The sequence below is a fragment of the Eschrichtius robustus genome, chromosome 6 (assembly GCF_028021215.1).
Source record: "Eschrichtius robustus isolate mEscRob2 chromosome 6, mEscRob2.pri, whole genome shotgun sequence".
Taxonomy (NCBI): domain Eukaryota; kingdom Metazoa; phylum Chordata; class Mammalia; order Artiodactyla; family Eschrichtiidae; genus Eschrichtius; species Eschrichtius robustus.
Genome location: NC_090829.1, coordinates 45989454 through 46277811, shown reverse-complemented (window position 1 = coordinate 46277811; position 288358 = coordinate 45989454). Strand labels below are relative to the sequence as shown.

General features: G+C 35.0%; 1 long non-coding RNA gene and 1 other non-coding gene across 3 annotated transcripts; one reads left to right on the top strand and one right to left on the bottom strand.

Moving 5' to 3' along the window:
- Positions 1-79262: 79262 nt before the first annotated feature.
- On the bottom strand, positions 79263-267362 carry LOC137766811 (uncharacterized). Of its 2 annotated transcripts, none has more exons than XR_011074372.1 (4): positions 267246-267362; positions 217705-217869; positions 81094-81242; positions 79263-79432 (listed from the first exon to the last, which is right to left on the bottom strand). It is a non-coding gene; the product is annotated as an uncharacterized lncRNA (long non-coding RNA). The 2 variants fall into 2 exon arrangements; XR_011074373.1 differs by lacking the exon at positions 79263-79432 and adding an exon at positions 80784-80872.
- Positions 267363-279373: 12011 nt separating this feature from the next.
- On the top strand, positions 279374-279478 carry LOC137766924 (U6 spliceosomal RNA). Its single transcript, XR_011074450.1, has one exon. It is a non-coding gene; the product is annotated as a U6 spliceosomal RNA (small nuclear RNA).
- Positions 279479-288358: the final 8880 nt, after the last annotated feature.

Below are 288358 nucleotides of genomic sequence, written 5' to 3'. Positions count from 1 at the left end.
CCTGGGGGTTGGGGACCCCTGGACTAGAAGAATGTAAGAGAAAAAGTCAAAAATAACTATAAGCTATTGACTTTACCAACTGAATGAATGAATACAAGTGACCTCTTATTAAAAATGCTGTAATGGGGCTTCCCTGGTGGTGCAGCGGTTGAGAATCTGCCTGCTAATGCAGGGGACGTGGGTTCGAGCCCTGGTCTGGGAAGATCCCACATGCCGCGGAGCAACTAGGCCCGTGAGCCACAACTACTGAGCCTGCGAATCTGGAGCCTGTGCTCCGCAACAAGAGAGGCTGCGATAGTGAGAGGCCTGTGCACCGCGATGAAGAGTGGCCCCCACTTGCCGCAACTAGAAGAAGCCCTTGCACAGAAATGAAGACCCAACACACCCAAAAATAAAATATAAAAAATAAATAAATAATGCAAGCAACCATTAAAAAAAAACAAAACACAGCTGTCTTCATGTGTGGATTTAAAAAAAAAAATGCTGTAATGAATTCTTTGCTCATAGAAATTTTTCCGTATTTAGGGAGCTGTAGACTTGACTGGGTCTATCATCTTACCTCTCATGAACTGAGAACAGAAGTGGGCTAGTTCTTAATTTTTTTGCCCAACCATTCAAGCATCTCTCTCCAGTCTTGGTGTCATTCCTACATTAGCAATGAGACAGGTTAGCATGCCTCCTTTCTCCATATATATTACATCACATAAAAAGTTATTGGTCAAATTTCTAGGAAATCCTTCCCTCAGTTCTAAGTAGCGAGATCAGCCATGTGCTTCCCTTCCTTATACTTCTATAAGGAATGATAGTCTCCTCTACAAAAGATTTCTTGACAGAAGGTAACTTCCTTTCTCTCCACAATTATCAAACAAATTGGTCATTCTCACACCTGAGGGGAAGCTGCTACTCTCATTTTGAGAAAGCAGCCTTGAGGATTTTAATATTTTTGTTTTCCACATGATACTTTCTATATTGTAAACATTGCACTCTTCAGGAATCTGTAAAAGCATTAAAATAGTGGTTATAGTGTATACTGGGTTTATTCCTTTGTTTTCAGAACAAGAAAATACCTTTAAATAGATATCTATTCAAGTTTTTACAACATTAATTTTCATTTACTGGCTAAATTAATCACTCTAGTCTATAGAGTAAGCAAATTATTACTTACTTGTCCATTGTGGGACACTCGGATTCACTGCTGCAGGCATAGCTGTGGTTTTGGCCTCCAGTTCCATTTTCCTTTTTTACATTTAGAGTTGGGCAAAGATTTTCTGATGTATTCAAAACCACCCCTCCAACACACACGCACACACACACACACAGCCCAAAACCAAAAACCGAAAACAAACCCTATTACTGGTTTCATTGAAGAATTTCAACTTGGTGAGATTTATATTTTCCAGTAACTTCTATCAAGGGTGCTCTTTGGAAACACCCTTTCCCATGAGTTTTGTGATTTCCCTTTAACAATGTATCCATTAAGTTGCATACATTTTCAGTCATACTAAGAAGTCTGGGCTTACCTCTAATACTAGTAGAAAAGTATTTATGATTGTTAAGCTAAAGAACGACATGACGTATTTAATGTATTAGAAAAATTACTCTCAGCCAATGCAGAGAAAAGAGAGACTTGGAAATATAGAAAAATGTTAGTTAAGAGACATTTTCAGTTGTCAGAAGGAAAATATATTTTTATTTGAATTGCAAATGTGACAGAGGAAATGAAGACAAGTGGAAGTTTTAAAAATATAATTTGGTTCCATGTCTTGGATATTGTAAACAGTGCTGCAATGAACGTTGGGGTGCATGTATCCTTCGGCACCATGTTTTTCTCCAGATATATGCCCAGGAGTGGGATTGCAGGATCATATGGTAGCTCTATTTTTAGATTTTTAAGGAACCTCCATACTGTTCTCCATAGTGGCTGTATCAATTTAATTCCCACCAACAGTGCAAGAGGGTTCCCTTTTCTCCACACCCTCTCCAGCATTTATTGTTTGTAGATTTTTTTTTTTTTTTTTTTTTATGGCTGTGTTGGGTCTTCATTTATGTGCAAGGGCTTTCTCTAGTTGCAGCAAGTGGGGGCCACTCTTCATCGCGGTGCGCGGGCCTCTCATTATCGCGGCCTCTCTTGTTGCGGAGCACAGGCTCCAGACGCGCAGGCTCAGTAATTGTGGCTCACGGGCCTAGTTGCTCTGCAGCATGCGGGATCCTCCCAGACCAGGGCTCGAACCTGTGTCCCCTGCACTGGCAGGCAGATTCTCAACCACTGCGCCACCGGGGAAGCCCTGTTTGTAGATTTTTTGATGATGGTCATTCTGACTGGTGTGAGGTGACATCTCATTGTAGTTTTGATTTGCATTTCTCTAATAATTAGCAATGTTGAACATCTTTTCATGTGCCTCTTGGCCATCTGTATGTTTTCTTTGGAGAAATAGACTTCTTCTTTGGAGAAGTCTACTTAGGTCTTCTGCCCATTTTTTGACTGCATTGTTTGTTTTGATGATATTAAGCCACATGAGCTGTTTCCATCAACAGAAGAATGGATAAAGAAGATGTGGTACATATATACAATGGAATATTACTCAGCCATTAAAAAGAATGAAATAATGCCATTTGCAGCAACATGGATGAACCTAGAGATTGTCATACTGAATGAAGTCAGACAGAGAAAGAGAAATATCATATGATATCGCTTATATGCAGAGTCTAAAAAAAAAAAAATGATACCAAAGAACTTACTTACAAAATAGAAACAGACTCACAGACTTAGAGAACAAACTTATGGTTTCCAGGGGTAAGGGTCGGGGGGAGGGATAGTTAGGGAGTTTGGGATTGACATGTACACACTGCTATATTTAACATGGATAACCAACAAAGACCTATTGTATAGCACAGAGAGCTCTGCTCAATATTATGTAACAACCTAAATGGGGAAAGAATTTGAAAAAAAGCAATAGATACATGTATATGTATAACTGAAACACTTCGCTGTACACCTGAAACTAAGACAACATTGTTAATCAACTATACTCCAATATAAAATAAAAAGTTAAAAATATATATATATATATATATATATATATATATAATTTGGAAGTAGAATCAACTGAATTTCAGGAATTGAAGATCTACTGGTTGTGCAAAGTGAGGGAAAGAGGTATGCAAAGATGATTCTGGGTTTTAGGCATTGAGAGTGTGGTAGATGATCATGCTATTCTCTGAGACAGGATGTACATAAGGAGAAGCAAGAGACAAACTGTTGTCAGTTTTAATCACGTTGGTCTTAACTGTGATGTTTTGTGTTTAGTTCGACACATGAGTCTGACAGTCATTAAAGTGGTGTTTGGCTATCCAGATGAGGGAATCATCAGAATTAATGTGAACTGAATCATGAAAGGATGGGTTAAAAACTCTGAATATAATATGAGAGGAGAAAGGAAGAGTATTCCACTAGAAATGCAATAAAAAAAATAAAAAGAAGGGAAACCCAGATGTATGGTTACGAGGAAGTATTTCAAAAAGAAACAATACAATGTAAAATACCCCAAGGATATGATAAAACTGAAGGTGTCCACTATATTTCTTAATAATAAAGATATTTGTGATATCACAATGCTAGTTTCAGGGGAAAAGAGTGAGAACTGAAGCCAGATAACAGTGATTTGTGGCATGAATGAAAGTAAAGAAGTAGGGACATAACAGAAATAACATGTTGGAGTTTGGAGAGGGCTGAAATAAACACTGGAGAGGAAAATGAGACCAAAGAAAATGTGTAAGTGTCAGAGATATGAGCATATTTAAATGCTTATAAGAAGAATATAGAGGAGAAAGAAGTTAAAGGTACAGAAGATAGATAGGTAATAAATAGTACGGTCCCTTAGGACCAGAAGGTAAAATATCTCAGTTACGTGGTGAAAGGATTACCTTCAGAGTAGGGAAATCTACTTCTACTCCATTTTAGAGGAGACATAAAGAACAAAATGGATGATATTACAGGTAATGTTCAGGTTTAAGAGTTGAATTTTAGAAGAGAGCCCATCTGACAGTTCTGGTTGTAAATGAGTAAATGATGAAGTCATCTCCAGAGTCCAGCTAAGGGTCCTAGTGGAATTGGAGATTTAAGAGAAGTAAAGAAGAAATAAAACTGCCTTTCTGAAGAAAAGGAGAGGAAGCTGACAAGACAAACATAGAGGAATTTCTAGGCTGCACTGCAGACTCAATCAAGGTTAGATAGCATGGATTTACAAAGGAACAAATCTATGCAGTTGATTAGTGTTTTTCTTTTCTTTTTTTACTGATACTTTGAAGTGAAAACCTGGTTATTGGCTTATTAGTGAGCTGGATTGATTTGATGTTGGATATTCTCCAGGTGGTGTTTTAAAACGACAACAGGGATAAGGATTTTGGCCAGTGTTATGGAGATGGATATAAAAAAATTAGAGATGTGTTTTATTTGATAAGATAATAAAAATGCCACATCATTGCACAAGATAGTGCTAGTTTTATAGATGTAAACTAATAGCCAAATTTACTGTAAAATATGATCTAACTTTATTCTCTTAATCTTCCTAAGTCATTTAAAACATCACAGTGTGGGCTTCCCTGGTGGCGCAGTGGTTGAGAATCTGCCTGCCAATGCAGGACACACGGGTTCGAGCCCTGGTCTGGGAAGATCCCACATGCCGCGGAGCAACTAGGCCCGTGAGCCACAGCTACTGAGCCTGCGCGTCTGGAGCCTGTGCTCCGCAACAAGAGAGGTGCGACAGTGAGAGGCCCGCGCACCGCAATGAAGAGTGGCCCCCGCTCGCCGCAACTAGAGAAAGCCCTCGCACAGAAACGAAGACCCAACACAGCCAAATAAATAAATAAATAAATAAATAATAAAGTTCCGAAGCATTAAAAAAAAAAAAAAATCACAATGTACTTACATTTTGCCTTAAATCGTGTAAAAGACAAATTAATGATTTGAATTAATGATTCCTTAAAGATAAGTTTTTGTAAGAGTGTAGTTATTTTTCTTTAGCATAATACTAAGGGTTATATCGTTATATTTTCTATGCTGCAATTGAAATAAAAGAAATTTTGAAATATATAAACATGCACTTACATTTTTTTGCCTCCAATTTCTAGCACATCAAATGTAGTCAAATCTGTATCTGTGTTCAAGGATAAAATAATAACTATTTAAATGTCTCCTACTTCCCTGAAATTACTGCATTTTGTTTAGGTTGGGTTTGTTCAGCAAAGTTAAAAAGCCCATGTTACACATATTTGAAAGCTGATGATTCCTGATTTACACGTCAATTTAACACAAAGAAAACAAATTGCTATGTCAAATTGAATATTTCAGTATACGTATATATCATATTTTCATTACCCATTGATCAATTGATAGACATTTATATTGTTTCCATATCTGGGCTATTATGAATAATGCTGCAATGAACATGAGATTACAGACATCTCTTCAAGATCATAATTTCAGTTCTTTTGGATATATACCTAGAAGTGAGATTATCGGATCATATGGTAGTTTTATTTTTAAATTTTTTAGGAACATCCATACTGTTTCCATGGCAGCTGTACAATTTTACATTCCCACCAACAATATACAAGAGTTCTAATTTCTCCACATCCTCACCAACATTTGTTCTTTTGGTTTTTTTTGATAATCACCATTCTAACAGGTATGAGGAGATAGCTCATTGTGGTTTCGATTTGCATTTCCTTGATGACCAGTTATGTGAGAACCTTTTCATATATCTGTTGGCTATTTGTATGTCTTGGCCAATGGAACAGAAAAGAGAGCTCAGAAATTAACCCACACATATACAGTCAACTGATCTTTGACAGAGTTCCAAGAATATACAATGGAGAAACAATAGTCTCTTTAATAAATGGTGTTAGGAAAAATGGATATTCACATGCAAAAGAATGAAATTGGACCCTTATCCCACAGCATCACAAAAGTTAACTCAAAATGCATTAAAGACTTAAATGTAAGAACTGAAATGGTAAAACTACAGGAAGAAAATAAAGGAGAAAACCTTCTTGACATTGGTCTTGGCAATGATTTCTTGGATGTGACACCAAAGACAGGCAACACAAGAAAAAATAAGCAAGTAGGACTACATCACACTAAAAACCTTCTGCACAGCAAAGAGAGCAATCAACAGAATGAAAAGATAACCTGTGCAATAGGAGAAAATATTTACAAATTATTCACATGATAAGGAATTATCATTCAGAATATATAAAGGACTTCTACAACTCAATAACAAAAACACAAATAACCTGATTAAAAAATAGGCAAAGGACTGCCGAGGCATTTTTCCAAAGAAGATATACAAATGGCACATTGTATTATTGATTCCAGGAATACACTCTATACTGTAAACATACCATCTTTCCATCCTTTCTTTTTCAGAGTAAAAAAGAAGCTTCATTGGTAGGAATCTGAAATACCCCATAGACTCTGCTTTTGTCTCACTAAATTTCTGTCTCTCTGAAACTGATCAGTATAGTTTTCTGCCTAGTGCTTTCACTCCAATGAGTCTGTGGGCCTATTTGGAAGACCTATTTGGAAAGGCCATTATGAAAAATGAACCAGATGATCTTTTTGGAAATCTCAGAAGGAAATTAATCCCTGATTTTATGATAGCATAGTTTTATTCCTCACTCTGGTGCCTCCACTATCAATATCTCAGACCTTGGATCTATTCCCAGCAATCTCTTGGCTAAAGATACTACATATATATAACATATCAATGAGGCTGAACACATAAATTTCTCAATCAACCCATCTATGTGGTTACTGGCCTAATACCTATTACTAGAAGAGACTACTGAAAGCCAGTGGCCCATGATACCACATAACTCCAAAAAGGACTCAAAATTTCCTATATTAACACCTGCCATATACCTTCTGCTTATAAAAAGGGCAAGTGGATGTGATTATCATGTTCTACAAAATTTATGGGCCATTAGCAAGTTCATACTTCACTTCCCTGTAGTCGCCAACCATTATACTATCCTGTTCTTAATTCCTGAGACAGCTAACTTTGTACTGGTAGATCTATGTTCAGCATTTTTTTTTTAAGTATCTTTTTTTGCATTTACTTAAGGAAATAAACAATACATGTGATTGTTACCTTCCACTGATAGAGAAGCGTCCTCTTACTTTTTGCAAATGCTCAACTAGGACTCCACTCTTATATATATGGTTGATCTCCTGCTGTGTTCTCCAGACTGAAAGTCTTCCAGAATTGATTCCCTCTATTTACTGACAAAACTTTTAAAGAAAAACTCCATTTTTTTCAGATGTAAGTAAATTTTCTAGGCCATGACAATATACAAAATGGTAATTGTTTCCCCCCAAATAGGAAGCTATTTATCTTTTTCCCTGATCAATTATTAGAAGAAAACTTGGAGGAGCTCTGGGTCTCACAGGATATTGTATATTAGATTTCTAAATTTCTAGAACTGAATACCTCCTTATAAACTTGAGGGAAGCTGACAAACATGAGCCTGTGGCTTAGACAGAATCACTATAGATTGTCTCCAGTAATGAAGCATTTCCTTCAAAACCCCTTACCTTTAACTACCCAATAAACATAAAACTTCACTTCTACGTGTATGTGAAAATTTGGGACAAGCATTGATGATCCTAACTAAACAGGACAATAGATATCAGAAATCATTATTATAAGTTTTCACTTAAACTTATAGGAAAAGCTCACCCTTCTCTATGCATAATGGCAGCAGTTGTATAGCTAACTGATCCCGCAGAGAACTCTACTTAGGTCTTGGAACAACTCCAGTACCAAGCACTCAAGTTTGGAAAGACAAACAGAACGACAACAACAACAAACACACACATATATACATGCCAGAATGGATTAAATTGTTTATTCCACCCAGATGGTCTCTGTACACACTAAGATATTTACCTCTATGGACTCTCTTGAAACACTGAGATAAAGTCTCTCAAAATTTTTAACCCATCATGTAAAAGAAACTAAAATCCATCTTAAATAGGGCTTAGTTAGAAAGTTTCAACAAGATCTCAGAGGATGTTTCTAGTGTACACACTATCTGTGAAGGCTACAATCCTGAGAAAACTATACAGGTGAGTCATGAACATAAACCAACATCTTTAGGCTCTTTTGAACATCTACAAATGGACATAATTAAGCCTCATATGGCTATAAATATATTCTTACTATTTTTCTGCATGTTTCCTGGTTAGCTAGAGCCTTTTCATGCCATAGAGCAGCTGCTCTGTTAGTAGCAAAGCAACTTTCATGCTTTGCATTTCTCATTTTGGAAAACTCTCCTGCTTGTCTGATATTAGGGGTCTTATTTCATCAGAAGAATAATTAAGATACTTGGTAAGGCTCTGCCTGTTGCTTAGAAGCTTCATTTTCACATTTCTCAGAGAAAGTAGAATAAATAAATTGTACTCTAAAATTAAAACTTGCAAAACTATTGGAAGAACTTCAGTGCTGTGACCAAAGGTTTGCCCTCAGGTCTCATGGCCATTGACTCCATCCAAAAAGAACTCATAGACTATACACACAGAACCTTCTTACTGAATGCCTGTGCATCTTGTGATCTCACCCCAGCATTAACTCTTCTCTTTTATAGTAGGCTGATATGGACAAATTTTGTAAAGCTTTAATACAAGCTTAGTATTAACAGATCCAAGGTTTGCCTTTTATCAAGAATAAACTGCCGGAAGCTCTGCATGATCTTCAATCCATTAATCCACTTTATTTACTAGAAATGATACCAATTTAAGACTACACATGTACCTCACTGGAAGGAACCTTATCAGGTATTGTTAATTATAAACACTTAAGTAAACTTTCAGGGAACTGACCCTTGGATTCGTGTTTCCCAGTTGAAAAGACATCATACATCTACCTCCTGAATGTCTATGCATAGCAAAAAATTTCTCGGGAAACTTGGATTTAAAGCAGACTACTAGGCTTAGCCTGCACCCAGATCCTTCAGATTGAGACACTTGAATGCAGGGAGCCAAAACTACTACAACTTTTTAAATTTCTCTTCCAAATTTTAATGGATTTGTTTGTTTGGTTTTTTTCTCTCCCTCTGTTGGTTTAGGATTCTTGATTGCTAATATGAGTTTCCAAGAGTTTCCTCACCAGTCTTGTTATTCTGAGCACCAGAGATTAAACCTTGACATTAGACTACACTTGGCACCAATGAACTCACTTTCCAGCTAAAGAATTTAATTAATTTGATTGCTGGATTTGTATCATTTTCCCTGGGAAAATAAATCTTTGTACCAGACAATTATGTCACTTTTCTTTCACTATATACTGATAAACACGCTTTTAGGATGATTTATATAAAGCAAAATTAAAAGAGGAATACCCTAGACTGTCATTCCCCACAAATATATACATGTTTAATTGTATCTAATAATTTAAGGTACCTGGGAAGCAGCCTTTGCAAAGAGATCAAAAAAAACTTCCTTCTCCTAACTTCTAGTACCAAATTGGAACATTAACTCTCTTCTAAGTCTTATAAAACTGCATTCCTATTTACCCTACTGTTAGTCTTATTGCTATCTCTCTACCATGTTATGACCATTACAAGTTTTCTTTTTTCAATTAATTTTTATTGGAGTACAGTTGATTTACAATGTTGGTTAATTTCTGCTGTACAACAAAGTGAATCAGTTATACATATACATATTTCCACTGTTTTTTAATTCTTTTCCTATATAGGTCATTACAGAGTGTTGAGTAGAGTTCCCTGTGCTATACAGCAGGTTCTTATTAGTTATCTATTTTATATATAGTAGTGTGTATATGTCAATCCCAATCTCCCAGTTTATCCTTCTCCCCTTTCCCTCTTGGTAACCATAAGTTTGTTTTCTACATCTGTGACTCTATTTCTGTTTTGTAAATAAGTTCATTTTTACCATTTTTTTAGATTCCACATATAAGCAATATCATATATTTGTCTTCTCTGACTTATTTCACTCAGTATGACAGTCTCTAGTTCCCTCCATGTCTCTGCAAATGGCATTATAATCTTAACACATGCCTACAGACTCAGTCCCACCAAAGTCTATGTGCTTCATAAGGAACTTCATGTTCCTGTGACAGTGTTATGGTTTTCATGCTTACCACCTTCTCAAATCTATGCAATGCATTTTAAAAAATAAAATTTGGGAACTTTCATTCCTGGAAATCATTCAGGAATACAAATAAAACTATTTGGTTAATAATTTTTGATACCTAAATATGGACCCTGGATCATATTGTTTGAATATTCCTGGATCTTGGGAACACAGATTGCTAGAAAATTCTACTACTTGAACAGGTACTGGTATCTATTTCCATTTCCACCAGTTTTCTGGTTTCTAATAATCTGACCAAATTCCTTTTATCTATGAAAAATCTTTATTCTTTCTTTCGGCACTAAGATCTTAATAACTATGGTCTCAAGTAATATGGGACAGGACTATAAATTTCCAGAATATTCACTGGAATTAGAAGAAAAAAGTCTACATATTCTTAGCCTGAAGACATAAGAAACTATATTTACCAGTGAATCCTGAGTTGTTGTTTTCTCTCTTAGTTCAAAAACAATTTATTATGCCATGATTGAAACAACCATTTTAGTAACCTAGGAAACTTAAATAAGAATTGCAAGAATTGGTATAAATTCACCAAGCTGTAGTGCATTGTAGAAAAGCTTTTTTTTTTTTCTTCCAAATTTAGCAAAAGTTTATTTTACAGTAAATTTCTTCTTCTTTTTTTTTTTTTTCTTTCCATGGGAAAGGCTTTAAATATACTCAGCACACAGGGCAATGCATGTGCTGACTTAGGGAAAGTAGTATGCACTACCTACCAAGAGATGTACTGTATAATTTTCACATAAACAAGAAAGGAAAGGTAATTGTTTTCTGCAGAATTTTTTCCCTGTTCTCTCCAGAGTCTTAAAGTCTTCTGCATAGCAACTCATTGGCTAGATAATTTAAATTCAACTACAAAGACAAAAATCATAAGGAGCCCTAATGGCAACCATCACCAATGAATCTGGGCCCACGATCAATGAGTGGCATCAATCTAGAATTCTGAACAAATCTACATGTGGTCAAATTATGAGATTCAATTTCCCTCTTGAACAAGAGAGGACTGTGAGGGACCTTGAAGGCCTAAAATGTTTCCACTTTGAGCCTTGTGTAACATTAGGACCTACTTTTATTTGCCCTTATCCTTATTGGTAGCCATCTCATGACTTTAACATCCACATTGCTGAAGACACTTTGCTCAAACAATTGCTGTTAAACTACAATAGTAAATTTTCCATCTTCCAAGAGGTGAATTTGACCAACTGTTTTTCAAGTTAGGTAAACTTTAGCTATTCTCTCTTGCTTGAGCTCTACAAAACTTCACCCATCTTTCCAATTCAGAACTTTCTTTTGGAATGACACTCAGATGACAGCATGTTAAAAGAAGTTTACAGTGTTTTGGTTTATTTTCTTCTACAGAAATAATTGATATCTTTATGATATTGATCTTTCCAATCCATGATCATGGTATATCCCTCTATTTAACTTTATTCTGTAATTTATCTTGAAAAAGTTTCATAGTTTTTATTTAGGGTTCCTCCACATCTTCTGTTAGAATTTTTCCTAAGTATTTAATTGTTTACGCTATTGTAAATGTTATTTTATTTTTGATTTATTTTCAATTTATTTCTCATTGTGGTATAGAAATATAATTTTTTTTAAACCTTGATTTTGAATTGAGACACTTTGCTCTCTATCTCAATGTGATTTTTCAACATGATCTCCTTAGCATGCTACATTCAGGGTACTCAGAGTTTTCACATGTCAACGCAGAGTTCTCAAGGCACTTCTCCCAGCAGAGAGATCCAGGTGGAAAATCTAGTCTTTCTGTCCTACATCAATATACATATGGTGTCACTTCTGCCATAACTTTTTGGTCATTATACTAGTTTCCTAGGTCTGCCATAACGAAGTACCACAAACTGGGGGCTTAAAACAAGAGAATTTTGTTGCCTCAGAGTTCTAGAGGCTAGAAGTCCAAAATCAGTATGTCAGCAGGGCCATTTTCCTTCTGAAAACAAAATCCTTCCTTGTTTCTTCCTAGTTTCTGGTGGTTTCCTCACAAATTTTAGTGTTCGTCTTGTAGATGCATCTCTTCAACCCTGTATCTTTACATGGTGTTTTCCTCATGTGTGTCTGTCTTCATATGACCATCTTTTTATAAGGACACCAGTCATATTAGATTAGGGACCCACTCTACTCCAGCATGACCTCATCTTAACCAATTACATCTGCAATGGCTCTATTTTTAAATAAAGTCACCTTCTGGGGTATTAGGGGTTAAGATTTTAACATATCTTTTTTTGTTGAGCGCAGGGGAAGGGAACACAGTTCAACTCAGAACAGTTGTGTTAGTTACAAAGTTCCACTCTAGTTCAAGGAGAAGAGACATAGAAGAGAAATGGAGAAATGGAGAAATGGCAAACATATTGAAAGAAGAGAATTTAAATTATTGACTTAGTTATTTAGGAAGATACACTCTGCCACAATATTTATCTCCAGGCATTTGACCCTTGAATTCCTCAGTTTTGAATAATTTTAATTATGTCTTTAAGTAATATCATTTTAGGAAGTCACATGCATGCTTCTATTTTTTAAACTTTAATAGATACTTATCTTTTTCATATACTCTTTAACATAAAATGATGTAATATAAACTTCTAGAAATCTAATATTTACTACCAAAAATTTCTATAGATATTACTCCATTAGGTTTCTGGTATTTAGGTTTCTGTTTTGTTTTGTTTTTTTAAATTCAGACACCTATATGATTTTTGTCTCTATAATTAAGCTGCATTCGTTTATGTCAGAAGTGTAGAAGATATTTTTAGTATTAAAAAAATTAAAATCCAACTTTTATAACATTATTTTTATCAGTTTTGTCTGACATTTTGATCTTTGGATAAGATTTTTTTTCTTTTCTTCTGATATCAGGGAGTTTTAAAATTGTTTTTCTTTTTTTCACTTCAATTTGATTGTGGTGATTTGATTTTGATTTCACTTTGATTAGCAAATAATAATGTTTTAATTATTATTTTTCTTTCACTATGTGTCATGTACATTCATGTGTATTGGAGATTGCCTCCTTTAAGAACTATATATTATTACTTGAATCTGGACTTCTGTATTTTGTCATTGCTAGCAATTATATTTCTTCTTGTCTGACTGAATCTCTCAAGGTTTCTTTCCTTTGATTTCTTTGCTTTGCTTTAGTGTCACTTTTACTCCTTGTTGCTTCCAATGGTTTTTAAAACGTTTTCATATTTTTCATACTTTCAACAATTTCTTTTGCATCTTAGCCTCAGTGTTCTGTGAATATAAGGGTCTTTATGAAAGCACAAGTAAATTAAACTTTGGAAAGAGCAATACATTTTTGATATTTTATATGTGATCACATATGATAGGGTATCCTCAGGACTACCTAGAAATGGAGCCAGAAATCTTATCAATGTTACTTATTTTTCTTTCAAATGGGAATAAAAAAATTAATATTATAACATGCATTTTCAATTAAGGTAGATCAAATCCATGATGTGTAAAATCTTAATTTAAATAGAAGATATCTTAATTGTTTGCACTGAGAATGAATAACTTATTCCAATTCTCATTTGATTATATGACTTCTTACTCTATTTAGAGAAATCTTTAGACTAGCCCTAATTAGCCCTTGCCACGGTCAGGGGTCTAATATAATTGCATTATGAGTGGACATTATGCATTTTACCACACATGTAAGAAACTAGGAAAGTTTAGGGGAAAAAAATGATTAGAACACCACCTTCTCTGTGCAAGAGCTATAGCCCAGAAATTTCCTTTGGATATCCACCAATGTCCTAAAAGCAAACTTCTGTCATTTGTCTTCAATGGCTGCAAACATGTTAACTTTTGTCTGAGGATGTCTTGGTATCTTTGAGTTGTTTGAGCTTTTAATTCATAGGGACTTAAAAGTGTAACTTTGAATTTAATTCATAGGACCTCAGGATATCTTTGAGTCATTTGAGAATTTAATGTATAGGGATTTAAAAGAAATGTAAAACTCTGACCATTTATTTCAATTCCTGAAATATGTATATCTCTATGCAATAAAAAAAAAGAAGTAAAAAAACTGTCAGCCCAGAAAGGGAAAACATTCTTAATTTGAGTAGATGATAAAATACCTTGAAAATCTGAAAATCATTAAGTTAAAATATTTAGGCAACCTCAAGCTAAAGAATATTGCCTAAATCTTGTCTTGATTATTACCAGATGTAAACTGATTTATTTAATTGTAATTTTTAAAAGTATAAATTATAGAAACACAGCGTGATCATTTTGGAAGTGACCTAAAAAGCAAGTGCATCCCAGTTATTTTGTATCTGGCAAACAAAAGGAAACAAACAAAAAACTGAGGCCAAGTAAAGCTCTTGGTATTCTTGGCTAAGTTCACAGAGTCAAAACTGTAGCAGTCCAGTGCTACATCCTGGGTTATTGACAGCAAGTTAAGCTCTTTTAAATACATCTATTTTATCACATACAATTATATGAATGGGTTATTTCAGAGTTTCTTTGAAATATGATTTTTTAAATTGAAGGAGTGTGAAGATTCCAATGCCTCAAGACAATCTTGCAGTGTGAATCATTATTTGTGTCATAGCAAGTCATACACAATCTCTTAGTTTGCTCCTTATAAACATACTCAGAATTATTTTCCTAAAGTGTTATTATAAGAAGCCAATCTCTGGAAAATCAAAAGAAACAAAGGCATCACATGTGTTGGTGTTGAAAATACCTTAAAACCCCCCTATAACTAAAAAACAATAGCATCGAATGTCCTAAAATTTAACTAACAAGGCAAAACCTGCAACTATTATTTTTTCAAGTTCAAAAAACAGAGAAAGGTACAAAAAATAATAAAATTTATCTATCATCCAGGATTGATAATTAGTTGTGAGTCATCGTGGTTCACTTTTATTTAAGATTAAAAAAAGAAAGAAAAGGGAATATACTGATTGTTACTTTTTTTTTTCTCTCTTCCCAGAACATCTAAATTCATGTTTTCAAAAAAAAATTCATGTTTTCAAAAAAAATTGATTAATTCAGTAAAGTTAAATATTTTTAAACATTTGTAATAATGGCCATTGAATGGCTCTATATATAAATGGAAAGAAGTACAAAAAGAGATGGAGGGGAACATAGAAGGCTAAAATCTGAATTTCCAGACTTTGTTTTCATTCAGTTTAAAACAACCCCATGTGATTATATCATTGACCAGCAAACCAAATGCTTCCCATCAGACTGGTGCTCAATTATGTCAAAAGTATACTGAGTACTCATTCTAAAATAGGTGACTGATATAAGAGATGGTGATTACTATAAGAGATACAGGGACAACATGAGGACATTGATACAGAAGAAAACAAAAGATTTTAAGTATTCATTTTGTTATACAGAGGGAAGAAGAAAACTCAGACTTTAGCTACATAGGATTATTTTCTTTACACTGACGAAAATCTTAGCTAAATGTTGTAGATACAGAAATTTAGCTGACAAGTGTTCTGAAGGGTTCTTTCTGTTCCGTAACCATAATAACTAGCTGATGTTTAAAAGTTAATGTCCAATCCACTCAGACTGCTATGAGACTGTCAGATGTAGGTGTTAAGCCCATTTGGGGGGGGCAGGGTTGGTGATGGAAGTACTGTGATTAAATAATTTACAAAATAATTGCTTTAGAAGTTTTGGATTAAAATACTTTAAAGGGAAGAATTATATATACAAATGGGAGATTCTTTAACTTCACATATTGAGATATTAATTTCATAGTGCTGTATGTGACAAATTAGCACACTCCTAAACCTTTGTTACCTTTCCTCAAGAAAGTGATTGTACACTAGCTGGAGACTGTGAGTCTCATGGAGACTAGAGATGAAAACGACTTGGTTCAGAAAAATTCCTCTTTGACTTGGTGAGACAGAGTGCTGAAACAAGATTGGCATGAAATATGTGGATTGGGATTATACTGATAATATTTTCACAGATGTAGGAAATACAATTTTATATTTTTGGTTAAATAACATCATGGAGATAAAAGATGAGGCATAATATTGAGCCGGATATGGGTCAGTTTTAATTCAACACTGTTTTAATAAAATAGGAGTTTCTTTTATAGTCATTCTTGTTAAAATTATAACTCCAAAAAACACCTCTAGGAAAATCTCAGAAGATGTAAGAAAATCTTTTTGCATATGAAGAGTATGATATTTTGTTCACTGTATATTGTTCATTTTATTCTTTTTATGACCCCTAAAAATTATAAATAATTAGCCATTTTTGATAACATTCTGAAGATACGGAATTTCATAATAAACAATTCCATATATGATTTTGTACCACCACCATATACTACTATTGTAAGGTTACCACCTTTGGATATATATTCTGTAGGTAACAATCAAACTTTCAAGTTGGGTTTGTGCTTTATAAATGCAATAGTATATGAATTAATGACACTCTCCAGACAATTTCATTTATCAGACAGGAAAACTAGCATTAATTGAACATCTACTGTGTGTCTGTTCTGTGCTTACTGTTTTATAAACATTACCTAACTAAATTTTCCTTACAATTCTGGGAAGTATTACATAATAATATTCTCACTTTTTAGGCTGAGTAATTGAGCTTCAGGAAGATTAATTATCTAGCCCAAACAGGTAGAAAGTGATGGCTTAATTTTCATACAGAAATTCCTAAAACTCCTAAAAAGATTCCTAAAATTTTCATTCTTTTTTCAAAAGAGGAAACCAATCTCAGAATGTGTGGTCTTCAGAATAAATTTGTATCACCTCTCTCCTAGCAAAGACAATGAATCAATAGAATTTTATCCCTATGTAAAACAAACTTGGAAGAAATCATTTATTTGAGCTGAGAAACAACCTTTTTTCTTAATTTGCTTCATCAGAAAAATGCTATTATGAGTTCTTGGTTTTAAAAAATAGTTTCCATATGACTTGCCCTTCAGTTTATTACTCTTTGTCAATTTCCAATGTCTGTCATAGGCCTTTCCCCAAATAGTTGAATTTGGAAAGGCAAATGACGAGGTAAGCTAAAAGAAAAAGTAGAAAAAATTGCTTTAGAACTTTATATATATTCTCTTTACAGTGACTGACAGATTGAAGACTTTTCTGAAACAAAGAGTAAAGTTTCCGAAAAGCCTGAATGCTGAGGAAAAAAAATAAAGATATAAAGCTCAGTGTTTTAGCTTCCTCTGCTGTTATTTTTCTGATCTGACACAAGCTAGTGCCCCTTTCTACTCCTTCAGTATTTGCTGAAAAGAATGCTGTCCCATGGGGTAAATATTCTGGTTATTAGAAAGAACACTGTGATTACAGTGATCTATATACAATGTGGAAATATTTTTGATTATGTTTTGTAGCACGTGTTGGCCATGCTCACCACACAGTCATGACCATGTTGAAGAGGTGAGTGGGGAGGATGGGGGGACAATCAATTAAATGCTTCAGGGATACCAAGCAGAAATTAATTGTTTAAAAATCAGTAGTATTCTGTAACATGTTAATCAATAGCAGTAATGTCAAATTTGATTTCCAAAAATCTGATATAGTATTAATTATTATTCCTTCATTATCTAGTGAATTAATTTGAAATGAAGCCAGCACGGTGGTCTTTGCCCTCAAGTAGAATACATCTAGTGAAGGGAAATGTATTAATTAAATACAATAGAATATTGTAGGTAACATAATATAATGGCAGGACAAGGTCCATTTTATACTAGGAGACAAGGATATAAGGATAGACTCTGTGAAGTAGAAAACTCCACATATTTTGTATCTATTTTACAAAATATATATTCCCTCTTTCATAATCAGTTGTCTGCAATACTGTCCACTCACTACATTCAGCGTTATAGTACACTCTCCTTGAATATATGTATCTTCTATATTGCATGCACCTTTCTATAGACAATAGAGTCGAGATTCTTTAATATAGGGTTTGATCTCCTAGTTGAATATTAGTTTATTGGATATTGTTGAAAGAGGGAACAACCACAGATAAAATATTTTAACAAAGCAAAACATATTTTGTTAAGATTAGCTGGCTTATTAATTATTTAATTACCAAAGTTTAACAATCTTTATTGTATATTTCCTAAGTGATTCACCTTGAAGATTTCACAAGGGAGTAGATTTGCTCAAAGCTAATGTTCATTTATAATTTTTTTGCTTAGCGATTGTTCTTGTTAGTGACTATGCTTTTGTTATTGAGAGGTATTGCTAAGTTAAGCCAGAGCTGTGGTGCCATTAAAAGTTTCCAAAATTCACTATGATAGCCAGTGCTCACAATAGTTTTTTTTTTTTTCCCTATAATAAGCAATTAAAAAATTCTGATTGAATATCTATCTGACTAATGCCTAACTTACATAGAGTATTATACTTGAAGGCAGAGATTATATTGTCTTTTTATCTTCTAGCATCTCACTTGTAGATACTCAAGAAAAATTTGTTAAAGTATATTTCGTTTTTTAATATTTCATATTTTTTCACAGTTAGCTTTCCCTGTGTCTTGAATCAATATATTAAATAAGTATAAAAAAATGCATAGGATGTGTAATTTATGATAAACAACTGAATGACAATTTTTATTGATTTAATCTTAACCAATACACATTCTATGCCATATATAATTCTTTCAGCTCTGCAACCACCTACACTTATTCACATTTTTTAACTCAAGTTCAGTGCCCTCAGAAAGGTTCCTGCTCAATTTAGTTATTTTATCCTATTTTTACTTGCACTATTTATTTTATTATCCCATTATCCTTTGGCCTCTATGCCCTTATTTTACATTTATGAGTTCCTTTCTTCCAGAATAAGTTTTAAAAATCCCAGTACCATGAATAGTTCGGTGTACCATTTGGTTCTAAACGATTGCTGTGTTATTTAACAACTTTTCCATTACCCTTTAGGGATATCCTCATTGTTTCACAATCTAAATGGTACTTTAGTTTCCATCACTTTTTTTTTTCTTTTTATCCAAGCACCTATCCTGAACAGAAGTTCTCCAAATTGCTGCTGCTTTGTTTTCCATCCTTCAGATTGAATTGAATTTTATATTAAATGAGATAAAAGATAAAGAAAAAATAAAAATTAATACTTACAGAAAACCATGCAAGTATAATTATAGAGTAGGAGAAAATATTTTTCTTTAAATAATGACCAATTGCTTTGTTTGTATTATTAAAATATTTTTAACCAATTAATAGGTATTTGTGTGTCAAGTCCTCTGTTACACATTGTTGGGGAAATATAATTAAAAACAAAATTTCCTCCCGACCCAGAAAAATATTCCACAAAGTTTGAAGAGAAAGGAAATAGTTTTATAACTTAACAAGCATTGAAGCAATGCTATTCACATCTCAGGAAATCTGCTAAGATATTGTTAAAATGGGAAGAATTCTCACCCTTTTATATTGCCAGGTAGATACAAGGCATTGCATATATTTTCTCAAGATAAATAATCACTAGTTCTCAAGTAAGGGGAATTGACAACACTACTTGTCACATATAGTTCATCCTAAATTCATCTGGAAATAAGATGACCCTTTGTGTTAGGTAACTGATTTTATCAAAAAAGAAAAAAAGAAAGAAAGAAAGAAGGAAAGAAAGATATCTTTATGGCAGGTAGGAATTTTGGAGCAAAAAGCTCACTGTAGTCAGTCTCCTATACTCCCACAGCACTAAGTGATAAGGAATGATTACTTTTCAGAGAGATGGCTTCCAGGTCCTTGAGAAAGACATGTCTGGTTTGTAATGCTGACAAGAGGCTTATTTAGGTTTCAAAAAGGTTTCATACATCTCCAAGGGACAGAGAAAGAATTTACAATTATAATTTTTTTGTTTTATTTTTAATGCAATGCTCTGAAAGAAAATGGGCAGGGAAAGGAGTCTCTTTTCCTTTCTGTACCAGGGTTTCTTTTTTTCTGCTTCATATTTACCCTTACGACACCCTGGGGCTATGTATGCTTCTTGCCAGGGAATAAATGATTAAATTATGAAGATGCCTTTAACAAGATTTTCACACACACGCACACTGCACACACACACACACACACACACACACCAGCAGCTGTATTTGGTGCTACCAGGCTGTGATCTCTATTTCTGACATTTTTGACCTCTTTAGATGTGTTCATTCTAAGGAAAGCCATTTATATACTTTACTTAGTGATATTTTATTGATATAAATGCATTTTAAAATGTAATGTTCTTAATTTTTGTAATTTCCATTCAACAAATAATAATTGGAGTGCTTATTTGTACAAAAATTGTTCTAGATAGTATGATCATGATACACTTCTTGCTGCTGTTATTTAAAGTATCATACATTCTTCTAAAGTTTAAAACAGATTTTTTTTAAAAGTTCATATATATGCAAAAAGCCTATTTTAAAGTTAGGAACATTAACAAATGATCTTTTGAAGAGTTTTTGAATAACGGTAACATCATCTTATTAATGCATTTATCGTACAAGAGTTAATTTGTCCTCTCTGAGAATAGTTTAATATTTGTCCTTTTCCTTTAGTGAAATTATACTTTTCAGTGACAACTAACAGTTAATGCCATTGCTACTTCCAGATAAATTTGGAACATCTGATGTAAGGTCACTCTCTACAAAGGACATTCTGATTCTGACAATGCTTGTATTGTAAGCCCTTAATTTCCTCTCTCAAATCTTGCAGGATATAGGCAATCCACATGACATGGGCATATATATTAAGACATTCTTTTACTGTAGCTTGGGATATTTTTATTGATAAATGGATTGATTTCTATAATTATTTAGATTCTCCATTTGATAATTATATTCAAGTATCCTAACGGTAAATTTAATTCTGCTCTACAGTTTCCCTCTTTTTCTCATCTAGCCTCTTTTCCTCTCTTCTCTCCCTATCTCACTCTTTCATTGTACTTGTTAAACATTTAAAGCTAGTCTTTAGGGACTTCCCTGGTGGTCCAGTGGTTAAAACTTTGCCTTCCAGTAAAGGGCGTGTGGGTTCGATACCTTGTTCGGGAAGCTAAGATCCCACATGCCTCGGGGCCAAAAAACTAAAACATGAAACAAGGCAATATTGTAACATATTCAATAAAGGCTTTAAAAATGGTCCACATCGAAACAAAAATCTTGTAAAAAATGAATAAAGATAACCTTTAGGGCTTCCCTGGTGGCGCAGTGGTTGAGAATCTGCCTGCCAATGCAGGGGACACGGGTTTGAGCCCTGGTCTGGGAAGATCCCACATGCCGCGGAGCAACTGGGCCCATGAGCCACAATTACTGAGCCTGCACGTCTAGAGCCTGTGCTCCGCAGCAAGAGAGGCCGCGATAGTGAGAGGCCCGCGCATTGCGATGAAGAGTGGCACCCGCTTGCCACAATTAGAGAAAGCCCTCGCACAGAAACAAAGACCCAACACAGCCAAAAATAAATTAATTAATTATTTTTTTTTAAAAAGGCAAAATATTAAAAAAAAAAAAACTAATAGAATAAAGGAGCTTCCTTTAAAAAAAAAAAAAAGATAACCTTTAATGCACTTATGGAAAACAACTGTTTTCCATGAGCTGTTTTTTTGGTAGTCTTAAGAGTGTTTCAAATCCTCTCTGTTTTGTACTCTATTGCCATAGTTTATGCGTTCATCATTCCTTAATTCTGAGATTTAATTGGATTTCATTTTCTTCATGTAATCATCAAATATTTGTTGTTTATTACTTAACAGTAATTGTATTTGCTTATTTAATTATTGGGAAAATTATTACCTAAAGTTATTTATCTTACTAAAAGGACTCCTGTTGGGTGGAATTGCCATTACTGTGACAATATTGGAATCGGTTGCAATAATCATTCTTTTCATTAGGAATTAGAGAATAGCATCCAAAACCTTTAAAAATGCATTAGAAACCCTAATATTTTAAGACAGTAAATCCTAGAAATCTCAAGTAATTTATAAAAGGATTCAGTTAATTATGTAAACATTAGGCCAAAAGATAATTTAAAAATAGTGAGTGTCAAATCAGTTTAGACTTTTCCAACTACTGATAATTTTACAAATCCTTGGCTAGAGTAAGTTGTTTTATTCTTCTGAAAGAAAGTAGTAGCATACTACAAAACAAAGCAAATTATAAATATATCTAAAATCAACCTTTCTGAAGCAATATTTCCAAGGAGATTATAGATTTCTTTTAAAGTTAAGTGCATCAATCAATTACCAGAGGGCATTAGCCGTTATTAACATGGGCTCCTATGCAGTGTTCTTCTCTCCTACATTCAGAGGCAAGTTGGGAAGAAAAGGGTAAACACTGAATAATAAGATTAAAAATTCATGATGAAAAACTCTCATATTATCCAAGATCCTTAACCTGATACCTCTTAGTAAAAAGTCATACATTTTATCAGCCATCAAATTGTCTCCTTCTCTGGGATTTATTATCACAGCAGTTCTTTTTTAAACGTGTTTCCTTTGTCACCAGATATTGAAGATCCTACTTTAGTTCACTTGAGACTTATAAGACTAAGCTCAAATTCCACTGTGGTTAAGATAATCGATCCTAGGAGATAAAAATAAATAATTCTATATGACAAAACCATGTTATTTCCCTATGTGATGTTATCAATACTAGCAAAATTATCAAAATTTCTACATATGCAGCATTAGAGGCAATGCTTTTCAAATTTTAACTTGCATTGGAATCATCTGCAGGGCTTATTAGAACACAGAATCCTGGGCCCCCACGTGGAATCCCAGAAATTCGAAGTCAGTTGGTTTGGGAGAGGCAAGACAAGAATCTGCATTTTGGATAACTTTTTAGGTGATGATATACTGCTGGTCTAGAAGTCGTTCTTTGAAAATCACTATATTAGAAAACTAGGTGACTTATTTTGAAGTGTCATTTGCATAATAACCTCACTGTTATTAATTAGATGATAAAGTTTTTATAGACTATTTCATTCATATTTTACATGAGAAATAGATAGTCTCTTTTAGATAGTCTCTTCCATTTTTTAAATATTTTTTCTCTTTGAGTTTTGGTTTGGAAATATGCTATCAACAACTTCAAAGTTTCTACTTTGCTTGGCTCTGTCCAGTGTGCTAATGTGCATTCTTCATTTCTGTAATAAGGTGTTTTTTTTTCTTTTAATTTCTAGAATTTCTTTATGATTCTTTTATAGAGTTCTTATCTCTGCTTATTTTACTCATCTATTCTTACATATTTTCTACTTTTTTTCATTAGAGACCTTAGCATATTAATCAGTTATTTTAAATTCCAGATCTAATAATTCCAAAGTTTATTCCATATATGTATCATATATGAGTCTGAGGGTTGCTCTAACTCTTCAAACCGTGGGTTTCTTTGGTTTGTTTTTTTGTTTTTGTTTTTGCTTTTAGTATGCCCTGTAAAGTTTTATTTAAAGCTTAGCATGACGTTCCAGGTAAAAGAACTGAGGTAAATAGGCCTTTAATGTGAGGTTTTATGTTTATCTGGCTAGAAGTTTGGCTGTGTTTACTATTTGCTGTAGCTGTGTCAGAGACTAAAATATATTCTGGTATATTTGTTTTTGTTTCCCCACTGTCTTTGGGTTTCCCTAGTGACTTCTTAAATAAGGTCTAAGATTTGCAGTTCTTTCTGTTGTAATCAACTGTTATTGTACAGATGCCCTATTGATGTGGAGATAAGTGTTAAGAAGGCAACCATTCTCTAAATCTATGATTAGATCGCAACCTTTTAGTGTGCCTGTACCCCTTAGCTATGACTTTCATAAATGCTTCTCAGCCTTCTCATCTCCCTTAGATAAGACAGGAAGACTAGAGGGAGCTGTCCTTCTCAAGTCAGATAATACTTTGGTAAAGTAGTTCCACTTGAGGCCTAGTCTTTGTTACAAGAACATAATGAAGGAAAGGATATTCTGGGCATATTTCAAATGGTTTCTTTCCCTCCCCTGTTGGATGCTTAAGGGGAGTTTCCTGCATTCTTCAGAATGAAAATCTGGTGGGGGTTCCAGAGGTAAAGCATATAAAAGAATGGGACCTCTGGAGTTTTTAATTCTAGACATAGCTTACACTGAGCCTCCTGCAATTCCTCAATTACAGTTAAGTGTCCCAATGGTATTGGCTCAGGAGTAAGGATGGACATGCTTACTACCAGGTGTCTGGGTAGGCAGGACTGCCCCCATCACATGGCTGAGCAGGCTTACAGTTGGGTCATAGGGTTATGTCAGGATACACAGTTGGACCGAGGTTGGTAAGCTTTCCAGAGGCAAAATCTTAAAAGCAGAGAGAAGATACATTACCTTCAAACAAGGAGTGACACTTATTCTTCAATAAAAATGCTAAAAAAAAACCTGAACAAAAATATATAATATCTTTAAAGAACTGAAGGAAACTGACTCCCAATACAGAATTCTATACCCAGCAAAGATATCCTTTAAAAATTAAGGTGAAGACTTTTTTTTTTTTTTAATTAATTAATTAATTTACTTTTGGCTGCATTGGGTTTTCATTGCTGTGTTCAGGCTTTCTCTAATTGCAGTGAGTGGGAGCTACTCTTGGTTGCAGTGTGCAGGCTTCTCATTGCGGTGGCTTCTCTTATTGGTGAGCACGGGCTCTAGGCACATGGGTTTCAGTAGTTGTGGCATGCAGGCTCAGTAGTTGTGGTTCACAGGCTCTAGAGCACAGGCTCAGTAGTTGTGGCGCACGGGCTCAGTTGCTCTGCGGCATGTGGGATCTTCCCGGACCAGGGCTCAAACCTGTGTCCCCTGCATTGGCAGATGGATTCTTAACCACTGCACCACCAGGGAAGTCCAAGGTGAAGACTTCTAATATTCACTTTGACCTGTAAAGAACTGGGAAGTCAACATTCGTACCCTCACAATGTGAAAAAAGCCAAAGGAATGAAAAAAAAAAAAAAAAAAACACAGCAAATATTCTTAGATCCCTCAGAAAATTGAGGTCACAGAACAAACTGTTGTCCCCCAAACTGGTGAAAGAAGCATACAGAAAAAGACATCTTGTTGGGAACAGAAGCCCACCACTGGCCAATACTATCATTAATCAACATCACTAATCATCAGGGAAATACAAATCAAAACCACAATGAGATATCACCACATCTGTAGCATGGGTATTATAAAAAAGATAAGAGTTAAGAAGTGTATGAAATGGTGTAGAGCAAAGGAAACCCTTTTGCACTGTTGGTGGGGATGTAAATTGGTACAGCCATTATGGAAAACAGTATGGAAGTTTCTCAAAAATTTAAAAGTAGAACTACCATATGATCCAGCAATCCTACTTCTGGATATATATGCAAAGGAAATGAAATTTGTACCTCAAAGAGATATGTGCACTCCCATGTTTATTGTAGCATTATTCACAATAGCCAAGATACACAAACAACCTGTGCTCATTGATACATTAATGGGCAAAGAATATTTGGAATGTATACAATGTACTATTATTCAGCTGTAAAAGAAAGTAATTTTGTCACTTGTGACAACAGAAAGGAACCTGAAGAACACTATGCTAAATGCAATAAGCCATACACAGAAAGGCAAACACTATATTATCTCATTCATATGTGGAATCTAAAAAAGTTGAACACATGGGAACTAAGAGTAGAATGATGATGGTTACCTGGGTCTGGGGGCGGGGGTAGGAGAAATGAGAAAATATTGAGCAAAGGTTACAAACTTTTAGTTATAAGATGAATAAATTCTGGTTATATAATGAACAGCACAATGACTGTAATTAATAATACTGTATTGTACACTTCAAATTTACTTAGAGAGTGGATCTTAGGTTTTCCCACTACATGCACAAAAAATGGTAGCTATGTAAGGTGATGAATGTGATAATTAGCTTGATTGTGGTAACATTTCACAATGTATACATATATCAAATCATCATATTGTACCCCTGAGATATAAACTTTTATTCATCAGTTATACTTCAATAAAGCTGAGAAGGAAAGGTTTGTCTCTAATTTGATTTTCAGCAATCTTATGAATGTTTCTAGATTTATTATTTTTTTACATTTATATTGCTAAGGGTTTTATAGATTCTTAAACCTGTGGATTTTTTAAATTTCTAATAATTCATGCTTATTAGCTTTTATTTCTGTCCCATTCTCTTGCTTTTTTCTTTCTGATTTTCCAATTAAACTTCTGTAAGACATTTTTACTTTATCCCATCTATCACTAATGTTTTTAGTTCTTTTAGTTTACTTATCTGTACTTCAGTTTGCATATTTTCTATTAACTTGTCTGCCAGTTCTTTAATTTTGTTTTCTGGTATTTGTAATTTGTTTTTAAACTAAAGTAAAAACACAGTTTCTAATTTTACATATTTAATTTCTCAAATCTCGAATTTTTTTTACTGATTTCAATTGTTTATGGTTTTCTAATAAAATTCTACACTTCCCATCTTTTTATTATATGTTTATCTATTTTCCTAGACATGATAAATATAATTATTTTAAAGCTTTTTAAGAGTACATAATTTATATTTGCATAACCTATGGGTGTTTCTACTGTAATTTTTCTTTTGTTTTTTGGTCTTGTACTATCTTTTGATGTTCCTACTATTTTCTGATTGACCGATTAATATGTTGTTTAAAAAAGCAGATGCTCTAGTTAATGATATCTTCTTCCAAAGGGAGATTGAAGAATACAATGCACTTTCAAAGACTGAGTTTGGGATTTAATTTTAAGAGAGAAATGGACATCATAGAAATTGGGATTTTTATTCCAGAACTAAAAATTTTAACAGCTGACATGAAAATTTTCTTTCATAGCCTTAGCAATAAATTAAGAAAAAAATCAGTTAACTTGAAAACAAGCACTGGAAGTTATCCAAACTGAAGCAAAAAAGAAAAATACATAAGGTATAATCAACAAAGTCTCAGAAACATGTGGTATAATTTTTACCTGTATAACATTTGTACATTAGTTTCCTAGAGGAGAAGGGAGATAAGGGAATAAAAATATTTAAATATACAATATCTATTAGAGATTATCATACTAAGTGAAGTAAGCCTGACAGAGAAAGACAAATACTATATGATATTACTTATATGTGAAATCTAAAAAAAAAAAAAAAAATACAAATGAACTTATATACAAAACAGAAATAGACCTACAGACATAGAAATCAAACTTATGGTTACCAAAAGGGAAAGACAGGGAGAGGGATAAATTAGGAGTTTGGGATTAACATATACACAGTACTATATATAAAATAGATAACCAAAAGGACCTACTGTACAGCACAGGAAACTATACTCAATATTTTGTAATAACCTGTAAGGGAAAAATAAAAGATATATATAACTGAATAACTAAATTACTTTGCTGTACACATGAAACTAACACAACAGGGCTTCCTTGGTGGCACAGTGGTTAACAATCTGCCTGCTAATGCAAAGGATATGGATTTGAGCCCTGATCCGGGAAGATCCCACATGCCATGGAGCAACTAAGCCCGCATTCCACAACTACTGAACTTGTGCTCTAGAACCCGTTAGCCACAACTGCTGAGCCCATGTGTCACAACTACTGAAGCCCACGTGCCTAGAGCCCATGCTACACAACAAGAGAAGCCACCACAATGAGAAGCCTGTGCACTGCAGTGAAGAATAACCCCCACTAGCCGCAGCTAGAGAGAGTCCACATGCAGCAACGAAGACCCAACACAGCCAAAAATAAATAAATAAAAATGAATTAATTAATTAAAAAAGAAAGTAACACAACATTGTAAATCAGCTATACTTCAATTAAAAAAAAGGAATTAAAAAATTCCCAAAATAAACAAAAAGATATAATGTCCAAATACTTTCTAAGTTTGATGAAAAATTCAATTTATAGGTCTAAAAACATCATGCCTCAGTACATCATTGTCAATTTCTTCAATCAAAGATAAATCAAACATTTTAAAAACAATCAGGAACAAAATACACATTACATACAAGGGGATAATGATAAAAACACCTCATATCTTTCATAGGTAATGATAAAGCATAAAAAGTGGAACTACATCTCTAAACTGACAAAATGAAAGCAAATCTCTTGATGTGGAATTCTATATCCAATGAAAATATACTTCAAAATATTATTTTTAGATCAATAAAAACTGGGTGAATTAGTCATTAGCAGACTTCAAATACAAGAAACGTTAAAGAATATGATTGTATTGTGGGTGGTTTATAAATATGTAGAAATAAATTGTTTGACTATAACACAAAGTGTAGGAGAAACAAATAGTTATACTGTATTTTTTTATTAATATGTAATATAGTGACATATTAATGTAAAGTAGACTGATAGTTTAAGAATGAATATTTTAATCCCTCTAAAATGTAAAAAAGAAAAAGCATAGCTATAAACCAATAAAAGAGTTAGTCAGTTAAAAAAAAACTATTCAAAAGAAAGCAGGAAGGAGAAAAAAAGGAAACAAGAACAAATGGGACAAACAGAAATCACTGGAAGATGGTACATTCAAAGCCAACTACACTACTTATTACATTAAATGTAAATGAACTAAAACATTCTACATTGCCAAGTAATTGGGTAAGGGTAGTGAACACATGAAGCAAATTCAGTCTGGGAGTTCTGTTTCTACTAAAGCTACTGGAATAAAATCTAAAAACTGCTCATCCAAAGTGCAAATACAAGGAATACTTTCACTTATTTTGTAAAATGTCCATTGTTTCTTTCAATGATTTTATGATGTTCCCAGAATATTGCATAGTAAACAAATGACAATATTCAATATAATGCACAAAAAAGTATCTGAAAAACATACACATAGAAGACTACTATTCCTCAGTAAAATAATGATTCTGTAACTGGCTTATAAGCATATAAATAAACTTTAAATAACAAACTGTTGAGTTCTAACATTTGTACAAAGTTCTAAGAAAAGTACAAATGAAAAATATGAATCTTTCAGCGCCATGTTTTTAATTCATATTTTGAATTTTCTACTTAAATGCAATTTAAAAAATGAATGCAATATGTTTTGTTCACTGGAAAACAGTTTGCCAGAATGTTAAGCCTTTAAATAGTTCTGAATCCAGAAGATGCCAGAAAAGAAAAATAAGTCAAGTAAAAGAAATATCTTTTTTTATGAAAATAAGTCCTAAAATATCTTAGCAATTGAGAAAACATCTTATGGATAATTCTTCTAATTTATGTAATTTAGCATTTGTTCACACCAAGTACAGCATGCTTATATTTATTAATATGTAGTTTATTTATACTCCTGATTGATAGTAAAGAGGGCAGAGGAACAAGTTAAACTACACTGTGTAGACAGTGTAGTTGTAAACAGTGGAACCATATCTTTAAAGTACTAAAAGGAAAACAAATCTCTTGATGTAGAATTCTATATCCAATGAAAATATACTTCCCAATATAAATCCCAACTGTGGGAAACTACAATAGAAAAAACCTAGTTTCTTCTATTTTAATCTTAAGGAATAAATTGATACATAGAAAAATATTTTTAAAAAATTTTAAATGTGAGAATATGTCAACTCATTGAAACTAAAAATTATGAGGCAAATGGAATTTTGAATAGTGATGAAATATTTTATACTATAAACTTAATATTTTATTAAAATATTCAATATTTAGGTACAATTTTTAGTGAAAGAAAACCTATCTTTTAAAAATATATACTAAACCAGTTTTGGATTAAATTATATAATATCTGGGATTAATTCTGAGCAATATGGAAGGATAGGAAATGGACTGATTATGAATGGTGTATGTATGGGGCAGAATCAGCCAGATATTCATGGTTTGGCGATGGTAATATGTTTACGAGGTTTCATTATACTATTTCCATGACTTTTGCATATGTTCAAAATTTTCTCCATAAAAGAAAGGAAAAGAAAAAAGCCAATGTGGTTTAAGAGATGTCCTTGTGACATTCATATGAGAAGAATGGATATTGTATTTAATAGTCTGTGCGTTACTGACTGAAAAGCTGTTGCAGAGAAAATTTTGAACACTAGATGATGTCTATAAAAGGGTAACATTTTAAAGCAAAAGAAAGAAAATGTATGATAATTTATGGGTGTCAGAAGAGACTAGAATGAAAATTAATATCAAAAGAGAATTGTATGAGAGAAATGTTCAGTTTTATCACAGTATCACATATGATTAGAAATGTAGCAGATGCAATGAGAAATACACATTTTTCACAGCAATAAGAAAATCATTTAGAAAGGAATAGTCTTTTTGGATGAGGGAAGTGCAAAAGTCTTGTTCAATCTTCAAGTCTAATATCAAGCATTGTTTCTTTTTAGAAACCATTCCTCTTGTTCCAGAATAATATAAATAATTAAACCTCCCATCCCCAGCCTTTCATAATCACATAGCTCAGTACATATATTCACCAAACACTTACACTATTAAACTGTACTCATGGTTTTAGTTGTTTAGTTTCTAATCTAGAAATTTCTTTTTAAAAGGAATAATGTTTTATCTGCTTTGTGTCTGCAATACTCAATTTGGTATCAAGCACAAACGGAACCAATAATTGTCAAAGAGATCAACCCTGGTACCTGTAGAAGTGTCAGTAAACGTGTTTGGAAACAAATTAGCAACACTTTATTTATCTCATGCTGAAGTTAGTTTGGGGAATTTTTTTTTTTTTTTTTTTTTTTTTTTACTGTCAACTTTCCTATAGTACCTTATTGATTCAGTTCTCAGACAAAAATACATTCCTGAACATACATGCTATTGCAGATTTCAAGAGAAAGTTATGCCAAAGATATCTGTAATGATACTTGCATGTAAATTTTTTTCTAAAAGAAAATAGAAATAGAAACTTGGATAAAAGTTTGTCCCATATCATATTAATCACAAAAGTATCATTTTCCTCTGAGAATGAAGAGTTTATAAGTTCAAAGAAATCAAATAGCCTTCATTCAAATATAAATTCATATATAGAGAGAAGTGTGGATATAAACTAAGGAATTCTAATTCATTTGTTAATGAAAAAGAAATGTACAGAATATTTTAAATGGAACAGACAATATGAAATATGTTGATAGCAACTTTGAAGATAATTTCTGAAAACAGCAAAATAAATTTGGTGATGGCTTCTTTCATCTTTGTTTCACTAAATTATTGTTGCAGAAAGACTGACAACTTTTATATTATAAAAGAATTCCCTTAAATCAATTTTACTTCAATTGTATTTAAATTAACCAAATTACTAAAGTCAAGTTTTTGGGAAAAAAAGAAAAAAACTACATTCACATAATTAAAAATTTGAAAAGCATAAAAAATAAGGTATGTAAAGAAATTCTCCCTTGTACTCCTAAGTCCCACGCATCAGGTTTTCCTCCGTAATGGCAATACAGTTTAATAGTATTTTGCATATGATTCTAGATGTATATTCTTCCTTCAGGGTCTGTTTCTGGAAGGAAATGTTCTAAGATAGAAGTTTTCATAGCAGATACTGGAATTTTTTTCAAAAAATTTTAATGCTATTATAAATTATAAATCTTATTTTTTTTTTAAATATTGTATTCTAATTTTTTTGGCTAATGTATTAGTCTGGCTGCCATAACAAAATATCACAGACTGGGTGACTTAAATAACAAAGACCCAGATGTTGGCAGTTTTGGTTTCCTCTGAGGCCTCCCTCCTTAATTTGCAAATGGCTGCCTTCTCTCTGTGTCCTTACATGGTCTTTCCTCTGTGTGTGTGCATCCCTGGTGTCTCTTCCCCTTCTTATATGGACACCAGTCTTATTGGATTAGGTCCCCATCCTTATGACCATATTTAACCTTAGTTACCTCTTTAAAGGGCCATTCTCCAACTATAGCCACATTAAGGTTTAGGGCTTCAGCATATGAATTTAAGGGAAACATAATTCAGTCCATATAAGCTGATATATAAATTCTCTCTCTCTCTTTTTTTTTTTTTTTTTTTGGTATGTTGACTGTATTAAAGAAACTTAACAAATTAATTTATTTCTAATAGTTTTCTGTGCTTTTATTCCCCACATAAGGATTTGTCACCACAAATAGTGACATTCCTTATTTCCAATTCCTTTAGCTGTTATCTATTTTCTTTGCCTTACTCCGCAGGTGAGGATTCTTAGCAAAATGACAAATAGAAGGATGATAGGAGGTAGCCTTGCCTTACTATGTCAAAGAAAGCTTTCAACGTTTCACAGTTAAGACTGCTATAAATACATTTTATCAGAATAATAAAGTTACCATACATTCCTTATTTTTTTTCTAAGCTTTTTTTTGTATTGAATGAATATTGTATTTTGTTAAAGAATTTTCCTGAATGAATGAAGAATAGATGATTTTCTTCCTATATTCGTTAATGTCATGAGTAACATCAGTTGGTGTTTAAATATTAAATATTAAAACATATCTCTGTATATATGGATATTTTATATTTATCTGAATTTTATTTGCTAGAGTTTTCCTTAGGAGTTTAGTATAATATACATAGGTAGGAATTTATTTTTATTTGTTCTACTTGGAATTTGTCAGGCATCTATTTTTGGTTTGGTATAAATATTTCAATTCTCAGCTAAATAACTTCAAATATCCCTTTGGCACATTCTCTTTCTCTTCTTTTATAATTCTCACTATATTCTTCTTATATTTTATTCTCTCTCTTCTTCTATATTTTATACCATTGTTTCTTTGTAATCTATTCTAGATATTTTCTCTTACTTTTCAGCTTACTATTTTTTTCTCTTAGCTGTGTCTAATCTTTTAAACTTATCCATTGAATTCTTAATTTCCTTTATTATAATTTTCAACTCTAGAATTTCAATTATGTTTTTTTATAATTCCCAGTTCTCTGCTAGAATTATTAATCTTGATTTTTAATGTCTGCCACTGATAACTCCATTGTTAGTAAGTCTACTATTTTCTGTTGTTTCTGCTGATCTTTGTTCATGTTTTAGCTCCTTGTTTATCTAATTTTTTTATTGTGTACTCAATGTCGTACTTGCAAACATGTTTGAATGAATAATATGAGAATTATGATGAAGTAAAATTTCTCTAGAGATATATTTTCTGCCAAGTGCCTGGGTCACTATCAATTTAGGATTATTATAATAAAATTTCTGGGATTGAGGTGATTTAAAATTGGAACGTAATCCTAATTGACTTCACTTTATCTTTACTGATAAATTAGTGCGCTTGGAGGTTTATGCACAAAGTAAGGATTGTTCACCTGGCATCCCTTTTGATATGTCCTAGACTCCTTGTCCTGTTCTTGAAGCCACAAAAAGCTGTTAAAGTGTGCTCTTCAACATCTTAGCTACTATATCTGGAATCAACAAGTGTCTTTGGAGAAAAGGGGCTCTCAATAGAGTGCATACATCCCTGGAACACCAACCTTCCCCAGAAGAATGGCCCAGTTGTTCTTTACTTTCATGTTATTGTTGCAATATTTTCAGGTAGATCTTTATTTGTTTGATAATTTGTGTCCAAATGTTGTATTTATGTTCAGTAAGGAAAGTCCTCAGAAGGTAAGATCACTGTTACTGGGTGAGAATAATTCTTCTTTAATTATTAAAATCCAAGCAGAAATATTTAGGTATAGTATGTTTTGCTTGTCCAGTGGTGACACTATCTTATAATAAATATTGTTAAATCTTTTGTTTGTTTAATTCTTATCACCACCCCATCTATTTTTCTAGACTCCTTTTTTTTCAGGATGTTCATACCTCAGTGGTGTAGGAACGTGTTTCAGGCTAAATGGAGATTTTCCTATGATGCAGGATTTTGCATTTGAGTTTTCTGAGCTTTCATTCTTTGTCAAAGATAATAGGCAACAGTATATAGTTCTTTCTCCCACTCCTCCAGGGAGGGATTTTCTTTCATATTCTCACAGACTGAATTGTTTCCTATGATTATTGTTGTAAATGTAATATCTCATTTAGTCCTAACTCCTCTGCTTCTAGCCAATTCCTTCTTGGTGCCATTGTTGCAGTGAAAATATTTCATTTTTTCACTTCACCTTAAATATTTTGCTTTATCTTCAAAGTAATTTTTGCTGGACCTCCTGAGATGCAGGGATGGCATTATCTGTTAGAGATATCTTTAATTTACTTCCACTTGTATGCCTTCCTTGATGAATATCCACTGCTGTATACATTCTTTCCATCCATTTTGGGTTTTGAGTGTTAGCTCCTCCTGCTTTCTCTTGATATAGAGTTTATGCATTTGCTTCTTATAAATGTTGTGGCTGTTGGATGATTTCATGAAAAATAATGGAAGAAACAATTTCTAAAATACAGAAGTTTTTTCACTATAGACAATATATACTTTTAAGAAGTGATATCATCTTGAATAAATAATTTATAGAAAAAATTTAATAAGCTAATAAATAAGGCAATCAACATATAATACAATCAACAAATAATATACCTGAAACAATCAAAAAATTTAAATTTGTAATTACCTACTTGGATAAATCATTACTGTTATATAGTTTCTTGAACTGTAAAATGCTCTAGAGAGACTTGACAATTTCTAAGGTCACTTTCTGTTCCATATATTTAGGACTCCATTACATGCTTCATCTAAGTCTAGCTTGCTAGTTTAGTTAGAGTAGGACCAATTTTTCTAATAAACTCTTCCTTTGGATGAGTGAATTTTGATTGTATTTTGTAAGGGATATATTTATGTTTAAAAAGTTAAACTTTCATCACATTTCTTAAAACCTCTTAACAACTAGAAAATTATTTATAACTTCCAAAAATTATGACATATAATTGTGCCTCAATGTTTCAAACTGTTTTAATATGAAAATTAACTGTGTTTTTTTCCCTTGCTGTGTTAAAAGGATGGAACACAAATTTCTTCTCACTTCTACAGAATTTTAAATATGAAGATTTCCCTTTCCTCAATAAAAGAAGAACTGATTTTAGGATTGTTGATGTTTCCAAATCTGGATTTAATAAACCATACATATCTCTTACCAAATTAGAAGAAGAACAAATATTTTTAGAAGAGGTAATGTAACAGAGAAAAACAAACCTAACCCCATATTGGATCTATTCCTTTAGCTCTAACTTTTGTGCTCTGTTGCTCAGTTATGCTGGCTCTGCACCTTTGTAAAGGAATGCTGCCTATAGCCTGAAATATACATAATAGCTCTTTCTTGAGGATTTGCTTGACCTTTAAAAGTATTACACTTTTCATTCATATAGAGATAAAAAATTGCAGAACAGAGAATAAAATTTGTCTTGTTGGAGGGTTACAGGAACATCGTGACCAGACCTACATGGACAACTGAAAGAACAAAGGATTATCACATCACTCCAGGTGTGTCCAGCACCAAGAAGTTTGCAACAACCAGCCACACCTCCTCCCCTTTTTAGTATAAAAGGAGTTTCAATTCTAACTCTGGTAAAGATGGTTCTTTGGGACACCAGTCTGCCATTTTCTCAGTCTGCTGGCTTTCCAAATAAAGTTGCTATTCCTTGCCCTAGCACCTTGTCTCTCGATTTATTGGCCTGTTGTGAAGGGAGCAGTATGAGCTTGGACTTGGTAACAGTAGGAGATATGGTTCTTCTGGGAAGCAAAAAAGAAAGAATAATTTCACCTAGGAGAGAAGTAATTCATAGGAGTGGGGAAAGAGCTATCAAGCCAGCTAGTTGATCCTGGTGAAGTCTGATAGTACTCATAGCCTGGAAAGAGCTGAGTGAGTGGATCAAGTAGAGCCACTAGGAAGAGACTTATGGGCAAGCTCTGGAGTCCTGCTGGAAAGGAAACATGGCCCAAATGATTCTCAGTCTCATTGTCTCAGCACAAAATATTATTATCATCTCTAACTGGTCATTATCAAGACCCATTTAATAAAAAATCCACTTATTATAGCATATTTCCAAATGACTTTAATAATATATTCACACAGATTGAGTACATTTTAAATGTACAAATTAAATCAGGACACTGTTACTTTCAAGATTATTGCCTAGGGATCATGCATAATAGTCATTTATTCAGCACATTATTACTTTTTCAAAGAACAGTTAAGCTCATGATCTTATTTACTCTCCATAATAAAAACTGACAGTGAAGTACAACTGAAAAATTCTGGCCTAAGACGCAGGAATCTAAGACCCAATTTGGCTTTGGTTCCAAAGTTACTTAACTTCACTGTGAAAAGTCACTTAATTTCAGTATGCATCAAGAGCTGGAACATAGTTCTGTCTTTTTTTTTATGTCCAATGTTAAATCCCACTTATTTGATGAGAAAACACCATTTTCCTTAAGAGTTTATATTGTTCAGATGAGACAAATCACTACAGTAGCTAAAGAGATGTGGTCATTGCCTGGATGTCAGTGATTTATTCATGAATGGACATACAAACCAATTATGACCAGTAACAAGTAATACCTGGGACTTTTGTTAGAGCTATAGAAATGAGATTTTCTTTCCCCTGGGATTAATAAGCTGGTAGAATGTAAGCCTGGTAGTCTGAAAGCCCTCATATAGACAGCCTACCAGTAAACAAGGCCAACGTGAAGAAAATCGAATAAATACTGGTAAAGACAAGGACCTCTTGATTCAACATGAGTTCCTGTATTTAACCTTTTTTGCCCAATAAATTCTTCTTTTTAAGCCAGTTTGACTTGCAATTTTCTTTTTTGCAAGAGGACAGGTCATGACTCATATACTATCTTCAACTATAAAATCATAGAAGTACCTAGATGATGATTTCCAAAGTTAAATCACTGCAGTGCAAACCCTGAGGAAGTAATTAAAAACAGAATCTAATCTTTCTAAGTGCCGGATTTTTTTTTTCTTTTTTTCACTGCTAATTCATCAGCACCAAGAACAGTACTCAATACATATTTGTTGAATAAATAAATGGATTTTCATCTTAGAATGGGGAAGTTATTTTCTAATTCTGCCCCCCTTATCAGTGTACTAGAAGAAAAAAATTCAATATCATTTATTTGAGGTTGAGTGTGGTACTCAATTAAGCCTTATTTTTACTTGGTTATCAAATAATTTGGGGACCATGGGGTTCATTCTTATTGTCTTGAAATTGAAAAACACTCTCTATTTATAGAGGTAACTCTATTTTTCTTACTGGTGTGGCTGACCACAAATAGAGTTATGTCTATGAAGATATAAAACATCTAATTTCATCATAATTAGATCTTTATTTTAACATATTTTTCATAGGTTTATATTATGCATGAATAATTCTACAGTTATCAGATATTTATTGGGCACTTACTATGCGCTAGGAATTATGCTATTGCAACATGTTATAGTAGAAAGAGCAAAATAATTCCTCAGTCTCCTTCTCCATTAGATATGAACAATATAATATTTACCTAATAGGGATTGTGAAGATAAAAAGATAGAAATATAATTATATTCAATACATGTGAAAATGCACTGTAAACTGCAAAAATTAATATGTACATCTAAGGTGTTTCTTAAGGGAAACTCCATCTAAGACTTAAAATTGGGTTGTATTTCATGAACATGTGTGGTTGCACTGTTCCAGGCAGAACCATTTCTGTAGAATTAGGTATGGATGTAGAATATGGTCGAATGTAGAATTCTGTAGAATGGTCCCCCTAGAACACAACTCTAGGAAGCATCATTCACAGGAATGATACAAAGTTGTCCTGGGTCACATCAGTAAAATGGTGCATTTATCTCAATGTTCCCTTATCTTACCATCACTGAAACTTTAGCCCCTGTTAAAGTATCCTACAACATAAGTATATTCCAAAAGGCTACTTTATATATATCTATGGATAGGTCATGTAACCACATGGATTCTGCTTTTTCATCTCCAGATTCAGCTTCCCACAGGGATGTCTGCTGCCAAGACCACTTTGTTTGAAAACTGGAGGAAGGTTCTCTGTCCCCCATGGCTGAACTGTCTCTCTCAGGCATAGGCATCACTTTATTGCTGCCACCAGCACTGTCACTTTTGCTGGGCATTACTGCTGCCTCTTCCTCTACCAGGAACTTCCATCCCTGTTGTGATGGATACCTGAGAGCCAATGTGGCTCTTGCAGAAGAAGAAGAAAAAAAGCTATTAGTTCGAGCCTTTCATTAAAATATGGAAACATGGGAAAAGCTCATGACAGCTTTATAAAGAGCCAGAAGCATAAAAACTTTATAAGAAATATGGAGGATGGCAAGGCAAAGTCGTTTTTTCAGAGAATTTTCACTGTTCAAATTCTTGAAAGCTATGAAGAAATTGAGGTTGTGTTAATCATGGGACAAGATGCAGGGATAACAGGACTGAATCTATGATCAACTGGGTTTAGAAATAGGTATGAGGAGGAACAGTTGGGAGCTAAGTTCTTGCTAGTGTAGGTAGAAATTTTTTATTTCTTCAGCATCTTTAACACTGAACCCAGTGGTTTCTCCGTGGACATATGTTCAATGAAGAAGTGAAGAAAGCTTTTCTCACTTTTGCTCTGTTTTATCACAGGGTTATTATAGTGTCTCATAGTTTACATCTCTTAAACTCTCCAGAGGAATTAGACACAATATGGGCATCTAGGTCAGAAACTAATTTTTTGCCAAGTATAACACTGTACTTAGAATCAGCCTTCCTATTTTGAGCTGAAATGTATCTTTCCAAAATTTGTATGTTGAAGTTCTAACCCCCCAGTACCTCAGATGTGACTGTATTTGGAGATGGGGCCTTTAAAGAGGTAATTTTAGTTAAAATGAAGTCACTAAGGTGAACCCTATTCCAACATGATGGAAGTCCTTATAAGAAAAGAAAATTTGGAGACAGACATGTACCTAGGGAAGACCACATGAAGACACAAGGAGATGGTCATCTACAAGCCAAGGAGGGAGGCCTTAGAAGGCATCGACTTTGCAGGTACCTTGATCTCAAATTTCCAGCCTCCAGAACTGAAAGAAAATAAATTTCTGCTGTGTAAGCCATTCAGACCGTGTCACTTTGTTATGGCAACCTTAGCAAACTAATACATCTCCCTTCTGTGAGCTAAAATTTTGTTAATAGAGGAGGTCTGTTTTCATGTCCCCTTCATTCCTTAAAATAAATTCTCCCTCAAAAGCCTCTGCAGTCCTCTGCCACATGAATCCACCTACATATCCAGCAAGTCTGAATCCCAGTGTTGGAAGCAGCTTAAGCTTGAGAAGAGCCACACACTCTCTCTTTTCAACTCAAACAAACACTCTTATACTTTTAATGAACGGCCACACCACTATTGTTGGGCCCATCATTATAATAGATTCTCTTTTTTAGATGCTCAAAGAATTACTTTGCTATAAATCAGTCTATCATTTATGTTCACAGACATGAACTAATATAGAGTAAAGGGCAAACTCCACTTAAAGAGAGAGTAATGCATTTGTTCAACCACCTCCACTTTGTGATAACAGCTTTAGGAGAATCTCCCCATTGCTCATCTGTGTGCAAGTTTTGGTCAATACCTGAAGTAATGGTCTTGTCATTACGCTCACTTAAACATAAAAGCTTTGTGGTGTCAGAGAGAACTCTCACTGAAAAATGAATTGACTACATAGCACACTTGAATGTGCTTGTACTTCTAGATGAATTTGTAAGCTCATCCTGACTGATGACACATCGGGCAACATCTTGCAGAGTTGGAGAAGAAAATTAAATGCCCACAGATTGCACACTGATAAAGGGTGAATGCTCTTTTCTTTGCTCAGTGTGATTTAAAATCTTGTTATATGTTAGAATAATTCATTTTTCTCTCATTACAAATTAATAGGTAGACTATAAACACTGAAGTTAAACAGGAATGAATTTAAACAGTGACTCTTCTATTTAATACTGTAAGACATCCCCCCACCATACGGATTAGAATCCCCTAATCTGTAAACTAGGAATAATAATGACGTCTATTCCACAGTAGTTGTGAAAATTATTAATGCACAGTGCCTGGAAATTCAGAAATGTTCAATACATGTTAGTCAGCAAAGGCAAAAATTTTGGCATTACAATAAAGTTAAACTGAATATAAAATGTGCTTATATTGCATATTTTCATTGAGCAGGTATAAGAGTTTCCTAGGGCTGCGATAACAATGTAACACCACACTGGATGTCTTAAGACAACAGAAATTTATTTTCTCCTAGTTCTGGATGCTAGAAGTCTGAATCAAGGCGTTGGTAAGGTTGGTACCTTCTGGAAGCTCTGATGGAGAAAGTTTCTCATGTTTCTCTCCTAGCTTCTGGTGGTTACCAGCAATCCTTGGTGTTTCTTGGTTTCTAAACACACCACTCCCATCTCTGTCTCTATCTTCACAGGGCCTTCTTCTCTGTTTATCTTCACATGGCCTTCTTATTACTCCAGTCATTGGGTTTAGGACCCACTCTAATCCTATATGACCTCATTTTATGTTAACTATTGATAATTACATCTGCAAAGACCCTATTTTCAAATAAGGTCACATTCTGAGGTTCCGGGTGGAACCTCACATATATGCGTTGATATAAAATACTTGTTTTTCTCTTTCTGACTTACTTTGCTCTGTATGACAGTCTCTAGGTCCAACCATGTTTCTGAAAATGGCAAAATTTCATTCCTTTTTATGGCTGAGCACCAGAATCACCTTTAACATCCAAATTTCTACAGTCTTCTCTTTAAGGCAATATAGCCTTTTTCTATGAAGTTCCCCTACCCTTTACTTAATTCTAAAGCCACTTCCAAAGTTTTAAGTATTTGTTACAGCAGCACCTCACTTCCTAGTACCAAAATCTGTATGTTTCCTAGGGCTGTTGTAACAATATATGACAATTCGGGTGGCTTAAAGCAACAAATTTATTCTCTCACAGTTCTGGATACTAGAAGTCTGAATTCAAGGGTTGGCAGAGTTGATTTCTTCTGGAGACTATGGGACAGAAAACTGTTTCATGGCTCTCTCCTTGAATCTGGTGGTTGCTTGCATTCCTTGGTGTTCCTTGTCTTATAGATGCATTACTCTAATATCTACCTCCATCCTCACATGAATTTCTTCCCAGTATGTCTTCACATGATCTTCTTATTTCCAAATAAAGTCCAATTCTGAGTTTCCATATGGGCATGAATTAGCTATTCAACCCAGCACAGGGGAAATGTAATTAGGAAATGGAGCCACAGTTAATGTAAATGAATGGAGACCACTTAATAAAACATTGCTTAGGACAGAATTTACCAATAAGAAGCATCATTCTCCTCCTTCTACTTCCTGGAAAAGCATATTTTTCAATACGATATGCTTGGATAGAAACATTTAATCTTGTTAGTTTAAAAGGTTTTTAGGTTTTTGCAGAAAACTGGCACTTAAAATGCAGTCACAAATATATAGAACAAATACAAAACAACAGAAAATTAAAAGCATTTTCCCACCTTTAATTCCAAGAGTAGTAAAGACAGTAAAGGCTAAGGGAATTCAAAAACACCCCACATTAACTATAAGCTGAAATCCTCACTCTAGCCAATTCTTTATGTTATGCTTCAACCTTAATATAAGGTTTACGTGAAAGGGAATTAATTTCACATTGCTTATTGTTTGATTTGCCAAACTGGTAATAATCCTCCTAGGGTACTGGTTGTTTTAATCCTTGACATTATGCAGATTTGAAGTTTGAAGGGAGGGTGAAGGCTGTGGAGAAATGTGCTGCTTCCTGTGGTGCCGGGCTGCTTTGAAAAGAAACCTCCAGCTGCTTGGCCAGGTCCTCCAGTGAGCGGCATGGCTGGGAAGAAGGACTCCGGTGGCTCCCGCCAGCCACATGCCCTGCAGCTCAGTAGGGCGAAATGACTTTGAACAAGGACTCAGAAGAATAGTATGACCGAAGCAAGGAGCATCGTGACGGAGAGAACAGTGAAGATGAAAGTAAAATGAAGCTGAATAAGCAGACAGGAATGGGGGAACTGATGAAATATTCAAATGCCACCTGTTTCCTATCATTCCCACTGCTAGCCATTCCTTGCTCAGAGAAGGAGAGTTACGTAGAAACACTTGTTTAGTACTCAATCCTGTGCATTTGGTCTAGATGCAATAATATCCTTAAGTTTACCTGGTGCTTCTTTTGCTTGGAGGGGCCATTTTAATTAGTTGTATTAAACTTCATTAACATATGAGGACTTGGCCCAAGCATGAGCTCTTAGGTAATTCTGATATACATCTTTTATTGTAATTAAAAACTACTAGAATAGAATTATAAGTTGTTACTTTATATACCCTTCCATGATCCTCTATCCCCTGGCTACAGTAACTAGAGTAGCACAAGCAAGACTACTACATCCTAACTTGCTTTTGCAAAACCTCCAGTTTCCTGCCAAGTCTTCCCTAGTTTCAGGGGTGACACAGGGAGTAGGGTTGCAGAGGGGTTTCACATATGCTCATAAGCAGTCTTGACAGCATCAAGGTGAATTCACTTCTTATTACGTTCCTGCTGGGACTTGTCTATTGTTGAATCCACCAATAAGATTTTTGCCGCCTGCATGCTTCCAGCAGTCCATCAGCCTACATTTGGACACCATTGCTATTGCCATGGAATACTGCCACCCTGCTGCAAATGTGCTGGACAGAAGGAAACTCCCTTCTCTCCAAACTCAATTCTCCTGTGCCCACTGTCCGCCAAACAGAAGTGAAAAAAAGACCTCTTATTCCCTTTTGAGTTTATTTATTACATTGATTCTAAAGCAGTACTACCCAATATTCCAATGTCCTACAGAGTTTTTAATCAGACAAGCTCCCTTTTTCAATTTCATTGGGGTGAAGGGAGAATTAGTAGCTAATAAAAGCACATTTCTAGACAAAATTCAAAAAAGTTTGCAGTGCAAAGTACTTCTTCCCCTAAACCATTTAGTTAACTTTGGTGGCAATGGTTTTTACATGATATTTTGAATGGTATATCTATATGTTTTCCCAGTAAAATCACAACATAAAAATCATACTCCTATTCAATATATTTTTTTTTAATTTAACATAACTTGGACATTAGTACATACCTAATTGTTTATGATAGCTGCCTTCAAAAGGTCATTTTCTATTGTACGATAATAATGGATTTTAAAATGTTTTAATTCTTTGCTATTTCCAGAAATAGCTAAAATTAATATCCTCATACAATATATTTTTCCCCTTGTGGGAATCTATCTGGAGGATAAATTCCTGGAAATAGAACTCCTTGGTCAAAGCCCATGTGCATTTAAAATTATAATAAATATTGCCATGTTGTACACCATAGGAAGCTATACCCGAATAAACTCTGCAAAAATGTTTCCCCACATCTATACTACTTTTTGACCTTTGACAATCTGAAAGGTGAAAAATAGAATTTCTTTATAGTTTTAATATGCATTTGTGGTAATATAATTTATACTGAGCTTATTCTCAGGTATTTTAAAGCCATTTTTATATAATTTGATGTGAACTTCTTTCATGTATGTAACTCTTTTCCAATTTTGTTCTTATTAATTTATTAGGGCTTTAAAATATTTAGGTAAATAGCATTTTGTCTATGATGAGTATCAAAACTTTTTTCCTATTTTATAATTTTTCTTCTGATTTTGTATATTGTTTTCCATATTAAGTTTTTAAATGGATTTGGGTCATCAACTGTCCACAATGGACTAACAGAAAAATTTCTTCATCAACAAAGTTGAATTTAAAAAACTTACTATATAGTAAGAGAAAGCATTACCTTGAAAGAACCTTAGTAATGTCTCAAGAGGAGGATGTTAGGAAATGGTATTCAGAGATTTTATGAGTCACACACAAATGGTTTAAGGTGCATCTTTCAAGGTAAAGAATTGGTTGGAACTGGGCAAAGTTCATGATGTAATGGTATAGGATTGGTGGAAATAGTGAAGCAAGGCTATTGAAACAATTCTTGGTAAGCAACTTATTGTACTGATAAGTAAGCTGTTCCTCCAGGTCAGCAAACCGTTTGCCCAGATGAATTGATTTGTAAGAATTTCCTAAAGCAAACAGTAAAGTTATTTATTGATTTTTAGCTTTATCTTCCTGGGCAAGAAATTTATGGAGCAAACAGTTAAATTATGTTGACACAGGTGGTCTCAGTTCTTACAATTTTTGTTAATATTTTTAGAGGCCTTTCCCATATTAAAATTATTTTTTAAATATTTAAAAAATCATTTTTTTTCTAATAATTTTATAGTTTCCTCTTTCTCTTCTCCTTCTGCTCCTCTTCAGTCATCTTCCTAATTTAATTATTTGTTCCAACTGGAATTGATAATAAGAAATGAGGTTGCAGTATAAACTTTTTTTAATGTGCTAAATCAATTGCCCTAAACCATTGCTAATTAATGTACATTTTCTCCAATAATATAAAATGTCACTTTTATCATGTACTAAATTCTCACATATATTTGCATTATATCTGGACTCTCTTATTTACTGTTCGTCGTTCTATTTATGAATCAGTACTACACTATTTTAATTATTAAGATTTGTAATATTTCATAATATGCTTGAATATTTTCAGGTATTCAAATCCACCTTATTACTCTTACCTTTCAAAAATTACCTAGTTAGTCTTAAACATTCATTTAACCACATGAATTTTAGAATCAGCTGTCTAACACTAGTGAAAAATATCATATTAGTAGACTGCAGGCATCACAACTTGCACACTGATTTAGGATTAGTTGAAATTCTTCTAGTACTAAGTCTCTTTATCGAACAAGAAGGCATTCCTTTCTAATAATTCAAGTTTCACTTTGGGTCCCTTAGTAACATTTTCATAAAAAGCCACTATATTTCTTATTTAGGTTATTCACAGGTATCTTATGTTTGTGCAGCTATTGTAAATGAAATGTTTTCTTCCATTATCCTTTCTAACAAGCATGCAGATAGATGATAGATAGATAGATAAGCATGCATATAATATATATACATGTATGCTGTTATTTTGATATATTGATTTTGCACCAACCACCTTATTGAAATCTCTTATTGCTTTTGGCAGTTTTAGTGGTTTCTTTTGAATTTCATAGATTTTCTATTATATCACTGTAAATAATTTTAACTTTGCCTACTTCTTTCCAATTTTTACACCTTATTTCTTTCTTATGTAAATTCCATTAACTAGTACACTCACAAAAACTATTAAATATTAGTGATGGTAGCAATTTCCTTATTTGTTCTCAACTTTAATACAAATTCCTTTATTTTTCCCATAAAATACATATATATGTGCATAGTATATATACTATACGTGCACATATAGATATGTTTACATGTTATGTATATAAGTAAACATATATATATACACACACAAAATATACACATATAGAGAGGAATTGTCTTTATCTATATAACTTATTAAGAAAGTATATACCTTAGCAATCTTATCCAATATGGATATTGCCTTTGATCAAAATAATTTTTGTACCAATAAATAGAAGTTTTTCTCTATAACTACAGTAAATTATGTTTATTGATTTCTTTCAACTGCTGATATAATCTCTGCTTGTTTTATGTTATCCTTTTAATTAGTTGGAATTACACTAAAAAATACATAATTGCATAGTTTTCAAAAAGATGAAGGTGATGGGATTGACTAAAAGATCCCATCAAAGAAGCAACTTATCTGCTCATGTCTAGCACCTTCTGTTGGAGGAGAGGTTGCTAGAAATACTGCTTGTTTAAGGTAAGGATACTGTCAGGTCCTTCAGAACACCTCCCTCCTAAGTTCTCAAGTAGGGCTTCATACCTTCCTGATTTCTTCAAACTCTTCTGGACACTGTGATTTGAATATCCCTGCTTATCATGTGCAAGTAACTGATAATATCCCATACACATTTCTGAATATTTACTGAAAACTTTGGATAATGGAGCCTCAATTTCCTAGGAAAATTATCCTCTATAAAGACATGAGGTAAATCGCTAAAGATATACGTCAACTAGATATATTTTATATTATATAATTTGGGACTTATATAGTTTTATTTATTTTTGATCTACTTGAAATGCCATTGGCAAAAGAGATAAATTAATTAAAATATCATACACCTGAAATATCATTGAAATTTTCCTTCTAGGTTTTATTTCATGAATTTTGTTGTTTTATTTATTTGTAAATAAATAAAATTTATAAATACAACTTGTAAATAAATAAAAATTGTAAATAAATAAAATTATTGTATGTGACTGTAAAATTTTCATGAATTAAACCTTTTATTATTATCATGCATTTGCCTTAAATCAACATTACCTGATGTTAACACCATATGTCTTGCTTTTTGTGTTGTTGTTGCTCTATTTACTGCTAACTTTGTCCATCTTTTTCCACTTTCTCTATCACATATATTTAAACATATTTCAAAACATAGTATCTAGTTTTATTTTACCTTGTCATCCAGATCTATTTTTCTTAGTTCTTTACATTAATTCACTTTTTAAAAATTACTTTAATATATATGTTCATTGGTTGTCAGGTTCAAAAAGCATCTTTTGACCTTCAGCTATAAAAAAAGAGGAAATCATTATAGCTATAAAATGTTGCGCTTCTCTTACATTTATACTCTTGACTTTTGATAATAGTGATGATTTTTTCTGTCTTGACATGGTTTGTGATTTATAGTCTGTTTGTAACTACAATTTCCACTCTTGGATTAACTTTAGTCCTGCAATTAAATAAACACAAGGATCATTGCCAATCTTTTGCCCTAGTGTCTATGTTTATATTGGTCAATTGATCCTCTATAAATTTCTTTTTCAGAGCTCATGAGGAATATATGCCCTTTGTTCTTGTGTACTTGTGTATCAGAAATGAAATATTGACTGAATATAAAATACTCAGGTTCCTCTTTGCTTGAGAAATTAAAATTTGCTGGCGATATGTGAAGCCTCCTCTTCTCCACCCACAATAGGCATTTTATCCTTTTTCCTCAAAGCCTGAAGGATTAGTCTTTAACTGTGAACACTCTGTTTTACCTTAGACAGAGTAAGATCATTCAATCTATACATTAAAGTTTTTCATATTAATCTATACATTAAAATATTTTACAGTCCTAGAAAATTTTTGAATTATATCTTGAAGTTTTTGTCTCCTTCTGGTTCTTTTATTCAAGGATACCAATTATATCTCTTTTGGATCTGCCTTGGGTATCTTCTTTATCAGTCAGCTCTCCCTAATTTCTTTAATTCTATTTGTTGTCTTTTTACTTTAATTCCACTTTAGTCTGTTTTGCCAATCTGACTTTCCACTCGCCTTCGAGTAGAGTCTATTTCCCTTTCATGTTTTCTGTGTGGCCTCATTTTCTGAAGCCTTTATTTTCTTTTCTTCTTGTCTCTTGAGCTCTGGAGGTTCTTGTATGTATTTATGTGTCCAATGTCTTCCTCGTTCTCTTATATCTCTGCTTTTAGCTCTTACTTTAAATTGGTATTTTCCATATAGTTTGGCCAAAATCTTGTATCTTGTCCAAGGTCGTATTTTTCTGCTATGTCTTCCTTATTTTCCATTTCATTTTTTCTGTTCCTTATTTTTAACTTGCAGAATATTTGTGGATGCTGAGTTGAATAGTTTAAAGTATTAATTATCTTTCTGTGAGGTAAATTCTGACTTTACTACCATCTCTCAGCAGGAGGTTTCTGTGGTTTAAGAGTGAAAACAGTTTACAAGCTACCTGGATACTTCCCTGGTTCATGGAGAAATTTCCTATAACACAAAGTTTCAAGTTTGTGTGTGTGTATGTGCATGCCTATATGATTTACACAAACACAATTGCACACATAGAAAGAGAGACAGAGATGGATTATTTAGCCTTTACTTTTCCCAGCTGAAAGAAATCAGCAGTTGCAGGCCTGTTTACAATTCAAAGGCTTTCCTTTATCTGGATTCCCTGGCAGATTACTTTCATACATTCAGAATGCTTGTGTGTTTTCTTCTTCAGCTTCATCTCCTTACTTCTCTGTGATGATAAATAAGGTCTAGAGAAACCCCTATGACCCAACCCACTATTCTGATATGCAATTGTTAGTGGTATTTTATCCCTCAGGGTGATCAGCTATATTGGAGAGTTATCTATGTCTGCATTATCCAATGGTGCAGCTGTAGATTTCTTTTCTCAGCATTTTCTTGCATCATATTATGACTGTCACTGGATTTAGCAGGCATTCTTCATGTATTTTGTAGAGTTACAGATAGTTTCCAGTTTTACCAAAGATGAAGCTATGTTTCTCATCTCTTATAATTCTCATTGTTTTGCAATGATTTCAGAGAAGAGGCAAAAGCATTAGAGATGTCATTATTATGCCACTGTAAACCATAAGTCAGTTCTTAAAATTTTATTTGTTGTAAGCTTCTATGCCCATTGTCAACTGTGACTTAGTCATTAGTCCATTGAGGGTTAATGTGGGGAGATATCTGAGTCAGAGTAACACTGATGTCACATCCTGACAAAAATCTGAGGCATTACTGTTGAGTGAATCAAATATCTTCAGTATATTTGGGGTATGTCTTTATCAGGAGACTCCTGATAACCTGGTTCCATTATGACATTGGTCTTGCCATGACAGGGGTCATAGCTTCAGTTCAAAATGAGGATACTACCATTCTAATATAATAGACATATGAAAGGGCAAATGTTAGAACAATAAAAACCATTGAGGAGAATGAAGCATATTGAAGCAAGCAAGCTAAGGTTGAGAGAAAGGTGTTTCACAGAGGAAGTATTCCTAAAGGAAGTAATGCATGAGTTGGGTCTTGAAGGATGGGTAAGTACATACTAAGCAGACATGAACTGAAATTAGAGGGAACAATGAGTGAAAAGCAAGGAGAATTGAGGAAGCATGATGTATGTGTTCTATTACTGAAAGACAAATTACCCAGAAACTTAGCAGCTCAAAAATCACCCATATATTATCTCATAATTGTGTAGGTCAGAATCTGGGTTTATCTCATCTGAGTGTCTCACAAAGCTGCAATGAAAATGTCATCCTGACTAGGGTTCTTCTCTGGAGTTTGGGGTCTGCTTCCAAGCTCATTCAGGTTGTTGGCTGAATTCAATTCCTTGTGGTCCATCCACAGTCAAAGGGAGTTATTATACAAAGTGTACATACGAGAAGGTAGTAATTTTGTGATCCATCTCAGAATTCTGCCTACTACACGTGATTTGTTGGAAAAGATTTGAAATCTTAAGTATGACTGTAGTACAGACCCGAATCAGACAAGCTGAATAAGCAGGTAAAGGCCTGATGTCTATCAGGTAATGGAGTTTGACATTACCTTGGTAGGTAATAAGGCACTGTAGACAGATTTTAAGCAGGTAAGATCTTTTCTGCCCTAGCAGCAGTGTGGAAGATGAATTGGTAAACTGTAGAAAGGGATATTTTAATAGAGACTATTAAAGTATTCCTGAAAAGAGCTAATAAACTAACACTGTAATAATGAACAAGCGTAGAGAAGTTTATCTTTAGATATTGAAGAGATAAATGTAGTAGATTGAATATATTAGTCATATATTTTTACACATTCATTCAGTATCTACTATGTGCCAAACAACATTCTAGGCATTGGGTCAAAAATGAATATAAAAAGACAACATTCTTTTTCTTAAAATGCAGGGAAAGACCAAAAACAGGAAATGCCTAAACAAGCAAGACAATTTCAGAGTTTATTGCCTGCATTAAGACAACTGGTTAGGGTAATGAACTAGAAAAGATATCAGTTAAGCTACTTTGGTCTACAATTAACATGAGACCCAACTTTAAATAGCTTAAGTAAGAGTGAGATTTATTATCTCACATTAATTTAAAAAAAAAAAAAAAAACCTGACTAGAGTTAGTGTTGTATGAGTGTTACCTGACTCAACAATGTCATTTAAATTCTGGTTTTCTCTTTCTTCTCAGCCATCCTGATGTCGGCTTTTATACTCAGGCTTTCACCTTCCGGGGCATAAGACAGCTGCTTCACGTTCTTACACAACAATTCCCAGCTGGTTGTTGAGAAGTTATTCTTTGATCTCCCTTGTAAGACAGAGAATATTTTTAAGAATCCTATAAGTAATCTTTCTTTCACATTTCATTTACCAAATTGCAACCCATGCCCATGTCTGTACTAAATCACTCAAAGCATACTCAAATACCATAACGAATTCAGAAAAATGGTTTTTAACCTCAGACCAAAGATATCAAAATCTCTGTGTGTGGGACCCTGCCATTGTTTGAAAACTATTAGGTTAGACTTATAAAGATTTAAACTCATCATACCTGAAGGGTATTAGGCTTAGTGAAATAAGTCAGACAGAGAAAGACAAATACTGTATGTTATCATTCACGTGTGGAATCCAAAAAATGAAACGAATGAATATAACAAATAGAAATAGACTCACAGAACTAGTGATTACCAGTGGGGAGAGGGAAGGAGGGAGGGGCAAGATAGAGGTAGGGAATTAAGAGTTACAAACTGTTATGTATAAAATAAATAAGCTACAAGGATATATTGTACAGCACATACAGCACAGAGAATATAGCCAATATTTTATAACAACTTTAAATGGCATATAACCTATAAAAACTTTGAATTAAGTTGTACTCCTGAAATTAATATAAAATTGTAAATAAAAGAAAAAAAGATTTAAACCCATCAGATTTAGACTAATGGGGCTGAAGCCCACATCCTCTGAAATATGTGGTTATGCAAGGAGGTAAACAAACTCGGTTTGTTAGAAATGAATAAGGATAAAGAGCTGTCTGTTACAGAGAATGACAGTGCAGGAGAATAATTTATATGGGAAGTTAACGACTGTTATTTCTCAAGAGGTGTTATTTGAGCTGAAGCCTAATGCTAAGAAGGCAGTCAGCCAGATCTGGACGAAGCAGGGGGAATCGAAAGGCCCTGAGTTAAATATGATCTTGGCATGTGAGAAAACAGAAAGCAAACCAATGTTGGAGAAGTTGGTGAGATCAGTTCCTGTGGTCTCTGAGGGTCCTAGTAAGGAGTCTGAACTAAGCGCGGTAACATTTACTTCAGAGTACGAAGCATGGTAGTAGCAAGAATGAATTTACTATTTTTTTTCTATTCACTCAGTGTGAGGAAATGAATCACATAGAAAACTTAAGAGAGAAGAAAGGAGTCCATCAGCAGTTTATTCAGTTGTCCCAGTGATCTCTTTGGAGAGGAGGGAAAATATAGATTTAAAAATAAGACTAGTAGGTTTTGCTGGTGAATCGAATATGGGAAGTGAGGAAAAGGAAGAAAAAAAGAGAACAAATGTTCTTTTGTGTTTAAGGAGCTGAACAACTGGGCAAACATGGGGTGCATGATTAACTAAAAGAGTAACAAGTTGAACAGGAAGTTAAAAATATATTTTTTTAAAGGAGAAAACTAATATTGGAGGACGATCTCAAGGTATCAGTTGAAAGAAACATACTCAATTATTGCATATAAATCAAACTAAACAACATGAGAAAAAAACATGCAAGTCTCTAGGTTACTGCAAATCTGAACTTATAATTTTTTAAAAACCAATCCAAAGCAAACACTGATAAATGTCAAAGGTAACAACAACAACTTGTAATGGGAGTTTCAACACTAAAAATTATCTAAAAAGTACAGAACTTTTAGGGAGGTTGTCAATACCATACTCTATAAAACTGTAGGCAGGAATTTCATCAAAGTTATCAAATAGAGGAGGTCATTTGTGTTGGAAATATTTATGAAGTACACTACCTGGACAGGAAATTAGAAAAGTTCTCAGTTCCATCTAACCCATCATCTTCCTTCACAAACACACTATTACGTATTCGTGCATTATGACTAACTACATTAAGATTATCAGGAAAGAGCAAATCAGATTGTATTTTATATTCTTGACAAGTTAACTGAAAACTGCAGAATATATCAACTACTACCTTTAGAAATATGTTGGCTGAAAGAAGGAAAATTTGCTAAAAGCTGATTTTCCTACCAGTAGATAACTAGGAAAAATTAAGAGTAACCACACAGTGGAAAATGTACTTTTCAGATACTGATACAGTGGCAATATCTGCTAGTTATTCAGATGTAAAAGAATATTTATAAAATAATTTTTGCAAGCCCAACTTTACTAAAATTGAAAAAAATTAAAATGCCATAAATGTCATGCTCATAGAGATGTACAGTAGCTGTTTATAAAATTGAAACAACTAATATATTTCAGGACATTGTCCTATGACATTATAATAGTCTGTTTCAAGGGGTAAAAAAAAATTATGACTTCATTTATTCATTCACTAGATACTTTTTGAATGCCTACATGTACCAGATTCTATTCTAGGTACTGAACAAACACATAAAATTCTTGTTCTCAAGAATTTTAGAGGAACAACATATAAATAAACCCACAAAGAAAAAAAGAGAGAGAAAAGAAAGAAAAATACCCTATCATTTCTACTTAGGAATTAAATTAAGGTGACATGGTAGAGAGGAAATGACTGGCTACTTTAATTTAGGTACTAAGGGAGGATCTCTGGGCTGTGGGCTGTGTAAGTCCTTAATGAACAGCAAAAGCCAGGCATGGAGGGATCTGGGGAAGAGTATTCCAGGCAGAGTGAACAGCCTGTGCAAAGGACTCCAGACAGGAAAATACATCATGTGTTTGAGGATCTAAAAAGAAGGCCATTGAGGTTGCAGTGTCATGGATGATGCAAATTGTATTGGTTTCCTAGGGCTGCCATAACAAATCACCACAAACTGGTGGCTTAAAGATAAAGAGACTTATTCTCTCACCATTCTGAAGGCTGGAAGTCTGAAATCCTGATGTCAGCTGTGTCATGCTCTATCTGAAGGCTGTTTCTAACTTCTGATGGTTGCAGACCACCCTTGGCTGTAGCTGTATTCTTCCAATTTCTGCCTCCCTCTTCACTTGACCATCTATTGTCTGTGTGCGTCTGTGTCCCTGTGTCCAAATCTGCCTTTGCTTATAAGAACACTAGTCATTGGATTTAAGGGCCACCCTGGTCTACTATGCCCATATCTTAACTTGATTATATCTATGAAGGCTCTATTTTCAAATAAGGTCACATTCACAAGTACCAGGGGGTAGAACTTCAACTTACCATTTTGGGGAACACAGTTCAACCAGCAACAGAAACCAATAAAAATCTGTTAGGAACTAAATATGAAAATATGGCATTGGATAGGTGAGTGTAAACATATTAACAGTTTTCTTTTGTGATATGTAAAAAATATTTTTTTTCTGTAATTAAAAAAGTGGCCACAAAATAAGACTGTAACTGCCATCTTATGGGTGCTTACTCCTATTAAAGGAGATTATGCTCCCTCCTGCTGTTTTGCTAACTTAAGTCTCTGATCTATCATATTTTAAAACATACATATTCACTGTTTGTGCATATCATTAAAGGCAAGTCAAAGCTAAGGAGAGAATCAGTTATATGAAGCTCTTGCCAATGAAGAGAGAATATTCTTGTTCCTCAAAAGGAGGTATATTTTTTTCCCGGGAACTTTGCTATGTAAGCAGCTTCTCACTTGTAGATTCATGCTGAAGGCACTTGGAGTGGACATTACACTCACTGTTGAGGATTATATTCCACAGCAAGTCTCATAAAGCATGTCAAAAACCTGAGTGAAGAAAGCTATTATTCAGGCAGTTACGATCATGCGATCCAATCCTACTTAAATCAATGTTGTTGTTTTTTTTAACATCTTTATTGGAGTATAATTGCTTTACAATGGTGTGTTAGTTTCTGCTTTATAACAAAGTGAATCAGCTATACATATAAATATATCCCCATATCTCTTCCCTCTTGCGTCTCCTTCCCTCCCACCCTCCCTATCCCACCCCTTTAGTTGGTCACAAAGCACCGAGCTGATCTCCCTGTGCTATGCGGCTACTTCCCACTAGCTATCGGTTTTACATTTGGTAGTGTATGTATGTACATTTGAATGGATAAAGAAGATGTGGCACATATATACAATGGAATATTACTCAGCCATAAAAATAAATGAAATTGAGTTATTTATAGTGAGGTGGATGGACCTAGAGTCTGTCATACAGAGTTAAGTAAGTCAGAAAGAGAAAAACAAATACTGTATGCTAACACATATATACGGAATCTAAAAGAAAAAAAGGTCATGAAGAACCTAGGGGCAGGATGGGAATAAAGACACAGACCTACTAGAGAATGGACTTTAGGACATGGGGAGGGGGAAGGGTAAGCTGGGACAAAGTGGGAGAGTGGTATGTAAATCAATGCTTTTAATCTTTTTCTGCCTCCACACAATTCATGTTTGCAAGATAGTCCTGTAAGTAAGATCTCTCATGAGAACTTATGATTCTCATCTGGAAGGATGATAAAGATGTTGGTATGGGGCACGATATGGGTGGGGAGAGAAAGGACTTAACAGAACTTCCAGGGAGGTTTAGATAGAGAAAATCCTTTTTCCATCCACCCTTTGATATTTCACCTATTCACAGTTAACAATCAGTGACTTAAAATAACCAGTGTATCCATCTATTTCACTTAAGAGTATGTACATAAAACCCACAGTAAAAGTGACTGACAATATTTCGTGCTTACAAAGTGTCAGGCACTGTTCTAAGTGTTTAAGTACTTAACTCATTTCTTCCTCAATCCAACCCTTGATGAGAAAACTGAGACACAGGTGTTAAGTGGCTTATCCTAGGTTATATGACTAGAAAGAGACAGATTTGGGATTCAAAATCAGGTACAAATACCAGAGGTTGTGATGTTAACCACTATAATATTCTGCTTGTGATTACATGGAAATCCACAGTGATTAGAAATATAAATACATTACCATGGCTAAAGCATATCATTATTCAATTGCTCATTCATGGATACTTTCATATTTAATCCACATCTTTTTAACAAGATCAGAAGAATCCAATACTATATTCTTGTGAGTATTCAACAAGCCCTTGAATCTTTAATAGCTCTGATTCAGATGCTGTGGGCTAGGTCCACACTTCTGGGTTTACTCATCACTTCTAAGAAGTCTTGCCTCAAACTGGTTTCTCATTCTTCAAGTGGCAGCACTTACTTGCTGTTCATTCTAACAACTTTACTGATTGTACTTTGCTGAACAGTATCTCCTGATTAGGAAGCCTGCTAGATCTGGAAAATGTCAACCATAACAATAAAAACAACACTAGGAGTCACCTACCTCCTTCTGTTTCTAGACTTGCATCAATATACATTTGGGATGCAGAGTGATTAAGTTCATAGGCCCTGTTCTCTGGCATTGCAGAGGCTCCCGAGTGACAGTTTCCTCGTTTATAAAACAACATAGGAGTATGGTGAGAAATAAGTTATAAAATATAAATATATAAACACTTGGCACAGTACCTGGCATATGTAATTAATCAATAAATGGCATATGTCAGTTTTATTAACCTAAATGTCTGTCAGAAACAGGTGTTTTGGCTAAGTAATTTTATTGAGTACCCACTCTTAAGGTACTCCTTAATAGGAAATAAAAGATGTTTATATTGAGATTTAATATAACCATCATTTACTGAAAATAATAATTATTATATACTTATTATTTCATTTATTATTCTTGTACTTTTCTAGCTCATTTATAGGTGACAGATCTTTTATATAACAAATCCCAACGTGTATGTATACACACACGCACACACACACACACCATATTCAGGTAGACGTGTTTTGACACACTTTGCCTTTCCTTATGCGTAATTATTTACGGAATTCCTTCCCAAGTCTTAGAAATTGATCATTTTTCCCCTGCCTAATGAAATTTAACTGTACTTCATCATTTTCTTTCGGAACAAAACTCTCCTCTCTGCTTTCAAACTTGCTACTTACCAAATCTGGTGAAAATGTCCCTGTGTGATGGCAAAGTATTCCAGCACATATTTCTAGATCCAGATAATACATAACAGTTCCAAAAATATATAGCGTGTTCTTGGTAGCCTCCTGAAGACAATGATTTCACATCTGTTGTACTTTCCAAAAGAGTGATTTCAATGGTGGAAATTTAAAGCCAGCAAAAGGAAGAAATGATAATGAGGATGGAAGAAAAAGGCAATTTGAGGAGGTTGTCAGGGATCCTCCAATTTTATCTTTATAATTTCTTTCATTTTAGCAATAATCATATCTTTACATTAATTCAATAAAGGCGCTTCATACTCCAGGCATTGTCAATATAAAAATTTTTGGATTTTCAGCAGAAATTGACAGAGGTGTCTTTAATCACACACAAAACCACATGACCAGAATTTTTTACATACACATTCAAATATTCATTCTTTGAAAAAATATCATGTGTCACAATGTTCAAGGCATCATAAGTTACTATGTGCTTCATAATGTAATATATGCTTTGTGGGCAAGGAACTGACAGCCCAATTGAGAAAAAAAAGTAAAAAATGAGGGTATTGATTTGTGTAGGCAAATATTAAATTATTTGATTCACATTTCAAAGACTCTGGAGAGCTATCAATATCTAAGTTTGACATATCCAAGTCCAAATCCCATTCTGTGCTACATAAAAGACCATTTTACCTGTATCCTACATTTCTGTTCTTCCATTCACGTTTCCTCCAAGTGTCTTGCCTTTTGACCTTCTATTCTTCTAACACCAGCTTGACCATCAAAACAATTCTAAATTCTCCCTCTTCCATTCTGATATTCTCTTTTCTGATCTTTATGATATTTTCAAGTGAATCTCAAAAATCCACAGGCATGCTTTCATGACTATGCAGTTATTTTATTAGTCTTGCTTCTTCAAACAGATGCAAACTCCTTGAAGGCAGGAAGCATGTCTCTGGTTTTTGAAATATAATTGAGAACATCTTAACAAGTGGGTGAATACAATCAAATTTTGATAAACACATTAATTGAAAAGATCAAAGAGCAGCATTTCTTTTACCGTCCACTTTTTTCCTTATGACTGTTAAGCTTTAATAAACTTTAAACTTCACATGCTTCAAAATTTTATTTTCCCTGTTAGTAGTACCCAAAATTCACTCAAAATATTAAAAGTAGATTTTTGGGTTCCTATGAATTATTTCTAGAGTAGAATTATATTATTATTGGTATTGGACTAAATGATATAAAATATATATAGCCTGAAGAATATGAGTATAAATAAAAATGACTCACATCCACAGGAATAAACATGATTCAGTATATAACCAAGTAGTACCGTAGTATGTAATAATACTGATGGTCACGAAATAACATTCATGATATGTCACAACTCAATGAAAATGACTGCAATCAGAATAACGTGAAATTTAGTTGGCTCTGATCAGAGGATGACTATGACTAAATTTCAACAGATTTCACTGGATGGCCTTAGACAAAGGTTGCCACCACCCACATTTTCACATGTAACTATAACATTTCATGTTGTGTAATATTTTCATTCTATAGCTTTTATTCTGCAAATGATATTTTAATAGAGGACTATTCCATTAGTAAACAGACTGATCTGGCTGACACATCTTTCCTTTTAAAATATACATTGGCTGAATTCTAACAAAACTATTTTGAATGCAAAAGGGATGCTTTTCAAACCAGATGGTTTATCTAATAGGAATGTATTCTGATTAGAGAAACAGCAGTAGACTCATGATCACAGCAGGTGCCAAACTGGTCCTGTAGTTTACATGAATTTGCAACTGAACAAGTCATGAACAAAAGGGAATCTATTTTATAATGTACCACAGTCTATCCTAAGAGGAAAGGAGAACGTAAAAGAAGCTACCATATCCGATGCAATTCATATATCATTTCTTGATATGAATGTGGCCACTACTGCATTTGTGATAACAAAATTTAATTGTATACTAAACTTCCTGAGTATATTGTGGAGACTATTAATAAAATTTCAAAATCATAAAATTTTCAGAGTATTATATGATGGCATCATAACCCAAAGTCTATTTTTAATCTAAATAATTGTCTTTTTATTTTAAAAAGTATCATTTTTCTTTCTCATTGCCCTTATTCCTTGCACTTGTATTTTCCCTTTGTTTTAAAAAACAATTTTTCCACATACTGGTAATCACAGAAGCAGCATATTATTGGCGTGATAGGCCCAGCTATGCCTAGGTACGTGTAAGAGAGAACCTCCTAGGCCCTGCAGAGATGGCATGGGAATGTAGGTTCCTGAATAATGGAATTATTGCCTGTTAAGATGGTGTAAGTTGCTTCTGGGTGCTAACATGACTACTGCAGACACAGAAGGCAGTGAGCACACCAATCCCCACTCTGACTGAGCAGCATTTCATTCCCAGGGGTTTGCTGAGACCACCAAACCCTGAATCATCTCAGTAAGGTGTGAGGGGCAAAGTGTTCCATCATATTCACCCACCTACTTTCTGACTTCATTTACATTAGTGATTCTGTTTATTTGCTGCTTTGGAAGAAAATCAAAGTAAAAGTAACCTAGAACTGAGTCCAAGTCATCATTCTCAGTCATCCTCACCCCAGGCAAATTCCATGGTCTCTTCTAGAACAGCTGGTTAAACAATAGAAACTGTTGGTACCTGGAACTTGTTCACATCAGAGATACGTTACCCAGAAGAATCATAATTTCCTAATTGTTTTAGTAATTCCATAATATCATCAATATAATTATCTAAATTAATCCTCTCTGAAGGTGTTAAGTAAGCATCAAAATAAGTCTAAGTATGTTAAAATTTGAAACCCCATTTTTTGATGAAATTATAATGGTTTGGCAAGTTTTTTTTTGTCCATGGATCTGACATTATAAGAATAGTTACTACAGAAAATTCCTGTACTTTATATCATTTCCTCTAATCAAACACCTTCAGAATTTTAAATGCATTAGTTTTACTTGTTTTGGCAGTTATTCATACACAGATTTGAAACCTTATGCTGAATAACTATTTGATATAGAAACTTTTGTTTTTTTCAGGTTGGCTATAAGCATTAACAGTGCAGGAAACATATCTTCCATATTCTGTTCAATTTCTTCATAATTCTGTATTATGCAGAATTGACTATTAATATGCTTATTTTATTAAATTCTTTGGTTGCTTATAGGAGGATGAATTCTGTTGAAATAGAGGGACCTGTTTTTCACTCTGCTGAAGTTCTAGAAATCTGTAATAAAAACTGCTCCAGCACTAAGTAACATTAGCATCTTTTATCCTTGCCGTACTGAATGAAGCAAGCGACCAATAACCTGCACTTTCTTTAAAGTGCTTTCACCTTTGCTGTGGGTCAGTGTTTCTTAGACAGAATAAAGGTGTGCAAATGTATTGTGGTAATCTACCAGTTCTCAGTGAGAATAGTTTAATTTTCCTCTTCTTTTTAGTAATATATGTATAATATTCTATTATATATGATACTATATATATATATATATATATATATATATATATATATATATATATATAAAGCCACATATCAGGTCACCTGGGTGATCATCTTATAAAAGGACTGCCATGGGATTCCAGTGCCTGCACTGAATATCAGTTTGGAAATGAGTTGGTATCAGGAAGGAATACTTTAATGGTCCTGAGAAAACGAGAAAAAGAACAGAGGTAGTTTTAGAATACACCAATTGTATGATCTTTCTCCATTTATGATATGCTTACTTAAGAAGTCAAGCCCAAATGATGCCAACTTTTTCTGCTCCAACAGAAGTTTCATAGTAATGTGAATAGAGAAAAACAAAGGGAGAACTGAGTCATCACATGGTGTATAGTAGGGCCCATGTGCCAAACTCAGAAGACCCTATGTCACATCAGGCAATGCCATTTGCATGCTTCAAACACTGAGTTAGTTTGTGCAAAATAACACCATCATTAAATCCATTTAATGTTAATTCTATTTTTTACTACTTTAAATATGTCTTGGAATAAACTAAAGCTATAAATAAAAAGAGTGTATATGTAGTTCCACCTTTATTCAGATATATAATAAAAGTAACTTAAGTCATTAATCACGGTCTAGGAAAATACTTTTCAGCCTTCAAAGGGATTGTTTGCATTTCTCAAGCATAAGAAATGCTGCTATAGTCTATGTGTACTCTCTATGGTTTCTGAGTATGACTTTATTACAGTGATGGGGCAGGACACGAGGGTCAATTAGTTCAGTTCAGGAGTGAGCAAATGTTTTCTGCAAAAGGTCAGATGGTAAATATTTTAGGCTTTACAGTCCATATAGTCTCTGTTGCAACTACTCAACTCTATTGTTACAGCAAAAAAAAGTAGCCATAGATAATATGTAAATGAGTGAGCCAAGGTGTCCCAACAAAACTTTATTTACAAACACAGGCAGTGGGCCAGATTGAATTCATGACTGTAGTTTGTTCACCCCCGAATTAGTTTAGTGGCCTCAGGATATGGTATTAATAAAATATTTCGACAGTAAATTATCTATTATCCCAGCTTCTAAAAAGGGGAACCTAGTACCACTAACATAATTCTCCAAAAGAAAACCATATAAAACTTTCCATTTGTTTCTTACTTTAACATAGAAATGGTTTGTTATTTAGAGAGGTTGAATAAAATCCACCTAAAGTAAAAAAGATAAGCTTTGTACAGCTCAAAAAAAAAATTGACAGTGGCATAAATTAGCTATTCATGCCTGTTAAATAACTATAATAATCATTAAATAGCTATTTATGTCTATTAAATATTTTAAAAGAAATGATCACCATTACTAAAGCCAGCATTTCACTTGCCTCCTGTAAACATAATTTTTAATAAAGTTTCAGGGTTATATTTTTATGAATGTGCCTACTTCTTGTAAGAAACAATGTGGCAAGGTAACATATTTTAGTAATAGGAGCAAACCAACTTTCCAATGTCATCATAGATGTATCTAATGAATTCTAAGTACCCTGTGTTCTTGACCATGCATTTCACATCTTCTGAACAATGATTACTTGTAGAAAGAATAAATGTTAACACATCAGGTAGTTTCCTTTCTTGCCAACTGAAAGCTAGTAATTGAAAGTAATATACAACCACAGAAAGTGAATAATTAAAAAAAAATAGATTTTCATATTAAATAAATTAGTCCAGATATGTTATGAAAAACTGATAATTCAATTCTTTCAGCAAAATAGCAATGTTTCTACTCATGATACATCTATGTAATTATAAGAAAATCCTAATGCTTTGAAGAAATCCAACGAAGGAATGTATTGTTAGAATTTAAGCAATTTTATAGCAAAGTTAATTTGTTGTATTTAATAATGTACATGATCATATTCTGTTTATAAAATAGACAAAAATAGTACATAATTTCCATCAATGTCTAGTAGTTATTCCTTCCAGTCAGTTAAATTTTGATGTTTAGCTTATCTTTTTATTTTTCAATTCTTTGCAGGAGATTGTAATTTTCCAATATGTCATACCCATTTTTCTTTATTTCCTCGACTGTTACCTTATTCTGTTTATTCTTTCATTCATTCTTTCTCCTCCTGTTAAGTCATTTATTTACTCATTCTTTTTTGATTCATTTCATTGTCCAACTTTTGTTAATCATTTTACATTGAATAAGCATTAAAGGTATTTTGTGGTTATTATATAGCTGGTATGCTGCACCTGATGGCTTATATAGAAAGCAGTCATGTATAGATTGTTAAACAGTATGACAACAGCCGGAGCATATAACTTTATTGAAGCAGGATGTGGAGAGCATCAGGCTTCCAGTAATAGTGGCCTACAACTTAAAATAAGTAACCTTAAAACAAGTGACTGCTCTTTGAAAATATTCAGTAATACAGAAGTGTCTAAAGTGAAAGCAGATTTTTCATACTATCCCTCTAAGCTCTTATACACTAGTTATAATCTGAGCACCATGATTTATACAATTTAGAATTTGCACATGCAAGTATTTATGTGTATGTATATGTATACATATATGTCACATAGGAAAAATACACAAGAATATATTTATTTTTACAAAATGAAACCTGACTATATATACTGCTCTACAATTAGCTTTTTTCTCCATCCCACAAACAAAATGGCATGGGCATCCTTACCCATCAGTACATCTCATTCTTATAGCAGCCAGTTACTCCAAATTATAAATATACCTCTCTTTATTAAACCATGCCCATATTAATAAAATATAAGATGATTTAATATTCTTTCTTTCCTAAAAATGATGCAATAATGAACAGTTAAGTGGAAGAATGTCTACAGGATTAAATTCTGGAAGTGGAATTTTTGAATCGAAGTATTTGTACATTTCAAATGTTGGTAAAAGAAGGTACTTTACCCTCCAGCTTACTTTTCCACCAATTGTGTATGTTTCCCCACACTGTCACATTCACTAATCATTTAAAAAAAAAAAAAAAAGTAAATCTAATAAAGAAATTTTGAACTGTATTGTTTTCAAATACATTTCCTATCACCAATTTTTTTTTTATGTTATTTTTGCTCTTATTTCTTCTCCTGTGAATTACTTTAACTTTCTTTGTTCATTGCTCTTGTATGTTTAAATATTTTCTCACTGATTTGATAATTTATTAGCATACAATTGCCATTAACCCATAGTTTGCTATGTTGATTGCCAATAGCACCTAATCATGGCTGTAGTTATCCATAAATAACTTTAAAAATAATCATTATAGTCATATTTGTCATTATTTTATGTTGTTTCTAGGTTATAGATCTTGAATAGAATAGTCTATTAATATTCTATTAATATTTTTTCTTAATATTTTATATATAACCATTGTGACCTATTTATTGAGTTTGAAGTACATTTCTTTTTATTGTTTTTTACTAGCCCAAACCACTACTGCCATTAATAATTAGATGAATGGAATCCCCCTCTTCATCTTTTTGCATGTGAAAGACCTAAAACCCTAGTAGTTTACTCAGTCCAAAACTGCTGGAAGAATATCTACTGCTTCCTAACCTTGGTTCCACAGATAGAGTTATGATAATTCATACTCATATGGACATCTATTAAAGCATAACATAATTGTGACGGTTTATTTTATGTGTCAACTTGGTTAGGCCATGGTACCTAAATATTTACTCAAAAATTATTCTAAATGTTTCTGTGAAGGTATCTTTCAGATTAGATTAATATTTAAATAAGTAGATTTTAGTAAAGTAGATTACCCTCCAGAATGTGGGCAGGCTTCATCCAATCCATATCAGTAGATCATGAATCAATACAAAAAAACTGACCTCCCCAGAGGAGGGGATTATACCAGCAGACCACCTGTGGACTCAGACTGAAACTCTTCCCTGAGTCTCCAGCCTGCTAGCCTACCCAACAGATTTTAGGCTTGTCAAGTCTTCACTGTCACATAAGCCAATTCCTTCAAACAAATCAATCTCTCTCTGTCTCTCTCTCATACAGCTGACCCTTGAACCCTTGAACAATGAGAGGGTTAGTGGTGCAGTCAGAAATCCTAGTATAACTTATAGTCGGCCCTCTGTATCTATGGTTCCACAACCCTAGATTCAACCAATTGCAGATCATGTAGTGCTGTAGTATTTACCAATGAAAAAAAAATCCATATATAAGTGGGCCTGCATAGTTCAAACTCATGTTGTTCAAAGGTCAACTGTGTATAAATCTATATCTGTGTCTGTATCTGTATCTGTATCTCTATGTATGTATTCTGTTGGTTCTCTGGAGAACCCTGACCAATACCACAGTGTCAACTTGAATGGAAACAGAGGGCCCTCATGTTTCATCCACACACATCATTGAACCAGCCCTGACCAATAAACAACCCTGAGGTTCTTGAGATAATGTCACTTTCACTCCTGAGTTTACTTCTATGGCCTCTGGTAACCTTCCCTGCTAGCACACCTTGATCAAGGCCATATGAGTCCATCCTTTTAGAACTATAAATCTTCAAATTGGTCTCTGAGATTGGTCCTGGTCTCTGAGGGAACTAAAGTAGCTTTTTCCTTCCCATAGTATCTCTAGAATATGCAAACTATATTTCTCCACTGTATATACATGCACTACTCTTCCTATGTATTGTTCTAATTAATATAACTGTATACAGCATGTTTGCTAACTGCCAGACATCCCACCACTTTGAATAATTTCTTTCCAACATTTCAACATATTCATGGTTTTCATTACACATTCACTCTCCCAGGTAAACTTTGGAAATAGCTAAACAATTTCCATGCTATGTTGTTTATGATTGTGATTAGCATTTATTGGATGTATAGATTCATTTGGCATATACCTGGTATCCTTACATTTTAGCATGTTTTATTTTAGTTTTTCAATAATGGTTTATATTTTTTCACAGAAACCTTAAGTATTTCATGTTTAGAATATTCCTACATGTTTTATGGCTGTTTTTTTCATTGATTGCACCTTTTTTCTCCTAACATTATTTTACTGATTATCACTCACACACACACACACGCACACACAAAACCCAACAACTACGTATATGTGTTAGTTCCAACTAGTTCTAATAACAGTTTATTTGAATTTCTTATATTTCCTTGTAGAAATCATGTAATCTATGCTTTACTAATGGTAGGATTTTATAACCTTTCATTTAAATCTAGTTACTGATTACATAGCCTTTCCAATATACTTAAGTTCTGATATTTTAAATTATTTTTAAGGAAATTTTTTCATTTCATTTAAATTTTCAAATATGTAGAATAAAATTCCTGATAGACTCATTTTAAAATTAACTCTGGGGCTTCCCTCGTGGTGCAGTGGTTAAGAATCCGCCTGCCAATGCAGGGGACACATATTCGAGCCCTGGTCCAGGAAGATCCCACATGCCGCGGAGCAACTAAGCCCGTGAGCCACAACTACTGAAGCCCCCATGCCTAGAGCCTGTGCTCCGCAACAAGAGAACCCACCGCAGTGAGAAGCCCGTGCACCACAATGAAGAGTAGCCCCCCGCTCGCCACAACTAGAGAAAGCCCGCGCGCAGCAACGAAGACCAAACACAGCCAAAAATAAATGAAGAAATAAATTTAATTTTAAAAGCCTTTAAATAAATAAATAAATAAAATCAACTCTGATCTTTGATTACTTCCCTATTAAGTACTAATTAACTTTTTTTTCTGTTTGCAGTCAGAATTACCAGATGTGGGCTTTTTTTTTTTTTTTTTGTATTTACCAAATAACTTTTCTTCTGTTTTTAATTTCAATTCTTTTATTTGAACATTGCTATAACTAAACTCCAGACTTATTTGGATTTCATCAGTTCTTCCTTTAGCATCCTTTTACTGTTCCAGGATTCAAACCAAGAATGCATATATGTAGTTGTCCCATTTCTACAGTATCTTCTGATCTGTGATAGTTTCTCACTCTTTTCTGATTTTCGTGACCTTGAAACTCTTGAGGTATACTGGGCAGGTGTCCTATTGAATGTCCCCAAATATGGATATGCCTGTCATTTTCCTTATGATTAGACTGGTGTTCTGGGTTTGGGAAAAGAATACCACAGAGGTAAGTACTCTTTTCATCACATCATATCAAGGGGCAATGATGTCCACATAGCATCACTGGTGATGTTAACCTTCATCCTTTGTTTAAGGTAATGTTTGCCAGGTTCCTCCACTGTAAATTTACCATTTTCCCTGTCCTTATTCAATTCTTTGAAAGATATCATCTAGCCCATCCTCGGTGGGAAGATGCAAGGAAGGGACAAGAATTAAGTTCCACCTCCTGGGCAGGGGTGTAAGTATCTCCATATATTATTTGGAATTCTGTGGAAAAATATTTTCACTTCTCCCTCATTTAAATAATTTTTACACTTATTGATTTATTTCTTTTTCTTCCTCTGACTGTTAACTTCTTAAAATTCCTCCAGAAATATCATCAATCAAGCAAAGCTAAGTTTATTAGACCTTATGCTGTAAAGAAAAATACCACCTTGATAGAGTACTAGTGTAATGACTCAGAAAGGGAAAGTCAGAGGGAGAAAAAGATGTTTATTAGGTTTTAGTGCTTGAGCTGGATGATTTTAATGTGAGTCTTGCCAGGAGGGAAACTGGTTGGGATTTGGCAGGATTTAAGAAATAATAGTTTTGGATTGATGGACCCCATGAAGTGAGTGTCTTGAAATGAGTATTGCTGAATAAGCTATTAGTCTTGATTAAAAAGCTATTTCAGTTGGTTCACAGTCTTATCTTTGAAGAGCAAGAATTTCCTAGAGCAAGTAACTGCCTTATTTTTGCTTATTCTCTGTATTGTTCCATAGAGAGACAAGAAAGTCTATTTAGATCCAGTTCTTTTTTTTGTTTGTTTAAATATTTTTTATTTTTTTAATTTTTGGTTGCGTTGGGTCTTCATTGCTGTGCGCGGACTTTCTCTAGTTGAGGAGAGCGGGGGCTGATCTTCATTGCGGTGCACGGGTTTCTCATTTTGGTGGCTTCTCTTGTTGCGGATCATGGGCTCTAGGTACGCGGGCTTCAGGAATTGTGGCACTCGGGCTCAGTAGTTGTGGCTCGCAGGCCCTAGAGCACAGGCTCAGTAGTTGTGGTGCATGAGTTAGTCGCTCCGCAACATGTTGGTTCTTCCTGGACCAGGGCTCGAACCCGTGTCTCCTGCATTGGCAGGAGGATTCTTAACCACTGCGCCACCAGGGAAGTCCCAGATCCAGTTCTTTTGACATAATGATCACAAATTATGTTGGTTTTAGTTCCCTATTTTTTTATTTGACTCATTTTGTTGTTTTCCTAGATTCTTGAGGTGAATGCAAATTCCACTTATTATCAGACTTTAAAAAAAAAAAAAATTTAATGCTGTAAAATTACTTTTGAGCATGATTTTAATATGCAATTTGATATGTAGTGAGATTCATTTCTAAATAATCTATAATTTCAGTTTTGATTTCCTCTTTAACACAAATAACTGAAAAAAAATTTATTTTCTAAACATTAATTCATTTTGGCTATTTTTGCTTTTAATTTCCAATTTTAGTCTATTGTCTTCCATTGTTATAGCACATATAAACTTTTCTTGCATTTTATTTTTTTCTAGCTAACATATTCTATGAGTATTTTGAAAAAACATATATTATTTACTGAAAACTTTAATTTATTATTTTGTGCAATTTTATTTCTAATAGTTTTGCTTCATATGATTTGTAGCTACATTTTTCAGTGCATACATGCTTATGATGGCTACATCTTCCTGGTGGATTGTACTTCTTGCCTTTTGGGTCCAGCTATTGTTTCTCCAGCTCCATACTTCACCTTTGCTGCCTAGCTCACCACTGCTTGTACTCAGGGTCCCAGAAAGACCCTCAGGAAAACAGCTCCTTTGTCTTTTGGTATTCAGCCCCTAATTTTCCATCAGCATATCCTCAGAATTCTCCACAGGACAAGCTGTTGTTTTCTAGAACAGTCAAGTCTCATCCTACAAAAATATCAGATATCAGTCTGTAGAGATGTACCAGAGTGACCATATTTTCCATTGTTAAACAGAATATATTTACTGCTTATAATGAAGAGTCTGGAATAACTTTTCTGATATGGAGTCTGCTTTTTATTTACATGGTTATATGATTCATTCAAGTGATTTTTCCAGAGTAAAAGAGTCTTTCTTAAAGATATGTCTATTTTCCTCTGTTTCGTTTGAAACATCACAAGAGTTATTGCAGGTTCTACTCTCTCCTTCAAGATTTCAAAGAATCTAGAGGCCACATCAGAGTTCAATCTCAAAGCAAACAGTCAGATACTCCCAGAAGTCTCTGCAAGAAAGAAGCTTTCCCCAAGTTTACCTAAACCCAGGGAACAATTTAAGTGAGGTCAGTTATTAGAGGCAGGTGGCACCTGATTGAGTCCTTATGGCTCTGCCATTTCCCGTGAGATCTTGAGCAATTCAGTAAATTTCTTTACAACTAAATGTATTTCAATACAAAAGGAGAATAATACTAGAATTTACCTTATACCACTGTTGCCAGGATTAAATGAGATAAAATCTGAAGTGTGTTTTGCAAGAGCTTGTCACAGAGTGAGGACTCAATGCAAGATAGCTATTATTAGTAATGGAAGCTCAATCCTAAAATGATAAATCTATGCCGGGCTTGCATATATTGTTCAGAGATCATTACCTTTTCCCTAGGCAGAGATTACTGTTACACCTAGAAGCAAGGGTCAAGGACCCATCAGTATCTGGGAAAGCACATGGAGTAACAGAAGACAGGATACAGGAAGCAGGTGCTGAGTGATCCACTTAATTCTGATGGATGGCATGTGTCTGGCCTAGGGCTATTTTTAACAAGCCCATCAAAACTGTGGCAGATCTTACTCTGTAGACTCTTAAGAGCACTGCCAGCACCTGCCAGGCTCCAAGACCAATGGGAGCTTTGTGTAAAGGTATTTGTTATCCTTTCTGGCCAAGCATTGTTCTTTAATTATGACTCAAATCCCTTGTCACCTTATTTAATAATAGGCTTCATTCTCACTATCCATCTATCCATTATAATGCAAACAGTATAAAATGTATCTCCAGTGCTAAATACTCGTTTTCTTTTTTATACTCCTTAAGTCTCACCAGCAAGAGGAGTCAGCAGATAAGTGCCCACATGTGTGTACTGCAAAAGTACCTTATCCCCTGCATTATCTTTTTGAGAATAAAAAGAATATGGCTGCTGCTTCACTTCTGCCTTCCACACCTCATGCTAAATGTCTTTATTATCCATCTAGAACTATTCAGGGAAGGGGATGTGGGGAAACATTAAATTCCAGGTTAGCTCAGTTGACCCAATACAAAACACAATAACCTCTAATTGGATGTCTTTAGGCACCTCAACTCAACATCTTTAAACATAATCTCTTGATTCCTATTATTTTCTGCCCTCAACTATCTTGTCTTCTAAAGCAGTGGTCCCCAACCTTTTTGGCACTAGGGACTGGTTTTGTGGAAGAATTTTTCCATGGATGGGGTGGGGGGTGGTGGTTCAGGAGGTAATGCGAGCGATGGTTCAGGTGGTAATGCAAGTGACGGGGAGTGGCAGGGGGAGAGGCAGATGAAGCTTTGCTCGCTCCCTAGCTGCTCACCTCCTGCTGTGTGGCCCAATTCCTAACAGGCCCGTGGGTTGGGGATTCCTGTTCTAAATTTCCTTATGGAAGAAAACGGCACCACCACCTAACTAGTTGCTCAGGATTAAAATGTTGTAATTGCATTTCATCCTTCTATTTCTCTTAAACTGTTTATCTAATCCCTCAGTAAATGGTCGTCAGAGCAAATGTAATCAGAGCTACTTTGGGCATATTTTTTTTTTTTTTTTTTTTGGTCACACCACACGGCTTATGGGATTTTAGTTCCCAACAAGGGATCAAACCCAGGCCTTCCACAGTGACAGCGCAGAGTCCTAACCACCGGACCACCAGGGAATTCCCAGAAAATGCACAAGTCTTAACTGAAGAAATCAATTTTTTTTTTCTTTCTTTTTTTGGCCACACAGCACGGCTTATGGGATTTTAGTTCCCTGACCAGGAATCGAACCCGTGCCCACTGCAGTGGAAGTGGAATCCTAACCACTGGATGGCCAGGAAATTCCTCATATGTTCTTATTTTCACTTTTGTCACCACCTCCACCAGCAACCTAACTGATGTTATCATATCTAACATGGGCAACTTCTAGAGCCGCCTAACTTGCCTCATTGTTTTTTTTTTTTTTAACCTCTAAAAATGTGAAATACTGCCTTGCATACCCTAAGTCTATTCTCTACATAGAAGCAAGAATGACACTTCTAATTGGCAAATCAGATAATGTTGGTCCTCTGCTCAAAACCTTTCACGGATTTCCCGTCACATTTAGAATAAATTTCTCAGTTCTTATTATTGCTTAGAAGTCACTATTTGACTTTGTCTCTAGCTTTCACTGTGTCTTCATTTCCTACCATTCTACTAGTTGCCTCCTTTACCCTAGCCACAGTGGTCCCCTTGCTATTCCTTAAGTACTCAGAGCACACTCTCATCTCAGGGAACTTGCACTTGCTATTCACACCCCCGCCGGAAATATTATGCCTCCACATACTTGCATGGCAGGCTCACTTGTTCACTTCATTCAGATTTCTGTTCATATATCCTCTTACAGAGTAGCTTTCCTACTTATATCTCCACTCCTGAGAGAAGTGTTTGTTTGTTTGTTTTTTTGCCACACCACACAGCATGTGGGATCTTAGTTCCCCGACCAGGGATAGAACCTGTGCCCCCTGCAGTGGAAGCACCGAGTCTTAAACACTGGATCGCCAGGGAGGTCCCAAGTTGTTTTTTTTCCTGAAATAAGTGTCCATGTCTGTTTATCCTTTATCCTGCTTTATTTTCCTTCATAGTACTTACAAGCACTCCCCAATGTTTTGTTCTATTTTTATTTTATTATTATCTGTTCCTCTCCACTAGAATGTAAACTCGATGAGAGTGGGGCCGGGTCTGTACTATTCACTTTTGAGTTCCCAACATTTGTAACACAGCTTGCCTTATTGTAGAAACTCATCACACGAATCTTCTATTTATTAGTAGGTATAGGTTTGTTTTCTGCTTATATTAATTAGAGCATGTTCTGCTAAGGGCCTTAATAGAAACTCTGCTATATAAAACTGATCCAGGGTCACTAGATATATTTTTGGGGTTTGTGCACTTCCGAATGCCAGGAATACCCCTTGGATTTGCATTACATACAAACTCTGCAGCTATTTACACTGGCCCTGGAAACAAGAAAGAAGAAAGGATTGTACAGAGACCTAACCTTGAGGCTAACAGAGAGGACCAGGGGAAACCGATAAATTTTGAGCAAGTAGAGTAATAGCATCCTTAAGTCCACTGTTGTTGATATTACCACACAGGTGATAACACTAGGAACTATGATCTTTATTGAAGTCACTCTTTTCCCAGACAGGTAAAGTATAATAAATGCATAAGATTAGGCCACTAAAATGTGTGTAATTAATATTTAATAAATAGAATGTGTCAGCTGAACAATATCATGGTATTGGTTTGGCCAAAATGTTCCTTCGGTTTTTAAGTAAAAAGAAGACACAATTTCATTTTCACCAAGAACTTTATTGAACAACATATTCATTGTTTTTTTCCACTACCTTCTGCCATTTTTAAGGCAACTTCATAATTCCATCTTCCCAAATTTTTTTATCTTTTTGACCAAAGAACTGTTCCATGTGCCTTTTACGTCTTCCAGGTAATTGAAATATTTTCCATTAAGAGAATTTTGTAAAGACTGAAATAAATGGAAATCCGAAGGTGTAATGTCTGGTGAATATGGTGGATAAATCAGAACTTCCCAGCCAAGCTGTAACAGTTTTGCCTGGTCATCAAAGAAACATGTGGTCTTATGTTATCCTGGTGGAAGATTATGCACTTTCTGTTGACTAATTCTGGAGGCTTTTCTTCGAGTGCTGCTTTCAGTTGGTCTAATTGGGAGCAGCATTTGTTGGAATTAAGCATTTTGGTTTATGGAAGGAGCTCGTAATAGAGGACTCCCTTCCAATCCCGCCATATACACAACATCACCTTCTTTGGATGAAGAATGGCCTTTGGTGTGGTTGGTGGTGGTTCATTTCACTTGTCCCATGATCTCTTCCATTCCACATTACTATACAGCATCCACTTTTCACCACCCATCACAATTTGTTTTAAAAACAGGACATTTTCATTACATTTAAATAGAGAATTTTATGTGGAAATACAGTCAAGAAGGTTTTTTTGCTTATGTGGAACCCAAACATCAAAGTGATGAACATAACCAAGCTGTTGCAAATGATTTTCAATGCTTGATTTGGATATTTTGAGTATGTCGGCTATCTCCCGCGTGGTATAATGTTGATTGTTCTCAACTAATGTCTCTATTTGATCGTTATCAACTTCAACTGGTCTACCCAACTGTAGAACATCATCCAGTGAGAAATCTCCAGCCCAAAACTTCGCAAACCACTTTTGACACATTTGATCAGTCACAGCACTTCTTCACACACTGCACAAATCTTTTGTCTTTGCATTTCAGTTGCATTTTTATCTTTCTTGAAATAATAAAGCATAATATGCTGAAGATGTTGCTTTTTTCTTCCATCTTCAATATTAAAATGACTATACAAAAATTCACCAGTTTTGATAAGTTTTTTTTTAAATGCACACTGATATGACAACTGTCACAATACAATCTAACAAAATTGTTTCAAATGAAGTTAAAGAAAACTAAATGCTACTAGAGTCATCTTACGGAAAAAACGAATGAACATTTTGGCCAACCTAATAGGTAGATAAGGTTAAATAATATATGAAACAGAATTTATGAAATGTATTTGGCTGGATAAAAAATGGCAATAACTGATATTAAACATGTTCATAGTCTTTCTTCTCTCAATATCTTAGGAATTTTGTGAATTTGGGAAACTTCAGGAAGAGATAACTGTTCTGTATGTGTTTTTTCACCTGTCCCCATGCAATGAGGTGATAGAGATTTCAAATTGAAATGCACTTTGAAGTTATCAGGACAGAGGAGTCATCAATTTTAAGGTCTTTCCCTCTTTTTTATTTCTACTGTTCCTCAGGTCATCTTATGCCCTGGACCATTTAATTCCCTCTTTCTTAAGTCTCTATCACACACCTGCCTCCTCCCATTAAACCCACTACAAGGTCCACAAATCAGCACCTCTGGGGAGTCGTTTATGTTCTATGCTTCAGTTTCATCATCAATAAAATGAAAATATACCAATCTTTTATGTATTTTACAAATATAATATGGCATAAAGCAAATAATATATGTGGAGATTGACAGAAGATGTTATGAGACTATCTGAAGGCAAGGAAAGCGGAGGAAGTCACATCACTAAAGGAGCTGTCATTAATAGAGGAACGAGGCCAAGCAGGAGTTGAAAGGAAAAGATAAGGAGCCAACAGAGGGAAGCAAGTGACGAGGAAGATGACTAAACATAATAGCTTAAGGGAACAATAATGAAATTAATGGGACATCTTGTGAAACTGCAAGATGAGCACAAGAAAATAAAATCTTTTTGCCCCTCAGGGAGAGTTAGGCACTGTGATAATCTAAATATATGTTATTATTTATGTGCATTGGAAACTGGTTAGTAAAATCATGGTCTGGCTTACTTACAGAGAGTTAGGAATTAGAATTAAGTAATGATTGCTGTTGCTCTGCTTGTGCTTAAGTGGAATTGCATTATGATTAGGCTAATAGAATAAGACATAAGTACAAAATCTATTGAAGGCTCAGCCTTTCACTTTTATCAAAGGATAAAAAAATGAGCAAGAAGAAATAGGCAATTAGAGTCTACCAATTATTAATCTCAGGAGATTCTTGTGCAAGAGCCAACAGTGTGGTTGTTTACAATAGGAATATGGATGATTAGAATAGACAATTGTCTGTTGGCCTAAGGCTATGACTTGCTCTATAAGCTTCTCAAACAAAAAGGACTTAGTATACTTCTCTCAGCAGGATATGGCTGAAGAAATTCCAAGGAAAATTGAGGAAAGTCGCAAATGTCAGGTTATGATATAAACAGATCCTCTGATTCTTTCAGAATTAGATGTTAATGAGACTTCAGACTACTGCTCCTCCCCAGGGAGAAAATCATTAATGCAATTTCTCTAACTTATTTTCGGACTCTGAAGAGGTGGCTAATTCTTGATTAGAAGGACTATTCTAACTACATTTCTGCACTCAGTTATCCAGGCTTTGAAGTGCAAAGAAATAAATTCCAAGTAAGTAAATTAAAATCATTTTTTAACTTCTAATCTATGTGTAACACTGATTAGATGAAGAAACTGTATCACTGTTATGCCAAGGATTCACATCCCAAATTCATCTCTTCTTTTATTGACTGTCACCTATACATTTTTTTCCTCTTTCTGGAATGGAAATTTACGACCTTCTCTCTCAAAGCCATAAAGCTTTGTCACAGTCCTGCCCAGATTTTAGGGAAGGGGATAGCTCTTCATTGGAGGAGTTTCAAAGTCATATTGTAAAAAGAAAACGTGAGCTAGGAGGTCTTTTTACAGCCATATTTGAAGAATACAATCTGCCAGTTTGTCTTCAGGCTACAATTTATATCCCTCCCACATGCAAAATATATCCATTCCCTTCCTCAAGACTGAAAATTCTCACTCCATAATTACATCAGCTCAAAGTTACGAATCTTACTGTCTAAATCAGATCTAGGTTTAAGTGATACTTTTTGTGTGCAGTTCCTCAAATACGCTCTTTGAGCACTCTTTTTAATGATGTGATAACAAGTGACACATTTGACCTACAGAGCCAATTTTTCTAGGTCTCCAAATACTCAAAATAAAATTTTGGGACAGGCATTGCATAAGTGCTATGGACATTCCCATTAAAAGTGACGGGGAAGGGGAAGGAACACAGTAGTCACTGGTCCATACCAATTCTGAAATTTAGCTAGGCACATGTTGCCCGTTCTTTGATTAGAGTTCAGTCCTACTCCCCATATCTCCATAGGTCTTAGCTCAACTCAGTCCTTCCCTCTGAGTCTACCTTTCTTTTCCTTAAGACTTCTTAAGCCAATTCTTCACTTGTAAACGTTTGAGGGTTCAGAACCCTTTCTCATATTGTTTTGTTTCTCTTCCTTCCATTGCAAGCTGATATAATTCTTTTAACAATTTTTGTGGGCTTTCAGTATACCAATTTATAATTTACTCCATCAGACAAAAGATATAAACCCAAATCTTTTCCAGGTAAGTCATTCTCTTCTTCAACTTCACCATGACACTACAATGGGATAACATCCTTAAGATTCTTATAAGTCTTATTGTATAATAAAGAGTTCTGCTAATTACAATATTATGATCCTTAAAAGGGCTTTGTCTGTTTGAAAAGTTATATGAGGAATCATTTCAGATTTCTTTGAAGGTCTTAATAATAGGTTTTACAGTAAAATTGATCTTTTCCCTTAAGTCAGTCCTTAATCTGGGTATCATTTTTTACCTAGAGAGATTTGGGAAGAAAAAGGGATTTATTTTGAAACTAAGATAGTTCTAGATCCTTTATATGTAAGAGTTCATTTTTAGCTCATTTCATCTCTTCTCACATTATACCCTAGGCAGTGAAAGAATCCAAGTGACACTTTAATATTCTGCATGACAATTCCCTTAGCTTGATCACTGAGTTCATTGGAACATTTCCTGTATTCCACATTACTTCAGGTTATAGTGTAGCCAAAATATCCACCACTACAAAACATATTCTAATCACATTTTCTTTATTTTTCTTTGAGCTGTCAGAGACAGACTCTTCAAGATTCTTTAGGGTTTTGCTAACATTTTTCTAAGGACCTCCCATCTTCCTCATATGGCTTGCCCCAAAGCCAATGCTACATGTTTTGGGGTTTTTACCATAGCATTCCACTTGCAGGTATCAAAGTCGATGTGAGTTTTTTATTACTGTATAAAAAAATACTATCCCAAAACTTAGTGACTTAAAACAGGAACAAAATTTTCCTTTGCTCATAATTCTTCAATCAAAGCAGGGCTTTGTGGATAGTCCATCTTTGTTCCAGATGTCAAAATGGTTCATTCACATGGCTGGCAAATTAATACTGGCAATTGGCTGGGAACTTAGCTGGGGCTACGGGGTCTCAGTTCCTCTCTGTATGTGCCTCTCCACAGGCTGAATCAGCTTATTCAGGCATGGGGACTAGGTTCAAAAGCAAGTGTCCCAAGAGAACCAGGCATGGTTTTATCTGATCTTACAGCCATAGTATCACTTCCACTGGAATCATAGGCCTATACAGATTTAAAGGAAGAATACATAGATTCCCACCTTTAAGTGGTAGAAATATCAAGTCACATTAGAAGAACAGAATGTAGGAGCCATCTTTGGAAAATAAAATTTGCTCACATGAGAAGACATTGAATGGTTTTGACCCAGATTAGTAATGTGATCTGTGTTTTGTTGAAAATGATTGCTTTGGCTACCATGTGGAAGACAGACTAATGTGTGGTAAGACTAGAAGAAAGAAGACTGATAAAGAGGTTATTTCCATAGTTTAGGAAATATATGATGGCATCTTGAACTAGGGAGAAGAAGTGGAGATAAAGAAAAGTTTGGAGATACGTTGTAGAGGTATAATCACTGGAAATAGATTAGATGCAGTCACTGAGAGAAAGAGAGGAATCTAAATTTTTGCTTGAGAAATTGTGCGAATTATTATTCTATTTACTGAGATGAGGAAAACTAAGGAACGAACAAGTTTTATGTTGTTTTATAGGGAGAAGAGATCAAGAGCTCAGATGTGTATGTATTGAGTTCTTATTAAATATCCAAGTGGCAAAGTTAAGTAGGCCATTTTATATATATGCCTAGAATTCAGAGGATACGGAGGAGATATCAGAGATAGAAATGTAATGTTATGGGGGAGAGGAGGTCATCCATGTATAAATGCCATGGGCTATGATGAAATAAAGCAATTCAGATAATGTATAGAGAAAGGAACGTGCATCCCAGGATCCTGGAACACTTTAATATTAGGACACAGAAATAGGAGCCAATGAAAGAGAATTAGAAGGAGCAACTAGTGAGGGTGGGGGAAAACCAAAATGCCTATTACTGTAGAAGCCCAAACAAGTGTTTCAGTTACTATGGCTATATAATAAAAGCACTTCAAAACTTAGGTTTTTTTTTTTTTTTTTTTTTTTTTTGCTATGAATCAGCAGCTTGAGCAGAGCTCTACTCTGCTCCATTTTACTAAATATCAGCTAGGGCAGTTTGGGGCAACAAGCTAAAATCATGTGAAAACTTGTTTCCTTTTGTGTCTGGTGCCTGTACTATAAAGAATCAAAGAATCATAGCTGGGAGCTGGAACAGCTGGACTTCCTACAGCATCTTTTTCTATCATTATGCAGTATTCTACATAATTGCTCCAGAATGGTGTCTTCAGTGTAACCGGACTTCTTACATATCAACTCAGGGCTCCCAAAGTATGTGTCACAAGAGAGAGCCAGGTGGAAACCACATCACCTTTTATTACGTACTCTCACAAGAAATAATAGAAAATTAAATCCACCACATTTTATTGGTCAACACTCTTTTGAAGGTCCACTAAAGTTTAGGGGGAGGAAACATATACGCTATTTCTCAGTGGAAGGGAGGAAACAGACTCCATTTCTCGGTGCCACTTTGTTGAAAGATAATATGAGAAGTATTAGTGCAGCCATCTTTGGAAAATATAATCTGCCACACTAAGTAAAGTATATCAGGTAAAGTCAGCAACATCGGATTATTTAAGATATCTAGTCAATCGAGCCTATAAGAGTGAACACTGGATGTGGCTACTGTTAGAAGCCACTGATAACCTTGGCATGAGCAATGACTGAGGAGGTAAAAAGATGGAAATCACATTAGGGAGGGGAAAAAAGGAGAAATAGAGAGAATGAGAATAATGACTATAAATGGTCTTTTTGAGAAAGTTTGCTGTTGAAGGGAGCTACAAAATACAGTAGAGGCTGGAGAGATACATAAGTTCAAGGGAAGTATTTTTAAAAGACAGGAAATGTTAGTAGGCTTATAGAAATGATTTAGGAGAAAGAGAGAGATATCAATGATGCAAAGAAAAAAATGCGGGAGGTAGGTGAACACATCGTCTTTGAGAAAGAAAGAGTGACAGAGATTCAGAACACAGTGAAAGGAATTGGACTTTTATGAGAGAATGAACTTTATTCATAGCCATAGGGAAGTTAGAGGGTATACGTAGATATGAATATTTACTAGATCAGTAAAAACATATTATGGTTTTGTGAATATAGTAGAAGACAATCCAGCCCAAGAAATTAGCAACAGCATTTTTGATTCATGTATTTTTAAGTTTAAAATTAAGGTAATAGCCATCGTAGGCAAGATCATACAATTATTCCTTCATTTTAGTCATGTCTCTCCCTCTAATGATCTGAAACGAAACTCCACTTTTCTCCAATTTCACTCATCTTCACCCTATTAGCTCTTTAGTTCTTGCATTTCTCCAAATTTTAGCTGAAAGGATACTAATTGGGAGTCAGCCAAATTAGATTTTGGTCTTTGGTCTGCTACTGATTTAGTGTTGACAACTCAACTTTGTTTGCCTTCAGTTTTTTCTTCTTTTGGAATGTGATTTTTAGACTACATGATAATGGTAATAAAAATAATATCTTGCATTTATATAACAAAGGAAAATTTTAACATTTTTGGATACATCTCTTTTTGCTCTAAATTATTATGCTCTCAGAGAAGGTGTAAGTTTAAGATAAAACTAAATTTATATTTTTCAATACTTTACCTTTTAACCTCATATGAAATATACTTTTGCATGACTTTGTAATTAATCTTGTGGTTTATGTGTGAATGTGTGAATGTTTAACTTTCACCATTAGGTTATGTCTCATAAAACTAGAAAAATTTGCCTCCTCTCTCTTTTTTTTTTCCCTTTAAAGTCCTTAAAGTCCATAACAGACACATATTATATACTTAGTGATAATGAAGGCAATGTGTCAATATACAGAGTTTTATTTTTGATAATGATGTCACTTTGTTTATGTCCAGTATTCTTCTAAGTATTTGAAATACATTGTCATTAACGCTAACAACAATATAAGATAGGTACTATTTCTGCAGCAATTGAAACTAAGTACAGAGAGGTTAACTAAGGTCAAACTGCTAGTAATTCTAAATGCCAAGTCCATGATCTTAACCACCGATCTAAACTGCCTCTCTGATGATGGCAAAGTTAATGATGATGATGATCAAAGAAAATGATGTTGAGAATTGTGTAGCTGAGAGTTAAGTAAATAAATGAGGTTTAATTCTAAGAATAAAATGTTTACAGAAAGGTGAAGAGAGTTATGCAGAGGAAATGAGCTTGCAAGTGGGTTAGTACCTCCCGAACGCAGAGAAAGAGTGGCAGGGAACAAGACTAAGTAACCAGTTGTCTGAAATGAAGGTGTGATGTATAATCTCTTTTATGGTATTAATGGCTTATGACCAGTCAAAATTTGATCATTAAACAAAATCAACCTCTTTGATTATAGATCCACAAGAAAACCACATTTAATCCTATTTCTAGGAAGACTCAAAGTTAAATTGAATTAATAATTAAAAATATACGTGCATCATAATATAAATACTCTCTAATACAGAAATATTAGAATATAATATAAATATATATAAAGAGATTTATTATAAAAAATTGACTTACATAATTATGGAAGCTGAGGAGTCTCAAGAGCTGCAGTCAGCAAGCTGGAGACCCAGCAGAACTGATGTGTATTTTCAGGCTGAGTCCAAAAACCTGAGAACCAGGAGCATTGATGGTATATGTTCCAGTTCAAAAGCTGGCAGTCTTGAGACCCAAGAAGAGCCAATGTTCAGTCTGAAGTCAAAGGCTGCAAAAGCACAATGCCCCAGCTCAAACAGTCAAGTAAGAGGAGTTCCCTCTTACTCAGCCTTTTTGTTCTGTACAGATATTCAGCTGATGGGATGAGGCTCACCCACATTAGGGAGAGCAATCTGTTGTATTCAGTCTACTGAGTCAAATGTGAATCCCATCCAGAAACACCCTCATGGCAAACTCAGAACAATGTTGGCCCAAATATCTGGGAATAATTATATAAGGATTTTACTTAAAATATTTTCACCAACTATCTTAAAAATATAAGACAAATATATATGTATTTACTAATTTACTTAGGTAATTTTTATGTACACTTAAATGCATAGATCTGAAGTACAAAATTCAATGAGTTTTGATAAATGTACACCTGTGAAACCGTCATCCCACCAAAGAAAAAAAAATTTCTATCATTCCAGAAAGTTCACTTGGACCTTCTAATCAATCTCCGCACTGTTGGGTAATGACTTTTCTAATTTCTGTCATTACATCTTCTATCAAAGATGTCTTTTGCTTGTTCTTGGACTTCATGTAATGGAAAGATACAATATGTATCTTTTTGTGAATGACTTGCTTTATTTAACATAATGTTCTCGAGATTCATCCAGGTTGTGGTGTAAATTCGTAGTCCATTCTTTTTTTTTAATATTAAATAGTATTCCTCTGTAAGTATATGTGGCTTTTTATTTACACACTTACTAGTGAATGGACATTTGGGTTTTTGCCAGTTTAGTGCCATTATGGAAAAGCTGCTTTGACCCTTTTTGTACAAGGCCCCTTGTGGCCATATGTTTGTATATCTCTTAGGTAAATAACTAGAATTGCTAGTTCATAAGCTAGATATATGTATATATAGATATATTAATTATACATTAAAAGGAAATACAAAACAGCACAGTCATTAATCCATTTTAAACATCCACCAGCAAAATATGAGAGCCATTCAACATCTTTACCAAATTTGATGCTGTCAGTATTTTTAATATTAGCCATTCCACTAGGGGTGAAATAGTATATCATTATAGTTAAACAATTATTTCCTCAATAAACCAAATAAATGTGTTGATACATTGTGTCAAAAACCAGAATTTGCAATACTTAGTGGCAAATTTCCCAATTATAAATGTGAGTCTTTGGGGTAAAGAATATAGATCTTGCATATTTAAATTGCAAATATGAAACTAAACAATGATGAATTCACCAATAACTAAGACCACCTTTCTGGGGGCTTCCAAAATAAGCAATAACTTCTTTTTCCTTTTTCTTCATTTTTTGTAGAGTTTGCCATAAGTCTCAGTTTTTGCTTACCTCCATGATTAGAGAAATAAAAGTCATAGAGTTTGGTTGTCCTCATAACAAGATTTTGCTTAGAATTTATTTGGTACACATTTTCTGACTCAAAATCACTTTGATGATTTTTTGTTGAAGGTATTTTCTAATTAAAAAACAAAAAACAAAAAAATGAAATAATTTATAAGTAAGGATGACACATTAGAGTCTGAATTTTGTCAGACAGGAGTAGGAGAATTATGTATAGGCTTTATATGAATTTTAGGTTAATTTTTAGCCTCTCAAGTGTTAGCTAGTTTACACAAAAATTGTATGCAGGTCAGAATCAAACAAGTTCAGTTTTTAGTTACCTAGTTTAAAAATCACCTGTAGCTATGGCATCCGAGGTACTCTTTGCCCCATCAGCAGCTGCAGGTATGGGCTGGTGGGAGGGAGTTGAGGGACGATGGCTGTGCAGGTGGCCTGGGCTGAGTGGGCCTCTGCTGGATCTTCCACAGGAGTTGCTGGGCTGCCACCTGCTAAGGAAGAGGCTGTGTCACGGGCGCCTGCTGTTGGAAGTTCTCCCCAGGCAGAGGAGATTACCAAGGTCCCACATAGACTGGCACTGACAGCAGCCATGTTGGAGGGGTTCTGGGGAGAATGATGACTCTGGAAGTGCCTGGATGAAAACCATCAGGGAGTTCAGGGTTTTGGAGCCTAAACCACTCATTCTCCTTGTTAGACCCTGCAATAAACCTTTCTCTGCTCCCCCTCCCCACTCCACCCCCACCCCAAACAAATCAAATGAATGACAGCATCCTTACCTGCAGTAATGTAAAGTTAGGAAGGACTTTGAGACTGATTGACTACAGACATGCTGTGTTTGACTAACACAGTGTTCAACATTTTAAAAAAATCCAAATTTGGATATTGAACATAAACATCCTGATCTGGCTCCCTTGAAAGACAGGAAGATCTGACTGGAATGGCAGACACATTCAGGCCAGGAATCAACTGAGGGTGGGTAGTGACTTCCACCTGCAGATAAACAATGTTCCTTGTCTCTACTTGCCTCCAGCATACCCATTTCCTCATATTCTGGTTCACTAATTTATGATATATATCTAGGCCAATAAGTATTTGAGTGTGAGACGCTCATCGAGAGCGTAGCTTAGATTTTACAAATTTAAAAATTGAGTCTTAAAGATTATTATTACTTATTATTATTATTATTACTAATACTTATATTTGCTATATGTCAGGCACTATTCTAAGAGATCAAATATCTATTCCCTAATCTAGTCCTCGAATTAACCCTATAGGGTGGTATCATTTTTATCCTCACTTTCAAGTTAAGGAAACTGAGTTACGGATAGGTTAAGAGACTAGTCCAAGGTCCAACATTGAGTTTCTAATGAACTGGTGCTGGGAACAGATATTATGTTTCTCAGTCTAGTAGTTTGTGGTTGACATCCTAGATGCAGTTCTCTCCTCACTGATTTAGCCCTCAGCAAAGAATTGCTACACTATATCAAGCCATGTAAACTGAGGTGGGAAGAGGACTAAATATAAGGGATAGGTTAGTCAATAATGCAACTAAAAAAAAAGTCCTAGGAAAAGGCAGGTATACTGTATTTTACTTGTCTGGAAAGTTTTCCCACCTCCCTTTTCTGATATCAGCCCTACACTTTCTTGTTGACCCCAGGGATGTGTACATGATTCAGGCTTTTTAGACCCAGTTAATGCCCCATATATGAGCACATGACCCAGGAGCTACAGTTCTTTGCTGGGATTGATTTTCAGGTGCTGGTGAAGAGCAGCTTTCCTTCTGCTTCTTCCTAGGATCCTAAATAGGCAAACTTGAATTTGCTGCTGGTAGTGGTCACTTTCTCTCAAAGTAGAGAAGACCTATTTGCAGGATGTAAGCAAAGGACTACAGAGAAAAGTGAAGACAAAGAAGGTGGTCGGATAGAGGAAAGTTATGGAAACCACCATTTCCCCTTTAATTTTGCTTAAGCTAGTTTATTTTGGAATTTTGCCATTTGTCATTGCCATAGTCCTGATTAATACAGTAGGAAATTAGACAACCTGAGACTCCTGGGAAAGCAGCTGACAGTCCTAAAGTCAAACTTTTATAAAGCTAAAAAATGTAATTATCAGCCAAACAGAGAGACCTAGAAAGATCTAGTTGAGAAGATTTATGACTAGGGCCCAGATCCAGGAATTCAAAGTGGGGATCACATAAACCCCAAATTCTGGGAACATTGACAAGAGGAGGATGCAGCCCCCATGGCATTAACCAGTATTGGCTTGTGGGTTGAAATCACAAGTACTACTTCCCTAAGACATTAGTTACCAGGAGGTAAAAAGGAAAGCCCACAGATTTTAAAAAATCTGAGTGATAGGAGGCTGCTTTCACATCCACCTAACAACACCACAGGAAATCCATCTTAAGAGAACACGGGAAGATCTTGCACTGCGTTAAGCTACTACAATCCACTTATCTGTGAAGAAGAGGTAGCACTTCCAGTATACACCTGTACAAACTTCTGGGAAATAGTTGAAACAGGGTAACAGCCTGCTATATATTAACATATACGAATGATTGCATATCATTTAAAAACTAAAAACCAAAGAACCATCTTTGACCTCCAGCTTGATTAAAAAAAAATATTCTCAAGAGTATTATGGAAGCCAGTTGAAAATAACATCAAATGCCCTGAACTTGTCTCATTACGGCATACCCATTGATTGTAGATATGGCATAAAAGGATTCTTGCCATTTGCCTCCAAGCTGGTGGTGTGATTCCAAAACTCATCTTTTTTCATCTATTTTAAACCTAGCCACACATAGGTCTCCTAAAAGCCTTATTTTGCCTCTTAACTCCCTTTTCTTGCTTTGACATGATTTTGTGGTCAGTGTTTACTGTAATTACCTTTCATATGTATAGTAAATGTCAGCACTCTACCATATTCTTTCTATTGGGTCATCATCAGTCCTGATTCACTACCAACTCAAGATGGGGAGAAGTTTGAGTAAATATGAATATAGACTTACAAAATAATCCAAGCACAGTACAAAAAGTGTAACTGACACTGAAGATTAGCAAATAAGACAATTTTCCCTCTTTCAGATAATAGCTAGGGAATATGAGAAAGAAAAATTAAAAGCACACAAAAGAAACTATGCAGTGAAGACAGCCACAGAGATGATTCATGCTGTCTTTCTATTTCAAAACAAACAAAGTGACTAGAAATTCCAGCTGAGCATCGTTCATTTCAATTTAGGATTTTTAAGAATTAATAGACCATCAATGTACTTCTTGCTAAGGGCTAAAATGCTTCTATTGGCGTTTTGAGTTGTGTTCACTCTCAGTCCCTCTTGGAGGTTATTGAGGAAAAACAATGCCTCTACAAGCTTTTAATAGAACAAAGAGTGTATCTGTCAGCTCTACCCATGATTTAAGACATTGGTGCCTCTGATCATCAATTTACTTCAGCTTTTCTCCTGACTCACAAGAATGTTAAGTACTCAAAGGATTAAAGTCTAGTCTCTTGAGGTTCTATACACAAATAGGCTGATTTGGTCTAGTAATCAAATGAGATTTGTTTTACAAGTAGCTACCAGCACAATTACAGAAACTAAACACAAATAGAAAGAGGAGAATATTGCCAAGCCAAAAAGAGTGTCAGTGTTTTAGAACAGGGAGATAAAAGACATAGGCATAGGGCATCCTCTATGAATGGGGCAAATATCTGACCAATTCTAGAAGAAAGACCATGGCTAAAATCTTCCTCTTAAACACTAAACATTCTATAAAATGCAGTGATACAACCCTATTTGAATTCCCATCTTTTTTTACTCCCTACAAACAAACATAGCTATAGCTTAATTCTTCAGTATAGAGAATCCCCAGAAGAGTTTACAAGTAAAATAAATAAAAATACATCTCAAAACATGGGAAGAATATTGGAGAAATATAAATAATTCTTCTTTGTATTCTAATATTTTTTCCAATATCTTGCATTTTTGTAATTTATGCTTACATCCAGGAACTGTAAGAAGGGGGAAAGAGATGAAGTTCTATTAATTACCTCACACATAGATCTCAGCCAGAAGCTAGAAAATTTAGTGCTAATTTATTCCACATATTAGCCAAGCACAATGCGCACTGGAGAATTTGTAAGATAATATACCATTTTATAATAATGTGGTTTATAAATACAAAAATAATATATTTATTAATATGTTATAATGATGACCATATAGCAATAAGTGATATACTAACAAATGATGAATCTAATAGCATCAAAGTGATGTTTAACTTGTACATATTTCAAACAAAATAAAAATTTCAAAAGATCCTTCTGTATACATTATGATTACAATGAATCAAAAACTAAGCAGAAACTAAGCATATGTAGAGGTATTAATTCTTTCCCTGACATTCTTCTAGGAATTTCTAAGTGATTTTTTTTTATACTGAGAAAATGTACAAAATCTGTTTTAGAGCTTCTTAAAAGGGAAAACTTTAAAGAATCGTGCTACAATTGTTTCAATCTCAACCAACAAGTATGAAAATATCTATGGAAATTTAGATGGAAACCTAGCATCCTTGATTTCCATCAGTTGTTCTTACACACTAACAGGCTTTATTTAATATTCTTTTTTTAATAAATTGATTTATTTATTTTTGGCTGCATTGGGTCTTCATTGCTGTGTGAGGGCTTTCTCTAGTTGCGGTGAGCGGGGACTACTCTTCGTTGAGGTGCGCGGGCTTCTTGTTGTAGTGGCTTCTCTTGTTGCAGAGCATGGGCTCTAGCCGCGCGGGCTTCAGTAGTGGCACGCGGCCTCAGTAGCTGTGGCTTGCAGGCTCTAGAGCGTAGGCTCAGTAGTTGTGGCGCATGGGCTTAGTTGCTCCGTGGCATGTGGGATCTTCCCTGACCAGGGCTCGAACCCATGTCCCGCTGCATTGACAGGTGGATTCTTAGCCAAACCCATGTCCCCCTGCATTGACAGGTGGATTCTTAGCCACTGTGCCACCAGGGAAGCCCTAATATTCTTTTAAGAAATATTTTCTTAAAACCCACTTATCGTTTTTTTTTGGGGGGGGGGTGTTTTAAACAAACTAGAATATCCTGAATGCCAAGGTTTGTTGGCTTTAAATTTAAATATATGTCAGTTTTTTAAAGGTAACGTGTTTATATTTTTTCCAATAAATTTCATGGTGACAGAAAATTCTCCAAACTTTTATATTCAAAACTCTGTACAACACAACTTTTTTCCAAAAGCACTTACTTTTGCACTTATTAAAACTTCACCTTTACATTGAAAGTACAGATTGTGTTTATTTTTTGGAAAATATTTTCTAGTTATTATACAACAAAAACCACTTTCCATGATAGAAAGATTAGCAGATTTTAAATAATTTAATGTGTAAATTAGAAGCTCATCTTTAAACTCAAAAAATCATTTGACACTTTTCTCCAGCACACATTTAAACATCTAAATTACCAGCAAACATATATGTGTTCAGATGATTATTATGATCTTGATCCATCTCATTCTTAAGTAATGGAATTTTTTTACTATTTAAGATTATAAAAATCTGTAAATCTATTTAGTGGACAAAATCTACTGAAAGCAAATCAATCCCTTTTTATTGTGGAAGTCTCCCTCTTCTCTCAGGCTACCTTATTTACTACCTTAGGCTATCATGATTGATCATCTGATAATTGGCCCAAGAAAAAGCACCAGTGCCAATCCTAGTAGTATTAAATATTAGTAAGAATAAATATGTTCCTTAATATTAGAAAAGATAAATGGAAATATTAAGATATTTTTTCTAATCTAGGGGATTTTCTTATTTGGAGACCATTAAAGTAGAAAAACAAAGTTCTGGGCTAATGGAAAGAAGAGATATTAGAGGAGAAAGATTAAAGAAGTAAGGGCTGAGTAGAAAGAGAGAGAAAGGAAAAACCCTGAATATGGGTTGCATTCTCTTAGTACCAGGCTTAATACAACATTCAACTCCAGAATGAAAATGCGATGCATAAATATTGGAAATGAGGTTTACAATCAAAGAAGAAGGCAGAGATAATCACAATTGAGAAAAAAGGAAAAAATAAAACAAAACCCCCAAAGCATGGTATATCTCTAATTCTACCACTTTGATTAGATTTCATAGGGTTGGATATATGCATATGTAAAATCCATCATCCAATTTAATTTTATCCAGCTACAAGTTCTTTCACTTAACATAATGCTTTTGAGATTCATCCATATTGTTTTTGTATTAGTGTCCTATTGTTGTTGTAACAAACTACCACAAATTTACTGGCTTAAAACAACACAAATTTATTCTTTTACAGTTCTAGGGGTCATAAGTCCAAAACAGTCTTAAGGGGCTAAAAAGATATCAGCATGGGTGATTCCTTCTAGAGTTTCCAGAGGAGTATCCATTCCTTCATGCTTCTGGTATGCAGAGGCTGTCAGCATTCCTTGTCTCCTGGTTATAACACTCCAATCTCTGCTTTTGGGATCACAACTTTTAAAAAAAAATTTTATTGGAGTATAGTTGATTTACAATGTTGTGTTTCTGCTGTACAGCAAAGTGAATCAGTTATATGTATACATATATCCACTCTTTTTTAGATCCTTTTCCCATACAGGCCATTACAGAGTATTGAGTAGAGTTCCCTGTACTATACAGTAGGTCCTTATTAGTTACCTTTTTTATATATAGTAGTTTGTATATGTCAATCCCAATCTCCCAATTTATCCCTCCTTCCACCACCCCCTGGTGACCATAAGTTTGTTCTCTACATTCATGACTCTACTTCTGTTTTGTAAATAAGTTCACTTTTACCCTTCTTTTTAGATTCCACATATAAGCAATATCATATGATATTTGTCTTCCTGTGTCAGACTTACTTCACTCAGTATGACAATCTCTAAGTCCACCCATGTTGTTGCAAGTGGCATTATTTTGTTCTTTTTTACAGCTGACTAATATACCATTGTATATATATGCCACATCTTCTTTATCCATTCCTCTGTTGATGGACATTTAGGTTGCTTCCATGTCCTGGCTATTGTAAATAGTGCTGCAGTGAATATTTGGGTGCATGTATCTTTTAAAATTATGGTTTTCTCTGGCTATATGCCCAGGAGTGTGATTGCTACCTCAACATAATAAAGGCCATATATGACAAACCCAAGCAAACATCATTCTCAATGGTGAAAAACTGAAAGCATTTCCTCTAAGATCAGGAATAAGACAAGGATGTCCACTCTCACCACTATTATTCAACATAGTTTTGGAAGTCCTAGCCACAACTTCTTTTATACTTTCTTTCTCTCTCTGATCTTTTGCCTCCCACTTATAAGAACATCTGTGACTACATCAAGCCCGTCCAGATAGTCCAGGGTAATCTCCCCATCTCAAGATTCTTAATTTAGTCACATCTTCAGAGTCTCTTTTGTCAAATAAGGGAATATTCAGAGGTATTAAAGATTAGAACTTCGCCATCTTTGGGAAAGAGGGAGGGCATTATTCAGCCTACCACACTGCATATACCAGTGGTTAGTTCCTGTTTATTGCTGAGAAGTTTTCCATTGTGTGGATTTATCTCAATTTGTTCATCAATTCACCTGTGGATGGATGTTTATATCAGTTCCAGTTTTTGGTTATTATGAAAAAAGCTACTGTAAGCATTATTGTATAAGTCATTGTGTGGACATACTCTTTTCTCATTAATCTTGGGTAAGTACCTAGGAATGAGGTTCCTGGGTTGTAAGGTAAGTATATATGTTATTTTATATGCAAGAACCATATTATTTTCCATATTGTCTCTGTTATTTTCCATTCTCCTCAGCAATGTAGAGAGTCCCACTTGCTCAGCAATTCAAATTCTCAGGGAATTTTTTTTCTGTCTTTTGTTTGTGTTTCGCATTCCAAGAGGTATGTGGCTGCATCTCATTGGGTTCTTAAGTTTATTTCTCTAATGGAGCTACTTGCACTCCAAGATGCAGGGTGATATGCAAAGGAAGTTTATCTGGAGAAAGCAAAATAAAAAAAAGATAAAAAGTAGAGATGAAAAGAGAATACTCTCAGAGTTTCCTCCAGCCATCTCCACAGAAACACATGCTTCAGATCCTGAGGTCCACAGACCACTTCCCTTGATTTTGTGACATTCTTAGTAAAGTTTTAGTTATTTAGATAAAGTCAATTCCTATAGTAAACACTATTTTATTTGTTTGTATAAACTAGTGTGAGTTGCTAATTATGTTTTACCAAGATTCCAAATAAATGCCCAAAATTAGCAGTTGGAAGGGTCAAATTATCTCAGTATATAAAAGATTATTTTGTTGGGAGATTTTTGATTACAGATTCAATCTCTTTACCAGTTACAGGTCTGTTCAGATTTTCTATTCATGATTCAGTCTTGGTAGGTTGTGTATTTCTAGGAATTTAACCAATATACTATAGCATCAAAAATAATAAAATACTTAGGAATAAATTCAACTGAGGAGGTGAAAGAGCTGTACACTGAAGACTACTAAAAATGATGGAATAAATAAAAGACACAACTAAATGGAATGATATTTTGTGATCGTGGATTGGAAGACTTATTATTGTTAAAATGTCCATACTACCCAAAGTGATCTAAAGATTCAGTGCAATCCTTAATAAAATTCCAATGGCATTTTTCACAGAAAAAAAAAATCCTAAAATTTATTTTAAACCTCAAAAGATCCTGAATAGGCAAATAAGTCTTGAAAGGAAGAATAAGGCTGGAGGCATCATACTTTCTGATTTCAAACAATATTAGAAAGCTATAGTCATTAAAACAGTATGGAAATGGTATAAAAACAAACACATAGATCAGTGCAACAGAATAGAGATCCCAGAAGTAAACCCATACATATATGGTCAATTAATGGCTGACAGAGGAGCCAAGAATATACAATGGGGAAAGAATAGTCTCTTCAGTAAATGGTGCTGGGAAAACTGGATATCTACATGCAAAACAATGAAATTGGATGCTTATCTTACACTATACACAAAAATCGACTCAAAATGGATTAAAGACTTAAATGTAAGACCTGAAACCATACAACTCCTAGAAAACCTGTAGGGAAAAAGTTCCTTGACATTGATTTTGGCAATGATATATTTTGGATTTGACACCAAAAACAAAGGCAACAAAAACATAAATAAACCAGTGGGGCTGCATAAAACTAAAAAGCTCTGCACAGCAAAGAAAACCATCGGCAAAATGAAAAGGCAACCTCTGGAATAGGAGAAAATATCTGCAAAAAAAATTTGCAATAAGGGGTTAATATCCAAAATATACAAGGAACTCATACAATTCCATAGCAAAAAACCAAATAACCCAATTAAAAAATAGACAAAAGAACTGAATAGATATTCTTTTCAAAGAAGAAGGCATGAAAATAGCCAACAGGTGCATGAAAAGTTGTTCAATATTACTAATTATCAGGGAAATGCAATTCAAAACCACAGTAAGATATCACCTCACACCTGTGAGAATGGCTGTCATCAAATAGACAAGAAATAACAAAAGCTAGCAAGTATGTAAAGCAAAGGGAACACGTACATTGTTGGTGGGAATGCAAACTGGTACAGCCACAATGGGAAACAGTGTGGAGGATCCTCAAGAAGTTAAAAATGGAATTAACATATGACCTGACAATCCCACTTCTGGGTATATATTCAAAGGAAACTAAATCATTATCATGATGAGATATCTATACTTCCATGTTCATTGCAACATTATTCACAATAGCCATGGTATGAAAACAACCTAAGTGTCCATCAACAGGTGAATGGATAAATAAAAAGAATATATATATATATATATATAATATTACAATGAATATATATATATTCATTGTAATATTATTCAGTCTTAAAAAAAGAAACAATTCCTGTCATTTGCTGCAACATGGATGAACCTGGAGAACATTAGGCTAAGTAAAATAAGCCAAACAAACACTGCATTGTATCACTTATATGGGCAATGTAAAACAACAAAAACAACAACAACAAAAAAAGTAAAACTCATAGAAACAGAGAGTAGAATGATGGTTCTAGGGCCAGAGAGTAGGGGAAATAGCAAGGGGCTGGTAAAAGTTTACAAACATTCAGTAATAAGACGAATAGGGTCTGAGGAGCTAATGTATAACATGGTGACTCTAACTGATAATAACAGAATTGTATAATTTAAATTTGCTAAAGAGTAGAAATTAAATATTCTCATCAAAAAGGAAAAAAGCTAAATATGTGAGGTGATGATGTGTTAATTAACTTGATGGTGGGAATCTTTTCACAGTGTATTTATATATCCAATCATCATGTTGTTCACTTTAAATATATGACAATTTGGTCAAATATACCTTAATAAAGCTGAAAGAAATATTAATAAGATACTCTGTTCCCTAAATTTCACCCATAAAGTATAATCTTATTTTACTTTTTGATTTTAATAATGTGGACAAAAAGTCTTGTCACTAAGAAAGTAACAGGCTGTATATTGCAAGACTTTGTTAATGATAATACCTATAAAGCTAAATTATTTCATAATCATACTACATATTTCATATTGATTTCATAATCAATACTACATATTTCCTCAGTGGAAGCTGTGAGGAAATCTGTAGCATATATTGATGCTTTCAAGCAAATATATTAAGATGAAATACCTTGAAGTAATGTTTTGTTGAATATGATTTTAAACTGAATTATGTTGGTTTTAATTTAACTTTATATTTTTCTGTGCCTTTTGTTTGCAATAAACATAATAAATTTTACAATAAAAATAGGCATACACAAATCTACACCTATGCAGACACACACATACACACACACACATATGCATGTACTAGTTGGGCTGTTATTGCTCTGAAAAATCATTAACTATTATTACATCAACAAATCTTTAGGGCTATTCACTCTACAATATGCTACTGAGAGTTGCTCCTATTGTAAACAGAGCAGTTGAAAATCAGCACCTGCAATTTTGAGTATCTGCCTTTGTGACTTTGATTTTGGAGGCTCAGACTTAAACCCCTTATTTCTTTTCTCTGTTCATGATTTCTTTTTCTTTTAAACTGAGGTATGACTTTTAACAAGATGCACAAACCATAAGTGAACATTTAAGTAAATTTCTGTATATTTATTCATATGCCCTTATTAACCACAAGCTACATTTTAGAATATTTCTACCTTCCCGGCAGGCTCCCTCACACTGTCTCCCAGTCAATAACACCACTTCATTCCTAAGATAATGGTCATGACATTTTAAAACACATTGTCTCTCTCTATAGGTATAAACATTTTTTTTTTCAACATCTTTATTGGAGTATAATTGCTTTACAATGGTGCGTTAGCTTCTGCTGTAAAACAAAGTTAATCAGCCAAACGTATACTTTTCTTACAAGTGCCTCGTGTTTGGCTGCTCAGGTAAATGACTGCCTTTTGAGGTGTTTCTAGACTTCACCCTTCAAATGAATTTTGTAGAGTTTGTATAGCACATAATTTAATTCATACCGTTCCAAACATATTCACTAAATTTGATGAGAATTTAAATTCATTTTTCAATGCTGTTGGATGACTGCTCTCTCTTTTAAGGGTGTACATCCAAAAAAACAAAACTGGAGTATGCTAACAGCCAGCTTTGAAAATAGTCCATCCCAAACATACTGTCCAAACATGGTAAAAATATATCTAGCTGATTTCTAATGAGGTTATAAGACATAAAGAAACATGAAATTACAGATATACGTTAATTTATATAATATCTATAGTATCTGTAAAATAGAGGTCAATCCGAAAAGGATAACGATTTCTCATAGAGAAGTTGAAGACGGTAATGAGATAATAAAAGCATTTAAAATACAAATGAAAAAGCTGAGGTGTAACAATAATTATTTCATAAATATGAAACATTATCAGCACAAGATGGAGAAAGTTTGTTTTTTTACCTCTAATGAAGCCAGAACCAAAATCATCATCATCATCATCATCATTTGAAACTGAAACATGGGCATTTTAGGTTAGAAATAATTAACATTTTCCCAGTAAGAATTGTTAAACATATAGAACTTCTCTCTTTAGAGGTTTATATAAGTAGAAAAGATACTAATCTCTCAGAGATGATTTAGTTGTAGTACTTTCTGGAAACTGGATAATAACCTGTAACAACTCCTTTTATCCCTAGGATATTTCAGTTCATTTTTATTGACATGTGTATATATATATTGATATATATATTAAAAAGAATATGAATATTCTAAAATATATATTAAAAAGAAAGTTTATCTTTAGCAATCAATTTTTTTAGCAAGTTGACATTAAAAAACAACTTATATATGTAATATTGAACATCCTTTACCTTGTTAATATGCAGTTCATAGCACATTTATATGGAGTTACAATATGACTCACAATTGAAAAGATAAAAAATTCAGACTTTGCACAAGAGAGATGCCTTTATTTGACATAAAATTAAAATCAAGTTATCCTTCAAAAAGCCATATATTGTGTTAAATTTAAGTGAAGTTGAACATGATAACATTTGGGAAAGTATGTAACACAGTACTATTGTTTTGCCCTGCAAAGAAACTTTATGCAGAATGCTTTGGTAGTTACTGATGCTAATAGATGAGAATCACTGATTATGTAAGTTGTGTCCCACAACTTTTGCAAGATGGGGCAACATATTCACAGAGTATTTTAAGAGCTTCCCTTTTTCAATCAGAATTATAGTCATACAATCAAAATGTAAGAAACAATTAATCTTCAGATACTATTTAGCAGTAAAAATGACTATTAAGCTGAACTACATTTTAAATTTAGATTTCAGAAGTCTTGTTTCTGTGTGGGTGTTTCTCTGAATTATCTGTTAAGAGTGGAACTAATACAAATATATCCAACAACTGAAATTCTTAATATAATAGAATATATAATAATATAAAAATGAAGGAAAAACAAAATATTGTGATACACATCCTTACTTGATTGCTAAAACATAGACTAGGGAAGCATTTAATGGATTCTTAGTATGTTATAGATACTCAATAGTAATTAAAATATAATAACAAGTAAAAATGATCCAGGTATTTCCAGTTATAAACCCTCTCCTAGGAAAATATTTCACATATTTGATATGAGAGCATTGCAAAAAAAGATACATCCTTAGAAAGTTGTATGGAAAAAGAGAAAGAAGTGAAGCAGAGTGAAATGTCTAGCTTGAGGTCACACTGGTAGCTAATTACTGACCTGATAGTAGATAAAATGTAATGTTGATAGTAATTTGTGATTGTTTGACTAATCATGAGTTACATATTTTGTAGGTGCAGGATAAAATAATTATTATGATTCAAAATAATAATAATTACAATAATGATTTCAACTGTAACAGAAAATCACTTTATGGAAACAGATTATGAAGAAAGAAAATGAGTGAATGAAAAAGTTTGTAAGACAGATACAAGCAGAAAATTTCTGCCAAAAAATGTCAACAAAACCTATTATACACATGTATTCTAATGCAGAGAGACACTGTGTAGTTGCCGTCACCAGAGAGGAGGACAACAGCAAGACGTCCTGAATTCAAGGGATAAAATCTAATGTATGAGACTCTGCATCAAGAATTGATGTGGCAGATTGGAATATGCCATCCAGGTAAGCACAGTTTTCAGACTGCATGCAAAAGAGAAATGATCACCTAACATAGGTATCCCTACACCCAGTAAAATGATCTATAAGCATGATAATTTCCTGAAAACATTCTATCAAAACATGACTAAAGTTACCTCTAATAGATTAATCTTCCAGTAAACTCAGCAACCCAGGGTAACTCTAAACTGAGTGTGTGTTTGTGGGGATGAAATTAAAGATGAATGTTATATAATGGACCTCTGAAAACTGAAACTCACTCTATTGTTGATTGCCCCTGGGATTTTTGAAAAATAACAGTTGCTTAATTTAAAATAAATATGAACACAGGAATAATTATATAATGAATTGTTATTTGTGACATTTCAACAGGAAAGAAAAGGAGCACTGCAGAATCCTCATAGAGGTCTTCACTGCTCTGTGAGGCAAAATTGTAGGTAGGCAGCAAATTCTGATAACCATAGAGTTTTGATGTATTATCTGTGAATGACTTGCTTTTACTGAGTTGTATTCTTTAGTGCTTTTGTACTAAATATATCCAATAATTAGTGGTTCAGTCCAAAGCCATAAAATCCTAGAACAAAATGTTTTCCATTAAACATTCTGGATTCAGTGAATGCAGAGTTATAGGAAATTATTGCAAGTAGATCTTCAGAAAAGATTTACTCACCTTCAAAATTAGTGTCATTCAAACAGGAGGCAACCTTTCACATACTCAAGGAAGGTGATACAAAAGAATCCTATGTCTTTAAATGCAATGCTGCTTTCTTAAAATTATTTTTTTTTAACACTAGGAATCTCTGAGGGTATGTTCTGACCCTCGATGAGTCCCACAATGTAGAATAGTGCGTACAAGGAATACACTACATCTCTTGGTGCACAGTATCATCAAATTTCACTTGTGACACAGCCAATGATAGATGATTCCAAAGAAAATGCAAAAGCTCCAAAACTCATACAGTTTAGTAATGCTAAACCACAGGGAAACTTCTTTTCAACTAAAGTTTATGCAGCAATCCCTGGAAGCACAATACTTACTTTATCCTAACTGTAGATACAATTTTACTTTATATAGATCTGTCATCTCTTAAAATATTTTATCTTAATAATATTACAGTATCTCTTAAGGGCTCAAAGTGCTGCATTAATCTTTCTAAGCAACATTATATTCCCAAATGGTGAATTTAACACAGATGTACACAAAATTCAACCACAGCAACAACAAAAATTATAACCAGAAACATGCCAAAAATGCTTTAAGAACAAATATTATTATAAGCAAAGTATCAACTGTGAAAAATAATATGTATATTACATTAAATTTCACTTTTAATCCTATAACCACTCAATGCACTTACTGCATTTCATGATAGATTATAATATTGTTAACTTCTAGATACACCCTAATACTGAAAATATATAAAATTGTAATCACCATCATCAAACAAAACTCTAAATATTTTAAAGTACATGATGGGAATATATTAAAATTGATTATTTCTTCTTATGTAACATTTTTAAATTGTTTTAATCTTAAAATATTTTCTAAACATTAGTTAATTTTCAGTAACTAATTCACATTAACCACACCAATATTCTCATTTGCTCTACCATGCTTATCTTAAGATTTTCACACTAGTAAATTATTGTCTTAAATTTATACCCTTAAGCATAAACTTTCTGGTCACAAGTCATACAGAGCAACTGAGTCAAAATGTTTATCATATAGTATCAATTATTATGTAATCCTCAATTGAACAGATCTACTCTACTATGAATGTTAGTTAATATGTGACATAATACAGGAAACCAACTTATTACATTTCACAATAAAAGGTTATACAATTAAAAAATCAAGATACCTGTATAACTGCCACTACAGACTAAACTTTTATTTGTAATAAAAATTAAAAAATTAAATTCTTTATAAGAGTTGTCCCTTTAAGAGTCACCAAAAGAGAGCTAATCTCAAAATTCTATCAGCCCTACCGCCACCACTGTCACCCTATGAATCATCTAGTCTTTACTGGCCTTGACCGTAGGCATGGAAGTTTCTTGGATTAGGTGATGTGATATTATTTCAGTGCTTAAGACTATTATCACAGGCAAGTCTATATTAATCATGTGAGTAGAAGTTTCCCATTTTGGTGATTCGTCTTTCAGTTCAGTTCCAAATGTTTGCTTTTTTCTGAGTTGTAAAAGTAGTCCTCATACTTTCAAATTGTTCAGCATGAACTTTTAAGTCCACAAACTGAAATTTCCCACGAGGACTTTTATTCTTATATTTAACTACATCTAGACACTACAAATGTCAAAATTATTTCTACTCTGCTGAATCAGCCCAAGAACAAAATTGCATGTTGAAGACATAAAATTAAAATGATTTTTTTCTCTTCATGCAATTGAAGTATCTTAAAGATATGCTGAATATATATTAAGTAGATTCAATAAGATTTATAAAATCTAATTCACTCTTTAAAACTTCCTAGCGTAGTGAACTGACAAGACGTAATTTTCACTTTCTTAATTTAATGCTCTTGAAAAATACACATATCAATACTTTCCAGAAAGTTAACTTTCAAACAATAATCTTGGCAACGGGCAATCGAACTGTTTACTTTCCTACTTTCCTATATAAACAATGACGTTTGCCTGAACATTTGAAGTCCAGTTGAAATGTCTTATCTATTCTGATTCTAATTCAACAACTATAATTATTCCAGATCCCGTGATAATATCTCTTTGTGAGTCAGAATTGTATCTTGTAAACCTATCCTTAATTTAAGCAAACTACATTACACAGATATGCTTTCTTCTTAGGTTGTGTTAAAGTATCAATTTTGTAGATGAATGGTTCCAACTTCACTAGTAATGTAGGGCATCATTTCTAAAATAATACTGGGCATAAGGACCATCCCAGGATGTGTTAAGATGAAAAAAATGATTCTGTAGGTCTGGGTTCCAGCCTGAGAGTCTGCATTTATAGCAAGCTCCCAGATGAGGCATTACTATCTATTGGCTAATCTGATAAAGTTTCTTGTTTATTTAGATTGACGACCCATTCCCAGTCTCCTTGTGCCTCTGTCACACTTACAGCTAAGTAAATGGCTGGAGAAAGAGAACCTGAGAAGTATTTTTTAAATGCCTTGGCGTCTAAAAAATGGTGGAAAAAAGGCAAAATTCAGAAGTAATTAAAATAGATACAGTATGCCCTCAGCCATTTTCTATCCGTGACCTTCTCTGAATTGTGAGTTTTTAATTTCCTCCCTTTATTCTGGTCTCTGAGTACATAAAATCTCCCGCAACCCAAATCCACAATACTGAAGATGCTTCCCATTGTATTTGTTAACTACAGCTGTGTAACAGATTTCCCCAAACTTCGTTGTTTAAAATAAAGCATATTTATTATCTCACAGTTCTTTAGGGTCAGGAATTTGTGTACTGCTTAGCTCAGTGGTTCTGGCTTAGCATCTCTCAAAAATTGCACTCCAGGGCTGCACTCATTTCAAAGCCTGACTGGGGAAAGAATCCTTCCAAACTCATTCATGTGGCTGTTGGCAGCCTCAGGTCCTCGGTGGCTCTTGGCTGAAAACATCAGTTCTTTGCCATATGGGCTCCTCACAACATGGCAGCTGGATTCCCTCAAAGTGAGTGAGAGTGCAATAGAGGGCACCCAAACAGAAGCGCAGTCATTTTGTAACCTAATCTCAGAAGTGACAAACCACCACTGTTGCCTTATTCTATTCATTAGAAGCAAGTCAATAAATCAGCTACACTCAAAGGTAGAGAAATACACAGAGCACAAATATCAGGAGATGGGAATCATTGGGGGTCATCTTGAAGGCTGCTGCCTACACCCATATTCCAAAAAATGAGTTCTTGTTCCATTCTTCAATTAAATATTATCTTAGAGCTGAAATGGAAAATTACGTAATGTATTGAGTGTCTACTATGTGCCATGTTTAGGCTCTAGTGAATGGCAGAGATGTGTGTAGCTTTCATCCTACAGAGGGACAGAGGGGAGAATGGAAAAATCAGAAGCCAACAATGTAAGTGCCATAAAGAAAAAATAATAAAACAGAGTGATAGAATAAAATGGTTGATAGAATGAGGGGCTAATTATTTTAATCAGTCAGGAAAGTTTTATCTGAGGAAGTACGTTTGAGATGAGAATTGAATGGTAAAAAGGAACCAACCTTATGTTCTCATAGGCATAGACATATTGTCAGGAGCAGAATACTGCAGACAGAGGGAAGAATAAGGGAAAAGATTCAAGGATAAGGAGATCCTTGACAATTACAATTATGGGATGTCCTTGAAATGTATATGAAGTTAAAGGACCAGATCATACAGAATCTTGTAGGCCATGGTAAGGATTTGTACTTAGTGAAAGTATGATGGGAAATCACTGAGTATTCTAAGTTTTCCAACTTCTAAGTGGTTGGATACCAATAGTTTTTTAAAAGACCATTTTAAGCTACTGTGTAGAAATTGTATTGAACAGGGGGAAATGTGACCACAGAAGAACAGGTACCTATTTCAGTGTTCCACAAAATAAACAGTGGTAACTTGAACTAAGGTGATGCAGTAGAGCTAACAACACAGATGGATACAAGATATATTTTTAAGGTAAGGCAGAGAGTCTTCTGTAATGAAATCTATCTGGAGAGATGTAGTGAACTTTTGTCATATTTTAGCCTCTATAACCTTTGAACATATTTCTATATATTTTTAAGATTTGCCAATTATGTGTCCCCTCTGACTAAAAGATAAGTCTGAAAGCCTACTTCCCACCCCTCTTTGGAGATGCAGTTCAGGCACATGAACTTCTGCCAATCATATATACAGAGGACAGACTAGTACGGAAGAGAAAAATCTGAGCTAGAAGGTACAAATGTGTTATCCAAAAAGCCAAGAGAAGAGAGTGTTTTGAGAAGTAGGAAAGACTTATTCAACTATGTTGAATGCTGCTAGGAGGTTTAAATACAGAGGACAAAGAAGTGAATGTTCTTTTGGCAACCAAAAAGTCATCAGAGGCAAGGGACAAGTATAATTGGAAGCCTTATTTGAGCTAGATTTGGCATAGATAAGATGTTAGGAAGAAGAAATAGTAACTATAAAGAGATATCTTTCTTTTCTTACTTTGAAAAATTTAATCTATGAGAACTATGATCTGAGCATTGTTATACAATTTTTTTAATTGAAGTATAGTTGATTTGCAATGTTGTGTTAGTTTCTGGTGTACAGTAAAGTGTTTCAGTTATAATATATATACATTCTTTTTCATATTCTTTCCATTGTGGTTTATTACAGGATATTGAATATTGTCTGATGTGCTATACAGTAGGACCTTGTTGTTTATCTATTTTATATATAGTAGTTTGTATCTGCTAATCCCAAACTCCTAATTTATCCCTCCCCCCCACATTTCCCCTTTGGTAACCATAAGTTTGTTTTCAAAATCTGTGAATCTGTTTTGTAAATAAGTTCATTTGTGTCATATTTTAGAATCCACATATAAGTGGTATCATATGCTATTTGTCTTTCTCTTCCTGACTTACTTCATGTAGTATGATAATCTGTAGGTTCATCCACATTGCTGCAAATGGCATTATTTCATTCTTCTTTAACGGCTGAGTAATATTCCATTGTGTATATATACCACATCTTCTTTATCCATTCAACTGTCAATGGACATTTAGGTTGCTTCCGTATCATGGCTATTGTAAGTAGTGCTGCTGTGAACATTGGGGTGCATGTATCTTTTCAAATTATAATTTTCTTCAGATATATGCCCAGGAGTGGGACTGCTGGATCATGTGGTAGCTCTATTTTTAGTTTTTTAAGGAACCTCCATACTGTTTTCCACAGTGGCTCCACCAATTTACATTCCCACCAACAGAGTAGGAGGGTTCCCTTTTCTACAAACTCTCTCCAGGATTTGTTATTTGTAGGCTTTTTAATGATGGCCACTCTGACTGGTGTGATGTGGTACCTCACTGTAGTTTTGATTTGCATTTCTCTAATAATTAGCAGTGTTGAGCATCTTTTCATGTAACTGTTTACCATCTGTATGTGTTCTTTGGAGAAATGTCTATTTAGGTCTTCTGCTCATGTTTTGATTAGGTTGCTTGTTTTTTTAAATATTGACCTACATGAGCTGTTTGTAAATTTTGGAGACTAATCCCTTGTCGGTCGCATCATTTGCAAATATTTTCTCCCATTCTTTAAGTTGTCTTTTCATTTTGTTTATGGCTTCCTTTGCTATGCAAAAGCTTATAAGTTTGATTAGGTCCCATTTGTTTATTTTTGCTTTTATTTCTATTGCCTTGGGAGACTGATCTAAGAAAACATTGGTACGATTTATGTCAGAGAATGTTTTGCCTATGTTCTCTTCTAGGAGTTTTATGTGCCATGCTTTATATTTAAGTGTTTAAGTCATTTTGAGTTTGTTTTTGCGTGTAAAGAGATATCTTTTACATTAAGTTTTGTATCAGTGGAGCAGAGAAAGTGGGTGGTAACTAGGGGAAGTTAGAGATTTAAGGGAGATTACTTTAAGATGAGTGATATTACAATCATGTTTGTATGCTGATAGGAATGATCTAGAGAAGAAGGAAGTGGTGATAATGCAAGAGAGATAGATTAGGTTCATTATTCATTTCTCAGCAAATATTTATTGACAGTTACACACCAGGCCTTGTTCTAGACCCAGGAGATGTGGAACTTATTTTCTAGTTTGGATTAAAAAAATAATAAATGAAGATTATTAAGATTATTAAGTAAAATATGTGATGTATTAGTTAACTAAAGAGAAAAATAATTCAGGCAATTTTAGATAGGTATAGGTCTCACTGAAAAAAATTAAATTTGAGTAAAGATCTGAAAAAAGTTAGGAATTACATCATGTGGACATCTGAGGGAAGACCTTTCCAGAAGAGGGAGCAGCAAGTGTAAAGTTCCTAATTTTAAGAGCATACCTGATATGTTTGAGGAATGGCAAGAAGGTCAATGGAGCTGAGGTCAAGTAAATGAGAGCAAATAGAAAACATCAGAGAGATAATCAGAAGCCAGATCTTGTGGGTTAGGTAGATTACTTAAGGATTTTATTTTCTATTTAGAATGGGTAGATAAGCCATTGGAGAATATTGAGCAAAGAATAGCATAATTTCAAGATATTTTAAAGGCAGAGTTGTTGATGTATCAAATATAGGATGTAAGAAAAAGGAGTCAAACATGATTTTGATTGAGTACCAGAGGAATGAAGTTGTCATTTACTGAAATGTGGAAGACTGAAGGTGGATCTCTTTGGGACAAATGCTATGAGATCAGTTTTGAATATTCTAAGATAAGATGCATAATAGTCATTTAAGTGGAGATACTGATTAGGCAGTTCTATATAGAAGTCTATAGTTCAAAGAAAATGTCTAGAATGGAGTTAATGAAGCCATTAGCAGACAGATATATGAAACTGGATGATTAAGTTGGAGGTAAGTGTAGATATTAAAAAGGATTCCAAGGCCTAAATCCTGATAAATATATGCATAGGAAATGAAAAGAAATCAACAAATGAGACTGAAAAGGAGTAATTAGGACAGAGTGATATCCTGGAAACCAAGGTTTAGTCAGGAGTTGTGCAGGGTGGGGTGGGTAGGGTGCCAAGTAAAGACAACATTTCAAAAAGGAGAAAGCATATAATTGTATTAAATGTTGTTGATGGGCCAAGTTAAATGAGAACTGAGAATTGACCATTGCTTTTAGCAATGAGGATGTCACTGGTGACCTCGAAAAGAGCATTTGTAGTGTATTGTTGGAACAAGCACCCGACTGGAGTGTTTTCAAGAGAGAATTATAAAAGAGAAATTGGAGATAATGAGAAAAAAACTACTCTTTCAAGAAGTGTTGCTCGATGGAAAAAAATGTGGTGACAGCTGGAAAAAAATGTGGAATCAGTGTGGCTTTTTAATGGAGGAAATATTAAACATTTGTATGCTAACAGAAATGGCCCAGTAGATCAAGGTCTTTTTCCTACTTTTCTGACCATATCTTCTCAGTCTCCTTTTGTATCTCCTGTTTCAACTCCTTGACTTCTAAATATTGGAGTGGCTCAACTGTCAGTCCTTGGATCTCTTTTCTTTCACCTTTCAACTAATTTTCTAGGTGATTTGCTCCAGACTCATGGTATCTATATGATGATAGCTCCCAAATTTATGTCTCCAACCCACTCTCTTCCCTGAACTCTAGACTCATATATACAATTTTGTTTTCAACATCACTTCTTGAATGTTTAAACAAACACCTCAAACATAGCATGTCTAATACTGAACACCTGATTCACCTCCAACCTTACCCTGGACAACCTATGACCATGCTGTACCTACCACAGTCTTCTTCCCCATTATTTAAGTAAATAATCATTCATTCCTTTCAGTTGTTTAGACCTACATACTTGGAATTATCCTTGAAGTGTTTCTTTCATAACCTTCATCCAATCACCAGTGAATACATTCTATGCTATTTTCAGTACTATGTAAAACAATTCCAATCACTTCTCACTATGGCTACCCTTGGCTCAAACCCCATTTCTAACTTGAATTATTACAATAACCTCTAACTGCGCTCTCTTTTATTTGCTCTAACTCATTTATATGCAATTCTCAACCAAGAGCCAAAGTAATCCTATTAAGACCTAAGTCATAATTTTGTCCCTGTTTTCAAAACTCCCCAATGGCAACTCATGTCACTCAGAATAAAGATTAAATAACTTGCAAAGGCCTGCAAAGCCTTACACGTTCTGGAACTCTACTATTTTTCTATCCTTTTCTCCTACTTTCTCCCCCTCACCCACAGTGGTCTCCTTGCGGATGCTGAAACATTCCACACATGCACACAACACAGGACCTTTGCATTTGCCATTTCCTTTTCCAGTAATATCAGATATCTGTTTGTTTCTACACTTGTTTGGAGACTTGTTTCTGCACTTCCTTTGGCACATTGCTCAGATGTCACCTTATTAGAGATGTTTCCCTAACTACACTACATAAAATAGTAACCTTTCTTATTTTGGCATTTCATTTCCCCTGCTTCATTATTTTCCATAGCATTTCTCACTGTCTAAGCCTCTATATATTTATTCCTTTTTAAAAAAATTTCCCATTTTAGGACATAAATTCTTTTTCATCCTGTTCCCTCTTATATTCTCAGTGCTCAGAACAGAGTCTAACTCAGAGTAGGAGGTCAATAAATAATTGTTGAATAAATAAATAAATAAATCTCCTCAAACACTATCTCTGTTACATTGCCTTAATTGAAAATTGGCTTTCCAAGGAGTTGGTTGATAAAGACAATGACACTATATTCATGAATATCATTTTTGACTGTTCTGCTTCATTTGGCACTGGTTTTGATCTTTTATTTTTGAAAGTCTCTCCTTCCCACTCCTGGTATTCCTCAAACCTTTCTCTTACCCACCATTCCCAGTTGTCTTTGAGGGTTCAATTTTCTTAGCAGTCTATTTAAGGTTTACTTTCTTTTTCAGGATTTGAATCTTAACCCTCATCATTTCCTACTTTGCCTAGCTGAATTCATCTATTCCCATGGTTTCAGTAATGTTATATTTCAATATGTTGATAATTTCTGCAAAATCTTTATAAATATGACTCTAAGTTGGTCTATGAACTACTTTTCAATTCTGGGACATGAGCCTCAAGAATCACCAATTTAGGGAATGTGGCTCTGAAAGCTCCATTTTAACAAGAGCTTCTGGTGCTTTTACACATGCTAGGGTTTGAGAAGTACTGGTCTATGCCTTCATATCTGAAATCTTTTCTGAGTTTCACACTCAAAAATTCAACTGCTTGACATTTCTACTTGGATGTCTCTAAAGTAACTCTTGATGACTGGTACAGTAATCTATCTACTGGACTGAGCCAGAATTCAGGGTATAATTACTACCTCCTTTCTTTCCTTTGCCCCCACATTTACTCACTCACCAGATCCTGTTGTGTCTCTACATTCTTATAGATGGTATTTAAATTCCTAACTCATTTCCAATTGAAAGTGTTACAATAACCTTCATGGCCTCATTCTTGTCCACATTCTTTTTTTTTTCTCCAGGCTGCTGCTAATTTTATTATGTCAAATTTGTTTCTTAAAGCCATTTATATAACAAAATATTCTACTGAGGATATATTATATACTGAGCATTGTGATAATTTAAATGCATTATCTCATGTAACAACCTCAAAAGTTTTACATAACTTTCAAGATAATATCCAAGCCCTTATTGTGGTATATACTGTCCTTTATAATCTGACTTCAGCTGCTTCTTACTAACTACCTCATCTCTTCCCATCTTACATGCCACAGTTGAAATAAGTTGAATTACTTGCTGCCCTCTGAATGGGGGACGTTATCCTTGGAATTTTGTTTTAGCCTTCTCCTAACCAAGCTCTCCTGGCTAGCGCCTACTCAGCACAGACCCCTCCTTTCCTGATGTCTATGGTTTGTGTTCAGAAGTGCCCACATCTTTCACAGTACAATACTATCATCTCTCTACCTATCTTACTCTGAACTAGGAAATAAACTTCTTAAGAATGCTATAATGGCTTTTGTGATATGTCAACTTGGCTAGGTTATAGAACCTAGTCAGACACTAATCTAGGTGTTGCTCTGAAGGTATTTTGCTAATCCCTAATCAGTTGACTTTAAATCAGGGAGATTATCCTGGATAAGTTAAGTGGGCCTGGCTGAATCAGTTGGAAGGACATTAAATTAGTTCTGAGGTTTCCCTGAAAGAGAGAAAAATTCCCCCTGTGGATGAGAGCTTCAGCCCGTTCCCTTGGAATTTCATCCTGTTTGTGATCTTTTCTACTGATTCTGCTTTTCTGGCTAAACCCTAAGTGATATATATGGATTTGCCTTTGTTGTTATTGTTGTTGTGCAAGTCCTGTGCAAAACCCAGTGCCTGGCAAATAATACTCAGTACACTTTTAAATGAGTAAAAATGAAAGTATAAGTCAATTTTGGAACAGCCAAGACTTCTGTCAGCAATTAGACAACTAAAAGCCCTTGGAGAATATTACACTAGTCAGTACCACTGCAAATATATGCTCTCTAACTTCAATGGGGTCATAAAGATTGCTTGGAATTTTTTTAACTGTCTCTTAACTGCTCCCTCTCCAATTCTGCTCAGTGAAAATTTAATTTATTTTTCTTATGTTCCTCAACAGTCTGTGACCCTTATTTTACATAGATAATTTAGCCTTCTGTGTCACAAAGAAAATGGAGGACTCTAGACATGAAATCCTTTACTTAAAAACATATACTTCTATACCCAATTGTACTACTTTGCCCCAAGTTTCAAAGGGAAAAGGTTCTTTCAGTCTAAGTCTAAATTCTAAACTTTGTCTTAAATTATCTACTCTTTCAGCTTTTATAAAATATAACTTCCTCAATTTTACACTCTCTTTTTTTCTGATAATCTTTGTTCTTCTACTAAAATTGTAAATAAATTAAATTCTTTACTATGTTAATTCAGCCCCATATCATCCTGTAACCACTGTCACATCCTCTTTTCTTACATCAACATGAACTTCCTAAAGGAATATTTCACACTTGCTCTTTATATTGGTCTATCCCATACTTTTCTCCACTGAAGTTTCTCTTACTGAGGTCAAAAACAAACTCCCAACACGATGAACTTATCTCAAAGAACACAAATAGGAAGAGAAAACTCCTTTCAACAAACAAATAAATATTGCACACCCATGTTCAATGCAGCATTATTTACACTAGCCAAGAGGTGGAAGCAAACTAAATGTCCATCAGTGGATTAATGAATAAAAAGAATGTACCATATACATACAATGAAATATTACTCAGCCTTAAAAAAAGAAGGAAATTCTGTCATATGAAACTTGTCAATGAAACTTGAGGACATTATGCTAAGTGAAATAAGGCAGTCACAAGAAGACAAAACTGCATGATTCTACATATATGAGGTATCTAAAGTAGTCAGACTTTTAGAAACAGAGAGTAGAATGGTGGTTGCCAGGGTCCAGGGGACGTGGGAAAGCAGGGTTGTTCAATGGGCACAGAGTTTCAATTCTGCAAGATGAAAAGTTCTAGAAATCTGTTTCACAACTATGTGCATATAGTTAACACTACTGTACTGTACACTTAAAAATGATTAAGGGAAATGTTATCTGTTTTTTACCACAATAAAAATAAACAAAAAACAAAACAAAACTAAGAAAATTAACTCCTGTGCTGTTTGTTAACACAGTATCTGTGTTTTAAGTATCTCAACTCAAAACTTGAAAAAGATGCATATATAAAGTCATATTAGTATGTGATTGCAGGTATGCAAATAGAGAATTTTTAGTGTAAGGACAAATGTACCATTAGTGCCAGTTTCCTATTGTTTTGTATCTTTCTTAAAATTGATGAACCACCCTTATCACCTACTGTAACTCTTGCTCCAAAAAAATCTTATCATGGATACTTAGAGGCTTGGGATCAGCTTCATTTAAAATGTCTCTGGACCAAAAGGTTTTGTCTTTTGTATTCTTTAAAAGGTCTTTCAAATTGCTTTGCTTCTTTATAGTCTGAAATTTTTATGATCACTGCTTTAAGTGGTCATTGGAGAAAATATTCCATTTATTTTTAATTTTTTCTACATACATCTTGCTTATACTTAGGTTCATCATCTGGGGGTAATTGCAATGGTTTAACTTCTCCATAATATCAGTACTGCTTCAAGCTTCTTTCCTTAATATTTTGGATGTGTGATTGATGACCCTCCCCCCCCCCTTGATTAACTGTTGTGATAAAACTTCTAGAAAATCCTTAGAATTCCTTGAAAAATATTTTTTTGTATATGTGACTTCTAAGAGGTCTTTTTAACATGTACTGAATTCTTGAATACTTAAAGTAATTATGTTCCAAGGCATTTGGAATCCTGGCCTGAAATTTAATTTTTTCTTCATTATCTAAGTTTGCATTATTTCTGAAGTAAAACTGTTTTGTAGTATATTAAATACTAAACCATGTTAGTGTTGGTTTACATTTATTTAGTGATAGAAACAATAAATTCTCTCTAAAATGAGTTAAAAGATGAATAATTTTTGAAATGAAAATAAATTTTCAGCCTAGGTTTATTTTTAATAAAGAAATAAACAAAAATTCTAACTAAATACGTGTTTTATATTTTAAAATATTGATTTTTATATTCTAAATGTATAGATTTTATGCTTATTTTAATTAGGAGAGTAATTCATAATTAGCTTCATTGTAGATCTTTGTGGTCAGTTACCCAACAAGATCATTGCTTAATCCTCTATTGAACTTCATTCAATAGTAAAGCTATATCAAAGGAATTTGTAGAAAACTCATAGCATCAGACACAGGTTGCTAATTTAACTGGCAATAGAACAATAAACACACATAGACTTCATATGTCTTGATACAGCATACAATTCCTGACCAAAGTAACAGATTCTAATACATTTTTCTGAGGATAATATTTATGTAGTTGTGCAGGTATAGTTGTTATCTATGATGAGTTCACAAAAAGGATGTGGGGATTCACTCCAGGCCCATACAGTTTCTTTGAAATACAGTGATCATCACCATGTTTGGATTTTCAAAATGGCATTGTTTTCCTTTTTTGGCAGATGAAACTCAATTTTTCAAACAAGTCAGCCTCCATTGTCTAATCCTGACTGTAGGGGTAACTTTATCACTTACATTTGGCATGTAAGATTATACAAACCTATTTGGTTGATTTAATTCACTTCAAAGAGGTAATTTTCAAAATAACCTCTATTAGCCTGAAAGAGTTAAGGTGCTGCCAGGTGGGTAGTTTAGTCCTTTCTCACTGGCACAAACACATAAGGACATAAATGAGATCTGAACTATGGGTTTCTATATGCACAAACAAGTAAAACACCTAGCTAAGTGAAACAGAGCAGCACACTTTCTATGTTAATAGGCTTCTCTTAATCTTTGCAACTGAAATATGTGTTTTAAAAAGCATTTTCATTACATTAAAAATCAGGATTTTAAAATGTTTGTATTATGAAGTATAATACATACACAGAAAAGTGCACAAATCTATAGTACAACAGATTATCACAGAGAACAGCCATATAACAACATCCAGGTCAACCACAGACGCCCCTTTATGTAGCTTCTCCAACTTTACCACTTCCTTCCTCCCCAAAAGTAAACATTGTCCTGATATCTGGTACTTTTTGTAGCCATAGTTTATTCATTTTCATTGCTGCATAGATTCTGTTGTATGAGGGCAGCTATGAACATTTTTATATAGTCTTTCTGTGCATGTCTTTCTCTTGCAATATACCCAGGAGCAAAATTGTTGGATCATAAGGTATGCAGATCTGTAACATTAGTAAAGAATATTAAACTGTTTTCCAAAATGTTTGTACCAATTTACCTTCCCACCAGTGAATTTTATAGTTCCTAGTGTTCCATATCTTCTCCAATACATTATATTATAGTTCTTCAAATTTTACTCATTCTGGTGGATTAAAAATGGTAGTTTATGAAATACTTTACTTGTATTTCCCTGAATATTAGTGAATTATGCATCCTTTAAATGATTTCACAGGATATTTTGATATTACCTTTTGTAAAGTGTCTCTTCCTCTCTCTTGTTCATTGTCAATTACATGTTGAAAATATCTTCTCATTTTTTTTATATTCTTAATCTGTTAATAGAGACTAAGAATATTCTGAACAGATGTTCTTAATTTAATGTAGTCAAATTTATCATTCTTTGCCTTTATACTTAACACTTTTTTTCAGATACTATTTAATATATATATATATATATATTTTTTTTTTTTTTGCTATCTCAATACTGTGAAGATATTCTACCATATCATGTTCTGGCTATACTTATTGCATGTCACATTTTGATATTAAAATCCTCCTGGGATTGATTTTGGGGTATGATGTGATACAGAGATCAGTTTTCTTTCACTTATTTTTTATCAAATTGATATTCAAATGACTTATCAAAAAGATCATCCTTCTTGTACTACTCTTCAGTAACCTCATAAATCAAGTGTCCATGAGTATATGGGCTTTGTTTTTCAATGATTTATGTATCTAACTTTGCTTTAATACCACTGTTCCTTATTTACTGTAGCTTTGTAAAAAGACTTGTTGAAAGTCCTCCAACAATGTTATTGTTCATCAAGAATGTCTTCTCTAATATTGGCCCATTACATTTCTCTATGCATTTTAGAATCAGCGTGTCGATTTTCATAAAAATGCCCAGTGGAGTTTTCACTCAGATTGTAGTTTGTCTATATAAAAATATGTGGGGAATTTGACACCTTTACCATGTGCAATCTTTCAATCCATAAAAAGAGTGTATTCATTTATCTCTCCAGAAAGCTGTCTGGGTAGAGTTCTTAACTGGCATATTAGTCAGGGTTCTCAAAATTAACCATCACATCTGGTTTTGACTAATTCAATTCCTAAGTATTTGTTATATTTTATGCATTGAAAATGGTGTGTTTTAAAAATATTTTATTTTGCCATTTGCATTTAGTATGTAGCTATCCATCTTTTTAATTTATTCATCTTTTTGTCTACTTGTTATTCATCTTTTAATTTATTCCAATTATTTTCTTATTTTATTTTTAATAATTGTATTTCACTGAGGTTTTGGTCTAAGAAAAGATTTCCAGGATTTATAATACCACATTGGCTATTCTGTATTATTCAAGTGATGACTTGCACATTTCAATATTTTCATTTTTCTGACTATATTTTTCCAATGAAATCCACATTAGTAATGCAATTAAAATCATAATTTTTAAATTCACTATTTCAAATTAAAATACCAAGTTGATATATTAAACATTTATCCATTTGCATCTATAAAATTTCAGTTTTAACAATAAGAAAAGTTCCATCGTTGTCGGAAAACTCCACAGCAGTTTTTGTGATATTTACAATGGATTCCAATTTCATAGTTTTACTAGTTTCTAGTTTAAAGTGATAATTGACCTAGCACATTTGGTAAAATCTCTATACTCACTATGTCCCCAAAAGAATAATGCAAACATTTTTTTTAAATTTCATTTTTAAATAAAAATTGCATATATGTAAAGTGTACAACATGATCATTTGATTTACATAACTACCACTTTATACTCTTTGACCAACATCTCCCCATTTTTCCCCACCTCTCCTCACCCCTGGTAACCATTGTTCTACTCTGTTTCCATGTATTAAACTTTTTCAGATTCCACATATTAATAAGATCATGCAGATTTTCTTTCTGTGTCTGGCTTATTTCACTTAGCATAATGCCCTACAGTTTCATTCATGTTGTTGCAAATGGCAGAATCTCCTGAATAATATTCCATTGTACATACATGCATCACAATTTTTTTATCCATTCTTCTATCAACAGACACTTTAGTTGTTCCCGTATCTTCACTATTGTGAGTCATGATGAAATGTATGTGGGAACATAGATATCTCTTCTAGGTACTGATTTTTCTTTGGTTATATGTTCAGAAGAGGGATTGCTGAATCATATGGTAGTTATTTTTGATATTTGTATGTTGAGCTTTTGCTCATAATCTTATTAAGCTCACTTCTTAATTCTAATAATTCATTTGGAGATTTATATCTACTTTCAGTATATATTATTATGCTATCTGTAAATAAGGACACATTTCCTATGTTACAAACTTTATTATTTCTTCTTTTTCATGCTTTTATTATACTGGGGAGAACAGCTAGTAAGATGTTGACGAGAAGTGATGATAACATGCATCTTTGTATTATTTTGAAGCTAACAAAGCTTTAGACATTTTATCATAAAGTATGTTAGCTGCAGACTTTGTGTACATATGCTATACTATTGAATATATTAAGGGAATATACTTCAATCCCTCTTAAGGGTTTCTTTTTCATGAATGAATGTTTATTATTTTACACATATGGAAGCCAAACAATTTAATGTAGCACTGAAAACCATTGATCATTTTTCAAATATTAAGCTAAACTTACATTTATGGGATAAACCCAACTAGATTGCTCCTTTTATGTTTTATTGGGTTTGTTTGGTTAATATTTTAAGACTTTTTGATACAGCCACTGTGGAGAACAGTATGGACGTTCCTTAAAAAACTAAAAATAGAACTACCATATGACCCAGCAATTCCACTACTGGGCATATACCCAGAGAAAACCATAATTCAAAGAGACACACGCACCCCAATGTTCATTGCAGCAGTATTTACAATAGCCAGGTCATGGAAGCAACCTAAATGCCCATCGACAGATGAATGGATAAAGAAGATGTGGTATGTATATTGGAATATACAATGGAATATTACCAAGCCATAAAAAGGAACGAAATTGGGTCATTTCTGGAGATGTGGATGGACTTAGAGATTGCCATACAGAGTGAAGTAAGTCAGAAAGAGGAAAACAAGTAACATATATTAACTCATATATGTGGAATCTAGAAAAATGGTACAGATGAACAGGTTTGCAAGGGAGAAATTGAGACACAGCTGTAGGGAACAAATGTATGGACACCAAGGGGAGAAAGCGGGGGTGGTGGTGGTGGTGGTGGTGGGATGAATTGGGAGGTTGGGATTGACATATATACACTAATATGTATAAAATAGATGACTAATAAGAAGCTGCTGTATAAAAGAAAAGAAAAGAAAAGAAAAGAAAAGAAAAGAAAAGAAAAGAAAATTCAAAAAAATAAAATAAGATAAAATATTTTAAGATTTTTGCATCTATGCCCATGATTTAACCTTGACCTGTAGTTTTTACCAGAGGGAATGTCCTTGCCATAATATGTTATCAATGTTTGCTCCTATTTTTCTTATTCTTGGGAAAAGTTGTGAAGACTGGCATTAAATTTTTCCCTAAACATTGAGTTGAATTTATTGATAAAGTCATCTGGGACTACAGTTTTCTTTGTGGGAAGGTTTCATATTATGTATCTAATTCTTTGATAATTATATAACTTTTTGGTTATTCCATTTCATCTTGTGTCAGATTTGGTAAGTTATATTTTTCTAGGTGTGTCTATTTCATCTAAATATTAAAATTTCAGTTAAAGTTGTTCATGATAACCTCTTGGTATCTTAAGGTTTTCCATTTCTGATTTTAGATACTCCTTTGCATTCTCTTTGTTTTTCTCTCTCTCTCTCACTCTCTGATTAGACAGTTTTAATAGGCATTTAGTAGGCTTTCAAAGATTCAGTTCTTGGATCTGTTGATTATCTTTTTATTTTTTCATCTTTAATCTGTAATTTTATAAATATTATTTCTTTGACTGAAATTTACTTATATAATATTGAAGAAATTGCTGCAAATTTCTTCAGTTTTAATTTTCTCATTTTAAAGCTTATTGAGATGGGAGTAGAGATCACTGATTTTCAGATATTCTTCTTCTCTAAAATATAAATTTAAGTCCATGAATTTCTCACAAATTTCCATTGGGAGTTTTCCTTGCTTACAGGTTAACTAGAAGTTATCTCAGTTCCCTATAAATTGAGATTTATATATATATGAATATATGAACTCACACATTCATGTCTAGCTTAAATCTATTGTGATCAGAGAACAGTCTGTAAATGATTTCAATTTTTGGAAATGTGTTTGAAAAGAATATATAGTCTGTAGTTGCTGAGTGCAGATCTTAAAATAAGTCAATTGGGGCAAATCTTTAATTAAGGTTTTCAAATCTTCAATAGTCTTACTGATTTATGTGTTTGTTTCTCTAACCATTACTATGTTGGGAATGATAAATTTCTCACTGTGATCATGCATGTCTATTCCTCCTTTCAATTTGTCAATTTTTGATTTTTATATTTTGAGATTATGTTATTAGGTGCATAAAAATTAAGAATTTTATATATTCTTATTGAATTATACATTTTCTTATAATGAGGTATATCTCTTGTCTTTCAATGCATTCTGCCTTTAAAGTTTACATTTTCAGATATAGCTAGTTTTCTTTGGGTTAGTATTTTCATTTTATAAATTTTTCTATCCATTACTTTCAACCTTTCTCTATCCTTTTGTTTATCATGTATTTCCTGCAAACATTTTTCTAATCCAGTTTGACAATTTTTTCTTTTTTTTTTGTTTAATTGGAGAATTTAGTCCAGTTAATTTAATGTAAGTATCAGTAAACTGAGATTAAATCTATCATTGTACTAATTGTTTTCTATTTCTCCTATCTGCTCTATGTTTCATTTTCTCCCGTTTTGTCTGATTTCATAGTAATTAAATATTTTGTATTATTTCATTTTCCCTTCTATTGGCTTATTAGTGATAAACTCTTTTATTAATATTCTAGTGGTTACTCTGGAAACTTATTTTACAATCTTTGTAAAATATGCATATTTAACTTTCAAAGTGTAATGTTATCTGAGACTTTTAAGCTTGTTTTAGACAAAATATGGACTTTATTATATGTTAAATATTTTCAAGCCCTTCCTGCTTGTATGGTATCTTTGTGGTCTATTTTAATTCACTGCATTTCCTAATCATCACAAGACATCATTTTTATTATTTTATATAGTCAATCTTCATTTAAATTTATTCATATATTCACCATTTTCATAGTTCTTTAATTTTTCCTTCAATTCCAGATTTTTATCTTGAACTATTTTTCCTCCTGATGGAAGAACATCATTTGGTACTTCCTTTACATGAGATTGCTGGTAAAGAATTTTCTCAGATTTTGCTCATCTGATATTGTCTTTATTTCGCCTTCACTCTAAAGTAATATTTTCTTTATATAAAGATTTATAGATTTTCTATTGCTTTCTTTTAGAACCTCAAATATACCATTTCATTGTCTACTAAGTTCCATTGCTTCTATGAAAAGTTACTTCCAGGTTAATTGTTCCTTTGAAACTAATCTGTCTTGTTTCTCTAGGTACTTTTCTCACTTGCTCAAGAAATTTTACTGTTTTACCTAGGAGGTTTTTTTTATTTAATAGAAATATAGCTGATGTGCAATATTATGTTAGTTTCAGATGTACTACATAGTCATTCGACATTTATATGCATTACAAAATGATCACCATATCAAATCTACCAATCACCTATCATTATACAAAGTTATTACAATATTGTTGACCATATTCCTTATGTTGTATATTACATCCCTGTGGCTTATTTGTTTTATAACTGGAAGTTTGTACCTCTTAACCAGCTTCTCCAATTTTGCCCAATCCCCCACCCCACTACTCTCTGGCAACCACTCGTTTATTTGTTTTCTGTATCAGAAAGACAAATACCATATAATCTCACTTATATGTGGAGTCTGAAAATTAAAATAAAAAAAACAAAATGAAAACAAACTCATAGGAGTTTTCTTTTCTCTCACTTTGGCATTCATAAGGTCTCTGTGGTTGGTTTATTTGTTGTGATCAGTTTTGAAAATTTCTTGGAAATTATATCTTCAAAAATTGTTTCTACTCCTTTCTCTCTATTGTTTTCTCGGACTCCAATTACACATGTATTTGATTTTCTCACTTGTCCTGTTTGTTTCTTAAACACTTTGCTGTGTTTAACATACTTTGTCTCTCCTTGCTTCATTCTGGGAGTTTCCTTCTGACCGATTTCAAGTTCACTAATTATTGTTTTAGCATGTCTATTTTACTGTTGAACCAATCTATTAAATTCCTAATCTCAATTCTCGTTCTTTTTTATTTTTTTTTAAGTTCTGGAATATTTGTTTGACTATTTAAAAACCTTTTTTCTGGTAATCTTCCAAATATCTCAATCCCTTAGCTCACTGAATATAATAGCATAGTTGTTTAAACTCTTTAACGCAGCTAGAGGTACTAGGAATCTGGAATTAACTTAATTCATTTTCAAGTTTGATATGATTTGAAATTAGGCCTCAATCCATAGGACAGCCAAACTACATGTTGTTCACTCCTTTTTCCTCTAGCCTTGAGAGAGTTTCAGCAGCAGTGCTCGGCTTCCCAAACACTGAGCTACCTCTTTCAGAATAAGCCAATGCTCCTCAGGAGAAAGTGGAACTAAACACCAACCATCTTTAGAATTCCACCTTTCAAATCTTGGCCTTGTAAATTTCACAGTCTTGTTAGTTCTATCAATACAATGCTTTCAAGCAATTTGTTTTTAACTTCATCCAGCTTTTTTAAGTTGTCTTCATTATGAGGATTGGGTTAAATTACCTAATATGTTACTACAAAAAATTTAAGTCTGAATAATTAGTTTAAAACTCTCTGAAGAGTAACATCAAGACAAAAAAACCTTAATAATCTTTATAATTTTTAAATGCTTTTTCTAAAATATGAAAAAAAAAAATTTCTTCAGAGTGAAGAAGTATGAATTAAATTAGCTTTTTAAACATCATAATACATGAGTATTGAAACATTCATCTCCAAAGAATTTTCTATTGAAATTTTATACATATTCCCATATATTCCTATATATATTCCTATAACATTAAACACAGCACTTAAAAAAGCATATCTCTTTCATCGTTATTGTCTTGGCACACTGGATAGTGCCTGGTACAGTGTATTGTAAGTGCTCAATGCAGCTTATAAAATTGAATGTATTTGATAAAAGAATTTTCATCAAAGTACTTGGGCTACTTTAAAGTGGCCACTTTTACTCTAGCTGGCTACACTGATGCATATAAAAACACTAAACTAAACATCAATGTAAAATGACATCTCTTTATTAGGTTCTGAAGCCTAAAATGTCAATATAACAGCAAAATAAACTTACAGTGTAAATTGTATATGCTAAAAATATTACGTACATGTATCCAAATGTATCAATAAAAATATAACTTCTTTTTAATAATCTACAAATAATACATATATTCGAAATATTATATAACATTTATTAATAATCTTCTAGTGTCTCTGTGACTATCTGAAGCTTTAGTAGTCACTCAAATTCATGAAAGTTCAAGGTTTTCATATCCAAATATCAGGTTCACTTGAAGATGTAGCCTCAATTATTACCCTTTTCAAGATACCTGATCAGTCTCTGATTTCTTTCTTTCTTTTTATTTATTTATTTAATTTGATTTTGGCTACACCTGGTCTTAGTTGCAGCATGCGGGATCTTTTTATCTGTGGTATGCGGGATATTTATTTTCATTTTAGTTGCAGCATGAGGGATGTAGTTCCCTGACCAGGGATTGAACCTGGACCCCTTGAATTGGGAGCACGGACTCTTAACCACTGGACCACCAAGGAAGTCCCTCTGATTTCTTTTGAGTCAAGATCCAGACAGAAATTATCCTTGGGAGGGTGTACGGTCCTGCTATGACACATAGTGAAATCACCTCTTGTGTTTCATTCCATCTTGGTCACAGATATACAGCCTAACTCCTTTAGCCTATGCTCAGGACATACTTAATTGTCCAGGACTATTGGACAGTTTTTGTTTCTAGGTAATGGATTGGTGAAGACTTGGAGAAATGTTGGTTGTCAGTTCCTTTCGTTTGTGGCTCTAGCCACTGAATAGAAAGGTACTATTCCCCGCCCCCTTTTTTTTTTTTTTTTTCAATGTTTAGGGTCCCTTTTCTCCTTTTTTCCAATCAGAGTTACCCTTTGCTCCTCCACATTCTCTTCTATATTCAGGTCCACTCTTATCTGATCTTAGGCTGCTCTGTAAGCATATGGCTGAATCTTTCTGTCACATACTTACTTGTAAGTCTTTGTTTCTGCTTATCCACAGACAAGTTGAGAGGCGATAAAATGCCTTAGAAAACAGTGTGAAGAGGGTGAGGAAAATATACAGAAAACGCACAGATTAATATTTAGAGATATAATCCTGATATTACCTTATCCTATTTATGTTTCAAAAAACCTGAAAAGACAGAAAAATAGACTTTATTTTATGCCTGCTCTGTGCCAAACAGCATGGAAAAGGTGTTTACATTTAACGAGAACCACGATCCCATAAGGTGGATGTTTATGGATGAGGAAACTAAACTTCAGAGAAGTTAACAGATTTGTCAAATGTCACATAGTAAGTAAGAAAAAAATAGTCAAATTTTAAACCCAAGTCCTGCTGGCTTCTAAGATGGCCTCTATTTCTCTACTTTATACTCATACTTCCGTAGTAGATATAAAAATCCAGACGTCTTAATCTATGTTTATTCTCATTATAGATCTATCATGTGGCTTCTTTCTCACAGACAAGAGTACTTTTTTAGAGTCCTCAATATCTGGAGCTGAAGAATTTTCATAGGCAATGAATTAATCTATATAAAAACTCAATAAATTTTAGGTATTTTAATAAGGTTAAGGTAGGACCTTTTTTTTTTTTTTAATCCTCTTCCCTATGCTCTAGCCAAAAGAGGGACAGAAAAGGGTTGATTCTACTCTTGATCCACTGTGGCTACCATTTCAAATGATTAGTTGCACCGGAGTACCCAAGTTATTGTAAAAATGTTATTTAAATAAGGATTGCTGGACAAGGGGAAAGAGGAGGCTTGTGTAGAAAATTGGGTTAGTAAAGAAGCATACTAATCATATTTACATTTGATAAGCATTTATTATTGGCCAAGCAATGTAAAGAGAGCTTTGCATTATTATCTAATTAATTACATTATGGGTCATTAAATATTCACCTTAACTCTATGAAATAGGTAGCATATATTGTCCTCATTTTATATGAAACAAAATAGAGACGGCATACGAATAGTCTCACTGTAGTGATAATTTTGAGTTGTTTAGAATTTTAATTTGGCTACTTTTCCAATTTTTGCTGTTTGTGCTTTATATCAGTTCTTCCTAAACCTTGTAGGGAGGGCACATGAATCACCTAGGGATCTTATTAAAATGCAGACCCTGACTTAGTGGGTCTCAGGTTAGATCTGAGATTCTGCATTCAAACATGTTCCCACAGACCATACCATGAAAAACAAGACTTTAAATCACTGATTTTTCCATCAACCTAAGTCTCATTCCTAAAGGGCCTTCATATTGATTGGAGTATTAATTTTTAGATATATTAAATAAATGTTGATCAGATATATTTCAAAATCAAAAGACTCTTTTCACAAAGACAACAGTTCAATTTAGAGAGAAAATTTTAAGAAGGCACACCTTCCTTTCCCTCTCCCTCAGTGTGCTTTCAGTATATACTATGTACACTAGCATATACACCCTACGCCAATAAAAATGGGTATCATTTATAAAGAATTTACTATGTGCCAGAGACTAAACGAAGAGCTTTAAGTGTATTCTTTTATTCAATACTATTAACAATCTATGAAGTGCTATTATGATCCAAATTTTACATATAGAGAAGTAGAAGCATTAACAGTTTAACTGTCCAGGGTCACCCACATTGAGTAATTTCATTATCTTCTGATTCAATCCTTATCTTGCATTTCATGTTATCTCTCTCAGAATTTTGCCATATACCAATCTCACTGCTTATTCCGGCTCTACACTTTGCCTCCTGATATTAAGCACTTAGAATCTCGGCACAGAGGTCAGGGTGAGAGTCGTATAAGAAAGACTGGAGCAGACAGTGGAACAAAGCAGTCTGCAGGAGAAGAATCAAAATCATAGTCAAGCTGAGTTTAGAGTATGTCATAGCCAGGGTGACAGCTAGTAAAGCTCTGGCCAGGTTCAAGGCAGCAAACAAAAGAATGAGTGACAGAAACAGAATATGACAGGATCCAGAGCAGAGAAGGGTCAAATACATGAAGCTGGTTATAACAAGAACCAAGGCATAAAGGATAGAGTAGTGGTGGACCGTGTGGACTGGATGCTGCCTCTGTAATCCAACAGCACACTTGATGATTGATAACTTAAACTGTGAAAGAATAGATTATAGACTTGGTATTATGTGACAATGAATCTGGCTCTCCATCCTATCTATGCCTCCAGAGACTGAGTTAACTTTCCTGGCTTTATACAAATGCTGGGCAATATTCCCAATCAAATAATGCTCCATGAACTACTGAATTTGTTCCAGCCTTGTATTAGTTTTCTAAAACCACAAATTTCTTTTATTTTAGTTTAGTTTAGTTTAGTTTAGTTTAATTTAGTTTAGTTTAATTTTTTTGGCTGGCTGCACAGATTGTGGGATCTTAATTCCCTGACCAGAGGTCAACCCTGGGCCCTAGGCAGTGAAAACGCAGAGTCCTAACCACTGGACCACCAGGGAATTGCCAAATTTATTATTTTAAAGTTTTGTAGATCAGAACTCTGGTGAGCATCACTTCTCGGTCTTTTGGCTAAGATCAAGTGTAGAACTCTGGTGGGCTCTAGAGTGGATTCCATTTTCTTACTCATTCAGGATGTTAGCAGAATTTAGCTTCGTTTAGTTGTAAAAATCAGTCTCTATTTCCTTGCTTTTTGTCAGCTGAGGACCATTCCTAGCTTCTGGAGATCATCTGCATTCCCTGTTTCATGGCCCCTTTCCTCTACCTCCAAAGTCAGCAACAGCAGGTAGAATCATTCTCGTGCTTAAAATTCCTCCTACCACTTCTGTCACATTTCCCTGTCTCTCTCTAGAACTAGCCTGGAAAAGGTCTCTACTTTTAAGGACTTACATGATTAGATTGGACCCACATGGATGATCCATGATAATATCCCCATTCCAAGGTCTGTAATCTTATCACATCTGCAAAAACTCCCTTTTTACCATGCAATGTTATATATTCACAGGTTCCAAGGATTAGGACGTGGACATCTTTGGGGATAATTATTCTGTCTAACACAAGTCTGCTATGTGGGATAGGCTTATTTTAGTCAGGTTTATTAGTTTCAAAAACTAGGTGAATCAGAAGAGCAATTTATTAAACCATAGTATCTAGTTTAGAAACTATGCCACCAGAAATAATGCCCAAACCACACCACTAAACTATTCACAGGCTTGATTCCAGCACAGGCAGGACCCTTTCCTCAGCAATTCTGCCATAGCTGCTTCTCAAACTCAGTGTCTATTCCAAGCTCTGCCATATTCACCAGTATTCACCATATTCCTCAAAAAGCCTGCTGCTTCTGTTTTATTCCCTGCTGAATTGAATCATTTTGGAAGCACATTTTACTGGGGGAATCTTGGTCAAATGTCTGTCTTTTAGCTGCCAAAAAGGCAGGGAAAGTCAATCTTGGAATCTTCTTTGTTATCAATTTTGCCAAATATACAAGGAAAATATATTTAAAAAAAAATAAGTTCTGGGCTACAAGTACGTCATACTCTATGATCCTCTTTCTCAGATGAAGCTCAAACAGAAATAATATCGCCTGGCTAGTCTTCACCTCCAAGGTAAAATAAGAATGCTTATCCAGGCCTCTTAAAATTCTGAAAAAGAGTTCTATCTGCACTGTGCTAATAATATTCATGGTTGCGTTATGAAAAGATTACACCATTTAAAGAATCAAAAGATCGTAGAATCATAAAAGTTAAGTCCCAAATATTTGAGTGCCTATAATTCTGCAGCAGGAATAATTTTGATATTTCTGATATTTATAGAATTTCCTATCAACCCATGGTGTTATTCCCCAGTTTGCAGTACTCTGACACCTGGATTAAATGAAACTAATAATAGCTTGTGTTGCATACATTACTTTTTAGCTTACAAGTTACATTAACTACAATAATATTTTCTATCTTACTTGAGGTTCATAAAGTACTATGAGCAATTGTATACTTATTGTCATCTTTATTTTACTACAGAATAATCACCTAAGGTTAAGTGCTTAGGTTGGGACCTAGATTTGAATTCCCTCTTTGTCTCATTTTCCTCATCTTAAATTAGGATGTTAATACCTATTTCATGAAATTGTTTTCAGAACTAAAAGAAATGAAATGTACAAACTTGATGCTATTAATTTAATATAAATTCAGAACCAGAAAATAGTTCAGCGAATATTTAGGATAACTCAGCAGTGGCTCAATTGGTCAACGGATGATTCAGGGTTGGAGATGGGAAAGGACTGATGTTTGTTCACACTTGGTCCACAATTTTTCCATTAGAACCAAACACGCATATTCAACATGAGTTGGGGGTATGAACCCTGTGAAAAAAGAAAGTTTCCCTGGAAAATCTAATTTTCCCACTGAGAATTGAAACAGCGGTCCTAGCCATGAAGTCTCTAGAATTATGATATGTAGTATAAACTGTAACTTAAAGGTATTTCCATAAATAGCAAACCATGAAATCATGTCACAAGAACAGAACAACTGATTTGGTCAAAGTACTCACTATACATAATTTATTCAACAGTAATGTAATGTTTGAATTCACTGAGAAACATTATACATGAATTTGAAGCTCATACCCTGTCACTAACAAATTCAAAATAATCTCTAAAATGCTGAGCACAGAGTTAGCAACTTGGGCTTGAATTTCCTTCCCTCCCAGTTGCTAGCTGTGGGCACATGCAGTCATTTCAAAATGAGCAATACCTTAATGAGTGACTACCTATTGTGTTAAATCCCTATGCTACAGGTTGGGGCTGTGACTCACAAGGCAGACACCATTCCAGTCTTCACTGAGTTTATAAACTTAAGAATGCCAGTTGTTGAAAGGCAGCCATTCAACAACTAATTAAACAATTATTCAATTACAGTTTGAATTAAAGCTACCAAAACTGTCTACCCACCACCAGAGCCTCCCATCAAGCCTCTTAGATAGCCTCAACCACCAGAGGGCAGACAGCAGAAGCCAGAAAAACTACAATCCTGCAGCCTGTGGAAGGAAAACCACATTAACAGAAAGACAAGATGAAAAGGCAGAGGGCTATATACCAGATGAAGGAACAAGATAAAACCCCAGAAAAACAACTAAATGAAGTGGAGATAGGCAAACTTCCAGAAAAAGAATTCAGAATAATGATAGTGAAGATGATCCACGACCTCAGAATAAGAATGGAGGCAAAGAAGGAGAAGGTGCAAGAAATGTTTAACAAAGACCTAGAAGAATTAAAGAACAAGCAAAAAGAGATGAACAATACAATAAATGAAATGAAAACTACACTAGAAGAAATCAATAGCAGAATAACTGAGGCAGAAGAACGGAAAAGTGACCTGGAAGACAGAATGGTGGAATTCACTGCTGCGGAAGAAACTAAAGAAAAAAGAATGAAAAGAAATGAAGACAGCCTAAGAGACCTCTGGGACAACATTAAACGCAAAAACATTCACATTATAGGGGTTCCAGAAGGAGAAGAGAAAGAGAAAGGACCTGAGAAAATATTTGAAGAGATTATAGTCGAAAACTTCCCTAACATGGGAAAGGAAATAGCCACCCAAGTTCAGGAAGTGCAGAGAGTCCCATACAGGCTAAACCCAAGGAGAAACACGCTGAGACACATAGTAATCAAACTGGCAAAAATTAAAGACAAAGAAACATTATTGAAAGCAGCAAGGGAAAAACGACAAATAACATACAAGGGAACTCCCATAAGGTTAACAGCTGATTTCTCAGCAGAAACTCTACAAGCCAGAAGGGAGTGGCATGATATACTTAAAGTGATGAAAGGGAAGAAGCTACCACCAAGATTACTCTACCAGGCAAGGATCTCATTTATATTTGCTGGAGAAATCAAAAGCTTTACAGACAAGCAAAAGCTAAGAGAATTCAGCACCACCAAACCAGCTCTACAACAAATGCTAAAGGAAATTCTCAAAGTGGGAAACACAAAAGAAGAAAAGGACCTACAAAAACAAACCCAAAACAATCAAGAAAATGGTCATAGGAACATACATATCAATAATTACCTTAAACGTGAATGGATTAAATGCTCCAACCAAAAGACACAGGCTTGCTGAATGGATACAAAAACAAGACCCATATATATGCTGTCTACAAGAGACCCACTTCAGACCTAAGGACACATACAGACTGAAAGTGAGGGGATGGAAAAAGATATTCCATGCAAATGGAAATCAAAAGAAAGCTGGAGTAGCTATACTCATATCAGATAAAATAGACTTTAAAATAACGAATGTTACAAGAGACAAGGAAGGACACACATAATGATCAAGGGATCAATCCAAGAAGAAGATATAACAATTATAAATGTATATGCACCCAACATAGGAGCACCTCAATACATAAGTCAACTGCTAACAGCTACAAAAGAAGAAATCGACAGTAACACAATAATAGTGGGGGACTTTAACACCTCACTTACACCAATGGACAGATCATCCAAAATGAAAATAAATAAGGAAACAGAAGCTTTAAATGACACAATAGACCAGATAGATTTAATTGATATTTATAGGGCATTCCTTCCAAAAACAGCAGATTACAGTTTCTTCTCAAGTGCGCACGGAACATTCTCTAGGATAGATCACATCTTGGGTCACAAATCAAGCCTCAGTAAATTTAAGAAAATTGAAATCATATCAAGCATCTTTTCTGATCACAATGCTATGAGATTAGAAATGAATTACAGGCAAAAAAACGTGAAAAGCACAAACACATGGAGGCTGAATAATACATTACTAAATAACCAAGAGATCACTGAAGAAATCAAAGGGGAAATCAAAAAATACCTAGAGACAAATGACAATGAAAACACGACAATCCAAAACCTATGGGATGCAGCAAAAGCAGTTCTGAGAGGGAAGTTTATAGCTATACAAGCCTACCTCAAGAAACAAGAAAAATCTCAAGTAAACAATCTAACCTTATGCCTAAAGGAACTAGAGAAAGAAGAACAAACAAAACCCAAAGTTAGCAGAAGGAAAGAAATCATAAAGATCAGAGCAGAAATAAATGAAAGAGAAACAAAGAAAACAATAGCAAAGATCAATAAAACTAAAAGCTGGTTCTTTGAGAAGATAAACAAAATTGATAAGCCATTAGCCAGACTCATCAAGAAAAAGGAGAGGACTCAAATCAATAAAATTAGAAATGAAAAAGGAGAAGTTACAACAGACACCACAGAAATACAAAGCATCCTAAGAGACCACTACAAGCAACTCTATGCCAATAAAATGGACAACCTGGAAGAAATGGACAAATTCTTAGAAAGGTATAACCTTCCAAGACTGAACCAGGAAGAAACAGAAAATATGAACAGACCAATCACAAGTAATGAAATTGAAACTGTGATTAAAAATCTTCCAACAAACAAAAGTCCAGGACCAGATGGCTTCACAGGTGAATTCTATCAAACATTTAGAGAAGAGCTAACACCTATCCTTCTCAAACTCTTCCAAAGAATTGCAGAGGAAGGAACACTCCCAAACTCATTCTATGAGGCCACCATCACCCTGATACCAAAACCAGACAAAGACACTACAAAAAAAGAAAATTACAGACCAATATCACTGATGAATATAGATGCAAAAATCCTCAACAAAATACTAGCAAACAGAATCCAACAACACATTAAAAGGATCATACACCACGATCAAGTGGGATTTAACCCAGGGATGCAAGGATTCTTCAATATACGCAAATCAATCAATGTGATACACCACATTAACAAATTGAAGAAGAAAAACCATATGATCATCTCAATAGATGCAGAAAAAGCTTTTGACAAAATTCAACACCCATTCATGATAAAAACTCTCCAGAAAGTGGGCATAGAGGGAACCTACCTCAACATAAGAAAGGCCATATATGACAAACCCACAGCAAACATCATTCTCAATGGTGAAAAACTGAAAGCATTTCCTCTAAGATCAGGAACAAGACAAGGATGTCCACTCTCACCACTATTATTCAACATAGTTCTGGAAGTCCTAGCCACGGCAATCAGAGAAGAAAAAGAAATAAAAGGAATACAAATTGGAAAAGAAGAAGTAAAGCTGTCACTGTTTGTGGATGACATGATACTATACATAGAGAATCCTAAAACTGCCACCAGAAAACTGCTAGAGCTAATTAATGAATATGGTAAAGTTGCAGGATACAAAATTAATGCACAGAAATCTCTTGCATTCCTATACACTAATGATGAAAAATCTGAAAGAGAAATTATGGAAACACTCCCATTTACCATTGCAACAAAAAGAATAAAATACCTAGGAATAAACCTACCTAGGGAGACAAAAGACCTGTATGCAGGAAACTATAAGACACTGATGAAAGAAATTAAAGATGATACCAACAGATGGAGAGATATACCATGTTCTTGGATTGGAAGAATCAATATTGTGAAAATGACTATACTACCCAAAGCAATCACAGATTCAATGCAATCTCTATCAAATTACCAATGACATTTTTTATGGAACTAAAACAAATCATCTTAAAATTTGTATGGCAACACAAAAGACCCCGAATAGTCAAAGCAGTCTTGAGGGAAAAAAACGGAGCTGGAGGAATCAGACTCCCTGACTTCAGACTATACTACAAAGCTACAGTAATCAACACAATATGGTACTGGCACAAAAACAGAAACATAGATCAATGGAACAAGATAGAAAGCCCAGAGATAAACCCACACACCTATGGTCAACTAATCTATGACAAAGGAGGCAAAGATATACAATGGAGAAAAGACAGTCTCTTCAATAAGTGGTGCTGGGAAAACTGGACAGCTACATGTAAAAGAAAGAAATTAGAATACTCCCTAACACCATACACAAAAATAAACTCAAAATGGATTCGAGACCTAAATGTAAGACTGGACACTATAAAACTCTTACAGGAAAACATAGGAAGAACACTCTTGGACATAAATCACAGAAAGATCTTTTTTGATCCACCTCCAAGAGTAATGGAAATAAAAACAAAAATAAACAAATGGGACCTAATGAAACTTCAAAGCTTTTGCACAGCAAAGGAAACCATCAACAAGACGAAAAGACAACCCTCAGAATGGGAGAAAATATTTGCACATGAATCAACAGACAAAGGATTAATCTCCAAAATATATAAACAGCTCATGCAGCTCAATATTAAAGAAACAAACAACCCAATCCAAAAATGGGCAGAAGACCTAAATAGACATTTCTCCAAAGAAGACATACAGATGGCCAAGAAGCACATGAAAAGATGCTGAACATCACTAATTATTAGAGAAATGCAAATCAAAACTACAGTGAGGTATCACCTCACACCAGTTAGAATGGGCATCATCAGAAAATCTACAAACAACAAATGCTGGAGAGGGTGTGGAGAAAAGGGAACCCTCTTGCACTGTTGGTGGGAATGTAAATTGATACAGCCAATATGGAGAACAATATGGAGGTTCCTTAAAAAACTAAAAACGGAATTACCATATGATCCAGCAATCCCACTACTGGGCATATACCCAGAGAAAACCGTAGTTCAAAAAGACACACGCACCCCAATGTTCATTGCAGCACTATTTACAATAGCCAGGTCATGGAAGCAACCTAAATGCCCATCGACAGATGAATGGATAAAGAAGAAGTGGTACATATATACAATGGAATATTACTCAGCCATAAAAAGGAACAAAATTGAGTCATTTGTTGAGATGTGGACAGATCTAGAGACTGTCATACAGAGTGAAGTAAGTCAGAAAGAGAAAAACAAATATCGTATATTAACACATGTATGTGGAACCTAGAAAAATGGTACAGATGAACTGGTTTGCAGGACAGAATTTGAGACACAGATGTAGAGAACAAACATATGGACACCAAGGGGGGAAAACCACGGTGGGGTGGGGATGGTGGTATGCTGAATGAATTGGGCGATTGGGATTGGCACGTATACACTGATGTGTATAAAATTGATGACAGATTAAAAAAAAAAAAAAAATAGCTACCAAAACTAAATAACATGTTCTCTGCCACAAATCTATTCCTAACCACAAAATCTGGAAAATATGATTTACCCCAAAGATAATTATGTCCCATGCCACTTGCAAAAAGAATAAAGTAGAAAATATACTAAGTTTAGAGGTGGTTTAAAGATGCCAGGTGACAGTAAAAGAGTTACTTTCTAACATTTTACTAGTGAGCCCTTTCTTTAAATATCACTTTTAATTTGAATGTAGTTTCCTTCAATTTCTTACAACTGGCCAGCATTTATTCCATGTTACATTATATAAGATCTAAAACAATAGCTTTATTGACAACATGCAATAATAACTGTTGTCTGGGTATCAGCAGTGACCTGTGATAATCAGGCTTAGTTTTATTGCTGGTCTTTTAAAATGAGCGCATCAGTGTTAATACATTGCAAAAGAGCACAGGTGAATTAAACCTTTAGTGATTTTTATCCTAATTTGTTTGCTATGGATTCTATGATTTTAATTCCTCAATTGTTGATAATTTTAACCTGTTTTATTTATCTACCTGTCCTAAAACAGAACTGTAATTTGAGATACTAGAATTTTGTACCCTTAAATAAATAAAGTTTAGGATGACCATCTCAACAGCTAAATATTAAATATTTTTGCAAAAGTAAATATGATTGGGGCTTCCCTGACGGCGCAGTGGTTGAGAATCTGTCTGCTAATGCAGGGGACACAGGTTCGAGCCCTGGTCTGGGAAGATCCCACATTCCGCGGAGCAACTAGGCCCGTGAGCCACAATTAGAGAAAGTCCTTGCACAGAAAAGAAGACCCAACACAGCCGAAAATAAATAAATAAATTAATTAATTAAAAAAATATATATATATATCCATTAGGAAAAAAGTAAATATGATTACTTATACTCTGTCTAGAGTACTTTCACTAACTCAAAACTATTGCATTGCCTATAAAATTAATTGCTACTTCTTTAAGTTCATTTTTTATTAAAAGTATAAGTTGAATGAAAACTTTGGCAAATTTTAATTCTTTATAACTTTAAGAAATTTTAGGTAAATCTCTCAATAAGAATGTCTCTTTCCTTCAAATTAAGTTGCTATTGTAAAATTTAATCATTCTTGTCATCACTTGTACTGATTCAACACATTAAAACTATAGCTCTCTGGCACTGACACCAAGAATCATATGCTTCTTTTTAACACCACAGTGCTTCTTTTTGAAGCTGTTACAATATTACTGGAAATGATTTAGCTTGTCTATGTGATACATTTTCATTAAAAATATCTCATTTGGAACAAATCATGGTGACTCAACTGATGTCTGCAAAAGACAATAACATACACAGCCAATTAGTATTAATATTATTTTTAATACAGCGTGTTTCACTTTGCAGACAAAATGATTCTGTGTATATTAAAGAAAAGGTTCATTATTATTATTTAGTGTCACAAATATTTTTCATACTTCAAGATGTTAAACACCTTCATTTTAAAGGAACAAAACAATTGGCTTTTGTGATTTTCTTGAACAGTCAAAATAAAATGCTTCTGACTTCAGAAAGAAATGCTCCTACCACTTCTATTTGACAGCATAGCCATATTTGAAAACTAATTTGATTCAGCAAGTTACAAGAGAGCAGGTTTTAGCTTTATAAGGGCATGTGAGGAAAGTATTCTTTCTATTGTGATGTCACACAAAACTAGTACACATACTTATTTAATCACTGCAACAGATACTGGAGAGAAACAGTTAAAAGAGCTTTCTGTCGTAGTAATTATTAATGATGAAATCTTTATCTGCTTAGCAATGGGAGTATGTCCAATTAGTTTCTGTGGCTCTCAAGTTCTGCATAAATATGATAAAATTTGCTTGTTTCCATCGTGATTTTTCTGAGGCTCTCTTTCCTGGGCGATTCTCCAGATTGGCAAGCTCCAGCAGATTTAAAAATATACTTTCCATATATCACCCACACTTGTCCTGCTTGGGGATGGATTGACATCTAATCTCAGAGGGTTGTAACTAAGCTGCTTTTCTCGGCAGAAAAGTTCATTTTGCTTCAGCTTTTGCAGATATCTCCCTTACCTCCCACTAATTCAGTGTTTTTCAATTGTTCCAGCCTGCTTCCAGCTGCTCAGGCACACTGTTAAAGGATCAGAGTGAAGAATGCCAAGTAAGGGCATCTTTTCCAGAGGGCATGACCAAAGTCATTCTTCTCTCTTGACACATTACATCACTTGTCCACGTGGAAAAGGGTGATAATGTATTTTATTTGTCATTCCAGTTCAGACAGGGAACAGGTGATAGACTGACTTAAGGTTTGCTTTTAAATTTTAGATATTTAACTTATTATTAAATCCTTTTAAATTAGGTGGTTAAATAATTTTAAAAGACTATCTCTTCACTCCATGTACTTTGGTTTTTTTCTAAGAGCAAACATTTCTGAAAGAGCATAGAGCAGGAAGATGAGGATATCAAAATGGAAATTAAAAATTGGAATCTCAAATCCAACAGTATCTGTTACATATGAAAAACAACCTAATGTCTTTCATTTGTGCCTAATTTTGACTATTAATACTCCACTAATGAGGTCTAGGTCATAGAATCATAGAATGTTAGAATAGACCTAGAGGGAATCTTCAAGTTGAGGTAGGTCAAAACTTGAACCTCCTTACTTTAAAGGGGAGGAAAATAATTCTCATAAAGTTAAGGGACTTGGCTAAAGCCAAATGGTTACTCACAAAGCAGAAATTAAAACCTAGGCCTGCTGACTTCTGTACCATCGCACTTTCTTCTAAAAATGATTATCATAGCTTATGCAATCCCTCATTCACTGTAAAATCAACCCCACAAATATCCCCTTTGACAGTGAATCAGGATCAGCATCGTCACATTCAAATTGCAAACTGCATTACTCAAAAACCAATTAAGGGTTGTGCTGAAGCACATGATTTTCCACTTGATCGCTAAATTACATCTAATAACTGTCCACTGTTTTATCTTCACAGATGAAACAAAAACAGTGAAACAGTATTCATAAGTTTCTGGAAAATGTCTATGAAAAAGGTTTAAATGTGTATTCAACTGCTTTAAATAGTAGTTAGGTGTTCAGAGTATATTTGTTCTACAGAAGAGTACAGTGGTTGAGAAGACAATTTTGTGAGCCAGAATAACTAGAGTCAGATTCCACAGTTTTCACATAATGAAGATAGGAGGTAATAAAAGTACTGACCTCACGGGACTGTTTAGGGATTAAATATGTTAATATGCTTGTGCTGTTGATACAGTTGTTGGCACTGTCATCATTATTACTATTTTCTTCAAAGATCTGTAGTGATAAACTCTTTTAAAAATCATGGCTCTATCTCGTTCGTAATCATCTGTTCTCCATAAAGGATACATTCTTTTTAATAAAACATTTACTGAAAAATTGCTTCTGAGGCATTTTCTGAGTTGAATTTAGAGCCATAAGCAATAAGATTTCAACATTAAAAATGTATTGTATATAAATGACTTTATACTGAGTTCCAACTAAAAATAATTGCTGATCAAGGTGTTAAAAATATAAAGTAAAATGTTATCTCATATATATCCTATATGCCTCAGTTGACTTCATATTCTCTTCCTCAGTTTACTTGTATGAAGAAAAAGTATGTTGCACAAGAGGATCTCTATGAAAATTCCAGCCTAAAGCTTTATGAGTATATTATTTGATTATATCATTTTCAAAGGGAGCTGTAGCACTCTCAATACTAACTAACCAAGTACCCCAACATTTGCTAAGAAGTATGTTTTTTAGCTTCAAATAATAGATTGATCAGCTTTTGGATTATCTATGGCATTTTTATATCTTTTAGAATTTTTTGGAAACCTAAGTATTTAAAAAGAGCATTACAGTAAGTTGGCATAGAATAGCTTTGTTGAGAGCAAAAGGCAGGGAACCTACATACAAATTAAGTAAATTTAGAATCCTAAAAATTATTTTAGAATAGACTATGAACTATTATAGGTGTATAATTAATAGAAAACAAAGTTTATTATCAGATAAGTTGAAAGAGTCAAGATTTTTGTTTAAGGGCATGCACAGAGCTTCAACCTTCACAAGGATTGGTTGGAGTATTGGTTGGGAGAGAAAGGCTGGATGGAGATGCTATTTGTATGAAGGTAGTTTCCTAGAATGTATAAAGGAGAGCCTACTGTGACACAGATCACTTAATAAAAGCAGGATGCATACTTGTAGCAGATGTTGTTGGTGCCCACTCCAAATCCCTTGGAATTACTTTTACTACTTCCTGGGGGGGTGCTTCTACCAATGCCTCACATTGACTAATATTTTCTGGAGGATTTCACTTATGCTATGGAATCCACCTCTCACTGTATTATTGTTCTCCAGAGAAACAGAATCAATAGGATATATTTATCTATCTGTCTACCCAGCTATCTATATACATATATATAGAGAGAAAGTTTTTATGAGGAATTGGCTTGCCCAATTATAGAGGCTAAAGTCCCAAGATTTGTAGTTTGCAAGCTGAAGCCCCAGGGGTGCCGATGACAGCTCCAGTCTGAGTCTGAAGGCCTGGGAACCAGGAAAGCTGAGAGTGTAGTTCTAGGCCAAGGACTGACAGGCTTGAGATCCAGGAAGAGTTTATGTTTTATTTCAAGGCTGAAGGTAGCATAAAATTGAATGTCTCTGCTGGAAGGCAGTCATATAGGAGGAGTTCCTTCTTCCTTGTGAGAGGATGAGCCTTTTTGTTCTATTCAGGCCAACTGATTGGATGAGGCCCACCCACACTGGGGAGGACAGTCTGCTTTACTCTACTGCTTCAGATATTGATCTGATCCATAAACACCCTCACAGACACCCTAAATAATGTTTGACCAAATGGACACCCTGTGGCTCAGTCAAATTGACATAAAGTTAACCATCATACTCACTTTCCTAAAAGTAATTAGGAGTTAACTGAAGCATCCTCTCCCTTCATCCACCTTGGATAGTCAATGACAACCTGGGGTGTCAAAGGTGTACAAAGGCCTTGCTTCCTGACCCCAAGTCATAACAGGCCATCTTGCCATTTATTATCCAAAGCTCCCAGAGGATTTAGAGAGAACCTAGACTTCATCTGAAATTACATCTTATGCAGCTCCTTCTCCTTCTCTATCCTGCTTCCCTCATTCCTGTACTGGTTTTTCCTGAGAACATCCCCTTAATCAATCATGAGCATGAAATTTCCCATTGCAGCTCTGCTTCTAGAGAACCAGACATAAATAATAGCTTCACAGCCTTTGGGGAAACCTTGGGGAAAACCGAGAAAATAGATAAAATATTTACACTTTCTTCAAACTCTTCTCACCCAATCTTCACCTCCCAATTTTTGTATTATAAACCTTAATTATATATAGGTATTACATATAAACAAGTTAATGTATATGTAAGTATATAATGATGACTTATACAACTTAATATCTAGTATTTATGTACTAACTTGTAGTTATACTTTTCTTCTATGCATTATATATAGATTTCCTAGAAGTCAAAAACCATTAAACAGCATTTAAAATTTAAGACCATGTGAATAAGTATCCAATGTAGAATTGAGTTGTGGGATTGGATCTATAGGGAAAGAAATATAAACTGACATTCTTCAAACCTTACCACTCAAAGAAGAATCTTCTAAGTCTAAAGTCAACATATTTTCTTTATGAACTCCTATCTTCTGCTATGTCATGGTTAACTCATACTGCCTCTTATAGCTGATGTCATCTGCTTTGTTTCCTTTTTTCATTTTGCTGAAGGAACTTTTTTTATTTTCAAATAATGTCCTTGGTTGGTTAACATTACATGACCATCCCCTTCAATAAAGAAAAAAAGGAACATTTTTAGGCCAGCATTACCCTGATACCAAGACTAGACAAACACACCATAAGAAATGAAAACTATAGGCTAATACCCCTGGTGAACATAGATACAAAAATTCTCAACAAAATACTAGCAAACTGCATTTGACAGCATATTAAAAGGATCAGACACCATAACCAAGTGAGATTTATCCCTAGGATGCAAGGATGTTACAACATATTAAAATCAATTAATATGATACACCACATTAATGGAGTGAAGGATAAAAATCACATGATAATCTCAAAAGATACAGAAAAAGCATTTAACAATACTCAATACCCTTTCATGATAAAAAAAAACTCTCAAATAACTATAATTAGAAGAAAATTATCTCAACATAATAAACATTATGAAAACTCCATAGCTAATACCATATACAATGGTAAAAAAACTAAAAGTTTTTCCTCTAAGATCAGGATCAAGACAAGGATGTCCCATTCTCGCCAAGTTTATTCAACATAGTTCTAGAAGTCAAGCCAGAAAAATTAGGTAAGAAAAAGAGATAAAGAGATATACACATCAGAAGGGAAGAAGAAATTTCCTTGTTTTCACATGACATGGACTTATATAAAGAAAACCCTAAAGACTCCATAAAAAATTATTAGACATAATAAGCAATTTCAGTATAAAGTTATGGAATACAAAATTAACATATAAAAATCAGTTGCATTTCTATACACTAAAAATGAACTATCTGTAAAGGAAATTAGGGAAATCCTGTAATAGAACCAAAAATAATAAAATACTTAGGAATAAATGCAACTAAGGAAGTGAAAGATTTGTAAACCAAAAACTAAAGAACATTGATAAAAGAAATTAAAGAAGATACAAACAAATGGAAAGACATCCTGTGTTCATGGATTGGAAGACAATATTATTAAAATGTCTGTGCTACCCAAAGGGATTTACAGATTCAGCACAATCACTGTCAAAATCCCAATGGCAGTTTTTACAGAAAACAAAAAATAATATTAAAATACATATAGAACCACAAAAGAACCAGAATAGCTAAAACAATCTTGAAAAAGAAGAAAAAAGCTGGAGGTATCATACTTCCTTATTTCAAAATATATTACAAAGCTACAGTAATTAAAACAATGTGGTACTGGCATAAAGACAGACATATAGACCAATGCAAAAGCATAGAAAGCCTAGAAATAAATCCACACATGTAAGGTCAACTGTTCTTCAAAACGGGTATCAAGAACACACCTGGGGAAAGGATACTCTTTCCAACAAATGGTGCTGGGAAAACTGGATATCCACTTACAAAAGAATGAAATTAGACCCTATCTTATACCTTACACAAAAATAAAGAAAAAACGGTTTTAAAAATAAAAACACACGCACAAAAATGACAAAAGCAAACAAAATCCTGATTTTAAAGTGGGCTAATGACTTGAATAGAGATTTCTCCAAAAGAAGACATACAAATGGCCAACAGGTATATGAAAACATATCCAAAGTCACCAATCATCAGGGAGATATAAAGTCAAATCAAAGATTTTCACTTTACACCTGTTAGAATGGCTATTATTTAAAACAAAACAAAACAAAAATGAACAAACAAATAAAAAAACACACCTTGAGTAGGATGTGGAGGAATTATAAACTGTGTACTTTTGCAGGGAATGCAAAATGTTGCAGCTGCTATGGAGAACAATATGGTGATTCCTAAAAAATTAAAAATAGAACTACCATATCACTCAGCAGTCCCATTTCTGAGTATTAATTGAAAAAACTGTTTAGACATTTTCACAAAATGAGGTAGTAATTGTGGCTCTTAGCTAATTATTTATTTATTTGTTTTATTTTGTTTTGTTTTTTTGTTTTAACATCTTTATTGGAGTATAATTGCTTTACAATGGTGTGTTAGTTTCTGCTGTATAACAAAGTGAATCAGCTATACATATACTTATATCCCCATATCTCCTCCCTCTTGCCTCTCCCTCCCACCCTCCCTATCCCACCACTCTAGGTGGACACAAAGTACCAAGCTGATCTCCCAGTGCTATGTGGCTTCTTCCCACTAACTATCTATTTTAAATTTGGTAGTGTATATATATCCATGCCACTCTCTCACTTCATCCCAGCTTACCCTTCCCCCTCCCATGTCCTCAAGTCTATTCTCTATGTCTGGGTCTTTATTCCTGTCTTGTCCTTAGGTTCTTCAGAACAATTTTTTTTTTTTTTTAGAGTCCATATATATGTGTTAACATATGGTATTTGTTTTCCTCTTTCTGACTTACTTCACTCTGTATGATAGTCTCCAGGTCCATCCACCTCACTACAAAAAACTCAATTTCATTTCTTTATATGGCTGGGTAATACTCCATTTTATATATGTGCCACATCTTCTTTATCCATTCATCTGTTGAGGGACACTTAGGTTGCTTCCATGTCCTGGCTATTGTAAACAGAGCTGCAATGAACATTGTGGTACATGACCCTTTTTGAATTATGGTTTTCTCAGTGTATATGCCCAGTAGTGGGATTGCTGGGTACTATGGTGGTTCTATATTTAGTTTTTTAAGGAACCTACATACTGTTCTCAATAGTGGCTGTATGAATTTACATTCCCAGTTCAAGAGGGTTCCCTTTTTTCCACACCCTCTCCAGTATTTATTGCTTGCAGATTTTTTGATGATGGCCATCCTGACTGGTGTGAGGTGATACCACATTGTAGTTTTGATTTGCATTTCTCTAATGATTACTGATGTTAAGCATCCTTTCATGTGTTTGTTGGCATTTTGTGTATCTTCATTGGAGAAATGTGTATTTAGGTCTTCTGCCCATTTTTGGAATTGGTTGTTTGTTTTTTTGATAGTGAGCTGAATGAGCTCTTGTATATTTTGGAGATTAATCCTTTGTCAGTTTCTTCATTTGCAAATATTTTCTCCCATTCTGAGGGTTGTCTTTTGACTTCTTTTTTTGTTTTGTTTTGTTTTAACATCTTTATTGGAGTATAATTGCTTTACAATGGTGTGTTAGTTTCTGCTTTATAACAAAGTGAATCAGTTATACATATACATATGTTCCCATATCTCTTCCCTCTTGCATCTCCTTCCCTCCCACCTTCCCTATCCCACCCCTCTATGTAGTCACACAGCACCGAGCTGATCTCCCTGTGCTATGCAGCTGCTTCCACATATAAATGGAATCTAAGAAGAAAAAAAAAAAAAAAGATCATGAAGAACCGAGGGGCAAGACGGGAATAAAGACACAGACCTAGTAGAGAATGGACTTGAGGATATGGGGAGGGGGAAGGGTAAGCTCGACTTCTCTATGGTTTCCTTTGGTGGGCAAAAGCTTTTAAGTTTCATTAGGTCCCATTTGTTTATTTTATTTTTATTTCCATTTCTCTAGGAGGTGGGTCAAAAATGACCTTGCTGTGATTTATGTCATAGAGTGTTCTGTCTATGTTTTCTTTGAAGAGTTTTATAGTGCCTGGCCTTACATTTAGGTCTTTAATCCATCTGGAGTTTATTTTTGTGTATGGTGTCAGGGAGTGTTCTAATTTCATTTGTTTACATGTCGCTGACCATTTTCCCCAGCACCACTTATTGAAGAAGCTGTCTTTTCTCAATTGTATATTCTTGCCTCCTTTATCAAAGATAAGGTGACCATAGGTGCATGGCTTTATCTTTGGGCTTTCTATCCTGTTCCATTGATCTATATTTCTGTTTTTGTACCAGTACCATAATTTCTTGATTACTGTAGCTTTGTAGTATAGTCTGAAGTCAGGGAGCCTGATTCCTCCAGCTCCATTTTTCTTTCTCAAGATTGCTTTGGCTATTCAGAGTCTTTTGTGGTTCCATACAAATTATAAAATGTTTTGTTCTAGTTCTGTGAAAATTGCCATTAGTAGTTTGATAGGGACTGCATTGAACCTGTAGATTGCTTTGGGTAGTATAGCCATTTTTACAATGTTAATTCTTCCAATCCAAGAACATGGTATATTTCTCCATCTGTTTGTATCATTTTTAATTTCTTTCATAAGTGTCTTATTGTTTTCTTCATACCGGTCTTTTGTCTCCTTTGGTAGGTTTATTCCTAGGTATTTTATTCTTTTTGTTGTGATAGTTAATGGGAGTGTTTCCTTAATTTCTCTTTCAGATTTTTCATCTTTAGTGTATAAGAATGCAAGAGATTTCTGTGCATAAATTTTGTAATCTGCTACTTTACCAAATTCAATGATTAGCTCTAGTAGTTTTCTGGTAGCATCTTTAGGATTCTCTATGTATAGTATCATGTCATCTGCAAACAGTGACAGTTTTACTTCTTCTTTTCTGATTTGGATTCCTTTTATTAGTTTTTCTTCTTGGATTGCTGTGACTAAAACTTCCAAAACTATGTTGAATAATAGTGGTGAGAGTGGGCAACCTTGTCTTGTTCCTGATTTTATTGGAAATGGTTTCAGTATTTCACCATTGAGAACGATGTTGGCTGTTGGTTTGTCATATATGGCCTTTATTATGTTGAGGTAAGTTCTCTCTATGCCTACTTTCTGGAGGGTTTTTATCATAAATGGGTGTCAAATTTTGTCAAAAGCTCTTTCTGCAACTATTGAGATGATCGCATGGTTTTTATCCTTCAATTTGTTAATATGGTCTATCACATTGATTGACTTGTGTATACTGAAGAATCCTTGCATTCCTGGGATATACCCCACTTGATCATGGTGTATGATCCTTTTAATGTGCTATTGTATTCTGTTTGCTAGTATTCTGTCGAGGATTTTTACATCTATGTCCATCAGTGATATTGGCCTGTAGTTTTCTTTCTTTGTGACATCTTTGTCTGGTTTTCATATCAGTGTGATGGTGGCCTTGTAGAATGAGTTTGGGAGTGTTCCTCCCTCTGCTATATTTTGGAAGAGTTTGAGAAGGATAGGTGTTAGCTATTCTCTAAATGTTTGATAGAATTCGCCTGTGAAGCCATCTGGTCCTGGGCATTTGTTTGTTGGAAGATTTTTAATCACAGTTTCAATTTCAGTGCTTGTGATTGGTCTGTTTATATTTTCTATTTCTTCCTGGTTCAGTCTTGGAAGGTTGTGCTTTTCTAAGAATTTGTCCATTTCTTCCAGGTTGTCCATTTTATTGGCATATAGTTGCTTGTAGTAATCTCTCATGACCCTTTGTATTTCTGCAGTCAGTTGTTACTTCTCTTTTTGCATTTCTAATTCCATTGATTTGAGTCTTCTCCCTTTTTTTCTTGATGAGTCCGGCTAATGGTTTATCAATTTTGTTTATCTTCTCAAAGAACCAGCTTTTAGTTTTATTGATCTTTGCTATCATTTCTTTCATTTCTTTTTCATTTATTTCTGATCTGATCTTTATGATTTTCTCTTGCTTAATTTGGTTTTTTTTGTTCTTGTTTCTCTAATTGCTTTAGGTGTAAGGTTAGGTTGTTTATTTGAGATGTTTCTTGTTTCTTGTGGTAGGATTTTATTGCTATAAACTTTCCTCTTAGAACTGCTTTTGCTGCATCCCATAGGTTTTAGGTCATCGTGTTTTCACTGTCATTTGTTTCTAGGTATTTTTTGATTTCCTCTTTGATTTTTTCAGTGACCTCTTGGTTATTTAGTAGCATATTGTTTAGCCTCCATGTATTTGTATTTTTTACAGATTTTTTTGTTGTAATTGATATCTAGTCTCATAGTGTTGTTTTTGGAAAAGATACCTGATAAAATTTCAATTTTCTTAAATTAACCAAGGCTTGATTTGTGACCCAAGATATGATCTATCCTGGAGAATGTTCCATGAACACTTGAGAAGAAAGTGTATTCTGTTATTTTTGGATGGAATGTCCTATAAATATCAATTAAGTCTATCTTGTTTAATGTGTCATTTAAAGCTTGTGTTCGCTTATTTATGTTCATTTTGGATGATCTGTCCATTGGTGAAAGTGGGGTGTTAAAGTGCCCTACTATGATTGTGTTACTGTCGATTTCCCCTTTTATGGCTGTTAGCATTTGCCTTATGTACTGTGGTGCTCCTATATTGGATGCATAAATATTTACAATTGTTATATCTTCTTCTTGGATTGATCCCTTGATCATTATGTAGTGTCCTTCTGTGTCTCTTGTAATATTCTTTATTTTAAAGTCTATTTTTTTCTGATATGAGAATTGCTACTACAGCTTTCTTTTGATTTCCATTTGCATGGAATACCTTTTTCTATCCTCTCACTTTCAGTCTGTATGTGTCCCTAGGTCTGAAGTGGGTCTCCTGTAGACAGTTTATATATGGGTTCTGTTTTTGTATCCATTCAGCCAGTCTATGTCTTTTGGTTGGAGCATTTAATCCATTTACATTTAAGGTAATTATTGATATGTATGTTCCTATCACCATTTTCTTAATTGTTCTGGGTTTACTATTGTAGGTCTTTTCCTTCTCTTGTGTTTCCTGCCTAGAGAAGTTCCCTTAGCATTTGTTGTAAAGCTGGTTTGGTGGTGCTGAATTCTCTTAGCTTTTGCTTGTCTGTAAAGGCTTTAATTTTTCCATCAAATCTGAATGAGATCCTTGCTGGGTAGAGTAATCTTGGTTGTAGGTGTTTCCTTTTCATCACCTTAAATATGTCCTGCCACTCCCTTCTGGCTTGCAGAATTTGTGCTGAAAGATCAGCTGTTAACTTTATGGGGATTCCCTTGTATGTTAGTTGTTACTTTTCCCTTGCTGATTTTTATATTTTTTCTTTGTATTTAATTTTTCACAGTTTGCTTAATATGTGTCTTGGTGTGTTTCTCCTTGGATTTATCCTGTATAGGACTCTCTGTGCTTCCTGGACCTGACTGACTATTTCCTTTCCCATATTAGGGAATCTTTCAACTATAATCTCTTTAAATATTTTCTCAGTCCCTTTTTTTTTCTCTTCTTCTTCTGGGACCCCTATAATTCGAATGTTGGTGCATTTAATATTGTCACAGAGATCTCTGAGACTGGCCTCAATTCTTTTTACTCTTTTTTCTTTATTATGCTCTGAGTAGTTATTTCTACTATTTTATCTTCCAGGTCACTTATCCATTCTTCTTCCTCAGTTATTCTGCTATTGATTCCTTCTAGAGAATTTTTAATTTCATTTATTGTGTTGTTCATCATTGTTTGTTTGGTCTTTAGTTCTTCTAGGTACTTATTAAAGGTTTCTTATATTTTCTCCATTCTATTTCCAAGATTTTGGATCATCTTTACTATCATTACTATGAATTCTTTTTCAGGTAGACTGACTATTTCCTCTTCATTTGTTAGGTCTGGTGGGTTTTTACCTTGCTCCTTCATCTGCTGTGTATTTCTCTGTCTTCTCATTTGCTTAACTTACCGTGTTTGTGGTCTCCTTTTCTCAGGCTGCGTGTTTGTAGTTTCCTCTGTATTTAGTGTCTGCTCCCAGTGGGTAATGTTGGTTCAGTGGTTTGTTTAGGCTTCCTGGTGGAGGGGACTGGTGCCTGTGTTCTGGGGGATGGGGCTGGATCTTGTCTTTCTGCTGGGCAGGACCACATCCGGTGGTGTGTTTTGGGGTTTCTGTGAACTTATTATGATTTTAGGCAGCCTCTGTGCTAATGGGTGGGGTTGTGTTCCTGTCTTGCTAGTTGTTTGGCTTAGGGTGTCCAGCACTGTAGCTTGCTGGTTGTTGAGTGGAGCTGGGTCTTAGCATTGAGATGGAGATCTCTGGGAGATCTTTCGCTGTTTGATATTACGTGCGGCTGGGAGGTCTCTGATGGACCAATTTCCTAACTTGGCTCTCCCACCTCAGAAGCTCAGGCCTGACACCTGTCTGGATCACCAAGACCCTGTCAGCCACATGGCTGCTGGTCTTGGAATTCCCTGGAGGGGTGGGGGTGGCTGTCCCTCACTCTGTGGCTATTCATCCACATCAGATAATTATTTGAAATCATTCAAATTACTCAAATGACAGCAAAATCTGATGCCTTAAAAAGCCCTGTTTTATTAAAAAAGTAGGCAGAAGACCAATACATAATCATAGTTTTTCAGTGAATTCTGTATTCTCAGAAAATTCATTTGACCTTGCACAATTTAGCACATATATTTATTAAAAGATAACTATCATACTTGCTTTATACAACTTCAAAGTTATTCTTAGGATCAAATAAAATATTGAAAAGAGTACTGAAAAGTATTTAAAAACATGGTATAATGGAAAACACTTAAACTGTAGCTTTCACTCTGAAGTATCTTAAATTTTGTTAATCTTATTCACATTGAAAACAAAATTTGCTTATTCAACACATATTTATCAAGCTTACTGCCAACTGTGTGCTAGTCTCTATTCTAGGGGCTTTAACTAAATCATGGAGTAAAACAGACAAATATCCGTGTGAGATAATTATCTTGCTGGATACCACAGTATAATTCCTTCACTGATTCTGGTTAGTCATGAATCTTTCCATGCTTTCTGCCAACTCCAGAATAAGAAAAGGGTTGCCAGACAGAGAGTTCCCTGTTGGTGAATACATTATTGTTGTATAGCTAATTGTTGTATAACTGCTATTATGGCATAACTAAGAGAAAGCACTCATGGAAACTATTGCATTAGGCTTATAAATTATGAGATGTTGAAAAGTTAAATTTTATTTGTTTATACAATAGTTAAAACCACTCATTCATTCAACTAATATTTATTGAGTATCCACTATGTTCCTAGTGCTGTTCTAGGCTCTTCAGATATTTCATTGAAAAAGTAGACAACACTCCTTCTCTAATGAGGTTTATATTCTCATGCAGGATAGAATATATGTGAAGCCTATCTCCCTGAAGGGGTTTTGAGAAAAATTGGAAAATGAAAATATGAAAACTACTTAACACTTGGCGTGAAGTTGATGTTCATTAAATGGTAACTAAAAAATAATCTTTGTATAAATTAAATATGTTTTATTATCAAGAGGAAAATTTATATACTGCTACTATTGATGTACTGTCAAGATGAATAGTTTTATTGGTCATGAATTTAAGATATTATCTATTCAAATTTTAATAAGGTTATTGGTGCAAATCAGGGAGACAGTAGGTGAATTCATCAAAAAACAAATTTCAACATTTTGAAGTTATATGAAACTAAAGTATTTCACCAACTGAGAACCTTGTGAATGGCAGCCTTTTTCTCATTATGGAGTTGGCAGGTAATGACTGGGCAGAATGCATGGTGAGATTGCCAATCAGCAACAGTGTAGGCAATATAACATTGCATCCAGTAAGGTACCAATTCTGCAGAGCAAATTACTAATAGAATGTGTTTCTGGTAGAAATTGTGTTTGTATTGTCCAGGAGATTGAAAAAGACCACTACGCAATTATAGGCTACTTAACACCAGCTCTCCACAGGTGGAGAAAAAGTTTTGAATTATAGCATTTGCAAATTCCTGAAGTGCTCTGCTTTCATACTGTTAAATTATTATAATGACTTTCTTGTTCAGCATTGCCAGAGAATGAAGCAAAATTATTATTGAATCATAGATAACACTTAAGAAAATATTTCACACATGCAGAAATATAGAGAATATACAATGAAGCAACTCATGTATCTATGTCCCCAAAAGAAAAATGTTAACTTTCTGTCATATTTCCTTCAAATAAGGGTATCTTAGGTTTTTAAAATGATGTTCTCATAAAATAAATAAAATAATTATTTAAAGAACTTTCAGAATAAACATTAACTAGCTCTAAAAATTTTTGAAAAAAATCAAGACAAAAATTCTAAGATCTGGAAATATCCTTGATTATTTAATGTAAAAGTAATGTAAAACGTTTAAAAAATGAAGTAACACCAGGTGTTATTTATCTTTACCTATGAGTCAAAAGTATAAGAAAGAAGGCTTTCTAAAGTTGATATATATATATATATAGATAGATATATGTTTTGAAGTATGTTTATGAAATAACTTCCGACATCAGCTGCTTAGAGACTAGCCGAACTTCAAAGTTAAGGATACACTCCTCCAAAAGACTGCCCTCACTTCAGACACCAGTCACAAGTTCAGGGGTCCCCAAGCCACCCTTCTGACTAGCTGCTATAAATTCAGGTGTTTCCAACACCCCCTCAAGTTCGATAACTAACTAGAATGACTCATAGAACTCAGGAAAGTGATATGATTTAGGCATCCTCATTCTATTATGCTCCCTTTACTGCTCATTGCAGACATTGTTCTTTTTTACAAACTGAAGTTTCAGTCAACCCTGCATCTAACAAGTCTACTTGCACCATTTTCCTAACAGCATTTGCTCACTCCATGTCTCTGTGTCACATTTTGGTAATTCTCACAATATTTCAAACTTTTTCCTTATTATTATATTTGTTATGGTGATGTGTGATCAGTGATCTTTGATGTTACTGCTACAACTTACCAAAGGCTCAGATGATGGTTAGAATTTTTTAGTAATAAAGTATTTTTTAAAATTAAGGTATGTACTTTTTTTAGACATAATGCTATTGCACATTTAACAGACTATAGTATAGTGTAAACATAACTTTTATATGCACTAGGAATAATTGCACCAAATAATTTGTGACTCACTTTATTACAGTATTCACTTTATAACCTGAAACTGAACCTGCAACATCTCTGAAGTATGCTTGTACAAATTTATTATAGCAAAAGGATAAATAACAATATATCGTAGGGTCCCAAATAGGAAGCTTCCATTGTCCTCTCCATGTGGAGTCAGGACATATTACCCTCCTGGCACATCCATGTGTGACAATATACAGATTATTGCCCACCAGGAATGCTCATCTGAGCTTTGGTTCCTAAAATTTTTATTGGGGTTTCATTATATAGGCATGAATGATTTACTCATTTACTATAAAATTAAACTCAATTCTGGCCACCCTCTTGTACCTGGAGAATGGGCTGATATGGTGTGACTTAAAACCCCCAACCTTTTAATTAAGTGATTGGTCTTTCTGGCTTGGCCAGTCCCTATCCTGAGTCAACTCATGAGCACACACCAGGTAGGGACCTCCTATTAGTCACCCCCTTAGCATAAGCTTATCATCAGGGCCCACCATGAATAACAAAGGCAGTCCTATCACTAAGGAAATTCTAAGGATTTAGAGGCTAACTCCCAGGAATTGGGAACAAAGGCCAGGAGTTTATTTTGATTTTTTTTTCTTCAATCAATATACTCTAAAACATATTAATTAGTATTCAATACTATGTTAACTATTATTATTGTGGATTGGGTATTGAGAAATTAGAAAGATTCACTTCTACAAAGCCTGTTTATAGTGGAAAAGCTCTGGCTAGAATGTCCATAGCACCAAGTCTATGCTTCAAGGTGGTGAAAAAGAAAGAGTGTGATGTTCATGTCAGAGGCTGTTGGTTCAAGCTCTGATTCTGCTATATATTACTAGCAGGATGATCTTGGATAAATCACAGCTTTTCTGGGTCTCAACTGACTATTATGAAATAGATATAATAATGATTCCAGCTTTGCCTGAATAACAAGTTGGTTGTAAAGTTTATATGATATTGCTAATGAATATGAAAATAAAATTATAAAACTCTTCATGAATGTTATTTTTAAGTCCCAGCTCTTCCACTTTTTACCTGTCTAACCTAATGAAACTTTTAAGGAGTGAAGGAATGTGTAGATGCCCTGTGACCACAATACCTGATGGGTTCACTTAAACTTAATTAATCTTTTAAATAAACCTGACAGGAAGGTGTAATTATCTTCACTTTTATAGTTAAGAAAAGTAAAGTCAGAAAGATTAAGTATCTTGGTTGCGTTCACATAAGTGACTATCAGGGCCTATTTAACTTGTGCTTTTCCAAATGACCTGTCTAAATGGTGGAGCTGAACTACATAATCCCTAAAATCTTTCCAGCTCTACAATTCCATGACTGTTTTCCTCATAAAGGGATTATAGACCATGCGGTCAAAACATACTAGTTGCCAGCTGACCTTAGCTGAATAGACCGCCAAGGTGCTGGGAGGGGTTGGGAAATGGTATACAGCTCTGAAAGCAAATAGTGCAATTGTTTTTCACAGGAAGTTGATAGGTACTACTTAAGAAGGTGATTTTAGCAGTTGATGGAGGCTTGGTTGTTATGGTAACAAAGTATATTAAAATCTCAGTGACTTAACATAACAAAAAAAATTATTTTCCATTCATGCTACATTCAGAACAGCAGGAGTCCCACTCATATTTGCTACTCAGGAGTCCAGATTATACAGAAGTTTATTCTTGATTCAAGTTTTCATGGAAAGGGAAGGCAGAAAAATCATAAACTGGCTTGTAAAATTTCTGCTTTGGCCATTAGTTTAGTTTCAAAGGGGCAACAAAGAGAATTCTATTATATGTCCAGAAGAAGGAAAGCTGAACATATTTAACTGGACACAAAAGCTGTAATAACTATTACTGTCATCTACTTTTTGTCTGTATGATATTCATATCACTTTTTTACACATTACTATCTTAATGATGACAATAAAAAACTACACTAGTGAGGGCTCAGAAATAAGCAGACATCCCATATACAATTTTAATGTAGTGCTTTAAAAGTTACCTATTCCCATTGCCATTTCACTAGTGTCTTCCTAGAAGATAAACTAGTTTATCTGATGATGTACACCAAGCAAAGACAGGCATTCAATACCTTGACTCAAATAAATTAACGATATGAGAAATCTGACATTAGGTTTTTACAACCAAAGTAGTATTTTGAGGTAGAAACTGGTCATATCCATATAGGAAAATCATTTAGTTTAAGGTCCAGGAAAGACGTGAAAATAGTAAAGCAAGACAGGCATTTCTCTATTCTCTTTCACATATGCACTTAAATGTAAGTACCAGAAGAACCATATACTTTATTGCTCAAACCAGGACTTTTTGAAGAGTGAAAGGAAATATAATAATAGCTACAATAGGATGACAAGTATAAAACAGGACTATTCTACATAAAGTGGAATGTATTATCATTCTAAAAATGTTCAGAGGGAAACTATCTCATCATTGAAAAATTGGTTAGTTTTTCCTTTTCCTTCTAGGCCATAAATATATACACATAGTAGTTCCAGTTGAGACTGCATTTGTTCATCTGTTTGCTCATTTGATGAACATTTATGTATGTACTTTATGCCAGGCTTTGTTCTACTACTGAAGAGAGAAGAATTAATTTGGTTTAGATGAGAATTGCAAAATAGAATTACAGGCTTACAGACAATTCATAGTTAAGAAGCATCCAGCTAATATGTTTTGTGATGCTTAAATGTAGCAGATGATGATGTCATATATTTGTAGGAAGCTCTAAAAAAATTCCTAACCCTTAAGGTTAAATTATTTACTTCAGTTTAAAAATCTGAACTATTTTCTGTATATAGTTGAATCTAAATACGTATGCACATAAAATATAAATTTTATGCTTAAAACTAATATTAATAAGTTAAATTTTCATCTACAACTTTTGCTTAGTGATCCAAGTCTCATTAAATAACTTTTAGTTGTCTCAAAGATATCAAATTTAAAAACAAGAACCATGCAATGCATAGAATCTCTTTTAAAAGTTTAATAATGATGGAAGCTATAAAACAAGGAACGTTGTTCACCATCTGGTTCCACAAGGATTAAGGCATTAGCCATTGCAGTCACTGATTTACAGTATACCCTGAAAGGAATTCAGGATGAAGAATAGGATGAGGCACTATATGCTTTAGGAAAACAGGCAAAACAGACCCTTAGACAGTTAGATATATTTCAGGAAAAATATTCATGAACCCAGATTCCTGCATTTTTCCATTCTTAGAAAAGCACACAGATTATTAACTGAGATATCTGTTCCTTGTGACTAGTGGTAACTTTCTACCGAGATGTATGTTGGATTGCATATACTCCTTAAGCAAAAACCACATACATACTGTCTCCCTCCCACCTACCTCTTCAGAGCAGTTCCTTAGAGCTATCTGAGATGCTGTCTCCTGGGCTGTAGACCTCGGTAAGACACGGAATAAAACTCAACTTACAGCTCTTACATTGCACTTTTTTTTTTTCCAGTTGACAGTGTGTTTCATGCTTGGACTTGAAATGTAATAAAATGAAGATTTTTAAGGCAGAATTTTCCAGCTCTAACATTCTTAAGTCTATGATATAGTTCTGCTTTGTCCTTTTTTCTTTTGGAAAGGTAATGTTTTTCTTAAATTACTTTAATTATTTCTGGGCAAATTAATAAGACCTGGTATTATTTGAGGTAGTAAATATTTGGAAAAATATTACTCTATTTTAAAAATAGGAAGATCAATTTTTTAAAAAAATTGTGAGATTAAAAAGAGTTATGTGATTTTAAAATGACATGGGAATTTGGTATAGAGAGTTTAATGTGTTTTGTTGAATAAAATATATTAATCACAAATCAATTTTAGTTGTGAAGAGAATTTAAAAGTTATCTAAAATATACTAAAGATAAACCCAAACACAATAACCAATACTCAGTGACTCCCTGAAAAATAAATAATATATATGAAGTATGTTAATAGCTAATTTAAAATAGCAATGATGGCTTGATTACTCATCCAGGACTTTCTGCACTTAAGAAACTTGAAACTGATCTCGGGTGGCCTCAGCGTGCAGTTGCTTGAAGCAAGACTTCAGTTCCTGGCCACTTATTGAGGTCAGGTCGCAACAGTGAGAGCACTGAATCCTAGTTACTAGACCAGTGGTCAGTGACAAGGCCCTGGCCCTATGGCTTTGCAGAAAAATAATTCCCACAAAGACGGAAAACAGTGAAACAAGTAAAGTATTTATTAGGAGAAAAAAAGAGTATAGTATGTGTGGATAGACACACGGGCAGGTTGAGAGAGAGAGTTGCGCCCTTGTGGCAGTTTAAATCACTTATATGGGGCATTTCTTCCGAGTTTCCTTTGGCCAATCATTTTAATTTGACTGGTTCAAAGTCTGTATTTGGTATATATCAGGATTTTCCCATGTGTGCATGCGCATCTCTTAGCCAAGATGGATTCTATCGAAGAGGCCTATGGGTAGATTTAGCCACTTCACATCACTCCCCTTTTGACTTTCTGTGCATGTGTAGTCGGGGAGGTCTCCTGACTTCGAGAATGAGGAATATGTGGTCTCTTATCTTCTATCTGGGCAGGACCCAGCCTCCTCTCTCAATTGTCCTGTTATTCTTTTTTTTTTTTTTTTTGAATTTTTATTTTATTTTGTGTTATTTTTTTTAACATCTTTATTGGAGTATAATTGCTTTACAATGGTGTGTTAGTTTCTGCTGTATAACAAAGTGAATCAGCTATATATATATACATATATCCCCATATCCCCTCCCTCTTGTGTCTCCCTCCCACCCTCCTTATCCCACCCCTCTAAGTGGTCACAAAGAACCAAGCTGATCTCCCTGTGCTATGTGGTTGCTTCCCACTAGCTATCTATTTTACATTTGATAGTGTATATGGCATTGACATATATACACTGTCCTGTTATTCTTGTCTCGCAGTATCGGTCCACAGGGACGAACTCAAACCGTTTGCCCTGGGGGGTCCATCTATCTCCTGACTCAAAACCAAGGGACCCAGCAAGTGGACACAAAACTTCTAGCGTGAGGGATTCCCACAAATACAGTTTACAGCTCACAGCTACATGTTAAATAGCCCATGAAGAAATCCACCTCATGAGAGCAGACACAACAGAAAATTTTACCTTTTATCTCAAATTATCTTTTAATATTACCCTAAGAGACATTACAAACATATTTTCAAATCGTTACTAAGGCACTTTGATTGCAGAGAACAAGCAATCAGGAGAGGTGGTATTTTTGTCCAGCAACAAAATATCCAAGAAGTGTGACAAGGAGCAGAGACATAGGTAAGTCAGAGGTATTTGTGGCACAGACCTGCATAAAATGTCAGACTGAGTAGAGGTCAATGAAATAAGGAAGAAAACAAAGGGAAAGAAGGGAAGGAAAAAAGACGATGTTCAGTTACTTACTGCAAAGAGAAAACAAAAGGAAAATACAGATGTAGAGGCAGACCATTCCAATAGTGTCTCTATAAGGACAGATTATGACTGTTTTCTCAGTATTAGAAATAAAACTCAGTTGATGTGTATGGGTTTGAGTATTGTTACATTACCTATGGTGACCTGTCTTGTATAAAGTGCAAGAGGACATACTATCTTTCTGGGCTCTTAGACTTAGATTCTGGTAAACTGAGAAAAAAGAGTATTGGAGTAAATTTCCCTAGAGTATATTTGCATATTTCTAAAGTAATTTACTAATTTTATTTGTGTTATGTCCCGAACAATTAATTTTGTTTTCAATTCTCATGTCTACTCCAGAATGTGTATGCTTTTTGTTGTTGTTGTTTAAATTCAATCCAACCTAATTAAAAATTTCTGAAATGTTATATTAAGCATCTGTGGGGATCCACTTGGATTCCAGAATTGGTATAAAGATTATTATAAACTGAAAACATTTGAGTTGCGGAGGATGCAAAAAGAAATCTTATATGAATTTCCTTATCTGACTAAAGCAGGGCTTCCTGAAAATAGAGATGCCATTAACCCTCCTCTGAAGGAGTTTCCAGTGAATTCAGCTGCCAGGGATACAGACTGCCCGCTCTCATTAGCATCAAAAAAGCCCAATATATACTTTCATACTTCCCCATTGATGCCTAAACTTTCCCCTCCTTTTGTTAAGTTTGGTACATCAACTTTTATCTCTGGCTGTTCAGTGACTTACTTATCACTGAGCAATTCCCACACGTGCAAGTGTAAATAAACTTTGTCTCTCCTCTTGTTAATCTGTCAGTTGTCACTTAATTTGCACGCCCTCTTTACAGGACCCAAGTTGGAAGAGAAAAAAAATTTTGCCTTTCAACAGTTTTGTTGACTAAGACAGGATGGTTAGGACTCCCCGCTCACTCCGGAGATGAGACTGCAACTGACATCTCGGAACCTCTGACCAAGCCGACAAAGGTGAACTGTTTTTTTTTTTCTATTTTGTAAATTTATTTATTTTTGGCTGCATTGGGTCTTCATTGCTGCATGCGGGCTTTCTCTAGCTGCGGCGAGTGGGGGCTGTTCTTTGTTGCGGTGCACAGGCTTCTCACTGCGGTGGCTTCTCTTGTTGAGGAGCACGGGCTTTAGGCAAGCGGGCTTCAGTAGTTATGGCACATGGGCTCAGTAGTTGTGGCTCGCGGGCTCTAGAGTGCAGGCTCAGTAGTTGTGGCACATGCGCTTAGTTGCTCCACAGCATGTGGGATCTTCCCGGACCAGGGATCGAACCTGTGTCCTCTGCATTGGCAGGCAGAGTCTTAACTACTGTGCTACCAGGGAAGTCCTAGGTAAACTGTGTTTAATAGTCAGATTCCTGGATCTCTCCTCAGGGTCTTGTTGAGCAAGGGCAGTAAGATTTAGATTTACAGAAAACTTTCGGTTAGAACTAGTTCTTTGGATATTGTGGCTCTTGATATATATCACCATGTGTCCTGTTTGTCTCTGTCTTTTGTGTTGTGCTGTTGAGGAGAATCATAGTGTGGAACACACGCATAGATCTTATAAGCCTGTGAAGGGTCTCAGAACAAGCCACCCGAAAACATGACAAGTTGGATTAGAGTTGAAGACTTTGGAGGCCCAAAAGATGCAGGAAGAGCTTTTTACCTCCCCTTCAACTGCCTGAAAGAATTTCAATAGGAGGCCTGGCTCAGAAAGAGTTATTGCCAGAGATAACTTTTATCTGAATGAACTATCTCTATGCCAGGGTAAACATCTAATTACAAAACATGTGCTCTTTTCATTGTCCTGTGAATTAACCCTCCTCCCCTTTGAAGCCCCACAGCCCTATCCCATTCCTTAGCTCAGGATAGCACATAAGCCTCAACTGCCTGATTGCCTTTGTGTCTCATATTTTTATGGGGCCCCACATACATGTATCTAATTATTTTTCTCCTGTTAATCCGTTTGATGTTAATCTGATTATTAGAGCAGCCAAAGAACCAAGAAGGTAGAGGAAGCATTTTTCCTCCCCAACACTTATTGTTTGAACCCACTTCACAGGCTGGTGAGTTTGTGGGTCACCAGTAATACTGGATAAAGTTCTCCTTCTGCCTCAATTTTGTATTCTAAAAACTTGGTTTGGATCCAGAGAGAGTGTTCTCTTTGGTTTTCTACCTGCCTGGGGTGGATTGTGTGGAGACTGTCAGATCTGTGATTGGAGGTCAGGTTGGGGACCAACAATTTGTAGCCAGCTAGGCAGAACTGTGGGCAGCCTGGACACTCCATTTGCAGCTGTCATCTTACTGATCATTGCCAGCTCTCTGGGATTTCCTTTGAGTAAAAATAAAAGGTCTCAACCCATAAGGACTCTTCTTTCACTCCTGTTGCCTTTGCTTACTGTCTACAGCAATGAGTGTCCTTGCCTTTTTTCCTTTGGCTATTTTACGGTATGGGGGCTGCATTTTCAGTGCCATTTTGGGGAAAAGTATTATGTCCATGATTAAGCCATAAAAACACTTATTGGCTGAGTCACATTTAAAACAAGTATACTCTCTGAAGCTATGCTAGAACACCAAGTGTGTTTGTAACGGCTCCTTTGAGAAAAGGTAAATCTCCCAAGCTGGTTTCACTAAGACCTTCCCTTCCTACTCCAGCCCCTCAACTCTCTATAATTATTGGAACTTTAGGCTCCCCTGCTACACCTCAGGGGCTTTCAAAGGACTCAGGGACACTCAAATTTTTTTTTTTTTAATTAGGCAATTGGAAACAGAATTTAGTCCCTTGCCTCCATGTGAGAATGAAAGAAAACCTTAAAAGTCTCCAAAAATATTGATGGAAAGCTTTAGCCGTCAAGTTAGGCAGGTAACAACATGTTCTATCCCCCAAAACACAATTCGGATAAAAATATAATGTGGAGCAAAGATGAGAACTGACTCATATAGAAACTAATGACTTTTGTGTTACTGTATTTATGCCTGACTCATTGTTAAAATTTTATAATGAAAGCCATAAAGATCTCTATTTGTAATCTATCTGGATGTATATATGTTGTATATTTGTGATATTTTCTGATCTTCAAATGGTATTACCAAATTAATAAAGGAGCTCTATTCTAATTCACTTAGAGAAAAATAAGCACTTGTATAAATTAAATACTTCTAAAACTCTCAGAAATATATGAACCAATCCAACTGCTTTTCAAATTTATATGATTTGGATAAACCTTTGGTGAATAGGACTAGTTTAATACTGTTGGTTTAGTAAAACTGGTATGTCTTCAGAGTTGTTATCATTAACTACAATACAGACATAAATTTTTATTCAACCTGTGAAAGCAGCTCTTTTGCCCCTTTCCTGTTTGCCCATTTCTCTTCCCCTCTGACCTTAAAAGAACTTAATTATAGAAATGAGCTCACTAAGCAATTGAAACTAACTCCAGACTTATGCTCTCCTGAATGCACACCATGCCTTGTCTAACCTGTTGATTCTTTTCCTATATAAAAAGAAGAATGAAGAATTAAGCAGTTAAAAATGACTAGCTCTCTACCCAAACAGCCCCCTTAGCAATCCTGCAGGCAAATCATGTGGGTAAGATAACATCTGAAGAAAGAGTTAGCCAGTCTGCACTCAGTGGAGAATGATGCAGAGCCCAACCTCCTGCCTCGATGATTCACTGAGATTCTCCCCCCTCTCCCACATTTTTCCCTTTAAAAAAGCCGTCACAGCCGAGCAGAATCTTCACAGTTTGTCTCTGGACACAAGTCCACCATCTCCCCAGATTGCCAGCTTTTCTGATTAAAGCACCTTTCCTTTCTACTGACACTTGACTCTCAAATTATTGGTTTGTGAGCGGCAAGCAGCTGAACCTGGGCTTACTAGTCAAATAAGCTAATATTATATATACTAGATTCTTAATTATAAAACTTACAGATTTGATTTTAATCAAATTTAGTCAGTGTTCTTAAAAACTCTATTTCAATAATAATTCTGTTTTATGATGTGTTTGCTTAAAAGTAGTTTCCAAAATCTTTTTGGTAACTTGAAACCTTAGGCTTATTCTAAGTTAAGTAATAGCTATTCAATAAGTAGATTATTTCTAAATAGATAAAATGCTGAAACATTACTTACTAAACATACATTTAAATATATATATATTATATATGTATGTGTGTGTGTATATGTAATTTGACTTCCTCTTATAGAAGGACTAAGGATATTTGGACTAGTTAATAAACATGTCCTTTCTATCCCATTGAAAAGTTGTACTATAAAGAAGCATATGCCTCTAGAAACTGAGAAATACTATATTCATAAAAATTTGCTAATCTACTACAGAAAGCTTGTGTATGAGGGGCAATTCATAACTATCTACTTCCTAGTTTTCTCTGTGAAATAAAGGCTACCAATGGTTAAAAATTATAATATATATAAAATTTTCATATATATATATATATATATGAAACTACTCTAAACAATATGGATGAAGGGAAAAAAACACAACTTTGTATGAAAAATGTATTAGGGTTCTCCAGAGAAAGAAAACTAATAGGCTATATATATATATATATATATATATATATGATTTATTATATAGAATTGGCTTAGGCCATTATGGAGGCTGAGAAATCTCATGATATGCAATATGCAGGTTGCAACCTCAAGAATACCAGTGGTGTAGTTCTGAGAACCAGGAGAGCCAATGATGTAAGTCCCAATAGAGCGCAGGAGAAGACTGATGTCCAGCTCAATAAATTAGAGTAAATTTGTTCTTATGCTGCCATTTCGTTCTATTCAGGCCCTCAGTGGGTTGGATAATGCCCAGTCACATTGGAGAAGGCAATCTGCTTTGGTCAGTTCACCAATTCAAGTGCTAATCTCATCCAGAAACAACCTCACAGACATAGCCAGAAATAATGTTTCATCAGGGTACCCCATATCCCAGTCAAGGTGACAAATAAAATTAACCATCACAAACATTTTTCGAGGAATGTAGGATGTGTTTTTCTTAGGAAAAAAAAGAGTAATTTTGTCCTAAAGTAGTAATTTAGAGGTTGATTAAAATTTGTTACAAAATGAGAAAAAATGAAAACATAGAACAAAAAACCTGGATGGATATAGAAAGTTGTAAAGGGTCTGCAGTAAAGAAAATGAGAGAGAGAGAGAGAGAGAGAGAGGATATCTTATCTTGTGTGATCAAGATAGGTAAGATTAAATAGATTCATTATAGGTTTTAAAATGAGCTATCATAGTAATAGTGTACCAATGCAGAACTTGAGCTTGGTTTTCTCTCTCTTAAAAAGATAAAGTTTCTTGAATTAGTAGTCTGCTCTTAATAAGAGAGTAAATGGGTTTTGTTTGTTTGTTTGTTTGTTTTGAACTTTTTGAGTAATCTGTCTAGGGAAGAAAGATTCTATATCTTATCAGAATGATTTTCCTTATTTTATGTTGTCTTTATCATGTCCTCAATTATTTAAGAGAAACAAATTTTCTGTTAAACAATTTAAGTGGTTTCTTTTGTTTGTTTTATAGTCATGTTACCTCCTACATATACTTTTTACATCTTTTCTGTCACTTTGGTTGAATAGATAACTAAGAATTGTTTTATTGTGACCTGTGATCCTATTTAATCAAGTGTTCAACTTTTGACATTTTTGACAACTTTTGATATTTTGCCTTCCCCAAAACAAATCCTAAATAAAATCTTGGTCTTGACCTGTGACGTTTCCCAGAGGGCCCCTAAAAATCTCAAATAGTGTGTTCTTTCACCTTGTAAAAAGAGAGATGTTTAAAAAATAATTAGGTTTGTTTGTTATGTTGACTGTCATGGAAAACATTGTCAAGGAAGAAGAGACACTTAACTTTCCCTAGGTTATATTTGTATGGGTACATTTTATCAATACTAGTATTTCAGGAATTATATAAAATTTCTAGAAAATTTTCAATGCCCTTGCTGTCCATAATATATCCTTATGTTGCTTTTTGTGATAGTAGAAAACAATGGTATAAAGTTATCATCAATAATTCCATTTATTATTTAAAATGTATACCGTAGAAAATCAGATTTCCTTATAAATTGCATTATTTTAATGAGCTCTATTCAGATATTTAACCACAGCTATTTTAAGTGTTTTATCACCCACAGTTAGTTATTGTTTTGATCTGACGCTTTCCTGAAAACTCTTGTAACCAGCTACAAGCCAGAAACCTTCATCTTCAACAAAAAGGACTGTCTCAGAGAACCATGGAAAGAACCATGACAGGTACTCTGAGGTATAAGCTTCAGATAGTGTTAACAACTTTGAAGTCATACCACTGGACTGAGCAAGAATTTCTAGAACTCTGGTGGAAAAGCTGATGGTTTCATGAAATTATTAACCCAAGATCAAGCAGAACAAGAACTAATTATATGAAATTAGATGAAGTAATAAATAATTACTATGTTTTCTGTGAACAATTTCGGAACGTTGCTTGGTTCTTTAATGTTCTTTATTACAGGTTTAAGAAACCCTTTTTTTCCTTTTCTCCTAAGTTATCTATAACTTACAAAAATTTAGTAGATTATAATTGTATAAGCAGAAATGAAACATTTATCTTTTCTCCTTGCCTGATCACTCTAGAATTCAGAAACTCTCATAAGTATTCTTACATGGTAATATAGATATTTGCATAAATTCAATGAGAATCTGTTCTTGTAATAGGACATAATTGGGAAAATGAATATTATCAAGGCTTTAAGTGGAATGTCATATTTGATAATGATGTGCATAGAATCAGATGTGACTGGACAGTTTTAAGGAACTAAGACTGATTTTATGAGCCAATGCTTATAAAGCTCTCTTGGGAAAAACTGATCTGTTACTTAGCATAAAAGGGTTCCAGATTTACAAGTAAGTGAAGAAGGTTACTTCCTGGCAGGCCCAGGAACCTTAGGATATTTGGGGGTACCTTGAGGAGAGAAGAGTCCATCCAAATCTCTAAGTATTGCAGGCAAAGTATGTGAGTTCTTGGCATGGCTTCTAGAAGTCCAATCTAAGGCTCTCTATAAAAAGTTGCAGTAAAGCAAACTTAAACAGAAGCCTATGTGTTCAGTTACTATTCTTGCTTCACTTATGTAAATATTTAGGCCCAATTTAATAAGACTAAGTTTGTGAACAAAAATCATCTCGCTTTGATTATCTTTGGACAAAATGGGAGTTATTGTAGAGAGAAATTTTATGTTTCAATGAAACTCTGTAATCTACCATGTGGCTTATCAGATTCTGGTCCTGTTCACTGTCTTTGAGAATTTTTCACCCCTTTGTAAATTGGATCCTGCTATCCTGAGCATTTTGTCAGTAATTAATTTGTCAATAATTAATGTTTCCAATTTTTCTCCCACCCTCCGGACTTGGTGTCACTGAGAACTAAAAACTGACTGTCCAGATCTTTATTGAGATTCTAGGTTGTGTAGTAGCTGTTCCTTGCCCAAAGCCCTGTAAGCTGACACTGGACAACTTGACATAATTTGAAAGGACTTACAATAGTTTGAGTCAGTTGGGAAGTTCGTCTGAATCCCTGCATCTTTCTCTGCTCCTGAAAATAACCATGACGATGACACTGATGTCTATGCCATCACCAAGGGCACTGAAACTATAAACTGGGGAATCCACCAGATTGCCATTGCTGTCCTCTCTGCATCATCTACAGACACTTTGAGCCTAATCTTCTTTTTTTTTTTTTTATAATTTTTATTCAAATCTGCAAAGTACAAGCATATTTATTTATTTATTTATTTATTTATCTATTTATTTATGGCTGTGTTGGGTCTTCGTTTCTGTGCGAGGGCTCTCTCTATTTGCGGCAAGTGGGGGCCACTCTTCATCGCCGTGCACGGGCCTCTCACTATCGCGGCCTCTCCTGTTGCGGAGCACAGGCTCCAGACGCGCAGGCTCAGTAGTTGTGGCTCACGGGCCTAGTTGCTCCGCGGCATGTGGGATCCTCCCGGACCAGGGCTCGAACCCGTGTCCCCTGCATTGGCAGGCAGAGTCTCAACCACTGCGCCACCAGGGAAGCCCCGAGCCTAATCTTCTTAACTCTGCACTCTGGACTCAGAAACTAGGCTTATCATCTGCTCCAACCATTGTTCTTTTTAAAAATCTTTTTGTTTCCATAGACATGCCCCTCATTTGATGCTTGATCACTTCTACTATATAGAAGCCTGACTTTGATTTGTGCTGTGCTCCCACCTTCACCACTGCTTCCTTCTATAAGACACAACCATTTAACTGGACTGATCTACCTATGGCAGGACTGGTCCACTGGGATATGGAGTAATGTCTTTAGATTTGTTCTTTTCTGCTTATTCATCCTTGTTTTAATCAATGCTGTTTTTCCTTTTGGTAGATTTCTTACCTCACAATTTCTAACTGGAATCTCTCTCCACACCAATCTATACAGATTTTTTTTTTTTTTTAGCTATCCTGCACGGCTTGTGGGATCCTAGTTCCCCAACCAGGGATCGAATCCAGGGTCCTTGGCAGTGAAAGCATTGAGTCCTAACCACTGGACTGCCAGAGAATTCCCTAGATTTTTTTTTTTAAATGAAACTTCTAAAGAAGTTTCAAGTGGGGGAAATGTCAGGACCCATTTAGACTCTAGGAGTTGGTATAAAGATGACTGTAAAATGAAAACATTTGAGCTACAGAAGAGGAAGAAAAAAATCTAATCAGAACTTCCTTTATCTGACTAAAGCAGAGCCTCCTGAAAATTCAGCTGCCATGAATTTCCCTCAGAGGGAGTTTCCTGTGAATTTAGCTGTCCAGGAGACAGACTGCCCATTGCCACTGGCATTTAGAAAAAGCTCAGGAAAACCTTCCATACCTTCCCATGGAAGCCCTAAATTCTCCCTCTCCATTTTTGTTGATTTTGGTATACAAACCTTTATTTCTGGCTATTCAGTGAATTACTCATCACTGAACAACTCCTGCATAAGTGTAAATAAACTTTATCTTTACTTATATTAATCTTCTTATTGTCAATTAATTTGCAAATCCCCAAACACTGGAACCAAGCAGGAAAAGGAAAAAGTTTGTTCTCCCAACACATCTTACATATATTCCAAAGATTCCTCATGTAGTGAAAATAATATATTATTACAACAGATGTGTGTCTGTTAATCAACTGTACATTTAACAACTTTATTCCAATATAATTCATACAGTCTGCAATCAAAATGAAAATAAGCATTAGGTTATGGCAGATTAAATTCTGTTTGAAAATGGCAGACTAGGCACAAATGTTTTCTTATCCACCATTCTAAGTTTTGAATTTAAATGACAAAAAGTTATTATAAAAAAATATATTGTTAAAACATAATGAAACCACAATAGCAGTGGGGAAAGGAGAAATCCCATTAGATAATTTGAAAAATAAAAGGCATACATAAATGAATAGGGGAGAAATCGCAACAGTAAAATTTTGTGAGAAAAACACGGTATGTTCTGTCATTTTTAAGAGAGCTTTGGGGATACTACAGCCCCAGAATCAGCAAATACACAGGGCAGGAGGCTGAAGAATAACAGCATTCAGAATAGCTCATCTTTGGGCTTTGGCCCCTTTTCCATTCTTAAACCAACCATCAGGAAGGAATGGACTTTTCCTTAAAGCCTAACCCTCTACAGAAGGAAGACTCCTGTTTAGAGCTCTGAGACTTGAGAGAAAAGCAGAGCAGACTAAGCTACTTCATCAATTTGCAATAAATCCTAAAATAAAGGGAAAGCAAAGGGGTCCAGGGAAGAATGACATCAAAAAATAACAACTCATAAATCCACTTTAATTTGGAAATGATGGATGTCACCAATTTAATTGCCACTTGCTGCCCATGCATTCTAAAGGAAACCCTGATTGTCAAAATGCACAATCCACTTACTCAGACTATACAGTCAACATCCCATGCAAAAGTAAACCTCATGAAGGGGATTATCCTTAATGTCACAATAAAAAACATTGCTAGTCCCTTATAAAAATCAACATATTTTGCCCATTGATGTGAAAGACGAATTAAGGATCATTGGACACTAGGGAATAAAAATTGATAAAATGAATGTGAAGGACAAAAATGAAAAATGGAATAAGTGACACTAAGAGACACAGAAAAACTTCAGCATACAAAGTTCCTCTGCCAAGTTTATGATTAATATCTCTATCTAAAATGATTACTCCCTTTCTTGCCCAACATCTGTTTCCTCAAGATTGAGGAGTATCAAAGAAAAGGGGAGAGTGAAACTGAGTGGGGCCTGGACACAGAGGCCTCTTTTTGTCCCCCATTTCTTATAGGCAAGACTCCAGCCTCCATGACCTTCCCTGAGTTCCAAAGGGCAGATTATCAAATAGTTACTAATCAAGGGAGGAACAGCCAAGAAACCACCTGAGGCAAGATTAAAGGGACCAGAGAAGCTCATCAAGTTTAGAAGACTAACCACCTGAGAGGAGATAAAGGGAGTGCAAGCCCTACACACACCATAATCTTGTCAGAGACCCCACCCTTGAATCATTGTTATAAAACCCCTCATTAAATCCCCTGGGGTTGGGACACAAAGATTTTCAAGGCAGGAGCCTGCTGTGTCCCCCTTTGACTGACAAAGTAATAAAGCTATCCTTTTCTATTTCATTCAAAAAAAAAAAAAAAAAGAAAGAAAGAAAACACTCGGCAGGAAATATAAAGGTAAGAATAAAGCAGAAATAAGTGTGATAGAAAACAAACAATAGACAAAATTAACACAGTCAAAATGTGGTCTCTGAAAAGATTAATAAAACTGGTGTATTTATAGAAATAGTGAACAAGAAAAGAGAGAGAGGGAGAAGGGAGGGTGAAGAGAGAGTTACCAACATCAAAAAGAAAAAAGAGAATAGCCCACATATATTGGAATAAGAATAATGAGATATTATTTAAAGTTCTTCCAATAAATTCAAGAACTTAGATAAAATGGACAAACACCTTGGAAAATACAACTGAAAACCAACATAAGAAAAAAAACTTGAGATCCCTGTTTATGTTGAACATATTAAAATTGTAATTAAAAACATTTCCAAAAATAAACTCCAGGTCCATGTGGCTTGACTGATGAATTTTATGAAATATATAAGGAAAAATTAATATCAATATTATACAAATTCTTCCAGGAAATAGAGAAGGGACAATTTCCCAACTCATTTTTTGAAGCCAGAAAAACATTAAAAGTTAGCAAGGACATTTCCACAAAGAAACATTATATGTCAATATCTCTCATAAACAAAAATGTAAAAAATCCTCAACAAAATATTAATAAATCAAATCCAGCAATACATAAAATAGATAATACACCATGAGAATACAGGTCTTAATGGAGGGATCAAAGATTGGTTTGCAACTCAGAAAACAACTAGTGTAACTTATCACATTATCAGAATAAAAATTAAAGAAAAGCATGATGATCTAAATAGAAGCAGAGCACTCTCTGTCAAAATTTAATATTCATTCATAACTTAAAAAAACCTTTAGCAATTTAGGAATAAAAAGAGACTTCCTCAATCTAAAAGGACAGCTCTGACAAACCTATAGCTAACATCATAGTTACTGATAAAATATTTTACACTGCCTCAGAAGACTGGAAACAAGACAAAATATTCATTCTCACCACTTCTATTCAAGATTATACTGGAATTCCTAGCCAATGCAACAATCAAGGAAAAAGTAGTAATATTTAGAAAGGAAGAAATAAAACTTTTTATTCAGAGATGACTTGACATATACATAGAAAATCCTACGGTAGGTAAAATAAAGTGAATTTAGCAAGGTCTAAGAATTCAAGGTTAATATTAAAACAAATCGTATTTTTATATATTAACAACACAAAATTGGAACATAAGCATTTTAAAAATATCATTTATTAACATCAAAACTATAAAAAAGAAACAGGAATCAATGTAATGAAAGTTGGACAAAGATTCAACAATGAAAAACTACAAAACATTGCTGAGCAAAATTAAGAAAGACCTAAATACATGAACATATATATTATGCTCATAGATTTCAAGATTCAGTATTGTTAAGATATTAATTCTTCCCAAGTTGATCCATGGAATAAATGAAATCTCACACCTTAAATCCTAATAGGCTTTTTTTTTTTTCTCTTTTGGTAAAATAATGACAAGCTTATTCTAAAATTCATATGAAAATGCAAAGGATCTAGAGTAGTTGAAACAGTCTTGGAAAAGCAGAACAAAGTTGGAGGACTTACATTATCTGACTTCAAAAGCTACATTAAACAGTAAAGAAGATATTTTGGTACTGGTGTGCAGATAGACAAATTGACCAATGGAGCAGAAATATATAATATATATTATATTTTTATACATATATATGTAACTAGGCAATTTGACAAGGGCTCCAAGATAATTCCATGTTGAAAGGAAGATATTTTCAACAAATGTAACTGGAACAATTGGATATCTGTACAGGAAAAACTAAAAATGAACATCAACTAAAATGAAAAACCCACTATTTTCCTCCTGTTGTGGGGAAAAACCTCTGTGTTTCTTTTACCATTCACACAAAACACTTCACTTTTGACACTTCCAGTCACCAAATATGTGGGGGTTTTCCCTACAACAAGCAAGACTCCAACACCAGCTGGATATCCTACAATTTAACTCAATTCTGACACTAACTATCCAGAGACAGCAGATCCCACAGCTGCTGCTCAGTCCCACAAGACTGCTCCCCTTCCAGTCCCACTTCAGACACCAGTCACAAGCCCACTTTGTGACCTGTCCTGACCAACAGGCTATAGATCAGAGGTTCCAATGACCCCCCCACATCGAGTTCAATTAGTTTTCTAGAGCAGCTCACAGAACTCAGAGAAACACTTACTTAGGTGTACCAGTTTATCAAAGGATATGATAAAGGATACAGATGAATAGCCAGGTGAAGGTATACATAGGACAAAGTCTGGGAGGTTCCTGAACACAGGAACTTCTGTCCCCATGGAGGTGGTTTTGTTCAACTTCCAGTGTGGTTGTGTTCACCAGCATGGAAGCTCTCCAAACCCGTACTACTGAGATTTTATGGAGGCTTCCTCATGTGGGCTTAATCCATTATTAACTTAATTTCTAGACCCTCTCCCCTTTCTGGAGGATAAGGGCTGAAAATTCCAAGCTTCTAATCAAGGTTTGGTCTTTCTGTTTAGCAGCCCCAATCCATGAGCCACCCAAGACCCAGCCAGAGTAGTCACCTCATTAGAACAAAAAATGCTCCTACTGCCCTTATCAGTTAGGAATTTACAAGGGTTTTAGAAGCCCTGTATCAGAAACCAGGGGTATATATATATGTGTGTGTGTATGTGTGTGTTTATATATATATATATATACTCTTATTTTTTCACATCAACACATACTGCACTTTATACAAAAATTAATTTGAGTTGGAGCATAGACTACATGTTAATAGTGAAACTATAAAACTTTTAGACATAGGAGAATATATTTGCAACTTTGAAATAGGTCAAAAAAAATACATACAAAAAACACTAACCAAAAACCAAATACATAAATTAAAAAATCCATGAAAATTTTAAAATTTTGTTCATCAAAAAGGCACCATAGGGACTTCCCTGGTGTTCAGGGGTTAAGAATCCGCCTGCCCTTCCCTGGTGGCTCAGTGGTTGAGAATCTGCCTGCCAATACAGGGGACACGAGTTCAAACCCTGGTCTGGGAAGATCCCACATGCTGCGGAGCAACGAGGCCCGTGAGCCACAACTACTGAGCCTGCGCGTCTGGAGCCTGTGCCCAGCAACAAGAGAGACCGTGATAGTGAAAGGCCCGTGCACCGCGATGAAGAGTGGCCCCCGCTTGCCACAACTAGAGAAAGCCCTCACACAGAAACGAAGACCCAACACAGCCAAAAAAAAAAAAAAAAAAGAATCCGCCTGCCATGCAGGGGACATGGGTTCGATCCCTGGTCTGGGAAGATCCCACATGCTGCAGAGCAACTAAGCCTGTGCACCACAACTACTGAGCCTGCACTCTAGAGCCCGTGCGCCACAACTACTGAGCCCCCATGCTGCAACTACTGCAGCCTGAGTGCCTAGAGCCTGTGCTCTGTAACAAGAGGAGCCACCGCAATGAGAAGCCCACACACTGCAACAAAGAGTAGCCCCCATTCGCCACAATTAGAAAAAGTCTGCACACAGCACCAAAGACCCAACACAGCCAAAAGATAATAAACAAACAAAAAATCTTTACAATATTAAAAAAAAAGGCACCATAAGTAAAAACTTGTAGAGTGCATAGAAAGAAAATAACATACCAATCTCACTTATGAATATTATTGCAAATTTTCCAAATATTATCCAAAAGCACACCAAAAGGTTTATTATCATAACCAAGTACAGTTTATTTCTGTAATGCAAGATTGGTTCAGCATTATGAAGTCTATTAAAGTAATTCATCAGATTATTAGATATAAAGAGAAAAATCATATCATCTCAAAGGGTAAAAAGGAATTGGACAAAATTCAATAGCTACACTTGCTAAAAATATTGAGTAAAATAGAAATCAGTGGGTATATCTTTAACATGACAGCCACAAAGGCAAGGTTTCATATAATGCAAGGATGCTCATAGGCATCATTACAACATAACACTGTACCACGAGTATTAGCCAAAAAAGTTAAACAAGAGATAGGTATTAAAGTTATAAACACTGGAATAGAGATGTAATATTCTCACTTTTTTGTATATGCTAACTATGCCTAGACTATACCAGAGAATAAACTACGCAACTACTATAATAAAATAATGTGATAAAATATTAGGGTACAAATTTAATACACAGCAATCAATTATCATCTTATGACAAAAAAAAATCATTATCAGTTAGAAGGTATAATGGAAGAAAAAGACATTAAAATAGACACACACACAGATAAAAAAGGATAAAGCACCTAAAGCATGCTTAACAAGACATACAGATAACTTCTATGAAGAAAATGTTAAGACACAAAAAGCATAAGAGTACATATGAACAAACTGAAAGTTATAACATACTCTTATATAAGACCCTACTTCATGAAGATGTCAGTTCTCCCTTACTTAATTTTTAAATGTAATGTTACCACCTCCCCACCCCGCTGCCAAAAAAAAAAAAAAAAAAAACTTAAATTTGGGCAAGCTGAATCTAAAGTTCATATAAAAAAATTAAATAAGTGAAAATAACCAGGAAAATCCTGCAGATGACAGTTAAAAAAGGATGTCACAGACCATCTTCAATATGGTCTTCAATGATCCTTCTACCTACACAGACTAAAGAAGTCCCCTCCCACATTGATTAGGGTTGACCTGTGTTATTAGCTGAATATATAGTACGATGATGTGTGACATCCAAGAATATTTCACAAAAGGCTGTTACTTCCTCCTTGTCCTCTCTTGGATCATTATTTCTGGGGGGAAGTCAGCTACCATGTTGTAGTAACACTCAAGCAGCCCAAGGGAGAAGTATGGGAGGTGAAGAACTGAGGCCAAATGGCAACAGTTTGCATTAGCTTCCAACTCATTTGAGAGAAAATGTGAATACAGATCCTCCAGCCTCAGTCAAACCTTAAGATGACTGTAGTACTGGCTGACACCTTGACTGAAACATCTTGAGAGACCTTGAGTCAACTAGGTTGTTCCAGAATTTCTGACCCACAGAAATTGTGTGAGATAAAAAAACAAAAAAGTTTATTGTGTTAACTCAATGTTTTGTGGGTAATGTGCTATAAGGCAATAGAAAACTAGTTTAAAAAGGGTGCTAGCCCTACTATATATTCAAGTATTTTATAAATTCTCAATAATTAAAATGGTTTGTGACTTATGCAACATTTCAGAAACAATATAACATCTACATGGTAAATCAATCAATCAGTCCTCTAAACAGTCAAAAAACAAATGATAGAACTTTTGGATTTAGCTCCAGCATGTCTTGGAAGTTGTCACTCCCGTCTTTACAATCAGAAAAAAAAAAAAAAAAAAAACGAAACAAACAACATTAATGGCTATTCTTGGACCTATTAGACAAATGAGGTTGCTGGGTAACTGCCACCCAGAAATCTGGTGAGACAGATAAATATGAAGAATCACAGCTAAGATCATCTTACATGAAGCATAAGTGGATGAAGCCATAGACTGTTAGGAAAATTTAAATAATAAGTTTGACAAATTGTTGGAGTCTGAATGTAGACTAGCACGAGTGTGAGAAATTTCTGGGGTCACTGACTTAGGAATACTCCCATGCTTTTGTGTGTTTTATTTCTGGAACTCCACTAGATTATCACAGAAAAGCCAAGAAATATTCCCTCAGGTCTCTGGCAGGGACACAGGAAAAATGTCATTTTGAAATATACTCAGAACATTCTCCATAACAAAGTTGATCTCTTGAGGGGAAAAGACTACCAGAGCCTCATTTCATCTAGAGGGAAGGGCATTTACCCAACTCCAGCCCCTCTAGCCTTCCTGTCTCATGTAAGGTGGGATGGGGCGGTGGTGGGCAGGGAACTAAGAAATACTTGTGAAGGTAACAGCCCAGTGATATAAACCCAGTAAAAGACTGAGATTGAATGATAAGATTTTAGAATGTTTCCCCTCCCACACATTTAATGCCATATAGAGAGTGGATTAGAACTGAAAGGCCTACAAGGCCCAAATTCCATTTAAGGAACAGTTCTTTGGAGAATCCAAAGACAGCAGGAAAGACAAAAACAGGGACACTAGAGGAATCTGAAGCATCTGGCAACTACAGCCACAGCAAACATTAAATACAGCCCACTCCAAGTCAGATTAACATAATACCTTAACACTAAAGGCCCATTTAGCTTAGTTCCTCTTATCCAGTACATCACGTCTGGTTTCAACAAAATATTTTGAGACATGCAAAAAGGCAAGGAAAAATATAGTCTGAAGAAAAATAATAAGCAGCAGATATGACACAGATTGGAATTTAGAACAATTATGATTAATATGTTAAGGGCTCTAATGGAAAAAGTTGAAAACATGCAAGAACAGATGGGCAATATAAACAAAGAAATGGAAATGCTAGGAAAAAAATCAAAAGGAAATGCTAAAAATCAAATCAACTCAAAATGATTATAGACCTAAATGTAAAATGCAAAATGATAAAACTTCTAGAAAAAAAAAACATAAGAGAAAATCAAGGAGACTTTAGGTTTGGCAATAGATTTTTAGTTACAACACCAAAAGCATGATGCATAAAAGTAAAAATTGGTAAATAGAACTTTGATGAAATTAAAACCTTCTGAAAGGTACTGTTAAGGGAAGGAAAAGAAGAGCCACAAACTGGGAAAAAAATATCTCCAAAATACATACCTGATAAAGGGCTGTTATCCAAAATAAATGAAGAACTCTTAAAACTCAACAAAAAGAAAGCAAAATATACAATTTAAAAAATGGACAAAAGATCTAAACAGACACTTCATCAAAGAATATATATCAATGGCAAATAAACGTATGAAAAGATATCATCTGTGATTAAGGAACTGCAAATTAAAGTAACAGTGAGACACAACTACACATTACTAGAATGGCTAATACTTAAAAAATTTGACAATGCCAAATGTTGAAAAGATCATGGAACAATACTTTCATTGCTTTTGGGAATGCAAAATGGTATATTCATTTTGGAATACAGTTTGACAGTTTTTGCAAAACCCTCACAATATCATTCAGTACTCACTCTCCCAGATATATCTACCCAAATTATTTGAAAATTTATGTATACATAAAAACATGCATACAAATGTTTATTGCAGATTTATTCATAATAACTGTAAAACTGGATTTAACCAAGATGTTATTCAATAGGTGAATAGGTCAACAAACTATGGTAAATCCATACAGTGGAACATTACTCAGCAATAAACTACAAGTGAGCTATCAGAGCATGAAAAAATGTGGACGGACCTTAAATACATGTTTTTAAGTGAAAAAAGCCAGTCTGAAAAAGCTATATACTATATGATTCCAATTATACAACATACTGGACAATGCAAAACTACAGAGACAAAAAGATCAGTGGTTTCTAGGGGTTCTGAGGAAAAACACATTTAATAGGTGAAGCTCAAGGAATTTTTTAGGTAGTGATAATATTCTGTATGATATTGTAATGTCAGATATAAAATTATGTATATGTCAAAACCCACCAAAATTTAAAGCACAAAGGTGAACCTTAATGTATACAAATTAAAAAAAGAAAACATTTAGGAGGTTGAGGAATCCCAGGAAGGAAGGCAGACTGATAAAGACTATTACAAGAGACAAAGAAGGACACTACATAATGATGAAGGGATCAACTCAAGAGGAAGATATAACAATTGTAAATATTTATGCACCCAACATAGGAGCACCTCAACACGTAAGGCAAATGCCAACATCCATAAAAGGGGAAATCGACAGAAACATAATAATAGTAGGGAACTTTAACACCCAACTTTCACCAAAAGACAGACCACCCAAAATGAAAATAAATAAGGAAACACAAGCTTTAAATGACACATTACACAAGATGAACTTAATTGATCTTTTATAGGACATTACATCCAAAAACAACAGAATACACTTTCTTGCCAAGTGCTCATGGAACAGTCTCCAGGATAGATCCTATATTGGGTACAAATCAAGCTTCGGTAAATTTAAGAAAATTGAAATCATATCAAGGATCTCTTCCAACCACAACACTGTGAGACAAGATATCAATAACAGGAAAAAAACTATAAAAAATACAAACAAATGGAGGCTAAACAATACACTATTAAATAACCAAGAGATCACTGAAGAAATCAAAGAGGAAATAAAAAAATACCTAGAGACAAATGACAGTGAAAACACGACAACCCAAAACCTATGGGATGCAGCAAAAGTAGTTCTAAGAGGGAAGTTTATAGAACTACAATTCTACTTCAAGAAACAAGAAAAATCTCAAATGGACAACCTAACCTTACACCTAAAGCAATTAGAGAAAGAAGAACAGAAAACCCCAAAGTTAGCAGAAGGAAAGAAATCATAATGATCAGAGCAGAAATAAATGAAAAGAAATGAAGGAAACAATAGCAAAGATCAATAAAACTAAAAGCTGGTTCTTTGAGAAGATAAACAAAATTGATAAACCATTAGCCAGACTCATCAAGAAAAAAAGGGAGAACACTCAAATCAACAGAATTAGAAATGAAAAAGGAGAAGTAACAACTGACACTGCAGAAATACAAAGGATCATGAGAGACTACTACAAGCAACTCTATGCCAATAAAAAGGACAACCTGGAAGAAATGGACAAATTTTTAGAAAAGAAGACCCTTCCAGGACTGAACCAGGAAGAAATAGAAAATATGAACAGACTAATCACAAGCACTGAAACTGTGATTAAAAATCTTCCAACAAACAAAAGCCCAGGACCAGATGGCTTCACAGGTGAATTCTATCAAACATTTAGAGAAGAGCTAACACCTATCCTTCTCAAACTCTTCCAAAATATAGCAGAGGGAGGAACACTCCCAAACTCATTCTACGAGGCCACCATCACCCTGACACCAAAACCAGACAAAGATGTCAGAAAAAAAAGAAAACTACAGGCCAATATCACTGATGAACATAGATGTAAAAATCCTCTACAAAATACAAGCAAACAGAATCCAACAGCACATTAAAAGGATCCTCCACCATGATCAAGTACGGTTTATCCCAGGAATGCAAGGATTCTTCAATACACACAAATTAATCAGTGTGATACACCATATTAACAAACTGAAGGATAAAAACCCTATGGTAATCTCAATAGATGGAGAAAAAGCTTTCAACAAAACCCAACACCAATTTATGATAAAAACCCTCCTGAAAGTAGGCACAAAGGGAACTTACCTCAACGTAATAAAGGCCATATATGACAAACCCACAGCCAACATCATTCTCTATGGTGAAAAACTGAAAGCATTTCCTCTAAGATCAGGAACAAGAAAAGGATGTCCACTCTCGCCACTATTATTCAACACAGTTTTGGAAGTTTTAGCCACAACAATCAGAGAAAAAAAAAAAGAAATAAAAGAAATCCAAATCAGAAAAGAAGTAAAACAGTCACTGTTTGCAGATGACATGATACTATGCATAGAGAATAGTAAAGATGCTACCAGAAAACTACTAGAGCTAATCAATGAATTTGGTAAAGTAGCAGGGTACAAAATTAATGCACACAAATCTCTTGCATTCCTATACACTAATGATGAAAAATCTGAAAGAGAAATTAAGGAAACACTCCCATTTACCATTGCAACAAAAAGAATAAAATACCTACGAATACACCTACCTAAGGAGACAAAAGACCTGCATGTAGAAAACTATGACACTGATGAGAGAAATTAAAGACAATACAAACAGGTGGAGATATATACCATGTTTTTGGATTGGAAGAATCAACACTGTGAAAATGACTATACTACCCAAAGCAATCTGCAGGTTCAATGAAATCCGTGTCAAACTACCAATGGCATTTTTCATAGAAGTAGAACAAAAATTTCACAATTTGTACAGAAACACAAAAAAGCCCGAATAGCCAAAGCAATCTTGAGAAAGAAAAACGGAGCTGGAGGAATCAGGCTCCCTGACTTCAGACTATACTAAAAAGATACAGTAATCAAGACAATATGGTACTGGCACAAAAACAGAAATATAGATCAATGGAACTGGATGGAAAGCCCAGAGATAAACCCACACACATATGGTCACCTCATCTTTGATAAAGGTAGAAAGAATATACAATGGAGAGAAGACAACCTCTTCAATAAATGGTGCTGGGAAAACTGGACAGCTACATGTAAAAGAATGAAATTAGAATACTCCCTAACACCATACACAAAAATAAACTCAAAATGGATTAGAGACCTAAATGTAAGACTGGACACTATAAAGCTCTTAGAGGAAAACATAGGCAGAACACTCTATGACATAAACCACAGCAAGATCCTTTTTGACCCACCTCCTAGCGAAATGGAATAAAAACAAAAATAAACAAATGGGACCTAATGAAACTTAAAAGCTTTTGCACAGCAAAGGAAACCATCAACAAGACGAAAAGGCAACCCTCAGAATGGGAGAAAATATTTGCAAAAGAAGCAACCGACAAGGGATTAATTGCCAAAATATACAAGTAACTCATGCAGCTCAATAACAAAAAAACAAACAATGCAATCCAAAAATGGGCATAAGACCTAAATAGACATTTCAGGAAAGAAGATATACAGATTGCCAACAAACACATGAAAGGGTGTTCAACATCACTAATCATTGGAGAAATGCAAATCAAAACCACAGTGAGGTATCACCTCACACCAGTCAGAATGGCCATCATCAGAAAAATCTACAAACAATAAATGCTGGAGAGGCTGTGGAGAAAAGGATACCCTCTTGCACTGTTGGTGGGAATGTAAATTAATACTGCCACTATGGAGAACAGTATGGAGGTTCCTTAAAAAACTTTGAAATAGAGCTACCATATGACCCAGCAATCCCACTATTGGGCATATACCCAGAGAAAACCATAATTCAGAGAGACGTATGCACCCCAATGTTCATTGCAGCAGTATTTACAATAGCCAGGTCATGAAAGCAACCTAAATGCCCCCATCGACAGATGAATGGATAAAGAAGATACGGTACATATATACAATGGAATATTACTCAGCCATAAAAAAAACGAAATTAGGTCACTTGTAGAGACATGGATGGACCTGGAGACCGTCATATAGAGTGAAGTAAGTCAGAAAGAGAAAAACAAATACCGTATATTAACTCATATATGTGGAATCTAGAAAAATCGTACAGATGCAACAGTTTGCAAGGCAGAAATAGAGACACACATAGAGAACAAACATATGGACACCAAAAGGGGAGAGCGGGGCAGGGGGTGGTGATGGTGGTGGGATGAATTGAGAGACTGGGAGTGACATATGTACACTAATATGTATAAAATAGATAACTAATAAGAAACTACTGTATAAAAAATAAATAAAATAAAGTTAAAAAAAAACAACTAAAAATAGAGCTACCATATGAGCCAGCAATCCCACTACTGATCATATACCCTGAGAAAACCACAATTCAAAAAGAGTCATGTACCACAATGTTCACTGCAGCACTATTTACCATAGCCAGGACATGGAAGCAACCTAAGTTTCCACTGACAGATGAATGGATAAAGAAGATGTGGCACATATATACAATGAAATATTACTCAGCCATAAAAATACACGTAATTGAGTTATTTGTAGTGAAGTGGATGGACCTAGAGTCTCATACAGAGTGAAGTAAGTCAGAAAGAGAAAAACAAATACCATATGCTAACATGTATATATGGAATCTAAAAAAAGTGGTTCTAATGAAACTAGGGGCAGGACAGGAATGAAGACATGGACGTAGAGAATGGACTTGAGGACACGGGGAGGGGGAGGGTAAGCTGGGATGAAGTGAGAGAGTAGCATTGACATATATACACTCCCAAATGTAAAACTGATAGCTAGTGGGAAGCAGCTGCATAGCACAGGGAGATCAGCTCGGTGTTTTGTGACCACCTAGAGGGGTGGGATAGGGAGGGTGGGAGAGAGGCTCAAGAGGGAGGGCATATGGTGATATATGTATACATATAGCTGATGCACTTTGTTATACAGCAGAAACTAACACAATATTGTAAAGCAATTATATTCCAAAAAAGATGTTAAAAAAATAAAAAGAGACAACCTATTACAAATATATGAAACAACCTCACTAAAGGAGATGGGCAGAAAATGTGCTGGCCTACATACTCTGGAGATGATCTGAATCTGTAAAACTAAAGGCATATGGGCTGCACAAAAGCACTACACTTTAGTTCTTATGCGGGTACCAGTTAATTTTGATACTTCTATACATATATTGGAATTGAATAATTAAGTGGATAGCAGATTGTGGAAGCCAGGTTTTTCACCATTGGAGTGGGAATTTATAGCTAATCAAGAGGAGAGAGCTAGAATAATCCTTGTGGTAATGGATTAGAATTGGAGTTATCCATATGAACTCATGTTTAATTAATATGGATACAGATAGCTGCATATAGAAATTACATATGCACAGATGAGGTAATATATACACTTATATTTTCTCCCTTTATTGGCTGAAAAGGCCTGAAGGCAATAGTAGCACCCAAGCATGAAGCACACATACTGCCCAGATCTTGGTTTCTAATATCATTCTACAATAAAAGGAACTAAGACTCTTTGAAGAAATGGCTGATTCTAGGACTGGAGCTGTAAAAAAAATGAGCCTAGAGAATCTTGTAGTGCTAGAAAGTGAGAAGTACTCAAACCAAGCATTAATGGGGGTATGTCAAAAAGAACACACAAGAGCCAACTGAAAGAGCTCCCAATGGACAAAGCTTTTTTTAACAATAAAATATAAAAAATAGTATTGAATTTTAACCTAAAGCACACACACACACACAAAAAGAGATTCCATACTAATAAAAAGAAGCGAAGGAATGTTTCAAGAGAGGATAATGAATGCATCTCTCATGAAAAATTCCAAGTAATTTATGTACAGAAACTACCCCCTTGAGAAGGGGAAGCATAACTCTCCATGCTCAAGCTGGGGCTGAGCACAGTGGCTTTTCCCCAAAGACCTAGGGGGAAGGGGGTAGGATGGGAGAGTAATTTTACAGTAGAGAAACTGACAAACACTACCTTAGCTAGGTGATAAATGTCAATACCAACAGTGATAAATCATGTGACAGCATGTACTCTTGACATGATGTGATGAAAATGGTATGTTACTTCTTAGGTAATAACTAAGGAAACCTGAAGAAAATATGGCCTTTAGTTAATAATAATATATCAATATTAGTTCATTAATTGTAATAAATGTGCCATACTAATGTGATATATTAAACTGGAAAACTGGGTGCAAGATATTTGAGAACACACTGTAATATCTTTTCAATTTTTCTGTAAATCTAAAACTGTTCCAGAAAATAAAGTCTATTTCTAAAAGTGAAAACTGAAAAAAAATGTTGTCACATTGTATTCAGAGTCAATCTCCTGAATACGTAAAAAGGATTCCTGGATATTTATTTAAAAAACAAAAAGACCAACAGTCCAATTTTTAAAAATAGGCAAAGGTTAGGAACAGAAAAGGAAATACAAATTGGTCTTGAAGAAATGAAAAGATGCTCAACCTAATTCCTAGCAAGAAAAATTAATATTAACACTACAGTGAGATAGCATTTTTTTGTCCTATTTGGGGTTAAAATCTAAATGTTTGGCAACATACTCTGTTAGCAGGGCTATGGGGAAATAAACACTCATACATTGCTGGTGGAACTACACATTAAAAATCACTAAAGAGGGTAATTTGGTAACATCTATCAAAATCACGAAGGCATTTACATTTTTACTCAGTAATCTGACTTCTAAGAATTTATCTTATAGATATACTTGCAAATATTTTTCTGTCCAAGATTATTTACTGCAGCACTGGTTTTAATAAAAATAAAAGTTTGGAAGCAACATGATTTTGCATTAGTAGTGTACTGGATAAATAAGTTATGGTTCATTGGGGCAACATTCATAAACATGGCTTCTTCAGCTATAAATGGGAATGAAATAAACATACATTTCCTAGTGTGGTTTTGAAGAATATGCCATTACATATGTCTTAATATATGTAAAGCACTTAAAACATTTAAAATAGTGTCTCGTGCATGCTAATGGCCATAAAAATGATGACTACTATTATGAGTCTTCTGTAAAAAAGAAATGAAGACATTCTCTGTAATTTGACATTGTGTGACCTCCAAGATATAATGTTAAGTTAAAACAAAGTATCTGTAAAACAGTGTGTGGCCATCATTAATGCATGAAGGGAAAAAAGTATATTAATTTGTACTTTTTGGTATTTACATAAAGAAAATCTAGAAGCAGGCACACACACATACACAAATGTGGTTATCTACAGGTAAGGGGAAGGAGACTTGTAGAGGCAAAGTGGGAGAATTTTTACTGTATAGCTTTTCATAATGCTTTGATTTTTTAAATCAACTACTTGAATGCATTACCTATTGAAAATATATTAAATTCAAAATATAAATGGTTATAAATAAATCATTATTTATATATATGTATCACCATTATATATATGCAAATATATATAAGGCAGATAGCAATAAAGGGTCAGACACCTGAAATGCTGTATCTGATTTAATATTTATATCTATCCAATTAGATAGGTTCTGTTTTCCCCAATATGCTGAAAAACTGAGATACAGAGAATTAAGAAACTTTTCTAATGTTACAAAAATAGATTAGTGTTCAAGTCCAAATCTCTCTGACTTCAAAGTATATGTTCTTAACCAGCATCCTCTTCCACCGGTTTGAAAGGCACACGTATAACAACTCAGTATGATGCATAGCATAACAAAAAAATGCTCTGGGGAGCCAAGTGCAGATCCTAGTTCTGCTACCTCCCTGGGCTTCTCTTTTCTCATCATGATAGTGGAAGTTTTGGGGTAGCAGATCCCTAAGCCTCCTTCTACCCATAATATACCATAAACTCTGTTATCTCTTTAAAAATAAATTCCCTGGTACAAGTCTTCTGTAGAGAACATTAAACACTAACCTATTTTGGAATATATAATGTCATGGTTATGTTAAATATTATTAAGTATTAAAATTTAATATTACATATTATATATTTCTTAATTTTTAACTAATTAGATTCTCAATTACTATTAAACAATTAAATTTTTAATGCATATTTCTAAATTGACGTGAAAATATTTTGTTATATTTCTTAAAATATTGATAATATTTCAAATTGAATTAAATATATAATTTAAATTCTACTTAATATTAATTATAAATTATCTGGTATTATTAATGGCAACATCCTTGGTAGTTAATTCTAGTTATTTAGAATATTAAAGATTTCTGTGGACTATGAATTTATTCTGAAACACAGGCCAGTATTTCTCATTCAAGATGTACTTTTTAAAAATGTAGGTTCTGGGCTTCCCTGGTGGGGCAGTGGTTAAGAATCTGCCTGCCAATGCAGGGGACATGGGTTCAAGCCCTGGTCAGGGAAGATCCCACATGCCGCAGAGCCACCAAGCCCATGTGCCACAACTACAGAGCCTGCGCTCTAGAGCCTGCGCGACACAACTACTGAGCCCACGTGCCACAACTACTGAAACCCGTGCGCCTAGAGCCTGTGCTCCGCATCAAGAGAAGCAACCACAATGAGAAGCCTGCACACCCCAAGGAAGAGTAGACCCCGCTCACCGCAACTACAGAAAGCCTGCACGCAGCAACAAAGACCCAACTCAGCCATAGAAAAATAAATAAATAAATTTTTAAAATAAATAAATAAATTGATTAATTAATTAAATAAAAATGTAGGTTCTGAGTTGTAACTCCGGAAGATTTTTGTCAGTAGGACTAGGGACAGGACTGAGGAATTTTTTTAACAAGTGATTAATGTCTGTAGTCCTCAGAACAGACTTTGAGAAACAGTGTCATAGAATGCCTCAAAGGAGGAAGCAAAATTCTCCCCTCAAGCCCAACAAACAATTGATGTAATCTCACTTCAATATATAGGTTTATGATTGTGTCACATAACATTTTTGCTAATATTATGGTGTCACAACTAAAAACAAAGTATTGATATTGAACTAGACATTAATATTTATCAAACAAGCTCCCTGAATATGATTCTCCCTGGCCAGGCTAATATTTGTTTAAAGAAAAGCCTTGCTACTTTTTTCTTATATGAGAGGGACCTTTTTATAAAAAAATGGTCATTGATTTTTGTTTTGGTTGTTATTTTCAGTTGAAAGACAGATGAGGAATCATACCGGATTGAGTGCAGTTTCTGAATTCAATAGTGTAATAAATCAGATAAAAGAGACAAAATAAAGATTTCCATTTCTCAGCAGAGATACATAAAACTGGGTATTCGAAACACCATAGTATATCATGTCAAATTTAATCCACAAGGAATAGTGGTCTCCATTCATATTTTCTATCTTGTCTGCTATTTGATGGAGCTAGTAGATAGTAAAATATGTCTAATAATGCCATCAACTACTGAGACATTAAAAAGAAAACTTTGCAAAATTGAAATATATGTAAACTCTCATGGCTGTCTGCTTTGTTGCTTTAAGATTTGAGCCTTAATCTTTCCCAAGGTTGCTGAGTATACTGTATACTGCCTTTAAACTTTCAATTGTATTCCTAATAAGAGAGAAAGGAAATGACTCATATTTTAAAAATGTATTTTCAATAACTGAAATTAGCTTCCTTGAATTTATACCTATACTATATTTAGGTTTACTAATATTCTAAATCCCTCCCTTTGCCAGCAACTTCAAAATGTGAGTTCAGGACTTCCCTGGTGGCACAGTGGTTAAGAATCCTCCTGCCAATGCAGGGGACACGGGTTCGAGCCCTGGTCCGGGAAGATCCCACACGCCACAGAGCAACTAAGCCCGTGCGCCACAACTACTGAGCCTGCGCTCTAGAGCCCACGAGCCACAACTACTGAGCCGGCGTGGCACAACTACTGAAGCCCGCATGCCTAGAGCCCGTGCTCTGCAACAAGAGAAGCCACCGCAATGAGAAGCCCGTGTACTGACTGCAGTGAAGAGTAGCCCCCGCTCGTCGCAACTAGAGAAAGCCCATGCGCAGCAACGAAGACTCAACACAGCCAAAAATAAATAAATTAAAAAAAAAAAAAATGTGAGTTGAGACTTAGAGGTGGATTAAAGAGCAATCCTAGGTATTATATAATGTTGGAAAAATTAACTTTATGAGATTTTAACACTTTTAATTTTCAGTTTTTATTTAACTCCTATCAGTTGTAGATAACTCCTGGCATATAGTATTCTTGAAACAATAGTAATGGTAATGATAATAATAGTAATGATGATTTGAGTATTGTTTTAATATTATTTACAATAATACTATTAGTATTACTACTCTACAACAAAAATAACAATGCAACAACACGAAGAATTTCAACCAAAATATGATTGAAAGCAATTTAAATCTTTAATGCAATTTCTGAAGAAAACACCAATGGAGGTTTTTTTTAATGTAGGGCAACACGACATAAAATTCCTTCGTCTTTTTATCTTACCCTCATAAGCAGGATACAGTCTCCTCAAAATTCTCTTTTCCTCTCAAAATAACCTCAAAGGGACATTATCCCAATCCACCTTGTGTAGATTCTTATTTTTCTAGCCACTTTCCCCTTTCTCTATCTGACTATGGTGATGATGGTTATGATTTTCTCCCACTATTACCTCTCGTACAAGTCCAGGTATGACTCTGATGCAGACATGCCTGGAGCTAATCAAGTAAAGATGCAACTCTCCAGCTCCCTCCAGGGCAGTCCTTTGTGTGGTGGGGCAAGCTAACAGGAGTTCCTGGTGGTAAAGAAAAGAAATGATAGAAAAGCCTGAATAGATAAAGGCAAAATTCTCCTTTGTGACCATGGGAAGGAATAAAGCATTGAGTACACATGTACAAGACTTATTCTCTGTCTTCTTTTCACCAAGTCAAATCTCTGCAGTATTCCATACAGAGGAATAAAATGTCAGTCAGTGACAGTGATCCTTTGTATCCCTAGTCCAACACCAACTCTTTTAATCTTTTTCTATGTGTAGGGTAGGATTCCTTTCTGATAACCGAGGGATGATGTGTGACTTTCCTTGGCTGCGTATATGCATCATGAACTCTTCTGGCTAATCTAATCAATTCCCAGGAAACAAGCACTTGGAAGTTAGTATTCAATAACTGTCAGTCACTAGTGCTACGCTCCTGGCTAGAAGAGGAAGATGGAATATTTGCTACGTCCTGTCCTTCATGTGTGAGTTCAACCACAAGATGTCCCTTAGTGTCTTAGATGAAGTCAACCCCTAATTGTCCAGGCAGACATAAGATTCTGAATTAGTTTTATCTATCCATTCTGCAATCTGCAAAATACCAAAGAACAGCAATCATTTGTGTGACTGACCTCAACACGATCTCTGATCTCAACACTAGACTGCCTTCCAGGTGATGTTTTGTAAACTGGAGTTGTGGAAAAAAAAGAAAAATAGTCATTTAACTGAAACTTGTCCAGCATATTTTTTAATAATGTTGACTAAAAGAGAAAATATGAGTACACTGCATGTATTAAGTGTAAAATTGTTTAGTGGATGTTTTCTTTCAATTGTTTGTGCATATATATATATAATGATTGTCTGTGCACAATGGATCCCAACATAAAATGTATTTCTTATGTGGGTCATAATCTAAAAAGTATGAAAGGGTGTAAGGGGTCTTATGATTGGGTTTGAATGATTCATATTTCCCACTTCAATGGGAAAGGTCTGTAACCAAAAAGCTATGACAAAATTTTTCACTTCTGGTTCCCTTGGTCTATTCAGATTTATCTTTTCTGAGCTTCAATGGTTGACTGTACTCTCTTTCTCTCTCTCTCTCTTTCTCTCTCCCTGCCTTTCTCCCTCTCCCTCTCTTCCTCTCTCTTTTTCCATAGACTTTATTTTTTAGAACAGTTTTAGGTTCACTGCAAAATTGACTGGAAAATACAGAGAGTTCCTTTACAGCCCTCTTCCATACATGCAAAACCTCTCTCACTATCAACACCCCCCACCATAGTGAAGTATTTGTTTCAATCAGTGAACCTATATTGACACATCATTATCACCCAAAATCCATAATTTACATTAGAATATACTCTTGGAGTTGTACATTTTATGGGTTTTGACAAATGTATAATGCCATGTATCCACCATTATATTATCATAAAGATTAGTTTCACTGACTTAAAAATGCCCTGTACTCTACTTATTCATCCTTTCCTCCCCTCCACCCCTGGCAATCACTAATATTTTTACCATCTCCATAGTTTTGCCTTTTCCAGAATGTCATTCAGTTGGAATAACAGAGTGTGTACCTGTTCAGGTTGACTTCTTTCACTTAGTAATATGCATTTAAGGTTCCTAAAAGTTTTCTCATGGCTTGACAGCACTGTGGTACAAGTAGACAATGAACTATTTTGTCCATTCATCTACTGAAGGACATCTTGGTTGCTTCCATGTTTTGGAAATTGTGAATAATGCCACTATAAACATCTGTGTACAGGTTTTTGTGTGAACATAAGTTTTGAACTCATTCAACTCCTTGGTAAATACCAAGGAACATGATTGCTGGATCATTTGGTAGGTGTATGTTTATTTTGTGAGAAACTGCAGGGGCTTCCCTGGTGGCGCAGTGGTTAAGAATCCACCTGCCAGTGCAGGGGACATGGGATCGAGCCCTGGTCCAGGAATTTCCTACGTGCTGCGGAGTAACGAAGTCTGTGTGCCACACCTACTGAAGCCCGCGTGCCTGGAGCCCATGCTCCGTAACAAGAGAAACCACTGCAATGAGAAGCTCGCACACTGCAACAAGGAGTAGCCCCTGCTCGCCGCAACTAGAGAAAAAGCCTGTGCGCAGCAACAAAGACCCAACACAGCCAAAAATAAACTTATAAAAAAAAAAAAAACAGAAACTGCCCAACTCTCTTCCAAAATGGCTGTACTATTTTGCATTCTCACAAGCAATGAATGAGAGTTTCTGTTGATCACATCCTCACCAGCAATTGGTGTTGTCAGTGTCCCAGATTTTGGCCATTCTAATAGGTGTGTAGTGATATCTCATTTTAACCTGCATTTCCCTTATGGCACATGATGTGGACCATCTTTTCATATGCTGATCTGCCATATGTTTATCTTCTTTAGTGAGGTGTCTGTTTAGGTCTTTTGCCCAGTTAAAAAAATTTGGTTGTTCATTTTCTTATTGTTGAATTTTTTAGACTTCTTTGTATATTTCAGATAACAGTCCATTAGCAGATATGTGTTTTGCAAATGTTTTCTCCCAGTCTGTGAGCTGCCTTCTCATACTCTTGATAGACATCTCTTTTGGTTCCCAGCAAAAATCAGTTTCTCCAAAAGTAAGGTTTCCAGAAACTGCTAAAGTTGATGAAGTAGCCTAAGGGATATTTTTCTTTTTCTTTTTTAAAAAAATTGTGACTATAAGTTGTTCAGCATTGGTGTCATTGATGTCCAAATGTTTGTAATTCTTCCAGCTGTGCTCTAACCATCTGTGCCCACACTTGCCAGGTCCCTTACATGGATAGGCCACTGTAGAAGGCATTCCTTTCATGCTGAATACATATATGAACATTTTCCCTCTTTCTGTTGACGTCTGGTTATGAATTCAACATATATACTTCAGGTACTCATCACTCTGTTGAGTGATCTTTTTAAGTGCAGAGTCTGTAAGCCTTTTCAATTCTGCTCTTTTGATCACTGAACTGCCAGTGACAGAAAATAAGCAGTAAAAATCGGCAGTGAGAAATACAGATCTGAAAATTTTATTTCTTAAAAAAGAGGCTTGGGAATTCTCTATGAATTTAATTATCTATATTTATTATAACTTAACCTACAGGGAGAAATTTGAATACATTATCTCATCTGTTCTCAAATTATTCTAGTATATTAAAGGTTTAAACAATATACCTAAGCTATTTGTTATATTATTTCTCCATTTTAAAAAAATTGACAAAATTATCTTGCATATGTATGTTTTAAAATTGTCACCTTAAAAGTCTTTTAACAGAAGGCATGGAACAAATATAAAATATATGATGTATTATAAACTAAAGAGGTATTTTTCAGTTTTTCTTTGATAATTTTTGTCACTTATTGGATACTTTTAATTATTTTGGCCAATAGGATTTATTTTGTAAATGAAATAATCATGTTCACAATGAATTAACTAATTTCTAGTAAAAAAAAATTATCCTAAGTAAAGTTATTACAATCATTGTAACTGACTTGGTCATGTGCAATCTGCATTCAATCATATTTTAATCTATAATGCTAATAACTTTTTTTTATAAATTATAATTAATAGTGTTTTGAACACATTTAAACATAATGACAAGTTATGTCAAGTGAGTTTAGAAAAGATAATGGTATGTCATGATAATGGTATTTCAGGATAACATTAAGTTATATTTAACCTTTGGTGATTATTTAATAAGAATATATTATGACAAAAATAAAATGCACTAATAAACACTATAGCCATTGAATGTTTATATGCAATATTTTAAATAATGTGTCTACAATTAGTAATAGAGAGGAAATAATAAAACTAGAACACATTTTATTTCTCAGATGTGTTTTCTACTATAGTTGTTTAAAATAATAATGAAAAAGGATCCAAAGACACAGAAGTATACTGACACTGTTTTTATTTCCCATAAAACTTGTATTATTTAATTGTGATCAGGGAAAGTAAATCCCAGCCTTGAATTATGTTATCTTGACTAAAGCTCTTCCACATTTTGGTTTAGCCCAATTTAACTATTTAGCTGTTAGGAGATAAAAACTCCAGTTCACTTTATATATTCTTAAGAAATAAAGTTTACTATTTGTACCACAGAAACAACAACTTGTACCCAAGTAAACTTGTGGTAAACAAGTTTATTACTTGTTTACCACAGACACAACAAAGAAGAGATTTACCATACTGCACAAGGAACAAGACAAGTTCCATATGTATAGTAAAGTGTAGTTTCTATTAATCGCACACTGAAATGTTACTCTGGAGGGTCATGTCTGAAACCAGCATGTAGAATATTTCAATGTACCTTGTAAAACTTATCTGCCAGAATTTAATCCCTTACCTAGTAATTGATTTTACAAGTCACACGGTGATAGGGGCCATTAAATCGGCCAAGAGGAAAGGAGAAATTAGAAAAACAAAAGCATCTATTTAAAAACTCTTATATGATGATTACCTTCCTTTTTTCAAATTAAACATAATGACAATGCCATTAGTAAGATATCTACATTTTTTTGGTACAATATCAGAGTTACAATGCTAAGACCGACCTGAGTATATCAAGAATTGTGTGGAATCTTGATGCTTTTTTTCATAATTTCAGCTGAATTAAATGAACTTTTGTTAAAACGTATTAGATCTTTCAATTACCACTTGAGTGCTCTTGACATCAAAAAACTGATCATGGATGGGCTGAACCACAGGAAAAGGAGATTCTATTACATAATTAACCAATTTGAGACAAGGAAGGTAATTTGCTATGAATGCTAAAAGCGATTAGGAAATTTATGAATAATGATCAATAATGGAATGCTCTTTTAAAAAATATGAATATGATTTCATGGTAGTTGATAACATAATAAATAATAGGCCACAAAACTTATTACAAAAAAAAGCCTCAAAATAAATAACTGAGCTTAAGAAAACACTACAAAAAAACAATAAATTAGAGAAATGGGAATAAAAGATAAAAAGACTACTTTGTGCAGTAGAGACTATGTGTTCTTTACACATTTATAAAGTGATTCCCTAACTCTACAAACATTAATCAAGGAAAAGCAAAGCGTATTGTGGATACAAATATTTAGGCTACGCACTGTGTTATTACAGAGAATAAAAAGAACCAAGTAAAATTTTTCTCCTTAAATGTTCCCTTCTTTATAATACTTAAGAAAATTAGAAATTTTGCATAAGACTTGGATATTGTTAATCTGATATTTCTCATTTTACAGATAAAGAAATGGAGATCCTGAGAAGGTGATTATTTTCAGAATGATGGGGCATTGTGGTTAAGAAGGTAGATTCTATAGTCAAACAACCTGGTTTTAAATCCAAGATCCTTAGTTTATGAGCTGAGAAACTATTGATAGATTTCTTTAAATTTCTTTAAGTTTATTTCCTCATCTGTAAAATGATAGGCAATAACAGTATTTTTCACATTGGGAATGTGAAATCAAAATTATTAGGGCAAAATATTCAATACTTAGTACAATGTCTTGCCAGTTTTAACTGTTCAGCAAATGTTAGCTATGGTAGTAGTAACAGTAATTAATATTAGGATTAATATTATTATGATTTATCACTATTATTATCACTATCAGAACAAGAGTCAGGTTCTCCTAATGCCAAAGCCATTAAATTGGTAACTCAGTTTTAACTTTGTAATTAGTCTCAGTGGATACTTCCCATGATTAAAAAAATCTATGGTCCCTGAAGAAAACATCTCAGTTTCTAGGACTGCCCTGGTGGTCTAGTGGTTAAGACTCTGCACTTTCACTGCCAAGGGTCGGGGTTTGATCCCTGGTTGGGGAACAAAGAGCCCACAAGCCACGCGGCAAGGCAAAAACAAAACAAAAAAATTGATTTTTGACAGACGTGTCCCACACAATGTAATCTTTTACCTTAAAACTGTTAGAGGGACTTCCCTGGTGGCGCAGTGGTTAAGAGTCCGCCTGCCAATGCAGGGGACACAGGTTCGAGTCCTGGTCCGGGAAGATTCCACATGTGGTGGAGCAACTCAGCCCATGCACCACAACTACTGAGCCTGCGCTCCAGAGCCCACAAGCCACAACTCCTGAGCCCGTATGCCACAACTACTGAAGTCCACACGCCTAGAGCCCATGCTCTGCAACAAGAGAAGCCGCTGTAATGAGAAGGTCATGGGCAGCAATGAAGACCCAACACAACCAAAAAAAAACAAAAAACAAAAAAACTGTTAGAGACAGTGTTACTGTCCTCCAGTGGGTGTGGAGCCAACAGAGCAACCAAGCCAAAGCACAAAAGAAGGAAGGGTTTGTTTATTTATTTACTTTTGGGCCTGTCACGTGGCTTGCCAGATCTTATTTCCCTGACCAGGGATCCAACTCCGGGCCCCCAGCAGTTGAAAGCCTGAAATCCTAACCACTGGACCACCAGGGAATTCCCAGGAAGGACTTATTACTGGGGATCTTTCCCAATGCAGTGTCTCCCCAACAGCAAAATTGGCAAAGTTATTGTTTGGAGGGGGCCTCAAGGCATACAGGATCTTATTTCCCACAATGAGGGATGGAACCCATGCTCCCTGCAGTGGAACCTCAGAGTCTTAACTACTGGACCACCAGGGAAGTCCAAGGGGATATTTTAAGCTAAAAGTACATGCCTATTCATGAAGGGGCCTGGGCTTTCAGTGGAGTCCAAACTTTAGTTGATTGAAGTCAAGAGGGTCAGAAAGGTCATCATCAACATCCCTTAGGTTCCAGTTGATCTGGTGGTTGAATGCTTCAGGCTAATCTTTACTATTTAAACATAACGGGGAGTCATTACAACTGATATATTATCTTTGCTATTGTTACTTCTCTTGCCTGATAGCAGGCTATGTTTCTGCTTTCCTTTATTCCCTTAAGATCTTTAATTCCTGAGACCTCTACAAGGGCAGGCATTGTGGCCAGGCTTAGATCACAAAATGGCTAAGGCAAAAATGGTTTCTCATATGTCAAGAAAGCCATTCCTGGACTTCCCTGGTGGTGCAGTGGTGAAGAATCTGCCTGCCAATGCAGGGGACACGGGTTCAAGCCCTATTCCGGGAAGATCCCACATGCCGTGGAGCAAATAAGCCCGTGCGCCACAACCACTGAGCCTGCGAGCCACAACTACTGAAGCCCGCGCACCTAGAGCTTATGCTCCACAACAAGAGAAGCCACCACAATGAGAAGCCCACGCACTGCATTGAAGAGTAGCCCCCACTTGCTGCAACTAGAGAAAGCCCGCGTGCAGCAACGAAGACCCAACACAGCCAAAAATAAATAAATAAATAAATAAGTTAAAAAAATATATATGGTCCTTTCATATGTTAACAAAATCACTAAATATTTCTTTTTATTCTTCTCTGATTCTGGTAAATTGGTTATTTCAAGGGTTTATATTTTAACAATTGTGGCCTCTATCTGAAATTTTGATGCAGTCAGCACTTAGTCAAAAGAAATATGCCTAATTTTTTTCGACGGATTAAGTTGTTGCAATTAAGTAACTTATGCCATAATAACACCATCCAGGAGGATCCATGGACCTTTTCTTCAAGCAAGGTCAAATGCACTTTATTACATTTATATAAGCTTCAAGTATACATTTTTTCTTAAAGAAATGAATAAGTCTAATACAGACAGATGATAGGTAGATAAATATATAGGTAGATAGGGATGGACGTATGCGTAGATGGATAGATGGACAAACAAGCAGATATTAGATGAATGGATAAAGAGATATAGAAGGTCACCATCCAAATTATGACTTATCCATGTTTACAAGGACAAAGTCACAAGTGCTGATGAAGCCATCATACCTTCACTATTGCCACTAAGGGATTTTACATATATATATATATATAGATATATACTAAGGAATATTTTTTTGAAGGAATCATTATTGTAAACAGTGAGATGTAGGAAGAATTTACTTTAAAATAGATAATAAAATGGATAATTTTGAATTATGAGCATAAAGAAGTTAAATTGTTAGACAATTATTATTGTGCTATTATTGAGCATTTATAATGCTATTATAAAAATAGCATTATAAATAGCATATTATTATGCTATTTATGAGCATAAAGAAGTTAAATTGTTAGACAAAAATAAAAAATAAATCCTAATTTCTAAGAAGAAAGACTAGATTCCGTGTTCACAGTCTTTTGTTTCACATATTTAAATTTAAATTAGATATATTTAGTATCAAAATTTGGTACTTCTAAATTCTGGATTTTTAAACAGAATGTTAAGATTCATATATCATTTATATGGCAAATAATATTTGAAATTTACAACAACAATTATACAAATGCCTTTTAAGTGTATACTTTGTAACATTATGTATGCAATATGCTATCAATATTTATGGAATTTAATAATGATTGATATTTAATCCAAAGGTTCATTTATGATATTCAATAAGGAAGTTACATTTATAGACAGTAAAAGTTATACTGACTTCTGAATCTCTCAGGAATAAATTTATATACGTTTTTTAGTTAACAATTTTTATTGGTACCTGAAAAATTTGCTTATACACACATACAAATATGTCTCTATATATGTATATATATATATATATATAGATGTATATGTGTATGTGTGTATATACATATATGTGTGTGTTTGTATATAACTCCATTAATTTTAATGGGAAAAAGTATGAGGCATTCCATCTCAATGCAACAGAGACAAATAATTTTGCAGTTAGAAAAATATATCAGTTGAACAGTGAAAACATATTTACCTAAGTAATAAACAACAGTTTGGAAATAAATAATATAGTTTGTATATAAAATACAATTTACTGAGGAAGAAGAAAAGATTTTATAGGGGGCAGTTGCTGGCGAAGAAGGAGTGTGAAGGACTCATCTTTAGAAGGTGATGGAGAGTCAGGTGATCAGCCTCTGGTTGACATTTATTGTCAGAATCAGACATAATTGATAATAATAGAAATAAAAATGACATTACTTGTTTCTTATACATTTTTGTTAGTGAAAAATTTACTCATAGTTAAATTTTCAGCTCTCAGCTTCCTATTAATAGACGTTATAGAAAGGCAATGGAAAATACAATTCTAAATAATCACAGAGGTAAACATCTGTCAGGCATGTAAATGCCACATTCACCAGCATTACGGTAACTGTATATCAACAATATGCTGGCTATACATTTTGTTTCATTTCCACTATTGCGTTGGGAAGAACAGTATAAGCCTAATTGTGAATTCAATGTAAATTTTTCCCAAGTAAAGATTATGAAGCAAAAAGAAAAGACAGACAAAAACTACTGAAACAAAACAAAATATTCATAGCTCCAGAGAGTTCTTGATTCAATACAGATGGCTCTTGGGGATTGGTTCACCCAGTGTTTTGCAGTAATAGTTTGACACGTTCTAAGCAGACTGGTACATATTTAAAACATTTTTCATATTGTTATTATACCAGTATTGACAGACAGAAGAAAGAAATTTAAATAAGTGGTAGTTTAGTATAAAGAACATACGGCATGCATAGTAATGACACTAAAAGACAAAGGAGGTTTTTGCTGTTTGACATCCTTTGTCTGACCTTAGCAGTATGCATAATGAGATGGTTAGCTAGGGGAATAATAAAAGGTCTGGAAGAGATAAAGAATCTGCTCCAGGAATAAAACTCACTTTACCTAAGCAATTTCTTCAACTGGCCAGTATAGGAAAGAAGATGGATGATGTATAAAACAAAAAAGAATTAAGTAACTTATCCAAGGTTATGTAGCTAATGGATAGTAAATCTGAAATCTGAATCCAAGTCTCCCTTCAATAAGTTTTCTCCTTCAGAAAAAAATGACTGTGGTATATGCTTATGCTTCTTGAACCTATGAAATTGTTTGGACACACGCATGCACACCACACACACACCTCAACTGAAGAGTGAAAACATATTAGCATAAGTAATAAAAATAGTTTGTAAATAAACTTATATAAATTTTCATCCTACTGTTAAATATTCCTGAGATTTAGAAATATTAATTAGCTTCCCCAATGTCACTAAATTAATAAGTAGCAGACACAAATTTGAATACAGCTATTTCTAATTCCAAAGCCAATGGCTCATGTCTTCCCATCTTTCTTCAGACCACAAAAAAATATAAACAATTGGTGAGCTTATAATATAAAATCATATTCCTTTATTCTAAGCAACCATTTTAATATATAAAACTGGAGGCCAGAAGAGTTGTTTTGTTATTCTAAATTTTGTTGAAGTGTGCTTTGCTACTAGTTAGAGTGTCCTTGAAGAGTACAGAGAATTTGACAAGAAGGAAAGCTGAAAGTTAGAAGGAGAGAGGTTATTAAATGTATAGAGAATAGCCTCATTCTGCTTCTCCCTATTAATATTCCTTTTCTTATCTCAGTGAAAGCATTAACAACTCTAGATGTTTCCTTTCCTCTATTTATATAATAAAGTTAAAGTATGACACTATAGAAAAGTTAGAGTTCAGAGTTTATAACTTACTGCTAAATCACTTAAATTATTTCTTCTGTGTATAACACCAAAATCTATGGAAATTTACTATTTTCATATCTATTCTTCTCCTCCTCAGTAAGAGAAGTCTAAAACTAAATACCTTTGAGATGGTTTTCAATCAATTTTCTCAACTGAAAAAAGGAATATAAGATCATCTACTTCCATTTATAATTTTAATGAGCGATTGTTGGAAAAAGGTCAAACATTATCTAAATTTATTTCCATATGTTTCAAAAGCAAACTCATAAATGTATACCAATAGATATTGTACAAACTTCCTAAGAGCCAATTAATTTGCTTCATAACAAAGAAAGAGTGAGAGACAAAGTATTTAGCCTAGTGATTTTTTGTACAGGAATTTATCCGCAGGAAGTAATCAGAGAAATTCACAAGAATTTCTAATGATATTTATCACAGTTATATATAATAGTAACAAGAGATAATTTAGAAATAGCAAAAATAATTCAAAATAAGGAAATAGCAAGTTATTGTACATTCATAAAAAGATATACTAATTATGAATGATGTTAAACAAAACAGTACATGTAGTATGAACTACATTTTGTATATAAATAATAAAATAATGGCAGAAGTTACAAGATTAAAAAAAAACAGGACTAGTAAATATATTTGAGATGACGGTCTTTAAAATAAAGTAAGACACAATATATGCAAAAGTTTGGCAATTACAATTAGGAAAAAATGAGAAAATTAAATAAAATTAAGAAATAGACATAGGATCATGAGATATATAAAGGATACTTTTAAATTATAAAAATGTACAATTCTGCTAGTAATTTTGAAAATTCAGAGGCTACTTAAACTTTTCATGGTGTAGAATGCATGGAAACAAACTCAATCCATTACCAAATATTACAAATGCAGTATAAAAAAGAAACTTATTTATGACTCTGATTAAAACAGATTTAAAAAAGAGCAAATGGAAAGCTATCAAATGAATTATACAGTTCTTTAAAGAGTCATCAACCTGACCACATAAGACTTAGTCACAGATTTCATGAATGGTTTTAAAATTAGAAAAATACAAAAGAACCTCTTAAACATAACAATGTCATCGTCTCAATGCTGACTAAGCATTTGATAAATTCAATACTCATTCCAACTATAGTGTTTGCAAATGGTGATTATCAGTGGTTATATAATTATATAACTAGAAAATAAAATTGCACTTTGTTTATAAAGTTTACTAAAGAGCCTAGATTTAAAATAAATGCAAAAATATTAAGTTTTCTTTGCATTTTACTTATGGATTATAAAATGGGGGTGATCGTTCATGCTAAACAAAATAACATACTATAGATAATCATAATAAAAATCCTTGTGTAGTTATTTTAGGTTGCTTCTGGCTGCATATATTTGGAAAACCAACTCAAATGGGCTTAACCAAAAAGGAAATGTATTAGCACACATAACCAGGTGTACAAATGAGAACAAATTTTGAATCAGTTGATTCAGCCCAGAGTGAGTTCACCAAGGATCCAGTTAGTTTCTGACTCTCTACTCTGCCTCCTCAGTGTTGACTTTATCTTCCCTTAATCTTCATGGTAATTGAAAGCTTTGAAAATTCAGTGGATTATTAAACACACTGGCAAAATACTTTGTGTACATAAAAGAAAGTTAGAATCTTGGTTCAGTCAGGTAGCATTTGGTACAGCTGTTTATTGTTGGGCACTTTCTTAGGCATTGCAAGAATGTTTAGCACTCCTGAACTCCTCCACTGACAAAATGAAAATAGCACCCCCACCATAACTGTGATTACTAAAATACATATTTCTCCTACATATTTCTAAAATGATGGATAAAATACCACTCTTGTGACAAACTGATATGAACAATTTGAATAGCAAAATTAATAAACTTGATCTAAAGGATGTGCTTAGTACACCATACACAACATGTAGAAAATACATTAAAAACAAAACAACAGGGCTTCCCTGGTGGCGCAGTGGTTGAGAATCTGCCCGCTAATGCAGGGGACACGGGTTCGAGCTCTGGTCTGGGAAGATCCCACATGCCGTGGAGCAACTAGGCCCATGAGCCACAACTACTGAGCCTGCGTGTCTGGAGCCTGTGCTCCGCAACAAGAGAGGCCACGATAGTGAGAGGCTTGTGCACCATGATGAAGAGTGGCCCCCACTTGCCACAACTAGAGAAAGCCCTCGCACAGAAATGAAGACCCAACACAGCCAAAAATAAATTAATTAATTATTTTTTAAAAAAAGATAAAAAAAACACAAAACAACAACAAAAAACACATATGGTACATTCCCAGAACTATCCATATGAAGTAATGGTTTTAGAAAATTTGAGGAAACTATTCACTGTCTTGTGTGGTTATGCCTGAGCATTTCCATTAATATAATTTTTCTTAGCATGGTTTGGCCCAAAGAGGAGAGCTTGAGACAAAAGTTTGCATGGAGTAGTTTATTTTGGAAAATGATTTTCAAGGAATTTGAGTAGGGAACTGAGAAGAGTAAAAAGAAAAAGAGGGAAACCCAATCCCAGGATGGTCACTGAGTAAATACCTGGGCTCAATTCCATTGGGGACTTTCTGAGGAGCCACATAGAATACGTCTACCCTAGGAATTGAAAGAGGAAGTATTTACTTATCAGTTGCTGTCTTGTTGTCCTATTGGTCAAGATCCCGTTTTGTCCTGTGGAGTGTTAACTCCTTTGTAATTCCAAGTTTGTGCATGTGTTAGAATGGTTAAGTGAGTTTTGGCAACTGTCATTCCCAAAATACATTCTGTGTGTTTACATTTGTATGAGATTTTAGAATAGTCAAAATTATCTATAATAATAGAAAGTAGATCAGTGGTTACCTAAGACTGAGAAATTATTAACTACAAAGGAGCATAAGGGAACTATTTGGGGTGATGGAAATACTATCTATGATGATTGGGGTGATGGTTATATGAATGCATACATATAACCATCAAAAGATACCAAACATTATACTTTGGGTTAGTGAATTTTATTTTATGTAATTGTACTCAAATATTTTGACTTAAAAATTCTGTATTTAAAGTTATAGCTAATCCTTATATTTTTACAGTAAAAAAAAAAAACTCAAAGTTAAATTTTCCAACGTAAAAAATTAGAAAAGTAGAAGCAGAATAAACTCAAAGAATGTAGAGGAAAGAGATAATACAAGAGCAGAAATTAATAAAATAGAAAACAAAAATATAATAGGTCAGCAATGATAAAAGCTGGTTCTTTGAAAAGACTAGTAAGCAGACAAATCACTGGCAAGATTAATTTAGGCAAAACAGAGAAGACAGACCTACCACCACTCCCTCTCATCAGGAAGCTTGCACAAGCCTCTTAGATAGCCTCATCCACCAGTGGGCAGACAGCAGAAGCAAGAAGAATTAAAATCCTGCAGCCTGTGGAATGAAAACCACATTCACAGAAAGACAGATGAAATGAAAAAGCAGAGGACTATGAACCAGATGAAGGAACAAGATAAAACCCCAGAAAAACAACTAAATGAAGTGGAGATAAGCAACCATCCAGAGAAAGAAATCAGAATAATGATAATGAAGATGATCCAGGACCTCGGAAAAAGAATGGAGGCAAAGATCGAGAAGATACAAGAAATGTTTAACAAAGACCTAGAAAAACTAAAGAACAAACACCTAGAAGAATTAAAGAACAAACAAACAAAGATGAACAATACAATAACTGAAATGAAAAATACACTAGAGGGAATCAATAGCAGAATAACTGAGGCAGAAGAACAGATAAGTGACCTGGAAGTGAGAATGGTAGAATTCACTGCTGCAGAACAGGAAAAAGAATGAAAAGAAATGAAGACAGCTTAAGAGACCTCTGGGACAACATTAAATGCACCAAGATTCACATTATAGGCATCCCAGAAGGAGAAGAGAGAGAGAAAGGACCCAAGAAAATATTTGAAGAGATTATACTTGAAAACTTCCCTAACATGGGAAAGGAAATAACCACCTAAGTGCAGGAAGTGCAGAGAGTCCCAGGCAGGATAAACCCAAGGAGAAACCTACCAAGACACATAGTAATTAAATTGATAAAAATTAAAGGAAAAGAAAAATTATTAAAAGCAATAAAGAAAAAGCAACAAATAACATACAAGGGAACTCTTGTAAGGTTAGCAGTTGATTTCTCAGCAGAAACTCTACAAGCCAGAAGGGAATAGCATGATATATTTAAAGTGATGAAAGGGAAGAACCTACAACCAAGATTACTCTACCTGGCAAGAATCCCATTCTGATTCGATGGAGAAATCAAAAGCTTTACAGACAAGAAAAAGCTAACAGAATTCAGCACCACCAAACCAGCTCTACATCAAATGCTAAAGGAATTTCTCAAAGTGGGAAACACAAGAGAAGAAAAAGACTTACAAAAAACAAACCAAAAACAATCAAGGAAATGGTAATAGGAATATACATATTGATAATTACCTCAAATGTGAATGGATTAAATGCTCCAACCAAAAGACACAGGCTCACTGAATGGATACAAAAACAAGACCCACACATATGCTGTCTACAAGAGACCCACATCAGACCTAGGGACACAGACTGAAACTGAGGGGATGGAAAAAGATATTCCATGCAAAAGGAAATCAAAAGAAAGCTGGAGTAGCAACACTCATATCAGATACAATAGTCTTTAAAATAAAGAATGTTACAAGAGACAAGGGAGGACACTACATAATGATCAAGGGATCAATCCAAGAAGAAGACAAAACAATTATAAATACATATGCACCCAACGTAGGAGCACCTCAATAAATAAGGCAAATACTAACAGATATAAAGAGGAAACTGAAGGTAACACAATAGTGGGAGACTTTAACACCTCACTTACACCAATGGACAGATCATCCAAACTGAAAATTAATAAGGAAACACAAGCTTTAAATGACACAATAGACCAGATAGATTTAATTGATGTTTATAGAACATTCCTTCCAAAAGCAGCAGATTAAACTTTCTTCTCAAGTGCACATGGAACATTCTCCAGGATAGATCACATCTTGGGTCACAAATCAAGCCTCAGTAAATTTAAGAAAATTGAAATCATATCAAACATCTTTTCTGACGACTTTGCTATGAAATTAGAAATAAATTACAGAGAAAAAAACATAAAAAAAGAAACACATGGAGGCAAAACAGTACGTTATTAAATAACCAAGAGATCACTGAAGAAAACAAGAGGAAATCAAAAAATACCTAGAGACAAATGACAATGAAAACACGATGACCCAAAGCCTATGGGATACAGCAAAAGCAGTTCTAAGAGGGAAGTTTATAGCAGTACAATCCTACCTCAGGAAACAAGGAAAATCTCAAATGAACAATCTAACCTTACACGTAAAGGAAATGGAGAAAGAAGAAAACTAAAACCCAACTTTTGTAGAAGGAAAGAAATCATGAAGATCAGAACAGAAATAAATGAAATAGAAAGAAAGAAAACAGTAGCAAAGATCAATGAAACTAAAAGCTGGGTGTTTGAGAAGATAAACAAAATTGATAAACCCTTAGCCAGACTCATCAAGAAAAAGAGGGAGGGGACCCAAATCAATAAAATTAGAAATGAAAAAGAAGTTACAACAGATACCACAGAAATATAAAGCACCATAAGAAATTTCTACAAGCAACGGTATGACAAAAAAACGGACAACTTGGAAGAAATAGATAAATACTTAGAAAGGTATAACCTTCCAAGACTGAACCAGGAAGAAATAGAAAATATGAACAGACCAATCACAAGTAATGAAATTGAAACTGTGATTAAAAATCTTCCAAAAAACAAAAGTCCAGGACCAGATGGCTTCACAGGTGAATCCTATCAAACATTTAGAGAAGAGCTCACACCCATCCTTCTCAAACTCTTCCAAAAAACTGCAAAGTAAGGAACACTCCCAAACTCATTCTACTAGGCCACCATCACCCTGATACCAAAACCAGACAAAGATATCAGAAAAATGAGAAATTACAGACCAATATCACTAATGAATATAGATTCAAAAATCCTCAACAAAGTACTAGCAAAAAGAATCTAACAACACATTAAAGGGATCATACACCATGATAAAGTGAGATTTATCCCAGGGATGCAAGGATTCTTCAATATATGCAAATCAATCAACATGATACACTATATCAACAAACTGAAGAATAAAAACCATATGATCATCTCAATACATGCAGAAAAAGTTTTGGACAAATGTCAACACCAATTTATGGAAAAAACTCTCCAGAAAGTAGGCACAGAGGGAACCTATCTCAACATAGTAAAGGCCATATATGACAAATCCACAGCAAACATCATTCTCAATGGTGAAAAACTGAAAGCATTTCTTCTAAGATCAGAAAGAATAGAAGGATGTCCACTCCTGCCAGTATTATTCAACATAGTTCTGGAAGTCCTAGCCACAGCAATCAGAGAAGAAAAAGAAATAAAAGGAATACAAATTGGAAAAGAAGAAGTAAAACTGTCACTGTTTGCAGATGACATGATACTATAGATAATAGATAATCGTAAAGATGCCACCAGAAAACTGCTAGAGCTAATCAATGAATCTGGTAAAGTTGCAGGATACAAAATTAATGGACAAAAATCTCTGGCATTCCTATACACTAATGATGAAAGATCAGAAAGAGAAGTTAAGGAAACAATCCCATTCACCATTGCAACACAAAGAAAAAATACCTAAGAATAAACCTACCTAAGAAGACAAAAGACCTGTATGCAGAAACCTATAAGAGACTGATGAAAGAAATCAAAGATGACACAAACAGTTGGAGATATATACCATGTTGTTGGATTGGGAGAATCAATATAGTGAAAGTGACTATACTACCCAAAGCAATCTACAGATTCAATGCAATCCCTATCAAATTACCAATGGCATTTTTCATAGAACTAGAACAAAAAATCTTTAAATTTGTTTGGAGACACAAAAGACCCAGAATAGCCAAAGCAATCTTGAGGGAAAAAAACGGAGGTGGAAGAATCAGACTCCCTGACTTCATACTATACTACAAAGCTACAGTAATCAAGACAGTATGGTACTGGCAAAAAACAGAAATATAGATCAATGGAACAGGATAGAAAGCCCAGAGATAAACCCATGCACCTATGGTCAACTAAACAAAGGAGGAAAGGATATACAATGGAGAAAAGACAGCCTCTTCAATAAGTGGTTTTGGGAAAACTGGATAGCTACATGTAAAAGAATGATATTAAAATACTCCTTACCACCATACAGAAAAATAAACTAAAAATGGATTAAAGACCTAAATGTAAGACGAGACACTATAAAACTCTTAGAGGAAAACATAGGAAGAACACTCTTTGACATAAATCACAACAAGATTTTTTTTGACCCACCTCCTAGAGAAATGGAAATGAAAACAAAAATAAACAAATGGGACCTAATGAAACTTAAAGCTTTTGCACAGCAAAGGAAACCTTAAACAAGATGAAAAGACAACCCTCAGAATGGGAGAAAATATTTGCAAATGAATCAACGAACAAAGGATTAATCTCCAAAATATATAAACAGCTCATGTAGCTCAATATTAAAACAACAAAGAACCCAATTAAAAAATGGGCAGAAGACCTAAATAGACATTTCTCCAAAGAAGACGTACAGATGGCCAAGAGGCACGTGGAAAGCTGCTCAACATCACTAATTATTAGAGAAATGTAAATCAAAACTACAATGAGGTAGCACCTCACACTGGTTAGAATGGGCATCATCAGAAAATGTACATACAACAAATGCTGGAGAGGATGTGGAGAAAATGGAACCTCCTTGTACTGTTGGTGGGAATGTAAATTGATACAGTCACTATGGAGAACAGTATGGAGGTTCCTTAAAAAACCAAAAATAGAACTACCATATGAACCAGCAATCCCACTACTGGGCACATACCCAGAGAAAACCATAATTCAGAAAGACACATGCACCCCAATGTTCAATGCCACACTATTTACAATAGCCAGGTAATGGAAGCAACCTAAAAGCCCATCGACAGACGAATGGATAAAGAAGATGTGGTACATATATACAATGGAATATTACTCAGCCATAAAAAGAACAAAATTAGGTCATTTGTAGAGATGTGGATGGACCTGGAGACCGTCATACAGAGTGAAGTAAGTCAGAAAGAGAAAAACAAATACCGTATATTAACTCATATATGTGGAATCTAGAAAAATGGTACAGATGAACCAGTTTGCAAGGCAGAAATAGAGACACAGATGTAGAGAACAAACATATGGACACCAAAGTGGGAAGTGGGGTGGGGTATGGTGATGGTGGTGGGCTGAATTGGGAAATTGGGATTGACATATATACACTAATATGTATAAAATAGATAACTAATAAGAAACTGCTGTATTAAAAAAAAAAAAACAAAAAAACACAGAGAAGGCAAAGGGAATAAAACCACAGATGCTTCAGAGATTAATCAGCTAAGAACATTTCAAAACAAGTTTATACCAGTACATTTGAAAAGGTAGATGAAATTAATAAACCCTGAGAAAAATATAATTCAGTAATTCTGACTTAAGAAATTAAAACCCTTTATAATCATAACCATGAAATATATAATCAGCTAAATGTCTCTACAATGAAGTTACAAGCCTAAACATACTACAAGTGAGTTCTACCAAAATTTATTAGTTTATTCTACTGTGTACACTATGTATCTAGTTACGGTTTAATCAGAGAAGCTGAACAAGTAAGAGTGACAGGAAATAAGTTGATTAAGTATAGGAATTAGACATGGTCATCTACATAATTTGGAGGACCCAGAGAAAAATAAAAATGCAGAGCCTCTTTTTCAAAAAGCAGGAAAATAGTCTTTTCTTTTCTTCGCCAGTCTCTCTCTGTATCTGTTCAGGAAAGGGAAAACTTGTGAGTGCAGACCCTTACAGGCACCTGAGGCCAGTCCTGTGACTTAATGCTTGGGGTGCATGTACTCGACCTTGACCCTTCCCACACTCATGTCCAGGGAGCTGCAGGGTCTAGAGAACAGCAGCCATCACTGGGCAGGGGTCAGTGGAGAAGTGAACAGCCAAGAACTTCTCCAAAGAAGGCAGGTCCACACATTAGTCAAGGCTCCAAGCACCTAGCTCATGCTCCATTTTCCCATCAGACTTAATTTACCCAACACACATTCAAAGATAAAATTATTACAAATATCAAAACAACAACAACTGAGCATGAGCAAGCTTCCTAATGTGGTTCTCAGAGTGACTGCACTGTCTGCAAGCTCATGGAACAGACTCTGAAATCAATTCTTACACAATTGTGGAAGATGAAGAAAACGTTTATGGAAAATGGGAGAAGATATGCACGAGTGGCAGCAGGGGATATATGGAACATCTCTGCACCTTCTACTCAATTTTTCTGTGAACCTAAACCTTCTCTAAAAAAAATAACATCTATTGAAGTACAAAAAAAAGTCCATGGAAAGCTGTTACCTGTTATCTTGTAGTGGGCTTGAAGTCATTGTACATCTACTTGGGTGGCAACTGGAAAAATAATAGGTGGACATGAAGGAGGAGAAAGATGATCAACTAGAACCAGGGAGATAAACTGGAATACACAAGGACAATATGGAATCCATCTCTCCCTCTCACCAATTTCAATCTCCTATAGAAGAAACTAGTGCCGTCAGCCACATGCATCTGGCTCAGAAGACAGAGAAGCTGAAGGAGGCCTAAGTACAGACGCTGAAAGAGCAGAGAGCCCAATAAAGTGAGCAACTAAATCAGGAAAACTATGTGCAAGCAGCAATGGTGCTGCTTTCAGAGAATAACGGCTGCTACTTAATCTTCTCTTTCTACTGAATCTTCTCTTTTAAAGTCCACACAAATTTCTCCCACGGCCTACTCTTACATGGAACCAGAAAGGGGAGTTCTGGGAAACGTAGTTCCAGCTTAAATGGACAGTATACAATTACCACACAGTATTACATAAACACTCTCAGAGAACTAGCTAAGAGAGAACACTCTTTAACTTGTTTCCAAACTTAAACAAACTTAGTAGGAGAAATAAAATTTATAAATGAATCTTACCCATGAATACTGAAACAAGGATCCTACACAAAATATTTACTAAACCAAAGGACAATATATAAAAGAGATCATGTTGATTTGTCTCATGAATATAGTCTTGTTTTAATATTAGAAAAGTAATTAACCATTTAAGCATGGTAAAGGAGAAAAAATACATCTTTCCAATAGAATATTTACTCAAAAAAGAAAAGAAAAAAAAATAAAGTCTTTAACTAAAAATAGATACAAATTTCTTTTACCTGGAATGCATATATTTCTTAAGTGAAACATCAAATGCTTCTAAGTTATTTGGAATGCTCTATTTCTTCTTAACTTGGGAGATTAGTTCAAGAATATTCATTTTATTATTATGATTTAAACTGTGTATGTATATATTTTAAGTTTCTGTATGTATTATAGTAAAAACAAACGAAAGAAAATAAAAGGAAAGATGAGAGGCCTAGAAGATTGATCTAGGAGGCCTAATGTCTGACTAAATAAAGTTCTGGAAAAGATTAGAAAATGGAAAGTGAAGGAAATTATCAAGGAAGTAACAGAACAAACTATCTAAGAAACATCTGGCTTGGAAGTTCACACAGTAAGTATATCAAGGCATAGCATTATGATTCAGAGTACCAGATACAGCGAGAGGAGTCTACAGTATTTCAGAGAAAATTATGTCAAAAACAAAAAGTGGGATTCAGAATGGCATCAGATTTTTCACGAGCCACACTGACTAAAAGCTACAAAAGCTGTGTAGGAAAAAATAATTTTCAATATCTAAATAAAACTTAAATTTTAAGGTAGAATAAAGGTTTAATAAAAACATAAAACACAATCAGACATGAGGACCCATGAAAATACCCTCCCACATACATTTTGTTGGGTGTGTACTTAAAGATATTCTCCAAGGAAATAAGGGATTATCAATCAACTAATCAAGCAATGAATCAAATCAAGATATAGAATACAGGAAATAATGGATCCTATCAGGGAAAAAAGTTAGACAAAAAAAGTGATGACAGAAGAACCACCAGATCAGACTATAGCTGGAAAATAGAGGCAAGAAGGAAAGAGTTTATGAAAAATTGGAGACACTAATGAATAGGTGATCTAATTAAATATCTTAAAAAATCAAATCTATATTTAAAGAGGATATTACACAAGTGAAAGCTGATGCAAGAAAGAGTGTACAGAAAAAGAACGTTCTTATAGTAAACTACCTAGATTTGAAGTGGCCTGTATTGGCAGTCATCTGTTGTGAAAACTGATAACTGATTTTACTAATAGTGGGAAAATGTGGTACAGCACTAAATCCACAGCCATCAGGGGAGTGAATTAATAAATAATTTTAATCTATGCATTAAAAATAATAAGAAATGCTAATAAAACATTCAGAAAGCCATAACAAAAGCAGGGTTGGACACCAGTTCTCTACAAGACAAGTGCTGAATCACAACATGGAAGAGACATAAAAGGGCTGCCCCAAGCACTCGGGTTGTGCAATATTATAATTTGACTCTCTGACATACATCTCTAAACCTCACATATATGAATTTCACACTACCCAGAGTACTCTAGGGAGTGGGTGTTTTCTGGACTGCAAATATGTTTATTGTATTTCCATATATGAAATCTTTCAATTATCACTACAACAAACCCAAGCACTTTTGCTTATTATCAAGGTGTGCCATGACCAGGGCCATGCTTACCTCTCCAGTCGTAGTATTTACCATGATTCCCCTCATAACCTACACTCTGGCCATTCCAAATAACATACAGTTCTCTAATTATATCACATTGTTTGATTCTTTTTCTTTTCCCATTCTAAGTCCCTTTATTTAGAATGCAATCTCTTCAGGTTGGCTTTCAATCCACAAATCCCTTTCCCTACTAGGCTCTCTCATCTTTTAAGACACCTAGTGTCACTTCCTCTATGAAGTATTTCCTGACCCTATATATAAATCTAACAGCCTTTTCTTTTTATCCTTTATTGAGTCTTCTACTGGTGTCTAACAGAAAACCAGGTGTTTATTTGATAAACTTGTTTTTGTAGCCAGCTTTACTTCTTATTACTAGTCTAGAAGTTTCTTGAAGGCAGATATCATGTCCTGATCTCTTCTACATCCATAGTGCTTCAAGCAGTATCTTATATATAACAGGCACTTATTAAGTGTTTTAGTAACTCAATGCATGATGAGTGAATGAAATGAAAAATAAATGTTCCTTTAAAATGTCTTTTGCGGGTTACAAAGTCGCCAATCTGTCAGTATGAAAATATAGGCTGAGAGTATCATTGTTTCTGACTTAGGTTAAAAACCAAGCACATTAGGATAAATGACACTATTCTACATCTCAACAGGAAAATGATTGAAGGAGCAAACTTAGTAAAAGTGATTGTGCTTGATATAACTGAATAACTGAATCAGAAAAGGCAACTGCCAAATGTCTAAATGTTTCTTTTTCTACATTAATCCAAGTTCAGTGATAAGTTCATGATAATTTATGGGGAAAAGACAAGATAAAATTTCAAGCTATGAATTCGTATTCAATATTTTCCCCATTACATATATATTCTTTTTCACTGATTAGAAAAATGCATAATTCCCTTCACTATTGGTAAAAGATATGTGGCTTTTAAGTAAATACAATTAAAAAATCATTTTACTGATATATATTCTTCAGCATATGATGATATAAATATAATTATCATATTTTAATTCATATTAATAAAACACTCCCTTTACTGTGGTAGCTGAGTAAGTCTGTGGATATTTCATTTTACTATTTTTTCATTGAATTTATTAAAAAAAAAAAGCTCAGCTATTCATATTGTAACTATTTTAAAACATCAAGCAAGGAGGGTTTTGGGAAGACAGAGGAGTAGGAAGTACCAGGAATCGATTTCCCAACGTAGACAAAAATTTCACTGGCAAAAGCTGTCTGATATAATTATTTTGGAACTCTGTAGTCTACTGAAGGCTTGTAACATCTAGGGAAAACCTTGGGTGGTAAACTGGTTAATTTCAGTTAATTTCAACTCTTAGCACAATAGCAACTAAGTGTACCCTCCCCCCTCCAACCGTGGCAGGCATTGTTGGTTGTTGCCAAGTGTAGTGTTGTGTAGGTGTTGCTGGAGCATCCTGCACAATTCTTGCAAGAGGGGGAAAAAGTACTCTGTCCTCTAAATATTGGGGATCTCTGTTCTGGTTGCTGATTGCTGCCTTTATGCTCAGAGATACAGACAAAGAGTCAGGTGGCCATCGTTGCAGTTCCCCACATTCTTGCAAGTCCCTCCCCCTCAGGCTAAAGTGACTTCCAGGAGACTTATAGGGTTGGTGCCCTTTTTCTCCCCTTCATTTTTTTTTTCCTTTGTGAGACCAGCCATAAAATCTACGACATTCAAAAGCAACTGCATAAATGGGATAAATTAGAAAGTGACTGTGCATACCTGGAGTAAAGGCACAGGCTCAGAAAAAACTTGAGAAGATCTTACTTTTCTACCTCAGCGTGATTCTCATCACAGAGACAGAATAAATTACAACAGAATAAAGCAAAAACAAGAGCAAAACCCAGCAAATCCCCAGGAAGTGGGGAAATCTGATTTCCAGAGTTACCACATTATCAGATTCAAATGTCCACTTTTCAACAACAACAACAACAAATCGCATAGCATACAAAAATACTTAAAAGTATTGTTCATTCAAAAGAAAAAAAAAAAAAACAACAACAGAAACTGTCTCTGGAAAAGACTTGATGGCAAATCTACTAGACAGAGACTTTAAAACAATTATCTTAAAATTTTTGAAAGAACAAAGGAACATGTAGAGAAAGTCAAGAAAATGATGCATGAAAAAAAGGAATATCAATAGACAGAAAACCTAAAGAGTAACCAAAAAGAAATTCTAGAGCTAAAAAGTACAATAACTGAAATGAAAAATTCACTAGAGGGATTCAAAGGCAGATGTGAGCAAGCAGAAAAAAAAAAAAAAAAAAAAAGAGTAAAAAGAGTAAACTTGAAGATAAGACAATGGATGGAAATTATTGAGTCTGAGGAATAGAAAAAAAAAAAAATAAGAAGTGAAAAAATAAGAAGCCTAAGAGACCTGTGGGATACCAACAGGTGGACCAACATATACATTGTGGGAGTCCCAGGAAAAGAAGAGAGAAAAAAACATAGAGAATAATCGAACAAATAATAGTTGAAAACTTCCCAAACTTGAGAGAAGACATAAATAAAAACATCCAAGAAGCTCCATAAGCTCCAAGCAAGATGAACTCAGTGAGACCCACATAAAGACACATTATAATGAACTTTCCAAAGACAAAGACAAAGAGAGAATCTTGAAAGCAACAAGAGAGAGGTTACTAACTCATCACATATGAGGGATCCTCAATGAGATACGAGTAGTTTTTTCATCAGAAACTTTAGAGGCAAGAAGACAGTGCCTCAGTATATTCAAAGTGCTAATAAAAAAAAAAACCGAAAAAAACCAAAATGTCTACCCAAATATCCTATATCTGGTAAACTGTCCTGCAAGAGTGAAGAAGAAATTAAGACATTCCTAGATACACAAAAGCTGAGGGAGTTCATTATTACTAGACTTACCTTGCAAGAAATGCTCAAAAGAGTCCTGCAAGGTGAAATGAAAAGACACTAGACAGTAATGAAAAGCCATATTAAGAAATAAAGATCTCAATAAATGTAAATACCTGGGCAATTATAAAAGCTAGTAGTATTGTAGTAATGGTTTGAAACTGCACTTTTTGTTTTATCCATGATGTAAAAAACTAATACAAAAAAATCCAGTTATTAGTCAAAAATCTAGTATTATAATTTTGGTTTGTAACTCCATATTTTATTTTCAACATAACTTAAAAAATTAATGCATTTTAAAGAATTCTTAGTTTGTCTTGTAGACACACAATTTATAAAGATGTAATTTTGTGACATTGGCAAGTAAAAGGAGTAGGAAAGAGCTACCAAGTATCAGAGTTTTTGTACGTTATTGAAGTTAGGCTGGTATAAATTCAAATTAGACTTGTAATTTTAGGATGTTAAAGTATTCCACATAGTAACCATAAAGAAAATAGCTATAGAATATACACAAAAAATGAGAAAGAAATTGAAACGTTTTCATTACAAAAAAATCAACTAAACACAAAGAAGATGGTAATGCAGGAAATGAGGGACAAAAAGCTATTAGACATATAGAAAACAAATAGCAAAATGACAGAAGTCCTTCCTTATCAGTAATTACTTTAAAAGTAAATGGATTAAACTCTCTAATTGAAACCCAAAGATGACCAGAATGTATAAAAACACATGACCAAACTATATGCTGTCTACAAGAGACTCACTTTAGATCCAAAGATACAGATAGAATGAAAGTTAAAGGATGGAAAAATATATTCCATTTCAAAAATAACCAAAGCAGAAGTGGCTATATTAATATGAGTTAAAGTAGACTTTAAATCAAAAAGGTTACAAGAGACAAAGATGCATAATGTATATTAATAAAATGTTCAATATAGCAAGAAGAAATAGAAGTTATAAACATTTACACACCTAATAACAGACCATCAAAATATATGAAGCCAAAACTGACAGAACTAAAGGGAGAAATAGACAACTATATAATAATAGTTAGAGATTTCAATACTTCACCCTCAATAATGGATAAAATAACCAGACAGAAGATAAGAGACAGAAGACTTAAACAATACAATAAACCAACTAGATACAACATACATATACAGAACAGTCTACCCAACAACAATAGCATACATATTCTTCTCAAGTGTACATGGAACGTTTTCCAGGATAGAACATATGTTATGGCACAGATTAAGTCTCAATAGGTTTAAAAAGACATAGCATATAAAGTACCTTCTCTGAACACAATAGGATGAAGTTAAAAATCAACAATTGAAGTAAAACTAGAAAATTCACAGACTTGTATTATAAAAATTAAAAAATCTATTTTAATAGATTTTCATCTATTGATATCAATAGATCAATAAAGAAATCACAAGAGAAATTAGAAAATACTTAGAAACAAATGAAAGCAAAAACACAACATACCAAAACTTAGTGGGACACAGTGAAAACAATGCTAAGGAGAAATTTTATAGTTATAAACATTTACATTAAAAAATAAGAAAGAAGGGGTGAAATAAATAGGGAGAGGTTGATAAAGGGTACAAACTGTCAGCTATAAGATGAATAAGGTCTTAAGAGCTAATGTAAAATATGGTAACTATGGTTGATAACACTTTATTATATAATTGATATTTGGTAAAAGAGTAGAACTTAAATGTTCTCATACACACACAAAAATAAATAAATACATGAGATGGTGATGTGTTAACTAGATGGAGGGACTCTTTTCACAATGTGTATGTATATCAAATCCCCACAACATACACTTTAAATATAATTTTATATGTCAATTATACTTCAATAAAGATGAAATAAAAAATAAAATATAATATAGAAGAAAAAAACAAGAAAGGTCTCAAAACTTTATGCTTAAAGAACTAGAAAAAGAAGAACAAACTAAACCCAAAGCTAGCAGGAAGAAGAATATAAAAATTAAAACAGAGAAAAGCAATATAGAGAATAAAACAATAGAGAAAAACCAATGAAATCAAAAGTTTGTTCTTTGAAAAGACCAACAAAATTGGCAAACTTTTAGTGAGGTGGATTAAAAAAAAAAAGAGAGAAAGACCATTCAAAATACTAAAATAAAAAATGAAAGTAGGGACAGTGCTACCAACTCTGCAGAAATAAAAAGGATTATAAGAGAGTACCATCAGCAATTGTATGCTAACAAATTGGATAACTTAGATAAACAGACAAATTCCTAGAAACACAAAACCTACCAAGATTTAAATCACAAATAAATAGAAAATCCAAATGGACCTATAACTAGTAAGGAGATTGAATCATAATAAAAAATCTCCTGAAAAACCAAACAAATAAACCCCCACCCCCACCCCCAGGATCTAATGACTTCACTGGCGAATTCTACCAAACAATCTCAAGGGATTCTGAATAGTCACAGCAATCTTGAAAAAGAAAAAACTTGGAGGACTCACACTTCCTCATATCAAAATTTACAACAAAATTATAGTAATTAAGACAGTGTGGTACTAGCATAAAGACAGCCATATAGACCAATGAAATAGAATAGAGAATCCCAGAAATAAACCCTCATATAAATGGTAAAATGATTTTTGACAAGGTGTCAAGATGATTCAATAGGAAAGGATAGTCTTTTCAACAAACAGTGTTGGGAAAACTGGATATCCACATGCAAAAAAATGAAGTTGGACCCTTATCTAACATCATATACAAAAATTAATTCAAAATGAATCAAGGACTTAAATGTAAAATGAAAAACTGTAAAACTCTTAGAAGAAAACACAGGACAGAAGCTTCATGCCATGGGATTGGCAATGATTTCTTGATACCAAAGGCATAGGCAACAAATGGAAAAATAGACAAATTAGACTTCATGAAACTTAAAAATAAAATTTTCATTAAAAGATACTAACTGTAAAAATGCAACCCACAGAATGGGAGAAAATATTTGCAAACGGAGCAACTGACAAAAGATTAATCTCCAAAATTTACAAGCAGCTCATGCAGCTCAATATCAAAAAACAAACAACCCAATCCAAAAATGGGCAGAAGACCTAAATAGACATTTCTCCAAAGAAGATATACAGACTGCCAACAGACACATGAAAGAATGCTCAACATCATTAATCATTAGGGAAATGCAAATCAAAACTACAATGTGATATCATCTCACACCAGTCAGAATGGCCATCATCAAAAAATCTAGAAACAATAAATGCTGGAGAGGGTGTGGAGAAAAGGGAACCCTCATGCACTGTTGGTGGGAATGTAAATTGATACAGCCACTATGGAGAACAGTATGGAGGTTCCTTAAAAAACTACAAATAGAACTACCATACGACCCAGCAATCCCACTACTGGGCATATACCCTGAGAAAGCCATAATTCAAAAAGAGTCATGTACCAAAATGTTCATTGCAGCTCTATTTACAATAGCCAGGACATGGAAGCAACCTAAGTGTCCATTGACAGATGAATGGATAAAGAAGATGTGGCACATATATACAATGGAATATTACTCAGCCATAAAAAGAAACGACATTGAGTTTTTTGTAGTGAGGTGGATGGACCTAGAGTCTGTCATACAGAGTGAAGTAAGTCAGAAAGAGAAAAACAAATACTGTATGCTAACACATATATATGGAATAAAAAAAAAAAAGTGGTCATGAAGAACATAGGGGCAAGATGGGAATAAAGATGCAGACCTACTAGAGAATGGACTTGAGGACATGGGGCGGGGGAAGGGTAAGCTGGGACAAAGTGAGACAGTGGTAGTGTATATATGGACATATATACACTACCAAATGTAAAATAGATAGCTAGTGGGAAGCAGTTGTATAGCACAGGGAGATCAGTTCTGTGTTTTGTGACCAGCTAGAAGGGTGGGATAGGGAGGGAGATGCAAGAGGGAAGAGATACGGGAACATATGTATATGTATAACTGATTCACTTTGTTATAACGCAGAAACTAACACACCATTGTAAAGCAATTATACACCAATAAAAACGTTAAAAAAAAAGAACAAAAAAAGTATGATATATTTCATAAAAAATGTGAACCTATGGAGTTATACAAGACAGGAAAGAAAGACAAGACAAGAAGGAAATACTTCTACATTACTTTTATTTGCCTGATGTATGGATGAAAATGAATAGAGGTGGCCTCAGGCAAAACCGTGAAGTCTCACACTCCCAGTTCTTGCTGTAAATCTTGTTTTATGGCTTAACCACAGTGTTAGTCTCTGACTCGTTATTTTTCTTCTCACCAGTCTTAAAACAACATGTACACCTGTTTCTCCTTCAAATCTATCTCTTTAAAAAAACTCTAGGTGCTTAATCTTACTCTATCAAGATCTTTATATTATTTTCTTGTTCAGTTTCTTGCATTCATCTCTGACTGTCCCTCCTCTCTATCTTCTATATCTGTTTTAAGAAGTTTTAAATTATAAACTCAGTCTATATCCTCTAAGAAAGTTTGATCATCTGACTACATAGGAAGCTCTTTTCCAATATTAAGAAAAATACCAGTGAGAAGATGGCGGAAGAGTAAGACGCGGAGATCACCTTCCTTCCCACAGATACAGTAGAAATACATCTACACGTGGAACTGCTCCTACAGAACACCCACTGAGCGCTGACAGAAAACGTCCGACCTCTAAACAGGCAAGAAACTCCCCCCGTACTTGGGTAGGGCAAAAGAAAAAAGAAATAACAGAGACAAAAGAATAGGGACGGCACCTGCACCAGTGGGAGGGAGATGTGAAGGAGGAAAGATTTCCACGCACTAGGAAGCCCCTTCGCGGGCAGAGACTGCGGGTGGCAGAGGGGGGAAGCTTCGGAGCCACGGAAGAGAGCGCAGCCACAGGGGTGCGGAAGGCAAAGCGGAGAGATTCCCGCACGGAGGATCAGTGCTGACCAGCACTCACCAGCCCGAGAGGCTTGTCTGCTCCCCCGCCGGGGCGGGCGGGGCTGGGAACTGAGGCTTGGGCTTCGGTCGGATCGCAGGGAGAGGACTGGGGTTGGCGGCGTGAACACAGCCTGAAGGGGTTAGTGCACCACAGCTAGCCGGGAGGGAGTCCGGGAAAAAGTCTGCAGCTGCCGAAGAGGCAAGAGACTTTTTCTTCCCTCTTTGTTTCCTGGTGCACGAGGAGAGGGGATTCAGAGCGCCGCCTAAACGAACTCCAGAGACGGGCGCGAGCTGCGGCTAACAGCGCGGATCCCACAGCAACAGGGGCGCAGAGGGAAAAACGGAGAGACTCCCGCACAGAGGCTCGGCGCCGAGCAGCGCTCACCAGCCCGAGAGGCTTGTCTGCTCCCCCGCCGGGGCGGGCGGGGCTGGGAGCTGAGGCTCAGCTTGGGTCGGATCGCAGGGAGAGGACTGGGGCTGGCGGCGTGAACACAGCCTGAAGGGGTTAGCGCACCACAGCTAGCCGGGAGGGAGTCCGGGAAAAGTCTGCAGCTGCCGAAGAGGCAAGAGACTTTTTCTTGCCTCTTTGTTTCACGGCGCGCAGGGAGAGGGGATTCAGAGCGCAGCCTAAACAAGCTCCACAGACTGGCGCGAGCCGCAGCCATCAGCGCGGGCCCCAGAGACGGGCGTGAGACGCTGGGGCTGCTGCTGCCGCCTCCAAAAAGCCTGTGTGTGAGCACAGGTCACTCTCCACACCGCCCCTCCCGGGAGCCTGTGCAGCCCGCCACCGCTAGGCTCCCGTGATCCGGGGACAAGTTCCCCGGGAGAACGCACTGCGCGCCTCAGGCTGGTGCCAAGTCACGCCGGCCTCTGCCGCCGCAGGCTCGCCCCGCCTCTTCCGTACCCCTCCCTCCCCGCGGCCTGGGTGAGCCAGCGCCCCCGAAGCAGCGCCTCCTTTAACCCCGTCCTGTCTGGGCGGGGAACAGACGCCCTCAGGTGACCTACACGCAGAGGCGGGTCCAAATCCAAAGCTGATCCCCAGGAGCTGTGCGAACAGGGAAGAGAAGGGGAAATCTCTCCCAGCAGCCTCAGAAGCAGCGGATTAAAACTCCACAAACAACTTGATGTGCCTGCATCTGTTGAATACCTGAATAGACAACGAATCATCCCAAATTCAGGAGGTGGACTTTCGGAGCAGGATATATTAATTTTTCCCCTTTTCCTTTTTTTTGTGAGTGTATATGTATATGCTTCTGGGTGAGATGTTGTCTGTATAGCTCTGCTTTATAATAGCTTTATTTTACTTCACTATATTATAGCCTCTTTCTTTCTTTCTTTCTATTTGTTCTCCCTTTTACTCTGAGCCGTGTGGACGAAAGGCTCTTGGTGCTCCAGCCAGGCATCAGGGCCGTGCCTCTGAGGTGGGAGAGCCAACTTCAGGACACTGGTCCACAAGAGACCTCCCAGCTCCACGTAATACCAAACGGCGAAAATCTCTCAGAGTTCGCCATCTCAACATCAAGACCCAGCTTCACTCAACGACCAGCAAGCTACAGTGCTGGACACCCTATGCCAAACAACTAGCAAGACAGGAACACAGCCCCATCCATTAGCAGAGAGGCTGCCTAAAATCATAATAAGGCCACAGACACCCCAAAATACACCACCAGACGTGGACGTGCCCACCAGAAAGACAAGATCCAGCCTCATCCACCAGAACTCAGGCACTAGTTCCCTCCACCAGGAAGCCTACACAACCCACTGAACCAACCTTAGCCACTGGGGACAGATACCAAAAACAACGGGAACTACGAACCTGCAGCCTGTGAAAAGGAGACCCCAAACACAGTAAGATAAGCAAAATGAGACGACAGAAAAACACACAGCAGATGAAGGAGCAGGGTCAAAGCACACTAGACTTAACAAATGAAGAGGAAATAGGTAGTCTACCTGAAAAAGAATTCAGAATAATGATAGTAAGGATGATCCAAAATCTTGGCAATAGAATAGACAAAATGCAAGAAACATTTAACAAGGACGTAGAAGAACTAAAGAGGAACCAAGCAATGATGAAAAACACAATAAATGAAATTAAAAATACTCTAGATGGGATCAATAGCAGAATAACTGAGGCAGAAGAAAGGATAAGTGACCTGGAAGATAAAATGGTGGAAATAACTAACGCAGAGCAGGATAAAGAAAAAAAGAATGAAAAGAACTGAGGACAGTCTCAGAGACCTCTGGGACAACATTAAACGCACCAACATTCGAATTATAGGGGTCCCAGAAGAAGAAGAGAAAAAGAAAGGGACTGAGAAAATATTTGAAGAGATTATAGTTGAAAACTTCCCTAATATGGGAAAGGAAATAGTTAATCAAGTCCTGGAAGCACAGAGAGTCCCATACAGGATAAACCCAAGGAGAAACACGCCAAGACACATATTAATCAAACTGTCAAAAATTAAATATAAGGAAAACATATTAAAGGCAGCAAGGGAAAAACAGCAAATAACACACAAGGGAATCCCCATAAGCCTAACAGCTGATCTTTCAGCAGAAACTCTGCAAGCCAGAAGGGAGTGGCAGGATATACTTAAAGTGATGAAGGAGAAAAACCTACAACCAAGATTACTCTACCCAGCAAGGATCTCATTCAGATGTGATGGAGAAATTAAAACCTTTACAGACAAGCAAAAGCTGAGAGAGTTCAGCACCACCAAACCAGCTTTACAACAAATGCTAAGGGAACTTCTCTAGGCAAGAAACACAAGAGAAGGAAAACACCTACAATAACAAACCCAAAACATTTAAGAAAATGGGAATAGGAACATACATATCGATAATTACCTTGAATGTAAATGGATTAAATGCTCCCACCAAAAGACACAGGCTGGCTGAATGGATACAAAAACAAGACCCATATATATGCTGTCTACAAGAGACCCACTTCAGACCTAGAGACACATATAGACTGAAAGTGAGGGGATGGAAAAAGATATTCCATGCAAATGGAAATCAAAAGAAAGCCGGAGTAGCAATTCTCATATCAGACAAAATAAACTTTAAAATAAAGACTATTACAAGAGACAAAGAAGGACACTATATAATGATCAAGGGATCGATCCAAGAGGAAGCTGTAACAATTGTAAATATTTATGCACCCAACATAGGAGCACCTCAATACAGAAGGCAAATACTAACAGCCATAAAAGGGGAAATCAACAGCAACACAATCATAGTAGGGGACTTTAACACCCCACTTTCACCAATGGACAGATCATCCAAAATGAAAATAAATAAGGAAACACAAGCTTTAAATGATACATTAAACAAGATGGACTTAATTGATATTTATAGGACATTCCACCCAAAAACAACAGAATACACATTTTTCTCAAGTGCTCATGGAACATTCTCCAGGATAGATCATATCTTGGGTCACAAATCAAGCCTTGGTAAATGTAAGAAAATTGAAATCGTATCAAGTATCTTTTCCGACCACAACGCTATGAGACTAGATATCAATTACAGGAAAAGATCTGTAAAAAATACAAACACATGGAGGCTACAGAATACACTGCTTAATAACGAAGTGATCACTGAAGAAATCAAAGGGGAAATCAAAAAATACCTAGAAACAAATGACAATGGAGACACGACGACCCAAAACCTATGGGACGCAGCAAAAGCAGTGCTAAGAGGGAAGTTTATAGCAATACAAGCCTACCTCAAGAAACAGGAAACATCTCGAATAAACAACCTAACCTAGCACCTAAAGCAATTAGAGAAAGAAGAACAAAAAAACCCCAATGCCAGCAGAAGGAAAGAAATTATAAAGATCAGGTCAGAAATAAATGAAAAAGAAATGAAGGAAACAATAGCAAAAATCAATGAAACTAAAAGCTGGTTCTTTGAGAAGATAAACAAAATTGATAAACCATGAGCCAGACTCACCAAGAGAAAAAGGGAGAAGACTCAAATCAATAGAATTAGAAATGAAAAAGGAGAAGTAACCACTGACACTGCAGAAATACAAAAGATCATGAGAGATTACTACAAGCAACTCTAAGCCAATAAAATGGACAACCTGGAAGAAATGGACAGATTCTTAGAAATGCACAAACTGCCAAGACTGAACCAGGAAGAAATAGAAAATATGAACAGACCAATCACAAGCACTGAAATTGAAACTGTGATTAAAAACCTTCCAACAAACAAAAGCCCAGGACCAGATGGCTTCACAGGTGAATTCTATCAAACATTTAGAGACGAGCTAACACCTATCCTTCTCAAACTCTTCCAAAATATTGCAGAGGGAGGAACACTCCCAAACTCATTCTACAGGGCCAACATCACCCTGATACCAAAACCAGACAAAGATGTCACAAAGAAAGAAAACTACAGGCCAATATCACTGATGAGCATAGATGCAAAAATCCTCAACAAAATACTAGCAAACAGAATCCAACAGCACATTAAAAGGATCATACACCATGATCAAGTGGGATTTATCCCAGGAATGCAAGGATTCTTCAATATACGCAATCAATCAATGTGATACACCATATTAACAAATTGAAGGAGAAAAACTATATGATCCTCTCAATAGATGCAGAGAAAGCTTTCGACAAAATTCAACACCCATTTATGATAAAAGCCCTGCAGAAAGTAGGCATAGAGGGAACTTTCCTCAACATAATCAAGGCCATATATGACAAACCCACAGCCAACATTGTCCTCAATGGTGAAAAACTGAAACCATTTCCACTAAGATCAGGAACAAGACAAGGTTGCCCACTCTCACCACTATTATTCAACATAGTTTTGGAAGTGTTAGCCACAGCAATCAGAGAAGACAAAGAAATAAAAGGAATCCAAATCGGAAAAGAAGAAGTAAAGCTGTCACTATTTGCAGATGGCATGATACTATACATAGAGAATCCTAAAGATGCTACCAGAAAACTCCTAGAGCTAATCAGTGAATTTGGTAAAGTAGCAGGATACAAAATTAATGCACAGAAATCTCTTGCATTCCTATACACTAATGACGAAAAATCTGAAAGTGAAATTAAGAAAACTCTCCCGTTTACCATTGCAACAAAAAGAATAAAATATCTAGGAATAAACCTACCTAAGGAGACAAAAGACCTGTATGCAGAAAATTATAAGACACTGATGAAAGAAATTAAAGATGATACAAATAGATGGAGAGATATACCATGTTCCTGGATTGGAAGAATCAATATTGTGAAAATGACTCTACTACCCAAAGCAATCTACAGATTCAATGCAATCCCTATCAAACTACCACTGGCATTTTTCACAGAACTAGAACAAAAAATTTCACAATTTGTATGGAAACACAAAAGATCCCGAATAGCCAAAGCAATCTTGAGAACGAAAAATGGAGCTGGGGGAATCAGGCTCCCTGACTTCAGACTATATTACAAAGCTACAGTAATCAAGACAGTTTGGTACTGGCACAAAAACAGAAATATAGATCAATGGAACAGGATAGAAAGCCCAGAGATAAACCCACACACATATGGTCACCTTATCTTTGATAAAGGAGGCAAGAATATACAGTGGAGAAAAGACAGCCTCTTCAATAAGTGGTGCTGGGAAAATTGGACAGATACATGTAAAAGTATGAAATTAGAACACTCCTTGACACCATGCACAAAAATAAACTCAAAATGGATTAAAGACCTAAATGTAAGGCCAGACACTATCAAACTCTTAGAGGAAAACATAGGCAGAACACTCTATGACATACATCACAGCAAGATTCTTTTTGACCCAGCTCCCAGAGAAATGGAAATAAGAACACAAAGAAACAAATGGGACCTAATGAAACTTAAAAGCTTTTGCACAGCAAAGGAAACCATAAACAAGACCAAAAGACAACCCTCAGAATGGGAGAAAATATTTGCAAATGAAGCAACTGACAAAGGATTAATCTCCAAGATTTACAAGCAGCTCATGCAGCTCAATAACAAAAAAACCAACAACCCAATCCAAAAATGGGCAGAAGACCTAAATAGACATTTCTCCAAAGAAGATATACAGATGGCCTACAGACACATGAAAGAATGCTCAACATCATTAATCATTAGAGAAATGCAAATCCAAACTACAATGAGATATCATCTCACACCGGTCAGAATGGCCATCATCAAAAAATCTAGAAACAATAAATGCTGGAGAGGGTGTGGAGGAAAGGGAACACTCTTGCACTGTTGGTGGGAATGTAAATTGATACAGCCACTATGGAGAACAGTATGGAGGTTCCTTAAAAAGCTACAAATAGAACTACCATACGACCCAGCAATCCCACTACTGGGCATATACCCTGAGAAAACCATAGTTCAAAAAGAGTCATGTACCAAAATGTTCATTGCAGCTCTATTTACAATAGCCAGGACATGGAAGCAACCTAAATGTCCATCGACAGATGAATGGATAAAGAAGATGTGGCACATATATACAATGGAATATTACTCAGCCATAAAAAGAAATGAAGTGGAGGTATTTGTAATGAGGTGGATGGAGTTAGAGTCTGTCATACAGAGTGAAGTAAGTCAGAAAGAGAAAAACAAATACAGTATGCTAACACATATATACGGAATCTAAGGAAAAAAAAAAAAAAAAGCCATGAAGAACCTAGTGGCAAGACGGGAATAAAGACACAGACCTACTAGAGAATGGACTTGAGGATATGGGGAGGGGGTGGGGTGAGATGTGACAGGGTAAGAGAGTGTCATGGACATATATACACTACCAAATGTAAAATAGATAGCTAGTGGGAAGCAGCCGCATAGCACGGGGAGATCAGCTCGGTGCTTTGTGACCACCTAGAGGGGTGGGATGGGGAGGGTGGGAGGGAGGGAGATGCAAGAGGGAAGAGATATGGGAACATATTGTATGTGTATAACTGATTCACTTTGTTATAAAGCAGAAGCTAACACAACATTGTAAGGCAATTATACTTCAATAAAGATGTTTAAAAAAAAAAAAAAAAAGAAAAGAAAAATACCAGGAAAATGTGCCTGTTTTTGTTCTATTGCCATTCTTTTATTTCCTTTATTTTTTTATACAATGTATAAACCACGGAGTTCCATTGCTTAGCAAACACAATCTGCTTAATAATTTCCAATTAGGAATCTCTGAATCCTTCTGGTCTTTGCTAGAGCTAGCACTATTGAAAATGATTTTCATAAAATAAAATATATGGTCAATAAACAACTAACTAAGCAGCTATATCTTTGTGTTCTTACTGCAGATAGTATCAGAAAGTCTAAAGTGTAGGGATTTGGGGGAAAGTGATGGCTGCCATATTTATTAATGGATAAAGTCCATCCCATAAAAAAGCTCATGCAGATAGGGAGTCCTAGAGACTGAAGATGGATGGTTGTCCAAATTGTCAGACAGAAGCAGCCTCACTGGGCAAACGCATGCCCTTTGAAATCAGGCGGCTAGGTTCTAGAATGAGAAACAGAGAGGGGACTATGCCAACATTGTCCGAAGGTGGATAGAAATAAGAAAGAATATAGAAGGAATGATATATAAGTTGACTTGGTTAAAAGCATAGTTTCAAGAAGACCCTGCAAAGCATTAATAAAAATAATTACCATGAAAAATACTTAATGTGATAACCCAATTTTGTAATCCAATTCAGCAAACATTTATTGAAAGCCCATCATGTAACATACATAGTATTAAATTAATATATTAAGGATTATACTGCCTGCACATAAATATGACATGATTCTTATCTTTACTATGTTTATTGTCTAACAGAATGAATCAGTAAGTTTGTCAAATACGATTTAATTTTGGAAAATTGTACCTTCTAAATTAATGACATGGAGTATGAATTAAGCTGGTCAAGTTAAAGATGATTTGCTCTTTTCATGACCTATGATAAATTGGTATTATAAGAAAGAGTAAAATAATTCTACATGAATTCAAACCTTTAAAGTAATAAAATAAACATAGAAATATAAAAATTTTTAAGTATATATTAATCTGAAATATAGAAAGCTAACGACATTCTAAGTATAGAAACATCTGAAGATATCACAAAGGGAAAGGGTGACTAATGTGATGCACAAAATTAAACCTTTGCAATTTTTACCATTTCTTAGACATTAGTAAGATGCAACAAACAGAAACATATTTGTCATAAAGCTGGTAAATGCTTAATATTAATTCATAAACAAGTTTAAATACCATTGCAAAATTTATACTAAATTAACAATAGATATAGGGACATAAATATTCAAAAGACAATTCATTGGGTAGGAAATGAAATGACTGCTAAATATTTAAATTTTCAATCACATAATTCAAGGTCAATTTAAAGAATAATGATATGTTATTTCTCCTGTTGATTTGCCAAAACTTAAGAAAAAATGTTAACCTTATATGATCAGCACATAAAAAAGAGTAAATAGGAGAGAAAGATACAAGAAGAAAAGTAAATACTGACAATTACGTTTTTAAGAAAACAAAAAGGGATCTGAACTAGAGCTTAGTTAAAGATATTTGCTTTAAAATGTTTTCTTTTCCTCAGACTTTGGGGAAGGATGAAATGATCTGTACGTAAAGACACTGATCTATTGAAATGAGGTGAAATGAGGGAGCCTGGGTCAAGTGCTTGATTTTGGCCAAATGAGAGGCAAGATTAACAGCTACAAGTAAAGAAGGATATTGAGAAATCAGAATACAGACAACCCCAAGCAGTTAATGAAAGGAGGCTGCCAAAGACCAGCAAGGATGAAAGCTATATTTGGATTTTGTAAATTTATGCTGGGCCAAGTCCGTTAGTGTCTAGGATTTTCTTCTCTCCACTCATCTCCAGCAGCTACTCTGTCATCTATTTACAGATTGAATGCTTAAGTGATTAGAGACCAACAGTGTGCCAGGGAAGGGCATCGATAAAATAATTTATCTCACAGCCCAAGGATAAGAGCCCACTGAAGCGAGGATAATGCTGATATCTGAAGAAAAGTTGTTGAGCCCTTGAAGGGTCTGGGTGAAATGAAAATGAAATGATTTCTAAAGAGAATAGCATAAGTTGAGAAGTACGTCATTGGGAACTCTGGAGGCTGATGTGATGTCATGGTACCTTTAAGTCACCTAATTATGAGCTACCATAGTCCTTTTAACACCTCCATTTTTACAGTGAACTAAAACTTGAACTGGTCTTTTCACTGTGTTTCTTTCAGATGTGTGAGTTGAAGTTTAACTATGCTTGTGTTTCTTACAGGCATTTATCTAAAAATGTAGAGGTCTATGCTTACTAGAAATATAGTGGGATGCCAGGAAACCAGTCAAGTTCAAAACTTTGACTAGTTAAAAGGTCAACCAATGTCCCATTTCTTGTGAGTCCTCTGGATGTGGTATGTTCTCACAGCTGCCACAAATAGTTCCAAGTACAAACACTTCCATGGCCTGCTTCCTCTCTCCCCAACTCCAATCAAACACAGACTCCTATCATTGAAATTACTCGAATTTTCTCAAGTCACTTGCCATGTTTTCCACCCTCGCCTATTCACCATTTAATCAGGCTTTAATACTCTAAAAGAATCTCCACCCACTAATTGATGGATCCTAAATTTGCCCTTGATATTTAATAGCCATATGACCTTGGGAAAATCATTTCATCTTTCTGTACCTCAAATTTTTTGCATTCAAAAATGAATATTATAAATAAATTTAGAATAACATATATGAAGTTACCCTGCACACAATATGGTCTTGATAAATAGTAGTATCCTTCCTTCTTCTCCCTCTCAGGCCTTTACTCATCAGAACCTCCTGGATTTTCTCCTCTGACCACTCCTTTCCAACTGTTCCCCAGACCTACACACAGGTCTCTTCAAATCTCAAACCTCCTTTCCGGGAACACTCTTCCACCTACAAGTTTCCCTTGGATCCCTCCGCATCATAAACATTTTCCCCTTACTTCCTCATCACACTTCACCCTTTAGAATGTGACCTCTTTTAAAAGAAAATGTCAACTTCCTCAAAATTACCTTATTTCCTTTCAGTTCTAGGAGATTGCTCATCCGTCTGGCACTCACCGTGTGAGACTGCTTTTGTGAGATGCTTCAGTCAGGGCTGGGAGTGGTGACTGTGGCTCTTTGTGGTTTGCTTTAGTTCTCAGGCTCCTAGAATTAGGAGTTAAAGGAGGCTGGAGGAGCATATGGTGGTCAGTGATTTTCACACAAAGTCCTGTTGGTTTGTTGCTGTGAAATAGAGAAAAGCAGCAGTAAACAGTTTGAATAAATATGAACTGCAATAAAGTACACCTATAAAATAAAATTGAGCAATTTAATTAACTTGGTGTGCAGTTTTCAGAAATTGTAATTATTTGTAAGAATATAGCAACTTATCTATAAAATTAAGAGATTTAAACTCACACACATTCTAGACCAGTGCTAATAGAAATGTAATGTTAACTCCACATGCAATTTTAAATTTCCTAATAGCCATATTGAAAAAAAATTAAGTAAAATTATTTTAAACACATTTTATTTAATACAATATATCTAGAATGTCTTTTCAACTTGTAATCAATAAAAAAAATGAGATATTTCATATTAGTTTTTTTTTTCCTACAAAGTCTTCCAAAATCAGGGGTGATGTTAGAGATGATGAAAAATCTATACAGTGATGTTGATTAGATAGATACAAGTTATTGTAGACTGCTAATAGCAGCTCCCCACCTCCCAATGGGAGAAAAAAAAAAAAAAAAAAAGATGTCCATAACCTAATCTTTGGAATCTGTGAATGTTACCTTATATATCAACAAAGGACTTTATAAATATAATTAAATTAAAGATCTTGAGATAGGGAGATTTTCTTGGATTATCACAGTAGGCTTTAAATACAATCACATATATCCTTATAAGTAGGAAGCAGAGGGAGATTTTACCACAGAGGAAGAAGAAAAGTAAACAATGTGATGACAGAAGCAGAGACTGGAGTGATGTGGCCATGTGCCAAAGAATATCAGCAGCCCCCAGAAGAGCCCCAGAGGAACTGCCCTGATTTAGGCCCAGTGATACTTATCATGGACTTCTGGCATCCAGAACTGTGAGAAAATAAGTTTCTGTTGTTTTAAACCACCAAGTTTGTGGTAAAGTGTTATAGCAGCTACAGGAAACTAACACACAAGTCATTTAGAGTAATGTAATGACATTACATTCACTCCTTTGTTGTTAATGTCTAGACAAAGGCCATTGGTCTTATTTCCAGAAACTGCCAATGAAATGTTCTACAAATATTAGTGTTGAAAGTGTCTTATATAATCTTTCATCTCTCAGGGTTTCAGCTACTACCCACATGCTGAAAACTTCCAAATTTGTATTTCTGTCTTTTACCACTCTCCTGTACTCCAAAGTAATATTTACAGATATCTTCTGGGCTTTGCCACCCAGATGTACCACAGTTACCAAAACTGATCATGCTCAAGTTGAACTCATCGAAACTCAAATTATCTCTTCCTTCCAAATCAGTTAATGGACCAGTCACCTATCTCCAGGGTGACTTTACCTATTGGTTAGCTTAAGACAGCACTAGTTTATCTTGTTGTTCCTGTGTCCCATTCAATTTAGCACTTGTCCCAAGTTTTCAAGATCTTTTTCATTTTTAAGAAGTCTTATCATTAATAATTGCCTTAAAATAATTTGGGTGTTGTAAACCTCGACCTTTTGGCTTCCAGCTTTGGCTATGGCATCATCTCATAGTGTGTGAGAATGAATTAAGTAAATAGAATATTCCCTTTAACATGTAATAATCTGGTGGAAAAAAAAGACTAGTCGTTAACACTTCTATCTTTTCCTGATCCTTTCCAGAGACAAGGGGACTACACATGATAGTGTATGTATGATAAAACAAAGTGTTCTCAGTCATAAACAACACAGACGGTACCTCCTTTTAGTTTCAAGTGGTGGTAGAGCAAGTATTTGACGCTATTGCCCTTGCACCATTTGGTGCTGCAGCCAGTTGTCCCTGGACTGTCCCATGGCCTGTAAGTTTCACAAAATTGTTAAACCTCCACTTAGTGGGGGTCGTATGAAATGTGGGAAGGTAGACGTTAAGTGTACATGAAATATATGTAGGAAATAAAGGCTGAGGGGTCCTGTCAGAGTTTATAGTAGCCTTCACACCCTTGCTATTGTGGTTATTGTCATATATTTTATCCTAAATATTTACAACTAATTATTTCACTAATTGCTGGAACTTTCATTTTGCAGTAAACTTGTAGCAGCAAAGAACCAAGATATTTAAAATCCAAGATAGGTGTAAAAAAATCTACTAGTAAAAGTTGTTATGAATTGCACAAAATATTTGTTGACATTTATCATCCACCATATGTGGGGTCACAGTTATATCACAAACCATATGAAAATCAAATCAGAAATCTGTAGGATTTCTGTTTCAGACATTAAGAAAAAAAAAAAAAAAAAAGAAATCTGTAGGAGAAGCAGTGGCAGCTAATTTAAAATTTTAAAAAGAAAATTAAAAAAATAAATGTGAATTACTATGCTGTACACCTGAAACTAATGTAATATTAAAAATCAATTATACTTCAATAATAATAATAAATTTTAAAAGCAAAGATAAATATGCTACTAGATCTTGATTTAATTAATATAGCTGTAGAAAGTGAACTTACTCTCTTTTCATTTAGATTAAATGACTATTCTAAATTATTTTCACTCTTTTTTAATCTCAAGTTTTCTTGTGTATTACTCAAAAAGTATAGCAACAACTGTTCATAGATTGGCTCTATTTCCTTCCCAAAGAAGAACTTTGCAAATGGTAAGTGATGTGAGGTTTAATTTAATCTCAACAGTTGCTTCAAATAGAAAGCCAGTTAGATTAATCCCAATGAAAGTTATGTTTTCAACTAATTCATGGACTCTAAGGAAAGCCTTTGGAACTTAATTACGCTATGGTGAAACACCTGAGATTACTGTGATTATGATCCTAAAATAGTTAAAAATTCAATCTTGAAGATTAAAATTACATGCTTTTAAGGAGATCGAAATATAAATGTTTTAGATCACAAAGTCATAGTAAAGATAATAATCTTTTTGAATTAAGAAATATATGGAAATAAGGACTTCCCTGGTGGCACAGTGGTTAAGAATCCGCCTGCCAATGCAAAGAACGTGGGTTCGATCCCTGGTCCAGGAAGATCCCACATGCCATGGATGTGCAGTGTGCCACAACTACTGAGCCCACGTGCTACAATTACTGAAGCCTGTGCCTAGAGCCCGGGCTCCACAAAAAAGATAAGCCACCACAATGAGAAGCCCACGCACTGCAAAGAAAAGGAGCCCCTGTTCACTGCAACTAGAGAAAGCCCGCGTGCAGCAATGAAGACCCAACACAACCAAAAATAAATAAATAAATTTTAAAAATAATAATAAAATATATCTTTAAAAAAAGAAATATATGGAGAATAAGTATATTTGGAGTTGGTTGTATACACATAAAATTAATAATTATATCCAAACAATCTGTAATATTTTACCAATCTAATATATCAATTAGTATACTATTGCTTCTGTAAATATACAAACATATTTTACACATTAAGAGGTTTTTACACTCTCTCTCTGATGTCCATGATCAATAAATATATAGAAATATTTAAGCCTTTTAAAAACAATGTAGTAAACCAATCTAACTGTCCTAAAATGATACTAAACTATCTAGTGAAAGGGTTTTCTAGATTTTGATTAATTTTTCAAACTTGTTTTGTTGGAAATCTTTCTAAATTGTCAAGAAGTGTCAACTCTGAGGCTTTCAGATAATTGAAACTATTGAGACCAACATTTAGAAATGTAAAGAATAAAACTTTTTTCACACAGAAACAAACCAAAATAAAAGAACGTGGAAAAACAGGTGAGAGCTCAAACAGGTACATAAATTATTTTTGAAAATCTACAGTTTAGCTGTAGAATAACTTGTGTTCTGAAGAATAACTTTTAAAATTCTCCTTTTTAAAAATTGAATGAATTAATAGTCTGTAATAGATTAGAATAAAATTGAGATGGCCTTTATTTTCTGCTGCATCTAAGTTTGACAAGACACTGAAAAAATCATGGAGACATCTTACTTGATGAATTTTGTAATGTAAAAATAATTGTTGAAGAAAGTTACTATGAATAAAAGTAAAAAGGCACTGTTGGTAAAAAACCCTTGACTAGGGCTTCCCTGGTGGCACAGTGGTTGAGAATCTGCCTGCCAATGCAGGGGACACGGGTTCGAGCCCTGGTCTGGGAAGATCCCACATGCCGCGGAGCAGCTGGGCCCGTGAGCCACAATTACTGAGCCTGCGCGTCTGGAGCCTGTGCTCCGCAACAAGAGAGGCCACGATAATAAGAGGCCCGCGCACCGCGATGAAGAGTGGTCCCCACTTGCCGCAACTAGAGAAAGCCCTCACACAGAAACGAAGACCCAACACAGCCAAAAATAAATAAAAATAAATTAAAAAAATTAAAAAAAAAAAAAAACCCTTGACTAAAATTTTTACGTGTTTCAATAAAAAAGTGTAATGAAACTACCATTTATTTAGCAGAATTAAATTTTCTCAATTAAAAATATTTCTGACCTATAGAACACTAACAATAAAAACAGTCAACTACTTCAAATTTATTAACCATAAAACACAACATTGAAAAAGACTGCAAGCAATTTCATTTTTTAAAAACTTATCTGAACACAAAAAAATAGTCTTCAGTGCCATGATTTGAGAGATAAATATAGCTAAGAAACTGATTTTTTCTATTTGTTTTATTCCTTATGCTGTATATTATGTTTCTGAGGCTTATTTATTTTATGAGGAAATTCATACTTCTTAATTTCCGTCATCCATCTCACCCCCATCTTCCTCCCCTCTGGCATTCACCTGTTTGTTTTCTGTATCTATGAGCCTGTTTTCATGTTGTTTTTGTTTTGTTTTGTTTTTTAGATTCTACATATAAGTGAGATCATACAGTATTTGTCTTTCTCTGTCTGACTTATTTCACTTAGCATAATACCCTCATTCCATTTATAGACACTTACCATTCAGCCATTTATGGACACTTAGTTTGCTTCCATATTTTGTCTATTATAAATAATGCTGCAATGAACATTGTAGCGCATATATCTTTTTTTTTTAATTTTTTGGCTGTATTCGGTCTTCGTTGCTGCACACGGGCTTTCTCTAGTTGCAGCGAGTGGGGGCTACTCTTCTTTGCAGTGCACAGGTTTCACATTGCGGTGGCTTCTCTTGTTGTGGAGCACGGGGTCTAGGCACATGGGCTTCAGTAGTCACAGCACACGGGCTCAGTAGTTGTGGCACTCGGGCCCTAGACTGCGTGGGCTTCAGTAGCTGCAGTGTGTGGGCTCAGTAGTTGTGACTCACGGGCTCTAGAGCACAGGCTCAGTAGTTGTGGTCCATGGGATTAGTTGCTCTGCGGCACGTGGGATCTTCCTAGACAAGGGATTGAACCCACGTCCCCTGCATTGGCAGGTGGATTCTTAACCACTGCACTACCAGGGAAGTCCGCGTATATCTTTTTGAATTAGCGTTTTTGTTTTCTTCAGGTAAACACCCAAAAGTGAAATTGCTGGATCACATGGCAGTTCTGTTTTTAATTTTTGGAGGAACCTCCTACTGTTTTCCATAGTGAATGCACCAATTTACATTCCAACCAGTGCATGAAGGTTCCCTTTTCTCCATATCCTAACCAACACTTGTCATTTGTTGTCTTTTTAGGATAGCCATTCTGACAGGTGTTAGGTGATAGCTCATCATGGTTTTGATCTCATATCCCTGATGATTAGTGTTATTTTTTCATGTATCTTTTGGCCATTGGTATGTCATCTTGGGAAAAATGTCTCTTCCGATCCTCTGCCCATTCTTAATCAGATTGTTTGTTTTTTGATATTGAGTTGCATGAGTTCTTTGTATATTTTGCATATTAACCCTTATTGGGTATATATTTGCAAATATCTTCTCTCATTCAGTAGGCTGCCTTTTGCTTTGTTGATAGCTACCTTTACTGTGCAAAAGCTATGTTATTTGACTTAGTCTCATTTGTTTATTTTGATTTTTGTTGCCCTTGGTTGAGAAGTCAGATCCAAAAGAATATTGCTAAGACTGACGGCAAAGAGCATGCTGCCTATGTTTTCTTCCAGGAGTTTTATGGTTTCAGGTCTACATTTACATCTTTAATCCATTTTGAGTTTATTTTTGTATATGGTGTAAGAAAGTAGTCCAGTTTCATTCTTTTGCATGTAGCTCTCCAGTTATCACAACATCATTTATTGAAGAGGCTGCCTTTCTCCATTGTATATTCCTGCCTCCTTTGTCATAGATTGATTGACATATAAGCATGGGTTTATTCCTGGGCTCTCTCTTCCATTCCATTGATCTATGTGTCTGTTTTTCTGCCAGTACCACATTGTTTTGATTACTGTAACTTTGTTGTATAGCTTGAAATCAAGGAGCATGATACCTCCAGCTTTGTTCATCATTCTCAAAATTACTATTCAGGGTCTTTTGTGTTTCCATACAAATTTTAGAATTACTTGTTCTAGTTCTGTGAATAATGCCTTTGATATTTTGATAGAGATTGCACTGAATCTGTAGATTGTCTCGGAGAGTATGGTCATTTTAAGAATATTAATTTTTCCAATCCATGAGTGTGGTAACACTTTCCATCCATTTGCATCACCTTCAATGTCTTTCATCAATGTGTTATAGGTTTCAGAGTACAACTCTTTTACCTTTTTGGTTAGATTTATTCCTAGTTATTTTAGAAACTGGTTAAAATACATGAATGTGAACCAAAGATAATAATTCTTCTCATGTAATTTTTCTACCTATGTATTACTTATGTAATGTTTTGCTTTGCTTTGATATACATAGGTTTATGTGCAAAAATAATTTTATTTCTAAAAATAGCTTTTAGGGGACTTCCCTGGCAGTCCACTGGTTAAGACTCCCTGCTTTCACTGCAGGGGGTGTGGGTTCTATCCCTGGTCGGAGAAATAAGATTATGCACGCCATGGCATGGCCAAAAAAATTTTTTTAATAGTTTTTTAAATTATTTTTTAATATTTTCTTTTAACTTACTTATCTATTTTTGGCTGTGTTGGGTCTTCATTGTTGTGCCCAGGCTTTCTCTAGTTGTGGTGAGTGGGGGCTACTCTTCATTGTGGTACGTGGGCTTCTCATTGTGGTGGCTACTCTTGTTGTGGAGCATGGGCTCTAGGTGCGCGGGCTTCAGTAGTTGTGGCATGTGGTCTCAGTAGTTGTGACTCACAGGCTCTAGAGCGCAGGCTCAGTAGTTGTTGTTCACAGGCTTAGTTGCTCCATGGAATGTGGGATCTTCCCAGACCAGGGCTAGAACCCATTTCCCCTGCATTGGCGGGCACATTCTTAACCACTGTGCCACCAGGGAAGTCCCCCCACCAAAAAAATAGTTTTTAAATAAAAGTATTTTATATATTCAAAATAGAAAGACCAACAAATTAATTAAGAAATAAATATTAACATTATAAAATTTTGATTATTTTAGAACCCCTTTTCACTTTCAGAAGTTTTCTGATTTGGATTTAAAAAAATTATATAGTCTTCATATCCAAACCTGAAATCATAGAGCCATCTGGCAGGCTTCATTCTCTCTCACTGTTTTGACTTCACATGCAATAGATTACTATATCCTAGCATTTTTCTCACAACACTTTCCTGTTTATCTTCACTTCACTGGCTTAATTTAGGTCTTCACCATGTCTTGTAAAACTATATGATAACCTACTTCATTTCTCTGCTTCCACTTTACACACCCTCAGTTCATTAGACCTACTGCTCTTACATGAATTTTCAAAAATGAAAGTCAGATTTCATTATTCAAATGCTATATTAGCATCAGGGCTCTTATATTAGCCATAGTCTAAACTCCAAATTCCTTAAATGAAATTACAAAGTATTCCATGAATCAGTTTCTGCCTTTTTCTTCATCATATATCTTGTCCCACCTCACCAATCTCAGGCCACATGCTCCTCCTCTTTGCCTTTGCACATGTTTTTTTTCTCCCTCCTACAGTAAACAAGCCCATCTTAAGTGTGTGGAAATCTCCTTGTTAGATTTCAAAAACCTAGTTCAAGTGATGTTGCCTCTCTAAAGTCTTCCTTATCTAAGGAAGTTGATATCACACTTTTCTTTGTCGACTCTATAAATGCTCTGAGTGTGTGTGTGTGTGTGTGTGTGTGTAGTAACACTTTTCATACTACATTTCAATCATTATTTTTAAGTCTTCCTCACCATCTGGACTGTGAGACACCAAGATGTGACACTTAGTTTTGTATTTACAATGCCAAGTGAAAATAGATACTCAGATATCTTTGTTTACTAAGTGGATGGATGGGTGGATGAACAACCAGACTATTCATAGACTATTCAAGCTTAGTATTTTATATTTTAGCATGTTATATGTTTCTTACGGTTATACAAAAGCACACAAAATGAATGTAAAAGTCAGAAAATATGCAATGCAAAAATTAATCTGGTAAAGAATGATAAAGGATTCACACAGTTTTACTTGCCAGATGTGTATACCTTTATGTTTTGCTTCCTAGATTTGGAAGTTTGCCTTCAACAATGCTGATCATTGAATCTGTCAAAAACACTTGCATTTGTGTATTTAATTAGAGAATTTCTGAATTATTTAATAATCTAATTTTACCTAAGATTATCATTGTCCAGCACAAATGTCATAAAGTATATTTTATATCAAAACTAATTTTTATATTATTTTTGTATCATTATTCATTAATATAATAACTCTAGCAAATGCAATTTCTTTCCTAGGTTCCATAACATATAACTGCATTACTTAAAACAAACAATCCAGTTTAAAAATTGACAGAAGACCTAAATAGACATTTCAACAAGGAAGACATACAGATGGCCAAGAGGCACCCGAAAAGATGCTCAACATCACTAATTATTAGAGAAATGCAAATCAAAACTACAATGAGGTATCAACTCACACCGGTCAGAATGGCCATCATCAAAAAATCTAGAAACAAGGAATGTTGGAAAAGGTTTGGTGAAAAGGGAACCCTCCTGCACTGTTGGTGGGAATGTAAATTGATACAGCCACTATGGAAAACAGTATGGAGGTTCCTTAAAAAACTAAAAATAGAACTACCATATGACCCAGCAATCCCACTACTGGGCATATACCCTGAGAAAACCATAATTCAAAAAGAGACATGTACCCCAATGTGCATTGCAACACTATTTACAATAGCCAGGACATGGAAGCAATCTAAATGCCCATCGACAGATGAATGGGTAAAGAAGATGTGGTACATATATACAATGGAATATTACTCAGACATACAAAGAAATGAAATTGAGTTATTTGTAGTGAGGTGGATGGGCCTACAGTCTGTCATACAGAGTGAAGTAAGTCAGAAAGAGAAAAACAAATACCATATGCTAACACATGTATATGGAATCTAAAAAAATAAAAACAAATGGAACTGATGAACCTAGTTGCAGGGCAGGAATAAAGATGTAGACAAAGAGAATGGACTTGAGCACATTAGGTACGAGGGGGAAGCTGGGGCAAAGTGAGAGTAGCATCAACATATATACACTACCGAATGTAAAATAGTTAGCTAGTGGGAAGCAGCAGCATAGCACAGGGAGGTCAGCTCGGTGCTTTGCGATGACCTAGAGGGGTGGGATAGGGAGGATGAGAGGGAGGCTCAAGAGGGAGGGGATATGGGGATATATGTATTCATATGGCTGACTCACTTTGTTGTACAACAGAAACTAACACAGTATTGTGAAGCAATTGTATTCTGATAAAGATCTATTAAAAAAAAAAAACAAACACATAATTTGGGGAGTTAAAATTCAGTATAGAGCATTCATTTATTTGTGATTGCCCAAAGCCTTTTCTGTGATTTCCACTTGGTCATGAAATAGACTAGAAACACCCAATAATTTATTTTACTTGAATTAAGCATTTGCCCCTCCCAAATCTATACTTTCTGTATCTTCTTTTATTTGTCAAGTTAGCTATTTATAAATTTTGGCAGGTACAAGTATAGAATAGCTAGAAAATAGTCAAAATTGTACTTGCTACTTGATAATATATTAATTCTGAATTCTGCCTTCTAACCCCATAAATAGTGGATTCAGATTTGTTTGTATGTTTATGAGTGTGGGAGTTCTGGAATCTTCCAGGATTACATTAAATTTGATGATAATCACGATGTAATTGGTGATGATAAAGATGACAGTAATGTTGATGTAATAATGATTTACATTTATTTACACACAACACTATTTCATATTTAGGTATTATTGGACTCATATTATTAATCAAAGAACTAAACTGAAGAGAAGTGACTTGACCAAACACACTATACCTGGAAAAGGCAAGACACAAACACAGATCAAATTTAATATTCTTTCCACTATATATATGATTAATGAGCTCTTTGATTACATCTGAACCTTACAAATATGAAAATATCCTGATACAAGTTTTTTCAAGATAATACATTTATAATGTTGACGTAATGTCTTTAGCATAAAATTGTTCCTTAAATGACAAGATAGGAAAATTCCAGCACTTTCCAAATAGCAGATTGTCCCACTTTAAAATATAATGTAGTCCACTGAGCATTATCCATTAGGAGGACAATAATGTAGATCCAGAGGATCCTATTTATAAATATTATGAACTCTCCTAAATTTAAGAACACATGCTGTATTTCCAGGTACTTCAGCAACTTTGGCCAGTTTGGAATTTTAAGAACTATGAAAACAAAGTTCTTTCCAAATGGCAACATTAACCACAAGACCAGCATTCAGGTGAGAGAGCAGAGATCTAGGCACCATGAACATACAAAGAAAACTATTTGAAAAAACAATATCTTATTAGTTGTCTTACAGAGTAAATATTTACAATTTTAAAAAATTTCAGTAAACAATAAGATCAGGCTAATCTGTTTGTACAGAAATTTGTAAATAGTTCAGAATATGAACATCATTCTGATTATTAAGAATCTATAGTCAAAAATAATCTCTAAATTGATATTCTCCTATTTCTGTTTCTAAGTGAGTTACAATATAATTTGTTAACAGCTTTTTCCAAATAGTTTGCTTGGGAAATTATATTTTGTGATTGGATACAATCCCCAACCAGTTACTACTGACATGAGAAGAGAGACTCTGCCTAAATCATGGGCTCCATTTCACTGCATAAACAACCAATAGTTTTTCAGTAGAGAAACCAGTAATTATCATACAATTAAATAATAGCTACATACCTGCCAGGTTACTGTGATTTTTGGCATCACTGGCATACATTTTTAATTTGGCCAAATACTGTTTCAGTTGCTGCCATGTCATTCCCAGAGGTACTCTTTGGCACTCTAAATTGATCTGACATCTGCAGTGCTTCCAGGAATGAGGTTTAAAAATATAACAGTTATTCTGTGGATAGGTATATAGAGACCTGAGAATTCTATAAATACACAGTTTTTTTCCATTGGGTGTTACAATACATTCCCTATCTATGACAAGCTTTTTTTAAACTTCCATATTTGCTCTTCATCTAAGCTTTGAAGCAAAGTATAAATACATGATGAAATTTAAAAACACCACAGCCATGTTGGTAAAATTTTATGTAGCTGAAAATCAGATTTTTTAAAGAGCAGCTTTTAAAAACTATCCTTCCACATTGTGGTTAAATATAAATTTCATGGATTTACTACTCTCAATCTAATCTCCCTAATATCTCCCTGGATTTAAGTTTGAAATTCTGGTTTTACCTCACTTTCCATAACTATAATGAGGATATTCATGTTTATGTTATCTCATCTTTCATAGACTTTCTAAAGAACACGTTTGGTAATTATACATTTTTTTACCTGACTACATTATTTTTTTTCTTTCTTTTTTTGTTTTTGGCTGTGCTGGGTCTTCACTGCTGCGTGCAGGCTTTCTCTAGTTGTGGTGAGGGGGGCTACTCTTCGTTGCGTTGTGGTGCTCGGGTTTCTCATTGCAGTGGCTACTCTTGTTGCAGAGCATGGGCTCTAGGCATGCAGGCTTCAGTAGTTGCAGCACGTGGGCCCCAGGGTGTGCAGGCTTCAGTAGTTCTGACATGTGGGCTCAGTACTTGCAGCTCATGGGATCTAGAGCGCGGGCTCAGTAGTTGTGGCTCATGGGCTTAGTTGCTCTGCGGCATGTGGAATCTTCCTAGACCAAGGATGGAACCCATGTCTCCTGCATCGGCAGGTGGATTCTTAATCACTGGACCACCAGGGAAGTCCGTGATTACATTATTTTCTGTTCAAAAATTTCCAACATTATTCTAAATCTGGAACTAATTGAAAATATCCATTTTTTCATTTTTATTTTTGCTATTATTATTGTTTTGTGGATTTTTATCCTTGGTTACTTATCTGCTATGTACTAAAATTTCTTTTTAGTATATTTTTGTCTCTTCTCTCAGTATAGTTACTTCAAATTCTCTACAAAATTTTCAAAAATAAATATATATATTTCTTATTCATTGAGTCTTCATTTTAAATAACTTTGTAAAAAGATGTCGCCCTCATCACCTTAATTCTTTTCCAGGTGGGATACTGTGTTAATGTAGACCAGCATTTCCAAAAGTTAATATGTTAAAAGGGGGAAAAAAACACCTTCCAGGGCCACCTCACTTTAGGATTCATTTGATTACATATGATAAGTAAGATTCTTTACTGCAAAACTTTACAGAAAAATAGACTTAAAAAATAAAACTTTAAAATCTCTAGGAGAATCTTCCACACCCTTTTGCCCCCAAAATCGTTCTGTGTCCAGGACTCCTGTACACTAGAGTTTACCCAAACCAGTTTAGGGAGAATGTGGATTAAATGTCCATCACTTCAGAATCATATTGTACATAAACTATTTCTTGTCTCTCTTTCTCTCTGTCCCTCTCTTATGTGCCCCCACCCTCCCAGGAAAAATACTGGTATGTTCCAATTATTCTTCTAGGGGTTGGAGATAAAGTTGTGAAAAAGCCGAAAAAGACACCATTCAAAACAGAGTTTATATTTTAGAAGACAGAAAAATAATACACAAGTAAGATAAATTCAGGTAATGATGAGTGTTACGCACAAAATAAAACAGTGGATAAAATAGAGAAAACTGAGGTAATTCTTTAGATTGATTTTCAGCGAAGGTCTCTCTGAGAAGATGACATTTGGGCTGAGTCAAGAGGGTAAGTCAGACATATGAAGGTCAGAATGCAGAGAGTTCCAAGCAGAGGGAAAAGCAGATGCAAGTTTCAAGGAAATAAGTTTGGTGTTTTCCATGAACTTTAAGCATCCTAGCGTAGTAAGAGCAAAGTCAGTGAGGAGGGGAGAGAGACAAGCAATAAGACTAGAGAGGGACACAGTGACTATTATCATGTAGAGACTTGTATGAAGCTTGGATTTTATTCTAACTGCAATGAGAAGCCATTGGAGGGTTCTGAGCAGAAGGATTCCATGAATTTTAAAAGCTCACACTGGCTGCTGTGTGAAGAATGACTAATTAAGGAGTAAAGTAGACACAGACAAACCATTAAATAGACTATTGCATTAGCCCAGATAAGCAAATATTTCTTGGACTAGGATAGTAGCAATGCAAACAAGATGTATAATTCATAGGTTAGTTTAATCAACAGAGTGGATGTGATGCTATGTATTAATATGAGTAAGAGTGAAGGAGGAAGATGGAAGTACCACAGGAAGATGTGAGGATAATTATGTTTTGAGATGTAAGTGGAAAGATCAAATAAACACTAGTATGTACAGTTTGAAGCTAAGAAGAGAGATAAAGCCTGGAGAGGATGAACTACAGATGATATTAGAAGTTGGGGAATGGATAGGTCTCCTAGAGAGGTAAAGTTGATAGGAGAGAAGAGGTAACCTAGGACCAAACCCTGGGATCTACATACTTTAAAAATTTTTAAGTTTATAACTTACAAGTTTTTAAATTGCCCTGTATCTTGAGAAGTGTACATATTCAGGAAGCTTCAATACCCGTTGAGAATTTACAGGTCATAATTCTGGGGAAACCAAAGAACAAAGCTAACAGATCAGACCAAAACTATATATTAAAATCATGTTCTCAATCAAAAGAGATAACTCTGTAAAGGCAAAAATCTGGTTGCATCATTCAGAAGTACAACTATTATGTTTTCTGCCCCCTTATTATTTTCTATAAAGAATTACCATTTAATTTCTAATATATTAAGGCATAATACTTGAATTTCTGAGAGCAGAACTGAAATATCATTAGTACTGATCCAGTCAAGGACATTCAGCAAAGTCATTCAGGTCATGCACTAAGCAAAACTTTACATTAAGAGATCTATTAGAATAGACACTTCATTGCCTTAGCGAATTTAAGGACTTCTTTTAAAATGTTGCTACTATTGCAATGCATATAATATTTGATAAATTCTAACCTGAAAATGTTTCAGTAGTTAAAACAATTGAATAGAAATCCTTGATTCACATTAATGAAATTCATCAGCATATAAATATCTATTTATCTATGTGTCTATCACCTAGTGCACTGATATATTATCCATAATCAATTAGCCAGTTTATATTATCCTCCAAATCTGATTTTTAAACAGCTTAAGTATCTTCCAAATATTTTCTTTTTCATGTCTAGAAGGAAATATCTTACTAGTGTTATTACATTGTTCCCAAGACAACAGAAAAACAAGTATAATGAAGTGATTCTATTTAAATATCTGCCTAAATTAGGATAACTCTTGGGGAAACTGAAGATTGTATCATAAGAAAAAAAGACCATAAATATTTAGTGAGTCATTAAAAAATTAATTACTAGATACATAATTAGTATACATTATATATATATATACTAATATGTTTTCACTAGGAAATAACTGGTGGGTTGGGTTGTCAGCAGTTCTCATTTTATAAAATATGTGTAATCACATTCTGACTTTGCACACTATAGATGATGATAGACTGCACAGCCATAGCTGTGGGGGTTTAGCAATGAAGACTGGATTTCTGGAACCAAGGAGTGTTTACAAATGGCAGTAGACTCATTTACAGTCTAAATCTGCCTTAGTAGATAAGCTCAGTTGTGATCATTCTTTTGAACAATGACCCAATGTAATGGCAGTGAAAAGTAGGGTAGCAAAGGAAAACAGTGATAAAATTGAGACTAAAAAGGAAATATCTGAATTACTGCAGCTGGTTGATGAAAAGAGAATAAAGTATAACCAAAAGCTGGTCATACTTAGTCTGAAGGCATAGCTCATTTGAAAATTAGTTGCTGTGATGAAAAGGAGATTTTTCCACACAGAGAGTTATAAAGAGATATAAAGAAACACTTTAATGTTATCAACATTTTCAAATAACACGGCACTGCATAATTTCTACCTTTTCATTCTTTCCACTGTTTTCCTCTTAATGAAGTGCATATTTATTCACTATTAGACATTTTTGATAGCCCAATTTAATTAAAAATTACTTAAAAGCTGTGTTTTTATTACCTATAAAGTAAACATAATTTTAATTCTTGTGCTCATATTTTTTTAATCCTACCTACATTTACTGTAGTGTTTATAAAGGAAATCAGATTAACACATTTTTAAGATTTTATTAGGCATAGCACCACTTGAGGCTAATTGGGTTTGTGAGGAATAATAAACAATGTTCCTGTCTCCAAGCAGCTTGAAACTTGGTTGAGAAAACCAATTAAAATTAGGTGGAAATGTAATTCAAACAGAACAAGAATTATATTACAGTTAAATAAATATTTTAAAAATTATTAATAAATATCTAAATAAATAATCATTAATAAAATATGAAAGGCATAGAAAGGTTCAGAGTGACATCAGTAAGATAGTGGAATAGGAGGTTCCAGCCCTCAACCCCCCACAGAAACACTGGTTTGAACAACTACTCACAACCAAGAATAACGTTGTGGGAGCCCAGGAGTTCAGTTGAGAGGTTCAAGCACCTCATTAGAGCAAAACATCCAAGAATAAATGCAGGAAGAAGGTAAGAAGAACAGTTTCACTTTATGTGTCAGCCATTGTCCACAGTAACACAACCCAGTGCCAAGAGAGACTCCCTAGGCCAGTGATATCTCCCATGAGAGAAAGTGAGAGCTAAGTGAGTGTCTAGCTTCCCCAGCCTTGTGAGGTGCTACCCAGGAGGCCCTATACTCTTTTGCCCCACCCAGTATACTGAGAGAATCAGAAAGGCTTAAACTTTTGGGGCAGCTAGGAACGGGAAAAAGGTAAGAGGACTTGCAGCAATTGGGAAAGGAGGGAACATTCCCAAACTCATTTTATGAGACTAATATTATCCTGATACTAAAGCTAGAACAGGACACTATAAAAAAAGAAAATTACAGGGCAATAATCCTGATAAACATAGATGCAAAAATCTTCAATAAAATACTAACAAACTGAATTCAACAGCACATTAAAAGAATCGTATACTTTGATCAAGTGGGATTTATCCCTGAGATGCATGGATGGTTCATCATTCACAAATCAATAAATGTGATACATCACATTAACAGAATGAATGATAATAATCATACGATGATCTCCAAGAGAAGTAGAAAAAAACATTTGACAAAATTTCACATTTGTTCTTGATAAAAACTCTCAACAAATTAGGTATGGAAGGAAAGTACCTCAACATAATAAAGGAAATATATGACAAGTTCCAATATAATAAAGGAAATACATGACAAGCCCACAGCTAACATCATATTTAACAAGGAAAAGCAGAAAACTTTCTCTAAAATCATGGACAAGACAGGGATACCCACTCTTCCACTCCTATTTTGTATAGTACTGCAAGTTCTAACCGGAACAATTAGACAAGAAAAAGAAATAAAAGGCATCTAAATCAGAAATGAAGAAGTAAAACTGTCTGGAGATGACATGACTTTATACATAGAAAACCCTAAAGACTTCTCTAAAAAACCATCAGAACTAACAAACAAATTCAATAAAGTTGCAGGATACAAAATTAACATACAAAAATCAGTCACATTTCTATATATTAAAAATAAATGTCCAAAAGAGAAATTAGTGGGGCTTCCTTGGCGGTCCAGTGGTCAAGACTCTGTGCTGCAAATGCAAGGGGTGCGGTTTTGATCCCTGGTTGGGGAACTAAGATCCCACATGCCATGTGGTGTGACCAAAAAAAGATTTTAAAAAATTAAGAAAACAATCCCATTTATAATAGCATCAAAAAGAATAAAATATTTGAGAATAAATTTAAATGAGTAAGTAAAAGCTGTACATTGAATACTATAAACCATTGATGACAGAATTTGAAGATACAAATATATGGAAAGATAATTCATGTTCATGGATTGGGAGAATTAATATTACTACAATTTCCATACTACCCGAAGTGACCTACAGATTCAATTCAATCCATATCAAAATTCCAATGGCATTTTTCACAGAAACAGAAAAAACAATCCTAAAATTCGCATGAAATCACAAAAGAATAGAAACTACCAAAGCAATCTTGAGAAAGAATAACAAAGCTGGAAGTATCATGTTCCCTGATTTCAAACTATATTACAAAGCTATAGTAATCCAAACAGAATTGTGCTGGCACTAAAACAGAATTATAGACCAATGGAACAAGACAGAGACCTCAGGAAAACAAAACAAGACAAAAACCCAAACATGTATAGCTAATTGTATAGCCCTTCCACAAGGGTTCTATGAATACAAAATGGGGAAACTATAGTCTCTTCAATAAACGGTATTGGGAAAACTGGATATGTACATGGAAAAAATGAAGTTGGAACTTTTCTTTCCATGTAAAAAATAACTCAGAATGGATTAAAGATTTATATGTAAGATATGAAACAGTGAAATTCTTAGAAGAAAACACAGAGGAAAACACCGTGGCACTAATCATCAGAGAAGTGCAATTCAAATCCACAGTAAGATATCACCTCACACCTTTTAGGATGGCTATCTTTTTAAAAAAAAAAAATGATATTTCTGTTTTTGTGCCAGTACCATACTGTCTTGATTATTGTGGCTTTCTAGTATAGTCAGAAGTCAGGGAGCCTGATTCCTCCAGCTCCGTTTCTCTTTCTCAAGATTGCTTTAGCTATTTGGGGTCTTTTGTGTTTCCATGCAAATATTTACAATAGCTAGGACTTGGAAACAACCTAAATGTCCATCAACAGATGAATAGATAAAGAAGATATGGTACATATATACAATGCAATATTACTCAGCCATAAAATGGAAAGAAACTGGGTCAATTGTAGAGATGTGGATGGACCTAGAGTCTGTCATACAGAGTGAAGTAAGTCAGATAGAGAAAAACAAATATCATATATTAATGAATATATGTGAAATTTAGAAAAATGGTACAGATGAACCTGTTGGCAGGGCAGGAATAGAAAGACAAATGTAGAGGTCATACGTATGGAGATGGTGTGGGGGAAGGGAGGATGGGATCAACTGGGAGTTTAGGTTTGACACAAACACACTACCATCTGTAAAATAGATAGCTAGTGGGAACCTGCTGTATAGCCCAGGGAGCTCAGCTCAGTGCTCTGTGATGACCTAAATGGGTGGGATGGGAGGGAGAGAGGACCAAGAGGGAGGGAATATATGTATACATGTAGCTGATTCACTTCATTGTACAGCAGAAACTAACACAACATTGTAAAGCAATTACATTCCAATTAAAAAAAATGGTAACAAGTATTGACGAGGATGTGGATAAAAGGGAATCCTTGCACACTGTTTTTGGGAATGTAAATTTGTGCAGCCACTATGGAAAAGAGTATGGAGGTTTAAAAATATAAACATAAATAGTTCTATATAAAAATAGAACTACCATGTGATCTAGCAATCCCACTTCTGGATATTTATCCAAATGAATTGAAATCAGATTCTGGAAGAAATACCTGTACTCCCAAGTTCGTTGCAGCATATCCACAATAAGCAAGATATGGAAATAACCTAAGTGTCTAAATATATATAATGGAATATTTTTATATTTGGGATATATATATCCTAAATATATATAATACAATATATTAATATATATAATAGAATATTCTTTGTCTTAAAAAAGGAAATCCTTCCACTTTAATGACACGAATGGACCTGGAACACAATCACGCTAAATGAAATTAACCAGACACAGAAAGACAAGTACTGTATGATCTCACTTGTAAGTGGAATCTAAAGTAGTTAAACTAGGGAAGGGGAGAGTAGAATGGTGGTTAGGAGTCATGTGGAGGAGGAAATGAGAAGGTGATGGTCAAAGGGTACAGTGTTTCAGTTATTCAAAATAAATTAATTCGGGAGATTTACTATAAAGCTTAGTGCCTATAACAAACAATACTGTATTGTATATTTAAAAGAGGGTAGAACTCTGTTCTTACCACACACACACACACACACACACGCAAATACACACACAAATAATTCAAATAATAATAGGGGAGATATAAAAGTTTGAGGGATGAAGGATACATCTATGGCCTTGATGGTGGTGATAGTTTCAAGGGTGTATACTTACCCCTAAAGCATCCAGTTGTACACATTAAATGTGAACAGATTTTTACACGTCAGTTAAACTTCAATAAAGTGGTAAAAAATTGAAGGGCAAAAATCTTGACATATTTTACTCAGGTAGAAAGGTTCAGGTGGAAAATAGCTATATGGAAGAACTCTGTGTTCATCTACAGAGGGGTCAAAAGTTCTAATACTGTTGTTATCCATGTTTCTGGCTTTCCTTCCTTATGACACAGCGTACTGAAATAGATGAAGAAAAGGCAAATCCTACCAAAAAAAAAAAAAGATTTCAACAAATCGGCTCCAATTCAATTGATAGAAGCAAAAAATCAATTAAATTCAACGATCATACATTTGTGTCTAATATGTGCAAGGCAAAATGCTAGACATTTTTCTAAGAAGGTCCTGAGTACATTTTCTTATTTTACTAACTTATAGGATCAACAAAATATAGAATGTAGAAACTGTGAAAATAGTATGCTGACAGACAGACTTAATTCAGAAAGGTCATTTATTTGTTACTCTCCATGAAAATGTTCAGGCTACTTTGCCTACCAAACAGCTCTGTATTAGAAAGACATTAATTCCATAGAAACAAGGTTAAAAGGTGAACATAATACAAATTGAGGCTCATCATCATTTTCTTTTCTTTCTTTTTTTTTTAATTGGGGCATAGTTGCTTTACAGTGTTGTGTTAGTTTCTGCTGTACAATGAAGTGAATCAGCTATATGTATACCTGTATCCCCTTATCCCCTCCCTCTTGGATCTATCCTCCACCCCTGACGCAATCTCACCCATCTAGGCCACCACAGAGCACTGAACTGAACTCCCTGTGCTATACAGCAGGTTCCAACTAGCTAGTTATTTTACAGATGGTAGTGTATATAGATCAATCCCAATCTCCCAGTTGATCCCACCCATCCTTCCACAATCCCCTGTGTCCACACGTCCATTTTCTACATTGGCATTTCTATTCCTTCCCTGCAAATAGGTTCATCTGTGCCATTTCTGTAGATCCCATATGTATGCATTAATATATGATATTTGCTTTTCTCTTTCTGACTGACTTCAGTCCGTATGAAAGACACTAGGTCCATCCACGTCTCTACAAATGAGTGAATTTCTTTCCTTTTATGGCTGAGTAATATTTCATTGTATATATGTACCACATTTTCTTTATCCATTCATCTGTCAGTGGACAGTAAGGTTGTTTCCATGTCCTGGCTCTTGTAAACAGTGCTACAATGAACATTGGGATGCATGTGTCTTTCTGAATTATGGTTTTCTCAGGGTATATGCCCAGTAGTGGGATTGCTGGGTCATATGGTAGTTCTATTTTTCGTTTTTTTAAGGAACCTCCATACAGTTCTCCATATTGGCTGTATCAAATTACATTCCCACCAACAGTGCAAGAGGGTTCCCCTTTCTCTACACCCTCTCTAGCATTTATTGTTTGTAGACTTTTTGATGATGGCCAATCTGATCTGTGTGAGGTGATACTTCATTGTAGTTTTGATTTGCATTTCTCTAATGATTAGTGATGTTGAGCATCCTTTCATGTGTTTGTTGGCAATCTGTATATCTTCTTTGGAGAAATGTCTATTTAGGTCTTCTGCCCATTTTTTGCATTGGGTTTTTTTTTTTTTTTTTTTTTTTATATTGAGCTGCATGAGATGCTTGTATATTTTGGAGATTAATCCCTTGTCGGTTGCTTCCTTTGTAAATATTTTCTCCCATTCTGAGGGCTATCTTTTCATCTTGTTGATGGTTTCCTTTGCCGTGCAAAAGCTTTTAAGCTTCATTAGGTCCCATTTGTTTATTTGTGTTTTTATTCCATTTCTCTAGGAGGAGGGTCAAAAAGGATCTTGCTGTGATTTATGTCATAGAGTGTTCTGCCTAGGTTTTCCTCTAAGAGCTTTATAGTGTCTGGCCTTACATTTAGGTCTTTAATCTATTTTGAGTTTATTTTTGTGTATGGTGTTAGGAAGTGTTCTAATTTCACTCTTTAACATGTAGCTGTCCAGTTTTCTCAGCACCACTTATTGAAGAGGTTGTCTTTTCTCCATTGTATATTCTTGCTTCCTTTATCAAAGATAAGGTGACCATATGTGCGTGGGTTTAACTCTGGGCTTTCTATCCTGTTCCATTGATCTATATTTCTGTTTTTGTACCAGTACCATATTGTCTTGATTATTGTAGCTCTGTAGAATAGTCTGAAGTCAGGGAACCTGATTCCTCCAGCTCCGTTTTTCTTTATCAAGAGTGCTTTGGCTATTCAAGGTCTTTTGTGTTTCCGTACAAATTGTGAATTTTTTTTTTTTTTTTCTGCATAGAAGTCTTTGTCTCCTTAGGTAGGTTTATTCCTAGTTATTTTATTCTTTATGTCGCAAGGGTAAATGGGAGTTTTTCCTTAAGTTCTCTTTCAGATTTTTCATCATTAGTGTATAGCAATGCAAGACATTTCTGTGCATTAATTTTGTACCCTGTTACTTTACCAAATTCATTGATTAGCTCTAGTAGTTTCCTGGTAGCATCTTTGGGATTCTCTATGTATAGTATCATGCCATCTGCAAACACTGACAGTTTTATTTCTTTCCCGATATGGATTCCTTTTTCTTCTCTGAATGCTGTGGCTAAGACTTCCAAAACTATGTTGACTAATAGTGGTGAGAGTGGGCAGCCTTGTCTTGTTCCTGATCTTAGTGGAAATGCTTTCACTATTTCACCATTAAGAATGCTGTAGGCTGTGGGTTTGTCATATATGGCCTTTATTATGTTGAGGTAAGTTCCCTCTGTGCCTACTTTCTGGAGGGTTTTTATCATAAATGGATGGTGAATTTTGTCTAAATATTTTTCTGCAGCTATTGAGATCTTCATATGGTTTTTCTCCTCCAATTTGTTCATATGGTGTATCACACTGATTGATTTTCATATATTGAAGAAGGCTTGCATTCCTGGGAAAAACCTCACTTGATCATGGTGTATGACCCTTTTATTGTGTTGTTGGATTCTGTTTGCTAGTATCTTGTTGAGGATTTTTACTTCTATATTCATCGGTGATATTGGCGTGTAGTTTTCTTTTTCTGTGACATCTTTGTCTGGTTTTGATGTCAGGGTGATGATGGCATCATAGAACGAGTTTGGGAATGCTCCTCCCTCTGCTATATTTTGGAAGAGTTTGAGAAGGATAGGTGTAACCTGTTCTAAATGTTTGATGGATTTTGCCTGTGAAGCCATCTGGTCCTGGGCTTTGGTTTGTTGGAAGATTTTTAACCACAGTTTCGATTTCAGTGCTTGTGATTGTTCTGTTTATATTTTCTATTTCTTCCTGGTTCAGTTTCAGAAGGTTGTGCTTTTCTAAGAATTTGTCTATTTCTTCCAGGTTGTCCATTTTATTGGAATAGAGTTGCTTGTAGTAATCTCTAATGATCCTTTGTATTTCTGCAGTGTCAATTGTTACTTCTCCTTTTTCATTTCTAATTCTGTTGATTTGAGTCTTTTCCCTTTTTTTCTTGATAAGCCAGGCTAATGGTTTATCAATTTTGTTTATTTTCTCAAAGAACCAGCTTTTAGATTTATTGATCTTTGCTATTTTGTCCTTCATTTCTTTCTCATTTATTTCTGATCTGATTTTATGATTCCTTTCCCTCTGCTAACTTTGGGTTTTTTTTGTCTTCTTTCTCTAATTGCTTTAGGTGTAAGGTTAGGTTGTTTATTTGACATTTTTATTGTTTCTTGAGGTAGGATTTTATTGCTATAAACTTCCCTCTTAGAACTGCTTTTGCTGCATCCCATAGGTTTTGGGTCATCGTGTTTTCATTGTCATTTGTTTCTAGGTATTTTTTGATATCTTCTTTGATTTCTTCAGTGATCTCTTGGTTATTTAGTAGTGTATTGTTTAGCCTCCATGTGTTTGTATTTTTTACAATTTTTTTCCTGTAATTGGTATCTAGTCTCATAGTGTTGAGGTCAGAAAAGATACTTGATATGATTTCAATTTTCTTAAAATTACCAAAGCTTGATTTGTGACCCAAGATATGATCTATCCTGGAGAATGTTCCATGAGCACTTGAGAAGAATGTGTATTCTGTTGTTTTTGGATGGAATGTCCTATAAATATCAATTAAGTCCATGTTGTTTAATGTGTCATTTAAAGCTTGGGTTACCTTATTTATTTTCATTTTGGATGATCTGTCCATTGGTGTAAGTGGGTTGTTAAAGTCCCCTACTATGATTGTATTACTGTCACTTTCCCCTTTTATGGCTGTTAGTATTTGCCTTATGTATTGAGGTGCTCCTATGTTGGGTGCATAAATATTTACAATTGTTGTATTTTCTTCTTGGATTGATCCCTTGATCATTAGGTAGTGTCCTTCTTTGTCTTTTGTAATAGTCTTTATTTTAAAGTCTATTTTGTCTGATATGAGAATTGCTACTCCAGCTTTCTTTTGATTTCCATTTGCATGGAATATCATTTTCTATCCCCTCACTTTCCATCTGTATGTGTCCCTTGGTCTGAAGTGCGTCTCTTGTAGACAGCATATATATGGGTTTTGTTTTTGTATCTATTCCGCCAGTCTGTGTCTTTTGGTTGGAGCATTTAATCCATTTACATTTAAGGCATTTATTGATATGTATTTTCCTATTACCATTTTGTTAATTGCTTTGGGTTTGTTTTTGTGGGTCATTTTCTTCTCTTGTGTTTCCCGCCTAGAGAAGTTCCTTTAGCATTTGTTGTAAAGCTGTTTTGGTGGTGCTGAATTCTCCTAGCTTTTGCTTGTCTGTGAAGGTTTTAATTTCTCTGTCAAATCTGAATGAGATCCTTGCTGGGTAGAGTAATCTTGGTTGTAGGTTTTCCCGTTCCATCACTTTAAATATGTCCTGCCAGTCCCTTCTGGCTTGTAGAGTTTCTGCTGAAAGATCAGCTGTTAACCTTATGGGGATTTCCTTGTATGCTATTTGTTGCTTTTCCCTGCTGCTTTTAATATTTTTTCTTTGTATTTAATTTTTGATAGTTTGATTAATATTTGTCTTGGCATGTTTCTCCTTGGATTTATCCTGTATGGGACTCTCTGCTCTTCCTGGACTTGACTGACAATTTCCTTTCCAATATTAGAGAAGTTTTTGACTCTAATCTCTTCAAATATTTTCTCAGTCCCTTTCTTTTTCTCTTCTTCTCTTGGTGCATTTAATATTGTCCCAGCGGTCTCTGAGACTGTCTTCAATTCTTTTCATTCGTTTTTCATTATCCTGTCTACGGAAGTTATTTCCTTATTTTATCTTCCAGGTTACTTATCAATTCTTCTGCCGCAGTTTTTCTGCTATTGATTACTTGTAGAGTATTTTTAATTTCATTTATTGTGTTGTTCATCATTGTTTGTGTGTTCTTTAGTTCTTCTATGTCCTTGTTAAATGTTTCTTGTATTTTCTCCATTCTGTTTCCAAGGTTTTGGATCATCTTTGCTATCATTACTCTGAATTCTTTTTCAGGTAGGCTGTCTATTTCCACTTCATTTGTTTGGTCTGATGGGTTTTTACTTTGCTCATTCATCAGCTGTGTATTTCTCTGTCTTCTCATTTTGCTTAGGTTACTGTGTGGTGTTTCGTTTTCATAGGCTGCCCGTTTGTACTTCTCATTATTTTTGGTGTCTGCTGCAAGTGGGTAAGGTTGGTTTAGTTGGTTGTGTACGCTTCCTTTTCAAGGGACCTGGTGCCTGTGTTCTGGCGGATGAGGCTGGATCTTGTCTTTCTGGTGGGAAGGATTGTGTCCAGTGGTGTGTTTTGGGATGTCTGTGACCTCATTATTATTTTAGACAGTCTCTTTGTTAATGCGTGGTGTTGTGTTCCTGTCTTGCTAGTAGTTTAGCATGGGGTGTCCAGCACTGAAGCTTGCTCATCATTGTGTGGAGCTGGGTCTTCGCATTGAGACGGATATCTCTGTGAGAGTTCTCACTGATTGATATTACATGTGGCTGGGAGGTCTCTGGTGGTCCAATGTCCTGAACTCGGCTCTCCCACCTCAGTGGCTCAGGCTTGACACCCAGACGGAGCACCAAGACACTATCAGCCACACAGCCAGGTACGTGGGCATCTTCCTGCCTTTGGGGAAATCTGGGGTCTTCTGCCAGCATTCAGTAGGTGTTCTGTAGAAGTTGTTCCACATGTAGATGTATTTTTGATATATTTGTGGGGAGGAAGTTGATCTCCACGTCTTCCTCCTCTGTCAACTTGAAGGTACGGTTTTTTTTATTGAGCTTCATGAACTGTTTGTATATTTTGGAGATTAATCCCTTATCAGTTGTTTCACTTGCCTATATTTTCTCCCAGTCTGAGGGTTGTCTTTTGCCTCATTACTTTTCTTTACTGTGCAAAGGATATTAAGTTTAATTAGGTCCCATTTGGTTTTTGTTTGTTTGTTTGTTTGTTTTCATAACTCTAGGAGGTTGGTCAAAAAAGATCTTGCTGTGATTTATGTCAAAGACTGTTCTTCCTATATTTTCCTCTAAGAGTTTTATAGTGTCTGGTCTTACATTTAGGTCTTTAATCTATTTTAAGTTTATTTTTGTGCATGGTGTTAGGGAGTGTTCTAATTTCATTCTTTTACATGTAGCTGTCCAGTTTTCCCAGTGACAGACTGGGAAAGACTGTCACTGAAGAGACAGCTGATAACCGTATAAGGATTCTCTTGTATGTTATGTTTTTGCTTTTCCCTTGCTGCTTTTAATATTTTTTCTTTGAATTTAATTTTTGTTAGTTTGATTAATATGTGTCTTAGCATGTTTCTCTTTGGATTTACCTTGTATTGGACTCTCTGTGCTTCCTGGAATTGGGTGGTTATTTCCTTTCCCATGGTAAGGATGTTTTCAACTATAATCTCTTCAAATATTTTCTCAGATCCTTTCTCTTTCTCCTCTTCTCCTGGGACCCCTATAATTCGAATGTTGGTGCATTTAATGTTGTCCCAGAGGTCTCTGAGGTTGTCCTCATTTCTTTTCATTCCTTTATCTTTATTCTACTCCTCAGCAGTTACCTCCACCGTTCTATCTTCCAGCTCACTAATTCGTTCCTCTGCCTCAGTTATTTTGCTATTGATTCATTCTAGTGTATTTTTCATTTCAGTTATTGTGTTGTTCATCACTGTTTGTTTTTTGTTTAGTTCTTCTAGGTCCTTTGTAAACAATTATTTTCTCACTCTGTGCCTCCATTTTATTTCTGAGATTTTGGATTATCTTTACTATCATTACTCTGAATTCTTTTTCAGGTAGGTTGCCTATTTCCTCTTCATTTGTTTTTTTTTGTTGTTGTTTTGTTTTTTTTTTTACCTTACTCCTTTGTCTGTAACATATTCTTTTGTCGTCTCATTTTTTTTTTTTTTTTTTTGATGGGTGAGGCTGTGTTCCTGTCTTGCTGGTTGTTTGGCCTGAGGCATCCAACCCTGGAGTTTGCAGGCAGTTGGGTGGAGCCAGGTTTTGGTGTCAAGATAAGGACCACTGGGAGACCTCACACTGATTAATATTCCCTGGGACCTGAAAATCTCTGTTAGTGCAGCAGTTTGGACTCAGTGCTCTCACCACAGAAGCTCAGGCCTGACCCCTGGCTTGGGAACCAAGACACCTCAAGCCACATAGCATGGCAAAGAGAAAAAAAAAGTGTAACAAACAGAAAAGAGCAGAACAATAACAAAATACAAAAATAAAATAATATTAAAAAATAAAAATATATTAGAAAAAATAACAATAACAATGAACCAACAACAAAACAAAACAGAACTCCACCAGTAAAAAAAAAAAATAAATTAAAAATAAAATAAAAAAGATTAAAAAAGAAAAAAAAATTTTAAAAATAAGATAAAATAAAAAATGAAAGAAAATTAAAAGATAAGAATAAAACAAGAAAAAGAAATAAATAAAAAGAAAAGATAAAAAGGTAAAAAAAAATTCCCTGGTGCCTCCTCTATCAGTGTTGTTGCCCACATAGTGAGGTACAGCCAACACTTGCCTCCCCATTAGGTCTCCAAGACCTCTAGGTATGTCTCTGGACCTGCTGTGTCAGTCCCACCTCTGTGTGTGTTCCTCTCACCAACATCTGTTCCTGAAGCTGGCCTGGAGCACACATGCCCACACAGGCCAGCTTGGGCACAGTCCTCCACCGGCATTCCCACAGGGTCTGGTGCAGCAGGAGGCGGGCAGTGTTCGGGTCAACTGCACCCACTCAGCCAGAGGAGGCCCTGTCAGGGGTGGCACTTGGGCTGCCAGGATCTGAATGGCCAGAGGAGGTTTTGGGTGGTGATGCTCAGGTCTGCCAGGACCCACACAGCTGGAGGCCCCAGCTGGGGCCAGGCTCAGGCCGGGGACCCGTGAAGTCAGAAGAGGCTTTGGCAGTGGGGTGCACTCCGGCCCGGGAACTGCATGGCCAGAAGAGGCCTTCACCATCATTTTCTATGAAGGTATATAGAGAGAGTGGCTACAGTTTACAAATTAGGCATTTTCTTGAAGGCTTAAGATTTTTTAATTGAAAAAAAAGTGTGAGAATACTTAATTTTTATATAAAGAGCCAAATCTCACATTCCTATCTCTTTTTACACCACTTTTGCACACCAAAATATAAATGAAAATGAACACTTCATCTTAATATTTGAAATAATAGCATATATGTTGTTAAGAATATTTCTGTTCCACTTGAATACATGTCTATAATCTGCCCTGTCCAAAATAGTAGGAGCTTGACTTATGTGGCTATTCAAATATGAAAAGTGGTTAGTCCAAGTTGAAATGCACTGTAAGTGTAAAATATGCACCAGATTTCAAAGACTTAGTAGCAAATAATGGAAAAATCTCTCATTGGAAAGTCTTTTATATTAATTACAGGTTTAAATAATAATATTCTGTATATTTTGGTTAAATAAAATATATTGCTAAAATTAATTTTACCTGTTCCTTTCTATTTTTATAATGCAGTTATAATGTATAGCTTACTGTTTCTATCTTTCTATTCCTACTGAATTACTTAATGAGAATAAAGTGAAATTTATTTACATTTATTCACATAGAAATGTGTCAAGCTAAAGGTCACAGATATCATTATAGGTTTTGTTTTATATAATATATTGCATTTTATGAAAGGGTTATATACATTTTCGGTGCCAACAGCAATAAATCAGTACCCCAGATACACAAAAAACATTCTAGAATTAATTGTTATATGTTTAAAAATATTGCTATTTTAATGGATATAAAGTGCTCTCTCAATGTTACTTTAATTTACATTTATAGTTTTTACAGAATATGAATATTATGTTTTAAAATTAATTAATTAATTAATCTTCTATAAATTGTCTTTTCCTTTGCCTATTTATTTGAATTTTTATAAGCTTTTAAAATAAATCTGAAGATTTATAAGTTTGTTTTTTTTTTAATCAGAAGAGACAAGATTGGTTCAAGATGTGAAGCAGAAGGACATGCTCTCACTCCCTCTTTTGAGAACACCAGAATCACAACTAACTGCTGAACAATCATTGACAGGAAGACACTGGAACTCACCAAAAAGATACCCCACATGCAAAGACAAAGGACATGCCACAGTGAGACGGTAGGAGGGACGCTACCAAAATAAAATCAAATCCCATAACTGCTGGGTGGGTGACTCACAAACTGGAGAACACGTATACCACAGAAGTCCACACACTGGAGTGAAGGTTCTGAGCCCCACGTCAGGCTTCCCAACCTGGGGGTCTGGCAACAGGAGGAGAAATTCCTAGAGAATCAGACTTTGAAGCCTAGTGGGATTTGATTACAGGACTTTGGCAGGACTGGGGGAAACAGAGGCACCACTGTTGGAGGGCATACGCAAAGTAGTGTGCGCATTGGGACCCAGGGGAAGGAGCAGTGACACCACAGGAGACTGAACCAGACAAACCTGCTAATGTTAGAGGGTCTCCTGCAGAGGTGGGGGGCAGATGTAGCTCACCAAGGGACAATGACACTGGCAGCAGACGTTCTGGGAAGTACTCCTTGGCGTGAGCCCTCCCAGAGTCCGCCATTAGTCCCACCAAAGAGCCCAGGTATGCTCCAGTGTTGGGTCGCCTCAGGCCAAAACAGGAACAGGGAGGGAAACCAGCCCCACCAAAGAGCAGACAAGTGAAAAAAAGATTTACTGAGATCTACCGACCAGAGCAACAGCCAGCTCTACCACCACCAGTCTGTCCCATCAGGAAACTTACTCAAGCCTCTTAGACTCATCCACCAGAGGGCAGACAGGAGAAGCAAGAAGAACTACAATCCTGCAGCCTGTGGAACAAAAAGCACATTCACAGAAAGATAGACAAGATGAAAAGGCAGAAGGCTATGTACCAGATGAAGGAAAAAGATGAAATCCCAGAAAAACAACTAAATGAAATGGAGCTAGGCAATATTCCAGGAAAAGAATTCAGAATGATAGTGAAAATGATCCAGGACCTCGGAAAAAGAATGGAGGCAAAGATCAAGAAGATGCAAGACATGTTTAACAAAGATCTAGAAGAATTAAAGAACAAACAAACAGAGGTGAACAATACAATAACTAAAATGAAAAATACACTAGAAGGAATCAATAGCAGAAAAATTGAGGCAGAAGAATGCATAAGTGACCTGGAAGACAGAATGGTGGAATTCACTGCTGCGGAACAGAATAAAGAAAAAAGAATGAAAAGAAATGAAGACAGCCTAAGAGACATCTGGGACAACATTAAAAGCAACAACATTTGCATTATAGGGGTCCCAGAAGGAGAAGAGAGAGGGAAAGGAACTGAGAATATATTTAAAGAGATTATAGTCGAAAACTTCCTTAACATGGGAAAGGAGATAACCACCCAAGTCCAGGAAGCACAGACAGTCCCATACAGGATAAAATCAAGGAGAAACATGCTGAGACACATAGTCATCAAATTGGCCAAAATTAAACAGAAAGAATAATTATTGAAAGCAGCAAGGAAAAACAACGAATAACATACAAGGGATCTCCCATAAAGTTAACAGCTGATTTCTCAGCAGAAACTCTACAAGCCAGAAGGGAGTGGCATGATATACTTAAAGTGATGAAAGGGAAAAACGTACAACCAAGATTACTCTACCCAGCAAGGATCTCATTCAGATTTGATGGAGAAATCAAAAGCTTTACAGACAAGCAAAAGCTAAGAGAATTCAGCACCACCAAATCAGCTCTACAACAAATGCTAAAGGAACTTCTTTGAGTGGGATAAACAAGAGAAGAAAAGGACCTACAAAAACAAACCCCCCAAAATTAAGAAAATGGTAATAGGAACATACCTATTGATAATTACCTTAAATGTTAATGGATTAAATGCTCCAATCAGAAGACACAGGCTTGCAGAATGGATACAAACACAAGACCCATATATAGGCTGTCTACAAGAGACCCACTTCAGACCTAGGGACACATACAGACTGAAAGTGAGGGGATGGAAAAAGATATTCCATGCAAATGGAAATCAAAAGAAAGCTGGAGTAGCAATATTCATATCTGAAAAAATAGAATTTAAAATAAAGAATGTTACAAGAGACAAGGAAGGACACTATGTAATGATCAAGGGATCAATCCAAGAAGAAGATAAAACAATTATATAAATTGTTATGCAATTGTTATGCAAATGTTATGCATATAAATATATATGCACCCAACATAGGAGCACCTCAATACATAAGGCAACTGTTAACAGCTCTAAAAGAGGAAAGTGACAGTAAAACAATAATAGTGGGGGACATTAACACCTCACTTACACCAATGGACAGATCATCCAAACTGAAAATTAATAAGGAAATACAAGCATTAAATGACACAATAGACCAGATAGATTTAATTGATGTTTACAGGACATTCCATCCAAAAACAGCAGATTACACATTCTTCTCCAGTGCTCATGGAACATTCTCCAGGATAGATCACATCTTGGGTCAAGAAATCAAGCCTCAGTAAATTTAAGAAAACTGAAATCATATCAAGCATCTTTTCTGACCACAATGCTATGAGATTAGAAATCAATTACAGTGAAAAAACGTAAAAAACACAAACACATGGAGGCTAAACAATACGTTACTAAATAACCAAGAGATCACTGAAGAAATCAAAGAGGAAATCAAAAAATACCTAGAGACAAATGACAATGAAAACATGATGATCCGAAACCTATGTAATGTAGCAAAGGCAGTTCTAAGACGGAAGTTTACAGCTATACAAGCCTACTTCAAGAAACAAGAAAAATCTCAAGTAAACAATCTAACCTTAAAACTAAGGGAACTAAAGAAGAACAAACAAAACCCAAAGTTAGCAGAAGGAAAGAAATCATAAAGATCAGAGCAGAAATAGATGAAAGAGAAACAAAGAAAACAATAGCAAAGATCAACGAAACTAAAAGCTGGTTCTTTGAGAAGACAAACCAAATTGATAAACCATTAGCCAGACTCATCAGGAAAAAGAGGGAGAGTACCCAAATCAAAATAATTAGAAATGAAAAAGGAGAAGTTACAACAGACACCACAGAGATACAAAGTATCCTAAGAGACTACTACAAGCAACTCTATGCCAATAAATTGCACAACCTGGACGAAATGGACAAATTCTTAGAAAGGTATAACCTTCCAAGACTGAACCAGGAAGAAATAGAAAATATGAACAGACCAATCACAAGTACTCAAACTGTGATTAAAAATCTTCCAACAAACAAAAGCTCAGGACCAGATGGCTTCACAGGTGAATTCTATCAATCATTTAGAGAAAAGCTAACACCCATCCTTCCCAAACTCTTCCAAAAAATTGCAGAGGAAGGAAAACACCCAAACTCATTCTATGAGACCACCATCACCCTGATACCAAAACCAGACAAAGATACTACAAAAAAAGAAAATTACAGACCAATATCACTGATGAATATACATGCAAAAATCCTCAACAAAATATTAGCAAACAGAATCCAACAACACATTAAAAGGATCATACAACATAATCAAGTGGGATTTATCCCAGAGATGCAAGGATTCTTCAATATACGCAAATCAATCAATGTGATACACCACATTAACAAACTGAAGAATAAAAACCATATGATCATCTCAATAGATGCAGAAAAAGCTTTTGACAAAATTCAACACCCACTTATGCTAAAAACACTCCAGAAAGTGGGCATAGAGGGAACCTATTTCAACGTAATAAAGGCCATATATGACAAACCCACAGCAAACCTCATTCTCAATGGTGATAAAACTGAAAGCATTTCCTCTAAGATCAGGAACAAGACAAGGATGTCCACTCTCACCACTATTATTCAACATAGTTTTGGAAGTCCTAGCCACGGCAATCAGAGAAGAAAAAGAAATAAAAGGAATACAAATTGGAAAAGAAGAAGTAAAACTGTCACTGTTTGCACATGACATGATACTATACACAGAGAATCCTAAAGATGCCACCAGAAAACCACTAGAGCTAATCAATGGATTTGGTAAAGTTGCAGGATACAAAATTAATGCACAGAAATCTCTTTCATTCCTATACACTAATGATGAAAAATCTGAAAGAGAAATTAAGGAAACACTCCCATTTACCATTGCAACAAAAAGAATAAAATACATAGGAGAGGGACTTCCCTGGTGGTGCAGTGGTTGAGAATCTGCCTGCCAATGCAGGGGACACGGGTTTGAGCCCTGGTCTGGGAGGATCCCACATGCCACGGAGCAAATGGGCCCGTGAGCCACAATTGCTGAGCCTGCGCGTCTGGAGCCTGTGCTCCACAATGGGAGAGGCCGCAATAGTGAGAGGCCCGTGCACTGCGATGAGGAGTGGTCCCCGCTTGCCGCAACTAGAGAAAACCCTCACACAGAAACGAAGACCCAACACAGCTATAAATAAATAAATAAAATTTTTTAAAAAATGGTATAGGAGAGAAATGTGGAAATGCTGAATCAATAGTGATTGTATTAAAAAGAAAAATACATAGGAGGGCTTCCCTGGTGGCGCACTGGTTGAGAATCTGCCTGCTAATGCAGGGGACACGGGTTCGAGCCCTGGTCTGGGAAGATCCCACATGCCGCGGAGTAATTAGGCCCGTGAGGCACAACTGCTGAGCTTGCGTGTCTGGAGCCTGTGCTCCGCAACAAGAGAGGCTACAATAGTGAGAGGCCCGTGCACAGCAATGAAGAGTGGCCCCCGCTTGCCGCAACTAGAGAAAGCCCTAGCACAGAAACGAAGACCCAACATAGCAATCAATCAATCAATCAATCAATCAATCTTTAAAAAAAAATACATAGGAATAAACCTAGCTAAGGAGACAAAAGACCTGTATGCAGAAAACTATAAGACACTGGTGAAAGAAATTAAAGATGACACCAAGAGATGTAGAGATATACCATATTCCTGGATTGGAAGAAACAATATTGTGAAAATGACTGTACTACCCAAAGCAATCTACAGATTCAGTGCAATCCCTATCAAATTACCAATGACATTTTTTCAGAACTAGAACAAAAAATCTTAAAATTTGTATGGAGACACAAAAGACCCCGAATAGCCAAAGCAGTCTTGAGGGAAAAAAACGGAGCTGGAGGAATCAGACTCCCTGACTTCAGACTATACTACAAAGCTAAGTAATCAAGACAATATGGTACTGGCACAAAAACAGAAACATAGATCAATGGAACAGGATAGAAAGCCCAGAGATAAACCCACGCATTTATGGTCAACTAATCTATGACAAAGGAGGCAAGGATATACAATGGAGAAAAGATAGTCTTTTCAGAAAGTGGTGCTGGGAAAACTGGACAGCTATGTGTAAAAGAATGAAATTAGAACACTCCTTAAAACCATACACAAAAATAAACTCAAAATGGATTACAGACCTAAATGTAAGACTAGGCACTATAAAACTCTTAGAGGAAAACTTAGGAAGAACACTGTATGACATAAATCACAGCAAGTTATTTTTTGATACACCTACTAGAGTAATGTAAATAAAAACAAAAATAAACAAATGAGACCTAATGAAACTTAAAAGCTTTTGCACAGTAAAGGAAACCATAATCAAGACGAAAAGACAACCCTCAGAATGGGAGAAAATATTTGCCAATGAATCATCAGAAAAAGGATTAATCTCCAAAATATATAAACAGCTCATGCAGCTCAGTATTAAAAAAACAAACAACCCAATCCAAAAATGGGCAGAAGACCTAAATAGACATTTCTCCATAGAAGACATACAGATGGCCAAGAAGCACATGAAAAGCTGCTCAACATCACTAATTATTAGAGAAATGCAAAACAAAACTACAATGAGGTATCACCTCACACCAGTTAGAATGGGCATCATCAGAAAATCTACAAACAACAAATGCTGGAGAGGGTGTGGAGAAAAGGGAACCCTCTTGCTCTGTTGGTGGGAATGTAAATTGATACAGCCACTATGGAGAACAGTATGGAGGTTCCTTAAAAAACTAAAAATAGAACTACCATATGAACCAGCAATCCCACTACTGGGCATATACCCAGGGAAAACCATAATTCAAAAAGACACATGCACCCCAATGTCCATTGCAGCACTATTTACAGTAGCCAGGTCATGGAAGCAACCTAAATGCCCATCGACAGATGAATGGATAAAGAAGTTGTGGTACATATATACAATGGAATATTACTCAGCCATAAAAAAAGAACGAAATTGGGTCATTTGTAGAGACGTGGATGTATTTAGAGACTGTCATACAGAGTGAAGTAATTCAGAAAGAGAAAAACAAAAATCGTATATTAACGCATATATGTGGAACCTAGAAAATGGTACAGATGATCTGGTTTGCAGAGCAGAAATTGAGACACAGAAGTAGAGAACAAACATATGGACAGCATGGGGGGAAAGCAGCAGGGGGTGGGGCTTGTGGTGTGATGAATTGGGAGATTGGGATTGACATGTATACATTCATGTGTATAAAATGGATGACTAATAAGAAAATAAATAAATAAATAATAAACATAAAAAAAAATCAAAAGAGAATGTTTCCATTTCAGTAAAAGTACTGTCTAGTAACTTTACATATTTATTTTACATTTAATCTTCACATTATCCTTAGACATAGGTATTACTAATCACATTCAAGTAATAGAAATAAAGACGTTTTAAAAAGTTTAGTGAGAATCACAAATTTATTACAAGAAAAGGCCCAGGCAGACTGTCTTCAAAGCCTGTATTTTTTTAAACTATGTAACTTTGTCCCTGTATAATAATTACTTTTGTTTACTATGTTCAATATAGCTATTTTCCACATTTTCACTGCCATTTTATTAAAAATTTTGCTATTTAAAAATAACACAGGTAAATAAATAAAAACCCACTTTTATAATTGAGGCAATATTTTTCTGGAACTTTTTAATGTGGTAGAAGTTTTGGGGAGAATTTTTTGAAAAATCAGAAAATAGAGATAAAAAAGCTAGATTTGGGGAAGAGACAAGGAGAAAAAAAGGGTACATTTAATTTTGGCAAAATTCTATAATGTAAGCATTTGTGAAAAGACCATGCTGTATTCATTCAGCAAATATTTACTGAATATATAAATAATCTAGGTGCGAAGGAGATGAGACAGAGTGCCTCCTTACCCAAGTGAGTTATTCAAGTGGCAAAGAACTGTAATAAAACACACTAATGCTGCCTAAATGTCACAGAATAATACACAAAAAAGTGATATATATATATATATATATATATATATATATATATATATATATATATATATATATATATATATAAAACCTCTATAAATAAGAATTTATGTATTAACCAAGGCAGAAGAGGATATTTCAGGTAGAGGCAATGGCATGAACTAATAGTTTAGAAAGCAATAGACATGTTGGAAAAACGCTGAAAATCTCAGATCTACTGATGCTTAGATTAGTGGGTTGGAAAGGAAGGGATTTGTTAAAACAGACCTTAATTACAACTTATTGAATACCTCCTATGTTGCCAACACTGTGGTAGGTGTTTTGCATATATTTTCTCTAATTCTCACATTTCTTTATGATTCTATTTACAGATGGGGATCCTGTACTTCAGAGAAATAAATAATTTGTTTCAGCTCACACATATCTAGTGATATTGGCTACATCAGGTGCTAACCCAAGTCTGTCGGGACTCCAGGGTTCCACCCTTTAAGTGCCATATTCCTTGGTTTGTGACAGGGCCTTTTAAATATTGTGATGTATTTGGGGGGTAAATTACACTTAAGATTCATATTTTAAGAAGACAAACCAAATCCATGATGTTTCTTGTAACTTGAAGACTTGGGAAATAAAGAGCCATTTAGAAAGCTACCGTGGGAGATCTGACAAGAGCCACTGAGAATCCCAACCAAGGCACGGTAAATCAGAATGGAAAGGAGGGGGAGGTTTCAAATCTCCAGAAGACTTGGGATAAATAATAGTGGAGACTACCTACTTTTAGCCAATAAATGAGAGAGAGAAATTGAGAGTGCCTACTATTTTTCTAGCTTGAAAAAATGTTTGATGATAATTATGCTGTTGAAGTCAGAAAGAAAACAAAATGAGTAAAGAAGACTGATTTCAGTTGTTTGGTTTTGAATTTGTGGATCCTGGAGAATACCAGTCTGGAGACACAGAAAATCCCTTGAAAATATAGGTCTGACACTTAAATGGGAGAATAGAGCTGAAAATGCACCTTTAGTCATTGGCCGAGATTGTCAGTTAAAGCCGCTGGAAGAGACCAAACATTCAGCAGAATGGGACCACAATGAAGACATGACAGGAGAGACTTTGGAAGTACCATGCAAGGCTCTGGCAAGCAGGGGTATGAAGATGGTGTTGGAGACTGAGAAAGGTTGGTAAGGGTGGAGGGTAAGCAGTAGAACAAGGAAAGAAGGGACACCAGGAAGCCACTACAGAAGTTTTAAGAAGCAAATAAACTTCCAGCTGGAAGATAAATAAGATTTGGGAATCTAATGCACAGAATGGTGACTATAATTAACATTACTGTATTATAAACTTGAAAGCTGTTAAGAGAGTAGACCATAAATGTTATCACCGCACGCTCAAAATAATCGTAATTACATGAGGAGATAGAGGTGTTAACTAACCTTACCGTGGCAATTATTTTGCAGTTATATAAGTGTATCTAGTCATCAAATTGTACCCCTTCAACTTACATATGCTATATGTCAATAATATCTCAAAAAAGCTGGGAAAATTTTTTTGAGTAGGAATAAAGATCAAATGCCATAAAGAAATTAGGCAGACCAATGACAATAAAGAAGCTACGGAATTTAATAATCAAGAAGTAGCCTTGATAGCCTGAAGGAAAATAGATTATGCCAAATGATAGCCTGAAGGAAAATAGATTATGCTAAATGTCTGTATGGTGAAAATTCATATTTAAGTTGTATTTCCATAAGTTACATTTCTATATAAAATAAGAATGATAACAATAATAGTAAGAACATCATTTGCATGGTATTTTACAATTTCCAAATATAGCTACTCATATATCCTTGTCTGAAGAAAAATCATTCTCTTTCTGGGAAAATTTCAGTCAGCTTTGAGGACAGTAAAATAAGATCTAACCCTCAAAGAAGCCAGGTGCTTTAACTCCAAACCCCACACTCTTTCAGATTCGTCACAGGATGCCTCTTTTGTTTAATGGAGCCCCAGTTTTTTCAAGTAGTGAGGAAGGTACTGACGTTCGGCAGAATGAATCCAGTGTTTGGCATTTGAGCTTGGATAAATCCTGGGTCTGCCATGCACAACCTGTGTGAGCCTCATCCCCTTGTCTGAACCAGAGGATAATGATACTCTTCTTTGAGGGTGGTTGTGTAAATTAAACTTGAAAGCAATTGAGAAACATGTGACAAGGAGCTGTCATTAAATAAATGTGTTCTTCTTTAAGTTCTATAAAAGAAATACAGTATGCTTATTTTAAAATATGACCAGTTATTTGTAACAATTACATATTTTAAACTAGCTAAGCAAGTGAAATAAATACTGCTAAAACACTGGGATTTTTAAAAAATAAATCAAAGGAATATGGCCATGTTCACAATCAGAAAAATATCCTGTTTTCCAGTCTCTGTAATTGCCTTACAGGCCACCAAATATAAGATTGGGTATTTCACATGTTAAATCTCACTTTTTAAATAATTTTAGGTCCAAAATAAGCTGCTGCTCTTGCTAAGTATTCAATAATATTTTTTTCAAAAGCTCTCAACAATTTTTCCCCATAGTTAGAGGTACATAGACATTTTGTAGGAAAACCTGTAAACATTTTCCTATGGATAGAGAAGATTACATTTTCATTTTTGATATCTTTTATAAAAAAATCACTTCTGAAGCAATGATTTTATAGAAATATTTCAAAATTTTAGTAGTAATATTGTCTAGTAGAAATGGACACAACTAAACTCAACATTGTATTTCCAGTTTTGCTCACAAATAGCTGCATGCTTCTGACAAGCCACCAAGTTTTCTTTCAGAGATTTTCTTCAATGAAAATAATAACTAAAAAGTATTAAATATTATGTTCTAGGCATATTAATTTCCATATGTTAAGTCATTTAATCCTCTCAAGAAACATATGAGGAAACATTTTGTGGACAAGAAAACTGAAATACATGGAAGGTTTAATTCATACTGCTAATAAATAATAAGCCAGGATTAAATAAAAACCAAGGAATTCTGACACTAGAATTTATGCTCTTAACCACTGCTGTCCTTCCCTCTGAGATGGCTGAAGCCATAGATTTCTGGAGATAGAGGAGCATCTAGAGAACACATCTGCTCCCCTTTCCATTTAACATATGAGGGCAAAATGAGGCATGGAGAGGTTATATAATGTGTCAGATTGGATCACAGTTAGATCAGGACCTATGGCCCAGCTCCACCAACTTTCTAAAACCTGTTTTACTACATTACCTCTCTTCTGAGCATAAAAATCATGATTTTATAAAACTAGTTTAATAAGGGTTAATCTTGTAACTGTAGCTTCTAAGTGGCATAGAAAGACATAATTATTATTGTGTACCTTGACATACACAGTAAAGTATCCTGGAATGGATCTCACAGATTTTCTAATCCAAAATTGCTCCAGTTATATTAATAGTAAAGATTTTATAGGTTTCATCAGATTTTGAAATTCAGTAAGATCATTCAATAAGAGACTGTGGCAGAGACTATTCCCATGTGTTCCTCTAGATTTTCTAGTCACCCTTGCAATTATGTTGGTCATGTGACTGCCTATGTAATACAGACAAAAGAGATGTAAAAAACTCACTGCTCTAGCCATTTAAAACACCCCATCAAGCCTTCTGGCCCTCTCTTTTGTCATGGTGACCTTGAAAGTCATGTTCTTCAAGAGCATGACTAAAAAACAGAAATGGCTTAAACCCATGAGTCAATACTTGGAGGAGAGACACCTAGCAAGACACCTGGTATGAATCAGATGATGCCTCAATAAGAAGTAAACATTTAAAGTATTAAACCATTGGTATTTTGGGTTTTATTTCATTCTTCAGCATATTCTACCCTATCCTGAATAATACACATATTGCTTTGAAATGGAGTGTGGCCATAGTGAAAAACCGACAGTTTGTGGTAATTAGTTCAGCAAATAGATGGCAAGTAGTTAGGAAATCGCTATCAGAGGCTGGAGTGACAGAAATACACCTTTTGCAGTAGTAAAACCTTTAGTATTACATGTCTGTGGTAACTTGAAAAGCTGTCCTTATCTTACCAAATTCTCTTTAAGGTCAGACTCTTGAACTCTAACATCTCTATCATTTCTACTACAGGAAGTAAAATGGGGACTATAAAAGTTATTTCTAGAAGTTGAAGAGGATAAATGACAGAAGATTTGAAAGCACTTCACACTAGTTAATATTGGGTGGGCCAAAAAGTGCCTTAGGTTTTTAAGGAAAAGTAAGACACATTTTTCATTTTCATGAAAAACTTTACTGTAAACAACGTATTCACCCTTTTGTTCCACTACCTTCTGCCATATTTCAGGCAACTTCATAATTCCATCTTCCCAAAACTTTTTATCTTTTTGACCAAAAAACTGTCCCAGGTGCCTTTTACAGTCTTCCAGGGAATTGAAATTTTTTTCATTAAGAGAATTTTGTAAAGACCAAAAAAAAAGGAAATCTGAAGCTGCAATGTCTGGTGAATATAGCGGATGAATCAGAACGTCCCAGCCAAGCTCTAACAGTTTTTGCCTGGTCATCAAAGAAACTATGCAGTCTTGCATTATCCTGATGGAAGATTATGCGTTTTCTGTTGACTAATTCCGGACACTTTTCATCAAGTGCTGCTTTCAGTTTGGTCTAATTGCGAGCAGTAGTCATTGGAATTAATCATTTGTTTTTCTGGAAGAAGCTCATAATAGAGGACTCCCTTCCAATCCCACCACATATACAATATCACCTTCTTTGGATGAAGACCGGCCTTTGGTGTGGTTGGTGGTGGTTCATTTGACTTGCCCCACGGTCTCTTCCATTCCACATTATTGTACAGTATCCACTTTTCATTGCCTGTCACAATTTGTTTTAAAAATGGAATGTTTTTGTTACGTTTGAATAAGGAATCGCGTGCAGAAATATGGTCAAGAAGGTTTTTTTCGCTTAACTTACGTGGACCCCAAACATCAAAGAGATGAACATAACCAAGCTGGTGCAAATGATTTTCAATGCTTGATTTGGACATTTTGAGTATGTCAGCTGTCTCCCACAAGGTATAATATTCATTGTTCTCAATTAATATCTCGATTTGATCGCTATCAACTTCAACTGGTCTACCCGACCGTGGAGCATCGTCCAGTGAGAAATCTCCAGCACGAAACTTCGCAAACCACTTTTGACATGTTCGATCAGTCACAGCACCTCCATACACTGCACAAATCTTTTTGTGCGTTTCAGCTGCATTTTTACCTTTCTTGAAATAATAAAGCATAATATGCCGAAAATGTTGCTTTTTTTTTCCATCTTCAGTATTAAAATGGCTACACAAAAATTCACCAGTTTTGATAAGTTTTTTTTTAATGCACACTGATATGACAGCTATCACAGTACAATCTAACAAAATTGTTTCGAATGAAGTTAAAGACAACTAAGCGCTACTAGAAACATTTTACTGGAAAAAACGAACAAACCTTTTGGCCAACCCAATATTTAGGCAGTTCTGAGAAACCTGAATGAAAGTAGAGAGAAAATTGGTAAGATGTAAACTGTAAGATAATATTTAATTCTCGAAAATATAAGATACCTCTAAAATAAATTCAAGTTTTAATAATATGAAATTAGGTAATGGAACCAGTGTCTCAAATTAAAATTTTAAGTTCAATTTCTATAATTAATGTGAAAAAGTAAAGTTTTCAAAACCTATCTCGAGCATTTAATTGTTCATTCATTTTGTATGCATAATGAAATACATTGTTATTAGAGACTAGCATTGATGTATATACACTACCAAATGTAAAAATGGATGGCTAGTGGGAAGGTGCCGCATAGCCCAGGGAGATCAGCTTGATGCTTTGTGATGACCTAGAGAGGTGGGATAGGGAGAGTGGGAGGGAGGCTCAAGTGGGAGGGGATATGGGGATATATGTATACTTATAGCTGATTCACTTTGTTGTACAACAGAAACTAACACAACATTGTAAAGCAATTATACTCCAGTAAAGATATAAATAAATAAATAAATAAATAAATAATAAATAAATAAATAAATACACTGTTATTAGTTAAAAGCACAAATTCTGGAGTCCAAAAGACCTGAGTTTAAGTTAGTTTACTGAATAATCACACTTAGTAACTTAACCCTTCAAAGCTTCAATTTTATCTAGAAAATGTAGATTAAAAAATTACTTCAATTTTTGGTAGAATAAATTGATAAAATACATTAATTACTTCGTATATTTTTATGGATCACAAAAGTACTAAAATATTGGTAGCTATTTTGTTGTTGCAGCAAACACTGCCATGATCATCACCACCATCTTTATACATGCTCAGTATCTTTCACCAAAGATAACTGATGAAATCAGTCTTCAGATATGGACTCAAAAGGACCCTGACCCTTAGGATTCAAACAATGTTGTTTTCAGAAACACTTGTGTTATACTGAAACATTCCCTCCACAATTATAAAATGACCCTATCTTTCAGTGGGATGGTTGGTTTATCTGAAAATAATTTTCAGGAATTTAAAGGATTTTTTGTTCTAGTTATTCATTTGTTTGTTTATTCTTCCAGTTTTATTGAGACATAATTGACATATAGCACTGTAAAAGTTTAAGGTATATGGCATAATGGTTTGACTTAGAAACATCATGAAATAATTACCATGGTAAGTTTAGTGAACATCCATTATCTCATATAAATATAAAATTTAAAAAGTATTTTTTCCTTGTGATGAGAACTCTTAGGATTTACTCTCTTAAATCTTTAAAAATGTTTGTTTATGAAGAAAGGTGAATATAAATTTCACAACTAAACAAAATAACATCACCTTTAATATCCAAAGGAAACTCAGAGAGTATTAGCCGTCAGCCCTTATCTGCATTAATCTGTCTTCCCCAACTAAAATTTAAAATTTTAAAATACGAAACCTTTGTGTTATTCAGTAAGGTTGCAGTTTAATTCTGTATTTAATCTTGGCAGATTGTCACCTATTGTTCTAAAAGAGTTTACATTAATTTGAAACATGAGGTGGGTAATCTGTTAGTTTTTTACAATGCAGCTGAAAACTATTTTGGCTCAATTAGTGACACCTTTTCACAGGAGTTTTCATCTGGAGCCCTCTCAAAAATTTTAACTGACCTCATTATTTCATTTAAAACTTTTGTGGGAGATTTTTAAAAGCACTCAGAAACCTCATGATTTGACAGAGGGTAATCTCAGAACACCTGAGCAGTACTGGACAGCAGAGAAAGAATGCTGGGCAGGAAGCACTTTGCAACAGACTGTGAATAGTGACATTTGACAATTTCTTTGCCATTCAGAAGCATGTCTAAATTACACTGAATGTAAGCCCCTGCCTCCTGACTTCATATGCTTTACACTAGATCATACCAAAATTTATGAGGGAATATATCTGTATGTATGTATACAAGTAGTATTAATTTTTAATTTTTTCTCAAAAGTGCATATATTTTTCAATAGTTTACATTGAGAGATAGTTGTGAGGAGAAAATCATTCCTCTCTAAACATTAGATTTTTAATCATATCAATGAATAATTAATCAGAACAATGGTATGTGAACTATCTTAAAGAAGCATAAGCGATCTGAGGTCACAAGACCTGACTCTGTCTTGACTGAATACATTAAAATATATAAAGAAAGCATGTCTTTAAGGAGAATTAGCTAGACATGAAATAAACCTAAAATCATTGAGCATTTACTACATTTCAAACAGTATTCTAAGCTCTTTAGAACATCTTTCACTTAATCCTTACACAAACAGTACAAAATAAATATGATTATTATCATATTAAAACTGAGGCCCAGAGGAAAAGGAACCTGCCCAAGGCTACACAGTTGGTAAGTGCTGAAATCAGGTTAGAAAAACAGCATCATAGTGGACAAATTTTCAGGGCTCATCCTAGCACAGTTCAGAGTAAACTTATTCTTATCCAATGGACTTGGAGTGTTTCATTCCACAGGCAAAGCTCTTCCTACTCTTGTAATAACAGAGATCAGATTATCTGAATTTGTTGTCATTGGACATTCTTTTCTTCTAATAAAATACATTTGCTCAGAATCCACACTCGTCAAGCAGTTTATAATTTGGTTTTCCATCTACAAGGATACAGCTCAATATGTTGAACTAAGTATTCTGATAGGTTTGATGGTTAAGTTTCTCATTATAAATTTATAAATTGCCCTTTTATTTGTATGCAATTGTTTGTAACAAGCACGTTTTCATCCAAAAGTAACAGAATACCAGACCAACAGTGGCTACAACACAGGGGTTAATTTTTCTCTTGTAACAAAAGACTAAAGATAGCTAGCTGCTGGTGTTGGTTTCATAGCTTGTAATGCCAGGACCTCTGAGATTAATTCAACCTTTTCATGGTCACAAGATGGTTACCTCAGTTCAAGGCATCAAGTCAGCACTCAGGGAAAGAATTAAGAGGAGAGCTTCCCTGGTGGTGCAGTGGTTAAGAATCCACCTGCCAATGCAGGGGACACGGGTTCCAGCCCTGGTCTGGGAAGATCCCACATGCCGCGGAGCAACTAAGCCCGTGCACCACATCTACTGAGCCTACACTCTAGAACCCGTGAGCCACAACTACTGAGCGCGTGTGCTACAACTACTGAAGCCCGCGTGCCTAGAGCCCGTGCTCTGCAACAAGAGAAGCCACTGCAATGAGAAGCCTGTGCACCGCAACGAAGAGTAGCCTCCACTCCCCGCAACTAGAGAAAGCCCGCGTGCAGCAACGAAGACCCAATGCAGCTAAAAATAAAATAAATTTTAAAAAATTATTTTAAAAAAGAAAAAAATAATTAAGAGGAAAGGTCTGTGTCTCTGATATCTGGATATTTTATCAGGGAAGAGAAAGCTTTTCCAGAAATTCCTTTGCCAACGTTGGCCAGAACTATTTAACATGCCCACTTCTACAAGTAAAAATACTGGAAGAATGAGGGTTTATGTTTTCCAATTCATATAGTAGGGAAGAAAAAGGAGAAACAAGCTGGAAAATTGTGTTGTGTTAGCCAAATTAGAATGACACTCATGAAAGAGAGACTGCCTCTAGGGTGGCTGACACATTTGGGTTCTGAGTCTGGAAGGCGATTAGCCAGACTCCGCCTATGAAAGATACACCAACATGAAGGAAAGTGTCAGTGAGACAAAGCAAGGCCAGTTGCTCCTGGTATGACCTCTACAGTGCATTTTCATCCGTTATGAGATTTCTAAAATTACTATTGAAAATTCCAAATAACCAAATATTTCCATCACAGTAGAAATATTTGTCTTGTAATTAATATAATGTTCTATCAAATTCATTTTTCCATATCCAAGTATCCATAGTCCCATAGTAGATTCCTAAAAATAGAACACACCAAATTCTGGGCAAGTCGAAAACTGGTGGGGCACCATGATCAACCAGAATTTTATTTACATGAACACCCGTGAGTCCCGTGGGAAATGTAGTTAGTAGAGTTCTATGATTGTTGAAGCACATGACCAAAAATTCAGAAAAAAACAATGACTCTCATTTACTATGGCATAAAAGGATTGGGAAAGAAACCCGACTTGAGGTAGAGAGTCCAGATCCATGGTTTGAAGATGCTGGTGGGTGCCAGAGAGAAGGAATGATTTTGAGAGTAGCAGTAGGTAAGTATAAAATCTGTGATCTGACTTATTCTCAGGTTCCTAGAATCAAAGGAACTGTGATTAATTTAAAGAACAAATGAAATGAAAATGCTCTGTGAATCAAGACCATTCTACTATTCTCTTCATTCTATTCACAAACTAGGGTTTTCAAGTTGTTGGCAAATACTTGTTACTTAGTAAATGCTTGATATATAAATACATATATAATACATATAATATATAAACACATATATGTACATGTATATAATATATAAACATATATAGCTATAAGTTCTCTTAAACTGAAAGTATTAGAAGCTCAATAAGGTGATCTCATGAATCTGAGGATGATTATCTTTCTACAGTCCTGAAGCATGCTCAGTGGGCAGTGAAAAATGAGCTATGGTACTGCCAATAGAAGCAATAGCTAGATTGAGGGTAAAGGCTTTCAGCTTAGTAGGTGGGTCTCAGGACCTGCAGAGGAGTGGGAGACAAGGGATTTGTAACATAGTGGTAAAGAATACAGTCTTTGGATATAAATATGGTTAGTTTGAAACTAGGTTCTTCCAGAAACTATGTGATATTTGTCAAGCAACCTTGTCATGAACATAGAGATGCTCTGCCCAGATGCACTGTCAAGGAAGGACTCATTGCTAAGCTATTGGAAGTGCTGTGGGCAGAAAGCCTGCAGCTGTCAATCCTTAAGGGATTGTTTGAGCTGCAGACTTCTCCCAAGGTTACAACCTTCCTGGAGGCCACATGCATTGGAGGCAGGGCTATAAACTTGGAACCATTTCAATTTCAGTCCAACCTGGGACAATTCTGACAGGTCAATTTTAGCTCCAGAGCTCCTGTACAGCCCGCTGAGGCTGTCCAAATTGCATCAAAGCCAGACCTTTCTCTCTGCCTAATCTTGCTTCTTTCTCATCCCTTTCACAGATACCAATTTCAAGGGCCATTCCTAATAAATATCTTGTACCTTAAACTTCATCTCAAGTCAGCTTCCTGGAGAACTCAACATGTGATATACCTCACTGAGGGTAACCTTAGATTTTCTCATTTGAAAAATGAATATTGGTAACAATACCAATCTCATATTTTGGAGTTTTATATTTTGTTAAGAAGTTTAAGCAAGAGATATTATTTTACTCTTGTTTTGCTACTGCACCCCCAGGCTAGTTAGGTCTGAGAACATGACATAAATAAAAAATCAGTCTAGTATCACATGGGTAAATTGTTCAAGGTCTAACTTGGCATAGATTGCATTGTGATATAATATCAAATGTTTGTGTTTGTTTTGCTTTAATAATCTCAAACAAATATTAAGACCTCTCTTTATTTATCTTGGCATTTATAACCAGAAATTTTGTCAGGGTTATACTATAATGATATAAATTATTACTAAATTTTTCTTCCAGAAAGCTTTTTGTAAATGAAAAAAGTTTCTTTGTTGCAGCATTTTCTAGTAACTATTATAGGACCACTGTTTACCTTCAACTGTAATTGATACTTTAGATGTTTTAAAAATTAGATTATAATTATTTATGACATTCTCTAATAAGGACACATTCTCCTTTTGAAACACTGTTTGAACTAATTTGATCTTTTCATGGCTTTTAAAATATTTCTATTTGTTGGAGGAGACATACAGGTCTTCGAAATCACTGAAAAGAGTGGTAGTCCAGATTATGTGAGGCAAACTACAATTACCACTATTGTTACTGTAATTCTTTTTATCAAATATCACCACAGGCAGAAGAAACATTTAAAGGTAAATTCATCAGTGAGTTAATATAACTATTATCAAGAACAAAGACTATCTTTAGTGTATTTAAAACCACATTTCCTGAGGTATTGAGAATATAAAGAAAATGAATGACACTATGTTAATATGTTCAGAATATATGGTATAATCTGAAAGATGATATAGTTGAATAAATTAAAAGGAGACAGGATCAAATTAAAAACTATAGTCACAATTATAGCAAATCTTCAAACAAATATGGAAGCTTATTATCCATAAAACCTCATGCTAAGCATTTCAGGGAATACAAAGATGAGTAAGTTTACAATTTCATATGCAAGGAAGAAAAGTGTACAAAAACCAGGATATAGTAAGTATAAGAAACAGAGGATATTTTAAGTATAAAAAATATTGACAAATACTAGCAGGTGTGAGTGAAAAATATTGCCTGCCATATCAGTAAACAAAAGATGTTGCAGTCATCAAGCCATCACATTATAGCCACCCTGCTGGTGAGTCCAGAGGGAACTCAGGATGGAGGCAGGATACCCCCACATCTAGCAGTCAGATGCTGTAGCCACCTTAACCGTGCACCCTGAGGAAACTCAGGATGAGAAAACACAGTATACTGGCCCCAGCTAGCTAAGGTGCATATGAAAGGAATGATTTCAGTGAGCCCAGACTCTTGCATCTTCCCATACATAGAGAAGAGCTAAATTCCTTAACTGGAGATATCTGGTTTTCTTTAATTAACAGTCATCTTTTGATGTTCCGATTACCTGGTCTCTGTTGCAAAAACTCCTACATATCCTGGCTCCCCCTTGTCTCTTTGGAGTAGTCCCTCAGAGCGATCTGAGAGTCCTGTCTCGAGGGATTAATGTTCTCAGAACGTCCACCGAATAAAACATAACTCTCAACTTTTAGGCTGTGCTTTCCTTTTGTTTTTCAGTAGACACAGGTATCAAGATAGGAAGAAATCACGTGTTTGATTAAAGAATTTAGAAAAGAATGGTGAAAATAGCTTTCATAAATGGCATCTATAATTTCAACATTTAGAACGGGAAAGAGGCAAGTTGGGGAAAGCCTATTCAGTAGAGAAACATGAACAAGTATTTCACGCCCAGGGTTACACAAAGGAAAATGGTGAACAGAAAACAGTAGAGGTGAGAATTCAGGGTATGTTTAAAGATGTAGGTGGAGATGTATGTAGAAGAGATAATTAGGTGAAAATTATTATTGAATAAAGATATACATTCATATAAACATTTTCCAAATTTAAGAATATATCTTTAATAGAGCTTCAAGATGGCGGAAGAGTAAGACGTGGAGATCACCTTCCTCCCCACAAATACATCAGAAATACATCTATGTGTGGAACAGCTCCTACAGAACACCCACTGAACACTGGCAGAAGACCTCAGACCTCCCAAAAGGCAAGGAACTCCCCATGTACCTGGTTGGGGCAAAAGAAAAGAGAAAAAAAGAGACAAAAGAATAGGGACGGGACCTGTACCAGCGGGAGGGAGCTGTGAAGGAGGAAATGTTTCCACACACTTGGAAGCCCCTTCGCGGGCGGAGACTGCGGGTGGCGGAAGGGAAGCTTCAGAGCCACGGAGGAGAGCGCAGCCACAGGGGTGCGGAGGGCAAAGCGGAGAGATTCCTGCACAGAGGCTCGGCGCCGAGCAGCACTCACCAGCCCGAGAGGCTTGTCTGCTCAGCCGCCGGGGCGGGCAGGGGCTGGGAGCTGAGGCTCGGGCTTCGGTCAGATCCCAGGGAGAGGACTGGGGATGGCTGCGTGAACACAGCCTGAAGGGAGCTAGTGCGCCACAGCTAGCTGGGAGGGAGTCCGGGAAAAAGTCTGGAGCTGCCAAAGAGGCAAGAGACTTTTTCTTACCTCTGTTTCCTGGTGCACAAGGAGAGGGGATTCAGAGCGCCACTTAAAGGAGCTCCAGAAATGGGAGCCAGCTCCGGCTATCAGCGTGGACCCCAGAGATGGGCATGAGACGTTAAGGCTGCTGCTGCAGCCACCAAGAAGCCTGTGTGCGAGCACAGGTCACTCTCCACACCTCCCCTCCCAGGAGGCTGTGCAGCCCACCACTGCCAGGGTCCCGTGATCCAGGGACAACTTCCCTGGGAGAACGCACGGCGCCCTCAGGCTGCTGCAACGTCACGCCGGCCTCTGCCGCTGCAGGCTCGCCCCGCCTCCTCCGTACTGCTCCCTCCCCCCAGCCTGAGTGAGCCAGAGCCCGCGAAGCAGCTGCTCCTTTAACCCCGTCCTGTCTGAGCGAAGAACAGACGCCCTCAGGTGACGTACATGCAGAGGCGGGGCCAAATCCAAAGCTGAACCCTGGGAGCTGTGCGAACAAAGAAGAGAAAGGGAAATCTCTCCCAGCAGCCTCAGGAGCAGCGGATTAAAGCTCCACAATCAACTTCATGTACCCTGCATCTGTGGAATACCTTAATAGACAATGAATCATCCCAAATTGAGGAGGTGGACTTTGGGAGCAACGATATATATATATATTTTTCCCTTTTTCTCTTTTTGTGAGGGTGTATATGTATGCTTCTGTGTGTGATTTTGCCTGTATAGCTTTGCTTTTACCATTTGTCCTAGGGTTCTGTCTGTCTATTTTTTTTTTTTTTTTTACTTAAAAATTTTCTTTTCTTAATAATTATGTTTTATTTAAATAATGTTATTTTATTTTACTTTACTTTATTTTATCTTCTTCTTTCTTTCTTTCTTTTTTTCCTCCCTTTTATTCTGGGCTGTGTGGAGGACAGGCTCTTGATGCTCCAGCCAGGCGTCAGGACTGTGCCACTGAGTTGGGAGAGCCACGTTCAGGACACTGGTCCACAGGAGACCTCCCAGCTCCATGTAATATCAAATGGCAAAAATCTCCCAGAGATCTCCATCTCAATGCCAAGACCCAGCTTCACTCAATGACCAGCAAGCTACAGAGCTGGACACCCTATGCCAAACAACTAACAAGACAGGAACACAACCCCATCCCTTAGTACTGAGGCTGCCTAAAATCATAATAAAGCAACAGACACCCCAAAACACACCACCAGACGTGGACCTGCCCACCAGAAAGACAAGATCCAGCCTCATCCACCAGAACAGAGGCACTAGTCCCCTCCACCAGGAAGCCTACACAACCCACTGAACCAACCTTAGCCACTGGGGACAGACACCAAAAACAACGGGAACTATGAACCAGCAGCCTGTGAAAAGGAGACCCCAAACACAGTAAGTTAAGCAAAATGAGAAGACAGAGAAACACACAGCAGATGAAGGAGCAAGGCAAAAACCCACCAGACCTAACAAATGAAGAGGAAATAGGCAGTCTACGTGAAAAAGAATTCAGAATAATGATAGTAAAGATGATCCAAAATCTTGAAAATAGAATGGAGAAAATACAAGAAACGTTTAACTAGGATTTAGAAGAACTAAAGAGCAAACACACTGTGATGAACAACACAATAAATGAAATCAAAAATTCTCTAGAAGGGATCAATAGCAGAATAACTGAGACAGAAGAACGGATAAGTGATCTGGAAGATAAAATAGTGGAAATAACTACTACACAGCAGACTAAAGGAAAAAGAATGAAAATAATTGAGGACAGTCTCAGAGACCTCTGGGACAACATTAAATGCACCAACATTCGAATTATAGGGTTCCCAGAAGAAGAAGAGAAAAAGAAAGGGACTGAGAAAATATTTGAAGAGATTATAGTTGAAAACTTCCCTAATACGGGAAAGGAAATAGTTAATCAAGTCCAGGAAGCACAGAGAGTCCCATACAGGATAAACCCAAGGAGAAACACACCAAGACACATATTAATCAAACTATCAAAAATTAAATACAAAGAAAAAATATTAAAAGCAGCAAGGGGAAAACAACAAATAACACACAAGGGAATCCCCATAAGCCTAACAGCTGATCTTTCAGCAGAAACTCTGCAAGCCAGAAGGGAGTGGCAGGACATATCTAAAGTGATGAAGGAGAAAAGCCTACAACCAAGATTACTCTACTCAGCAAGGATCTCATTCAGATTTGATGGAGAAATTAAAACCTTTACAGAGAAGCAAAAGCTAAGAGAACAAAAAACCCCAAAGTTAGCAGAAGGAAAGAAATCATAAAGATCAGAACAGAAATAAATGAAAAAGAAATGAAGGAAACGATAGCAAAGATCAATAAAACTAAAAGCTGGTTCTTTGAGAAGGTAAACAAAATTGATAAACCATTAGCCAGACTTACCAAGAAAAAAAGGGAGAAGACTCAAATCAATAGAATTAGAAATGAAAAAGGAGAAGTAACCACTGACACTGCAGAAATACAAAGGGTCATGAGAGATTACTACAAGCAACTATATGCCAATAAAATGGACAACTGGAAGAAATGGACAAATTCTTAGAAATGCACAACCTTCTGAGACTGAACCAGGAAGAAATAGAAAATATGAACAGACCAATCAGAAGCACTGAAATTGAAACTGTGACAAAAAATCTTCCAACAAACAAAAGCCCAGGACCAGATAGCTTCACAGGCAAATTCTATCAAACATTTAGAGAAGAGTTAACACCTATCCTTCTCAAACTCTTCTAAAATATAGCAGAGGGAGGAACACTCCCAAACTCATTTTACAAGGCCACCATCACTCTGATACCAAAACCAGACAAAGATGTCACAACGAAAGAAAACTACAGGCCAAAATCACTGATGAACATAGATGCAAAAATCCTCAACAAAATACTAGCAAACAGAATCCAACAGCACATTAAAAGCATCATACACTATGATCAAGTGGGGTTTACCCCAGGAATGTAAGACTTCTTCAATATACACAAATCGATCAACGTGATGCACCATATTAACAAATTGAAGGAGAAAAACCATATGATCATCTCAATAGATGCAGAGAAAGCTTTCGACAAAATTCAACATCCATTTATGATAAAAACCCTCCACAAAGTAGGCATAGAGGGAACTTTCCTCAACATAATAAAGGCCATATACGACAAACCCACAGCCAACATCGTCCTCAATGGTGAAAATTTGAAACCATTTCTTCTAAGATCAGGAACTAGACAAGGTTGCCCACTCTCACCCCTATTATTTAACATAGTTTTGGAAGTTTTAGCTACAGCAATCAGAGAAGAAAAAGAAGTAAAAGGAATCCAAATTGGAAAAGAAGTGAAGCTGTCACTATTTGCAGATGACATGATACTATACATAGAGAATCCTAAAGATGCTCCCAGAAAACTACTAGAGCTAATCAATGAATTTGGTAAAGTAGCAGGATACAAAATTAATGCACAGAAATCTCTTGCATTCCTATACACTAATGATGAAAAATCTGAAAGTGAAATTAAGAAAACACTCCCATTTACCATTGCAACAAAAAGAATAAAATATCTAGGAATAAACCTACCTAAGGAGACAAAAGACCTGTATGCAGAAAATTATAAGACACTGATGAAAGAAATTAAAGATGATACAAATAGATGGAGAGATATATCATGTTCTTGGACTGGAAGAATCAACATTGTGAAAATGACTCTACTACCCAAAGCAATCTACAGATTCAGTGAAATCCCTATCAAACTACCACTGGAATTTTCCATAGAACTGGAACAAAAAAATTCACAATTTGTATGGAACCACAAAAGACCCTGAACAGCCAAAGCAATCTTGAGAACGAAAAATGGAGCTGGAGGAATCAGGCTCCCTGACTTCAGACTATACTACAAAGCTACAGTAATCGAGACAGTATGGTACTGGTACAGAAACAGAAATATAGATCAATGGAACAGGATAGAAAGCCCAGAGATACACCCACGCACATATGGTCACCTTATCTTTGATAAAGGAGGCAAGAATATACAGTGGCGAAAAGATTACCTCTTCAATAAGTGGTGCTGGGAAAACTGGACAGCTACATGTAAAAGAATGAAATTAGAATACTCCCTAACACCATACACAAAAACAAACTCAAAATGGATTAAATACCTAAATGTAAGGCCAGACACCATCAAACTCTTAGAGGAAAACATAGTCAGAACACTCTATGACATAAATCACAGCAAGATCCTTTTTGACCCACCTCCTAGAGAAATGCAAATAAAGACAAAAATAAACAAATGGGACCTAATGAAACTTAAAACCTTTTGCACAGCAAAGGAAACCATAAACAAGACGAAAAGACAACCCTCAGAATGGGAGAAAATATTTGCAAATGAAGCAACTGACAAAGGATTAATCTCCTAAATTTGCAAGCAGCTCAATATTAAAAAAACAAACAAGCCAATCCATAAATGGGCAGAAGACCTAAACAGACATTTTTCCAAAGAAGATATACAGATTGCCAACAGACACATGAAAGAATGCTCAACATCATTAATCATTAGAGAAATGCAAATCAAAACTACAAGGAGATATCATCTCACACCGGTCAGAATGGCCATCATCAAAAAATCTAGAAACAATAAATGCTGGAGAGGGTGTGGAGGAAAGGGAACACTCTTGCACTGTTGGTGGGAATGTAAATTGATACAGCCACTATGGAGAACAGTATGGAGGTTCCTTAAGAAACTACAAATAGAACTACCATACAACCCAGCAATCCCACTACTGGGCACATACCCTGAGAAAACCATAATTCAAAAAGAGTCATGTACCAAAATGTTCATTGCAGCTCTATTTACAATAGCCAGGACGTGGAAGCAACTGAAGTGTCCATCAACAGATGAGTGAATAAAGAAGATGTGGCACATATGTAAATTGAATATTACTCAGCCATAAAAAGGAACGAAACTGAGTTATTTGTAGTGAGGTGGATGGACATAGAGACTGTCATACAGAGTAATGTAAGTCAGAAAGAGAAAAACAAATACCGTATGCTAACACATATATATGGAATCTAAAAAAAAAAAAAAAAAAATGGTCATGAAGAACCTAGGGGCAAGGGGCAAGACGGGAATAAAGATGCATACCTACTAGAGAATGGACTTGAGGGTACGGGGAAGGGGAAGGGGAAGCTGGGACAAAGTGAGAGAGTGGCATGGACGTATATACACTACCAAACGTAAAATAGATAGCTAGTTGGAAGCAGCTGCATAGCGCAGGGAGATGAGCTCGGGACTTTGTGACCACCTAGAGGGGTGGGATAGGGAGGGTGGGAGGGAGGGAGATGCAAGAGGGAAGAGATATGGGAACATATGTATATGTATAACTGCTTCACTTTGTTATAAAGCAGAAACTAACACACCATTGTAAGGCAATTATATTCCAATAAAGATGTTAAAAAAAAAATAAAAATTAAAAATAAATAAATTTAAAAAAAAGAATATATCCTTAATAAACATGTACATCTTGGCCTGATTTTATACATAGATAGTCTTAGAACAAGAGAACATGAAATGTAAAATGATTAAAAAACAAAGAAACTCATCTTTCCATTGGCTTCGAATATCAATTGGGAGACATATTGCTAAAGGGGACGGTGATAGAAAAGGTGGATTCCCAAGCTATAAAACAATAACTTCTTCATATTCATCCTGCCTGTTTCAGCCTATTTAAACCTCTTTTACTTGTAAATGTGTGCGCTTTCAACTTTGAAAGCTCAGCCTTATCCTGATGCTTCAAATTCAATCAGGCTGTTTATGGTCCTTTTAGAAGTTTTGTAACTTTCCCATCTACTAAACACATGGAATTCCTTAGAAATGTGACTTCTCCAGCTAAAATAAAATGAACACCTGGATTATTTTTCTTCTTTTTCCATGTTCCTCATCATACTTTCAATCCCATATCTTTTGTTGCCAATCCATCGTCTACCTAGTAACTTCTTTCCTTAAAATCTGTTATGTTTTTCAAGCCCCACATCATATTCTTATCAGCATGGATATCACACGGAACTTCTCCACCTTCAAGATCTTAAATTAGATGCTTTCTCTCTATTATCATAAACCCTTTATCTTTTCTTTCTTTCAGGTTCAATAAATCAGCTTTTTATATTTTCAGTATAAACTCCTATTGCTCAATCGTGCTAATTTACTCAGTTCTTTAATCTCTAGTTATAGACTGCAGAACACATCACGACCTTTATTTCCATCACTGCACCCACCCTAAGCTCATATTTTCCCAGAGTTTATTGTCCTTTCTCTACTTCCAGGCCATAAATTATTGTTGATTAAAGATTTAAATACATGAAGCCAAATTCCACTTAAAAAAAACGAGACAAAACATGGCCTTCATCTTTTAGTAGGACTCACTATTGCAAAACATTATTTAGTTCACACGTTTTTTTCTCATTCCCTAGCATACTTCCAAGAAAGTAATACCAAAATTTACACATTGCCATATCTCTTTAAATCCCCAATTCACACACACTTTAATAACAACTCCCAGTGTGAACTTCCTCAGGTAATATCCTCCCTAACTCAGCAAATTACTTTTACCATATTTATCTCTTATTCTATCATTTGGTCTCAGAGAAAGAGGTATCTCTCCTCCCAACATTTCTATTTTAAAATGCTTGCTTTACCATACACTTAGCCCCTTCCTCGTTGATGTCTCTCCCCCAAAACTGAATGTCCACCTGAGTGTTCTACTATAAACCCTTATTAAGACAAAAATCTAATCCATCACCTTGCTCTACTCTCTTTCCATATACTTAACATAGAACCAGCCTCAACTTTTAGATCATTTTTTTCACTTACCTTCACATCATTGTCAAGTTCTTTAAAATCAACTTGCACAGTGTATATATATATATATATATATATATATATATATATATATAGTTGTACTGTCCTCCACCTCTTTTCATTTATGCTGCCACCAGGACTGAAAAGGCAGGACTTATGAGATATCTTAATTTCACTGTTGCAAACACCTCTTAACTACTTTGATTCTGCTCTTATTTCTCTTCCATATATTATTGCCAATTTAATCTTCTAAAAACAATGCACTATTATATCGTTTCCTTCCCTGACAGTACCTCATTTGCCAAATCGTCTCAATTCATTAGTCTGATGCTTAAGACTCTCCTGAATTTGAATTTGTCAGCTCTATTTTTAGAATTTTATACTATTCTGCAAAATGAGTTTTATACTCCAGCCAGACAGGAATGATCACGCAGTACACAGTGTCAACATGCTTTTTCAGCTGTCCAGCACCTTTTGAACACACTTCGTATGTTGGAAGGAATTTCCTTCTCTATGATTTCAAGTCTCCACTGCTGCCAAGAAACAGGCATGATTCCTTAATCAGATATACTGACTTGAAGTAAAAGAAGAGAAAGATAAGAAAAGAAAGGTACTGTGTGGAGCAAATTTACGTGAGGGAGCTGATGAAATACTCAGCAATCGGAGGCAAAAATAGAAACTTTTCTCCATAAAATTCTCAATTTAGTGTTCTGTGCTGTTTTTATTTTATTATAACCTCTTCCTCTTCTTAATCTCATCAATTTGGTTTATCCAATGTACTGCTACCACTATTGCAGGTATGCTAATGGTACTGCTACCAATGCTACCAGTTGTAGCAGCGAAACTCAAAGGATGTGGCATAGAATACATTGTGGAATATAATGAAGATATTTTCCTTAGAAAAGAGGTGAGAGCTAGGACTCAAAATCATAAAGAAGGGGCTTCCCTGGTGGCGCAGTGGTTGGGAATCCACCTGCCAATGCGGGGAACTTGGGTTCGAGCCCTGGTCCGGGAGGATCCCTCATGCCACGGAGTGGCTAGGCCCGTGTGCCACAACTACTGAGCCCGCATGCCACAACTACTGGAGCCCATGCACCTAGAGCCCATGCTCTGCAACAGGAGAGGCCACTGCAATGAGAGGCCCACACACCACAGCGAAGAGTGGCCCCCGCTCGCTGCAGCTGGAGAGTGTCCGCACACAGCGACGAAGACCCAATGCAGCCAAAGATAAATAAATAAATATATTTTTTTAAAAAACTCATAAAGAGAAGTATAAATTACATTCAGAATCACCTATTTACTAAGGAAGGGTAGAGGGTTATTTATTACAAAAAGATGTCTGTCAAAACAATCAGCACAAATAGATTGTGGCATATGAGTTACATTTCTGATTCCAATAATATAAATTCTAGGTATTCCAAATATCTAAGGATGTATTGCAATATGCATATAATATTGGAAATATGAAATTTTTCTCTCCCATTACCTAGACCAGGGGTCCCCAACCCCCAAGCCGCAGACCGGTACCGGTCCACAGCCTGTTAGGAACCGGGCTGCACAGCAGGAGGTGAGTGGCGGGTGAGTGAGCAAAGCTTCATCTGCCCTCCCCATCGCTCCCCATCGCTCCCCATCGCTCACATTACCGCCTGAACCACCCCCATCCCCACACCCATGGAAAAATTGTCTTCCATGAAACCGGTCCCTGGTGCCAAAAATGTTGGAGACGGCTGACCTAGACCATTTAGGGTAGCAAAAGCAGAACAAAATAAAACAAACTACAAATAGCAAATTATAAATACTACCTTATATTTTCTTGTAATCTGATTATGTAAAGATCCACTCAACAGCAAAAGCATACGTAATTTTCTTATCAGGTTAAATGGTGACATGCGACTGACCATTCCTCTTTTCTTGGAAATGGGTCAGGGCACAGTCTCAAGGATGTTGAGATCAATCACAAGTTTTAATGTTGGAAATAGATAGCAAATAATTCAAAAACTTTAAAAATGACAATTATGTTATAATAATAATTAACAATTCAAATTTCAGTGCTATTTATGCTAAAACTTTGTTTCCTTTATGGCAGACATCTATGTAAAATGTTATATTTATTTATAACATATATATGTGTGTATATATAAATGAAATAAGCAGTTTTAGTAGTGGCAACATAGTTCAATTTTTAATTGAAAATAAATACTGTAAAGTTTATTTAAATTAACTAAACCAACATTTTCATTTCTACCCTGCCACATCTTTTCTCCTGTAAGCTATATGATTGACACACAGCTTCTGCCAAGCCACAGTGGGTTTACAGCCTTAGGTCCTTTTAGTAAGCTGCCTTATCTCTTTCTTAATATTGTGTATCCTTTGGTGTTTCTGAGGTTGTATTTCAAGTTCAGAGGTTTCCTTTAAAAGACACATGACAAAGTGCCAGAGAAGTAACAGTACTGGCTTTTGGGTAGCTGGACTAATCTTCAGTGTTCTAAAGTTTCCAAATTTTCTATTATTGGCCTATATGATTTTTATAATTAAAAAAATTGTGCTAAAACATGTCAGTCTTCTTTAAAATCAACAGGTTCCATTATTCATTAAGCCAATCAAGGAATGAGTCCTGATCTTATTTCATGAATTAGTACAAAATACATCAGAGAAATAAATTAACATACTCACCCGTAAGTAATGGCATTTAAAGATGAATCTTTTCTCACTAGTTTAAGTGCAAAAAAGCACATAGCATTTCATAGATTAACTTCCAAAATGAAGTAATAGGAATGAAGACAAAATGGTCATCATAAGATTGCTTGGGATCCTCAGTGACCAAGATTCATATTCTCTCTCTCTGTCTCTTTCTCACTTAAAGGGCACCCAGGAATAATTTTGCTATATTTCACAGCAAAACTTCACTCCAAGATTTTAGGAGAATCCTATACTTGTACTCTATGAAAGACATCAGCTGTGTAAGTTCTTTTAACTGGAATGCTGGTAGCTAAGAAAGCATGTTGACATCATAGTTCAGAATCATGGAGTACCTGTCTCTAAAATCTACTAGCTGGTTGGAGTCTTAATCTGAATATAGAAGCAATCTATCAGGCCTTGTCTCTTGTCCCCATAGCTCTGGAATCATGAAAATCCTGGTTACTTGCTTAGCCTGACTGCCACCAAGACCATTTCTGACCTTAACCAGGAAGAATTTAAGATGTTTAGTTCAACTAAATGAAAATCAGTATGAAATCTTCATTGCTGCTAGTCACTCATTCTTTTATTAAACAACAATTTATACAGGAATGACTGCATGCCCAAGACTGCTAGGTGCTAGCAATATAGACATTACTGACACACACAGAAGTACAGCGTGCACTGACAGCATAGAGCAAGGGCTCTGACCCAGGCTGAGAGGTCAAGGGAGAATCAACACTACAGAAGTGGCTTATGAGATGAAGATGCAAAAGATGAAGAAGAATTAACCAGACATAGGGCAGGAGGAAAACTGTAAGTAGGGGGAAGGGAGGGGAGAAGAGAGAGAGAAGCACTAGATGCAATAGCCCTAAGGCAGGAAGGAAAAGGACTTATTCTAGAAACCTGAGTCTGGTGAGTGTGGCTGAATCACAAGGGAAAGTGGTGTGAAACGAGTAGCTAGAAGAGTGGCAAGGAATGGAAAACAAAAAGACAAATCAGCCCCCAGATTTCCTTTTAACAGAAACTGGGAGCCACTGAAGGACTATAAACATGGTAGAGACATATTTATGGCAGTGATTTTTAAAAAGATAATTCTGGCTAAAATATGAAGATTTCATTAGGAAGACAAAAGAAGGAAGAGGAAACCAACTATGAGGCCTTTGCAGTATTCCAGGTGAGACTGTTGCCACAGGAGATAAACATATAGAAAAGCATATGAGAAGGTTTCCCAGACAGGATCAGCTAGATTTGATAACTTAAAAATAGGGTTAAGGGTGAGAGAGTCATCAAGAATGACTTTTGGGTTTCTCAACTAGACTTTCCTTAGTGTATGTACTAGCTCTTAAACCTGGGTGCTTGACCCATAAGTGCTTGTCTTGGTAATTTGCCCCACACTACATTCTTTTAGGAGTCAGCTGAAACGTGCTAACTTAGACATTCAGTTATTGCCTTGTCCCTGGATTCCCCACCACCTGCCTATAGAAGCATCCTATTTCCAATTTTTTGACATTGAGCAACTGTTTTGACTACTATATTTTTTCTCTTACCCTTGGTATTTTATTTATTTTACACTGCTTCATTAAAAAATTAAGGCTGCCTTTAAAATACCTACAGTTAAATTGCTGAGCATTAGGGCTAAGGGAAAATGCAGACTGGGTGAAAACTAGACCAGGTTTGTGCAGGTCATTACATTTATAAAAACTTTTAAAAAAAGAGTTGCAACTTTTAAATATCATATTATGGTAGTCAAAGCAAAAAATGGAACATGATCTGCCTCTCAGTTTACAATGTCTACAGAATATAAGCATTTCAATTGTTTGAGGAAAGCAATAGATGTGTTGGCACTTAGGAACATCTCTCTTTAGGAGATGCTAAGTGATGTGATGCAACCCAACAACCTCCTTGTAATAAATGTAATACTGATTTTCAGAAAATACATTTGCATTGGAATGGAGAAAGAAGAATAAAAGAGAGGAATGCTTCACCTGGGAAGAAACTGATAGGGGGAGATCAATTTTTAACTACACCATTTTTCACCCCTGAGACTAAAATGCTCACTAAGAGAGTGTTTTCTCTGGTATGCACAATCCAATCCAAGTAGTTCATACTCCAGTTATGTTAGAGGAAAGAAAAAAGGGTGAGAACACTGGCATTGAGATATGGGAAGAGGCCACATCTCTTAAGCACCACCTCCCTTCCTGACACACATATATAAACACACATACAAACTCACAATCTCAGCTGGACTTTTGATAAAATTTGGATGGCACACAGTTCAGTATCAGTTATGTGAAGTAGAATTAGTGATGTGATTAAGAGCACAGACTCTGCACAGAGTCTGTCTAGCTTTGATCTTGGGCAAGTTAACCAATCTTTCTATCATAAAATAGGAATAAAATTGGTACCTACCTAATACAATTTTGAGGAAGATTAAATAAATTAATTTTCATAAAATGCTTAGAAAACTGCCAGCATATAATATGTACTCGTCTTTGTTTACTTAAAAAATACAAGAAACCTTCTATAAAGATTTGGAGGATCAAAATCCTATACTGTTCAATCATTTGCTATTCAGCAAATATTCACTGCATATCTATTGTGTCAAGGCCTATACTTAAAGTACATTATGGCGTGCTTGCTTTGGCAGCACATGTACTAAAATTGGAACAATACAGAGATTAGCATGGCCCCTATGCAAGGATGACAACGCAAATTCGTGAAGTGTTCCATATTTTTAAAAGGGAACCCTCTTGCACTGTTGGTGGGAATGTAAACTGATACAGTCACTATGGAGAACAGCATGGAGGTTCCTTAAAAAACTAAAATTAGAACTACCATACGACCCAGCAATCCCACTACTGGGCATATACCCTGAGAAAACCATAATTCAAAAAGAGTCATGTACCAACATGTTCACTGCAGCTCTATTTACAATAGCCAGGATATCCAAGCAACCTAGGTGTCCATAGACAGATGAATGGATAAAGAAGATGTGGCATGTATATACAATGGAATATTACTCAGCCATAAAAAGAAATGAAATGGAGGTATTGTTGGATGGACCTAGAGTCTGTCATACAGAGTGAAATAAGTCAGAAAGAGAAAATCAAATACCATATGCTAACACATATATATGGAATCTAAAAAAAAAGAAAGAAAAAAAATGGTTCTGAGGAACCTAGGGGCAGGACAGGAATAAAGACGCAGACGTAGAAAATGGATTTGAGGACACGGGGAGGGGGAAGGGTACGCTGGGATGCAGTGAGAGAGTAGCATTGACGTATATACACTACCAAATGTAAAATAGATAGCTAGTGGGAAGCAGCTGCATAGCACAGGCTGATCAGCTGGGTGTTTTGTGTCCCCCTAGAGGGGTGGGGTAGGGAGGGTGGGAGGGAGATGCAAGAGGGAGGGGATGTGGGGATATATGTATACATATAGCTGATTCATTTTGTTATACAGCAGAAACTAACACACCATTGTAAAGCAATTATACTCCAATAAAGATGTTAAAAAAATAAATAAAAATAAAGTACATTATGCCAACTGTGAATATGATAGATCTTCAGCTGCCAAGCCCTAATCTCCCCCAGCTATTTTACTTTTAAATCTAATAACTGATTTCTCTCTATCTCTGTCTCTCTTTTTTCCTTTCTCTCTCTTTTATTTATTTTTAAATATTTTCTCACTAGTTAACAGTTCAATAAAATACTGTACATAAAATTTAGTTTAGAAAGATGGTCTAGTCATATTGCTTGGATATACACACTTTACAGATTAACTGAAGTGATTGTAGTGCTAAATTTTTGTGAGGATAAACTGAGGAGCCAAATACAAAACCCACTTTTATTTTCAGATGGCTTTTAAGTAGTGAGTACTGTCTGGAGGCATGGACTTAATCCTAGAGTATACAGGTAAATATGTTCATTCATGGAGGAAGTTTAGGCCTAGGCTCAAGTTTATTCCAGATTACCCTCCCTTAACCATAAACCAGGATAACATACAACCAGTGACAGCTCCAATAGATCCAAATACAATGTATATTCTTGGTAACATTTGAATGTGACCAAAATTAATGCTTTATTTCAACAGAAACAAGTCACATGTACTTAAGTATGCATAGTATGAAATCAAGATATGGTATTTAAAATGTCTTATATTAACATGCATATTTCTTGGGCTCTTAGATGAAAATTACCTATATTTGAATATATGCATATCCTGAATGCATATCAGGAAGCTAAAATTTAAATTTTTTTTTTTTTTTCATTTCTTGGCAGAAAAGCCAATTGTGATCTAAATTTTCTTCTAAATTATTTGTGACATTGTTTTCTCCACTAAAGAAATGGAAGTCCAAAAACACTCTATGCATGAATGACAGCACTTTTTTTCCTAATGGAAAAACATTCATTTTAATGTCAGTATTAAAGTATTAATACCTCATAGGAAAATATTTTTACATATTAAGCAAATAAAATATTTTAAGATAGTTATGTAATCATTTTAAGGGTTTGAAGAAAGCATGCATTTAGTTTACCAAAGGGCAGTTTTCAAAGTTAAATTTGAATTAAAAAAATTACATTTATACGGTTTTCAGACCCACGGTTAACTGAAATTAACATGAAATTAGTTTAAAAGTTCAGGTTTAAAAATTTTGTTGTGAGGTAATATTTGTGACAGAAAAATATTTTAACATATATTAAATTCTAAATAAACAATGACTCTTTACAAGAACTATAAAAATTCTTACATGATACATAGAGGGCTTAGTAACAAATACTGTAGAAGCTCACCTTTTAATTTTGTTGGTTCTAAAGAATTCATTAAAGCATATCCTTAAATATATTAAATTTAAGAAACATCTTTTTAGAAGATAGTGTTCAGATATTTCAATATTTAAAAGTGTTTAAAATGTATATGTAGACTTGTATGTTGTTTATATCTTTAATACCAATGCATATGGTAACGTAGCAGCTGTATGTTTAAATCAGTAGTGATGTGATAATAATAGCAAACAAATAGGATTTGTATATAAATTCAGAAGTCAGATGTTTCTGAACCAAGGCAAAGTCATATGAGACCCATGTGGTTTCCCAACTGAGAAGCAGTCGGCCACAGACTGCTGTATTGTGAATCACAACTCTGTCATCTCACTTTTTTGAGCAAGTTGTATAACTTGCTCCTGCCTATATACCTAAAAAGCTCAATAAATAGTTTTGGTAGGTTGACTAAACAAATAAGCAAATTTTTCTAAAAGACTCTTTTTCTTCTTTTGCAAGGTACTCAAGCAGGCAATCATAAAGTGAAATACAGTTGTTTCCAATTGTTACTATTTGTATTATTATTCCCATTACTACTGGTTAGACATTATTGGGACTATGGCTTCTAAATAATATTTGATATGATCAACTATCATCAGGCCTGTCAATTGGATGAGCAATGCTGAGAATGGCTCAATCAAAATTTCTCCTTATAATAGCCAAATGATCACAGCAATAGTAATTTTTTAAATAAAATAAAATAACAAAGATAGAGTGTGAGCTCTTCTGTGAAGGAGTTTAAAATACCTTACTTATCCATATTCTTACAGAATATCTTAACACTGAAACTCTATTATTGCCTGTCTAATATAAAACCAATATGAGTCATATATTAATATATTATTTTTAATATATTACCATAAAATAACAAAAAATTAGCAAACATAATCTGGGATAAAATAAACATTTCTGCAAAAAAAAAAAAGTAAAGGAAAGAAAACAAGGGCTATAATTTCTAGTGACTTTAACTATAGGACGTATGAAAATTTTTCCCGAGAGTGACATTTTAAAATTAAATTTTGTTTATAATTTTTACTTATAAAAGGTAGTAACACTGGAATGAAAAAATATATATACTGTATATTTAAAGTGTATAATCTATGGCATCAGGCGTAAAAATATTGATAATGGAAACACATTAATCTAATTGTAACATATTGTAAAGTAGAACAAAAAATGTCATGTCCCCAACAGATGTTATGAAACAATGACAAGTGGAGTTGAAATAAAAATTTATTGATAAAAATCATTTAGTTTTTTTTTCTGTAATATGATGATATAGCTCAGGGATTGGCAAACTACTGTCCACAAACCAGATCTGGTCCACCAGCTGTTTTGTAAATAAAGTTTTATTGAAACAAAGCTACATTCATTCTTTTACATACGATCTACGGCTGATTTTGTGCTACAGTGTGTCTAAATAGTTATTATAGAGACCATATGGCCTACAAAACTTAAATTATTTATTACTTGGCTCTTTATAGGAAAAGTTTGCTGACCTCCAATATAGAGCGTTGTTACAGATAATCTATTATTACTAACAAAGTGGTTTAAAATGGTATTTCATATGCTTCTTGGTTTCAAATGTATATTTGCAAAATAAATATCATATTACTCTTGGAAGTTTTTCTTTCTTCAAAGCTTCAAATTCCTAACAATGAAGATAAAAGTTCTATTTCGTAATGTTCTCTGACGTTAAAATTTTTTTTTAATTAAATAGGTTTTTAAAGTACCATTTTAATGAAGTATTGGATTTAATTAATTTTATATGTTGGAATTACCACAAGGGACTTCAAACTCTACAATTATTCTTTGTGAAATGAACTTGGCACATTCACGGATCTATGTAAGAAAATGAAATAGGCTGCACATCACTGCTAGTTTTATCCATTCTGCTTATCACCAAGTAAATATTTTTTAAATTTAAGTTATAAAAAAATATTTGTGCAATATATGTGCAATTACCTCTACTTTTACATTTGTTTAAACAGATGTGCACAGGTTTGCACATTTTTTTAGCAAGCCAAAGAAATGCTATGATTAGAATAAGTGTATGATTTTATAAATCCATCTTGATTAGCCTCAAGTTTTTTCCGATTTTCTAAATTAGCAATTCTTAGCTCCTGGCAAGCCATAAACAGTTTTCATTTCACGAATGTCGCTTTCTGCTCTGCTACAGAGGTATCTTTGTAAAGAGCATAATTTCTGATGATACGGAGATTAACACACGTGTAAGAGTCACTCAAGTAGTTATTATTCAATTTAAATCTAACTTCTGCATAATTACATCATAATGTAGCTTCCATTCAGCTGCTTAATATTCTTGATATCATGTAATCTCAAGGTAATCACTAACCTAAGAGCAACCTCTGCTGGCAAACAGAGGCTGAGCTGCAAACATTTTTACCATAGTTTTACAATGTCTTTTGACCATGTCAGATTAAAAAGTATGTTTTGGGGAAGGTTTTAACATTTTTGTTGTATACAGAAGTGTGACAAATTGCACATTTTTAATATAAAATGTGGGTAAGTATAGTATGATTGTTTTAGGACTAAACAAAATTCATAAGATTTTTTTAAAATGCTTGATTCTTGATTCTCAGCTTTGTGGCCTGAGGGTCACTTAGGAAGAACAGTTAAAGATAAGAGCTCAGATTTCACAGGATTTTAATAATATTGAATGAGAGGATGATGTATCAGGAAGTTTACTGTAATAAAATAGGCATGTGTAAGAAAAAAAAATTCATGTTAAAACAAAATTTAAAGGTTCTTGAAGAAAAGAAAGTGCTTGAAGACATAGTTTAACTATTTATTGGGTTGGCCAAAAAGTGCCTTCGGTGTCTAAGTAAAGGTAAAAGGCACATTTTTCATTTTGATCAAGAACTTTATTGAACAACGTATTCACCCTTTTGTTCCACTACTTTCTGCCATTTTTCAGGCAACTTCATAATTCCATCTTCCCAAAACTTTTTATTTTTTTGAACAAAGAACTGTTCCAGGTGCCTTTTTTCCTTTGCTTCCAGGGAATTGATATATTTTCCATTAAGAGAACTTTGTAAAGACCTAAATTATTAGAGATCCGAAGGTACAATGTCTGGTGAATATGGTGGATGAATCAGAACTTCCCAGCCAAGCTGTAACAGATTTTTGCCTAATCATCAAAGAAACATGCTGTCTTGCATTATCCTGATGGAAGATTATGTGTTTTCTGTTGACTAATACTGGACGCTTTTCATCGAGTACTGCTTTCAGTTGGTCTAATTGGGAGCAGTACTTGTTGGAATTAATCATTTTGGTTTTCCAGAAAGAGCTCAAAGTAGAGGACTCCCTTCCAATCCCACCATATACACAACATCACCTTCTTTGGTTGAAGACCAGCCTTTGGTGTGGTTGGTGGTGGTTCATTCGCTTGCCCCACGGTCTCTTCCATTCCACATTATTGTACAGTATCTACTTTTCATTGCCTGTCACAATTTGTTTTAAAAACGGAGCGTTTTCATTATGTTTAAGTAGAGAATCTCATGAGGAAATATGGTCAAGAAGGTTTTTTTTTTTCGCTTAACTTATGTGGAACCCAAACATCAAAGCGATTAACATAGCCAAACTGGTGCAAATGATTTTCAACCCTTGATTTGAATATTTTGAGTATGTCAGCTATCTCCCGCGTGGTATAACGTTGATTGTCCTCAATTAATGTCTCGACTTGATCGCTATCAACGTCAACTGGTCTACCCGACCGTGGAGCATCGTCCAGAGAGAAACCTCCAGCACGAAACTTCGCAAACCACTTTTGACACGTTCGATCAGTCACAGCACCTTCTCCATACACTGCACAAATCTTTTTGTGTGTTTCAGTTGCGTTTTTACCTTTCTTGAAATAATCAAGCATAATATGCCAAAAATGTTGCTTTTTTTCTTCCATCTTCAATATTAAAATGGCTACACAAAAATTCACCGATCTTGATGTATTTTTTTAAATGCACGCTGATACGACAGTTGTCACAGTCAGTCTAATAAAATTATTTTGAATGAAGTTAAAGACAACTAAGTGCTGCTAGAGCCATTGCACAGAAAAAACCAAATGAATCTTTTGGTCAACCCAATATTTTCATTACCCTCCTACTTATAGCCTTTTAAAAAAAAAAAAATAGATTTGTTTATTTATTCTAAAAAAGAAGTTTACTGTAAAATACAAAGTTCTATATAAATAAGTTAATTCTAAATTTTAAGAATGGTTCCAGTACAATGAACCTAATGGATGTGAATACCCTAGTGAATTTTCCTTTCCAGATAAATATTGTAAATGAGAGATCATATAGAAGTAATAGGATAATACTTTTCTTTTAGAAACATATAAAAGAAATGCCATCTAGATATAACTTCCAAAGATTACGTCTACTAAGTACACAATCACTCTTTCTGGGTCTATGTTACAGAACCACATACCAAGTTTGACTATAAAATATGGCTTGTGTGGTAGCAAATAATTGTTCAATAAGTATATATATACCTTGCCCTTTGGGCTGAGTGGCATGAAGGATACATATTATATAAAGGCATGCACATCTAGTACGACAAAATTATGTATACAAAAGTAATACACTTGAACAACAGTGAACAACTCAAACCTGCAAACACTATGTGGACTATACAGTTATACGGCCTATCCATTTTTTGGATAGAATTATTCTGCTATGCTTCATGGAGACATCCTGATACAGCCTTAAAAACAACTAAAATGTTAGGTCTTGCTTTGTTTAATTGTTTAATACAGAGTCCTTTATAAAACAGAACTCTCTACAACTGGCTCTTACTTCTCCCAAGTGTATTTCCGATAGGAATCTGCCATTCACATTTACCTATGCTACTAATTCTTTGCACAGACCTTGGATCTTCTTTCTTAATAATAATATATTTAACATGAATGCCTAGTACAGTGGTTCTCAAAGTGTGGTCAAGGATCTTGGAGGTCCCCAAGACACTTTTATGGGGTTCATGAGCTCAAATCTATTTTTGTAGCACTAAAATGTTGTTTGCCATTTTCACTGTGGAAGATGCAAAAGCAATGGTGGAGAACACTGCTAGTGTCTCAGCACAAACCAGGGCACTGGTACAAAACTGTATCCTTTACCACCACATACACAGTTAAAAAAGAAAAAAAAAAAAGTCAGATTCATTTAAGAATATCCACAGAACAATAAAAATTATTAATTTTATTGAATCACAACCCATGAATATGTCTTTTTTACTCTTCCCTGTGATAAAATGGGAAATTTACATATGCATTTCTGCTGCATACTAATATAAGATGATCATCTCCAGAAAAATCAGATGTGTGATTATTTATGTTGAGTGGTACTAGCTGCTTTTTACATGGAAAGGAATTTTTACTTGAAAGAACAACTGATAGACAAACTACAATTATTCAGATGGTTATTTGGCAGAAATTTTCACAGAAAGGAACAAAGTGAGTTTATACTTCGAGGAAAACAATCATTTATTAATAATAAAATTCAGGATTTCAAGCAAAAATAAGAAGTATAAAAAACTTGCATCTACCATAATAGACTTAAGAGCGTCCCAATAATTAAATAAGAGCTTCCCAATAATGAAAAAAAAAAATCTAATGTAATTGGTGGTGACATTAATGAATGTGATTTTTGGATATTGCATAATGAAATGTGGCAACATTTGGGAGATCAGCATAATTAAGTTAACCAACATTTTTCAAGTGACCAACGCATGATGCTATAAAACTATTCATCAGTAAAAAACCCATTCAAAGTACATGATAGATCAATGGATTTTCATGTAACAGAGCTCTAAAAGTTCACTAATATGATTTCAAATTCCACATTGCAACAGACCTTTAAGAAACTATCATTTGTCAAGATTTGGTGTACTATCAAAAAAATCCACAATTATGAAAAAAGCTTTTAAAAATACTTCTCCATTTTCCAACTACATATCTATGTATGACCAGATTCTCTTCATATGCTTCTACAAGAACAACATATCACCACAGATTGCATACAGAAAAAGATAGGATAATCCATCTCTGTTTCCTTACGGAAAATAGTAGAGACTTTCAAAAATGTAACAATGTAACAAAGCCACTCTTTCAACTAAATTTTTTTGTCTGGAAAATATAGTTACTTTTCCTTAAAAAATGTTATTTATTTAAGCTTGTAAGGGGTATATTGTATTTTTTAATTAATTAATACTTATGTTAAAATTCTAATATGGCAAGTATTGATAGCTATGACCCACATATACATTTCTTAGGATGCACTACAGTTTTTAAGTTTGTAAAAGGGTCCTAAAACCCAAAATTTGAGAACTATTGACCTGATACAGCTAGATACTAGTCTAAGGACTTTGCAGGTATTACTTCATTAATCCTCAAAACAACCATATAAGTAATATTATTTTCATGATTTATCGATGAAATAGAGGTATAAAAATTTCTCAGAGGTCACATAGCTAAAGTGGAATAAAGCCAGGATATGAACACCAGGTCCCATGCTGTTTACTATTATACTACCTCCATGATTTTGGTAATAAAGTTCCTATAAAGAGTTTATCTGATGGTCTGCGTCCTCCATTGAATGGCACTGTATCAAATAGAATAAGTAACAAAACAAAATGCCCGAATTTGACTCCCAACTCTACCATAAATTCCTTGAGGTTCAGTAGCTTAAAAAATGAGCAAAGTAAAAATGTTCATGGTTCTTGTAACAAGCAAATTAAATAACACATATAAAACTTTTATACAAATGTAAAGCATGCTAAAGTT